This window comes from Mytilus galloprovincialis, chromosome 2, assembly GCF_965363235.1.
Source record: "Mytilus galloprovincialis chromosome 2, xbMytGall1.hap1.1, whole genome shotgun sequence".
Classification (NCBI taxonomy): domain Eukaryota; kingdom Metazoa; phylum Mollusca; class Bivalvia; order Mytilida; family Mytilidae; genus Mytilus; species Mytilus galloprovincialis.
The window spans coordinates 5,167,176-5,455,533 of record NC_134839.1 but is presented as its reverse complement, the minus strand read 5'-3'; the positions used below and the strand labels follow the sequence as shown (position 1 = coordinate 5,455,533).

The window sequence follows — 288,358 nt, the reverse complement described above, 5'->3', positions numbered from 1 at the left end:
TTTAAAATTACAAATAAATAGATGGGAGCTTAATGTACAGCGGCAACTATTACATAGATTTGCAAGCTGAAAAATATTTATGGTATACGTTTATATGATATGAATGTATTGAGCTTTTTTTTGGTCTTTTTAACTTTATTCGTTTCCAGCGTGACTGGTTAGTTTTCTGTAGACGAAACGCGAGGCTGGTGCAAATACAAAATTTCCAACCTGGCGTCTATCGATGATAAGTTTATTTACATATATTATAACAGTTTCCTGGCTCCAAGCTACTAATATTTGATCTTTAAGTTACTCTAAGCGGCTAGCAGTGTAAAACAGATATCAACAACCTCCAACATTCGCGGCTAGCACAACGTTCATAGCGACACCATTTTTAAAAATTTCTTCCGTATCAATACTTTGAACTGAAATCAATGATACAAGGCAATATATTATCAATATGCAATCGATAAAAAATTGAAAACAAAATGTTGAAAATTGCACGAGACCGAAGCGCTTTTTCTTGATCTACCCTTTCATGAACGTCCAAAGCCGAATATTTAAAAGCGAACAGTTTCGTAAGAACCAAAATAGTTGATTAAAGGTAATCGGTCAAAATTATGTACTTGAATTTCGATATATTCATTTGCCGACATGATTTGATATATAGTAAAAAGTCATAAAGCAAAAAAAAATTGAAATCAAGTATAGAGCAATTTTATTGGTTACAGTTCAATTGAAAATTGTATATACATGATCAACCCTACCATACTACTCGGCCTATTGAGAGTTGTCCAGTTTTCACTGTTTTCCCTAAATGATGAGAGAATAGTTCTGAGATATATATCTGAAACCCTAAGCTAATAGAGATTTTTTAAAACGCAAATTCACTTTTTCGATGCAGGTTTAATAAGTTTACAACTGCCTGCCTCTGGTCTCATTCTATACATAAACTTTTAAGTAACAGTAACTGTTCATTTTATTTTGTTTCGTTGTGTTCCGTAGCTAACAGTAGCCCCGCTTTTGCGGCCCCTTTTTAATTTTGATATCTTCATCAATAACTTTTAAAAATATCAAATTTTCAAAAAGGCGAAATAATCAAAACTTCACGTTAAGTTTAGTACTTTAAAAGATTAATCAAAAATCTAAACTATAAAATCTAAAATCGATATTAATAATTTTAAAATTTCAATTATTTGTTGTAAATTTAACTTGAAATATTCAAAACTTTTTAAGTTCCAAAATTCTACAATTGGAAAACTTTTCACTATTTTAAAACGATGTACGGATCGTATTGTAACAGTGTAAATAGAAAGTAGAATACTGTATTTTAAATTCATTCTCTTTTTGTATCATATAAATACTACGCAAATGCGGCACTATTTGCGAAATACCTCAGGTCCTACACCAGTGGTCCTTTTTACCACCTTCGTGTCGTTTCGTGTCAAAATAATGTTTAATAAGCCTATCGTGACATAATAATGATATAACATTGTGCAATCCTAGCTCAACAACACGTACTTTCAACTTTACGTCGTGTAATTTGTAGTGAGCATATTGTATGGTAAGCTTATCATGACACATTAATGATATAACATTGTGCAATCCTAGCTCAACAACACATACTTTCAACTTTACGTCGTGTAATTTCTAGTGAGCATATTGTATGGTAAGCTTATCGTGACATAATAATGATATAACATTGTGCAATCCTAGCTCAACAACACGTACTTTCAACTGTACGTCGTGTAATTTTTAGTGAGCATATTGTATAATAAGCTTATCATGACATAATAATGATATAACATTGTGCAATCCCAGCTCAACAACAAGTTCTTTCAACTGTACGTCGTGTAATTTCTAGTGAGCATATTGTATGGTAAGCTTATCATGACATAATAATGATATAACATTGTGCAATCCTAGCTCAACACCAAGTTCTTTCAACTTTACGTCGTGGGATTTCTAGTGAGCATATTGTATGGTTAGCTTATCATGACATAATAATGATATAATAGTTATCAAAGGTACCAGGATTATAATTTTGTACGCCAGACGCGCGTTTCGTCTACATAAGACTCATCAGTGACGCTCATATCAAAATATTTAGAAAGCCAAACAAGTACAAAGTTGAAGAGGATTGAGGATCCAAAATTCCAAAAAGTTGTGCCAAATACGGCTAAGGTAATCTATGCCTGGAATAAGAAAATCCTTAGTTTTTTTCAAAAATTTAAAGTTTGGGAAACAGGAAATTTATAAAAATGACCACATTATTGATATTCATGTCAACACCGAAGTGTTGACTACTGGGCTGGTGATACCCTCGGGGACGAAACGTCCACCAGCAGTGGCATCGACCCAGTGGTGTAAATAGTTATCAAAGGTACCAGGATTATAATTTTGTACGCCAGACGCGCGTTTCGTCTACATAAGACTCATCAGTGACGCTCATATCAAAATATTTAGAAAGCCAAACAAGTACAAAGTTGAAGAGCATTGAGGATACATTGTGCAATCCTAGCTCAACGACACGTACTTTCAACTTTACGTCGGGGATTTCTAGTGAGCATATTGTATGGTTAGCTTATCATGACATAATAATGATATAACATTGTGCAATCCTAGCTCAACAACACGTACTTTCAATAAATAACTCCGGTAATAAAAGTAATTATAATGATATTTTATGATGACTTGTATTTGTCAATAGTTTCTTATGATATATTTCTCCGAATAGATTTTGTTCTGTTGTCAAATACACAAGCAGTAGTAAAGTCAAAGTGAGAAAGAGAAAGCAGAGTATATGATAGAACAATTCCGAAAATACCAGAATGGAAAAGTAAACAAAATTCCTTTTAGTAAGGCGGTGGGCTTCAAACATTCAACACGTACCGACATGACCAATCGTTGGAGAACAGTGGACTAAGACTAACAAAAGGGATAGTTTTAATTAATTAATTAATTAATTAAACGACTTAAAAGGTAAAACTAACATGCGTTTACCTGCAACCTTAATGAATTTGAACTGCAAAAGACACCAGGACGCGCACAAACGTAATGGAAATGCGTGTATATGTAATGGAAATGAGGTCAACAGTAATGGTATTTATTTGAACCGTAATGGTAATTCAACTGTAATGGTAATGCAACTGTAATGGTAATGCAAGCACATGTAATGGTAATGCAACTGTAGTAGTAATGAGGGTAACTGCAATGGTTATGATACTGTAATGGTAATGCAAGCAAATGCAATGTAGTAATGGGGGTAGCTGTAATGGCAATAAGGGCAACTGTAATTTCAATGACAATGCAAGCAACTGTAATGGTAAGGCATAATGGTTATGCAAGCAAATGAAACGGGGATGAGGGCAACTGTAATGGTAATGCAACTGTAATGGGAAGCAATGCAAGCAAATGTAATGGTAATGAAGGCAACTGTAATGTACATTCATGTATATGTAATGGTTATGAAAGCAAATGCAAAGACAATTCGAGCAACTGCAATGGTAACGCATGATGGTAATGCATGAAATGTGATGGAAAGGCGCGTACATGTAATAGGTAATGATGGCTACTGTTATGGTAATGCAAGCAAATGTAATGGAAATGCAAGCAAATGTAATGGCAATGCAAGCAAATGTAATGGTAACGAGGGCAACTGTAATGGACATGTATGTACATGTAATGGTAACCAGGGCAACTGTTATGATAATGCAAGGGAATTTATTGGTAATGCAACTGTACTGGTAATAAAAGCAAATACAATGACAATGCAAGCAACTGCAATTGTAATGCATAATGTTAATGCAAAAAATGTGATTGAAATGCGCGTACATGTAATGGGTAATGATGGCTACTGTTATGGTAATGCAAGGTAATGGTAATGAGGGCAACTGTAATGAACATGCATGTACATGTAATGGTAACCAGGGCAACTGTTATGGTAATGCAAGGAAATATAATGATAATGCCACTGTACTGGTAATGAAAGCAAATACAATGACAATGCAAGTAACTGTAACTGTAATGCATAATGGCAATGCAAGAAATGTGATTGAAACAATTGTGTCAGTTTATACACTTTTGTTTGTTTTTTTTTTATAGAGAAGAGATCATATCTGTATCACAAATCGTCTTCAACTGCACACTAAGGGAAGTTCGCTACTCAGTTTCAAAATTAATAGCTTTCCATAACTTTAGTATATATTGATATGGGATTAATTAAAGAAACAAAAAAGCAAAAAAAATATAGAGGTCAATGTGCTTGTTTTCGATATATTAAGCCATCGAAATTTTGGCGGGGAAATGTTCTCTCTTGACTTTTCATAGATTTATCATTGACAAGTTAAAGTTCTCAAAAACTTTAAAATATAAATAAGATTTTTATAAGACTTTTACAAATGGCTTATATTTATACATGTAAAAGGTTTATAAAAAGAAAAATTGAGGTCAATGGGAAAGTTTTTGGGAGATTGGGTTTCATATGTCAGACATGTACATATCTAACAATACTCATTTGTATGCTTCGGGGTTTAGCGTGGCGAGAAAAATGGTTGCTAAGGGTCCAGCTGAAGCCTACTTTCGGGTATAGGACTTTCTAGCTGAGTTGAGTACCCATTGGTTGCCTTGGGCTGTTTTCTGCTCTTTGATCGGGTTGTTGTCTACTTAGAACATTCCCCGTTCTAAATTATCTATTCTAAAGCTATATTCTGCTGCTCTTATTCTTAAATCGTTGGTAATGTACAGCGTCAGCACGATGCTTAATGCCTAATCTTTCAAGTGTCAGTTAATCTAATTTGAAACACTCCTTAATACAGTAGTTGATTTCAATATTTCGTTCAAATGTCCTGCACCCCGTACGAATTTTTTTTTTCCACACACACAAATAAAAATAAGGATCAATCATGCCGTGATCCCCACAACAAAACAAAATACATGATATGTGCGGTTGCCGATATTCCCGAGTAAGGTTGCAATTAATTATGCAACAAATGATTTAGATTCAATAACAAAAATGACCGAAAAACTAATGGACGATCTAAAATTAAAACAATATACCCGGCTATTATTATGATTTTGCAAACTGAAAATAGCTATTAAAACAAACGCAAAAAAAATAACTAAGATCAAAATGCACAGGCAAACAAAACATATGTTTGGTGCATTTCAAACGTGTACAGGTACATGAAACTAAGCTTCATTTTTCACTGATCTGATTAAAATGTTATCTATAGGTACATGCAATCCCCATATAGTTGAATAAATAAGTTGTGGTATTTTTACATTTTTTTAAACTTCTGCTTATCTGCACATTTTGTTTACAATTACGACATATTAACGATATAAATAGTTTTTATGTTTGACACTTATTTATGAATAAAGATAATATATATTAAGTTTCAATGACCGCAGTATGAGGGTCTGGATTGGGAGGGGTCTGTAATTCTGTTAACATTTAATTTTCACCCCTTTGTTCTCTAATCTTCAAAAAAATAACCCCTTTTTTCTCTAATCTTCAAAAAATTAACCCTTTTTTTTTCTCTAATCTTCATTTTTTTTGGCCCGTTATTCTCTAATCTTCATTTTAAGGGAATTATTCTTTAATCATTTAACCCCATCCAAACCCTCCAGTAAGCTGAAGTGTCCGAAAGTGTACCAAGGGGTAATCGATAAAGATTTTTCCAATTTTGTTTGATATCTGTCACCTCCCTGTTTATGTATATTGGTATAATGGTCGTTGAGACAGGAAGTCTATATATTCTTTGCAGATATTTTTGAGATTAGAGTTACCAATTAATTCATGAAATTTCTTTATTTATTTAAAATGTTATTAGTCTTAAATACATTTTTTTTTGTATTGGTTGCTATTGGCTATGAACTAATTATCAGTAACTACGAGTACTACTCTCAGATCTTTTCTTGTTTTTATGGATGTATGAATACCCTACAAACTGTGTGTTTATCAGAATAGTAGAGTAGAATGATATACAAATGGATGAAAATTATATATACATGTAACTGTTATTTACAAATATTAATATAATTTATAACAACAAACCACAGTATACTGAAGCGTATCACTAAAATATAATAGTTATAACGGTTAAGTTGAATTCACTGTCGTTTATTCATCATCCACATACGAATTTGTCTAGGAAAAAAATATGTCTCTGTACATTAACATCACTTTCAGGTATAGAAATTTGATTTTTTTCTGAGACAAGTGCATGTGACCAATCAGAAGAACTTGCGGACATCCGATATTCAGTACTTTGATTATTGTTTGTTCTTGTCTTGTACTGTAGCAGCAATGTCCCATGTTAGAGGAGAGTTGGCGTCTATAAACAGATTCAACCCGCCACATTCTCTTTGACTATATGTACCTGTTCCGTCTGGAGCCTGTAGTGTCACATCTTTTAAAAAAATGTTTTGTCATAATTTAGACCGCAAGGTTCTTTAATTTCAATTATTGTGTATTTTTCTTGTTGGTGGGTTTGAAAAGCCGACGTTACGGTATGGATTTTTCTCATTGTTGAAGTCGGTATTGTCAAAATTCCAATCCTAAATTCCAGTGTTGGAGTTCAAACATTCCCAGTTTATAAAAAGTTGTGCACCTATTATATCCAAAACACTGCACAGTTTTATCAACATAGATTCGTAACACTTCATCGAGATGAATATTTTGAAATAATAGTGAACAAAGGAACGAACTTGATACTCGCTCATTTATGCACTTTGAAGTTACATAAAAGATTATTTAACTTAAGATGGAATAATGTATAATTTATGTTTAAGTCTTACTTGTATAATATGTACATTAGAATACAAATGTGTGTAGATTTTTATATTGGAGGGGGGATATCTTGGTAACCTCTCCTGTTGTTGCATAAATTAATAATTAATTAACTCATTTGGATAGAATTTTGAAATCTGTTTACTTTTATCCTGCATTTCCGGTTGTTTTGTCGTTTCACAGAACAGCCGTCTTTGGCCTGTTTTTGTTCGCTAATACTATTTCTAACTTTAAAAAAAATAAGATTTTTACTTCTTGTTTAAAACCGTTTTTTGCTATGTCTATGGAAAAGTTGAATCCATCACTATTAAGTGTTTTGGAACTAACGGGGTGTATTAATTATGCACCTATGGAAAATGTCTTGGTAAGCATAAAATCATGTTTTTTTATTCGCATAAACTTCCATTCATAAACATATAGTACTAAACTAATTATAACGATAACTGCATGTTTAATATTCAAAGCAACAAAATCTTCTAATTTAAACATTTATTGCAGTAAAGGCTGTGGTGATTAATCAATCTTCTCATAAATATTTATCAACGTAATAAAAAACATGTAGTTAATTTTCTCAGAGTATTCTCAGTGAGACAACCATATCAAACAATTTTGTTTTATCAGAAAATAAACAACAGTCCTGGCATGGCTCTCCAATTAAGGTTCATATAAACACAAACTCGGAAAATACAATCCAAGTCGCCATTGAATTTTAAATAACAGTTGAACAATTGAAATCCAAGTATATCAAAAAGGTGTAAGTGAACATACTTTTCTTTTTGATAAAGTTATATAGATTACACTTGGGTTCAAGAAATAGTTGTAAAAACTAATAGTTACTATAGAGTTTCATTATAATGCGTCCTTCCCTCATGCAAGAGACTAAATGACATTGAAATTAATAATCATATTAACAACCATGTGCCACCGTACGGCCTTTAACAGTGAGCAAAGCAAAAACCTCATAGTCAGAAATAAAAGGCCCGAAATGACAGTTCAAAGAAGAAAAATAACGACCTAATGTGTGCTCTGCTTCTAGAGTGTTATCAAATATATCAAAATTGTAGATTACGTGTTTTCTGTTTGAATTCATGCTGGCAAGTTGATTATTTCCATATCTTTCTGATAATACATTTGAACGAAAAAAAGGAAAGATTTCACAAATGTTTGTTGCATCCAATCTTCGCTTTGGGGCCTTCTGTAAACTAAGGAACACCTTATTAAATTAGATATCGGATGAAATTATCTCTGGTTTGTTATGTTTCGAGTATTGAAATATGAATTTCAGGTTTTTACTTGAGAAATGTTTAAATAAAACTAAAATATATCGAAATGTATATCATGAAAGCATATTTGAAAAATGCACATTCGTTATAATTTCAAGTAAAAACTTTTTATCGTTAAAGGTGTCACACCACCAATTAAAAGTCCCTATCTGTTCAACCAAATTTTGCAATTTTCATAGCTTTCTAAATTTTTTATTTTATAATAAGTTTAACCTCTTAAAAACCAGGTATGTCATGAATCGTACAGGTATCACTTTTCTTTATGCCAATTTTCAACCTTTAAAGCCATATAAGAAAGAAGAGACCTTCCGAACTGATGTACCACTAAAAATTAAAAATAACCCCTGGTTTTCTTGAAATCTTTAATTAGTATACTATGGAGCGCATTAACCCTCAATTTTTAATGTCAACTCATTGATAGACAAGTAAATTTGGGCTCAAAATGGTCTTAATATATTTTTCTTTCATCAAAAGTTTCATTTCTGCAAATTTGTTGGGTAGTTTAAGTAAACAATGACATCAAATGCACTATTTTTTGTCCGAGTAGGCCAACTTTCACATACGCTCAAAAGTATGATTATCTGGCTCTTTCCAGATTGTCTTACGCCTCTCCAAATTTTCTTCTTCAACCCTCTGTTTCAGTGTATTTACTCTTTTCGACAGATAGAGCATTTTTGCAGCCAATGCTTCTTCATTGTCACATCCTATTTAAACAAGAAAATTTCAATTATAATACAAATAAATAGTTTCACAATTTTTTAATCAAATATACAAAAAAAGTGTGTTGTGATTTCCAATGAGACAACTATTTACAAGTTTACCAAATGAAACAAAAATTACCAACTCTTAGTCACAGTATGGAGAGTTGTCTCATTAGCACTCATACCACATCTTCCTATATCTATATGCAAAAGAACAATAATAATTAATGTTTTATATTATCATGTGGTATTATTTATCATTTGTCTTATAGATTTTGTTCAGATTGCTTGTTTGGTTAATTTGCTTTCTAGTGAATAGTTAGGGAAAAGTGATTAATACTTTTTAGAGAAAGTTTTTTTTTTCTTTGTACATTTTCCTAAAAATACAAGTGGAAAATGACAGCTCTCAGTGCGAATTTCCTAGTGAAAAAAAATGTGTCTTTAAAATATCGCAAATTCGAATTGATCACTATTTATGATTTCATGATATACATATACTTAATTACCACAGTTATCAATACGAGCTATCTTAGTGAGAATGTTTACCTGGAGACAACGGCGGTAAATATTTATTTGATATTCCACATACAATGCAAACATAATATCCGATATATGGAACTTGTTTATTTGATAAAACATGGCTCAAATACTTCCATCTCTTGATTCTTGCATTAGCAGATTCTACTACCCAACGGACCTAAAATGAGAAAAATAGTAATTTAGGGCTATTTTCCTAAAGCATGTAGTTTAAAGGTTTGGTTGGCTTGCTTGCTGTGTTTAAATAACTGTTTGCTCAAACATTGTAATAAAGTTTTGCAATTGCAAATAATACATAGGTAGGGCTTCAGTTTATATAATGCTATTGGATGCTTGAGTAAAACATTTATACGATAAAAGCAAGAAATCCAACCAAACCTTTGACCAACATGCATTAGAAAAATAGCTCTAAACATAAGGTCTGAAATTTATAATCGGTTGCAATTAAAACTATGTTTGTCAATGTCAATTATGTTATATACATTGTCATTTTTGCGAACAGTAACAACAATACCGTCACGTGTGCAGAATATAAAACGTTTATGGAAGGTGTGCTACCTTTTTATCGATTTGGTTTGTTTAATTGATATTTATGTGTAAAAAACTATTCATAGGGGAAAACAAAAAGATACGCAGTTCTATAAGTTACTTTTCTTTATTTTTATTAGTGGCACAATAGTCATAGTCTTAGCAGTAACAATGGGCATATTTAATGTAGGGTGTGCTTCGTACGAATAAGAGCATTTTCTGTGTAGCGATAAAAATATCTTAACATGATACTATATAAAGTGACGCAGTTTCAAAATTAGTTTTGAGAATTATACTACAGTTTTTGGCTGTAGGGGTACAAACCTTAGTAACTAATCTACTTGCATTGGCTTCATCTGTTGTCATCTGTTTTTGGCCTTTCATTAAAAAGCTTGGCATCTGTGCCTTTATCCCCAAATCATCAAGAAGCTCAAATGAGTCCCTGAATCCTCTGTCAACCACAAATATATCATCGTCTTGTACCCATTCTTTGATATCTTCTACATTTGTATTAAACATATGTTTGAGGATTGCTGCATCATTATTTTTGCAGTCGGCCAAGTATGGTCCCAGAACAGTCACAAAGTACCCTGTAGTAGTAACAACTACCATTGGTTTAACCAGCGGTCGTCCCTTGTGTAAGCTATATGACCGTCTTTGAGAATGAAAATTTCCGCTTTTTTGGATATACATAAAGGTGCAATCAAGCACTAAGATAGCCTGTGTGTTTGCTCCATCCCCAAATAAAGTCTGAGCTAGAGGTCGTGTGTGCATATTAACGACATCATCATGGCTGATGTGTTTAAAACCCAAATTTTCAGGTACGAAATTATTAACTAAAGCTTGTCTGACACATGAAATGGCTCGGCGTAAACTTGATCTTGATATGTTGAAAATGGTAGATAGCACTTTATTTGAAATTCTAGATTTTAATTTAAAAAGGAAAATTCCAAGAGAAGTTCTTGTGCTTCGTGTAGGTGTATTTCTTACTGTATTTTTGATGTAGGGATGAAGATCATTAAAGTTGTCCTTATTTATACCGGTTAAATTAATAAAGTCAGAGTCAGATAAAACTTTATCTGTATCAAAGTCAATTCTTGATTGTTCATTTTGTAATGCTGTGTATCTTAACTTCTTCAAAAGATCCATAATTGAAGATCTGTTAAGGATGACATTATCATTGGTACAGTTTATTTTACTTATTGCATCTTCTGTAAAACTATCTTCCGTCAAATGTCCCGGACAACAGCGACATCCCGCAGGAATTATAACCTCTTTTTTTAGAAATGCAGAAAATCTTGCTTGTGATGGAACAACAATTAGCTTTGGTCCGGGCTTTTTGCATATGAAACAGTATGAATGGCTTTTTGATGTAGAAGGTATTGAAAGAGATACTGATGGTGGACTGGATAAAACAGTAGATCTACGTTTTGCTGGTGGAGCATAATCTTCATCGTCAGATAATATATGCTGTACAACAGAGGATTGTCTGGTTTCCTGAACATAGTATTTGTGCCTACACGTATTGCATATTTTGTCTTCTTGTTTATATGTTATCAAAAAATTCTTCTTCAAATACTTTGCTACAGATTTATTGATTGATCTTCTTTCATGTGGTTTAGTCCTTTTATTGCATAGAACGCACGGGTAATACTTTGGACCGCTTCCAGGCATTCTGAAGTGAAATGAAGAAATGAATCTTAGTACGCGAACCACGATTGCAGTTTAGAACAGGAGATTTGATGCATGTGATAATGAACAGCAACCCAACAATATTTAACAGAGCAACAATTTTATAACACATCTTATTTTCAATTATTGTGTATAAACATATATTTTCAGGAATGAAACTTGAACAGTTAATGTGTAATAAAATAATTTAGTTCCCAGTCCTAACTCACCGACACTAGTAGTCACACTACAAACAGCCGTATTTGTAGATCATATCATATTTGATAATTTATGGGGGACTGAATATGCAGGTATCTTAACTTGTTTAATTTCTATTACACATCAGAAAGGCAAGTTCTATATAAAAATAAATTGTTGGATAACAATTGCTTTTTAAAAAAAAATCAAATGCCGAATAGAAACGTTTCAAAAAATGTTATCAATTAATCAGTAAGACTAGAAAATAAAACAAAATATCAAGGGATCCATTCAAACAATCACAGCTGACACAGGAATGAAAGTAATGCATTAGGTTTAATGATATTATACAAAAAAAAAGAAAAAAAACAAACTTTTTATACCAATGGGCAGCGAACCCATACTAGCTTTGTCATGCCACTCTAAAGAGTAACGCTCTTTTTTTTTATCTTTATTATATTCACAATTTATATATATATATATCACAGTTTGAATTACACATAAATGAAAACAATGTAGATAATTAGGCCTAAAAAAAAAGATATGTGTTTCCGGTAACATCATTTTGAAAAATAGGGTCGGTAGGTCGAAATTCTTTTTTTTTTTTTTTTTTTTTTTTTTTTTTTTTGACATGGATTTTAACCTATTTGGAATACCTTTTGACATTAATAAAATGTTTTACTGGCTTTCTATGCAAGAGGAAGCAAGAGAGAAAAAATATTATGTTATCTATCAGAAGCCTGTGTCAAAAACAGGGTCGGTTGATAAATTTTTGGAAGATCCAATAAAAAAGTTAGGGTCGGGGCTAAAAAACAGGGTCGGTCGGGTTACCGGAAACACGGATCTTTTTTTTTCTCGGCCTTATTGTCCTTTCTCTGAAATGGAAAATATTCTAATATAACATGTACAATCTATATATTTCCTTATTTTATTTCATCCTGAAATGACTCTCTGAAAATGAATTTTTATACTTTAATATTGATTTCCTTTTTTTTTCTTTTTCTTTTTCTAGTCTTAAATAAAATAATAAAAACAACAGTTCAACTATTACAAGGAGAGAAAAAAATGCGAAATGTTTAAATACTCAAATGATCTATTTTAATTAATGTTTGTTGTTTAATAAAAAAAACGGTTGGTTTCCAGACCAGAATTATGATACATCACAAAAATTATTTTAAAATTAATTCAAGTATTCAACATGTATTAATTGTCCGCTCCCTAAAACAGTTTATTCATCAAAACACCACAAACAAAGTTTGTGTATCTCTGTATATCTTTCAATCCTTGGAATACCACGAACATGACACTTTAATTCATCATCGTCCGATTTTCTAATGTCTCTAAATCTGTAGACGTAAGACATTGCGGTTTCATATTCCGTTTTATCAGTCTCTAAATTTACATGACGAACTTCACCTCGTTTTCCTATAGTACATATAACTACCGTGTCTCTCGTTTTTAATTTCCCTATAATACAACTTCCCTCTGATCGTTGGCTGTACACAACTTTCTGAAAATGACTGTCTGTACACGGACTCTTCTCTGTAATTGTAAATTTCGGAGCGATAGTTTTTATTTTATCTATTTGTTTATTTTCTTTATCCTTAACATCCGTGTGTAAATTCCGTTGAGTTCGTGACCCTTCACACACTATACTTTCCGTTAATTCATTGTCCTTTAAATTGATTGTTTTGTCCAGCGATACACAAACCGGCTGAACAACTTTCACTACAGGTGTAATGTTTACCTTTTCTGCTGGGGCTACTGATGGGAGATCTATCGTTTCATCGTGTAGCATATCATCACCCGATTCCATTTCCACTTCTGAATTATCGATATTAATGTTAAGTGTCTTATTAACATCGTCTTCTGTATTGCTTATTCTTTCTTTCAATGTTTTCATTCTTTTATTGTCTCTGTCTCTATTACATCTGGACTTATGCTTGATTCCTCTATTTACATGTATTGCATCGCCCCTTGTCCAAACCAATGAAATTCTCATTCTGTCACCAAGGTAATTGGAATTCCATGTTAATTGTTCATAATCATCTATAACACTGTTAATTAACGCAACTAAGGGCTTTGGTAATTTTTCCATAATGATTTCCCTTTAAAGTACCTCAACGTTTCACAGCAAAAAGTAAAGTTCACAAAATAACAAATACGCACAGTATAATTCTCAAAAATGTCAGTATTTCAACTTACATTACTGTTAGATAGTCACATTTACTTATTCCGGCTTGTTAAATCAAAATCCACTAGAAATAGTAACCCAATAACAGGAGCAGAAAATTACACGTCTATATCCGTTTAAGGTGCGCTCTACTTTTTGAGAGTAACGCTCTAACCATTACACCACGTCGTCGTACATTCCAAAGGAGGAAAACAAGTGGTACATAAATTCTTAAGTCGGTACTGAAGCTAGTCGTCTGCTTTTGTTTGTTTTTGTTTTTTTTTTTTTTTTTGTTTTGAACATACATGAGTAAAGATATATTACTGCTTCAGCATAGTTATTAGGATCTTTTTAAGATGGTTTTCGTAGAATAAATTCGGCCTTAATTTAAAGCTGCCCCATTTTTTTTTATAGCAAAGCCGACCAATCTTAAACATAACATTTCAAAATCCCTTTTAAGTGTTAAAATAACGTTGTTCACAATGAACTCTTAATTAATTTATTATCTACTAGTCATTTTATTTTCCACAAATTTGTCCTGTGTTTCAATAAAAATAAAAAACACGTTGTAACTACAGGAAAAAAATCTCCGTCGGCAGTTGACGAAGCTACGGAACTTGTTATTCCAATTTTGTTAGTTATTTAAATCTGTAAATTAATTTTGACTTACCTCAATATGTAATCTCCAAGAAAAGCATACTTCAGTTGCAAGAAAAGATTCACATAATGGTCTACAGTATATGTCAGAGAAAACAAAAATTACCGAATATGTCACCGTCCGGCAAAACTGCCTTCATCCATATTTCTGTTGGTAAGTGCAACAAACATGCGCAATGTAATTCCAATACACACAACAACAAAAAAACGAAATATGATAGAATGTATTCAAAATATTATAAAAAGAAGATGAACTATAAAAATTGTTTCTATTTTAATATAAGTTCGTGGTAGATTCATTAGACATTTACCACAAAATCTATCGTACATCGGAAATAACAGTGTCGAATCCGGATTTGCTTGTTTGCAAAAGTTTATTTTTCGATGTGGCCACAGGCCTCGACCACGCTCATAAATGTTGCAAACGATTTCAAAGTGTTAAACAATTAAAATGAGATTAGAATTACTTCGGTCGAGTCCTGTGGCCAATGCGAAATTTAACCAAGAAGTGTGAAATTCTTCGAAAATTTTGATGTTTTGAGCGTTCCGGTTCGATTTCGGGGGTTACGTCACATTAGTGATGTCATGAAAATCTGATTTTTTTTTTTAAATAACAAACACCGATATTAGTAGATATGTTTTAACTATAAGGGATCCACCTTGTTTATTTGTATTTTTTTGTCATTTCACAGGGCCAATATAGGCACTTCGTGGCCATACTCCTTTGCTACCATATTTATCAAATAACAAAAAAATCTAAAATGTTTCAAATTTATACTGATGCACTTAATAAATTATTTGTTTAAAGGGAAAGTTTTATTGTAGTCTGGAAATAGGCCAAGGTGGAATAATGATTTGTACAAGTTATTACCTTTTTCTCAATAAAAATTGGACAAGTAATTATATGTACAATTGTATTTGTACAAGTAATAACCTGTATGATGGCGTCATACAAGTAATTAATTGTACAAAATGTTTGTACAAGTAATAACCTGTACAGAATAATAACATGTACACGACATATATGTTGATAAGGACTGGTTTTATATGTATATATATATATATATATATTACATAAGTACGTCTGAGTCAGTGACAACCCTACAACAGATGTATCCATCGGATCGCCATCAATGATGGTGATACATGGCTGTGTACATAATGTATACGTGGAAAGGTAACACAGGGCCAGCGACAGACTTGGGGTCAATTACATTGGAATGTAATTAATTAAATTACACATTACATTGCAAAAATGATCAATTACACTAATTACACATTACACAGTTTTTGAAATGTAATTAATTAAATTACAATTACTTTACTAAAGTAATTAATTAAATTACACATTACATTTCATCATGATATTTTTTAACAATATTATAGATGTATATATATTAAATACATCTGTTAAATATTCATGTAAGCATAGTTTAAGCGTTGCATTTGATTATCATTAGTTATTTTAAAATATTTTTTTGTCATTTAGTCTGAATCTCTCTGGTCTGAACACTTTGACAGCAATTGTAAATGGTCTTTCGACAGGAGCTAATGTGGCAGATATTGTTTGATCAGAACATGGAAGTTCCATGATTAGAAGATCATCAAATTGATAGGAGAGGGAATTTGTTCCTATTAGCTTGCCAATACATCAAGGGGTATTTTGACTTCTCAGAAATTAAATTAAACATAATAAAAATAAAGAAATTATACATGTAAATGAATTAAAAATATTTTTGCTACTTAAAAAATATGAATAAGTGTGCTTGTCACAATATTAAAAATAATTTTTAGTACAAACAATGTATATAAAGTCTAAATATTAGCAATATTTTGCTAATTAGATAAAATACATGTAATAGTTGCATTGCCCCTGGACATTTCAATCTGATTAATTGCTGTTTGTTTTTACAGCTGTTAAATTTTATTTCTATAATCCTTTTGTGTATACTAATTTGACAAAATGATTGTGTGCAGTGATTTTAAATTCTAAATGAACTGTCTGAGAAGATTTTTTCACAGTGACACATTTTTTTGTTTTTGTTTAAGAAGGTGGTTAATTACTTATCAATCTATTAAGTTAAATGATCTTTCTTAAAAACTGAACAACACTAATATATGATTCGCACATTTGTTTTAAATTAAAAGACTATTAAAAAAAAATCTGTAGATCAAATAAATAATATAAAAACTTCAGAATCAATACAGACTTCATATATATTAAAAAAGTATGTGATATCAATATTTGAAAGATAAATATAATGTTACAATTTATATTATTAAACACAAATGCATTACACTTAATTACCATTACATTTTCAATTACCCCATCCCTGGCCAGCGAAAGCTCTTTTTAGAGAGCCCAGGTGGTCGTGTGGTCTAGCGGGACGGCTGCAGTGCAGGCGATTTGGTGTCACGATATCACAGTAGCATGGGTTCGAATCCCGGCGAGGGAAGAACCAAAAATTTCCGAAAGCAAATTTACAGATCTAACATTGTTGGGTATATATATATATATATATATAAAACCAGTCCTTATCAACAGATATTTGAAGTCATATCCTAGTGTAAACATATAACACATTCAGTTTCCTGCAGCTTCAAATCATTCTAAGAGTATACTAAAGTATTTATCACGTATTTATATAAATAAACTCATCATTTATACTAGTATTACTAGCAGTATCTCATATTCGAGGAGTAATTTGTTTGTTTTCAAATATATGGCATGACAATTTGAGAAAACACTGCTTATATTTTTTAAACTTTTAATGCGAAACTTACTCTTCGTTCTTTAGTTGGTTTTTGTAAACCTTTTATTCGAGCGTTAATACCGATGAGTCTTTTGAAAAACGCATGTCTGGTGTACATAATTGTAATCCTGGTATAAATGATGAGTTTATCTATATTAATACGTGATAAATACTTTAGTATACTCTTAGAATGATTTTAAGCTGCAGGAAACTGAATGTGTTATATGTATACACTAGGATATGATTTATCAGTCCTGTCAAATACAAATCAAGAAATTATTTACCAATATTACATTGTACAAATGGCATAGTACAGTAATAATTATCGTCTAGAAGAGATCTAGATACTTTTCACTATTAACTCTACCAGACAAACATAAGTTACAATTTTCTTTTCTGTAGATTTTCAGTAAAACCTTAAATTAACATTGAAGAATTCAGTGCTGTTTTCCACTATCAATAAACTATCATAGCAATTAATGTTTGAAAATAAGTTACAAAACAAATCTATTACAACAGTGCATATCTCATCTTGAGATGACATACAGTATACAAGGGGGGAATCTACGTCATCACGCAGGGTGTCGGCGATTGAAATTAGACCACCATCTTGTCGCTTCAAAGTAAGAAGTTTATTATGCCAGTTATATGAGGGTTATGATTATACAAAATAGTCCGCCAAAGACTATATAAAGTAGGAAAATAAATGAGCCATCGCTCAATATTATTGGTTATCTCAATTTTGCAAACACTTCGATACCAGTTTTAGGAATTAGGTCAAACATGCAGGATATCGGCAAAAAATTTCATAACAACATCTTGATTATCAAGAACCTCCTACTTTATCAACAAATGAACATGTCCAAATTCTTTATTGTACTCGGGAAAATACTTGTTACTCACAAATACCCGTCATTATGGCCGAAAAACGTCTTATTTTTAAAAAATAGAAAAAGGATGTCGGCAACACATCGAATATCGAAGGATGTCGGGGACACATCATATACTATTTTTAACACATATGTTATTAAACATGTGACTAGATCTAAATTCTTATTTTTTCAAATAAAACTAATGGTCATGACAAGACGCAAATCAAACTTAAACTTGTGCAGGCGGAAACGATCGCGAATACAACCTGATGTTGACCAGCCGATCAGATTGCCCACTAAACCGCCATCCTTAAAAAAATCAAAACCATGCAAATCCTCATTTGTCATCAAAATTAAAACGCCTGCCAAAAATATTAAGTTTCAATTAGGGGACGACCATTTGATATTCTGAGGGGGGCAGGAAAATTTGTTTATTTGTTTTTGATCGGTTATGTATTTAGAGGACAGACTATTTATTTTCTGCACTATTGAAGCAAGATTTTTCATTTTCATTAAAGCAAGGGACTGATTATTCATTTTCACAACTATAATTATGATATTCGAAAACAGACAATTTTTAAATGATTTGTTTATTATAAATAATACATGTATAGTCAAGTCATCATGTACCATTTAATCAGAATGAATCCTCCTCCTCTGTAGAAATGAATTTTTTATATTCCCAACTGCATTCATAGTATTAAAGTTTGGTTGTAACTCCTGTTTCAAAGAATCTGATGCCATCTCATACTTTCGATTAGACCTGCTGAGTTATTTCTTTTCGAACCATTGCAAGTCAGGTAATTTATTTTCAAACTACCACAGAACAAACCATTTATTTTTGTGATTATAAAGGTTGAGTTATTACTTTTCAAAATCCTCCTGCCCCCACCCACCCCCCCCCCCCCACCCCCAGAAAATCAAATGGTCGTCCCCTTACTGAAGAAATTTCAACAAAACCGCCAGTAGACTTGAGCAAAGGTCACGATAAAGGACCAACAGGGCCATGCATTCGATTGTTCAATCCACCATTTATTTTCTTAAAATGTCCTGTACCAAGTCAGGAAAAATGCCATTGTTATATAATAGTTCGTTTCTGTGTTTGTTACATTTTAATGTTGTATTTCTGTTGTTTTCCTCTTATTTTTGATGCGTTTCCCTCAGTTTTAGTTTGTAACCCGGATTTGTTTTTATTTCTCGATTTATGAATTTCGAACAGCGGTATACTACTGTTGCCTTTAAAAAACACCCGGTATATGTAGGGCCAGATGAAATGTCATATATATATATATATATCGTATCAAAAAGACTTGGTCCAATAAATGACCCCTGTGGAACCCCTGGCTTAACTGAAACTAAATCAGATTTTCACCTTCTAAAACTATTTTTTTCACGAATATTTACAAAAATTGAATCTTGAAATTGAATGCATGAAATGGAAACAAGCAAGGAACACTAATCCTGCTTTTTTTTTTATCGTATCTTCATAATGGTTGATAAAATCAAAGGACAATAACATTAATAATTTATTAGTGTGTCCCCGACATCCTTCAATATTCGATATGTTGCCGACATCCTTTTTTCTTTTTTTTTTAAAATAAGACGTTTTTCGACCATAATGACGGATATTTGTGAGTAACAAGTATTTTCCCGAGTACAATAAAGAATTCGGACATGTTCATTTGTTGATAAAGTAGGCGGTTCTTGATAATCAAGATATTGTTATGAAAAATGTTGCCGATATCCTGCATGTTTGACCTAATTCCTAAAACTGGTATCGAAGTGTTTGCAAAATTGAGATAACCAATAATATTGAGCGATGGCTCATTTATTTTCCTACTTTATATAGTCTTTGGGGGACTATTTTGTATAATCATAACCCTCATATAACTGGCATTATAAGTAAAATTCTTACCTTGAAGCGACAAGATGGTGGTCCAATTTCAATCGCCGACACCCTGCGTGATGACGTAGATTCCCCCCCCCCTTTTGGTATAGATTTATGTTGTACAGAAAAAAAAAAACACGGATGAATATTTCAAACAAGATATAGAAATATGGTAATACTCAGCAATACACTACTAGAAATACGTATTTATTCAAATTATATATATTCTGAAAATCTTTTTGAATATGATTGAGTTCCTGTTTATGTATATTTGACGTCATTATTTTACTTACCAGAATTGTGACAGAATCCACACGTTTTACGACAAAGGGTAAAAAGATCAAAAGCGTAACGTCTATCAATACACATTCCTCTCCAAAGATCGCACTGTGGAGAAATGTCAAAACAGATGTTTTCGTGACGTGTATACTTTTTTCTACAAACGGAGCGTAGGTATTTCTTGACCTCCAGTGATATAATTGGTTTTTATTTGTTGTTGCTGGAAGAGAATAAATATATATTAAGGCAAACACAATAATATGAATAAAACTAAAAAAATAAATTCAAAAATGCATTAAACAAACAAATTCAAGTACTATTAGTTACATAGTGTGCTAGTGACCTAATACGGTATATATGGGGTCAGTAAATTCCATATGGGGTGAAAGCAAAGCTTGAATCCAAATATGGAATTTACAAACCCCATTAATACCGTATTACGTCACTAGCACACTATGTAACGAATTAATCTTAACGTGTGAAATGTAGACTAATGACCTATCAAAATGAGCATGTCTTCAATACCGTTAAATCTACTTCCATTGATCCTACAACAACAGATGTAAATAATAACAACTTGTTAGGTTTAAATGTGTTTTATGAATTTATTTCAATCATTATCATCATCACGAATTTCTTTGTCTGTTGAAACTTTAAGATTTTTTCTCAGTACCGTTTTATTTTTATAAAGGGACGTTACACCACTACTAACCGTGTATGAAATAAGCCCCCCCCCCTTCCCTACTAACCTAATATGGAATATACACGGTCTCCACGCGGACGCTTTGAAACAATCATATTCCTATAAATGTAAAGGAGGTTTCTTATAACATACATGTCATAATTTTGAATTAATTTATCAACCCCACTTCAAACTCCCTGTATTAACAAAAAAACGCAATGCAAAATTGAAATTTTAATTTTTCATATAAGAACTTTTTTAATATTTGGATTCTATCAACAAGATAGGCCTTGGTATATATATGATTTTCTCAAAAAGATTTATCTCAAATTACCATTTCAGTCTCAGATGTCAACTTTTTCATAAAATTGCAATACCTAGAAATATTTTGGACAGATTGTATGATTATAACCCATTTTATTCTATTGATAACATAGTTTGAATTGCTTCAAAATTTTATTTTGGCAGGTTTAGCATGTTCAGGCGCCAGCTTATATTGAAATATACCATTTTAGCTTATTACTATTCATAACTTTACATATATCAAACATATTATCTTACTTATGAATAATATTCTTTGTCTCTGTAGACTGATGTCCTGTAATAAGATAAGTAAGAGGTTATTCGCAATCAAGCTCAGGACGTATTTTATATGATAAGTTCCTATTATACAATAGATAAAGAAGCTGTCATCTGTCATGTAACATTCAAGAATTTACTACGCCACAATATTAATAACTCATAGATGATGTCAAAGTACATATATGATTCATAAAAATAAATCTTACGGTATAATACCATACACACTATATCAAAGAGATATAATTGAACTCGTTTGAATTTGATTACCAAACATTATTATTCATCTCTTTTCTAAATCTTGAAGAGCTTAATTTTTATGATATAATAATTGCATATAGATACATATATATATATAATAACAATCTACTACATGTACATATAACTGACCTTCATAGAGACCATTATCACAGCGCTGACCTTCTCTACATTTTGTACACGAATTACCAACAATATATGGATCTTTTCCAAACACATTGCCACTGAAAAAAAGTTTTATTTTTTAGACAGGACAATTTCGAGTTTGAAATAATATGGGCACCTGTCTGTAGTTGAAGATTGATGGAGGCCTTTTTTATGTACATTGGCTTTATTTGTATCGTTAGGGCTGCTTTAAGATTGACTTTGACTCTTATTACCCTCTTATTATAAGAAGATCCGATTCATTTTTTCTTAGAATGTCCACTCTACATAAACTTTAGAAACAGCTCTTTAAAAACATTCAACACTTAGCTGATATCTCCATAGAACATATTTTATTTGGAACAGACGAAATTACTGTTGAACAAAACACAATCCTTTTCAGAAATGTACATAGTTATATACGCCATACAAAAAGATTCTTTGATTAATATTGCTGTATCTTAAAATGTACTCGTATCCAACTGTTATACTGTTTAAACATACTATATCAATTGTATATATTTTTCATATTGTACTGAAGTATATAGTTGCTGTCATCTTGAAATTTTGTATATTGTACTAATATGGAGAGGATGATCTTAAGTTGTTATAACTTGTATCCAATCCTATTGTATATTTAGACAATAAAATATGTTTAAACTAACTACTTATGTGTATAGTATCAGTTTAATTGAAGTCTGGAGCTGGCATGTCAGTTAACTGCTAGTAGTCTGTTGTTATTTATTTATTATTGTCATTTTGTTTATTTTCTTTAGTCACATTTTCTGACATCAGACTCGGACGTCTCTTGATCTGAATTTTAATGTGCGTATTTTTATGCGTTTACTTTTCTTCATTGGCTAGAGGTATAGGGGGAGGGTTGAAATTTCACAAACATGTTTAACCCCACTATTTTTGCGCCTGTCCCAAGTCAGTAGCCTCTGGTCTTTGTTAGTCTTGTACTATTTTTAATTTTAGTTTCTTGTGTACTATTTGGAGTTTAGTATGGCGTTCATACTTTGCTCCCTCTGCCTCTACACCAACCCCTACCACAACGCCCACGTGTTCTAGTAGATTTTGGTGGCATGACTGTATTGTTTCCAAAAAATCTCCGTTTTAATCAGAAATAGAAGGAATGGAACTATATTGATATGAAACACGATATTGACGGTATTGCTGAGAACGTAGTAAGATCGCGATATGAACGTAGTATAATCGTGGTAAGAACGTGCTATAATCGCAGTAAGATCATGTTGCAATCGGATAACTCGTGGTATGGTTGTAGTGAGAACGTGAAGAGCGTAGAAAGATCTTTATAAGCGTAGTGAGGTCGCAGAATAAGCGCGGTGAGAACGTGGTTTAATCGTAGCGGGATCGTTGTAAAAGCGTTATTAGGACGTAGTAGCATCGTAAAAGCAACGAAAATTAACATTTTCATGCCGCTCATACCGCGACCTCACCACGATCTAAATTTATTTTAGATCGCGGTGAGCGTGGTGCGATCGTGGTCTAGTGGGACTGGGGCTTAACACACGGATGCATAGCCAAACACTTCCTCAAAGTACTGCGAACTTTTTCATTTATCAAAGGTATTACCATAACGAGCGTTCAAGTAAAATTGTATTAGACTTTGAATTGATTTTCATGATATGAATGCACGAAATATGTTTAATAGTATACAGTTATAGCTACCACATTTATGACGCAAGACATGTTGAATATCTAGATATAAGAGGCCTAGAGCCATACAAATGTCAGGTGATGGATATGTCCATATTACATAATCTTTTCTTGATTTTAGTACTTCAAAATACCTCATTACGATTTTTGACTATGATGACATACACTATATATACTTGTGATTCATTAGAACGTTTATGTGTATAATTCAAATATTTCAACTAAAGTTATCCTCTTCAAAATGAAAGGTAAGAATGAAATTGTTGTATAAAATATTTTGAAAAATTCTAATAGGCAAAAACTAGTTGTTTATTAATTAAGTATAAATAGTAGGATAGTGTGTAAGCTTGTTGACTTACTGCATCTGGTTTCGCTTTTTTTTCAGAGTTCTTGCTTTGTCCGCAATTTCTGTTTGTTGTTTATTAATTAAGTATAAATAGTATGATAGTGTGTAAGCTTGTTGACTTACTGCATCTTGTATCGTTTTTTTTTTAGTTCTTACTTTTTCCGGAATTTCTTGATTTGTCCCTTTCTTGTCGATTCCAGAGATTTGAACGTCTACAAACTATTGACGCCTTAATTTACACACGGAATTCATTGTGTAAATATGAGTTCCAACGATTAAACAAAATCTGAAAACATTAGAAATTAATGTTTCTGATTTTTTGGGGAAAAGACAATTGTCCTAGATAATTCTCAAATTAAAAGTACATTTGGAACTTACGTGCTTGCTAAATTTTAAATATTCTAAACTAGTTGATTCAAAATTAAGAGTAGTCTAGAAAAAAATATGTTAGTTTGATGGATTTACCTACGGAAGAAAATGGTCAAATCCTGCGACCTATTCATGATATTTATAACTGCAGTCATAAAACTTTACATTAGAAGATTCAGCTTTAAGTCGATTTAATACGGAATTTACCTGTCTGATTATTTTATCTATATCATTTATGTTTTATCGGCAGCAGTTCTTTTGCGCCAATTACTGTTTTTCAGGGGTATCAATTGCGCTAAATTCTATTTTCAAAATGTATCATTTGCGCCAATAATCGGAACTCATTTGCGCCAATTTACCTGTACACATATCAATCATAAACATATTAATGATTAATAATTGTTCTTATTTTTGGCTTAAAAATTATCATATGATCGGAGATATTTCACCATGAAGATGAGCATCTGGAGAGAAATGACTTGAAATGCAGTAGACAGTCCATGCACAGAAAGAGAAGAAAACGTATTGCTTTGCTGAATATTTAATATAAGATATGTCAAAAGAGAAGAAAATATAAGCTTTTGCTCATTATGTTTTGCTTTGCTCCCACCATCCATATGGGCGGAAACTCTATCTACCGCAAGACGTACTAGTAATGGAGCAGAAGCATTCCACTGGGAATTATTATGAACTGTTTTATGTATTTCATCCTTCAATGTTTGTCTTTTTGGACAATGAAGTGAAGTTACAAGCTACTACCTACATTAAATTAGGAAGTTCCCATGCAGCAGCAGTAAGAAGAAAGTATGTTTCAGAAAAGGAAACATTTGCCGTGTAAACTGCCGTTTTCAAGTCCGAATAAAGGTGGAGGGAAGTCATTTTTCTTCTAATTGGCGCAATCGTATGATTTATTTTTGGCGCAAATGATACCATGTAATTTTAAAACAGGTGGCGCAAACGTAGCAGTGGAGAAAAAAGTTGTGGCGCAAAAGTACGCATTTTTGGCGCAAACGGATCTCTCCCGTTTTATCAACACCTTCACCTTGTTATTATATCTACTATTGCATTACTAAAGGGTGCCATACTTCTGGAGCAGGATATGATTACGCGTTTCTTTTTTAAGTAAATAAGTTGAATATGAATTATATAAGCATTGAATACCTTAACATACTCAGAAATGTTAGTCGTCTTAATTTTGTATATTACAATCATATAGCATAGTGTAAGACTTGAATGATGTCTTAGAAAATTTATGGAAAACTAGTTCTAACTAGTACTTGTTTGAAGTAAGTTAATTTGTAGTCTTTGATGTTCCCGACAAGCAAATGTATTATAAACTAATGATTATATTTTGTCAATGCAAGCATGTAAACATTTTATTGATCCATCTTCTGATGAAGTTTTTTGGTGATTTACTAACATGTTATTGCCAATAACTGGTAAACTGTCAATCATTAAACAATGAATTCTTTAATCGTGTTTTTTCAAGATCAGACTTGCAAAAATGACAGATATATCGTCTGCCAGCACTCAATATATAAATAGACGTGGATCAAACTGAAAGTTAAACCTAAATGGGATTTCCATTAGCAATTAAAATGGTTTACTGGAAAGCTCATCTTCAAAATAAAATGTACATTTACGCGCTCAGTCGAAATTTCTTATGTTCAAGTTAAAACCCATGTTCCGTATTGTGAGAGGGTTTTTAGTGTCTTCAATAAGCATGAACTATTTGCTTTTTAGCAAACAACAATTGATCCACAGCAGAATCTTACTATGATTTCGAAACGACAGGTTTTAGTAGAATATCAAGTATATTCGCATTATAAAGACGCAGAATTGAGTGTCTAATATATTATGTGTACTGCAATATTTTGTAAACTAGTACTACATTATATACACTAAGAATTAAATGTCGTTCGTATTTTGTATACTACAATATTTTGTATACTACTATACTTTGTATTCTAAAATATTTTGTATACTACAATATTTTGTATACTACATAATATACACTCATAAATGTGTGTCGTCTATATATTGTATACTACACTATAGGATAAACTTGGACTTGATTAATGGATTAGAAAATTTACAGGATACTGATTTTAACTAGCACTAGTTAGAACTTAGACTTATTTTGTCGTTTCAATAACAAATCTTTGTTGTTAGCAACCAGCAGTTGCAACAAAATGAAAACACCACGTTACAAATTTGATGCGTCCAAATTATGTATTCTGCAATGGGGATTTTATTTTGTAAATACAAACATTAAAACATGTCAAGTGTGTTGATCTGCATAAGATTGTAGTTCATTGGTTGTTAATGACATGTTATTGTTGTGAAGACTGTTTATAATCGTGATTTTTTTTTACAAAAAAAAAGGAAAACAGATCATTGACAATTTCGTCCTCATTGTTCATAGTAAGTGATATTTTGTATAATTTTTTTTTTTAGAGAAATTGTCCTTTGAAATATTGATTTAATATTTAATAAGGTGTAGTTCAGAATTATGCTAGGAGTAATGCATTTATAGTGTAGGATATGTATCTGCTATAGTAAAATAATTTCGAATTATGGCTGAATTTATATAAATGACAATCAGTACACAAAAATTCATAATGTTGCTTTGGATACAGCTCTACCTAGCAACAAGGTGTTTTTAACTCTTTTTTCCAGCTTCACTGATGAGTCGTTTGAAGACGAAACGCGCGTAAATACAAAATTCCTATAATGTTATCTTTGACAAATTTATTTAAATGATCTAAAAAAAAAAACAAACTTAAATTATATTGTTTTTCTGATCAAAATTATACAATAATTTTAATCTGTTTAGCAAATTATCCGAGATCTTACAGTTAACAATGTGAAACTTAAATAGAAAACATATAAAAGACAGATGCAAGCAAAGTAACTTGGTTCACATAACAACCAAATAATCAAATATTTTCGAAGTGGAAAAATGTAATAAATTGGGCGTTTCAAACTGTTTATCTCCCTTTACCTGGACGATAAATTCAATTATTTTCATCATACTATTGCAGTTGACAAGATTACAGAAGCCCATTTATGATCTCTCAAAAATATATTATGAATTCGAAATGACGAATTTAAATCGTTATCACAAATTGCATAATTCGTTATAACAGATTGAATTTGTGATAACGAATTGGTGAAAATCGTTATAATTGACTTTGTGGTTCGAAATAACGAATTAAATGATCACCATTTTTTGTTTTTTGTTTCTTTTAACGAAATAAAATCGTAACATGGTTAAAACGGGTTATATTCGTGATGACGAATTTGTAGAATTAGTTATCACAGTTTTTTTATAATTTATGAAAACATTTGAGAAATAAAAATATGTCGCCTATTAAAGATTTTTCCAAAAATGATAATGTTGTTCTGTATGTTGTGATATGTATGCACTCTTTTCTCTATAGTCATGTAAATTGGTTATTTGTACACAACCTTATTCACTTTTTTGTACTTATATAATGTGAATAATGTGTGTACACAATTTCAAAGATAGTTTGTAATAATTAATTTGAAGCAAAGTCATAAATAATTTTTGTAAAAATGGATATTTTAAGTTAAATTTCAACCTTTTTGGGAACAAAAAATGCAAGTTAACAATTCATTTGACTTAAAGGAGCCGAAGGGTTAGATTGTCAATTTCATCATTCATCTCAAACTAAAAGTGTTTTTTTGTTTTTCTTGCGAAATTTCAAATTGCTTTATTTCCTTTTTGTTTTTGTAATTTCTTTACAATGCATCACTTTGATGTTTCTACATGACTTATATGTTTCATCCTTTTGTCGTAAATTCATATGTCTGGTTTTGCTTTAATCATATTATGGCATTTATAGTCTGTGGATGTGATGGGTTTAAAGAAGCTTTGGCAAATAAAAGACTGGTTTGGCTATACCAAATTTACCCAGTCAGGTAACATGCACAACAATGTAGTTAAACATTTGTGTCACATTTTGTTAAATTGTCTTTCTTTGTGTGTGTTTGTATACTCTCACAAGGTTTTAAATAGTATTTGTTTTGACAATATGTAATTTGTTTTACAACTGCAGTGAGCATCAATGGAAAAACATAGTCTTTTGAATTAATCGAATTCATTTTTCCGATGTAAATCTTTCCTTCACAGGAAAAATAATGAATTTACATTAAATCAAACTTAGTTGCAGTACAAGAGGGACGAAAGATACAAGAGGGATAGTCAAACTCATAGATTGAAAATAAACTAACAACGACATGGCTAAAATAAAACTACAAACATACAAATAATAGTACAGAAGACACAACAAAGCAAACTAAAGACTAAGCATCACGAACCCCACCAAAAACTGGGGGTGATCTCAGGTGTTCCGGAAGTGTAAGCAGATCCTACTCCACATGTGGCACTCGTCGTGTTGCTTATGTTATTACAAATCCGATAAATAGTCTTATTCTTGTGTACAATTTGGAAATTAGTATGGCGTTCATTATCACTGAACTAGTATATATTTGTTTAGGAGCCAGCTGAAGGATGCGGGAATTTCTCGCTACATTGAAGACCTGTTGGTGACCTTCTGCTGTTGTTTTTGCTATGGTCGGGCTGTTGTCTCTTTGACACATTCCCCATTTCCATTCTCAATTTTATTATTCGGTAATTCACATTCGTGAAAAGGAAAGGGGATTGAAGTTACGACATAACGAACATATCATCTGTGAAACGGTTATTCCATAACGGTCAACCAACTCGTGATTGCGTGATTGCGTCCGTAAAATTTACAATATAGTACATGTAGTAGGATACAAATGTAATTTATATTTAAAAAAAATAGTATATCTATTTGCGTGTCTATTGCACATATCATGAGGTATGGTAAAAACGTAAAAACATAATTAGTTGTATACACCAGTTTTCGTAAGAACACCTCATGTTGTACATATGTTGGTACTATATCAAATTGATACTAGTTACATGTATATCAACGAAGATGATGTATGTTTCACTCAAAAACCTCGAAGATTCAAAATATAGGTGGAAATTAAATCACTAAACGTGTTGAATAATTTATTATGGTTATTACTAAAAACATTTAGCATGTCTGACTTCCAACATTGGAGAGTTAGAATACTTCTAGCACATACTTGCATCAGCGCGGTCCTAACTTACAGCAGAATGTGCCAATAATATTGTCTAAACTTGTATGTTTTCGCAATTCATAGTATTTGAAAACTGATGTTTTCTTTTGCCAATAAAGGTTTATTATTTGTGCTTTTGGCAATACTTTTTGCCGAAAGTGCAAATGGGACTATACGAGTCCCGAACAGACAAATGTGTCCAGATGGCCTTGTCCCAGATCAAGTTTTCCCAGATAAAGTTCGATTGACATGTAAGCCTGGACCTGGGTCTGGTAAAAATGTCAAGTGCAAAACCTTTGGTAAGTATTTGATTTAGACTAATATCGTCATCATGAATTTATGATTTCAACTTTAAAACTTAAATGTATAGTAAGATGCAGACAGAAAATCCGCAAATGTATTATAATTAAACTTCAATTATTGAAATAAAGATTACATGAAAGAACATGACTTTTTTACCAGTCTGTTAACGATTTGCAAAGTAATGATAGTGATAATTCATATATAAAATATTCTGGTTTCTAAATTTCAAAATTATGTATATTGTGTTTACAATTTGATAAACGTCGATTTTTCCTAAAGCAAACAAGATTTTTAAATGTTACAAACGTTCGAGTATATAATGAATTAAGCGCATCTTGTGTTCCAATGTTAGGTCAATATATAGATTCCTGCTTTTCAAAATGTCTTTTTAACTTTGTGGCCCAAAACGTTATGCATTAATTTGTTACATATGTTTTGGTAGCTTCAACGGTGGGCAGTTTTTTCCAGTGTCCTAAACATGGTTATTATACTGGATGGTTCAAACTAGGTTTGAAACGAATGTTGAGATGTTGTAGAGAACCGGGTAAATATATACAATGTATATTAATGGCATGGGATCACTCCAATAAAACTTGTGGGTCAGGAAGAGCAGATGTTGAAACAATAAGCCAATATTTGAGCAAGACAAATAGATGTCAGTCATATTTTCCTTATATCAGACTGAATAAATCAAACATCATTTTTAGTCAAGTGAAGTATAATTAAAATAGACTGTCATACAAGTAAGAGGTTTAGCTAACTTTAAAATCAGGTTTTATCTACCATACTTAAGAAAATGCCTGTGCCAAGTGAAGGAATACGACAGTCATTATCCATTCGTTAGATGTGTTTGAGCTTTTGATTTTGCCATTTGATTAGGATATTTCCGTTTTTAATTTTCCTCGGAGTTCAGTATTTTTGTGATTTTACTTTGTTAACACTTGCATTAAAAATGCGAACATTTCAAGCCTAAAATCCGTTCATACATAATGTAAAGATACGCAAACCTGTTTCAACCGAACTATCTTAAATTGTGATACAGCTCGTAAAGTTACTAGAGCTATGTATTTATCTAATCTACAAATTCTTGTAAATTAAAGAGACCGGGCGGGTTACTCTCAGGGTAATGCGAAAACAATCTTAAGCTTTATTTGTCTCATCAGATGGATAGTTATAGCTCTCTAGTCTGAATTCTATATCAAGTCCATACCAACTGTGGCCAATCTCATATGCATGGGACACGTGAAGCAGGTGACTTCCCTCCTGCACAAACGAATTATTATCATTATCGTTTTCTTCGTTCTATTGTCCATCTTTGGAACGAGATTCCAACATATATTATACAATCCTTATTATATATCACCAAAACGTTTTTTGAAGAAAACTAAGGTTCTCCTTAATATGCTAGAGTCACAAATTACAGCACTTGTCTGAGTGAACACTTGTACAAATATATTACCTTCTGCTCCATTTTGTAAATGCAGATAGATTGAATCATTTGAACACATTTTATTCCGTTTTCCACATTACCAATGTTTCAGTTAGTTTATGTTGTTCACGCATCCTTATAAATATAAAGGAGTTTGATGCGACTGTCATAGAAGTGAGAAGTTTAGCGCTATAAAACCAGGTTCAATCCACCATTTTCTACATTTGAAAATGCCTGTACCAATTCAGGAATATGACAGTTGTTGTCAATTCGTTTGATGTGGTTTGTCATTTGCTTTTGCCATTTGGTTACCGACTTTACAATTGAATTTTCCTCGGAGTTCAGTATTTTTGTGATTTTACTTTTAGACACATCAGCCAAATATACTAAACTTATTGTAAGGTATTCCTTTGAAACTCGGCATTGAAAATACCACAATCAATTTTTGTTCGATATCGAGGTTACTTTCTACTATCAAGCAAACTGTCCAAACATTTTCGTTTTATTGGACAAATTAACATTAGGAACATATTATATTACTCAGTAGAAAATAAATCAAAATGATAATTTAGAACCTTGTTTGGCTTGAATCACTGTTATGGTTAAACGTGTCCAAGGAATGCTGAGTTCAAAGTGTGTAACCTAATGTGTATAATGATAAAATGAATTAAAAAAGGGATAAAGTTCCAATTTAACCATGTCGAGGGAGTCAAGTACCGCATCGATTGTTGTGTTAGATTATATTGACCGTCCACTTCACTCTCTTTAGGTATACAATACTCCCGCAAAGATTGCAGACTTGTTTATAATGACATGATTGCACGAGGAAAGATTTTTAGAGTTGATAAAGGGAAGTTTATCACCACATCTTGGTCTCCAGATGGCGGGTTTGTATTAACGTTGTCACTAAATATGATATCCATATGTTTCAGTTAGGAAAAGAAAGATAACTCTTGTTTTTCATGACTATATGTACTCAGTTCCTTATGTTCTCTAATATATATTACACCTAAAAAATGTATAATCTAAGCGTAATCAGAGGTTTGAAATATGATCAAATAATGTAACCCTTGTTAAAACTTGGAATAGAAATTGATGATGTTTAAGTTTGTTACCGATGGTTCAAGCTCTGCATATATTTTTTTTTTCGATAACCAAAAAAAAAAAAAAAAAAAAGCAAAAACAGAACCCACTTCTCTTGTAACAAATATAAAAAAAGAAGATGTGGTATGATTGCTAATGAGACAATAATGTCCACAAGAGACCAAAATGACACAGACATTAACAACTATAGGTCACCGTACGGCCTTCAACAATGAACAAAGCCCATACCGCTTGGTCAGCTATAAAAGGCCCCGATAAAACAATGTAAAACAATTCAAACGAGAAAACTAACGGCCTTATTTATATAAAAAAAATGAAAGAAAAACAAATATGTAACACATTAACAAACGACAACCACTGAATTACAGGCTCCTGACTTGGGACAGGCACATACATAAATAATGTGGCGGGGTTAAACATATTAGCGGGATCCCAACCCTCCCCCTAACCTGGGACAGTGGTATAACAGTACAACATAAGAACTAACTATAAAAATCAGTTGAAAAAGGCTTAACTCATCAGATGAACAAAAATACAAGTGGACGTGGCTGGGTACTTATACATCCCGCCACAAAAAGACACAATGAACAGATCTGAGAGTACTCGCAGTTATCTGACAGCTAGTTCAAAGCCACTAACAACTAATAAAAAAATCATGCATCTAAGACTAAACTATCAATCCGTACACATCCAACATCTAATGAATTTAGTGTAAAGACGTCATAAACAGCCAGAGAAAAACATGACCTTCTGAAATGCCAAGTTACAGGTATCGACAGATTGTAGATCCATGAATATGTATATGTATATAACATACTAGTAATATTTAGTTAGCTTTTAATTTACTGATAACAAAATCAAAATCATACCAATAAAAACAATATAAATTTTATTACAGTGTAAACTTCATTTGGTTTCTTTAGAACTTTACTTCTAATTACTAGTAACACGTACCCTATGATGACGTATGCTTTCAAAATACGTATCTTGGAAATAATATATTGCGCAAGTTTGAAGAATACAAAAGTGCAAACCGCTATTTAGTTTATTACATATGGTACACATTAACAATGGACACAAATGTATAATCAACACAACATAAAACCAAAACAGAATCAATCCATAAGTCTTACATGTATTTATATTAGATTATTAATTATGAAAAAAAAACGGTGACTAGTCTAATTTTAGAAACGATCGCTTTGGCGCTGAGATGCTGTATAAAAAGTTTTAAAAAAAGGATTAAGCCAATGAAGTGCGTCATAGAGCTTCCAACAAAAAAAAACACAAGGTTTGAATGGTCTTTTCAAAGCACTGAAAGTAAACTCAGTCTTGGTCAAATTCACTAAATGGTCTCATATTTACGCACAAATGTATTTCTGGGGCAGACAACCGTCGCTTTAGCAGTACTTTTGACATTGTAAAACAATTTTCTCTATAAAATCATGTTTTCTTTTTTCAGGGTAACTTGGATCCAGTATCAGTGTGTATACAATACTAGTCCTGCATTCACATATAATGACTATTTCACACATGGTGGTAACTGGTAAATTGTGTGTCAATCTCAAAACTGATGACTAGTTTATAAAAGTTTCATATACAAATGAATCCTGACTTTGTTATAACTTAAATACAATAGAGCAATGTTGGGGAAAACGCTCTGATTGTTTAGTTTATACGACCTTACCATATTATTCATTGAACGCACTTAATGAAAGTAATGTTGGCATACCTTTTTGAGGTAAAAATAATCCAAATGTTCAATACGCAGTTGAATTTGTAACATTCAATATGTTCAGATGTGTTTAAAAGAAGATTTGTCAAAAATTAGATGTTATATTCATTGATTTTTAACATGATGAATAATGAAAATGTATATTATTTTAATTGTCTGAACTAAAAACAATATTATATATTTTGCGTCTGGGAGCAATATAAACATGATAAAAGCAGAAGCAAGACAATGGTATACCGAAAAAAAAACTTTACATTGCAAAAAGATGCACTAAAAAGTTAAAAAGATCGGTGAACAAACCTTTAAACAGACTTTTCCGGAATGGGTATATATGTCTGGTCTTCAATATTATAATTTCAAAACATGTTCAGGAGAAATGTAATCTATCATTAAAAAAAAAACTTACGCCTCCTCAATTTCATTGACGAAAGCGATGATTCCATGAGGGAAATCTATAGTTCAAACTAGAAAACAACTCGGAAATAGTAAGTATAAATTCAGTTGCTTACATAATTGAGGAGAAATGCTTTATGATGAATATAAGCTATCTTGTTGATTATCATTGTTAAGATGTTGATAGTAATTTTATACCAAATTGTTCAAAATTTGACTGCACTGAGAGAAAAAAAATATTTACTTTCGCAAAGGGTTTTAGACATCTACAGGCATTCCTTATATGAATAATACGAACGTTATGAAATAGAACACATGACCACAATGTATGCTCTTCTAATTGAAAGGTATTGGTTTGTTTACTCCAACTACACATCAAGTGACAATTGTATGAAATTTAAATGTTAATAAAAGACATAGCCAGAAATTAGTAGTGCTTTTGCTAATTAATATTCATAATATGTAAACGAGAATTGCAACAACAGTCATTATATTTCGTTTAAATGATGTATATTGTTGTGTATATTTTTTTCTGCCCCGGCAACCTGTCTATCATTTAAATTAAAATTAAAACAGAAATTTTTCAAAACTCCCTATCATTTTAATATAATTTCCGTGACCCGTATCCGATTTCTTTAGTATAATATTCAAATAAGCAAAGTGGCGTTGATTGCTGGATATGGAAGCACATGGTATGGGCTTCAGAGACGTCGATAGAATGTTATGTTCGCCCATTACGATTTGAAATTCAACTTGATCATTTGCATCGCACATTTTGATATTGAAAAGTTCTTCTGATAGTAAACAATGATTAGATTAAAACATACATTAAAAAATGGTCTTCCTATATATATCACTGGTATTAAACTGATAATCGTAACTGGAATTACGACTATCCCAATATGGCGACGGCAGATATAGGTAAAATCTTTACAGTCATTTTTCTTAAATGTAGCATGTTTTTGTCAATAGTTACTCAGCTGCAAGTTTTTTTTATACCATTACATCATATTTGAATCGTAACGGTGCACTGGGATTGTCTAAGCGCTTTGAAAATTGCCGTTGAAAAATTCGGGATGATAATCGTAACTCTATGGCATTTTTCTTGTTTGATAATCGTGACATGTATTTCGTTATCGGATAATAGTAACTGAAACATAATAAATGTGCATTTCAATGGTATTTTGTGTGTTTAAATGCAAATGTCCAGTTAAAGGATGGCATTAACGAAAATAAAAATAAATGAATAAACTTACAGGTTAATATCTAGACCAAATTTACTTATATACATTTTGTATCTCGATTTATAACTTACAACAAAAGAGGGACGAAAGATACACATGCATAACCTTTGAATATATACATGTACCTGTTAAAGATATGGACAATGATGCAGCTGTCGAATCAGTTATTGTGGAAAGTAGATATTTTAATTTCTTTCAAAGTTTGAATGTTATGTGCGCGTTTAAGGGTTGTTTGGGGGGGGGGGGGAGAAAAGTAGAGATAAACAATATCCCATATCCCAAAAGTGCAATCCTTTCAAATCATTGCTCTAAATGAAAGTCCCGTAAACCATTTTTTAATATCCCATATGTTTTGCCTCCAATCTAAAATTCTGCGCGAAATGAACAAAAGTTTCCATCAATAACTTTATAACAGCATTATCGGATTTACCATTTGATACTTTTATCGGTGGATATGAGTGTTCATATTGCCCTCTTCCTTATATTTCAATAAAAATGCATATAGTTTATTTTTGGAGTGAAATGTATAATTCCGGTCAAAATAGCCGTTCATATTTTTTCCCGTGGATTACCTTTTTTTTCTGTTTTACACTGATATAATATAAAATTTTAAAAATTAAATTCAAATGTTTTGATCAAATTCCCATGTATTTTAGGACGTTTCTTTAAACAGTGTGGATGGTAAAGGATCTAGAATAGTTACCATTTATTGTTACTTATGTTTATTATTACTTTTGTTATTATCTTTATTAGCCTTACCTAAAAGGCGCGTATAGTCTTACACTTATTGCCATATATCATAACTCCCTAAACAATTGCCTTTTCGCTCATTCCCATATATTGTGAAATTCCTATTTCTTGGAGTTTTCTGTATTTTAACATAGTTCGTGTTTTTCCCATTTCCAAATTTCTTGAAGCTTGTTCACTCTTCCAATTTTATGATATCTATTGATCAGCTGAGTTAATTCATTATGATCGATATTGGTTATTTTTGTTCTTATTTTGTACTGCTACCCACTGTTTCAGGGAGGGGGAGAGGTAAGGGTGACATTTTAACATGTTTACCCCGCGACATTGTATATGTGACAGTCCTAAGTAAGTAGTTCAGTAGTTGTCGTTAGTTCATGTCTGTAATAATTTGCCCCACCTAGGTGTTTTATTTTTTCGCGGTGTGTTCCCGCTTCAGTTTAATATTTTGATCAAGGTAGCTTTTGATGAAGTTGAAGTCAAATCAACTTTCAACTTAGTTCAAATTTTCTCTATAATATGATCTTTCTAATTTAATACCAAATTAGAGTTTTGGTCCCGATTGCACAGTCCACTGAACATAGAACGAGTAGGGCATCCGTGTAATATGGACACATTTTTGTTTGTAAATAGTTTTGTTACAAATGTGTCTGTTATATATAAAAAAAATTATCGAAATGTGATATGATTGCCAATGACAACTGTCCACAAAAAACCAAATACCAAAGAAATTAACAAATTAAGTCACTGCACGGCCTGCGACAATGGGTTTCTTCGCCAAAATGTATCATAATTTTCATGTCAGAGCCGATTTCAGCCGACTACATGTATGTGGTATTGGTTGTTTTCATTGTTGAGACCGAACGGTTGCCTATGATTGCTTACATCCACTTCATTCGAACTTTTATGGATAGTTGTCATTGGAAACCATAAATTTTGTACCACTACTTATTTCACTTCGAAGTTCAGAATCCAGAATCCAGAAGTCCTTTCCATATAACAAAATCAAAAGCTCAAACACATCAAACGAATGTAAAAAATGTCCAAATATTAACTTGGAACAGACATTTCCTTATGCTAGCTAGCTACATGTAAGCATTTCACTTGTATGAACACATTAATAAGTCTTTTAGATATTATAGAAATTCAGTGTTTATTCCATAAACGTTCACCCGACTCACGGGTGTCGTCAATAATGGTCGTTTCCATATTTCTGTCGATTAAGAATATTATATTATTAAAGTTAGTTATTTGGTTGTCTGTTTTGAATACTGTAAATTCAGACATTATGGCGTTTTTATTATTACGAAAAATGCGACAATGTTATAGTCGCAATTATTCATACTCACAATTTGATTTTTTTTATATGAATTAAACAGGATTTTTCTCAATATCGCAAAAATTAAAATCGCATTTTAGTTTAAAATGACAAAATCGCAATTATAAATGCACGCAATAATTTCTGAATTGACAGTAAATTCACAACCCACCATTACTCGGAACGATTGAAAAGCTTATTACAATTACCATTTCACTCGACTCTGTACTTATGTATCCCGTCATACTTTGAACGACACAATTAGTTTATATCTTCCTGTGTGACGTCCAACGCGCTATTCTACGCCAGACTGAGTACTTTAAAAAAAACAATTAATCCTTTATGGATGGATTTTACAAACTAAATATAATCGTATAATAAAAAAGCAAAATAAGGATGTTAAATTTGATTTATGCCTTCTTGTGCTTCTCTGTTATATTTGCTTGTTTTATAGTGATTACGATTATACATGTAACACAATGTTGACTGCTGTTGACATATTTAGCTCACCTAGCCCATAGGGCCAAGTGAGCTTTTTTCATCACTTGGCGTCCGTCGTCCGTCGTCGTCGTCCTCGCCCGTTTACTTTTAGAAAAATTTTCTCCTCTGAAACTACTGGGGCAAATGAAAACAAACTTGGCCTAAATCATTCTTATGGTATCCAGTTTAGAAATGAATCCGATGACCACGCCAATCAATCAAGATGGCCGCCATGGCTTAAATAGAACATAGGGGTACAATGCAGTTTTTGGCTTATAGCCACGAAACTAAAGCATTTAGAGCAAATCTGGCATCCCGTAAAAATGTTCATCCGATCAAGATATATCTGCCCTGAAATTTTCAGACGCATCAGACAACCCGTTGTTGGGTTGCTGCCCCTAAATTGCTAATTTTCAGGAAATTTTACAGTTTTTGGTTATTATCTTGATTATTTGAATACATAGAGATAAAAATTAAAATGACAAAATTGTTTAGCAAGGTAATTTCTACAAATAAGTAAATATGACCAAAATGGTCAATTAACCAAGAGTTTTTGTACCTTTTCTTAATTTTTTGTAAGTTTTACGAAAACCTTTTCCTCTAAAACTACTTGGCCAAATTAAACCAAACTTGTCCTAAATCATTCTTAGGTATCTTGTTTAAAAAAATGTATCCGATGATCCCGCCAATCAACCAAGATGACTGTCCTGAATAAACATAAAACATACATGTAAAATGCAGTTTTTGGCTTATGCATGTATCTCCGAAACCAAAGCATGTCAAGCAAATCTGACACGGGATGCATCTGTCCATCAGGTCAAGACCTATCTGCCCTGAAATCTTTAGACGCATCATTCAACCTGTTGATGGTCTCAGAATTAGTAATTATATAATTGTTTTACAGTTCTTGATTATTATATTGAATATCATAATAGATAGAGATAAACTGTAAACAGCCAAATTGTTCAATAAAGTAAGATCTACAAAAAATTCAAATGACCAAAATAATCAATTGACCCCTTTAGGAGTTATTGTCCATCATAGTCACTTTTTTACAATTTTTTGTAGATTTTTGTAATCTTTTACAAAGTTCTTCTCCTGAAACTACTGATACAAATTTAACCAAACTTGGCCAAGTCAGAGAATCTAAACAGACTAAAAGATCAGATATACAAGATCAACAAAATAAAGATTTTTTGTCATGGTCTATTCTCTTCTACATTGTTGGAGAGTGTTCTTTGTTTCATATGCCCATATACCAAGGTGAACGACACAGCCTCTTAAAGGCCTCTAGTTACCTATTGTGTCCTGTTTCTTTTGTCAACCCATCGTTGTCAATATAATGGAATTTGATGCAATTGTCATACAAGTGAGGGGTTTGGCTAGCTATACAACCAGGATTTATCCATGATTGTCTACATAAGAAAGTGCCTTTACCAAGTCGGGAATATGACAGTTGTTATCCATTCGTTTGATTATTTTGTGCTTTTGATTTCGCAATTTGATCAGAAAGTTTTCTTCTTGAATTTCCTTGGAGTTTTTGTGATTTACTTTTTTGGTAGTAAGGTTATCGTAGGGCAATTTTTAATTTGTCTTTTTGTGTTAACCCCATTTTCTCTTGGTATACTATGAGTTCTTAGTAACTTGTAAATTTAGTTAAGTAATTAGTTTAATTGAAGAAAGAAATACAAAGTATATAACTTCAAGTCAAATTCAATCAATTGAATAGTGAGCGCACTCGGTGTCCGAATGGGCACAATCTAAGGTATATTTTATCCGTGATACCCTTGGTGTCTGTTCATGATCCTCATACAGACTCGATCAACTTGACACTGGCAACGTCCTCGGACTTGTCTTTCACAGATTCCTGCACATCCTGCACACGTTGGTCTTAAAACTCTTCTCAGAGCCTTCCACACATTACCTTCAGCTAAGGGCGGGTGAGACGACAAGAGTTGCTGCAACAGAAGAGAATATGATTTAAGGTGTAATACCACCAAATCATGGTACGTTACATCTGCTTGTATACAAAAATAGGTCGAAAAAAAAATAGTCCCTTGAAATGACAGTTGTAGGTAATTTATCCTACATTTTTTTGCAATAAAACATTTCTTAAACATAGGTCTTGGGTATTTTAAAGCACCATTATTTTTTTATTTGGGGTTGCTATAGAATATTTTATAAACCTGAGGTTACATGGTTACTAAAGCTTGAACACAGGTTAAATAAGGGGAGAAATTTGATTAGTTAACTTCAAGTGATGGTTATTTTCTTATATTCAATAAAATGTTATATGTATTGCTATAGTACTGGACAGGATAAAACATTACTTATGGAACGCCACAGCTGCCTTATGGTAAGAATAACCATGTCATTAAGGTTAGAGATATATCATGAAGCAAATGTTCTATACTATAAAGACATTTGACTATAATACTTTGTCAGTTCGCTATATCACAAAGATACATTTATATACTATAAAGACATTTGACTATAATACTCTGTCAATTCGCTATATCACTAAGATACATTTATATACTATAAAGACATTTGACTATAATACTCTGTCAATTCGCTATATCACTAAGATACATTTATATACTATAAAGACACTTTGATTTAACATGGAGCTACTAAGAAACATACCTAGTTTCGAGTGATTTAAACGACCCAGAGAAAATACCTAATTTTACTATCCATACTAAGAAACAAAATTTGTTTCTTAGTATGGATAGTAAAATTAGGTATTTTCTCTGGGTCGTTTAAATCACTCGAAACTAGGTGAGACATGCACAGAAGTGATATATATGTATTATAAATATTGAAAATTGAATATTTTAATCCAAAAAAAAAACAACAAAAAAACAAGATCATTTTATCATACCATAAGACCATTTCATCGTACCATAAGACAAAGCTATAAATAGCGGGGAAAATTCCCCGCGAAATTAATCGCCAACATCGATTGTAATAAAAAAAAAAGGCCGTGAAGGAAATCTTTTTGCGGACCTCAGGGAATCGCTTTCAAGATGAATGAATTTATCAAATCTAATGTTGCATTTGCCCTCAGCAATGCGGAGTTGACAAGACTTAGTTTCGACTAGATAGGCGACACATACAGATTGGTACCCAAAAAAAATAAACAAGCACAAACTAAATAACATTAAAGACGAAAACGAAAAGATAGCATATATTCTTTCGCCAAATTTTGATCATCATTAAAGCAACTTGTTTTTTAGATCGTTTACTTAAACAAAGTGTTTGCAAATCATTTGACAGGTATACCGGTACGATGCAAAATGTGTAACCCGTATCCGTACCAACTTTCCCCGTACCCATTATAATTTGGCCGTATTCTTGAATATTATTATTAACTTAAAGCTGAAAGATAGTGCAGATCGGCAAATGTTTGGACTGACATTAATGTTAAAATCATAATGATCTGTTAAATGAAGTTAACAAATCTATGGTGAAAGTCGATAAATCTTTATTTTTCTATCTACACTTTACGAACTTATCTAGCAGTTTACATATACACATCTTTGGGTCTTGTACGCTAATCTTTTCATATAAGTTAAAATTTAAGTACAACCTGAATTATAAACAAACAATTACATTCATATATACAGTTAATTTGTAGCCAGCCAAATAGGCTTACGATCTAGTCTTAGATGCATGATTTTTTTATTAGTTTTAGTGGCTTTGAACTAGCACTAGCTGTCAGATAACTGCGAGTACTCTCAGATCTGTACCTAGTGTCTTTTTGTTGTTGGGATGTACAAGTACCCGGCCACGTCCACTTGTATGTTTGTGCATCTGATGAGTTAAGCCTTTTTCAACTGATTTGTATAGTTCGTTCTTATGTTGTACTGTTATACCACTGTCCCTTGTTAGTGGGAGGGTTGGGATCCCGCTAACATGTTTAACCCCGCCACATTATGTATGTATGTGCCTGTCCCATGTCAGGAGCCTGTAATTCAGTTTTATATAAATAAGGCCTTAGGTTTTCTCGTTTGAATTGTTTTACATTGTCATTTCGGGGCCTTTTATAGCTGACTATGCGGTATGGGCTTTGCTCATTGTTGAAGGCCGTACGGTGAACTATAGTTGGTAAGTTCTGTGTCATTTTGGTCTTTTTGTAACAGTTGTTTCATTGGCAATCATATCACATCTTCTTTTTTTTTTATCTTATGATGCACTGTACATTAAGTATCATTATTTATTGAAAATGAAATATATAAATAAATAAATATAGTTCGTATTTAAAAAAATTTTTAAAATGTATAACATTTAAAAAATTGCGTATGTGAAAGTGTAACTTATTTCCATTATGCATGGTATGGAGTCATCTGGTGTGTTAAGAAATTGACTACCAAAGTGTTGAAGAGGGCAAATTTGTGGATAGAAACACAGCCATGAACACCCAGACTTTCGGCTGTGAAAAAAATACTGTGCTTTTTATTTAACAAGTAATGGGAATATTGTTGTATCATATTATATATTTCTGACATAATCTGCTACCTATTCACATATTCAGCATGTATTTCTTGTTTGAGATATGCCGATATTCAAACCACCATAACTTTCTCCTGTCCCGATATGAATATAATATTTGTTACTGGACGGTAAATACTTGTTCATCACTATTATCAATTTTTCTCCAATTAATAATCCAGCCTTAGACTTGAAATTCAACGGGATATAGTATATATATGTCGCATCCATGTTATTATAATATATTTAATAGTGTTCATTTCGAATCCTTTATATCGGTTTATTCATTCGTTTCTATTTCGTTTCTCACTTTAGGGACTGTGCAATATTATCTGAGCGTGGGGCCGGTGTACAGCAAATATTAAAAAAAAAATTTACACCTCGCACATATTTATTAAAAAAAAGTTCTTGCTCCGCTTCAATTAATGAAAAAAAGTCCTTGCCCCGCTTGAAAAAATGAAACACATATATGGAAACATGATATTTTTAAACTAAAATGCACAACATTCAATAATACATGTATATCAGAGTTGATATTTCAACTCAAATGCATATAATTCAATATTATAAAGATTTTATTTTTGTGAAGGAAGTCAACTTAGGAGCGATTTGATTGAATGTAATGTACACTATATGTTTGTGTATTTATCTATGAATAACTGCAGTGTGTATATTTACAATATAACTTTTGAAGCCTATTGAAATATTTTCTAGAGAATTATTTGAAAAGACTTAAAAAAATTTATAAATTTGGTGTAAAATGACAGTGGACATCAGACTTCAGTTATGTTATACTATTTTGAAGCTTTTGATTTGTACATTTGATTTTTATCACAAAGAATAAAAAGTATTCACCAAGAACAATACTGTTGAGAAAAATGCTGATTCATCCTTATAAGTCAAATTGATGGATACTGATATAAAACTTTATGCTAGGAGTTCATTATTAACTATATTGTATAAAATACACCCAACTATAGTTCTTTAGTATTTCAATTGGAAACACCAGAATTCAAGTTGCGACAAATGTTTTTAACTGAGATATTTGCCTTCTTTGATGTGTAATTCCCTAAATGTATCACTTGGGTATTTCTCTAGGTATAATCTATAAAAATGGGAAATGTTCTGGTTAGGTTTGTACTGTTTATGGAAAAAGGCAATATTTAGTCACACTAGAAGCCTTTTCAGTGTTAAAATTGTCCATCTAAGAAAAATAGAGGCCCACTTGAGGCCAAATTTAGATAGAATTTCTATTCTCCTGTGTAAAGAATTGTTCACATTCTTGGCAATTCATGCAGAAAGTATTTCAATTTTTGATTTTGTAGTTTCTAACTTTTATTATATCAGGCATATATAATTTTTCATTTTCTACTGTTTGCAAGGACTTTTGTTGGAAATTAATACTCCCAAGGGACATAATTCAGCTTTTTCATAGATTAAGTTGTAATTCTTTTAATGTTTAAGAATTGAATTTTATTATGTTAAAGATTTATCTAAAATACAATTGAACTTGATTTATATTTAAGCATTGTTTTACCATATGTTATGTCATATGTTTAATTTACAAAACATTGTTTATAGTTTTCCAGATATTTTATTTATATAGACAATGCTTAATAATAATGTACTATAGGCAATTTAATATTTTTTTAAAGTGATAAACATTTATTTTTCTTATTTTAGTTTAAATATTCTTTGTACGTACAATGCACATGTACATTTTATACATTCTGTTGATCAGAAATTCATTTGATAATGATTATTAAAAGCATAAACACATATAAATATAATGAAGCACTGTATTAGGTTATTTTGTTGTAGATTCAATTGTGTTTATTTCTATCAAGTTTCTTTTTCCTAAAGAAATCACAAATATATGTTTTGATAAGAATATTTAGACCTTTAAACATTCAGATAGTTTTAATCTGTTATACTCTGATTTAATTTTTTTATGCACACACGAAGGGTTTTTAAAAAAGTGTGCGCCCCGCCAAATGTTGTTACAAAACACTTTGCCCCCCGCTCATAAATTGCATGAAAAAAAGTATTTGCCCCGTCCATGTTTCCACCGGCCCACTTCATATATACTAGGTTAAAGTGCGTGCTGCTTGAATATGTCAATTTTTCTGCTAATATTGTGAATAGGTAGGACAAAATATCAGAAATATATGATAAGAATAAAAAAAAATCACTTTCCTTGTTAAATAAAAAGCCCGGTATTTTTTTCACAGCAAAAATTCGAGGTGTTCATGGCTGTGTTTCTGTCCATAAATTTTCCTTCTACGTCACTTTGGTAGTAAATTTTGCAACACACTTCATGTAACCAAACCAAAATGGAAAAAGGTCACACTTTCACATATGCAAATTTTAAATGTTGTGCATTTGTAGAATCTTAATTATACGGAAAGGGTAGGGTACCGGAAACCCAACGGTACCCTCTATCAGTTGAGTATTGTAATGCATCCCCTCCCGGTCCTCTTTGACCTGAAGATGTCTATGTAAAACGCTAGATAGTTCGTAAAAATTATATAGATAAGTTAAGATTTATCAACTATCAGCATGGATTTGTTATCTTCATTTTACAGATCATTACCTTTTAAATTTGGCGAAAAGAATAAGGCCATCTTTTTGGTTTTATCTTTTATGTTATCATGGTTATTTAGTTTTTGTTTGTTTATTTTTAGAGGTACCAATCTGTATGTGTCGCCTATCTTGTCGACACCAAGTCTTTTCAACTCTGTATCGCTGAGGGCAAATACAACATTAGAGTCGATACATTCATTCATCTTGAAAGCGATTCCCTAAGGTCCGCAAAAAAAGTTTCCTTTACGACCTTTATTTATTATTACAACGGATGTTGCTGATGAATTCGCGGGGAATTTCGCCGCTATTTATAGATTTGTCTTATGGTACAATGTATAATGAAATAGTCTTATGGTATGGTGCAATGGTATTATGGTATGATGAAATGTTCTTGTAGTGTAATCACTTGTAGTCTACTGGTAACCGTATATAGATAACACCTCGTGATATAAGAATTCTTAGCTTGATATTAAAATATGTCTTTATAAGATAGTTATATGACGTTATAGTATGACAAAATTGTTTTATGTTATATCGAGATGATTGTATAGTATAGAAATGTATAATCGTTATAATATACTGAGGTGACAACTTAGTAAAAAATAGTTGCTTAATGTTATATTAAGATGTCTTTGTAGTAGAAAATGTATCTTTATGCCATAGCAATATCACATAATAGTTTAGTAAAATGACAAATCAGTATGAAAACGTAGCTCCATGCTATATCGAGATGTCTTCATAGTATCTAAATAGTGTCTAAATATTATCTTCATAACATAGTGAAATGACAGAATAGTATGAACAGGTAGCTCCATGTTAAATCAAAGTGTCTTTATAGTATATAAATGTATCTTAGTGATATAGCGAATTGACAGAGTATTATTGTCAAATGTCTTTATAGTATATAAATGTGTCTTAGTGATATAGCGAATTGACAGAGTATTATAGTCAAAAGTCTTTATAGTATATAAATGTATCTTAGTGATATAGCGAATTGACAGAGTATTATAGTCAAATGTCTTTATAGTATAAAACATTTGCTTCATGATATATCTTTAACCTTAATGATATGGTTATTCTTGTCATAAGGCAGTTGTGGCGTTCCATAATTACGCATGCCAAGTTGTTATGTTCTCATCTTGAGAGGCCAATTGAATTAATCCATATAATTAATACATATTTATTATAAGACTACATAATATAGAACTGCACGTTATAAAACCTCAGTGTGTTATTTATTACAAAGTCAATGAACTTTAAGCGCGTGTAACTGTTATAATGTCAATCAAGATAAGATAAGCGGATTCTCTATAAACGTAAACATTGACCAGATGATATATCAATATCATTACAACCCCCCTCTTGAGACAAGCAATTAATTTAACACAGTTCATTAAGTCACATTGAAAATCTAGCCAGTTTATGTTGTATGTTGAATCTAATTAACTACGATAAATATTTACAGACAGCATGCAATTTAACGATCATACGAAATTACTTTCAAAAATCACATGGTGATCAATAAAGAAAATAGAGAAAATGTGTTCTCAAATAAGTAGTAAACGTATACTAAACTTAAATAATTTTGATGAACAAATTTAAAGAAATTGTGATTAACTATTTAAATAATTTCATACAAACGTAAGGTCAGGATAGACTCTCCTGCATATCCTACTCGCAAAATCTGAGCAATGGCATTATTCTGTCCCTTACGGCACATCTCAGATTTCCTCATGAATTTAACACTCCTCTATTAGTTGAGTAGGTTTTTTGACAGATCTTTCACTTCTTCTTACATACGATGGTTCTATAGATTGTTCATCAGTTATAAAGTCAACATCGTTGTTATTGTTTTAATTTTCTAGATATTTTTTCTGTACATGTTGCGTTAAAAAATTTGTCTTTCTGGTGTTTCAATCACGTATGAATTCGAAGTGTTATTATTTCTTTCAACAGTTCCTTGGTCCAATTTTCCTTTAGGCTTGTGTTGGAATCGAATAGTGTCATTCGGTTGTAATTCAGGTAATGGTTTTGAACTTTTATCGTAATATTGTTTTTTAATTTTTTGTTGTTTCATTTTGGTTAGCGCGTTCTTTAAAAGAGGGACGAAAGATAGCAAAGGGACAGTCAAACTCATAAATCTAAAATAAACTGACAACGCCATGGCTAAAAATGAAAAAGACAAACAGACAAACAATAGTACACATGACAAAACATAGAAAACTAAAGAATAAACAACACGAACCCCACCAAAATCTAGGGGTGATCTTAGGTGCTCCGGAAGGGTAAGCAGATCCTGCTCCACATGTGGCACCCGTCGTGTTGCTTATGTGATAACAAATCCGGTAAATAGTCCAGTTCGGTAGGTCACATTCATGAAAGGGAAGGGGATTGTAATTACGACGTAAGGAATAAATTCGATTCATTTGTGAAACGGTTATTCCATAACGGTCAACCAACTCGTGATGGCGTCCGTAAAATTTACGAAGGGATGATTTCAACTTCACCACCCTCTATCAAGAAAATCATGATAGGAAATGCAAGCACGGGAATATCGTATCAATTGGGAGATATATATCCCGTATGCAGGTGCTGCTGGAATGTTGCTACTTAGAAATGGAAAGTTCACAATTGGAAAGCTGAAATCATCTCTTTTGTCGTAAAGTTTTGTTTTCAACAGACCCTCATTGTCAATTTCTAGATGTAAGTCAAGATATGAGGAATACTTAACTGTATCTGTAGTATCTTTTATCTCTAGTTCGATGGGATAGATGCGTTCCACATAGTCACCAAATTTTGAATCTATACTATTAAACGAGAAGACCTCATTTTGTGTGTCGCTTCTCTTCCTCCCACAATAAATTAATCATCATGCCTCTGTGTACAATAAATACCGTGAATAGTCGCATTTGTCATCCAGTCTTATGACTATTCCGTTTGGAGTATTTTGGGAAAAAAAAGGCGTCCGGATATTGTTCCGCCATCAAACCAACTCTTAAGTCAAATATGACTTCCGGTTTAAACATTGAGAATCAGTCGCATGATAGATAACGAAAATTAAAAAAAAGATAAGCCAATCAGAGCGTTGTCCATATCGTGGTTTTTAGATCGTAAGAACCACTACTATCATACCTCGGTTTAAACTTGCACATAATTTTCATAAGTACTCGGACGGGGACAAGACAATTATTTTCGCGTTTGTCTGCATGTATGCTAAAACAAAGTATGATTAATATAAGTACTACTATAATTATATATATAAAGAGACTCTTTAATATAGCAGTGATCGCCATGGAGAAGAAACTAAGAATTAATAGTTAATCAGTAGAAAATTTAATAGATCTTCACTTTAATATTTATAATATAAAAACGTATGTTCATAGTAAACAGAAAACAAAATAATAACAAACTTTGAAAAAAAAGGGCTTTCAAATATTGTCCTGTCACCATGTACCTACATGACTTTTGATATAATCTTTTACAAAAATTCAAGCTTGAAATGCCTGCAATTTCGCTTTTAAATCAAACAGGGTTCCGGTTTTAAACTTGCACATAAATTTCATAAGAGTACTCGGGGACACGACAACATATATCGCATTGATAGAGACTCTCTATATAATATAGCAGTGATCGCCTATGAGAAGAAACTTGAAATTGATAGTTAATAGCAAATACACTTTAGTATATGTATGTTCATAGTATATAGAAACGCGAAAATAATGGAATTTAACTGAAAACAAAAATAATACCGGATTTTGGAAGCAAGGGAGAGGGTTTACCAAGTACCTATTAATTTTGATACCTTTTCTGAAATACTCCAGACACAAAATCTTTTACAAAAATTCTGCCTACAACAGTTTACATACTTTCAACCAAGCTCTAAATGCCCGTAATTCGCGGGTGTGTTCTAGTTATTTAAGAACATCATCTATATATCGGAAAGTAGAGTAAAAGGATATTGCTAACTTCTTATCGTTCTTCCTAAGAAGTTCCTGCATGAAGTCAGCCTCATAATAATAAAGAAACAAGTCGGCAAATAGAGGGGCACAGTTTGTTCCCATTGGAATGCCGACTTCTTGTGGAAAAATACGTCCTCCGAACGTAACATATATGTTGTCAATCAAGAAATCAAGCATCAGTTTCAGAGATTTTTTTCTTTGAATCAGAGTGATCCTTTACAAAGTAGGATTTGTCCCTCCCTAAGACAAGATACTTGTATCTACGTTGGCCGTTCTTTTTTATGAAGCAAAGCAATACCAACTCTTTCAATTTGTCTGTTAGTTTGGAATGTGGAATACTTGTGTAAAGAATAGAAAAGTCAAATGTTTTAATACTGTTACAAGATGAAAGAGAGTTAGATTGTATGAACTCTAAAAGATCTTTGTAATTTTTAAGTATCCACATCTGATTCACGCCACCTTTAGAATAGACAGTTTCACAATAACTTTGAAGTCCGTCTTTGATTGCTGATAAAATAGATGTTAATAATTTAGAAAGAGGTTTCGTGGAGCACTTCGAAGACCCAGCAATATACCGTTGTTTGTAAGGAAACTTATGTAGTTTAGGTATCCAATACAGTGATGGAAGATCCAGTTCTTCATCTTTGGCTGAAATTCCAAAGGAACACAGAACAGACCTATGATTATCCAGGATTTCCTCTTTGGCAAGTGTCGTGAGGGTATATGTTGAGTTTCCAAGTGAATTGCCAATACCTAATTCGTTTATCAAGCAGTTAATATATTGAGTTTTACACACAAAAACGATGTTGTTTGGGGTTTTATCTGCGGGGACAACAACATATTTGTCATGGAGGTAGGATAGGTATTTGGGTCTTTAAAGATTGACGTAGCATGGACATTGATAGACCCATTCAGTTTCTTAATTCTGATTTGTATCAACGACCTCACTGCCTTAATCCATTCGGAAAGAGTGTCTACGTCTTCCGTCTCGCGCTTAGCCCATTGCCTGGCATAATCCTCTACTAAATCCATCAAAATTTTAAAGTTGTATTTCCAATTGATGGATTTAGGCTCACGATATTTCGGACCTTTCGATAACACATTTCGTAGAGAAGTGTTATTAACAATGTTGAGGTCACCGGTAATAACATGGCCAGCATGATTATATGTGAATTAGGAATTAGCACAAGTGCAATCAGGAGGTTTAGACTTGAAGTCGTCAATATCGAGATCCTGCAAAACGTGTTTGTAATTGAAAATTTTAGTTGCAATAGGTTTGGTATAGGTAAAAGAAATGATTGGTCTTTGTCGCATTTTGGTTTCAAACGGTTCTTTATTGTCGGAATTGTTATCCTCAGTCTTCTATTCATTAAGAGTTGAGCTGATGAGTCAAGATTTTCCAACGGCGTATTTCTGTATTTTAACATAGTAATATACGGATCTTTTCCGTCCTGTTTCGATTTGCTTAGCATTTTCTTGACGCTTTGAACGAATCTCTCAGCTAATCCATTGGACTGTTGATATTGTGGACTAGACACTGTGTGTGTGAATCCCCATGATTCTGCAAATTGTCGAAATTCAGCTGATACGTATTGCGATCCTGAATCACTTCGGACTTTTGTCGGTATGCCGTTTCTCGCAAAAACGGATTTCATATGTGTTATAACGCATAACGCACTTAATTATGTTCTCTTATTTCAAAATTACAAAATATCTTGAGTAGTAATCGACAATGATTAGGTAATTGTTATTGTTCCAATAAAAAAATATCGGTACCAACTGTCATCCACGGTAGATCCGGACATTCACTTTCGGACATTTGCTCTTTTGTGTTTGATCGTCTGCTTTCTAAGCACACACTGCATTTCGAAATAAATCAGTTATCTGTGCATTAATTCCTGGCCAAAAAATAGAGTCTCTTGCTAATTTTTTTTTTTTTCTATTCCCAAATGTCCTTCATGTAGTTTGTTGAGAATATTCCTTCTCATACTCGCTGGTATAATTATCTTTTCTCCTTTTAAGATAGTTCCATTTACGTTTGAAAATTCATCCCGGAAATTCCAGTATTCAAAAACCTCCTAGGGAACCTAATTTTTCTCATCTGGCCAGCCGTCTATTATTAGCCTGATCAGTGTTTGTAAGGAACCATCCTTTGAAGTTTCTTCCATTATTTGTTCAAGATTTCTATCAGACATTGATGTATTTCTTATGACCATGTTCACGAAACACTCTATATCATTTTCCACTTCATTATTTGTGTTGATCTTTATCGGCGCTCGCGATAACATGTCTGGAACTATGAAATCCTTCCCTGGTATGTATTTCAGTGAGAAGTCATATTTTGAAACCTCAATAACATCCTCTGTAGTCGTGGCGGAGCACGCTCTTGAGATTTTCTCACGATCATCTCTAACGGTTTGTGGTCAGATTCAACATTTATGTGTTTACCATACGTGTAATCGTTAAATCTTTCCAATCCAAATAGCACACCAAGCAATTCTCTTTCTATGTTTGCATATCTGCTTTCGGCATCTGTCAATGATCTTGATGCATATGCAACAGGTTTATTGTTCTGTATCAACATGGCCCCTAGACCGCATTGGGATGCATCACAACTTACAGTAACTGGTTTATCGTCCTGTATCAACATTGCCCATAGGCCGCATTGGGATGCATCAAAACTTACAGTAACTGGTTTATTGTCCTGAATCAACATTGCCCATAGACCGCATTGGGATGCATCACAACTTACAGTAACTGGTTTTGACACATCGTAAAAACTTAATACTGGATTTCTAGTTATAATGTCTTTTAGTTTCCCATATTCTTGTTGCTGTTCATGTGTCCAAATGAATTCATTTTCTTCTTTTAACAGCTTTCTGATAGGCTCTGTAACTGCTGACATATTCGGAACAAATTTTGCTAAATAATTAATTGTCCCTTGAAGTAATCCGAAAGGTCGACGAACCGACAGACTGGGTGAATTCGTTGGTTGTTGTGGAAAAGCCGAAAACAGGAAAGCTGAGGATTTGTTTAGATCCAAGAAATTTGAATAAAGCGATAAAAAGAGAACATTTTGCGCTACCAACAATAGAGGGTCAGATAACCACACGACTGACTGTGCTAAATATCTAAGTAAACTAGACTGTAATAGTGGATATTGGCAGTTAAGCATGGATAAAGAAAGCCAGCTCCTTACTACGTTTAACTCTCCATTCCGGAGGTATTGCTTCTTACGAATGCCTTTTGGAATTAAATCGGCACAAGAAGTATTTCGAAAGCGAGTGTCACAATTGTTTGAAAACTTAAAAGGAGTTGAAACTGATATCGACGATATTCTAGTGTGGGGAACAAAGCAAAAGGAACATGATAATAGACTTCGCTCAGTTCTCAACAGATGTCAAGAGGTTGGACTTACTTTAAATGCCGAAAAATGCAAGTTTCGAGTAAAAGAGGTGACGTACTTAGGACACACTCTAAGCGCAGATGGAGTAAGACCCGATGAGGAAAAAATACGGGCTATCAAAGAAATGCCGGCTCCAACAGACAAAAAAGAAACACAACGACTACTAGGGACATATTCAATACCTTTAAAATCCAGGAAGGAGACAAAGGCAAAACTGCACCACTTTTCACGCATTTTGAAAGATATTGCATTCCGCGTAAAAATGTAACTATGGAACGTTACAAGTTCAACACAAGAGTACAGGGAAATCAGAATCGATAGATCAATTCGTAACGGATTTAAGAAACATGACTCAAAATTGTGCATTCGGAGCAATCACGGAAGAACTCGTACGAGATCGTATTGTGTGTGGAACTAACTCTGAAAGAGTAAAGGAAAGACTACTTAGGGATGACGAGTTGACACTTGCTAAGGCAATACTTGCATGCCGAGCAGATGAAGAATCCAAACGTTAGATAAAAACTTTGAATGAGGAGGAACAAGTACACGTTTTGAGGAGGAAAACTCAACACAAAAGAAATAACCACAATGAAGACTACGCAAAGATAGGTCCGAGCAGACGAGACCACGAGAAGCGAGAGTCGAACTCGTTGTGGAAAGTGCGGAACAACTCACGAGAAAAGAAACTGTCCTGCATACGGTAAAAAGTGCTATAAATGCAAAAAACCGAATCACTATCAGAAGTTCTGTAAATCAAAGTTTTCGAAAAGTGTTCACGGATAAGATGAAAATTATTCATGCGAATCGGACGGAGAAAATTACTTCCTAGGAGCAGTAAACAGAAAAACGGAAATCAAAGAAAATGCTTGCTTTACATCATTCAAATTACAAGGTAAGACAGTACAATTTAAAAGTCAACATCTTACCGCTTTCAATTTACAAGAAATTGTCAAACGTAAAATTAAGCAAAACTTCCACTTCTCTTACTAGAGAAAGCTAAAAGGTACATTAAAAGAAATGGAAGACAAATAATTAATCCATATATTTGATACATGTTTATTATAAGACTACATGATAACTGGGGTAAAGCTGATGACCGTAACTGCATTCACGGTCATCCCAAGATGTCGGATGAAAAAATAGGTCAGTATCTGTATTGTCTGTTACAGTGTTTCTATATATCATTTTCTTTACAAAGGAGACATTGATACGATGTAAATTTATAAAAGATTCACACGGAAATCACAAGTTACTTCCGAGAAATGTGCATGAAACAGGAAATTCGATTTGAAAAAATCGCTAAGATGACCGTAAATCACAATCGAGATGACCGTAACAGAATCAACAATTCATAACAAAGGTGACCGTAATTGGTTAGAAGATGACCGTAATTTGTAAAGGATGACCGTAATTTCTAAAAAATGACCGTAACTTTTAAAGAATGATCGTTAATTCTAAGAAATATCCGTATTTGTATAACTACCTTTTTTTTTTGTATCAAAGGTGTTGATATAAAACATATTTATATGAGAGTACTATCCTATAGGTAGAAGAAAATAAGACGTGCTTTAAATACATAGATTTAGTAAGACACCTTTCAGAACCAAATGTTTTGTATTCGCAACCAATTAGATGACAATACGGATTTTAAAAATGTACAGGTGCGTGTTTGTCATTTGGTTAGTCTAAATATATCAAGTAGTCAAGTTATATGTGTGGTTTAATCGTTTGTTGAATCAAACCAATATTTGTTTTACTGGGATACATTGTGCTATACTTTTTGTTTCTATAGTTTTAAAACGACACAAATCAAGATTAAAAAAAAGTGATAAATTGGCATTAATAATCTTGAGATAATGAAAATGGTTTTAATGAACTAAATGTTATTCCGCATATTTTGTTATTTGCGTGCCACTTTGATTTTAATTATCTCAAAGAAATAGCGGTGTTTATTGGTAAATTTGAAGTATGAAGTTTTGTTCTTTTTATTCGTTTTGGTCCTGTTAATATTATTTGGAAACGCCGTAGTATTTTGTTGACAGCAGCTGTTATGCCTGACTGAATTTCCAAGGTACCTAGATAGGTTTACAAGAATATGTGAATATTTAATCTCGTTCTTATACCTTTTTAAAAAGTATTAACAAAATACGAAACTCCAAAAAGGAGAGCCCATAAAATATGACATAACCAAAAGTTAGGAATTATCAACTAACGGAACGAATGGAAACCAACTGTCATAATCAGGATTTGGTACGGGCATTTCTCACAGTTAAACTCGGTTTTACAGAGAGCTAAATCTGATTGTATAGTTAGTTAAACCAGTACTTATAACAAGCTGAAACTGATTTGAAGATACTTAAATTAACCATTTTTTCTGTAGGAATGGAATGATGGAACAGTTTGAGTTCACTACAGCATTGGAACAGAGGCAAATAACGGACAACGCGACTGTGTTTCATCACTGGTCAATCATGGACGAAGACAAAGATGGAATTATTAGTCTTGAAGAATTTGACAGAGAAAAGTTATAACTAGCATGGAACATATTTCTATATATGTACTTATATGTTTCTCTATAATGTATAAATAGATATGAAAAAAAAAGTATTCACTTTTGAAATAAAATGAAACAAAAAATTGCAATTCTTTGTTTATATTATTAGTAAATCATTAGCTTTAACTCTTATTGAATACTGAAAAAATTGTTGAATATATCCTGATATTTGAGATTAAGTACTACTTGGTGCATGTATTATACATGTTTATCTTTTTTTTAAATTTTTATTAAGATTTAATGTTATATCATTTCGTAACTCAACTTTCATCGTTGGTTAATAACACAATGCTATCCGAAAACGAGGCCAAAACGATAACTACGAAAAAAACATAATTCACAAAAACTACATGGGTATCAGTTCCTGCTCTATTTTGACACACGTCGTGATACTCTCGTTTAACTCGTGTAATTAGTCGTTTCACATGATAAGCCATCATACAATGACAATAGACCACTTTCGAGTTCATCCATCACCGGAAAAAACTCGTCAATTATACGCGCCTTTATGACGTCATTTGCCAGATAGAGGGGGTCGCCAGCTGTATCTTTGCACTATTTACGTTCATCAAGCGTCTTAGTGATCGTCATTGTGCAGGATAAACTAGAAATAATGGTTGTTCTGTAGGTACTTAATGACAATTCCCTAATGACAGCAATGCTAATTGTCAATTTTGAGAATTCAATTTGCCGAATAATTCGTACAATATAGAATTATAGTTTTCCAACCACTCGCTCAACATTGGAACGGAAGTGACGACGCCCCTAAACGCACAAATGACGTTCATTAAAACCAGAGTTTTTGACGGAAATGCATCAAACTCGAAAGTTGTCTATTGCCTTTTGTGATACCAGACGTAATTGCAATATCCATCGTATAAACGAATTCTCTAACCGTAACACTTTGATATAGGTGTTTCACAGGTGATATCGCATATGTTCCTCATGTCGAAACAACAATCTACCCCCCCCCCCCTTCTCTTTTCACAAATGTGACCTACCGAATTGGACTATTTACCGGGTTTGTATTAGAATGAGCAACACCACGGGGGCAACATGTGGATCAAATCTGCTTACCCTTCCGGAGAACACCAGATATCACGTTCTAGTTTTGGTGGGGGTTGTCTTTAGTTTTTTATGTTGTTCATGTCTTGTGTTCTTTTATTTGTCTGTTTGTTTGCGATCTGTGAGTTTGACTGTCCCTCTGGTATTTTCCCCCCTCATCTTTTGAGTTAATCGAATGTGAAACTTTGAAATATAAACAAGGTTTACCCGTCTACGGGACAAATTTGCAATTATGCCAAGTGCAAAAGTTGTCACCTTAATTTTTGAAGTTAAGTTGGTATTGGTTCCCTGATATTTGTCCTACAAATTTTTAGCTCTAGTACTACTGTTGAAAAAGTTATGCACCTTATATAATCATTAGAAGAAAAATTCCAAAGGATAAACAAGACAGTTGAAAATAGCACAGTCATTGAGAAAATGAATGAAAAGCAAGAAATACGGAATAAAATCAAGCGATACCGAATAAATTAAATAGAAACTATTAAATGTTTGCCATGTCAGAACATAAAAAAGGATCGCTTCACAATTATTTAAAAAAAAATGTCTTGCTAATCATTTGAATATGCAAATAAAATGTAAAAAATGTCTGTTATCTTGTAAATATTTTAGTTGTGCAATATTACCGACACGATGAGACTGCAAGGACTAACTATCTTTTACTATCTGGTTTAACTGATGCATAGAATGTATGCATGATGTTAAGTTTTGCAGTACTCCATGGTAATATTATAAATAAATCAAGGAATAGGCTACTTGCCAATTTCCGTAGTTGACCCTAAAAAAGTTGTCTCCCTTATGACTGACATTAATTTATATTTACAATGGAGAGCTAGCAGAAAGAGCAAATCTACCTGTGTGTAATGTGTGTAATTTATGAATTAATAGACCACTTTCGAGTTCATTCGTCACCTGAAAAAAACTCGTCAACTATGCGCGTCTTTATGACGTCATTTACCATATAGAGGGAATCACCTGTATCCCTGCACTATTTACGTTTATCAAGCGTCTTAGTGATCGTCATTGTGCAGGATAAACTAGAAATAATGTTTGTTTTGTAGGTACTTAATCACAATTCCCTAATGACAACAGTGTTGAAAGACAATTATGAAAATTCAATTTGCCGAATTATTCATGCAATAAAGCTTTATATAGTTTTCCAACCACTCACTCACCGTTGGAACTTAAGTGACGATGCCCCTAAACGCACGAATGATGTTCACTAAAACCAAATTTTTCGACGGAAATGCATCTAACTCGAATGTTGTCTATTAAAAAAAATGAGTTCGGCGCGTCAAATCTATGAACATCTTCCATCATATATCGTATTACATGACATTTTGCTTCATTTTAAAATAGTTTCTGCCAAGCAGAACATTGGAGATCATTGGAAAGCAACTTTCAAATATAGAATATATAGTTCTTGAGCAGCAGATGACAGATTCATCAAAATGGCATTTCACCTATAAATAGTTGATGTTTTATGACCATGTTTACATTTATAAAGATTAAGTCATGAAATACTTTTTTATCATCGGAAAAAACAGATTTTTTTACCTCAATTAGGACCCTAATGAAAGAGCCAAAAAATAAAAAAAAAATAGAAGTTTTAAATGGTTAATTACATCGTATTATAGTGTTATCCCGGAAATTCCAATTTTCAAGACAATTAAAACAAAACTATTGAACATTTAAAAAAACATTTATAGCCCTATTTTTAAGATAACCAGTGGGTATACGAGAAGATGAAAAGATACCAGAGGGACCTTCCAACTAATAGATCGAAAACAAATAGACAAAGCCATGGCTAAAAAAAAATACAAAACATACATAAAATAGTACACAAGCCACAACAGAGATAACTAAAGATTCAACAAAACGAACCCCACCGAACTTGAATTTGATTTGGCAAACTATATATACATTTCCCTGCTGTATTGCATAACTTTAAGTTATGCATTCAGATGAGGGGAATGTCGACAAAAAATTAGATTAAGATTTTTAATTTAGTTCAACTGAAACCAACCATTTAAACTGGTAAACCGAATTTGAAATAAAACAGTAATTTTGATCTTAAAAAAAAAATTAAGATTGAAGAATTAAATCAATTTAGTAAATTTAAAGTATATTCCGCTGAATAAGCGTGAACTTTTCTGTATTTTTTATTATACGAGCGCCTTACGTTTAACCTCATATTTTCCTTAATGGTTTTCATGCTTTAATTTAAGAATTGAATGCTTTTTTTTTAGTAAATTTATTGGGGTGTAAAAGTGTTGACCGAAGTACATTTTGTATAAAGCGCGGAAGCGCTTCATTCTAAAACTGTGCGCACGGTCAACGCTTTTACAACCCTATAAAGTTACAAAAAGAAGCTTTCAATACTTATAATTACGTTGTTTAGCTATGACCATGAAAACACATATTGTATATATTTTTTTATTTAATTCACCTGTGCACTTTATTGTTGGACCACGTATTTCATGAATGAAAAGTTGTATTGAGCAATACAACTGCTTACGGAATAACACGTGATGTTTAGTTAGCCAATCAGAATTAAGTATTATAATGAAACATGCATCTAATGTAATTATTTGATATTAACTTGCATGCTTTTCGTGATTTGCTCAATGTGTAATTTAAACGAATGAACAAAAAAAAACATCATATCCAAACCCTGAGAATATTTGTGTCCGCTGTTTATTGTGTATTTTCCTATATTGACAAAAGATTTGACAGAATGTAAACGGAAAATATTGTTTTGGCTGACTTTATCACAATTAGCGTCTGGTAGCCCAGTGACCATTTGTCTTTGATGTTTTCACCTTGGACATTATTGAAACATTATCGATGAATGCAAATTCTATTTCTGGTTGATATATAGTTGAACTATCCTAATGAATCCATGACAAAAAATGACAACATGTAAACCTACTATTTGTTGCTTTTTTTATTATGACAATTTGATAGATTATTTTTTAATTTGTTTATAGCGAACGCAATCTGGAATCATTCATAATATGAGTAATTTCAATTAATTGGGGTTTCTATTATACATGAACATTGGACAAAAGTGACATATCATTTTAACTAAAATCAATATTTTTCAAAATTTATTATGAAAATCACTTATAAAGTCACTTAGTATTATTTTAATTTTTTGTTAAATTTCGATTTTAGTAGAAATAATCAGACATACTGAGTGGGAATTAACTTTCGTCTATTGTACACAAATATCGAATCGCTGAATTCACATCTCCTGGATTTATTTAAATATTTTATAATAAATATTCGGTATTAGCTAATACTAACAATGAACACTTCCCTTTCCTAGATCTTGCTATCTTTATCAATATTTATGATAAAAGAGAAGAGTTGTCAACACCTTTTATAATTTTTTAGATGGTGACATTCCCTCGTCATCAACTTATGGTGTTTATATATCCCACCTTGTTCTATTTTCTATTCGCTTGGGTTGGTTTCGATGTATTTTATTTAAATGAAAGAAATCTGTTTTACTATAAAAAAAAATATTACACCAATGTTTTCGATATCACAAACTAGTTAAACATTAAATAAATTTTATCATCAGTGCAAGGACAACATTTGTAAATATAAACCAACATGCAGACATCTAATAATATGTTCATGTAATTCACATCCAATTTTTAAGGCAATATCCTTTACAAAGCACAAAATTGCGGCATTCATTCAAAACCTAACCCGTTTTTGGCATGATACGGGTTATGTTTCTCATATATTTTATGATGGTAGGATACTTAAGCCACGACTGGAGGGATTATGCTTGATTGTCATATGATGAAGACATAATCTTCAATCAGTTTAATTGAGGCCTGGAGCTTGCATTTCAGAAACTGTTAGTAGTCCTTTGTTTAACTTATTAATCATTGTCATTTTGATCAGTTTCTCCTATCCTGACATCGGACTCTTTTAAACTGAGTGTTACTGTGCGTATTGGTGTTAGTATGATTATACTTCATTGGCTAGACGTATCGGTGGAGGATGGAGATCTAACAAAACAAGTTTAACACCGCCGCATTGTTGCGACTATCCAAAGTCATGAACCTCTCGCCTTTCTGAGTCTTGTAGGTTTTTGTAATAATACTAGTAGTTCATTTATATGGTTTTGGTATGACAACGACGTCCACATTTTTATTTCAGATCCAGCTGAGGCTGCGTTGAAGACCAATTGATGGCTTTCGGCTGTTATCTACTCTTTGATCGGATTGTTGTCTATTTGACATATACCGCATTGCAGTCAATAACGATTTATTCGGTCTCTGTTTTTACTGTCAAGAAATTGTTATTTCTCCATACAAAACAACATGTTGAATTGTCAAGAACAATACATTAAATTGATTTCTTTTCAAATATCAGAAAAGTACTGCATTATCAAGAAATGATACGAAAAAATAACTTTAACTCAGAACAAGACTTAACGTTTATTTTCAGTCTTTTCAGTTGTTGTTAGCTCTATATTGCATTGATTGGTACACATGATGTTGGTAAGATAAAACAAAGAAGACTAATTGACATGAACGCAAACATATGAGAAATAAAATAACTCTTTCGTAAACAAATCCTCAATTAATTTTATTTCATATTGTTGTACCACACAGTACACCCAATTTGACGCACATTTACAGTATCCAATATCACTGATAATGTTCTGAGATCCAAAAGGAATGGCAGCATCGAATGAGCTTTTGCCTTTGGTTAACCTGTAATGAACATATATGTGCCAGTAACTTAAAACGCGAAACCAAGCAACTTGAACATACAAATATGCCCCTCAACAGAAAATTCTATCAATACTAAAGCACGATGATCTATAATGAATAAGCGTATTTGTTATTGTTTAATAGGTAGACATATACATTCATTTGAAAAAAAAAGTATCTCGCGTGTCCGTTCTCTATTAGCTCGAATCCATCTTATAAAAGTACTGATCATTGCCCTACCTTTCGTCCACCAGGGGTTGAAGTCATAAAACTTTGCTCAGTGCTCGGAGCACAAAAATCTTGCTCGAAACATGAAATCCAGCATTTTGATTTGTTGTACGAGTACAAAAAACTGACTCGAAAGTTTTATGACTTCAAGGCCTGGACTTCTACTTTCCGTTCTAAAATTAATATGTTAACCAATGAAAGCTCTGCTCTGAAATACTTCTGACGTTCACAACAACAAACACCGAAGCTACCGAAACGATTTTCAGAACAGAAAGTAAAACTGAGCATTGGCAGATGTCTGTAAGCTAGGCGTGGATATATGATCTGTATTAAGTCAAATTGGTTGTTAAATGCGCGTACACAATGTTTTTGGTTGATTTTTTCTAATTGTATTAATCTGCTGAGGTAAACCTAGTTTTACTGATGTTTATAGTTTGGTCTTATGTTGATATGTTGTTACACTATTCCGGGTAAGGGGAGGGTATGTGCCTTCAAACTATTTTAACCCCGCCACAGTAAGGAACCTGTATTTCAGTGGTTGTCGTTTGTGTATGTGTTACATATTTGTTTTTCATTCACTTTTTTTACATAAATAAGGCCGTTAGTTTTCTCGTTTGAATTGTTTTACATTGTCTTATCGGGGCCTTTTATAGCTGACTATGCGGTATTGGCTTTGCTCATTGTTGAAGGCCGTACGGTGACCTATAGTTGTTAATTTCTGTGTCATTTTTGTCCTTCGTGGATAGTTGTCTCATTGGCAATCATACCACATCTTCTTTTTTTATAATACTCAGTATGTTTATTTAGTGTTTCTGTCAAAATAAAATGTTGAAAAATCTTAATTGATTTTGGCTTCTATAGATCAATTTCAAATTCATTAAATAATTCGCTATATTTTCCGGTTTTTTTTAGGTCTAGTTATTGGTTACTGCTAAATTGGGTACAACTATATTGTTTGCTCTTTCGTCGCTTTTTGTAAGGCTTGTTGGTTCAATTTAATTTTTTGTGTTTTAACGCCATTTTAAGCACCGTTTTGCGGCTATTGCTGCAGCGGTCAATTAAGATTGGAGTCAAGTGCTCCAGCATGATCGGGGCTCCAACTCACAACCTTATTGTTGACTGGCTAGTGATTTCATTATTTTTTTTTATTTTAAATATTTTCAATTTGAAAGCTTTGTGCATTTTAGGTAATTGTAAACTGTAGACATCATATAGTTGAACAAACCACCTACGTCCATGTTTGAATAAACACCGACTCCTTTTGCCCTTTGCTGGAAACATAACCAATACCAGGAATGTCTAACCAAGTTTCAGTCCCACAAATTCCACCAGGAGGATTAAGATCTTTGTTGATTATTGACAAAGTAACATTCATGTCCACATATGATCTGTTGATGTCCACTGTTATATTTGAACCAGTTAAAACTGTTATCTGTTGTTAATTGAAATGCATAAAAAAATCAAAATAAAACATTTTTTTTTTCTTTCATTCAAAGTCATATGATACTTCATATTTCAACATGCATATATCTCATATAAATTAATGGCAAACTTTTATTTTAAAACAAGTGTACATGTTCTTTTGTTTAGAAAAAAAAAACCTTATCATATCGACATCTGTAGAAATGTAATACTATTAAAAAGTTTCGCGTAATGCAATTCTTATGCAATGATCTTAGCTAAGAAACCTCTCATTATAACATTGGCCACTGCACAGGGCAAGTGTGTGGGGGAAAAACTGTCATGTAACTTGTGCAAGATAGTAAACATACGTGAACTGAAAGGTAATTAATAGAATTGGATTCTTAAAAAACAAATTAAAGCACTATATATTTAAACAACCAGTTTGGAAAAGTTCAATTAACAAATGGGAACGCATGGACATATAAACACCAATTGATAAGCATCGTTCTATAAATTAACCTTTTTCTCCTGCCCCATGATTACGATTGATTAATTGATTGTTGGTTGCCTAACTTCCAGTGGAAAATATATTATGCAGGCATGTTCAGTCAGGATGAGAGCATATTAACAATAAATACAATATGGTAGGGCCATCATCAGATCCCGCCCAGCCAAAAAGCTTCCCCTTTTGCAAGGGTTTTACTACTGGTCGGAATAAGACCTGTGATAACTATACAACTATTCCCTAGTCCATGGTTATGTGTTGATTGTCTATCATTTTCACCAGCTAATAAACTTCGGTCACAAACTTAATCATCTTGCGATTAACAAACACTGAATAAATTTAGAATAAACTTTTATTGTCTTGATCGTTTCAACTCTATTTAAAAGTATGTTAGCATTCAATTCATTGTGCATTGATGTCTTAATATTAATAAGTCGAATGGACTTGTCCTGCAGAACACATGGACCAGTGTATGTTTATGTTGTGTAGAGTTGTTAAGTACGAACGTGTCATTTACAGTGGTAATACAAAGTGCATCAATACATTATCATTTAACACATTTTGTTGCAAGATTTAATTTGTCGTGAGCAAATTTGAAGCAACAAGTAGAGCAGAAATTGCCATACCCTTTCAAGTATGTAGCTCAAATTATCGATAGGGTTTCTTCATCTGTATGTGTCTGTTTTTATTCGAAATACTTATGATACTTTTAAGTAGATAAAGGTAGTATAGCATGGAATTGTAGTCATATGGATTTTAAACAGCGAACTATATATGTTCTTTATGAAATTAAAGTTTAACATAAATGACAAATAAAGGTTTGGAAGTGAAAACCAATTGTAGAGTATAAATTTATGACCATACTAAATATTTTTACCTAAAAATTAACTTACTACAAAACGTAACCCGCTGTCTGATTGCTGTACAACAATTGTTCGTTCAGCTGACTTGGATAGATACTTTACTTTCGGAACAAATTGTGACGTCGTTTTCTCACAAACATCTATTTGTACAGCATCATTTCCTTCTTTAACAAATACACCACATGTTATCATTTTCATGCCGTTCATCTGACGTTTAACTTCAACCTATTACATTTAGTTAGATTTATTTATTAGGAAAATAAATAGATTCCCAGAGATAATACAAATACTGCTTCAAACAGAATAGGTTTGCAAAAACAGCATTAGAATAGCCGTTATTGAAGGAATATAAAATAAACTCATCATAGATACCAGGATTACATTTTGTATTTACGCCAGACGTGCCTTTGGTCTACAAAAAACTCATCAGTGACGCCCGAATCAAAAAAAGTTAAAAAAAATAATCCAAATAAAGAACGAAGTTTGAGAGCAACGAGGACCAAAATTCCTAAACGTTTTGCCAAATACAGCTAAGGTAATCTATTCCTGAGGTAGAAAAGCCTGAGTATTTCAAAACTTCAAAGGTTTTGTACACAGTTAATTTATAAATATGACCATATCAATGATAATTCATGTCAGCACAAAGGTGAAAAGAGTAAACGTGATTTCGAGCTGTATTTCACAACGTACCTTTATGAACCAAAAAAAAATCGAATCTACTGGCATAACAAAAAGTCTAATTATAGAGTTGTGTATGATGGGAGGATGGACTTACAGTCATATGTTACATTTTAGCTTTGGCTTATAGTTATCAGGAGTTGTGACGACTAACAGAAAAGAGCGACGATTTACAAAAAAGAACAGAAAAGAACCGAAAAGGATAAAAAAAAAAGGACCGGAAAGGACCGAAAAGAACCGAAAAGGCGATCGACTTTTTTTAGTAATCAAAGGAAATTAGCAAATTGCAAATCATTTAAGTCTATAAATGAAAAGATTTTTTTTTACAAAAGTTTCTACGTGAATTATATTTATAAGTAACATTAGTTAGTTCAAATTAGATCGCTAATTTAGTTGGAACATTATAACAGTTCCTTATAAATTTTTGGGAAACGTGTATATACATTATATATACTGTGGATTCATTATTATTCGTTGGATACCAATTTTCGTGGAATTCGTGGGTATAGGTGAACCACGAAATTAAATGTTCAACGAATAACAAACTTTCTATAGGATTGTATGCAGACTTCAGCAAAACCACGAAATTAAATATCCTCGAACATGTAAGATTTCAATAATCCACGAAAATTGGTACCCACGAAAATAAATGAATCCACAGTATTTTCTTTTGTTACATCTTCTGACATCGGACTCGGACTTCTCTTTAACTGACTTTTAATGTGCGTATTGTTATACGTTTACTTTTCTGCATTGGCTACAGGTATAAGGGAAGGGTTGAGATCTCATAAACATGTTTAACCCCGCCGCATTTTTGCGCCTGTCCCAAATCAGTAGCCTCTGGCCTTTCGTAGTCTTGTATTATTTGTACTATTAGTTTCATGTGTATAATTTGGAGTTTAGTTTGACGTCCATTTTCACTGAACTTGTATATGTATTTGTTTAGGGGCCAGCTGAAGGACGACTCCAGGTCGTTGTGTCTTTGACACATTCCCCATTTCCATTCTCAATTTTATAACACGAAAAAAATACCTTTTATATTACCATGCCCATATACATGTATTATATGTCTCTGTTATAAACAAACGAAACATTTTTTTAAATGGTAGGATTTATAGTACGAGAATATTGCTTTTCCGTTAATTTTACCACAAAATCCGTGAATTATAAATTACTATTAAAAAATGTAAAATGCTTATTGAAACCGGTGTCAACCGACTGCATTTGTTTGCACCTGTTTAAGGTGATTTTTGTTTAGACACTAGTCTAGTCATTTTAAGGCACTTATAGCTTTCTGTTTAACGTGAGCCAAGGCTCTATGTTGAAGACCGTATTTTGACTTAAAATGGTTTACTTTTAAAAATTGTGACTTGGATGCAGAGTTGTCACCGTCTTCTTATATCTATTATAAATATATTTTTAAATATTAAGATTAAAATCCTTGATGAAAAATAAATGAAAATTTAGCATACATATCATACATATACTTAAAAACAATATTACTAAAGAAACAAGTTATATTGTCTCTTTTTTGTAAGTCTACATATTCCTATCAATATACAATCTAAATTTGAATTATGCATTCATTAATTTCGAGGTATTGTTAACAACATAAAAAAATCGTAGTTAAAACTTGTGACACTTGAAGAAGGCCATTTGTTGAGCCGAAATATTTGTCAACACGATTTAATAACAACATTTTCGTATTATAACATCTTAGATCAGTACCGTTGTGCAAATCTTTAGACTGATATATATATATATATATATATATATATATATATATATATATATATATATATATATATATATACGAGTCTAAATTGAAAACTACGTTCAAACCTATGATTGCGTTGGATAAAAACCGCAATTTTTATACGTGTGCATGTCAAACAAATTTCGTTGTAGAAGGGTCTAAAAACAGCACAAACAACATTTTCCAAAAGACAAAAAAGGGAAAAAGTATATTTAAACAGAGCGCATTTGACTAACAGGTCGAACAACTGATGTTCTTAAACCCTGCTGACTGCCATTGGCGATTACCAAATAAAATTAATCACGAGATGTAACACAATGGATCTTAATATAAACTTTATACTAAACAGAAAACGATAAACTTGTGACCAAGATTTCATATCAATACAAGGTGTCAATATTTGTGTTTTACACCAGACCTAGATTTCGACAATACATGTCTCTTCAGTGATGTTAGGGATCGAAACGGTATTTGGAAGGCCATATAATTTACCCTCAACGTCATATAGACTCTTGAATTTTAAGGGCATACGATACAGTTACAGGGAAGGTAATGACGTTGCTAACGTAAAATGTTATTTTCGCGACGTCAAACTATGACATATCGGGAAAAGATGTATTTTGCGACTGATTTTTATCATTCAAACTGTTTTAATTTGAAAACGAGTGCATGGACCCCTATTTTTTAAAACAGCAATTTGTTTCATTTTGCAAGGAGATTATGTGACCCAAATTTTAAAAAACTGTAAATAGCGCATTTTTTTTTAATTTTAATAAACATGCAGCAAAATATGACGTTTTTTCCTTTATTCATGAACATTTGATAAATATAGAGTTATTTCGGAATAAAAATTGCATCATTTTTCATGATACTTATAAAATACAGAAATTACCGATTATTTTACAAAAAAACCATTTGTGTTTATCGTTTAAAACAAAAAAGTTATGTCTTTCTTTCGAAAAAGAAAATACGGACACAAATCTGAATTTTGAGCAAATATACAAAATTTCGACCTCATTTTACTCAAAAAGTAGCACATGAAGGTATATTTTTTATTACATATTTGATTTAATAGATAAAAAAAATAGCCTAAATGCAAATTTTCATCAACTTGTAAATACAGGTTCAAAACTGTATCGTATGCCCTTAAGAGTCAATATAGGATGAACGGATCATATAAACCGGAGGGAAAATATGATACAAGCCCAAACGAAAAAATATAAACGAGTCTAAATTAAAAACTACGTTCAAACCTATGATTACGTTGGATAAAAACCGCAATTTTTATACTTGTGCATGTAAAAAAAAATCGTAGTAGAAGGGTCTAAATACAGCACAAACAACATTTTCCAAAAGACAAAAAAAGTGAAAAAGTATATTTAAACAGAGCGCATTTGACTAACAGGTCGAACAACTGATATTCTTAAACCCTGCTGACTGCCATTGGCGATTGCCAAATAAAATTGATAACGAGATGTAACAAAAATGGATCTTAATATAAATTTAATACTAAACAGAAAACGATAAACTTCTGACCAAGATTTCATGCCACAAACACAATGTGTCAATATTTTTGTTGTACACCAGATCTAGATTTCGACAATACATGTCTCTTCAGTGATGTTAGGGATCGAAACGGTATTGGGAAGGCCATATAATTTACCCTCAATTTCATATAGACTCTTGAATTTTAAGAGTCAATATAGGATATATATATTGTTTTTATATGATTAATATACGTATGTTCTTTTCGATCCTTTTCGGTTCGTTTTGGTCCTTTTCTGTTATTTTCGGTTCTTTTTTTTTTTTGTAAATCGTCGTACTTTTCCGTAAATCGTTGGACCGGTTATCAGGGACTTATAGTAAGATCATGTCCTTTTTCATTTCATTACCAAGAACCAAGAACAATCTCCATTGCACAAGTTTAAGTGACCATAATCGACGTTGTTTACATTTGCACTATTTAAGGTAAAGCCTGCAGTCATAAGATTTTTACAGATTCTTCATCATGTTCATGTAACGATATGAAAGTGATAACAAGGTAGATATATGCATTGGCTATAATGATATAAACCCAATGATATACCCCCCTCCCCACTTTCCGCTACAAAAAAGACTTAAACAGGTCAATATACAGTCTTTCATAAAATAAAGTGTCTATGCAATATAATAACGTTACAGACACTAGAAAAGATCTGCTATCAAAACAATATTCTCCAAATAATGAACAACGCCTTACTCGAAAAGATATCTGTATCCCACTATATCATTCATATTAAACATAATGAAGCATAGTTTCTTTTCGAGTAAGGTAAATATTAATAAGCCTTTTGGTAGTTATTGCAATTTTATATCAAATTTAACTTGTAAGAAACCATTATACAATTTGGGTATTTTCTTAATTTTACCATACCATTTATTACAACGGGAATTATCAAGCTGTTCATCGCACAGAAACGAAAACAGCTGTTGACATACTTAACCGTGTTTTTGATTGATGTGTCATTGGGAATATAATCCTTGTTCTTATGCAACATCGCTTATAAGGTTCATTTTATTTGGATAACGTCGTCAATTTTCATGGCATGATGCTATGAAAATATAAGCGCAAGCGCATACGACGTATGGCAGATTTCGAATGAATGATTTGTAGTTGTTTTCTGTCAGTTTCATTAGAATGAAAATACCAATATTGTATTTTAAGCTTCGACAGCATCACATGGTGAATTGATGGTTGCAAATACCCGTTTACTGTCTCCTCAAATGCATCGCCGGTAAACTTAATTTGCAACAATCAAATCACCGATTGTTGCCGTCGGAGCTAATAAATACAAAACAGTTAAGAACAATAAGTAAATAATGACAACATATGACGGGGTTGTTAGCATCGAAAATCCAATAGTAACTAGAACACACCCGCGGGGAAATAGAGCGTATGTTAACTGTAAAAAAATATAACTGGAGAATTCCAAAAGAGGTATCAAAAGTCAAAGGTACTTGGTGACTGGGCACATTTTTTTTTGCCCTCACCCTTTTTTCCAAATACCGATTTTTATTCTTTCTGTTTTTCTGTATACTATGAACATCCATATATTATTTATATATACTATAATTACTATATAAAATTGTCACTGATATATTAAAAGTCACCCCAGTAAACTATTGGAATTTATAGTTAATTATAGCAAATTTATAGTACATGTATAGATGTATGAAGTATATAGAAATATTTCAGTGACCGCCGTGGATAAAAAAGTATTGGAATTGATAATATATATAAATAGCAAATACACTTTATTTATAGTATATGTATGATCATAGTATACAGAAAAACGCAAAAAAATAATTGTTCTGTCCCAAGTACTTATGCAAATTATGTTTAATTTCAAAACAGGCCAAAAGGGCAGCGGAAGTCTTTTATTTTTCTCAAAAAGTCATTCCCATGACGGAAAAAATATATTGACGCCTTTATTGTCGTTTTCCTCCCAAAATAACCCAAATTGAAACACTTTAAGCAAGGATGATAAATGCTAGAACACACCCGCTAAATCGCGGGCATCCAGAGCGTACGTGATTAAAAGTATGTAAAGTGTTGTAGGATGAATTTTTGTAAAAAAAAATAATGACTGAGTGGAAAATTTCAGGAAATGTAATAAAAGTTATAGGTACTTGGGGATAGGACAATTATTTTTCAACCCCTTCTCCTTTTTCCCAAAATTTCCAATGAACATACGTTTAGTATGTTATGAACATACATTACTATAAATAAAGTGTGTTGGCTTTTTACTATCAGTTCTCAGTTAACTAATCAATCCACGGCGGCCATTGATATATTATATAGACCCTCTCTATTTACGAAATTCAGTGACCGCCGTGGATAGTAAACTTGAAAATGATAACAGATAGCAAATGTACGTTATTCATAGTCTTTTGTATATACAACGTACATAAAAAAAAAAAACGCAAACCGGATGTCTAGTCTGACTTCAAATTTTGTCCAATGACGGAAAAATATCCGGACGGACGCAGTTTTTTTCGTTTTTCTCCCAAAATAAAACAAACTGAATAATCATAAGAAAGGATGACAAATGAGACAATACATGGTACCTATAGGATACAAAAGCGTGATGATTAATTTATTGTGGAAGGAAGAGAAGCGACACACAAAATGAGGTCTTCTTGTTTAATAGTATAGATACATGTTTGAATAAATATTTGAATAAATATTTGAACATGTTGAATAATATTTTTTTTAACAGAGATCACCGACTACATGTATAAGGTTTTAATTATTTTAATTGTTGAATGCCGTATGGTTGTTTATATTTGCTTACATCCACTTCATTTGAACTTTGTTGGATAGTTGATTAATTAGCAATTTTAGATCATCTCTTTCTTTTTATAAAGGTATAAATTTGCCCATCTCTGAAAACTATTTCCGTATATCAATTACTACACACATTACATATACTAACACCAATGTGGACGATCGGTAGACTGTAATCATAAAACATCGGGTAATTCAGATTCTTTAGTCGTTGAAATATTAATGTGTCAGATAACATGTAAAAAGAGTGTGGTGTTATATGGACAGGTATTTTAGTTGTGTACTTTCCTGTTGAGGAATCTAATTCAAAACTGTAAGCGCACTTTGTAACATTACGACCTAGAATGATAATAAACGATAATTTGTTTTTATAGTTCCTGTATTCATTCAATGATCAAATGCGGATCTCTTAATGCCTACATCAAATAAGTCTTACCATATGTGGAGGTCTGTGGGTACACTTTACTAAAGAAACTCATTAAAACATATTAATCATGAAAACAACATGGCAAATTGCAACTAGTGACAACCATTAGATAATAAGCACCTGGATTGATACACGGCACGCATAACTTAATTATAGTAGTGCTAAATGCGTTTGTAAGGGCATGACCCTACTCCTGACCTAAGACAACGCTGTTACAACACCAGAAAAGACAAACTTTAAAATTAGTAGGGTGAGCACTGACTTACCGGATCTGTACAAAAACAAAAAAACAAATAGACATAAACAGACAATCTTAGCGTATTATACTCTTTACACTGAATGCAAATACATAAAGACAACAGTAGTATACCGCTGTGCATATGTTCTTAAAAACGAATGTAACGTTCAATTTCAACTAATAATCACCAACATGTTTGCAGTTGTCCTGACACAGATATAGATTAGAACACTTCTAATGCAATAGTGCAATGAGTTTCCAGACATAACCATTGCTCTTTGCAATGCCAAAATATTAGTAAGTATCAACAACATGTAGAACAATGATGTTTTGTTACCGGGACCATAGAACTTGTTTTATTATGTATAACATACTATTATTTAAAAAAGAAATCTGTACCAGTAAATACAACTTTCAAAAATCGTAGTATGCTGAACGAGCTATTTATAAACACCATTCGGAAATTATTATGGAAGCATTTATATTTTTACCTGTACTTTCTATTTGTATGCCAACAGAGAGTTTATCTAAAGGATCGAGGCTGATCAATGGAAGCGTTGATTCTACGATTACATTCTGTTTTATTGTATGCCTTATTCTCTGGGGTGATACCTGCATGAGAATATGACAAATGTACTACCGTATGTAATACTAATTGAAAATATAATGTTTTGAATAGTTTGAAAAACCAGTAAATAAAATGCAGTCAACCTAGCCTGACAAAACGTTGGAATTTTCCATCGATTAATACTTACATTCACCCTATTGTCATCGACTTGGAAAAATTCAAATAACAACATATACAGTTAAATTTGCCAAATATCTTGACTAACATCTAAAAATTGACAACGATGGTCAGTTGAAAACAAATTTTCGACAAAAGAGATGATTTCAACTTCCCAATTGTGAACTTTTCATTTCTATGTAGCAGAATTTCAGCAGCGCCTGTATACGGATTATATGTATCCCAATTGAAACAATATTCCTATCATGATCTACTTTATATAGGGTTGCTGCTTACAAGGAAGCTATTTAACCAACACTTCCAAATTGTGAAATTGAAATCATTCCTTCGTGAATTTTACGCATGCCGTCACAAGTTGGTTGACCGTTATAGAACATCCGTTTCACAAATGATATCGGATATGTTCCTTATGTCGTAACTACAATCTCTTTCCCTTTTCACGAATGTAACCTATCGAATTATACTACTCACTGGGTATGTTATAACATGAGCAACACGACGGGTGCATCACCCCAGATTTTGGGTGGGGTTCATGTGGATTAGTCTCTAGATTTCTATGTTGTGTCTTGTGTACTAAGATTTGTCAGATTGTCTTTCTCTTTTAAGACATGGCGTTGTCAGTTTATTTTAGATCTATGCATTTGAGTGTCCCTCTGGTATATTGCATCTCTCTTTCATAAATTTAATATTTTAAAACACGATTTTTTTAAATTTGTTTCCGATATATATCCCTTGAAAGGATCTGCCTTTTTAATATCAAGTAAGATGTGTTTTAGCCTTTGTTACATCCAAATTTCGGTAGCTAGTTCCCTTAAAATACATGAACTTATTACTGATAGTTTATATAAACTGTTTACACGTTGAATCTTCTTTTAATTTTCATTCTTGTCACTAAGAAATCTCTATATGTTAATACCGCAGTCCCACTAGGCCACGATCGCACTACGATTTGTACAAAAAATGCAAATTTTGATGAGCGTAGAACGATCATGTAGATCGCAGTAAGGTTGTATCACGGTCGTGGTGAGGTCTTCAAGATCGGGATGAGCATGGCCAACTTTGAACATGTTCAAAACAATCGTAATGCTGTCGTGGCGAAATCATGGCGTAGTAGAAACGTAGTGAGAGCGCACTAAGATTGGAGTAAGATCGCAAAGGTCGCTGTACCATCTTAACGAGAGCGTATCGAAAGCGTGATTCTATTCGGAGAGACTGCGCTGCGATCTCACAGCAACGTCATAACGACCTCACTACGACCATCACGTTCTCACCGCGACCCAACTACGCTTCCACTACGACTATATCACGCTGTTCACGACCATAGTACGAGTATAACACGCCCTTGCCGTCCTCATTACGCTCTTCTTACCACCTGACTACGTTCATACTACAACCATCATTCTCATTGTCATTTTCACATAAAATATATTAGATCTTTCCAGGTTTTGTTTGTCTGTCTGTCATATTCATTTTTTCTTACGGGTAAACCATGCATCTCATTTTATATAGATTAGACCATTGGTTTTCCTATTTGAAAGGTTTTACAATAGTAATTTTTTGTACTCTTTATAGCTTGCTGTTCGGTGTGAGCCAATGCTCCGTGTTGAAGGCCGTACCTTGGCCTATAATGGTTTACGTTTATAAATTGTAACTTGGGTGGAGAGTTATCTTATTGGCACTCATACCACATCTTCCTATATCTATTAACACATCTGTCTCATCTCTACTATCGTTCACTGAAATATCTTCATTTGAGCTTTATGGACCAGCATTGGTTGTAATTTAGGTTGGATTGGTCGGTCCGAAACCTTTGCTTGATCAGGATTCGTTACTATCATAGCTCCCTCTGCCTCTACATCACCCCCTACTATACACCCACGTGTTGTTGAAGATTATGGTGGCATGACTTTATTGTTTCCGAGAAATCGACGAATTAATCAGAAAAAGAAGAAATGTAACTGTATTGATATGGAACACGATGTTGATGTTATTGCTGAGGACGTAGTTAAATCGTGGTAAGAACGTGCTATAATCGAAGTAGAAGCGTTGTAAGATCGTGTTTCAATCGGATAACTCGTGGTATGATCGTAGTGAGAACGTGAAAAGCGTAGCCAGGTTGCAAAATAAGCGCGGTGAGAACGTGGTATAATCGTAGCGGGATCGTTGTAGAAGCGTAATGAGGACGTAGTAGCATCGTGAAAGCAACGAAATTTACATTTTCATGCCGCTCATACCGCGACCTCACCACGATCTGAATTTATTTTAGATCGCGGTGAGCGTGGTGCGATCGTGGTGTAGTGGGACTGGGGCTTAATACCCCAGTCCCACTAGGCCACGATCGCACTACGATCTGTGAAAAAAATGCAAATTTTGATGATCGTAGTACGATCGTGTAGATCGCAGTAAGGTCGTATCACGGTCGTGGTGAGGTCTTCAAGATCGTGATGAGCGTGGCCAACTTTGAACATGTTCAAAACAATCGTGGTGCGGTCGTGGCCAAATCAGATCGTAGTAGAAGCGTAGTGAGACCGCATTAAGATCGTAGTAAGATCGCAAAGGTCGCTGTACCATCGTAGTGAGAGCGTAGCGAAAGCGTGATTCTATTCGGAGAAACTGCGCTACGATCTCATTGCGACGTTATTACGACCTCACTACGATCATCACGTTCTCTCCGCGACCAAACTACGCTTCCACTACGACTATACCACGCTGTTCACGACCATAGAACGATTCTAGCACGCCCTTGCCGTCCTCATCACGCTCTTCTCCCGACCTGACTACGTTCATACTGCGACCATTATTCTCATTGTCATTTTCCCATAAAATATATTAATTCTCTGCAGGTTTTGTTTGTCTGTATGTAATTGGGACTTCTTGTCCATTTTCTCTAACGGCTCAACCATGCTTCTTGTTTTCATATAGATTAGACCGTTGGTTTTCCCGTTTGAATGGTTTTACACTGGTAATTTTTGGGGCCTTTTTTATCTTGCTGTTCGGTGTAAGCCAAGGCTCCGTGTTGAAGGCCGATTATTACTTGGATTGAGAGTTGTCTCATTGGCACCGTCATGCCACATCTTCCTATATATATCTATTGACACATCTGTTTCATATCTGCTATCGTTCACTAAAATATCGTCATTTCAGCTTTATGGACCAGCAATAGGTTGTAATTTAGGTCGGATTGGTCGGTCCGACATCTCTACTTGATCAAGATTCGTTACTATCAGAGCTCCATCTGCCTCTACATCAACCCTAACACCACGCCCACGTGTTCTAGTAGATTTTGGTGGCTTGATTGTTTTTTTTTTTCGAGAAATCTACGTATTAATTAGAAATAGAACTGAAGGAATGATACTGTATTGATATGGAACCCGATTTTGACGTTATTGCTGAGAGCGTAGTAAGATCGTCGTTTGAACGTAGTGTAATCGTGGTAAGAACGTGCTATAATCTTAGCAGAAGCGTGGTAAGGTCGTGTTGCAATCGGATAACTCGTGGTATGGTCGTTGTGAGAACGTGATGAGCGTAGAAAGATCTTGATAAGCGTAGTAAGGTCGCAGAATAAGCGCGGTGAGAACGTGTTATAATCGTAGCGGGATCGTTGTAGAAGCGTAATGAGGACGTAGTAGCATCGTGAAAGCAACGAAAATTTACATTTTCATGCCGCTCAAACCACGACCTCACCACGATCTGAATTTAAGTTAGATCGCGGTGAGCGTGGTGCGATCGTGGTCTAGTAGGACTGGGGCTTAAGGTATACACGCTACATAGTTTGTTCGTGTCAAAAGTATGATATTTCAATTGATTTGGTTTATTGTGTTATCGTTTTGGCGCAAAAATAAATAAGGAAGAAATTATGTTATGTATATACGTACCTTCATTCCTACCCAGTAACCATTGCTGTTGACATGTTCAACTTTTGAATTGTTGCTACAGGTCACTTCAACTTTGCATCGTATCTGAAATATAATTAAAATCACCTGAGCAGGTAATTGTAGTTCTAAACAACGTGTATCGTGCTAAGCATATTCAAATTCGTATTTCAACGTATTGGAAAACAAGAAGTAGATCAGAAAACACCACACACGGTACATCTCAATTATATTGTACTGCTAACCAAATATCATGAATATAGAATCTCTCTGTTTAGTACTTTTTGAGAAATATATGTAGAACTGTTGTTTCCTTAATTCGTTATATATAAATTTCAAAGTATCTCTAATCAGGGAAAAGATATCTGACAACTAACTCGTTACACCTCATCAATGCCAAACTGCTTACAAATTACAAAATCAAAATATGTTCAGTAATGTCTGCGAAAGTGTAATACAAAAATAGGACGAAAGGCAAAATAACATAGAAGGTGGCTGCAATATTTAGATTGAAGTATTATAACAAAAAAAATGTATTATAATTTGTTTTTAAATTAAGAAATCTAAAGATAAAGGGTAAGCAGAAGCTAAAAATCGAAGAACAAACAAAGACTCGGTTAAACAAACAACACTAGAATGGATCAACGTGCCTCTATATTTTGTGTGTAAAACTTCCATTGTATACGTTTTTTTTATTTATTGTCTTTTAACGATTAAATAATCACCCAATCAGCATAAAGATTGTTCAATATTGTTTTAGTGTTGTATAAAATTTAGAAAGGAAATGGGGAATGTGTCAAAGAGACAACAACCCGACCATAGGGCAGACAACAGCCGAAGGCCACCAATGGGTCTTCAATGTAGCGAAAAACTTCCGCACCCGTAGGTGTCCTTCAGCTGACCCCTTAAAAAATATGTATACTAGTACAGTGATAATGGACCTCATATTAAACTCAGAATTATACACAACTGAAATTAAAAATCATACAAGACTAACAAAGGCCAAAGGCTCCTGACTTGGGACAGGCGCAAAACTGCGGCGAGGTTACACATGGTTATGAGATCTCAACCTTCCCCCTATACCTCTAGCCAATGTAGAAAAGTAAACGCATAACAATACGCACATTAAAATTCAGTTCAAGAGAAGTCCGAATCCGATGTCAGAAGATGTAACAAAAGAAAATAAATAAAATGACAATAATACATAAATAACAATAGATTATGGTCATTTTTAACTCTTGTCTTTCATTTGGGCTTATATACTAATAGTATACAGAAGGTTTATATGCCTTTTGAACTCTCTTTTTTTTAAGGTGGTACCCAAAACCTTGACTAATATTAATTTGGTTCGTTTAGTTTTCATAAAATTTTGACATTTTTTTCTTTGACCCTTTGACAAAAATATAAAAAAAAATAAAAAATTTAAACCAACCACTTAATCAGAAAATTTTCGTTGGTTATAATGCATTTTGACAAACTATAATTTTGATCAACGTTTAGCTGATTTTTACAGAGTTATCTCCCTGTAGTGTTAGGTAACACCTTAAATATTTTTTTAAAGTGCTTTAGGTTATAACACAATGTTAACTGCTTTACCGCTGTACCCACATCTTTGACAATTTTGTCTGTTATGGTTGTTTGTTTTGCTTAATTGTTTTAGCATTATATTAAGACTGGCATTAGCTAGCTATAACATGTATAAATATAGGTTTAATCTTCAAATCTTTATTCTTTACATTTTGAATTTTCCTTGGAGTTCGGTACTTCTTACATTTAACTTTTTCTCGTATGTTTGTTTTTTTGCAAGCATCCATATTTAACATTATGGCAATACATATTTTTCGCAATCTGGCAACAGATACGGTTCATGTTAAGACAATCTCTAATGCCTATGATTAGAGCAAAAATCGAACTGAAGAATATTTGGTGAGTATTTTATATAATAAAACAGCAAATAAACCGAATGAACAAGTCAGAGAATAATGAAGGACAAAAACTAAAATAACACCAGGCAAATATGAATTGATATGTCGGGTATTACAATAATCAAAAGAATATTGCGGAAAAACATATTAAGGAAATTGCTCAACGGTTTATTAAAAATGGTCAGAACCATTGCAAATGAATACTGAATTAAAGATATAATATGTACAAACCATTTTGTTGAGATTTCCTTGAAGATTAATTGTATCGAATATTGCAACACGTTCATGTGAACTCAAGGCGCTAACTAATGCAATACCATTCTTGCTCTTCAATGGAAAACCATCAATTGTCCAAGTCACACTGTACTGCTAAAAAGTAAATTGTTTGAGCGCAATTCAAAAACAAATAGTATGCGATACGAAAATGGAGAGGGGGGTTCGTACAAAAATTTAAAGAGTTACACAATTTGTTTTTGTCTGAATTGACGTTAAAAATTAATAAATAAAAGTATTTGGTAAAATAACTTTTTCTGCTGTATCGGAATAATTTTGTTATCGCACTGTTGAACATATTCCTGAATTGGTACAAACATTTTCTGAATGAAATGTTGCTAAACCTGTTTTTAAACTATTTTAACCTTTATCATGTATGACGGTTGTTTAATATGATATCCAGATTTTGACCTAATACATCCGTTGTCTTTTAGTTAAGTGTTGTGTGTACTGTTGTTCGTCTGTTCATCATTTTTTTTAAATATGGCGTTGTCAGATTTTTTAAAGCATATAAGTTTGAATGTTCCTTCGTAATTATTCGCATCTCCTACGCACTCGTCATCACGGTGATAGAGAAAAAACTGATCGAATCGAATTAAAAATAATGTGTCCGGGTCATTCGTCTCAACTCGGCCGATTCCGTAGCGGATTCTACCGAGGATTGCTGAATGGTGTCCGGGTAGGTTTTTATGTCTTCCTGTAGAATGTTACATTGGGAAATAGTACGTGACAAGCCGTCTCATAGCGTCAGTCTTGTACATAGCAGGGAGATAATTTTCATATCACATTTACATAACATGTTCACCCCTTGAATATGCACATTTATAGCTGACTATGCGGTATGGGCTTTGCTCATTGTTGAAGGCCGTACGGTGACCTATAGTTGTTAATGTCTGTTTCATTTTGGTCTTTTGTGGATAGTTGTCTCATTGGCAATCATACCACATCTTCTTTTCTATATACATCAGTTTACGGCTGGACGTATAGCGTCCGTCTACATCATAATCATCATCATCATAATCATCATAGTCTTATATTGACAATATTCGGGTAAGAAACTCTAGCAGACATAATAGGTTCGAAAAACTAAGAATTCTCTTATCCCAGGCATAGATTATTATTGTCATATTTGGCACAACCCTTTAGAATTTTTGATCCTCAATGTTTTTCAACTTTGTACTTGTTTGGCGTTGTAACTATTTTGATATAAGCGTCACTGATGAGTCTTATGTAGACGCAACGCGCGTCTGGCGTACAAAGTTACAATCCTGGTACCTTTGATAACCACTGATGTGGAGAAAAATTGGATCCACAAGCCAAAACTATGTAAACATACATTACTGACAATTACCATAGTTGACTCAAAAATTCAAACAAATAAAAAAATAAATGCAACATAGACCCTTACAAAACATGCAAAAAGTTATTGAAGTTATAGTAAATTTGACAAAACAAGTGTATTAGTAAAATATTGTTAAAGACGCGAATAAAATGTGTGTGGTCGATAACACATACCGTATAGAGAAAACATATCCTTGATAGAATACAAACTATAGTATAAAATAAGATATTGTGAGATGGACGAAATTGACCTTCAGGGTCCGTGTATATCTGCGTCCAATCGTTTTTTGTTTTGAAATATCAAAAACAAAAAACAAAAAACGAAAGTGTTTTCATTTTTCGTTTTTGATTTCTTAAAAACCAAAATGAAAAACAAAAGTGTTTTCGTTTTTCGTTTTTGATTTCACAAAACAAAAAACGAAAAACAAAAGTATTTTCATTTTTCAATTTTGATTTCTCAAAAACTAAAATCGAAAAATGAAAGTGTTTTCATTTTTCATTTTTGATTTCACAAAAACTAAAAACGAAAAACGAAAGTATTCAATTTATTTTTCCCCACACTGTTTAATTGTCATTCAAAAAATGACAATGTTGTCATTTGTCATTCATTTAAAGGTCGTTAAAATATACATGCACAATTGTCATTCAAAAAATGACAATGTTGTCATTTGTCATTCATTTAAAGGTCGTTAAAATATACATGCACAGCGGTTGTCAGATCAATATTATTTTAATCGAAGAAAATGTCGACGGATGCAAAAGTCTTTATCAATCTTTACTTTTAAGTTTGAAGAGGTTAATCTAAGATGATAATACAGAAGCATAACTAGCCTCTTTTACAAATTAAGCAAACTATATATTGTTGGCGAGGGAAGGGCTCAAGGACCCGAGAAGAACTGGAAAAAATGATACAAAATCCTTCAGACACTTTCTCAATCTAAAGCGCAAGTTTTGTTTTATCTATTTTATTATGTTCTGGTCTCGGAACAAAATATGTAGATACAGTGTAAGACTTCTAGTATTTACATGTATGAACAATATCAAAAGACATATGTAGGATGAAGAAAAAAATAATGTAATCCACAAAGTCAAGTGTGTGGCTGTTGTTAGTTTAAACATATTTATTAATAGTGGATTGGAAATTTTCTCCCTGTAACGGGGATCGAACCAGGAACTTATGTTTTTGTAGTACGATGCACTAACCTATGTTACTTTGTATAATGAGGATCAATAGTCTAGTTCCTCGTTCAGCTCCTTTCAAGATGAAGAACAGGAATAAAAGCCCTGTTCATTAATAATTTGTATTTTTTCTATATTGTGTGCGATTTTGTCCCGTGTACATTTACTCCACATATTTTTATTTTCTATTTAGGACCTGGACACGGCTCAATGCTAGTTTAGCCCTCCAATGTTAAAGGTCATATGTTTTTTTTCTTAATTATTTGATGCCGTGGGGTTGGGATTTTTAGCTTTAATGTAAACCATGTCCGGTTTTTAACTTATATTTACAGCAAAGATAGCCAGTTTTGTGTTCTGTAATATACTGTTAAAGTTTGATTTTTCATGTCCGGTAGCATCGTAACTTCTCAAAATATCTTCCGAACAATATCTGGACATCGGTGTCGTGGGCATGTACAATTGCCAAACCACACATGAACGTTCTTTAGTCTTCGTAGATCTATTCCAACTTGAAGTCTTTTTGAGTCTACGACAAGGAGAACATGATATTTTATACCATTGAATATTGAAGCCATAGTCATGAAGATCGATTACTTGATTGGTGTTCCGTTAACGTAGCCGCAGAACAAAAACGCGATCGAGAGCTACTTTTGAATATTTCTACAATTTTAAGTAGTTTTCCACTCACAAACACAATAATATTTTCAACATTTATAAAAATATTTTTTTTTTACACTTTTTTATTTTTATGTTGTTTAAAAATATCAATTTGACTTGAATTTTGGATCCCGCTAACATGTTTAAACCCCCCCCCCCCCCATTCAAAATGTATGTGCCTGTCCCAAGTCAGGAGCCTGTAATTCAGTGGTTGTCGTTTGTTTATGTGTTACATTTTTGTTTTTCGTTCATTTTTTGTGCATAAATTAGGCCGTTAGTTTTCTTGTTTGAAATGCTTTACATTGTCATTTCGTGGCCTTTTGTAACTGACTATGCGGTATGGGCTTTGCTCATTGTTGAAGGCCATACAATGGCTTATAGTTGATAATTTCTGTGTTATTTTGGTCTCATGTGGAGATTTTTATCATTGACAATCATACCACATCTTCTTTTTTATATTTATATGATTATATTAAATAAACATGTATATACCAAGCTAAGTCAATTTATATCTTGTTTTTTGTCTGACTATACAAAAGGCAAGGAGGTTGACTGATAAGCTGTCTATATAAAGTAATGGGACAATGCATGGCATGAAGACATCACCAAATCACCGTATGCAATACTCAAAAAGACATCCAGAGCTTACCATATAGTCATCAACTACCCACCAACAGGCCGTGAGCTTTGGTTGGCTCTTAACTCAAATCCAAGAGCACAGGAAAATGTCAAAATATTCTATTCAAACTGGGTGACCTGGGAGAAAAACATTGAAATTTTCCAAAGAAATACACACACCCCTCAACTTTTAATAAGAAGATTTGGTATTAATGCAAATGAGTAAACTATCCAACAAAGTTCAAATGTAGTGGATGTAAGAAATTATATATAGGCAACCATATAATCTTCAACAATGAGTAAAAACATACGGTATTGTCGGCTACAATAGTCCATGAATTGAAAAATATGAAACAGTTCAATTGAGAAAAATAACGGCCTATTTTAAAACAACATGAATTACGAAAAACACATATAAAAGACATCAACAAACGACAACCACTGAACTACATGCTCCTGAGTTGGAGCAGGCACATGCAATATATTGAGGCGTTTTTAAAAGAAGCTTGTAAACAGCTGGAACAGTTTTGTTACAGCACAGCATAAGAACAAACTATACAAATCAATGGAAAAGGGCTTAACGCATGAGATCGATACAAAACAGAAGAAAAAAAAGGTCTAACAAAAACACATACCGAATGTGGCAGGGTATTTTTACTTCGTTTTCAAACAATCAAAGTACTGAATTACTGAACATCGAATGACTGCAAGTTCTTTTGGATTGTCACAAGCACTTGTCTCAGAAAAAAATCACATCTCTATACCTGAAAGTGAAGTTAATGTACAGATATAATTTTTTTTGAAATTCAGTACACATATTCTATATCATATGATCTTTTTAATTTTAGTGCCAAATATAGAGTTCTGACCCTCAATTCCACGGTCCACTAGACATGGAAAATTATAGTGCGAGTGGGGCATTTATGTACTATGGACACATTCTTATTCAAATCCTTTATTAAAGAAGTTAGTAAATTTACTACAGATAATACTACATTTGTAAATTAGACGAACTAATCTAATTAAAAGGTATATCTCCGATTTCGTTATACTTATGTGTATGATAATTTAATAAGATTGTTTAACGAACGCGTTCAATCTTAGGATTTTATTCTTGTCAATTTTTTCGAGCAGAGCGAGTCGAAAACAATTAAATAGACGTCTTTCAAGCCGAAGTTAATATGTTTGCTATACACACATTATGTTTTAAATTTGTTAAACTTGATAATCAATCATTAATCAAAAGTACAGTCCTAGATAATAAAAAATCATGATATATTTGGTCTAGTAATAAAAAAATCACACAAAAAAAAAACAGTAGTTGTCGTTTGTTGATGTCGTTCTCGCTTCTCGTTTTTTAGCTCACCTGGCCCGAAGGGTCAAGTGAGCTTTCCTCATATCTTGGCGTCCGTCGTCCGTCGTCGTAACTTTTACAAAAATCTTCTTCTCTGAAACTACTGAGCCAAATTCAACCAAACTTGGCCACCATCATCATTGGGGTATCTAGTATAAAAACAATGTGTCCGGTGACCTGGCCAACTAACCAAGATGGTCGCCATGGCTAAAAATATAACATTGGAGTAAAATGTAGATTTTGGCTTATATCTTAGACACCAAAGCATTAAGAGCAAATCTGACATGGGTTAAACTTGTTTATTAGGTCATTATTGACACATTTTTTATTTCCATTCTCAATTTTATTGATTGATCAATTGATTGATTAATTGATCATTTTACTACAAGCAAAGGTCATGATCATTTGAGAATCCCTTTTTTGTATTAAAGTGTTAATTTCACCAATGAAACGCTACATTAATTTTTGTCTTAATACTAAATTTCTTTGTAAACTCTAAAATTGCCGTCTGATTATAATAAGACACGCAAGAATAAAAAAAATTATTTGGCCTTCAATGTCTCAACCAGCTTTTTTAATGTGAGTAACATCATTGTTCAGTTACATTTCGATTTTGATATTGTTTTTGCATGTTTCCATAATAGATTTCCGGTAATTGTTCTGCATAAAACCCTATGGGAAAGCACATTTACTTAATTTTCCAAACGTTTATTGGAACCCAATGATTTGGCAAGGTGTTGCAACCTGTAATGTAAAGAAGTTACAGCCGATTGCATTGAGTGTGAAGGCAAAGGTAGCATATCCTTGGTTAGCTTGCTTGTATTATTAGGTTAGGTAAACTACCCTCCTTTAAGAGTAGACTAGTTCGACAGATAACCAATCTATCTGTCTGTAGGACTAGGCTCCTTCTACAGGAGGGTGGTATACTTTACCTAGTTACTTCATAGTTCAGCTAACAAACAAGCGATCCAAAGATATTACCTTTGTCTACACACTCAATGTAATCGGCTGTAATGAAAATGCGGAGTTTGTGAGACCAGGCTCAAGCAACCAGTCGGTAGCAGCCAGTTTTCAAATATATAAACAGAAATATTGCATAAGTCTCAAACGTACTTCAAATGTTTTTATTAATATATAACCACTATATCATCAGTTTTTAATATATAATTAAGCAGTCAAAGACACTATTCAATGAATTTTAAAATTTCATTTCTGGTTCATTTAAGAATTGAATGCTTTTTTTTGTTACTTCATTGAGGTGTAAAGCGTTGACCTAAATACATTTTGTATGAAACGCGGAAACGCTTCATTCTGAAAATGTGCACAAGGTCAACGCTTTTACAACCCTATGAAGTTACAAAAAGAAGCATTCAATATTTATAATTGCATTTTTAGCTAGGATCATGAAAACACGATTTTTATCAAGTTTTTATTAAATTCACATTTGCCCTTTATTGTGGAACCTCGTGTCATCATGAATGATGAATTTCATTGTGTAATGCAATTGCGTAAGGAATAACATGAGATGTGCAGTTAGCCAATCAGAATAACGAATTATAATGAAACATACATCTTATGTAATTATTAGTTATATAAAGGCAAAATCAATCGCTTTCGATATATTACATAGCGTACTGCCCGCTTTACATTTTAAATAGTCAACACTTTGAGTGTCTATAGAATCGTAAATAATTATGATTTTTAACCTGATTTTAGTGACAAAAATGTCGGTTATTGATTTGGGGATGTACGGCGGGCGGTCGGGCAGTCGGGCGGTCGGGCGGTCGGGCGGGCGGCAAACAAATGTTGTCCGTGCATTTAATCATGAACCAATCATCCAAAGCTTTTAAAATTTTAATATGTTGTTACTGACAACAAAATGAAGGTCAAGTTTAAGAATGACGATTTTGACTTTTACTGTTCAGGAGTTATGGTTCTTGAAAGATTGAAAAATGGCGTTTCCAGTCGTGTCCGTGCATTTACGAATGAACTGTTCAACCAAAGCTTCCCAAATTTTAATATGTTGTTACTGATGAAAAAGTGGAGGTCAAGTTTAAGAATGACGATTTTGACTTATACTGTTCAGGAGTTATGGTTCTTGAAAGATTGAAAAATGGCGTTTCCAGTCGTGTCCGTGCATTTACGAATGAACCGTTCAACCAAAGCTTCCCAAATTTTAATATGTTGTTACTGATGAAAAAATGGAGGTCAAGTTGAAGAATGACGATTTTGACTTTTACTGTTCAGGAGTTATGGTTCTTGAAAGATTGAAAAATGGCGTTTCCAGTCGTGTCCGTGCATTTACGAATGAACCGTTCAACCAAAGCTTCCCAAATTTTAATATGTTGTTACTGATGAAAAAATGGAGGTCAAGTTGAAGAATGACGATTTTGACTTTTACTGTTCAGGAGTTATGGTTCTTGAAATATTGAAAAATGGCATTTCCAGTCGTGTCCGTGCATTCACGCATGAACTGTTCAATCAAACTTTTTAAGCTTCTCAAATTTTAATATGTTGTTACTGATGACAAAATGGAGGTCAAGTTCAAGAATGACGATTTTGACTTTTACCGTTCAGGAGTTGTGGTTCTTGAAAGATTGAAAAATGGCGTTTCCAGTCATGTCCGTGCATTTACTCATGAACTGTTCAACCAAAGCTTTTCAAATTTTAATATGTTGTTACTGATGACAAAATGGAGGTCAAGTTTAATAATGTCGATTTTGACTTTTACCGTTCAGGAGTTATGGTTCTTGAAAGATAAAAAAAAATGGCGTTTCCATTCATGTTGTTGCATTTACTCATGAACGATTCAACCTAAGCTCTTTCAAATTTTAATATGTTGATACTGATGACAAAATGCAGGTCAATTTTGATATTGACGATTTTCACTTTCACCGTTCATCAGTTATGGTTCTTGTGATATTGCCAGGACACAAATAAATGTTAATAAATCCGGTTTACTGTCGTTGTGACAGCCTCTTGTTTTTTAATGATGGCAAAATTGCACTATTGTGTGAAATAGCTTTCCTTATTAACGGCATCCTGTCAACTTTTTTTTGCCACACAAAACTGTTTTTACAAAACATTCTACCTCTGAACTAGTGAATTTCGCTTAAATATGACTGGACAAAAGGTTTATTTTTTGTATTCAAAGTATGGTGAGCAAGTAAATTATGTATTAGCTTTAAAAAGATTGATCCGTGCTATAAATTAACTTGTAATTTTGATCAAGTAGGCCCTAGATCTCTAGCTTACGTTCTCACCTAGTGCAAATAAAAGTATTGCCACAGAATTTTTGTTATTAACTGTCCGGTAAGGGTTGGGTAGGGTATACGACCTCAACTTTAGACCTACTTTAGAAAAAAAACCAAGCAGAACAACACCCCGGATTTTTCTACTGTAGACCCCAGCTACACAGCTTCCCTTTGCACCTAGTGAGGACAATTTTTATTACATTTTCGGTAAGGGTGGGGTTGGGTGTTCGACCCCAACTTTGGATCTATCTTTGAACAAAAATAAGCTAAACAGCAACCTTGATTTTTTTCTCCAGCTGACATTAGCTACCCAGCTCCCCTTTACACATTGTGCGGACAGAAGTATTTCCGTAGACATTTGTTTATTAACTTTTATGTAATGATGGGGTAGAGTGGGTTACTGAGGTCCACTTGAAAACAATTTACAGGGACTCCAATATGGTGTGGTCTATGCAGAACAATTTACCGGAAATCTATGGTAGTTTGCAAAATAATAGTCTTTTTTTATAATGTGATATGTAAAATGTTGGCAAATAATGAAAGCACGCTTCTTAATTAATAGACATAGAAATAAAGAGAAACCGTATGATAACCAATAACTATCTCCCAGAGACAAACTAGCGTGCATTAAGGCAACCGGTATGATTGTCTGAATTTGGGGCTCTTAATTTCTGTATTCTTTGATATCTGAGGCCATTTTTCTCTATTCTTTATACTTTTTGACAATTATTCTCTTCTCATTACATTTTAACACCATTATTCTAGCTATTTTATTTATTTCTTGGTCCATTGTCTCTATTATTTATATTTTTTGTCCACTATTCTCAAATCCCCCATCAACGGCCTCTAGTTAATGTCACCTTATAGTCTTCACAAATAAGCAAAATTTCTACCTTATAGGCTCCTAATGGCAAACCAATTGAAGGCTTTAATATCCCAGTTTGAATTGTGAAATTGCGGAAATTTTGAAAATTTGATCAAGCAAAATACATTATCGTCCTCGTAGTTCGTAAAATACTGGCAGATGGATCTTTGTCATCAATTCTAATAATCTTGGATCGACATTTCTAAACTTAAAAGTAATAAAGATCACGCACCCTTATTGTTAAGATTGATAAAGACTTTTGCATCCGTCGACATTTTCTTCGATTAAAATAATATTGATCTGACAACCGCTGTGCATGTATACTTTAACGACCTTTAAATGAATGACAAATGACAACATGGGAAAGATAAATTGAATACACTTTCGTTTTTCGTTTTTAGTTTTTGAGAATCAAAAATGAAAAAATGAAAATACTTTTGTTTTTCGTTTTTTGTTTTGTGAAATCAAAAATGAAAAATGAAAACACTTTCATTTTTCGATTCAAGTTTTTGAGAATCAAAAATGAAAAAATGAAAATACTTTTGTTTTTCGTTTTTTGTTTTGTGAAATCAAAAATGAAAAACTAAAACACTTTTGTTTTTCATTTTGGTTTTTAAGAAATCAAAAACGAAAAATGAAAACACTTTCGTTTTTTGTTTTTAATTTGTTTATGATATTTCAAAACGAAAAACGAATGGACGCAGATATACACGGACCCTTCAGCGATCGTATTGAATTTTGATGTTCAAAAAATAGGCACATAAAACATATTTATTTACTGGCCACTTTAGTTTGGGATTGATTGTAATTACAAAATTCTAATGCGAATGAAAAATGTTTTTTAGATTAAGATAAACATTACTTTTACCTGACGTAGCCGTGCGTAAAATGTATTTCAACGTTTCTCTTCGAAAAATGATTTCTTTAATGGAATACAACATCTTTGGTGATCATTTAAGTTACTTCACACATTTATACACGTTATGATTTAATCAAACATATCAAAAGCATATTAACCAGTTTGAAATTAAACTAATTATAACTTAATACAATCAGATTGCGTAAGAATTAATAACAAAGAGAGGGCCACATCATGACAAGTAATTGGGGGTAAACTGGGTAGGGTGAACATTGACATATATTTAAAGTTTATTTTAGCAATAACGAAGAAAAATTATTGACTTTATACAGTGAATTCACCCTTTTAAGACGCTTATTGTTTCACAAATAAACATGAATACAAAGTAAAAACATTACTTAAAAGATTACAAAAATATTATTATAATTGGTATAGTGACATAGCCATAAAGTGAGTGGAAATGCAAAGTAGCATAGCAAACATCGAATTCCCTCGAAAAATTGGCAATTGTTATCAATTTGTTCTTTAAAATAAACATGTCTACCCTTTCCAAATTAAAAGTCCCATATTCTATTGGTTGTCTTATAGGTGTAATACCACCAATTCATAGTACGTTACATCCAGTTGCATACAAAAAGGGTAGAAAAATAATACACCCTTGAAATCAACGGTGGTATTACCTTATATCCTCCCTTCAATTATTTCAAACAACGTCACATTTCACTTACATCTCATAAAGTCCCTTGCCCAATCCCCATTTTTGCTTTCTTTAATATCCGTCTTTACATATTCAGGCTTAAATGATGATCCATATTTGAATACCTATGCATTTGTGTTTAAACATCTTCGATGTGTAGTATATGCATGTAGTACTACATATTAATGAGATAAACAGCATATTTTGTTTTATGAACGTTAATTTAAACTATAAATATTAAATAACTGATCTTGTCAATATACGTCAAATACGGTTCTTGAATGTTGTGTAATGTATGAAGGAATATTAGTTACATAGTGTGCTAGTGGCCTAAGACGGTATATATGGGGTCAGTAAATTCCAGAATTTACTGACCCCATATATATCGTATTACGTCACTAACACACTATGTAACGACTATCTTAACGTGTAAAATTTAGACTAGTGACCTATCAAAATGAGCAAGTCTTCAATACTGTTAGCATTAAGAAGCTACTTCCATTGATCCTACAAAAACAGATGCCAACAAAATCAAATTGATAGGTTTAAATGTGTTTTATGAATTCATTTTAATCTTTATAATCATTTTCTTCGTCTGTTGAAACCTTTTTTTTCAGTACCGTTGTGTTCTTATAAAGGGACTGAACACCACTACAAACCGTGTATGAAACAAGCCCCGCATCCTTTCTAACCTAATTTGGAATATAAAGGGACGTAACACCACTACTAACCATGTATGAAATAAGCCCCGCCTCCCTACTAACCTAATATAAAAGATACACGGTCTCCAGGCAGACGCTTTTAACCAATCATATTCTAAGAAATGTATAGTTTAGATAATAGTGTATCTTGCATGTGGGAACAGTGTTACGTTTTTTTTAATAGAAGTTAAAAGTTAGTTTTTTTGTAATATCGTTATTTGTTGGTTTTTATTTGTAATCGCACTCTTTTCAGGTAAATAAGATGTACTATTTGTATTTGTGAATGGTGCAATGTATAGTAATGTGATTTTATTTTTCACAAATCTAACACTTTACGATACATACGAATCATGTTGTTACACAGATCACTTGTACAACATTGGGTTCTGTCGTCTTCTGATAAACATTGGTGAAATATTGAAAATGGCTTCAATTTTATCTAGAATAGCCTGATGTCTAGCGATAAAAACGATGTAATTGTTTAGGTACAAATAAAACACTTGAAACTGTAAAATATTTAAAGGCGATATACTACATACCGATATACTACATACAGCAATAATTAAGTGCGTATTGCTGTATGTGGAAATATTCTATAATTATTGGTAGAGGTATAAGGGGCGGTTGAAAAATCACATGTTTAACCTAACAGTATCAGTCCCTTGACAAGAACCTCTGACATTTGTCTTGTATGTAGTTTTATTTAGTTCAGTACATGTTTCGGAGTTTAGTGTAACGTTCATTTTGTCTTCTTTTAGGGATCAGCTGAAGACCGCTTCTGAGTGTGGATTTTTCCCGCTGTGTTGAAGATCCACTGGTGGCCTGTTGGTGTTTAATGCACTTCGGTTTGAATTTTGTCTCTTTTGCGTATTCACCGTTTCAATTCTCAATTATAGTGTACCACTGCAGTGTCTTATTATGGTTAAAAACTGCTTATTTAGATAGATGTTCGAAAATTTTAAAACATTATTATTCGAATGACATTCGAAGTCTGGTATATGCTCTTTTGACGGATTGTCTCTTTGACATATTCCCCGTTTACATACTAAATTTAATTTCAAGTACGTTTCGAAATGTTTTAAGATATATAGCCCTGTGAATTACAGAAAAACAAGACAAATCAGCTTACATCTCTGCTTCCACAGCCTGTCTGGTATAACGTTCTTCTTGATAACTGGTTTACAATTTCCCGAGTTACACATCCCTGAATGAAATCGAATATACAAACATTAAAGCATCGTCAAATGAATGCAAGAATTGACTACAGTTCTTGTGATATTAAGAACAATTCATCGCCATATATAGACGTTGTTAACATATTGTGTCGGTTATACATGAACAACGAGTAAACAACGTATGGTTTTCTTTTCGTTCAATTGGTTGATAAAGTATAATGTTGGGTTTTGCTAGTTTTATGAATTTCGCCTTTTAGAAAGGGTTGAGTTGAGATCGCTACTTTTGTTAATACTTTTGTATGCTTTACAGTTTTAATTGTTTTGTACTTTTTGGAAAGTTACAGAATTAACTAAAACATACCCCCTTTGTGGAATATATCTCACAATGTAGTTGAATACACAGCATTTATAGAATTTCTGAAGCCTTATCAATTTCTAAAACAAATACAGAGTTAATTTTTATTCTTAATTTAGCCCTACATTAAGAGATGGAAGACCTTTCAGTAGTACTAAACTGCAACAACAAAAGAACACTTGTTGATTTTCAGAGTCAAATTACTTTTTATGTAACCAATAAGGCAAGATGAACATTGTAAATAAATCACACGTTACATTGAATACAAGAACAATTGTTACTATTTTGTGCATAACCTTTAATACGTTTTAAGCAATTACCTGACCGGAAGCACATACTCTTATTTGTCGACAACTGTCTGGTTGCTCTTCCTGACTACAAGCAAAACAAATCGTTCCTCCATATTTATTGAGAGCTACAACATATAGATATTTCATTAATTTGCATTAAAAACTTAAAAAAAAACAAAACATCAATTCAAAACAAATTATGCTATCGACCTTGCATGCTAGAATTTTGTAAAATGCACAAAATTCATAAGATTTGGTTTTAAATAATACATTTGACATACGTTGACAAATATAGAAACATTAAAGATAAATATTGAGACGGCGGAGACTTTGTAGATTAGTCCAACAACCATAGCTTCGACACAATGGAAGTAAGTCAAAAGAATAAAGTACTAGATATTTATGTTAATTCTGTAATTATGAGTCTTTTGTAGACAAAACGCGCGTCTGGTGTCAATTCAAAATTTAGTCCTGGTATCTATGATGAGTTTATTTATCTAATACAGATTCTTATTCTATTTTTTAAAGATATCTTCAGTATTACTCCGGAATAAAAAGAGATATAAATAATCCAGAGGCTAAAGAAGTATGATAATTAATGTGTTATTAAGGTTGAATTGAATCATGCTTCTTGTCTATATACCAGCTTTGATTATTTGGAATATATTCTAAGTTTCACTTCTTCTATCTACATTTGTATAAACTTCAAGATTTACCTGTATTTCTTTAAAGCCGGTTTTTTTTTCTAAAGTGAATATTTTCGAAGGGTTAAATATTACGCAGTGGTGACTTGCCATGGCTTTGTTTGGACTTGTTTGTTTGGTTTTCTTGGCCTTGAATGTTTGTCACTTATATTTTATTAACTGTGCATTTGCATTCAGATATCGCAGATCAAATTTATTCGTTTATAGTGTATTAATGTACGTTTTTTTGATTGAGTTAAGCCTACCAATTGATATTTTATTGTGTGTTTTTCTATGTTGTGATGTTATGCTATTGTTTCAGAAAAAGGGAGAAGGTTTGGATCCATTAAAACGTTTAATCCCGCTGCAAATGTTTGCACCTGTCCTAAGTCAGGAATCTGATGTACAGTAGTTGTCGTTTGTTTATGTAATTTATACGTGTTTCTCGTTTCTCGTTGTTTTTTTTATATATATATATAGATTAGACCGTTGGTTTCCTCGTTTGAATGGTTTTACACTAATATTTTGGGTCCCTGTATAGCTTGTTGTTCAGTGTGAGCCAATGCTCCGTGTTGAAGGCCGTACATTGACCTATAACGGTTAACTTTTTTTATTGTTATTTGGATAGAGAGTTGTCTCATTGGCACTCACACCACATCTTCCTATATCTATTGAAATGTCAGCAATTAAAAATATGGAAGACATCAATACACCTGTCGGAACACCTCTGGAGAGACAAAGTAACAAAAACAATCTTATGGTTTCTTCGACTTGATGTATATGTATTTTTGTTTTCGTCAACATGGTGAATGGGATGGAAATTCTGAACTCTGAAACTCAGCATGAACACAGCATTAGACATATAAATATGCATAATTACAATTGGTAATGTTTTAATAAATTGTTTTGGTCATTTTTCAGAAGGCGTTTAACATGCAAAATGCAAAGTTTTTGGATCTGTAGTCCTTGATGAAAATGACAAGTAGTATTCTGAAAAAAAAACATCTTATTGTCTTTAAACGTTATGTTTTGTCATCGTTCATCAGTCAAATCTAAGAATAAAATAAGAATAATTCGACACAGATAAGAAAAACATATCAAGAAAGGGTAATACCCATGTTTCACCAACAGATGGGTGTCATTGCAGTATGTCAAAATCCTTATTGTCCCGAGTCAAAATCAGTAGGAGCCAGCTGAAGGACGCCTCCGGGTGCGGAATTTCTCGCTGCATTGAAGACCTGCTGGGGACCTTCTGCTGTTGTATGTTCTATGGTCGGGTTGTTGTCTCGTTGACACATTCCCCATTTCCATTCTCAACTTTATGGCTGATTGACAAACTATAATAGTTTATCAATACAAGTTCGCTAAATAACAAAAAAAAAACAGAAAAGACACCAAACACGTTTAATAGAATTTCATCTGTAACAACTTTTTTGTATAATTCTTTTAGTTATGAAATCTGACCAACCACGTTATAACTGATGTCTATGCCATTGAAGACAATCTATGTTTACGAAGATTGTTAATGGAAAGAAACACTTTGAGCTTTAACACACAAAACGGAAACAACAACCAGATACTAAAGGATTATGTCTCGAATTATATCACAAACGTTACTTCAGTGCGATGTTCCTTACTTACAGGCTACATTTTGCAGGTCTTTGATAATAATTAACAATAATTTAATTTCGGATGTAACGCGTCTTCTGATTGATTGACGTTATTTTTGTATCTGCCCATAGACATAATTAAGTCATGTGATCGTGACATCATCAACGTTTTTTCATTGTTTTCTCCGGTTTAAAATAGAATTTAGAATTAAATTATAAGAAATAACTGTAATATTTTTTCTCTCTATTCGAAATATCAAAATAAATGTGGTACACGCGAGTTATTCAGTGTGCACCACATTTTTATGTTATTTCACATATATTACAGTCATTCCTTAATTAAAAAAGTCGATATTTAGATTTGAGTTTTATTAAGCATACAAATGCAAGTGCTGGTCATTAAAAAGTTATTGTTGATTATGGAAGCAGATTGAATCGTCTTTAAGATAATAGCGAAATGTCAATGCAGATTTTGCCATAGGAACCATTTATTATATTCATTATTCACAGGTAAGCAGCACGGTTAAGGAGAAAAATTATGGAAAGCCTCAACTGTCATATATTAGAGATTTACATAACGTTATGCTGAAGATTCCATTGTAAAGTAATTACAGCGTGATGATGAATTAAATCATCAAATTGAAAACTTAAATAAAAAAATGCTTAATTGAATCTTCGTTGTGTTAACTTGCAACTTCAAGTGTTGATGTTGTGAAAGCATCGTGGTAAGCCACGGCATTATGATGATATGCTTATAACACGTAACGGTGAGTTGAAACTACCTATTGTTAAGTTGACGTTGCACGATGTTAACTTGATACTGGATAATGCTTAGACGTACTCTTTGATTGCCAGGATAACAAATAAAATGAAAAGTTGAACTTCATGATGTTGACTTATTATTGATGAATGTAAAGCTTAAATATCACAACGTTATGTCATTATAATGTCACGATAGGTTTAACATATTTGTTATAGACTTTAAAAGAGGGACGAAAGATACCAAAGGGACAGTCAAACTCATAAATCTAAAACAAACTGACAACGCCATGGCTAAAAATAAACTACACGATGTAAAGCTAAACTAGCATAATGTTATAACACTATAATATCACGATAAGCTAACCATACAATATGCTCACTAGAAACAACACGACGTAAAGTTGAAAGTACGTGTTGTTGAGCTAGGATTGCACAATGTATTATCATTATAATGTCACGATAAGCTAACTATACAATATGCTCACTAGAAATTACATGACGTAAAGTTGAAAGAACTTGTTGTGGAGCTAGGATTGCGCAATGTTATATCACTATAATGTCACGATAGGCTTACCATACAAAATGCTCACTAGAAATTACACGACGTACAGTTGAAAGAACTTGTTGTTGAGCTAGGATTGCACAATGTTATATCATTATTATGTCATGATAAGCTTATTATACAATATGCTTACTAGAAATTACACGACGTAAAGTTGAAAGAAATTGGTGTTAAGCTACGATTGCACAATGTTATATCACTATAATGTCACGATAGGCTTACCACACAATATGCTCACTAGAAATTACACGACGTAAGGTTGAAAGTACGTGTTGTTGAGCTAGGATTGCACAATGTTATATCATTATTATGTCATGATAAGCTAACCATATAATATGCTCACTAGAAATTACACGACGTAAAGTTGAAAGTACGTGTTGTTGAGCTAGGATTGCACAATGTTATATCACTATAATGTCAAGATAGGCTTACCACACAATATGCTCACTAGAAATTACACGACGTACAGTTGAAAGTACGTGTTGTTGAGCTAGGAATGCACAATGTTATATCATTATTATGTCACGATATGCTTATCAAACATTATTTTGACATGAAACGACAAGAAGGTGGAAAAAAGGACCACTGATGTAGGACCTGAGGTATCTTGCAAATAGTGCCGCATATGGGTAGTAATTATATGATATAAAAAGAGAATAAATTTATAATACATTATTCTACTTTCTTTTACACTGTAACAGTACGGTCCATGTAATATTATCATTTCAAAAGTTTACAAAATTTTCACCAAATAATTAAAATTCTAAATATCGTTTTTAGATTTGATAGTTTAGATATTTGATCAAACTTTAAAAGTACTCTTAACGTGCAGTTTTGTATTAGTTCGCTTTTTAAAAGTTTGATTTTTGAAAGTTTTGATGAAGATATCAAAATAAGAAAATGGGCGAAAAGAGGGGTACCTGTAAACTGTGAAACGGAATAAAAGCGGAACGAACGAAACAAAATGAAATGCACAGCTACGGTTACTTCAAAGTTAATGTATGAAATAAGTCAAAAGGAAGGCAATCGTAAGCGGTGAAAAAAATGATAACAAAATAGATATTTCTTAAAAGCGGATAATTCGTGTTAAAACAAGAAGCACAGCTTTGATTATGATCATTCTTCATTAGGAATAAAACGCACAAAATATATCAAATAATTTTCAATTGCAAAATAAATGTTTTTTCAAAACAAATTGAACATTAACATGAGATAACAGTATCCTGAAATGTGTTAAGGTTTTGCATCATTGGATTTTTTTTTATTTAAACCGATTCACTTTTTAAAAAAATTCTCTTATATCAGCTGATCGTTTAAAATAATAGTTCAGACCTATTTTGTTTCCCCAGCGCCCAACATTTAGGAGTAACAGTGAAAACTTGCTGTAGGTTAAACAGATATATACAAGGTTGATTATGTTTATATTTTCTTCTGCACTTAAGACATTTAAATACAATTCCCTCAAATTTGTTTTGATGTTTTTTTTTTTTGCTCTACGACTTCTTCAACTGTGGTCGCTTTTCCGGATATCACGAACAGACGCCTAACGGATGGAAAAAGTTTTACGTTGACAAAACTGTTATCCGTTGGGAGTCCGTTCATGTACTGACAAAATAAAACGGACGCGTAACAAAGGCACAACGGACACACACAGAATATGCAACGTACGAGAAACGGAAACATACAGGATAGAACGGAAGTCAAGCATACATCCAACAGACTAGTACCGCATACAACGTACACCAAACGGAAGCATATCGGATAAAACGGAAGAACACGCTATGCGAAAAAAATGAAAGACGGCAATAATAATACTTGTAAATCGCATAAATATTCAAAAAGTTTCCGTTCAGCTGGTCTTGGTTTGTTTTTCAAAATGCCGCCAAAGGGTAGTGTCTTGTCTGAATAAGAGATGCTTGATAGTGAAGACGTGCTCTTACTCTAAGATCATTTATGATTAATAAGCATTCATGACACACGAGAAATCTGACACACCAATAATTGCCATTGCTGACGCGAAATATTCAATGGCATTTATCCGATTCAGATCCGTTCATCATCCGTTTTCTCATGCGTTTAACATAAAAATGGGGAGGGGGCATTTTTTTTCATATTACTTTTTCTTAAAATTTTCTATTTTTCTATTGATTCATATTTCGTAATTGTATATTAGAGCATAACATACTGATATATCAGGAGATACACACCTGATATTGTGTAAATTATTAAATAAAGTATTGTGCAATGGCAGGAAATATTCAATTGAATAGTATTTCGCTATAGTATAGTATTGCACTATAGCATAGTATTGCGCTATATCATAGTATTGCACATTATCAAGAAATCTTCAATTGCACCGAATTGCGCTATAGCATTTACAGGGGCGGATCCAGCCGGTTCATAACCCATGACAAAGGGGTGGGCTAACTATATGTTCCCATTTAAATGCATTGATCGTCCAAAAAAAAAACGATCCGCCACAGCCAAGACATCTTCATTTTCAAACTATTGTGCAACTGCTCAATATTGGACAAGGGAGAAATCTTCGATTGCACATTATTGCGCAATAGCAAAAAAAAATCGATTGGAAAAGAAAACAAATATTTCAACATATTCCAATTTAAAAGATCTTTCACCACATTCATTATGTGTAAGAAACCTATATTTATCAAAAGTTTGATCGCAATCCAATTTCATGTGTCGAAACTTGCACCAACTGTTCAGGGTTCGACCACTGCGGTCTAATCAGGCTGCGCTCAGCGAAGCATTTTATTTAGTTATTGTAACACAATCAACCTTGAGCAAAATACAAGTACTCATCTATGTCCAGTCAGAATGGGGCGTGTACAGAGAGTCAGTGCCACGGTCTCTGCACACTGATGAATGTTGCCATTTTGGCCACACACCAATGCTGCCCTCGAAAAATAAGGACAATGTAAAACGCTGAATTTTAGTTAAAGCATTTACCTACGGAACGCTCAAAATATTCGAATATTTGAAGCCAAGAAAATATAAGAACCATAACAATTAAAGAGGTGTTTGACCAAATGGAAAGTTGAAATATCAAATTCCAACTAAGTAGATATAAGATGATGTGGTATGAGTGTCAATGTAAAAACTCTCCATCACAATCACAATTTGTAAATATAAACCATTATAGGTCAAAGTACGGTCGTCAAAGTGAACGCGAAGCCTTTTTTCAGACAGAATAGGACCATTTTGCCCAAGGGAGTTGAAACCCATTTTTTTTGCAAAACGGCCTATTCTAAATTATTGATTGTTGGTTGCAAGTGGCAAATATTACATGTATGTTCAAGATGATAACAAATTAACATGATATACAACAGGTAGAATAGGTAAGAGTCGTATATGCCACTGGAAAAATGAGGATATATTGAATAGGGACAGACATCTTTCCTTGCAACGAGTCACTGCCGGGGTTCTTAACGTGAGGAGTACTTGGCCTGAAATTTGATTGTTGTGCGATAACTTAAAAGTGCACAAATTACAAACACGGAACTATCACTTAATGCAAAAAACATCTGGATTCCTTTCTTGGCTTATCAGTGACAGTCCGTCGGAAGGGGACCATAAATGGCTGACCCGTGTTAAGAGAGAGCCATATCTCTTGCACGTAAAAGACACCCTTGTAAATCTCGAAAAAGAGCAGGGCAATGCCGCTACAAGGCAGCACTCACATCCGCAAAGTGGAAAGGGATTATAAAACTTTTTAAAATTACAAATAAATAGATGGGAGCTTAATGTACAGCGGCATCTATTACATAGATTTGCAAGCTGAAAAATATTTATGGTATACGTTTATATGATATGAATGTATTGAGCTTTTTTTTGGTCTTTTTAACTTTATTCGTTTCGAGCGTGACTGGTTAGTTTTCTGTAGACGAAACGCGAGGCTGGTGCAAATACAAAATTTCCAACCTGGCGTCTATCGATGATAAGTTTATTTACATATATTATAACAGTTTCCTGGCTCCAAGCTACTAATATTTGATCTTTAAGTTACTCTAAGCGGCTAGCAGTGTAAAACAGATATCAACAACCTCCAACATTCGCGGCTAGCACAACGTTCATAGCGACACCATTTTTAAAAATTTCTTCCGTATCAATACTTTGAACTGAAATCAATGATACAAGGCAATATATTATCAATATGCAATCGATAAAAAATTGAAAACAAAATGTTGAAAATTGCACGAGACCGAAGCGCTTTTTCTTGATCTACCCTTTCATGAACGTCCAAAGCCGAATATTTAAAAGCGAACAGTTTCGTAAGAACCAAAATAGTTGATTAAAGGTAATCGGTCAAAATTATGTACTTGAATTTCGATATATTCATTTGCCGACATGATTTGATATATAGTAAAAAGTCATAAAGCAAAAAAAAATTGAAATCAAGTATAGAGCAATTTTATTGGTTACAGTTCAATTGAAAATTGTATATACATGATCAACCCTACCATACTACTCGGCCTATTGAGAGTTGTCCAGTTTTCACTGTTTTCCCTAAATGATGAGAGAATAGTTCTGAGATATATATCTGAAACCCTAAGCTAATAGAGATTTTTTAAAACGCAAATTCACTTTTTCGATGCAGGTTTAATAAGTTTACAACTGCCTGCCTCTGGTCTCATTCTATACATAAACTTTTAAGTAACAGTAACTGTTCATTTTATTTTGTTTCGTTGTGTTCCGTAGCTAACAGTAGCCCCGCTTTTGCGGCCCCTTTTTAATTTTGATATCTTCATCAATAACTTTTAAAAATATCAAATTTTCAAAAAGGCGAAATAATCAAAACTTCACGTTAAGTTTAGTACTTTAAAAGATTAATCAAAAATCTAAACTATAAAATCTAAAATCGATATTAATAATTTTAAAATTTCAATTATTTGTTGTAAATTTAACTTGAAATATTCAAAACTTTTTAAATTCCAAAATTCTACAATTGGAAAACTTTTCACTATTTTAAAACGATGTACGGATCGAATTGTAACAGTGTAAATAGAAAGTAGAATACTGTATTTTAAATTCATTCTCTTTTTGTATCATATAAATACTACGCAAATGCGGCACTATTTGCGAAATACCTCAGGTCCTACACCAGTGGTCCTTTTTACCACCTTCGTGTCGTTTCGTGTCAAAATAATGTTTAATAAGCCTATCGTGACATAATAATGATATAACATTGTGCAATCCTAGCTCAACAACACGTACTTTCAACTTTACGTCGTGTAATTTCTAGTGAGCATATTGTATGGTAAGCTTATCATGACACATTAATGATATAACATTGTGCAATCCTAGCTCAACAACACATACTTTCAACTTTACGTCGTGTAATTTCTAGTGAGCATATTGTATGGTAAGCTTATCGTGACATAATAATGATATAACATTGTGCAATCCTAGCTCAACAACACGTACTTTCAACTGTACGTCGTGTAATTTTTAGTGAGCATATTGTATAATAAGCTTATCATGACATAATAATGATATAACATTGTGCAATCCTAGCTCAACAACAAGTTCTTTCAACTGTACGTCGTGTAATTTCTAGTGAGCATATTGTATGGTAAGCTTATCATGACATAATAATGATATAACATTGTGCAATCCTAGCTCAACACCAAGTTCTTTCAACTTTACGTCGTGGGATTTCTAGTGAGCATATTGTATGGTTAGCTTATCATGACATAATAATGATATAATAGTTATCAAAGGTACCAGGATTATAATTTTGTACGCCAGACGCGCGTTTCGTCTACATAAGACTCATCAGTGACGCTCATATCAAAATATTTAGAAAGCCAAACAAGTACAAAGTTGAAGAGCATTGAGGATCCAAAATTCCAAAAAGTTGTGCCAAATACGGCTAAGGTAATCTATGCCTGGAATAAGAAAATCTTTAGTTTTTTTCAAAAATTTAAAGTTTGGGAAACAGGAAATTTATAAAAATGACCACATTATTGATATTCATGTCAACACCGAAGTGTTGACTACTGGGCTGGTGATACCCTCGGGGACGAAACGTCCACCAGCAGTGGCATCGACCCAGTGGTGTAAATAGTTATCAAAGGTACCAGGATTATAATTTTGTACGCCAGACGCGCGTTTCGTCTACATAAGACTCATCAGTGACGCTCATATCAAAATATTTAGAAAGCCAAACAAGTACAAAGTTGAAGAGGATTGAGGATCCAAAATTCCAAAAAGTTGTGCCAAATACGGCTAAGGTAATCTATGCCTGGAATAAGAAAATCCTTAGTTTTTTTCAAAAATTTAAAGTTTGGGAAACAGGAAATTTATAAAAATGACCACATTATTGATATTCATGTCAACACCGAAGTGTTGACTACTGGGCTGGTGATACCCTCGGGGACGAAACGTTCACCAGCAGTGGCATCGACCCAGTGGTGTAAATAGTTATCAAAGGTACCAGGATTATAATTTTGTACGCCAGACGCGCGTTTCGTCTACATAAGACTCATCAGTGACGCTCATATCAAAATATTTAGAAAGCCAAACAAGTACAAAGTTGAAGAGCATTGAGGATACATTGTGCAATCCTAGCTCAACGACACGTACTTTCAACTTTACGTCGGGGATTTCTAGTGAGCATATTGTATGGTTAGCTTATCATGACATAATAATGATATAACATTGTGCAATCCTAGCTCAACAACACGTACTTTCAATAAATAACTCCGGTAATAAAAGTAATTATAATGATATTTTATGATGGCTTGTATTTGTCAATAGTTTCTTATGATATATTTCTCCGAATAGATTTTGTTCTGTTGTCAAATACACAAGCAGTAGTAAAGTCAAAGTGAGAAAGAGAAAGCAGAGTATATGATAGAACAATTCCGAAAATACCAGAATGGAAAAGTAAACAAAATTCCTTTTAGTAAGGCGGTGGGCTTCAAACATTCAACACGTACCGACATGACCAATCGTTGGAGAACAGTGGACTAAGACTAACAAAAGGGATAATTAATTAATTAATTAAACGACTTAAAAGGTAAAACTAACATGCGTTTACCTGCAACCTTAATGAATTTGAACTGCAAAAGACACCAGGACGCGCACAAACGTAATGGAAATGCGTGTATATGTAATGGAAATGAGGTCAACAGTAATGGTATTTATTTGAACCGTAATGGTAATTCAACTGTAATGGTAATGCAACTGTAATGGTAATGCAAGCACATGTAATGGTAATGCAACTGTAGTAGTAATGAGGGTAACTGCAATGGTTATGATACTGTAATGGTAATGCAAGCAAATGCAATGTAGTAATGGGGGTAGCTGTAATGGCAATAAGGGCAACTGTAATTTCAATGACAATGCAAGCAACTGTAATGGTAAGGCATAATGGTTATGCAAGCAAATGAAACGGGGATGAGGGCAACTGTAATGGTAATGCAACTGTAATGGGAAGCAATGCAAGCAAATGTAATGGTAATGAAGGCAACTGTAATGTACATTCATGTATATGTAATGGTTATGAAAGCAAATGCAAAGACAATTCGAGCAACTGCAATGGTAACGCATGATGGTAATGCATGAAATGTGATGGAAAGGCGCGTACATGTAATAGGTAATGATGGCTACTGTTATGGTAATGCAAGCAAATGTAATGGCAATGCAAGCAAATGTAATGGTAACGAGGGCAACTGTAATGGACATGTATGTACATGTAATGGTAACCAGGGCAACTGTTATGATAATGCAAGGGAATTTATTGGTAATGCAACTGTACTGGTAATAAAAGCAAATACAATGACAATGCAAGCAACTGCAATTGTAATGCATAATGTTAATGCAAGAAATGTGATTGAAATGCGCGTACATGTAATGGGTAATGATGGCTACTGTTATGGTAATGCAAGGTAATGGTAATGAGGGCAACTGTAATGAACATGCATGTACATGTAATGGTAACCAGGGCAACTGTTATGGTAATGCAAGGAAATATAATGATAATGCCACTGTACTGGTAATGAAAGCAAATACAATGACAATGCAAGCAACTGCAATGGTAATGCATAATGGCAATGCAAGAAATGTGATTGAAACAATTGTGTCAGTTTATACACATTTGTTTGTTTTTTTTTATAGAGAAAAGATCATATCTGTATCACAAATCGTCTTCAACTGCACACTAAGGGAAGTTCGCTACTCAGTTTCAAAATTAATAGCTTTCCATAACTTTAGTATATATTGATATGGGATTATTTAAAGAAACAAAAAAGCAAAAAAAATATAGAGGTCAATGTGCTTGTTTTCGAGATATTAAGCCATCGAAATTTTGGCGGGGAAATGTTCTCTCTTGACTTTTCATAGATTTATCATTGACAAGTTAAAGTTCTCAAAAACTTTTAAAATATAAATAAGATTTTTATAAGACTTTTACAAATGGCTTATATTTATACATGTAAAAGGTTTATAAAAAGAAAAATTGAGGTCAATGGGAAAGTTTTTGGGTGATTGGGTTTCATATGTCAGACATGTACATATCTAACAATACTCATTTGTATGCTTCGGGGTTTAGCGTGGCGAGAAAAATGGTTGCTAAGGGTCCAGCTGAAGCCTACTTTCGGGTATAGGACTTTCTAGCTGAGTTGAGTACCCATTGGTTGCCTTGGGCTGTTTTCTGCTCTTTGATCGGGTTGTTGTCTACTTAGAACATTCCCCGTTCTAAATTATCTATTCTAAAGCTATATTCTGCTGCTCTTATTCTTAAATCGTTGGTAATGTACAGCGTCAGCACGATGCTTAATGCCTAATCTTTCAAGTGTCAGTTAATCTAATTTGAAACACTCCTTAATACAGTAGTTGATTTCAATATTTCGTTCAAATGTCCTGCACCCCGTACGAATTTTTTTTTTCCACACACACAAATAAAAATAAGGATCAATCATGCCGTGATCCCCACAACAAAACAAAATACATGATATGTGCGGTTGCCGATATTCCCGAGTAAGGTTGCAATTAATTATGCAACAAATGATTTAGATTCAATAACAAAAATGACCGAAAAACTAATGGACGATCTAAAATTAAAACAATATACCCGGCTATTATTATGATTTTGCAAACTGAAAATAGCTATTAAAACAAACGCAAAAAAAATAACTAAGATCAAAATGCACAGGCAAACAAAACATATGTTTGGTGCATTTCAAACGTGTACAGGTACATGAAACTAAGCTTCATTTTTCACTGATCTGATTAAAATGTTATCTATAGGTACATGCAATCCCCATATAGTTGAATAAATAAGTTGTGGTATTTTTACATTTTTTTAAACTTCTGCTTATCTGCACATTTTGTTTACAATTACGACATATTAACGATATAAATAGTTTTTATGTTTGACACTTATTTATGAATAAAGATAATATATATTAAGTTTCAATGACCGCAGTATGAGGGTCTGGATTGGGAGGGGTCTGTTATTCTGTTAACATTTAATTTTCACCCCTTTGTTCTCTAATCTTCAAAAAAATAACCCCTTTTTTCTCTAATCTTCAAAAAATTAACCCTTTTTTTTTCTCTAATCTTCATTTTTTTGGCCCGTTATTCTCTAATCTTCATTTTAAGGGAATTATTCTTTAATCATTTAACCCCATCCAAACCCTCCAGTAAGCTGAAGTGTCTGAAAGTGTACCAAGGGGTAATCGATAAAGATTTTTCCAATTTTGTTTGATATCTGTCACCTCCCTGTTTATGTATATTGGTATAATGGTCGTTGAGACAGGAAGTCTATATATTCTTTGCAGATATTTTTGAGATTAGAGTTACCAATTAATTCATGAAATTTCTTTATTTATTTAAAATGTTATTAGTCTTAAATACATTTTTTTTTTGTATTGGTTGCTATTGGCTATGAACTAATTATCAGTAACTACGAGTACTACTCTCAGATCTTTTCTTGTTTTTATGGATGTATGAATACCCTACAAACTGTGTGTTTATCAGAATAGTAGAGTAGAATGATATACAAATGGATGAAAATTATATATACATGTAACTGTTATTTACAAATATTAATATAATTTATAACAACAAACCACAGTATACTGAAGCGTATCACTAAAATATGATAGTTATAACGGTTAAGTTGAATTCACTGTCGTTTATTCATCATCCACATACGAATTTGTCTAGGAAAAAAATATGTCTCTGTACATTAACATCACTTTCAGGTATAGAAATTTGATTTTTTTCTGAGACAAGTGCATGTGACCAATCAGAAGAACTTGCGGACATCCGATATTCAGTTCTTTGATTATTGTTTGTTCTTGTCTTGTACTGTAGCAGCAATGTCCCATGTTAGAGGAGAGTTGGCGTCTATAAACAGATTCAACCCGCCACATTCTCTTTGACTATATGTACCTGTTCCGTCTGGAGCCTGTAGTGTCACATCTTTTAAAAAAATGTTTTGTCATAATTTAGACCGCAAGGTTCTTTAATTTCAATTATTCTGTATTTTTCTTGTTGGTGGGTTTGAAAAGCCGACGTTACGGTATGGATTTTTCTCATTGTTGAAGTCGGTATTGTCAAAATTCCAATCCTAAATTCCAGTGTTGGAGTTCAAACATTCCCAGTTTATAAAAAGTTGTGCACCTATTATATCCAAAACACTGCACAGTTTTATCAACATAGATTCGTAACACTTCATCGAGATGAATATTTTGAAATAATAGTGAACAAAGGAACGAACTTGATACTCGCTCATTTATGCAACTTGAAGTTACATAAAAGATTATTTAACTTAAGATGGAATAATGTATAATTTATGTTTAAGTCTTACTTGTATAATATGTACATTAGAATACAAATGTGTGTAGATTTTTATATTGGAGGGGGGATATCTTGGTAACCTCTCCTGTTGTTGCATAAATTAATAACTAATTAACTCATTTGGATAGAATTTTGAAATCTGTTTACTTTTATCCTGCATTTCCGGTTGTTTTGTCGTTTCACAGAACAGCCGTCTTTGGCCTGTTTTTGTTCGCTAATACTATTTCTAACTTTAAAAAAAATAAGATTTTTACTTCTTGTTTAAAACCGTTTTTTGCTATGTCTATGGAAAAGTTGAATCCATCACTATTAAGTGTTTTGGAACTAACGGGGTGTATTAATTATGCACCTATGGAAAATGTCTTGGTAAGCATAAAATCATGTTTTTTTATTCGCATAAACTTCCATTCATAAACATATAGTACTAAACTAATTATAACGATAACTGCATGTTTAATATTCAAAGCAACAAAATCTTCTAATTTAAACATTTATTGCAGTAAAGGCTGTGGTGATTAATCAATCTTCTCATAAATATTTATCAACGTAATAAAAAACATGTAGTTAATTTTCTCAAAGTATTCTCAGTGAGACAACCATATCAAACATGTTGTTTTATCAGAAAATAAACAACAGTCCTGGCATGGCTCTCCAATTAAGGTTCATATAAACACAAACTCGGAAAATACAATCCAAGTCGCCATTGAATTTTAAATAACAGTTGAACAATTGAAATCCAAGTATATCAAAAAGGTGTAAGTGAACATACTTTTCTTTTTGATAAAGTTATATAGATTACACTTGGGTTCAAGAAATAGTTGTAAAAACTAATAGTTACTATAGAGTTTCATTATAATGCGTCCTTCCCTCATGCAAGAGACTAAATGACATTGAAATTAATCATCATATTAACAACCATGTGTCACCGTACGGCCTTTAACAGTGAGCAAAGCAAAAACCTCATAGTCAGAAATAAAAGGCCCGAAATGACAGTTCAAAGAAGAAAAATAACGACCTAATGTGTGCTCTGCTTCTAGAGTGTTATCAAATATATCAAAATTGTAGATTACGTGTTTTCTGTTTGAATTCATGCTGGCAAGTTGATTATTTCCATATCTTTCTGATTATACATTTGAACGAAAAAAAGGAAAGATTTCACAAATGTTTGTTGCATCCAATCTTCGCTTTGGGGCCTTCTGTAAACTAAGGAACACCTTATTAAATTAGATATCGGATGAAATTATCTCTGGTTTGTTATGTTTCGAGTATTGAAATATGAATTTCAGGTATTTACTTGAGAAATGTTTAAATAAAACTAAAATATATCGAAATGTATATCATGAAAGCATATTTGAAAAATGCACATTCGTTATAATTTCAAGTAAAAACTTTTTATCGTTAAAGGTGTCACACCACCAATTAAAAGTCCCTATCTGTTCAACCAAATTTTGCAATTTTCATAGCTTTCTAAATTTTTTATTTTATAATAAGTTTAACCTCTTAAAAACCAGGTATGTCATGAATCGTACAGGTATCACTTTTCTTTATGCCAATTTTCAACCTTTAAAGCCATATAAGAAAGAAGAGACCTTCCGAACTGATGTACCACTAAAAATTAAAAATAACCCCTGGTTTTCTTGAAATCTTTAATTAGTATACTATGGAGCGCATTAACCCTCAATTTTTAATGTCAACTCATTGATAGACAAGTAAATTTGGGCTCAAAATGGTCTTAATATATTTTTCTTTCATCAAAAGTTTCATTTCTGCAAATTTGTTGGGTAGTTTAAGTAAACAATGACATCAAATGCACTATTTTTTGTCCGAGTAGGCCAACTTTCACATACGCTCAAAAGTATGATTATCTGGCTCTTTCCAGATTGTCTTACGCCTCTCCAAATTTTCTTCTTCAACCCTCTGTTTCAGTGTATTTACTCTTTTCGACAGATAGAGCATTTTTGCAGCCAATGCTTCTTCATTGTCACATCCTATTTAAACAAGAAAATTTCAATTATAATACAAATAAATAGTTTCACAATTTTTTGATCAAATATACAAAAAAAGTGTGTTGTGATTTCCAATGAGACAACTATTTACAAGTTTACCAAATGAAACAAAAATTACCAACTCTTAGTCGCAGTATGGAGAGTTGTCTCATTAGCACTCATACCACATCTTCCTATATCTATATGCAAAAGAACAATAATAATTAATGTTTTATATTATCATGTGGTATTATTTATCATTTGTCTTATAGATTTTGTTCAGATTGCTTGTTTGGTTAATTTGCTTTCTAGTGAATAGTTAGGGAAAAGTGATTAATACTTTTTAGAGAAAGTTTTTTTTTCTTTGTACATTTTCCTAAAAATACAAGTGGAAAATGACAGCTCTCAGTGCGAATTTCCTAGTGAAAAAAATGTGTCTTTAAAATATCGCAAATTCGATTTGATCACTATTTATGATTTCATGATATACATATACTTAATTACCACAGTTATCAATACGAGCTATCTTAGTGAGAATGTTTACCTGGAGACAACGGCGGTAAATATTTATTTGATATTCCACATACAATGCAAACATAATCTCCGATATATGGAACTTGTTTATTTGATAAAACATGGCTCAAATACTTCCATCTCTTGATTCTTGCATTAGCAGATTCTACTACCCAACGGACCTAAAATGAGAAAAATAGTAATTTAGGGCTATTTTCCTAAAGCATGTAGTTTAAAGGTTTGGTTGGCTTGCTTGCTGTGTTTAAATAACTGTTTGCTCAAACATTGTAATAAAGTTTTGCAATTGCAAATAATACATAGGTAGGGCTTCAGTTTATATAATGCTATTGGATGCTTGAGTAAAACATTTATACGATAAAAGCAAGAAATCCAACCAAACCTTTGACCAACATGCATTAGAAAAATAGCTCTAAACATAAGGTCTGAAATTTATAATCGGTTGCAATTAAAACTATGTTTGTCAATGTCAATTATGTTATATACATTGTCATTTTTGCGAACAGTAACAACAATACCGTCACGTGTGCAGAATATAAAACGTTTATGGAAGGTGTGCTACCTTTTTATCGATTTGGTTTGTTTAATTGATATTTATGTGTAAAAAACTATTCATAGGGGAAAACAAAAAACTACGCAGTTCTATAAGTTACTTTTCTTTATTTTTATTAGTGGCACAATAGTCATAGTCTTAGCAGTAACAATGGGCATATTTAATGTAGGGTGTGCTTCGTACGAATAAGAGCATTTTCTGTGTAGCGATAAAAATATCTTAACATGATACTATATAAAGTGACGCAGTTTCAAAATTAGTTTTGAGAATTATACTACAGTTTTTGGTTGTAGGGGTACAAACCTTAGTAACTAATCTACTTGCATTGGCTTCATCTGTTGTCATCTGTTTTTGGCCTTTCATTAAAAAGCTTGGCATCTGTGCCTTTATCCCCAAATCATCAAGAAGCTCAAATGAGTCCCTGAATCCTCTGTCAACGACAAATATATCATCGTCTTGTACCCATTCTTTGATATCTTCTACATTTGTATTAAACATATGTTTGAGGATTGCTGCATCATTATTTTTGCAGTCGGCCAAGTATGGTCCCAGAACAGTCACAAAGTACCCTGTAGTAGTAACAACTACCATTGGTTTAACCAGCGGTCGTCCCTTGTGTAAGCTATATGACCGTCTTTGAGAATGAAAATTTCCGCTTTTTTGGATATACATAAAGGTGCAATCAAGCACTAAGATAGCCTGTGTGTTTGTTCCATCCCCAAATAAAGTCTGAGCTAGAGGTCGTGTGTGCATATTAACGACATCATCATGGCTGATGTGTTTAAAACCCAAATTTTCAGGTACGAAATTATTAACTAAAGCTTGTCTGACACATGAAATGGCTCGGCGTAAACTTGATCTTGATATGTTGAAAATGGTAGATAGCACTTTATTTGAAATTCTAGATTTTAATTTAAAAAGGAAAATTCCAAGAGAAGTTCTTGTGCTTCGTGTAGGTGTATTTCTTACTGTATTTTTGATGTAGGGATGAAGATCATTAAAGTTGTCCTTATTTATACCGGTTAAATTAATAAAGTCAGAGTCAGATAAAACTTTATCTGTATCAAAGTCAATTCTTGATTGTTCATTTTGTAATGCTGTGTATCTTAACTTCTTCAAAAGATCCATAATTGAAGATCTGTTAAGGATGACATTATCATTGGTACAGTTTATTTTACTTATTGCATCTTCTGTAAAACTATCTTCCGTCAAATGTCCCGCACAACAGCGACATCCCGCAGGAATTATAACCTCTTTTTTCAGAAATGCAGAAAATCTTGCTTGTGATGGAACAACAATTAGCTTTGGTCCGGGCTTTTTGCATATGAAACAGTATGAATGGCTTTTTGATGTAGAAGGTATTGAAAGAGATACTGATGGTGGACTGGATAAAACAGTAGATCTACGTTTTGCTGGTGGAGCATAATCTTCATCGTCAGATAATATATGCTGTACAACAGAGGATTGTCTGGTTTCCTGAACATAGTATTTGTGCCTACACGTATTGCATATTTTGTCTTCTTGTTTATATGTTATCAAAAAATTCTTCTTCAAATACTTTGCTACAGATTTATTGATTGATCTTCTTTCATGTGGTTTAGTCCTTTTATTGCATAGAACGCACGGGTAATACTTTGGACCGCTTCCAGGCATTCTGAAGTGAAATGAAGAAATGAATCTTAGTACGCGAACCACGATTGCAGTTTAGAACAGGAGATTTGATGCATGTGATAATGAACAGCAACCCAACAATATTTAACAGAGCAACAATTTTATAACACATCTTATTTTCAATTATTGTGTATAAACATATATTTTCAGGAATGAAACTTGAACAGTTAATGTGTAATAAGATAATTTAGTTCCCAGTCCTAACTCACCGACACTAGTAGTCACACTACAAACAGCCGTATTTATAGATCATATCATATTTGATAATTTATGGGGGACTGAATATGCAGGTATCTTAACTTGTTTAATTTCTATTACACATCAGAAAGGCAAGTTCTATATAAAAATAAATTGTTGGATAACAATTGCTTTTTTAAAAAAAAATCAAATGCCGAATAGAAACGTTTCAAAAAATGTTATCAATTAATCAGTAAGACTAGAAAATAAAACAAAATATCAGTGGATCCATTCAAACAATCACAGCTGACACAGGAATGAAAGTAATGCATTAGGTTTAATGATATTATACAAAAAAAAGAAAAAAAACAAACTTTTTATACCAATGGGCAGCGAACCCTTACTAGCTTTGTCATGCCACTCTAAAGAGTAACGCTCTTTTTTTTTTATCTTTATTATATTCACAATTTATATATATATATATCACAGTTTGAATTACACATAAATGAAAACAATGTAGATAATTAGGCCTAAAAAAAAGATATGTGTTTCCGGTAACATCATTTTGAAAAATAGGGTCGGTAGGTCGGAATTCTTTTTTTTTTTTTTTTTTTTTTTTTTTTTTTGACATGGATTTTAACCTATTTGGAATACCTTTTGACATTAATAAAATGTTTTACTGGCTTTCTATGCAAGAGAAAGCAAGAGAGAAAAAATATTATGTCATCTATCAGAAGCCTGTGTCAAAAACAGGGTCGGTTGATAAATTTTTTATTTTTTTTTTTTTTTTGGAAGATCCAATAAAAAAGTTAGGGTCGGGGCTAAAAAACAGGGTCGGTCGGGTTACCGGAAACACGGATCTTTTTTTTCTCGGCCTTATTGTCCTTTCTCTGAAATGGAAAATATTCTAATATAACATGTACAATCTATATATTTCCTTATTTTATTTCATCCTGAAATGACTCTCTGAAAATGAATTTTTATACTTTAATATTGATTTCCTTTTTTTTTCTTTTTCTTTTTCTAGTCTTAAATAAAATAATAAAAACAACAGTTCAACTATTACAAGGAGAGAAAAAAATGCGAAATGTTTAAATACTCAAATGATCTATTTTAATTAATGTTTGTTGTTTAATAAAAAAAAACGGTTGGTTTCCAGACCAGAATTATGATACATCACAAAAATTATTTTAGAATTATTTCAAGTATTCAACATGTATTAATTGTCCGCTCTCTAAAACAGTTTATTCATCAAAACACCACAAACAAAGTTTGTGTATCTCTGTATATCTTTCAATCCTTGGAATACCACGAACATGACACTTTAATTCATCATCGTCCGATTTTCTAATGTCTCTAAATCTGTAGACGTAAGACATTGCGGTTTCATATTCCGTTTTATCAGTCTCTAAATTTACATGACGAACTTCACCTCGTTTTCCTATAGTACATATAACTACCGTGTCTCTCGTTTTTAATTTCCCTATAATACAACTTCCCTCTGATCGTTGGCTGTACACAACTTTCTGAAAATGACTGTCTGTACACGGACTCTTCTCTGTAATTGTAAATTTTGGAGCGATAGTTTTTATTTTATCTATTTGTTTATTTTCTTTATCCTTAACATCCGTGTGTAAATTCCGTTGAGTTCGTGACCCTTCACACACTATACTTTCCGTTAATTCATTGTCCTTTAAATTGATTGTTTTGTCCAGCGATACACAAACCGGCTGAACAACTTTCACTACAGGTGTAATGTTTACCTTTTCTGCTGGGGCTACTGATGGGAGATCTATCGTTTCATCGTGTAGCATATCATCACCCGATTCCATTTCCACTTCTGAATTATCGATATTAATGTTAAGTGTCTTATTAACATCGTCTTCTGTATTGTTTATTCTTTCTTTCAATGTTTTCATTCTTTTATTGTCTCTGTCTCTATTACATCTGGACTTATGCTTGATTCCTCTATTTACATGTATTGCATCGCCCCTTGTCCAAACCAATGAAATTCTCATTTTGTCACCAAGGTAATTGGAATTCCATGTTAATTGTTCATAATCATCTATAACACTGTTAATTAACGCAACTAAGGGCTTTGGTAATTTTTCCATAATGATTTCCCTTTAAAGTACCTCAACGTTTCACAGCAAAAAGTAAAGTTCACAAAATAACAAATACGCACAGTATAATTCTCAAAAATGTCAGTATTTCAACTTACATTACTGTTAGATAGTCACATTTACTTATTCCGGCTTGTTAAATCAAAATCCACCAGAAATAGTAACCCAATAACAGGAGCAGAAAATTACACGTCTATATCCGTTTAAGGTGCGCTCTACTTTTTGAGAGTAACGCTCTAACCATTACACCACGTCGTCGTACATTCCAAAGGAGGAAAACAAGTGGTACATAAATTCTTAAGTCGGTACTGAAGCTAGTCGTCTGCTTTTGTTTGTTTTTGTTTTTTTTTTTGTTTTGAACATACATGAGTAAAGATATATTACTGCTTCAGCATAGTTATTAGGATCTTTTTAAGATGGTTTTCGTAGAATAAATTCGGCCTTAATTTAAAGCTGCCCCATTTTTTTTTATAGCAAAGCCGACCAATCTTAAACATAACATTTCAAAATCCCTTTTAAGTGTTAAAATAACGTTGTTCACAATGAACTCTTAATTAATTTATTATCTACTAGTCATTTTATTTTCCACAAATTTGTCCTGTGTTTCAATAAAAATAAAAAACACGTTGTAACTACAGGAAAAAAATCTCCGTCGGCAGTTGACGAAGCTACGGAACTTGTTATTCCAATTTTGTTAGTTATTTAAATCTGTAAATTAATTTTGACTTACCTCAATATGTAATCTCCAAGAAAAGCATACTTCAGTTGCAAGAAAAGATTCACATAATGGTCTACAGTATATGTCAGAGAAAACAAAAATTACCGAATATGTCACCGTCCGGCAAAACTGCCTTCATCCATATTTCTGTTGGTAAGTGCAACAAACATGCGCAATGTAATTCCAATACACACAACAACAAAAAAACGAAATATGATAGAATGTATTCAAAATATTATAAAAAGAAGATGAACTATAAAAATTGTTTCTATTTTAATATAAGTTCGTGGTAGATTCATTAGACATTTACCACAAAATCTATCGTACATCGGAAATAACAGTGTCGAATCCGGATTTGCTTGTTTGCAAAAGTTTATTTTTCGATGTGGCCACAGGCCTCGACCACGCTCATAAATGTTGCAAACGATTTCAAAGTGTTAAACAATTAAAATGAGATTAGAATTACTTCGGTCGAGTCCTGTGGCCAATGCGAAATTTAACCAAGAAGTGTGAAATTCTTCGAAAATTTTGATGTTTTGAGCGTTCCGGTTCGATTTCGGGGGTTACGTCACATTAGTGATGTCATGAAAATCTGATTTTTTTTTTAAATAACAAACACCGATATTAGTAGATATGTTTTAACTATAAGGGATCCACCTTGTTTATTTGTATTTTTTTGTCATTTCACAGGGCCAATATAGGCACTTCGTGGCCATACTCCTTTGCTACCATATTTATCAAATAACAAAAAATCTAAAATGTTTCAAATTTATACTGATGCACTTAATAAATTATTTGTTTAAAGGGAAAGTTTTATTGTAGTCAGGAAATAGGCCAAGGTGGAATAATGATTTGTACAAGTTATTACCTTTTTCTCAATAAAAATTGGACAAGTAATTATATGTACAATTGTATTTGTACAAGTAATAACCTGTATGATGGCGTCATACAAGTAATTAATTGTACAAAATGTTTGTACAAGTAATAACCTGTACAAAATAATAACATGTACACGACATATATGTTGGTAAGGACTGGTTTTATATATATATATATATATATATTACATAAGTACGTCTGAGTCAGTGACAACCCTACAACAGATGTATCCATCGGATCGCCATCAATGATGGTGATACATGGCTGTGTACATAATGTATACGTGGAAAGGTAACACATGGCCAGCGACAGACTTGGGGTCAATTACATTGGAATGTAATTATTTAAATTACACATTACATTGCAAAAATGATCAATTACACTAATTACACATTACACAGTTTTTGAAATGTAATTAATTAAATTACAATTACTTTACTAAAGTAATTAATTAAATTACACATTACATTTCATCATGATATTTTTTAACAATATTATAGATGTATATCTATTAAATACATCTGTTAAATATTCATGTAAGCATAGTTTAAGCGTTGCATTTGATTATCATTAGTTATTTTAAAATATTTTTTTGTCATTTAGTCTGAATCTCTCTGGTCTGAACACTTTGACAGCAATTGTAAATGGTCTTTCGACAGGAGCTAATGTGGCAGATATTGTTTGATCAGAACATGGAAGTTCCATGATTAGAAGATCATCAAATTGATAGGAGAGGGAATTTGTTCCTATTAGCTTGCCAATACATCAAGGGGTATTTTGACTTCTCAGAAATTAAATTAAACATAATAAAAATAAAGAAATTATACATGTTAATGAATTAAAAATATTTTTGCTACTTAAAAAATATGAATAAGTGTGCTTGTCACAATATTAAAAATAATTTTTAGTACAAACAATGTATATAAAGCCTAAATATTAGCAATATTTTGCTAATTAGATAAAATACATGTAATATTTGCATTGCCCCTGGACATTTCAATCTGATTAATTGCTGTTTGTTTTTACAGCTGTTAAATTTTATTTCTATTATCCTTTTGTGTATACTAATTTGACAAAATGATTGTGTGCAGTGATTTTAAATTCTAAATGAACTGTCTAAGAAGATTTTTTCACAGTGACACATTTTTTTGTTTTTGTTTAAGAAGGTGATTAATTACTTATCAATCTATTAAGTTAAATGATCTTTCTTAAAAACTGAACAACACTAATATATGATTCTCACATTTGTTTTAAATTAAAAGACTATTAAAAAAAAATCTGTAGATCAAATAAATAATATAAAAACTTCAGAATCAATACAGACTTCATATATATTAAAAAAGTATGTGATATCAATATTTGAAAGATATCATTCTAAGTGTATACTAAAGTATTTATCACGTATTTATATAAATAAACTCATCATTTATACTAGTATTACTAGCAGTATCTCATATTCGAGGAGTAATTTGTTTGTTTTCAAATATATGGCATGACAATTTGAGAAAACACTGCTTATATTTTTTAAACTTTTAATGCGAAACTTACTCTTCGTTCTTTAGTTGGTTTTTGTAAACCTTTTATTCGAGCGTTAATACCGATGAGTCTTTTGAAAAACGCATGTCTGGTGTACATAATTGTAATCCTGGTATAAATGATGAGTTTATCTATATTAATACGTGATAAATACTTTAGTATACTCTTAGAATGATTTTAAGCTGCAGGAAACTGAATGTGTTATATGTATACACTAGGATATGATTTATCAGTCCTGTCAAATACAAATCAAGAAATTATTTTCCAATATTACATTGTACAAATGGCATAGTACAGTAATAATTATCGTCTAGAAGAGATCTAGATACTTTTCACTATTAACTCTACCAGACAAACATAAGTTACAATTTTCTTTTCTGTAGATTTTCAGTAAAACCTTAAATTAACATTGAAGAATTCAGTGCTGTTTTCCACTATCAATAAACTATCATAGCAATTAATGTTTGAAAATAAGTTACAAAAAAATTCTATTACAACAGTGCATATCTCATCTTGAGATGACATACAGTATACAAGGGGGGAATCTACGTCATCACGCAGGGTGTCGGCGATTGAAATTAGACCACCATCTTGTCGCTTCAAAGTAAGAAGTTTACTTATTATGCCAGTTATATGAGGGTTATGATTATACAAAATAGTCCCCCAAAGACTATATAAAGTAGGAAAATAAATGAGCCATCGCTCAATATTATTGGTTATCTCAATTTTGCAAACACTTCGATACCAGTTTCAGGAATTAGGTCAAACATGCAGGATATCGGCAAAAAATTTCATAACAACATCTTGATTATCAAGAACCTCCTACTTTATCAACAAATGAACATGTCCAAATTCTTTATTGTACTCGGGAAAATACTTGTTACTCACAAATACCCGTCATTATGGCCGAAAAACGTCTTATTTTTAAAAAATAGAAAAAGGATGTCGGCAACACATCGAATATCGAAGGATGTCGGGGACACATCATATACTATTTTTAACACATATGTTATGCAACATGTGACTAGATCTAAATTCTTATTTTTTCAAATAAAACTAATGGTCATGACAAGACGCAAATCAAACTTAAACTTGTGCAGGCGGAAACGATCGCGAATACAACCTGATGTTGACCAGCCGATCAGATTGCCCACTAAACCGCTATCCTTAAAAAAATCAAAACCATGCAAATCCTCATTTGTCATCAAAATTAAAACGCCTGCCAAAAATATTAAGTTTCAATTAGGGGACGACCATTTGATATTCTGAGGGGGGCAGGAAAATTTGTTTATTTGTTTTTGATCGATTATGTATTTAGAGGACAGACTATTCATTTTCTGCACTATTGAAGCAAGATTTTTCATTTTCATTAAAGCAAGGGACTGATTATTCATTTTCACAACTATAATTATGATATTCGAAAACAGACAATTTTTAAATGATTTGTTTATTATAAATAATACATGTATAGTCAAGTCATCATGTACCATTTAATCAGAATGAATCCTCCTCCTCTGTAGAAATGAATCTTTTATATTCCCAACTGCATTCATAGTATTAAAGTTTGGTTGTAACTCCTGTTTCAAAGAATCTGATGCCATCTCATACTTTCGATTAGACCTGCTGAGTTATTTATTTTCGAACCATTGCAAGTCAGGTAATTTATTTTCAAACTACCACAGAACAAACCATTTATTTTTGTAATTATAAAGGTTGAGTTATTACTTTTCAAAATCCTCCTGCCCCCACCCACCCCCCCCCCCCCCCCCACCCCCAGAAAATCAAATGGTCGTCCCCTTACTGAAGAAATTTCAACAAAACCGCCAGTAGACTTGAGCAAAGGTCACGATAAAGGACCAACAGGGCCATGCATTCGATTGTTCAATCCACCATTTATTTTCTTAAAATGTCCTGTACCAAGTCAGGAAAAATGCCATTGTTATATAATAGTTCGTTTCTGTGTTTGTTACATTTTAATGTTGTATTTCTGTTGTTTTCCTCTTATTTTTGATGCGTTTCCCTCAGTTTTAGTTTGTAACCCGGATTTGTTTTTATTTCTCGATTTATGAATTTCGAACAGCGGTATACTACTGTTGCCTTTAAAAAACACCAGGTATATGTAGGGCCAGATGAAATGTCATATATATATATATCGTATCAAAAAGACTTGGTCCAATAAATGACCCCTGTGGAACCCCTGGCTTAACTGAAACTAAATCAGATTTTCACCTTCTAAAACTATTTTTTTCACGAATATTTACAAAAATTGAATCTTGAAATTGAATGCATGAAATGGAAACAAGCAAGGAAGACTAATCCTGCTTTTTTTATCGTATCTTCATAATGGTTGATAAAATCAAAGGACAATAACATTAATAATTTATTAGTGTGTCCCCGACATCCTTCAATATTCGATATGTTGCCGACATCCTTTTTTCTTTTTTTTTTTAAAATAAGACGTTTTTCGACCATAATGACGGATATTTGTGAGTAACAAGTATTTTCCCGAGTACAATAAAGAATTCGGACATGTTCATTTGTTGATAAAGTAGGCGGTTCTTGATAATCAAGATATTGTTATGAAAAATGTTGCCGATATCCTGCATGTTTGACCTAATTCCTAAAACTGGTATCGAAGTTTTTGCAAAATTGAGATAACCAATAATATTGAGCGATGGCTCATTTATTTTCCTACTTTATATAGTCTTTGGGGGACTATTTTGTATAATCATAACCCTCATATAACTGGCATTATAAGTAAAATTCTTACCTTGAAGCGACAAGATGGTGGTCCAATTTCAATCGCCGACACCCTGCGTGATGACGTAGATTCCCCCCCCCCCTTGGTATAGATTTATGTTGTACAGAAAAAAAAACACGGATGAATATTTCAAACAAGATATAGAAATATGGTAATACTCAGCAATACACTACCAGAAATACGTATTTATTCAAATTATATATATTCTGAAAATCTTTTTGAATATGATTGAGTTCCTGTTTATGTATATTTGACGTCATTATTTTACTTACCAGAATTGTGACAGAATCCACACGTTTTACGACAAAGGGTAAAAAGATCAAAAGCGTAACGTCTATCAATACACATTCCTCTCCAAAGATCGCACTGTGGAGAAATGTCAAAACAGATGTTTTCGTGACGTGTATACTTTTTTCTACAAACGGAGCGTAGGTATTTCTTGACCTCCAGTGATATAATTGGTTTTTATTTGTTGTTGCTGGAAGAGAATAAATATATATTAAGGCAAACACAATAATATGAATAAAACTAAAAAAATAAATTCGAAAATGCATTTAACAAACAAATTCAAGTACTATTAGTTACATAGTGTGCTAGTGACCTAATACGGTATATATGGGGTCAGTAAATTCTATATGGGGTGAAAGCAAAGCTTGAATCCAAATATGGAATTTACAAACCCCATTAATACCGTATTACGTCACTAGCACACTATGTAACGAATTAATCTTAACGTGTGAAATGTAGACTAATGACCTATCAAAATGAGCATGTCTTCAATACCGTTAAATCTACTTCCATTGATCCTACAACAACAGATGTAAATAATAACAACTTGTTAGGTTTAAATGTGTTTTATGAATTTATTTCAATCATTATCATCATCACGAATTTCTTTGTCTGTTGAAACTTTAAGATTTTTTCTCAGTACCGTTTTATTTTTATAAAGGGACGTTACACCACTACTAACCGTGTATGAAATAAGCCCCGCCTCCCTACTAACCTAATATGGAATATACACGGTCTCCACGCGGACGCTTTGAAACAATCATATTCCTATAAATGTAAAGGAGGTTTCTTATAACATACATGTCATAATTTTGAATTAATTTATCAACCTCACTTCAAACTCCCTGTATTAACAAAAAAACGCAATGCAAAATTGAAATTTTAATTTTTCATATAAGAACTTTTTTAATATTTGGATTCTATCAACAAGATAGGCCTTGGTATATATATGATTTTCTCAAAAAGATTTATCTCAAATTACCATTTCAGTCTCAGATGTCAACTTTTTCATAAAATTGCAATCCCTAGAAATATTTTGGACAGATTGTATGATTATAACCCATTTTACTCTATTGATAACATAGTTTGAATTGCTTCAAAATTTTATTTTGGCAGGTTTAGCATGTTCAGGCGCCAGCTTATATTGCAATATACCATTTTAGCTTATTACTATTCATAACTTTACATATATCAAACATATTATCTTACTTATGAATAATATTCTTTGTCTCTGTAGACTGATGTCCTGTAATAAGATAAGTAAGAGGTTATTCGCAATCAAGCTCAGGACGTATTTTATATGATAAGTTCCTATTATACAATAGATAAAGAAGCTGTCATCTGTCATGTAACATTCAAGAATTTACTACGCCAAAATATTAATAACTCATAGATGATGTCAAAGTACATATATGATTCATAAAAATAAATCTTACGGTATAATACCATACACACTATATCAAAGAGATATAATTGAACTCGTTTGAATTTGATTACCAAACATTATTATTTATCTCTTTTCTAAATCTTGAAGAGCTTAATTTTTATGATATAATAATTGCATATAGATACATATATATATATAATAACAATCTACTACATGTACATATAACTGACCTTCATAGAGACCATTATCACAGCGCTGACCTTCTCTACATTTTGTACACGAATTACCAACAATATATGGATCTTTTCCAAACACATTGCCACTGAAAAAAAGTTTTATTTTTTAGACAGGACAATTTCGAGTTTGAAATAATATGGGCAACTGTCTGTAGTTGAAGATTGATGGAGGCCTTTTTTATGTACATTGGCTTTATTTGTATCGTTAGGGCTGCTTTAAGATTGACTTTGACTCTTATTACCCTCTTATTATAAGAAGATCCGATTCATTTTTTCTTAGAATGTCCACTCTACATAAACTTTAGAAACAGCTCTTTAAAAACATTCAACACTTAGCTGATATCTCCATAGAACATATTTTATTTGGAACAGACGAAATTACTGTTGAACAAAACACAATCCTTTTCAGAAATGTACATAGTTATATACGCCATACAAAAAGATTCTTTGATTAATATTGCTGTATCTTAAAATGTACTCGTATCCAACTGTTATACTGTTTAAACATACTATATCAATTGTATATATTTTTCATATTGTACTGAAGTATATAGTTGCTGTCATCTTGAAATTTTGTATATTGTACTAATATGGAGAGGATTATCTTAAGTTGTTATAACTTGTATCCAATCCTATTGTATATTTAGACAATAAAATATGTTTAAACTAACTACTTATGTGTATAGTATCAGTTTAATTGAAGTCTGGAGCTGGCATGTCAGTTAACTGCTAGTAGTCTGTTGTTATTTATGTATTATTGTCATTTTGTTTATTTTCTTTAGTCACATTTTCTGACATCAGACTCGGACGTCTCTTGATCTGAATTTTAATGTGCGTATTTTTATGCGTTTACTTTTCTTCATTGGCTAGAGGTATAGGGGGAGGGTTGAAATTTCACAAACATGTTTAACCCCACTATTTTTGCGCCTGTCCCAAGTCAGTAGCCTCTGGTCTTTGTTAGTCTTGTACTATTTTTAATTTTAGTTTCTTGTGTACTATTTGGAGTTTAGTATGGCGTTCATACTTTGCTCCCTCTGCCTCTACATCAACCCCTACCACAACGCCCACGTGTTCTAGTAGATTTTGGTGGCATGACTGTATTGTTTCCAAGAAATCTCCGTTTTAATCAGAAATAGAAGGAATGGAACTATATTGATATGAAACACGATATTGACGGTATTGCTGAGAACGTAGTAAGATCGCGATATGAACGTAGTATAATCGTGGTAAGAACGTGCTATAATCGCAGTAAGATCATGTTGCAATCGGATAACTCGTGGTATTGTTGTAGTGAGAACGTGAAGAGCGTAGAAAGATCTTTATAAGCGTAGTGAGGTCGCAGAATAAGCGCGGTGAGAACGTGGTTTAATCGTAGCGGGATCGTTGTAGAAGCGTTATTAGGACGTAGTAGCATCGTAAAAGCAACGAAAATTAACATTTTCATGCCGCTCATACCGCGACCTCACCACGATCTAAATTTATTTTAGATCGCGGTGAGCGTGGTGCGATCGTGGTCTAGTGGGACTGGGGCTTAACACACGGATGCATAGCCAAACACTTCCTCAAAGTACTGCGAACTTTTTTATTTATCAAAGGTATTACCATAACGAGCGTTCAAGTAAAATTGTATTAGACTTTGAATTGATTTTCATGATATGAATGCACGAAATATGTTTAATAGTATACAGTTATAGCTACCACATTTATGACGCAAGACATGTTGAATATCTAGATATAAGAGGCCTAGAGCCATACAAATGTCAGGTGATGGATATGTCCATATTACATAATCTTTTCTTGATTTTAGTACTTCAAAATACCTCATTACGATTTTTTACTATGATGACATACACTATATATACTTGTGATTCATTAGAACGTTTATGTGTATAATTCAAATATTTCAACTAAAGTTATCCTCTTCAAAATGAAAGGTAAGAATGTAATTGTTGTATAAAATATTTTGAAAAATTCTAATAGGCAAAAACTAGTTGTTTATTAATTAAGTATAAATAGTAGGATAGTGTGTAAGCTTGTTGACTTACTGCATCTTGTATCGTTTTTTTTTTAGTTCTTACTTTTTCCGGAATTTCTTGATTTGTCCCTTTCTTGTCGATTCCAGAGATTTGAACGTCTACAAACTATTGACGCCTTAATTTACACACGGAATTCATTGTGTAAATATGAGTTCCAACGATTAAACAAAATCTGAAAACATTAGAAATTAATGTTTCTGATTTTTTGGGGAAAAGACAATTGTCCTAGATAATTCTCAAATTAAAAGTACATTTGGAACTTACGTGCTTGCTAAATTTTAAATATTCTAAACTAGTTGATTCAAAATTAAGAGTAGTCTAGAAAAAAATATGTTAGTTTGATGGATTTACCTACGGAAGAAAATGGTCAAATCCTGCGACCTATTCATGATATTTATAACTGCAGTCATAAAACTTTACATTTGAAGATTCAGCTTTAAGTCGATTTAATACGGAATTTACCTGTCTGATTATTTTATCTATATCATTTATGTTTTATCGGCAGCAGTTCTTTTGCGCCAATTACTGTTTTTCAGGGGTATCAATTGCGCTAAATTCTATTTTCAAAATGTATCATTTGCGCCAATAATCGGAACTCATTTGCGCCAATTTACCTGTACACATATCAATCATAAACATATTAATGATTAATAATTGTTCTTATTTTTGGCTTAAAAATTATCATATGATCGGAGATATTTCACCATGAAGATGAGCATCTGGAGAGAAATGACTTGAAATGCAGTAGACAGTCCATGTACAGAAAGAGAAGAAAACGTATTGCTTTGCTGAATATTTAATATAAGATATGTCAAAAGAGAAGAAAATATAAGCTTTTGCTCATTATGTTTTGCTTTGCTCCCACCATCCATATGGGCGGAAACTCTATCTACCGCAAGACGTACTAGTAATGGAGCAGAAGCATTCCACTGGGAATTATTATGAACTGTTTTATGTATTTCATCCTTCAATGTTTGTCTTTTTGGACAATGAAGTGAAGTTACAAGCTACTACCTACATTAAATTAGGAAGTTCCCATGCAGCAGCAGTAAGAAGAAAGTATGTTTCAGAAAAGGAAACATTTGCCGTGTAAACTGCCGTTTTCAAGTCCGAATAAAGGTGAAGGGAAGTCATTTTTCTTCTAATTGGCGCAATCGTATGATTTATTTTTGGCGCAAATGATACCATGTAATTTTAAAACAGGTGGCGCAAACGTAGCAGTGGAGAAAAAAGTTGTGGCGCAAAAGTACGCATTTTTGGCGCAAACGGATCTCTCCCGTTTTATCAACACCTTCACCTTGTTATTATATCTACTATTGCATTACTAAAGGGTGCCATACTTCTGGAGCAGGATATGATTACGCGTTTCTTTTTTAAGTAAATAAGTTGAATATGAATTATATAAGCATTGAATACCTTAACATACTCAGAAATGTTAGTTGTCTTAATTTTGTATATTACAATCATATAGCATAGTGTAAGACTTGAATGATGTCTTAGAAAATTTATGGAAAACTAGTTCTAACTAGTACTTGTTTGAAGTAAGTTAATTTGTAGTCTTTGATGTTCCCGACAAGCAAATGTATTATAAACTAATGATTATATTTTGTCAATGCAAGCATGTAAACATTTTATTGATCCATCTTCTGATGAAGTTTTTTGGTGATTTACTAACATGTTATTGCCAATAACTGGTAAACTGTCAATCATTAAACAATGAATTCTTTAATCGTGTTTTTTCAAGATCAGACTTGCAAAAATGACAGATATATCGTCTGCCAGCACTCAATATATAAATAGACGTGGATCAAACTGAAAGTTAAACCTAAATGGGATTTCCATTAGCAATTAAAATGGTTTACTGGAAAGCTCATCTTCAAAATAAAATGTACATTTACGCGCTCAGTCGAAATTTCTTATGTTCAAGTTAAAACCCATGTTCCGTATTGTGAGAGGGTTTTTAGTGTCTTCAATAAGCATGAACTATTTGCTTTTTAGCAAACAACAATTGATCAACAGCAGAATCTTACTATGATTTCGAAACGACAGGTTTTAGTAGAATATCAAGTATATTCGCATTATAAAGACGCAGAATTGAGTGTCTAATATATTATGTGTACTGCAATATTTTGTAAACTAGTACTACATTATATACACTAAGAATTAAGTGTCGTTCGTATTTTGTATACTACAATATTTTGTATACTACAACATTTTGTATACTACTATACTTTGTATTCTAAAATATTTTGTATACTACAATATTTTGTATACTACATAATATACACTCATAAATGTGTGTCGTCTATATATTGTATACTACACTATAGGATAAACTTGGACTTGATTAATGGATTAGAAAATTTACAGGATACTGATTTTAACTAGCACTAGTTAGAACTTAGACTTATTTTGTCGTTTCAATAACAAATCTTTGTTGTTAGCAACCAGCAGTTGCAACAAAATGAAAACACCACGTTACAAATTTGATGCGTCCAAATTATGTATTCTGCAATGGGGATTTTATTTTGTAAATACAAACATTAAAACATGTCAAGTGTGTTGATCTGCATAAGATTGTAGTTCATTAGTTGTTAATGACATGTTATTGTTGTGAAGACTGTTTATAATCGTGATTTTTTTTTACAAAAAAAAAAGGAAAACAGATCATTGACAATTTCGTCCTCATTGTTCATAGTAAGTGATATTTTGTATAATTTTTTTTTTTAGAGAAATTGTCCTTTGAAATATTGATTTAATATTTAATAAGGTGTAGTTCAGAATTATGCTAGGAGTAATGCATTTATAGTGTAGGATATGTATCTGCTATAGTAAAATAATTTCGAATTATGGCTGAATTTATATAAATGACAATCAGTACACAAAAATTCATAATGTTGCTTTGGATACAGCTCTACCTAGCAACAAGGTGTTTTTAACTCTTTTTTCCAGCTTCACTGATGAGTCGTTTGAAGACGAAACGCGCGTAAATACAAAATTCCTATAATGTTATCTTTGACAAATTTATTTAAATGATCTAAAAAAAAAACAAACTTAAATTATATTGTTTTTCTGATCAAAATTATACAATAATTTTAATCTGTTTAGCAAATTATCCGAGATCTTACAGTTAACAATGTGAAACTTAAATAGAAAACATATAAAAGACAGATGCAAGCAAAGTAACTTGGTTCACATAACAACCAAATAATCAAATATTTTCGAAGTGGAAAAATGTAATAAATTGGGCGTTTCAAACTGTTTATCTCCCTTTACCTGGACGATAAATTCAATTATTTTCATCATACTATTGCAGTTGACAAGATTACAGAAGCCCATTTATGATCTCTCAAAAATATATTATGAATTCGAAATGACGAATTTAAATCGTTATCACAAATTGCATAATTCGTTATAACAGATTGAATTTGTGATAACGAATTGGTGAAAATCGTTATAATTGACTTTGTGGTTCGAAATAACGAATTAAATGATCACCATTTTTTGTTTTTTGTTTCTTTTAACGAAATAAAATCGTAACATGGTTAAAACGGGTTATATTCGTGATGACGAATTTGTAGAATTAGTTATCACAGTTTTTTTATAATTTATGAAAACATTTGAGAAATAAAAATATGTCGCCTATTAAAGATTTTTCCAAAAATGATAATGTTGTTCTGTATGTTGTGATATGTATGCACTCTTTTCTCTATAGTCATGTAAATTGGTTATTTGTACACAACCTTATTCACTTTTTTGTACTTATATAATGTGAATAATGTGTGTACACAATTTCAAAGATAGTTTGTAATAATTAATTTGAAGCAAAGTCATAAATAATTTTTGTAAAAATGGATATTTTAAGTTAAATTTCAACCTTTTTGGGAACAAAAAATGCAAGTTCACAATTCATTTGACTTAAAGGAGCCGAAGGGTTAGATTGTCAATTTCATCATTCATCTCAAACTAAAAGTGTTTTTTTGTTTTTCTTGCGAAATTTCAAATTGCTTTATTTCCTTTTTGTTTTTGTAATTTCTTTACAATGCATCACTTTGATGTTTCTACATGACTTATATGTTTCATCCTTTTGTCGTAAATTCATATGTCTGGTTTTGCTTTAATCATATTATGGCATTTATAGTCTGTGGATGTGATGGGTTTAAAGAAGCTTTGGCAAATAAAAGACTGGTTTGGCTATACCAAATTTACCCAGTCAGGTAACATGCACAACAATGTAGTTAAACATTTGTGTCACATTTTGTTAAATTGTCTTTCTTTGTGTGTGTTTGTATACTCTCACAAGGTTTTAAATAGTATTTGTTTTGACAATATGTAATTTGTTTTACAACTGCAGTGAGCATCAATGGAAAAACATAGTCTTTTGAATTAATCGAATTCATTTTTCCGATGTAAATCTTTCCTTCACAGGAAAAATAATGAATTTACATTAAATCAAACTTAGTTGCAGTACAAGAGGGACGAAAGATACAAGAGGGATAGTCAAACTCATAGATTGAAAATAAACTAACAACGACATGGCTAAAATAAAACTACAAACATACAAATAATAGTACAGAAGACACAACAAAGCAAACTAAAGACTAAGCATCACGAACCCCACCAAAAACTGGGGGTGATCTCAGGTGTTCCGGAAGTGTAAGCAGATCCTGCTCCACATGTGGCACTCGTCGTGTTGCTTATGTTATTACAAATCCGATAAATAGTCTTATTCTTGTGTACAATTTGGAAATTAGTATGGCGTTCATTATCACTGAACTAGTATATATTTGTTTAGGAGCCAGCTGAAGGATGCGGGAATTTCTCGCTACATTGAAGACCTGTTGGTGACCTTCTGCTGTTGTTTTTGCTATGGTCGGGCTGTTGTCTCTTTGACACATTCCCCATTTCCATTCTCAATTTTATTATTCGGTAATTCACATTCGTGAAAAGGAAAGGGGATTGAAGTTACGACATAACGAACATATCATCTGTGAAACGGTTATTCCATAACGGTCAACCAACTCGTGATTGCGTGATTGCGTCCGTAAAATTTACAATATAGTACATGTAGTAGGATACAAATGTAATTTATATTAAAAAAAAATAGTATATCTATTTGCGTGTCTATTGCACATATCATGAGGTATGGTAAAAACGTAAAAACATAATTAGTTGTATACACCAGTTTTCGTAAGAACACCTCATGTTGTACATATGTTGGTACTATATCAAATTGATACTAGTTACATGTATATCAACGAAGATGATGTATGTTTCACTCAAAAACCTCGAAGATTCAAAATATAGGTGGAAATTAAATCACTAAACGTGTTGAATAATTTATTATGGTTATTACTAAAAACATTTAGCATGTCTGACTTCCAACATTGGAGAGTTAGAATACTTCTAGCACATGCTTGCATCAGCGCGGTCCTAACTTACAGCAGAATGTGCCAATAATATTGTCTAAACTTGTATGTTTTCGCAATTCATAGTATTTGAAAACTGATGTTTTCTTTTGCCAATAAAGGTTTATTATTTGTGCTTTTGGCAATACTTTTTGCCGAAAGTGCAAATGGGACTATACGAGTCCCGAACAGACAAATGTGTCCAGATGGCCTTGTCCCAGATCAAGTTTTCCCAGATAAAGTTCGATTGACATGTAAGCCTGGACCTGGGTCTGGTAAAAATGTCAAGTGCAAAACCTTTGGTAAGTATTTGATTTAGACTAATATCGTCATCATGAATTTATGATTTCAACTTTAAAACTTAAATGTATAGTAAGATGCAGACAGAAAATCCGCAAATGTATTATAATTAAACTTCAATTATTGAAATAAAGATTACATGAAAGAACATGACTTTTTTACCAGTCTGTTAACGATTTGCAAAGTAATGATAGTGATAATTCATATATAAAATATTCTGGTTTCTAAATTTCAAAATTATGTATATTGTGTTTACAATTTGATAAACGTCGATTTTTCCTAAAGCAAACAAGATTTTTAAATGTTACAAACGTTCGAGTATATAATGAATTAAGCGCATCTTGTGTTCCAATGTTAGGTCAATATATAGATTCCTGCTTTTCAAAATGTCTTTTTAACTTTGTGGCCCAAAACGTTATGCATTAATTTGTTACATATGTTTTGGTAGCTTCAACGGTGGGCAGTTTTTTCCAGTGTCCTAAACATGGTTATTATACTGGATGGTTCAAACTAGGTTTGAAACGAATGTTGAGATGTTGTAGAGAACCGGGTAAATATATACAATGTATATTAATGGCATGGGATCACTCCAATAAAACTTGTGGGTCAGGAAGAGCAGATGTTGAAACAATAAGCCAATATTTGAGCAAGACAAATAGATGTCAGTCATATTTTCCTTATATCAGACTGAATAAATCAAACATCATTTTTAGTCAAGTGAAGTATAATTAAAATAGACTGTCATACAAGTAAGAGGTTTAGCTAACTTTAAAATCAGGTTTTATCTACCATACTTAAGAAAATGCCTGTGCCAAGTGAAGGAATACGACAGTCATTATCCATTCGTTAGATGTGTTTGAGCTTTTGATTTTGCCATTTGATTAGGATATTTCCGTTTTTAATTTTCCTCGGAGTTCAGTATTTTTGTGATTTTACTTTGTTAACACTTGCATTAAAAATGCGAACATTTCAAGCCTAAAATCCGTTCATACATAATGTAAAGATACGCAAACCTGTTTCAACCGAACTATCTTAAATTGTGATACAGCTCGTAAAGTTACTAGAGCTTTGTATTTATCTAATCTACAAATTCTTGTAAATTAAAGAGACCGGGCGGGTTACTCTCAGGGTAATGCGAAAACAATCTTAAGCTTTATTTGTCTCATCAGATGGATAGTTATAGCTCTCTAGTCTGAATTCTATATCAAGTCCATACCAACTGTGGCCAATCTCATATGCATGGGACACGTGAAGCAGGTGACTTCCCTCCTGCACAAACGAATTATTATCATTATCGTTTTCTTCGTTCTATTGTCCATCTTTGGAACAAGATTCCAACATATATTATACAATCCTTATTATATATCACTAAAACGTTTTTTGAAGAAAACTAAGGTTCTCCTTAATATGCTAGAGTCACAAATTACAGCACTTGTCTGAGTGAACACTTGTACAAATATATTACCTTCTGCTCCATTTTGTAAATGCAGATAGATTGAATCATTTGAACACATTTTATTCCGTTTTCCACATTACCAATGTTTCAGTTAGTTTATGTTGTTCACGCATCCTTATAAATATAAAGGAGTTTGATGCGACTGTCATAGAAGTGAGAGGTTTAGCGCTATAAAACCAGGTTCAATCCACCATTTTCTACATTTGAAAATGCCTGTACCAATTCAGGAATATGACAGTTGTTGTCAATTCGTTTGATGTGGTTTGTCATTTGCTTTTGCCATTTGGTTACCGACTTTACAATTGAATTTTCCTCGGAGTTCAGTATTTTTGTGATTTTACTTTTAGACACATCAGCCAAATATACTAAACTTATTGTAAGGTATTCCTTTGAAACTCGGCATTGAAAATACCACAATCAATTTTTGTTCGATATCGAGGTTACTTTCTACTATCAAGCAAACTGTCCAAACATTTTCGTTTTATTGGACAAATTAACATTAGGAACATATTATATTACTCAGTAGAAAATAAATCAAAATGATAATTTAGAACCTTGTTTGGCTTGAATCACTGTTATGGTTAAACGTGTCCAAGGAATGCTGAGTTCAAAGTGTGTAACCTAATGTGTATAATGATAAAATGAATTAAAAAAGGGATAAAGTTCCAATTTAACCATGTCGAGGGAGTCAAGTACCGCATCGATTGTTGTGTTAGATTATATTGACCGTCCACTTCACTCTCTTTAGGTATACAATACTCCCGCAAAGATTGCAGACTTGTTTATAATGACATGATTGCACGAGGAAAGATTTTTAGAGTTGATAAAGGGAAGTTTATCACCACATCTTGGTCTCCAGATGGCGGGTTTGTATTAACGTTGTCACTAAATATGATATCCATATGTTTCAGTTAGGAAAAGAAAGATAACTCTTGTTTTTCATGACTATATGTACTCAGTTCCTTATGTTCTCTAATATATATTACACTTAAAAAATGTATAATCTAAGCGTAATCAGAGGTTTGAAATATAATCAAATAATGTAACCCTTGTTAAAACTTGGAATAGAAATTGATGATGTTTAAGTTTGTTACCGATGGTTCAAGCTCTGCATATATTTTTTTTTTCGATAACCAAAAAAAAAAAAAAAAAGAAGCAAAAACAGAACCCACTTCTCTTGTAACAAATATAAAAAAAGAAGATGTGGTATGATTGCTAATGAGACAATAATGTCCACAAGAGACCAAAATGACACAGACATTAACAACTATAGGTCACCGTACGGCCTTCAACAATGAACAAAGCCCATACCGCTTGGTCAGCTATAAAAGGCCCCGATAAAACAATGTAAAACAATTCAAACGAGAAAACTAACGGCCTTATTTATATAAAAAAAATGAAAGAAAAACAAATATGTAACACATTAACAAACGACAACCACTGAATTACAGGCTCCTGACTTGGGACAGGCACATACATAAATAATGTGGCGGGGTTAAACATATTAGCGGGATCCCAACCCTCCCCCTAACCTGGGACAGTGGTATAACAGTACAACATAAGAACTAACTATAAAAATCAGTTGAAAAAGGCTTAACTCATCAGATGAACAAAAATACAAGTGGACGTGGCTGGGTACTTATACATCCCGCCACAAAAAGACACAATGAACAGATCTGAGAGTACTCGCAGTTATCTGACAGCTAGTTCAAAGCCACTAACAACTAATAAAAAAATCATGCATCTAAGACTAAACTATCAATCCGTACACATCCAACATCTAATGAATTTAGTGTAAAGACGTCATAAACAGCCAGAGAAAAACATGACCTTCTGAAATGCCAAGTTACAGGTATCGACAGATTGTAGATCCATGAATATGTATATGTATATAACATACTAGTAATATTTAGTTAGCTTTTAATTTACTGATAACAAAATCAAAATCATACCAATAAAAACAATATAAATTTTATTACAGTGTAAACTTCATTTGGTTTCTTTAGAACTTTACTTCTAATTACTAGTAACACGTACCCTATGATGACGTATGCTTTCAAAATACGTATCTTGGAAATAATATATTGCGCAAGTTTGAAGAATACAAAAGTGCAAACCGCTATTTAGTTTATTACATATGGTACACATTAACAATGGACACAAATGTATAATCAACACAACATAAAACCAAAACAGAATCAATCCATAAGTCTTACATGTATTTATATTAGATTATTAATTATGAAAAAAAAACGGTGACTAGTCTAATTTTAGAAACGATCGCTTTGGCGCTGAGATGCTGTATAAAAAGTTTTAAAAAAAGGATTAAGCCAATGAAGTGCGTCATAGAGCTTCCAACAAAAAAAAACACAAGGTTTGAATGGTCTTTTCAAAGCACTGAAAGTAAACTCAGTCTTGGTCAAATTCACTAAATGGTCTCATATTTACGCACAAATGTATTTCTGGGGCAGACAACCGTCGCTTTAGCAGTACTTTTGACATTGTAAAACAATTTTCTCTATAAAATCATGTTTTCTTTTTTCAGGGTAACTTGGATCCAGTATCAGTGTGTATACAATACTAGTCCTCCATTCACATATAATGACTATTTCACACATGGTGGTAACTGGTAAATTGTGTGTCAATCTCAAAACTGATGACTAGTTTATAAAAGTTTCATATACAAATGAATCCTGACTTTGTTATAACTTAAATACAATAGAGCAATGTTGGGGAAAACGCTCTGATTGTTTAGTTAGGGGTCATCCATAATTGTCAACCATTTTCCAAAGTGTACAAAACGTACACTTGGGGGGAGGGGGTAAAAAAATCAACATTTTTACCGTACGCTTTTTTTTTATTTCCAGAATTTATTTCGTTTCCGTAGGGAAGGTCGATGTATAAAATCGAGAATTGGCTTGGGTGTGTTTCTCTTCTTATTTCTTTTTTATTATTTTCACTTGATGATATTTATTTCGATATCATAATTCCTCAATCCGGATTGAACGATTAAAAGATCAAATCATATGAAAACTAAATCTTTCAAAAATGTAAACTTGTAAAAAAAATTAAATAAAAGTTTGCAAGCATTTCTCAGTACCCCCGATTGTCAATTTCACATGCTTTATTATAGATCCTTATCCTTTCACTCTGTTTAATAAACAAAACTGGTGGAAACACTTAATTCTTTGAATGTTTTGATTTTGACAAGACGGCATTTTGTGAAAAGATTTTAAACTGGTCCTTCGATTAATTTCCTTGTAATGTATTCCAAAACAGTAAACCAGTAAACCGAAAGTAAACTTATTTTTCTTAGTATAAGCCTTCTTTAATTAGGAGCACCTCAGTATGAAGTTTAACCTTAACCTTAAAAATTATCCAATATATGTACACGTTAGTAACTTACAGTATATGTACATAAACTATAATAGTGCCATGAATGGCATATTTACAGGGACCTTTTAAATAGAAATATAGGCGGAAAATTTAAAAACTTAAAATGTTTTAAAACATTACACTTTTATTGATTGCTGTCTTGAGCTCTGATTCCATCAACAACTGTCAGTCCATACTTTACCAATGCAATATAACCATGCATTTCCCTTTCTTTGATTCTTAGCATAATTTATGTGCCCTTTTGTTAATCTTTTGCATGCTCGACTAGGTGCCCTTTTTCATTTGAGTTCCCACTGTGTGATAGGAGAAACACTAATCTTTGAACTCTTTATTCTAACAAAACACAAGCATCACAGATTGATGTCATCGATTCCTCTCTTGAAATCTGAAAATGGTTGATGTACACTTTTTGAGGGGGGTGGGGGTCTGAAAAAGTGTACGTTTTGTACACTTTGGAAAATGGTTGACAATTATGGATGACCCCTTACGACCTTACCATATTATTCATTGAACGCACTTAATGAAAGTAATGTTGGCATACCTTTTTGAGGTAAAAATAATCCAAATGTTCTATACGCAGTTGAATTTGTAACATTCAATATGTTCAGATGTGTTTAAAAGAAGATTTGTCAAAAATTAGATGTTATATTCATTGATTTTTAACATGATGAATAATGAAAATGTATATTATTTTAATTGTCTGAACTAAAAACAATATTATATATTTTGCGTCTGGGAGCAATATAAACATGATAAAAGCAGAAGCAAGACAATGGTATACCGAAAAAAAAACTTTACATTGCAAAAAGATGCACTAAAAAGTTAAAAAGATCGGTGAACAAACCTTTAAACAGACTTTTCCGGAATGGGTATATATGTCTGGTCTTCAATATTATAATTTCAAAACATGTTCAGGAGAAATGTAATCTATCATTAAAAAAAAAACTTACGCCTCCTCAATTTCATTGACGAAAGCGATGATTCCATGAGGGAAATCTATAGTTCAAACTAGAAAACAACTCGGAAATAGTAAGTATAAATTAAGTTGCTTACATAATTGAGGAGAAATGCTTTATGATGAATATAAGCTATCTTGTTGATTATCATTGTTAAGATGTTGATAGTAATTTTATACCAAATTGTTCAAAATTTGACTGCACTGAGAGAAAAAAAATATTTACTTTCGCAAAGGGTTTTAGACATCTACAGGCATTCCTTATATGAATAATACGAACGTTATGAAATAGAACACATGACCACAATGTATGCTCTTCTAATTGAAAGGTATTGGTTTGTTTACTCCAACTACACATCAAGTGACAATTGTATGAAATTTAAATGTTAATAAAAGACATAGCCAGAAATTAGTAGTGCTTTTGCTAATTAATATTCATAATATGTAAACGAGAATTGCAACAACAGTCATTATATTTCGTTTAAATGATGTATATTGTTGTGTATATTTTTTTCTGCCCCGGCAACCTGTTTATCATTTAAATTAAAATTAAAACAGAAATTTTTCAAAACTCCCTATCATTTTAATATAATTTCCGTGACCCGTATCCGATTTCTTTAGTATAATATTCAAATAAGCAAAGTGGCGTTGATTGCTGGATATGGAAGCACATGGTATGGGCTTCAGAGACGTCGATAGAATGTTATGTTCGCCCATTACGATTTGAAATTCAACTTGATCATTTGCATCGCACATTTTGATATTGAAAAGTTCTTCTGATAGTAAACAATGATTAGATTAAAACATACATTAAAAAATGGTCTTCCTATATATATCACTGGTATTAAACTGATAATCGTAACTGGAATTACGACTATCCCAATATGGCGACGGCAGATATAGGTAAAATCTTTACAGTCATTTTTCTTAAATGTAGCATGTTTTTGTCAATAGTTACTCAGCTGCAAGTTTTTTTTATACCATTACATCATATTTGAATCGTAACGGTGCACTGGGATTGTCTAAGCGCTTTGAAAATTGCCGTTGAAAAATTCGGGATGATAATCGTAACTCTATGGCATTTTTCTTGTTTGATAATCGTGACATGTATTTCGTTATCGGATAATAGAAACTGAAACATAATAAATGTGCATTTCAATGGTATTTTGTGTGTTTAAATGCAAATGTCCAGTTAAAGGATGACATTAACGAAAATAAAAATAAATGAATAAACTTACAGGTTAATATCTAGACCAAATTTACTTATATACATTTTGTATCTCGATTTATAACTTACAACAAAAGAGGGACGAAAGATACACATGCATAACCTTTGAATATATACATGTACCTGTTAAAGATATGGAAAATGATGCAGCTGTCGAATCAGTTATTGTGGAAAGTAGATATTTTAATTTCTTTCAAAGTTTGAATGTTATGTGCGCGTTTAAGGGTTGTTTGGGGGGGGGGGGGGGAAAGTGGAGATAAACAATATCCCATATCCCAAAAGTGCAATCCTTTCAAATCATTGCTCTAAATGAAAGTCCCGTAAACCATTTTTTAATATCCCATATGTTTTGCCTCCAATCTAAAATTCTGCGCGAAATGAACAAAAGTTTCCATCAATAACTTTATAACAGCATTATCGGATTTACCATTTGATACTTTTATCGGTGGATATGAGTGTTCATATTGCCCTCTTCCTTATATTTCAATAAAAATGCATATAGTTTATTTTTGGAGTGAAATGTATAATTCCGGTCAAAATAGCCGTTCATATTTTTTCCCGTGGATTACCTTTTTTTTCTGTTTTACACTGATATAATATAAAATTTTAAAAATTAAATTCAAATGTTTTGATCAAATTCCCATGTATTTTAGGACGTTTCTTTAAACAGTGTGGATGGTAAAGGATCTAGAATAGTTACCATTTATTGTTACTTATGTTTATTATTACTTTTGTTATTATCTTTATTAGCCTTACCTAAAAGGCGCGTATAGTCTTACACTTATTGCCATATATCATAACTCCCTAAAAAATTGCCTTTTCGCTCATTCCCATATATTGTGAAATTCCTATTTCTTGGAGTTTTCTGTATTTTAACATAGTTCGTGTTTTTCCCATTTCCAAATTTCTTGAAGCTTGTTCACTCTTCCAATTTTATGATATCTATTGATCAGCTGAGTTAATTCATTATGATCGATATTGGTTATTTTTGTTCTTATTTTGTACTGCTACCCACTGTTTCAGGGAGGGGGAGAGGTAAGGGTGACATTTTAACATGTTTACCCCGCGACATTGTATATGTGACAGTCCTAAGTAAGTAGTTCAGTAGTTGTCGTTAGTTCATGTCTGTAATAATTTGCCCCACCTAGGTGTTTTATTTTTTCGCGGTGTGTTCCCGCTTCAGTTTAATATTTTGATCAAGGTAGCTTTTGATGAAGTTGAAGTCAAATCAACTTTCAACTTAGTTCAAATTTTCTCTATAATATGATCTTTCTAATTTAATACCAAATTAGAGTTTTGGTCCCGATTGCACAGTCCACTGAACATAGAACGAGTAGGGCATCCGTGTAATATGGACACATTTTTGTTTGTAAATAGTTTTGTTACAAATGTGTCTGTTATATATAAAAAAAATTATCGAAATGTGATATGATTGCCAATGACAACTGTCCACAAAAAACCAAATACCAAAGAAATTAACAAATTAAGTCACTGCACGGCCTGCGACAATGGGTTTCTTCGCCAAAATGTATCATAATTTTCATGTCAGAGCCGATTTCAGCCGACTACATGTATGTGGTATTGGTTGTTTTCATTGTTGAGACCGAACGGTTGCCTATGATTGCTTACATCCACTTCATTCGAACTTTTATGGATAGTTGTCATTGGAAACCATATATTTTGTACCACTACTTATTTCACTTCGAAGTTCAGAATCCAGAATCCAGAAGTCCTTTCCATATAACAAAATCAAAAGCTCAAACACATCAAACGAATGTAAAAAATGTCCAAATATTAACTTGGAACAGACATTTCCTTATGCTAGCTAGCTACATGTAAGCATTTCACTTGTATGAACACATTAATAAGTCTTTTAGATATTATAGAAATTCAGTGTTTATTCCATAAACGTTCACCCGACTCACGGGTGTCGTCAATAATGGTCGTTTCCATATTTCTGTCGATTAAGAATATTATATTATTAAAGTTAGTTATTTGGTTGTCTGTTTTGAATACTGTAAATTCAGACATTATGGCGTTTTTATTATTACGAAAAATGCGACAATGTTATAGTCGCAATTATTCATACTCACAATTTGATTTTTTTTATATGAATTAAACAGGATTTTTCTCAATATCGCAAAAATTAAAATCGCATTTTAGTTTAAAATGACAAAATCGCAATTATAAATGCACGCAATAATTTCTGAATTGACAGTAAATTCACAACCCACCATTACTCGGAACGATTGAAAAGCTTATTACAATTACCATTTCACTCGACTCTGTACTTATGTATCCCGTCATACTTTGAACGACACAATTAGTTTATATCTTCCTGTGTGACGTCCAACGCGCTATTCTACGCCAGACTGAGTACTTTAAAAAAAACAATTAATCCTTTATGGATGGATTTTACAAACTAAATATAATCGTATAATAAAAAAGCAAAATAAGGATGTTAAATTTGATTTATGCCTTCTTGTGCTTCTCTGTTATATTTGCTTGTTTTATAGTGATTACGATTATACATGTAACACAATGTTGACTGCTGTACCTCTTTTTTTTTGACATATTTAGCTCACCTAGCCCATAGGGCCAAGTGAGCTTTTTTCATCACTTGGCGTCCGTCGTCCGTCGTCGTCGTCCTCGCCCGTTTACTTTTAGAAAAATTTTCTCTTCTGAAACTACTGGGGCAAATGAAAACAAACTTGGCCTAAATCATTCTTATGGTATCCAGTTTAGAAATGAATCCGATGACCACGCCAATCAATCAAGATGGCCGCCATGGCTTAAATAGAACATAGGGGTACAATGCAGTTTTTGGCTTATAGCCACGAAACTAAAGCATTTAGAGCAAATCTGGCATCCCGTAAAAATGTTCATCCGATCAAGATATATCTGCCCTGAAATTTTCAGACGCATCAGACAACCCGTTGTTGGGTTGCTGCCCCTAAATTGCTAATTTTCAGGAAATTTTACAGTTTTTGGTTATTATCTTGATTATTTGAATACATAGAGATAAAAATTAAAATGACAAAATTGTTTAGCAAGGTAATTTCTACAAATAAGTAAATATGACCAAAATGGTCAATTAACCAAGAGTTTTTGTACCTTTTCTTAATTTTTTGTAAGTTTTACGAAAACCTTTTCCTCTAAAACTACTTGGCCAAATTAAACCAAACTTGTCCTAAATCATTCTTAGGTATCTTGTTTAAAAAAATGTATCCGATGATCCCGCCAATCAACCAAGATGACTGTCCTGAATAAACATAAAACATACATGTAAAATGCAGTTTTTGGCTTATGCATGTATCTCCGAAACCAAAGCATGTCAAGCAAATCTGACACGGGATGCATCTGTCCATCAGGTCAAGACCTATCTGCCCTGAAATCTTTAGACGCATCATTCAACTTGTTGATGGTCTCAGAATTAGTAATTATATAATTGTTTTACAGTTCTTGATTATTATATTGAATATCATAATAGATAGAGATAAACTGTAAACAGGCAAATTGTTCAATAAAGTAAGATCTACAAAAAATTCAAATGACCAAAATAATCAATTGACCCCTTTAGGAGTTATTGTCCATCATAGTCACTTTTTTACAATTTTTTGTAGATTTTTGTAATCTTTTACAAAGTTCTTCTCCTGAAACTACTGATACAAATTTAACCAAACTTGGCCAAGTCAGAGAATCTAAACAGACTAAAAGATCAGATATACAAGATCAACAAAATAAAGATTTTTTGTCATGGTCTATTCTCTTCTACATTGTTGGAGAGTGTTCTTTGTTTCATATGCCCATATACCAAGGTGAACGACACAGCCTCTTAAAGGCCTCTAGTTACCTATTGTGTCCTGTTTCTTTTGTCAACCCATCGTTGTCAATATAATGGAATTTGATGCAATTGTCATACAAGTGAGGGGTTTGGCTAGCTATAAAACCAGGATTTATCCACGATTGTCTACATAAGAAAGTGCCTTTACCAAGTCGGGAATATGACAGTTGTTATCCATTCGTTTGATTATTTTGTGCTTTTGATTTCGCAATTTGATCAGAAAGTTTTCTTCTTGAATTTCCTTGGAGTTTTTGTGATTTACTTTTTTGGTAGTAAGGTTATCGTAGGGCAATTTTTAATTTGTCTTTTTGTGTTAACCCCATTTTCTCTTGGTATACTATGAGTTCTTAGTAACTTGTAAATTTAGTTAAGTAATTAGTTTAATTGAAGAAAAAAATACAAAGTATATAACTTCAAGTCAAATTCAATCAATTGAATAGTGAGCGCACTCGGTGTCCGAATGGGCACAATCTAAGGTATATTTTATCCGTGATACCCTTGGTGTCTGTTCATGATCCTCATACAGACTCGATCAACTTGACACTGGCAACGTCCTCGGACTTGTCTTTCACAGATTCCTGCACATCCTGCACACGTTGGTCTTAAAACTCTTCTCAGAGCCTTCCACACATTACCTTCAGCTAAGGGCGGGTGAGACGACAAGAGTTGCTGCAACAGAAGAGAATATGATTTAAGGTGTAATACCACCAAATCATGGTACGTTACATCTGCTTGTATACAAAAATAGGTCGAAAAAAAATAGTCCCTTGAAATGACAGTTGTAGGTAATTTATCCTACATTTTTTTGCAATAAAACATTTCTTAAACATAGGTCTTGGGTATTTTAAAGCACCATTATTTTTTTATTTGGGGTTGCTATAGAATATTTTATAAACCTGAGGTTACATGGTTACTAAAGCTTGAACACAGGTTAAATAAGGGGAGAAATTTGATTAGTTAACTTCAAGTGATGGTTATTTTCTTATATTCAATAAAATGTTATATGTATTGCTATAGTACTGGACAGGATAAAACATTACTTATGGAACGCCACAGCTGCCTTATGGTAAGAATAACCATGTCATTAAGGTTAGAGATATATCATGAAGCAAATGTTCTATACTATAAAGACATTTGACTATAATACTTTGTCAGTTCGCTATATCACAAAGATACATTTATATACTATAAAGACATTTGACTATAATACTCTGTCAATTCGCTATATCACTAAGATACATTTATATACTATAAAGACATTTGACTATAATACTCTGTCAATTCGCTATATCACTAAGATACATTTATATACTATAAAGACACTTTGATTTAACATGGAGCTACCTGTTCATACTATTCTGTCATTTCACTTTGATGTGAATAATTTTGTCATACTATTATGTCATATAACTATCTTATAAAGACATATTTCAATATCAAGCTAACAATTCTTATATCACGGGGTGTCATCTATACACCAGTAGACCACAGGCGCTTGGGTCTATGATACAGATTTTTTTTTTTTTTTTTTTTTTTTTTTTTATTAAAATATTCAATTTTCTATATTTATAATACATATATCACTTCTGTGCATGTCTCACCTAGTTTCGAGTGATTTAAACGACCCAGAGAAAATACCTAATTTTACTATCCATACTAAGAAACATACCTAGTTTCGAGTGATTTAAACGACCCAGAGAAAATACCTAATTTTACTATCCATACTAAGAAACAAAATTTGTTTCTTAGTATGGATAGTAAAATTAGGTATTTTCTCTGGGTCGTTTAAATCACTCGAATCTAGGTGAGACATGCACAGAAGTGATATATATGTATTATAAATATTGAAAATTGAATATTTTAATCCAAAAAAAAAACAACAAAAAACAAGATCATTTCATCATACCATAAGACCATTTCATCGTACCATAAGACAAAGCTATAAATAGCGGGGAAAATTCCCCGCGAAATTAATCGCCAACATCGATTGTAATAAAAAAAAAGGCCGTGAAGGAAATCTTTTTGCGGACCTCAGGGAATCGCTTTCAAGATGAATGAATTTATCAAATCTAATGTTGCATTTGCCCTCAGCAATGCGGAGTTGACAAGACTTAGTTTCGACTAGATAGGCGACACATACAGATTGGTACCCAAAAAAAATAAACAAGCACAAACTAAATAACATTAAAGACGAAAACAAAAAGATAGCATATATTCTTTCGCCAAATTTTGATCATCATTAAAGCAACTTGTTTTTTAGATCGTTTACTTAAACAAAGTGTTTGCAAATCATTTGACAGGTATACCGGTACGATGCAAAATGTGTAACCCGTATCCGTACCAACTTTCCCCGTACCCATTATAATTTGGCCGTATTCTTGAATATTATTATTAACTTAAAGCTGAAAGATAGTGCAGATCGGCAAATGTTTGGACTGACATTAATGTTAAAATCATAATGATCTGTTAAATGAAGTTAACAAATCTATGGTGAAAGTCGATAAATCTTTATTTTTCTATCTACACTTTACGAACTTATCTAGCAGTTTACATATACACATCTTTGGGTCTTGTACGCTAATCTTTTCATATAAGTTAAAATTTAAGTACAACCTGAATTATAAACAAACAATTACATTCATATATACAGTTAATTTGTAGCCAGCCAAATAGGCTTACGATCTAGTCTTAGATGCATGATTTTTTTATTAGTTGTTAGTGGCTTTGAACTAGCACTAGCTGTCAGATAACTGCGAGTACTCTCAGATCTGTACCTAGTGTCTTTTTGTTGTTGGGATGTACAAGTACTCGGCCACGTCCACTTGTATGTTTGTGCATCTGATGAGTTAAGCCTTTTTCAACTGATTTGTATAGTTCGTTCTTATGTTGTACTGTTATACCACTGTCCCTTGTTAGTGGGAGGGTTGGGATCCCGCTAACATGTTTAACCCCGCCACATTATGTATGTATGTGCCTGTCCCATGTCAGGAGCCTGTAATTCAGTTTTATATAAATAAGGCCTTAGGTTTTCTCGTTTGAATTGTTTTACATTGTCATTTCGGGGCCTTTTATAGCTGACTATGCGGTATGGGCTTTGCTCATTGTTGAAGGCCGTACGGTGAACTATAGTTGGTCTTTCATCTTGTAACAGTATTAAAACATTTGACTTCTCTACTCTTTACACAAGTATTCCACATTCCAAACTTAAAGACAAATTAAAAGAGCTGGTATTACTTTGCTTCATAAAAAAGAATGGCCAACGTAGATACAAGTATCTTGTCTTAGGGAGGGATAAATCCTACTTTGTAAAGAATCACTCTGATTCAAACAAAAAATTCTCTGAAACCGATATTATCAAGATGCTTGATTTCTTGATTGACAACATATTTGTTACGTTCGGAGGACGTGTTTTTCAACAGACTGTCGGCATACCAATGGGAACAAACTGTGCCCCTCTACTTGCAGACTTGTTTCTTTATTATTATGAGGCTGACTTCATGCAGGAACTTCTTAGGAAGAAAGATAAGAAGTTAGCAATATCCTTTAACTCTACTTTCCGCTATATAGATGACGTTCTTTCACTAAACAATTCAAAATTTGGTGACTATGTGGAACGCATCTATCCCATCGAATTGGAGATAAAGGATACTACAGATACAGTTAAGTCAGCTTCATATCTTGACTTACATCTAGAAATTGACAATGAGGGTCGGTTGAAGACAAAACTTTACGACAAAAGAGATGATTTCAGCTTTCCAATTGTGAACTTTCCATTTCTAAGTAGCAACATTCCAGCAGCACCTGCATACGGGGTATATATCTCTCAAATGATACGATATTCCCGTGCTTGCATTTCCTATCATGATTTTCTTGATAGAGGGTTACTGCTCACAAGGAAGCTATTAAATCAAGAGTTCCAAATGGTGAAGTTGAAATCATCCCTTCGTAAATTTTACGGACGCCATCACGAGTTGGTTGACCGTTATGGAATAACCATTTCACAAATGATATCGGATATGTTCCTCACGTCGTAACTACAATCCCCTTCCCTTTCATGAATTTGACCTACCGAATTAGACTATTTACCGGATTTGTAATCACATAAGCAACACGACGGGTGCCGCATGTGGAGCAGGATCTGCTTACCCTTCCGGAGCACCTGAGATCACCCCTAGTTTTTGGTGGGGTTCGTGTTGTTTATTCTTTAGTTTTCTATGTTGTGTCATGTGTACTATTGTTTTTCTGTTTGTCTTTTTCATTTTTAGCCATGGCGTTGTCAGTTTGTTTTAGATTTATGAGTTTGACTGTCCCTTTGGTATCTTTCGTCCCTCTTTTGGTAAGTTCTGTGTCATTTTGGTCTTTTTGTAACAGTTGTTTCATTGGCAATCATATCACATCTTCTTTTTTTTTCTATCTTATGATGCACTGTACATTAAGTATCATTATTTATTGAAAATGAAATATATAAATAAATAAATATAGTTCGTATTTAAAAGAAATTTTTAAAATGTATAACATTTAAAAAATTGCGTATGTGAAAGTGTAACTTATTTCCATTATGCATGGTATGGAGTCATCTGGTGTGTTAAGAAATTGACTACCAAAGTGTTGAAGAGGGCAAATTTGTGGATAGAAACACAGCCATGAACACCCAGACTTTCGGCTGTGAAAAAAATACTGTGCTTTTTATTTAACAAGTAATGGGAATATTGTTGTATCATATTATATATTTCTGACATAATCTGCTACCTATTTACATATTCAGCATGTATTTCTTGTTTGAGATATGCCGATATTCAAACCACCATAACTTTCTCCTGTCCCGATATGAATATAATATTTGTTACTGGACGGTAAATACTTGTTCATCACTATTATCAATTTTTCTCCAATTAATAATCCAGCCTTAGACTTGAAATTCAACGGGATATAGTATATATATGTCGCATCCATGTTATTATAATATATTTAATAGTGTTCATTTCGAATCCTTTATATCGGTTTATTCATTCGTTTCTATTTCGTTTCTCACTTTAGGGACTGTGCAATATTATCTGAGCGTGGGGCCGGTGTACAGCAAATATTAAAAAAAAAAATTACACCCCGCACATATTTATTAAAAAAAAGTTCTTGCTCCGCTTCAATTAATGAAAAAAAGTCCTTGCCCCGCTTGAAAAAATGAAACACATATATGGAAACATGATATTTTTAAACTAAAATGCACAACATTCAATAATACATGTATATCAGAGTTGATATTTCAACTCAAATGCATATAATTCAATATTATAAAGATTTTATTTTTGTGAAGGAAGTCAACTTAGGAGCGATTTGATTGAATGTAATGTACACTATATGTTTGTGTATTTATCTATGAATAACTGCAGTGTGTATATTTACAATATAACTTTTGAAGCCTATTGAAATATTTTCTAGAGAATTATTTGAAAAGACTTTAAAAAATTTATAAATTTGGTGTAAAATGACAGTGGACATCAGACTTCAGTTATGTTATACTATTTTGAAGCTTTTGATTTGTACATTTGATTTTTATCACAAAGAATAAAAAGTATTCACCAAGAACAATACTGTTGAGAAAAATGCTGATTCATCCTTATAAGTCAAATTGATGGATACTGATATAAAACTTTATGCTAGGAGTTCATTATTAACTATATTGTATAAAATACACCCAACTATAGTTCTTTAGTATTTCAATTGGAAACACCAGAATTCAAGTTGCGACAAATGTTTTTAACTGAGATATTTGCCTTCTTTGATGTGTAATTCCCTAAATGTATCACTTGGGTATTTCTCTAGGTATAATCTATAAAAATGGGAAATGTTCTGGTTAGGTTTGTACTGTTTATGGAAAAAGGCAATATTTAGTCACACTAGAAGCCTTTTCAGTGTTAAAATTGTCCATCTAAGAAAAATAGAGGCCCACTTGAGGCCAAATTTAGATAGAATTTATATTCTCCTGTGTAAAGAATTGTTCACATTCTTGGCAATTCATGCAGAAAGTATTTCAATTTTTGATTTTGTAGTTTCTAACTTTTATTATATCAGGCATATATAATTTTTCATTTTCTACTGTTTGCAAGGACTTTGTTGGAAATTAATACTCCCAAGGGACATAATTCAGCTTTTTCATAGATTAAGTTGTAATTCTTTTAATGTTTAAGAATTGAATTTTATTATGTTAAAGATTTATCTAAAATACAATTGAACTTGATTTATATTTAAGCATTGTTTTACCATATGTTATGTCATATGTTTAATTTACAAAACATTGTTTATAGTTTTCCAGATATTTTATTTATATAGACAATGCTTAATAATAATGTACTATAGGCAATTTAATATTTTTTTAAAGTGATAAACATTTATTAGGTCTTTCCACTTTTCTGTGGAAAGACCTATTGTTTTTCTTCTGATTATTTTTTTTTTTTTTTTTTTTTCTTCCGCCTAATTTTGTTCTTGCGATAAACATTTGTTTCGCAATAAGTCGCTTAGATATTTGGTATATGATATCGAACAGTTTATGCGCTTTTGTAATTTACCCTGCGTAAACGAATACTTTTCTTTGTAGGAGTTATCTCCCCAAACACTGTTTTCCTTGTTAGCGCATCTCCTTCGCAACCGTAAAATATTATGACAAATTTATTTTACAAAATTGCTCGTTATATCCTTCGCATGATTTGTCCTATTTTGACCGAAGTGATATGAACGCTCCATATGAGAGTTATTTCCCCTTATGCATTTGATATAAGTGAATTGCATTTCTAACTGGTAAACCATAATTGATAGAGACTTAGGATCTTTTGATTTGAGGTCCTTGGTCCAAAAAAATGAAAATTAGGTCAAGGTCAAAGGTCAAGGTCATATTCTAATTTTTGAATTTGGCTCATTTTCACTCATTTCCAGAAACCGTATGAGATATCGACAAATTATTTTTTCTAAATTGTTTGTTACGACATGTCGTAACACGTAAATTTTGCTTGCAAGGGTACGTTGAATGTAAAAGTGAGTTTTCTCCCCTTTGGTATTTAAAATACGCGTATGGTGATATAACTCATTAACTAAACATAATTAAGACCTATGGTCTTTTGATTTGAGGTTCTTGGTTAATGACCTTGAAATTGATCTCAAGGTCATAGTTTAATTTGACGTCCTAGATTTTGACCTTTGCTTTTACCTTATGTGTATACATGATAAAGCCATGAGACTTTTGGCAAACGGTATCAAACCATTTAAGCTTGAAAAAAAAACCGGAAGTGACCTTGTGTAAACCGGAAGTAGCTATTTATTGTACTTTATTTATATAAAAGTATATAGAACCAGATATTTTTGAAATCAGTGTCAAGTTAATAGTCAAATATTATCGGAAATAGCGTTTTTTTAACCGGAAGTAAGAAATTATCTCCCTTATCTAAAACAATATTGTTTAGAAACCATAGATTTTTGGAATCAGCGTACAATAAGCTATCATTTGACGATTGAAATGACATTTAAAACCTATTTTTACACCTTTCATATCAAAATTCATGTTTTGGTGGAAAGACCTTCAATTGTTCTCTGAACAATTGGTTTTTAATTTTTCTTATTTTAGTTTAAAAATTCTTTGTACGTACAATGCACATGTACATTTTATACATTCTGTTGATCAGAAATTCATTTGATAATGATTATTAAAAGCATAAACACATATAAATATAATGAAGCACTGTATTAGGTTATTTTGTTGTAGATTCAATTGTGTTTATTTCTATCAAGTTTCTTTTTCCTAAAGAAATCACAAATATATGTTTTGATAAGAATATTTAGACCTTTAAACATTCAGATAGTTTTAATCTGTTATACTCTGATTTAATTTTTTTATGCACACACGAAGGGTTTTTAAAAAAGTGTGCGCCCCGCCAAATGTTGTTACAAAACACTTTGCCCCCCGCTCATAAATTGCATGAAAAAAAGTATTTGCCCCGTCCATGTTTCCACAGGCCCACTTCATATATACTAGGTTAAAGTGCGTGCTGCTTGAATATGTCAATTTTTCTGCTAATATTGTGAATAGGTAGGACAAAATATCAGAAATATATGATAAGAATAAAAAAAAATCACCTTCCTTGTTAAATAAAAAGCCCGGTATTTTTTTCACAGCAAAAATTCGAGGTGTTCATGGCTGTGTTTCTGTCCATAAATTTTCCTTCTACGTTACTTTGGTAGTAAATTTTTCAACACACTTCATGTAACCAAACCAAAATGGAAAAAGGTCACACTTTCACATATGCAAATTTTAAATGTTGTGCATTTGTAGAATCTTAATTATACGGAAAGGGTAGGGTACCGGAAACCCAACGGTACCCTCTATCAGTTGAGTATTGTAATGCATCCCCTCCCGGTCCTCTTTGACCTGAAGATGTCTATGTAAAACGCTAGATAGTTCGTAAAAATTATATAGATAAGTTAAGATTTATCAACTATCAGCATGGATTTGTTATCTTCATTTTACAGATCATTACCTTTTAAATTTGGCGAAAAGAATAAGGCCATCTTTTTGGTTTTATCTTTTATGTTATCATGGTTATTTAGTTTTTGTTTGTTTATTTTTAGAGGTACCAATCTGTATGTGTCGCCTATCTTGTCGACACCAAGTCTTTTCAACTCTGTATCGCTGAGGGCAAATACAACATTAGAGTCGATACATTCATTCATCTTGAAAGCGATTCCCTAAGGTCCGCAAAAAAAGTTTCCTTTAAGACCTTTATTTATTATTACAACGGATGTTGCTGATGAATTCGCGGGGAATTTCGCCGCTATTTATAGATTTGTCTTATGGTACAATGTATAATGAAATAGTCTTATGGTATGGTGCAATGGTATTATGGTATGATGAAATGTTCTTGTAGTGTAATCACTTGTAGTCTACTGGTAACCGTATATAGATAACACCTCGTGATATAAGAATTCTTAGCTTGATATTAAAATATGTCTTTATAAGATAGTTATATGACGTTATAGTATGACAAAATTGTTTTATGTTATATCGAGATGATTGTATAGTATAGAAATGTATAATCGTTATAATATACTGAGGTGACAACTTAGTATAAAATAGTTGCTTAATGTTATATTAAGATGTCTTTGTAGTAGAAAATGTATCTTTATGCCATAGCAATATCACATAATAGTTTAGTAAAATGACAAATCAGTATGAAAACGTAGCTCCATGCTATATCGAGATGTCTTCATAGTATCTAAATAGTGTCTAAATATTATCTTCATAACATAGTGAAATGACAGAATAGTATGAACAGGTAGCTCCATGTTAAATCAAAGTGTCTTTATAGTATATAAATGTATCTTAGTGATATAGCGAATTGACAGAGTATTATTGTCAAATGTCTTTATAGTATATAAATGTGTCTTAGTGATATAGCGAATTGACAGAGTATTATAGTCAAATGTCTTTATAGTATATAAATGTATCTTAGTGATATAGCGAATTGACAGAGTATTATAGTCAAATGTCTTTATAGTATAAAACATTTGCTTCATGATATATCTTTAACCTTAATGATATGGTTATTCTTGTCATAAGGCAGTTGTGGCGTTCCATAATTACTCATGCCAAGTTGTTATGTTCTCATCTTGAGAGGCCAATTGAATTAATCCATATAATTAATACATATTTATTATAAGACTACATGATATAGAACTGCACGTTATAAAACCTCAGTGTGTTATTTATTACAAAGTCAATGAACTTTAAGCACGTGTAACTGTTATAATGTCAATCAAGATAAGATAAGCGGATTCTCTATAAACGTAAACATTGACCAGATGATATATCAATATCATTACAACCCCCCTCTTGAGACAAGCAATTAATTTAACACAGTTCATTAAGTCACATTGAAAATCTAGCCAGTTTGTGTTGTATGTTGAATCTAATTAACTACGATAAATATTTACAGACAGCATGCAATTTAACGATCATACGAAATTACTTTAAAAAATCACATGGTGATCAATAAAGAAAATAGAGAAAATGTGTTCTCAAATAAGTAGTAAACGTATACTAAACTTTATTAATTTTGATGAACAAATTTAAAGAAATTGTGATTAACTATTTAAATAATTTCATACAAACGTAAGGTCAGGATAGACTCTCCTGCCTATCCTACTCGCAAAATCTGAGCAATGGCATTATTCTGTCCCTTACGGCACATCTCAGATTTCCTCATGAATTTAACACTCCTCTATTAGTTGAGTAGGTTTTTTGACAGATCTTTCACTTCTTCTTACATACGATGGTTCTATAGATTGTTCATCAGTTATAAAGTCAACATCGTTGTTATTGTTTTAATTTTCTAGATATTTTTTCTGTACATGTTGCGTTAAAAAATTTGTCTTTCTGGTGTTTCAATCACGTATGAATTCGAAGTGTTATTATTTCTTTCAACAGTTCCTTGGTCCAATTTTTCTTTAGGCTTGTGCTGGAATCGAATAGTGTCATTCGGTTGTAATTCAGGTAATGGTTTTGAACTTTTATCGTAATATTGTTTTTTAATTTTTTGTTGTTTCATTTTGGTTAGCGCGTTCTTTAAAAGAGGGACGAAAGATAGCAAAGGGACAGTCAAACTCATAAATCTAAAATAAACTGACAACGCCATGGCTAAAAATGAAAAAGACAAACAGACAAACAATAGTACACATGACAAAACATAGAAAACTAAAGAATAAACAACACGAACCCCACCAAAATCTAGGGGTGATCTTAGGTGCTCCGGAAGGGTAAGCAGATCCTGCTCCACATGTGGCACCCGTCGTGTTGCTTATGTGATAACAAATCCGGTAAATAGTCCAGTTCGGTAGGTCACATTCATGAAAGGGAAGGGGATTGTAATTACGACGTAAGGAATAAATTCGATATCATTTGTGAAACGGTTATTCCATAACGGTCAACCAACTCGTGATGGCGTCCGTAAAATTTACGAAGGGATGATTTCAACTTCACCATTTGGAACTTTTGGTTTAATAGCGTCCTTGTGAGCAGCAACCCTCTATCAAGAAAATCATGATAGGAAATGCAAGCACGGGAATATCGTATCAATTGGGAGATATATATCCCGTATGCAAGTGCTGCTGGAATGTTGCTACTTAGAAATGGAAAGTTCACAATTGGAAAGCTGAAATCATCTCTTTTGTCGTAAAGTTTTGTTTTCAACAGACCATCATTGTCAATTTCTAGATGTAAGTCAAGATATGAGGAATACTTAACTGTATCTGTAGTATCTTTTATCTCTAGTTCGATGGGATAGATGCGTTCCACATAGTCACCAAATTTTGAATCTATACTATTAAACGAGAAGACCTCATTTTGTGTGTCGCTTCTCTTCCTCCCACAATAAATTAATCATCATGCCTCTGTGTACAATAAATACCGTGAATAGTCGCATTTGTCATACAGTCTTATGACTATTCCGTTTGGAGTATTTTGGGAAAAAAAAGGCGTCCGGATATTGTTCCGCCATCAAACCAACTCTTAAGTCAAATATGACTTCCGGTTTAAACATTGAGAATCAGTCGCATGATAGATAACGAAAATTAAAAAAAAGATAAGCCAATCAGAGCGTTGTCAATATTGTGGTTTTTAGATCGTAAGAACCACTACTATCATACCTCGGTTTAAACTTGCACATAATTTTCATAAGTACTCGGACGGGGACAAGACAATTATTTTCGCGTTTGTCTGCATGTATGCTAAAACAAAGTATGATTAATATAAGTACTACTATAATTATATATATAAAGAGACTCTTTAATATAGCAGTGATCGCCATGGAGAAGAAACTAAGAATTAATAGTTAATCAGTAGAAAATTTAATAGATCTTCACTTTAATATTTATAATATAAAAACGTATGTTCATAGTAAACAGAAAACAAAATAATAACAAACTTTGAAAAAAAGGGCTTTCAAATATTGTCCTGTCACCATGTACCTACATGACTTTTGATATAATCTTTTACAAAAATTCAAGCTTGAAATGCCTGCAATTTCGCTTTTAAATCAAACAGGGTTCCGGTTTTAAACTTGCACATAAATTTCATAAGAGTACTCGGGGACACGACAACATATATCGCATTGATAGAGACTCTCTATATAATATAGCAGTGATCGCCTATGAGAAGAAACTTGAAATTGATAGTTAATAGCAAATACACTTTAGTATATGTATGTTCATAGTATATAGAAACGCGAAAATAATGGAATTTAACTGAAAACAAAAATAATACCGGATTTTGGAAGCAAGGGAGAGGGTTTACCAAGTACCTATTAATTTTGATACCTTTTCTGAAATACTCCAGACACAAAATCTTTTACAAAAATTCTGCCTACAACAGTTTACATACTTTCAACCAAGCTCTAAATGCCCGTAATTCGCGGGTGTGTTCTAATTATTTAAGAACATCATCTATATATCGGAAAGTAGAGTAAAAGGATATTGCTAACTTCTTATCGTTCTTCCTAAGAAGTTCCTGCATGAAGTCAGCCTCATAATAATAAAGAAACAAGTCGGCAAATAGAGGGGCACAGTTTGTTCCCATTGGAATGCCGACTTCTTGTGGAAAAATACGTCCTCCGAACGTAACATATATGTTGTCAATCAAGAAATCAAGCATCAGTTTCAGAGATTTTTTTCTTTGAATCAGAGTGATCCTTTACAAAGTAGGATTTGTCCCTCCCTAAGACAAGATACTTGTATCTACGTTGGCCGTTCTTTTTTATGAAGCAAAGCAATACCAACTCTTTCAATTTGACTTTTAGTTTGGAATGTGGAATACTTGTGTAAAGAATAGAAAAGTCAAATGTTTTAATACTGTTACAAGATGAAAGAGAGTTAGATTGTATGAACTCTAAAAGATCTTTGTAATTTTTAAGTATCCACATCTGATTCACGCCACCTTTAGAATAGACAGTTTCACAATAACTTTGAAGTCCGTCTTTGGTTGCTGATAAAATAGATGTTAATAATTTAGAAAGAGGTTTCGTGGAGCACTTCGAAGACCCAGCAATATACCGTTGTTTGTAAGGAAACTTATGTAGTTTAGGTATCCAATACAGTGATGGAAGATCCAGTTCTTCATCTTTGGCTGAAATTCCAAAGGAACACAGAACAGACCTATGATTATCCAGGATTTCCTCTTTGGCAAGTGTCGTGAGGGTATATGTTGAGTTTCCAAGTGAATTGCCAATACCTAATTCGTTTATCAAGCAGTTAATATAATGAGTTTTACACACAAAAACGATGTTGTTTGGGGTTTTATCTGCGGGGACAACAACATATTTGTCATGGAGGTAGGATAGGTATTTGGGTCTTTAAAGATTGACGTAGCATGGACATTGATAGACCCATTCAGTTTCTTAATTCTGATTTGTATCAACGACCTCACTGCCTTAATCCATTCGGAAAGAGTGTCTACGTCTTCCGTCTCGCGCTTAGCCCATTGCCTGGCATAATCCTCTACTAAATCCATCAAAATTTTAAAGTTGTATTTCCAATTGATGGATATGGCTCACGATATTTCGGACCTTTCGATAACACATTTCGTAGAGAAGTGTTATTAACAATGTTGAGGTCACCGGTAATAACATGGCCAGCAGGATTATATGTGAATTAGGAATTAGCACAAGTGCAATCAGGAGGTTTAGACTTGAAGTCGTCAATATCGAGATCCTGCAAAACGTGTTTGTAATTGAAAATTTTAGTTGCAATAGGTTTGGTATAGGTAAAAGAAATGATTGGTCTTTGTCGCATTTTGGTTTCAAACGGTTCTTTATTGTCGGAATTGTTATCCTCAGTCTTCTATTCATTAAGAGTTGAGCTGATGAGTCAAGATTTTCCAACGGCGTATTTCTGTATTTTAACATAGTAATATACGGATCTTTTCCGTCCTGTTTCGATTTGCTTAGCATTTTCTTGACGCTTTGAACGAATCTCTCAGCTAATCCATTGGACTGTTGATATTGTGGACTAGACACTGTGTGTGTGAATCCCCATGATTCTGCAAATTGTCGAAATTCAGCTGATACGTATTGCGATCCTGAATCACTTCGGACTTTTGTCGGTATGCCGTTTCTCGCAAAAACGGATTTCATATGTGTTATAACGCATAACGCACTTAATTATGTTCTCTTATTTCAAAATTACAAAATATCTTGAGTAGTAATCGACAATGATTAGGTAATTGTTATTGTTCCAATAAAAAAATATCGGTACCAACTGTCATCCACGGTAGATCCGGACATTCACTTTCGGACATTTGCTCTTTTGTGTTTGATCGTCTGCTTTCTAAGCACACACTGCATTTCGAAATAAATCAGTTATCTGTGCATTAATTCCTGGCCAAAAAATAGAGTCTCTTGCTAATTTTTTTTTTTTTCTATTCCCAAATGTCCTTCATGTAGTTTGTTGAGAATATTCCTTCTCATACTCGCTGGTATAATTATCTTTTCTCCTTTTAAGATAGTTCCATTTACGTTTGAAAATTCATCCCGGAAATTCCAGTATTCAAAAACCTCCTAGGGAACCTAATTTTTCTCATCTGGCCAGCCGTCTATTATTAGCCTGATCAGTGTTTGTAAGGAACCATCCTTTGAAGTTTCTTCCGTTATTTGTTCAAGATTTCTAGCAGACATTGATGTATTTCTTATGACCATGTTCACGAAACACTCTATGTCATTTTCCACTTCATTATTTGTGTTGATCTTTATCGGCGCTCGCGATAACATGTCTGGAACTATGAAATCCTTCCCTGGTATGTATTTCAGTGAGAAGTCATATTTTGAAACCTCAATAACATCCTCTGTAGTCGTGGCGGAGCACGCTCTTGAGATTTTCTCACGATCATCTCTAACGGTTTGTGGTCAGATTCAACATTTATGTGTTTACCATACGTGTAATCGTTAAATCTTTCCAATCCAAATAGCACACCAAGCAATTCTCTTTCTATGTTTGCATATCTGCTTTCGGCATCTGTCAATGATCTTGATGCATATGCAACAGGTTTATTGTCCTGTATCAACATGGCCCTTAGACCGCATTGGGATGCATCACAACTTACAGTAACTGGATTCGTTGGTTGTTGTGGAAAAGCCGAAAACAGGAAAGCTGAGGATTTGTTTAGATCCAAGAAATTTGAATAAAGCGATAAAAAGAGAACATTTTGCGCTACCAACAATAGAGGGTCAGATAACCACACGACTGACTGTGCTAAATATCTAAGTAAACTAGACTGTAATAGTGGATATTGGCAGTTAAGCATGGATAAAGAAAGCCAGCTCCTTACTACGTTTAACTCTCCATTCCGGAGGTATTGCTTCTTACGAATGCCTTTTGGAATTAAATCGGCACAAGAAGTATTTCGAAAGCGAGTGTCACAATTGTTTGAAAACTTAAAAGGAGTTGAAACTGATATCGACGATATTCTAGTGTGGGGAACAAAGCAAAAGGAACATGATGATAGACTTCGCTCAGTTCTCAACAGATGTCAAGAGGTTGGACTTACTTTAAATGCCGAAAAATGCAAGTTTCGAGTAAAAGAGGTGACGTACTTAGGACACACTCTAAGCGCAGATGGAGTAAGACCCGATGAGGAAAAATACGGGCTATCAAAGAAATGCCGGCTCCAACAGACAAAAAAGAAACACAACGACTACTAGGGACATATTCAATACCTTTAAAATCCAGGAAGGAGACAAAGGCAAAACTGCACCACTTTTCACGCATTTTGAAAGATATTGCATTCCGCGTAAAAATGTAACTATGGAACGTTACAAGTTCAACACAAGAGTACAGGGAAATCAGAATCGATAGATCAATTCGTAACGGATTTAAGAAACATGACTCAAAATTGTGCATTCGGAGCAATCACGGAAGAACTCGTACGAGATCGTGTTGTGTGTGGAACTAACTCTGAAAGAGTAAAGGAAAGACTACTTAGGGATGACGAGTTGACACTTGCTAAGGCAATACTTGCATGCCGAGCAGATGAAGAATCCAAACGTTAGATAAAAACTTTGAATGAGGAGGAACAAGTACACGTTTTGAGGAGGAAAACTCAACACAAAAGAAATAACCACAATGAAGACTACGCAAAGATAGGTCCGAGCAGACGAGATCACGAGAAGCGAGAGTCGAACTCGTTGTGGAAAGTGCGGAACAACTCACGAGAAAAGAAACTGTCCTGCATACGGTAAAAAGTGCTATAAATGCAAAAAACCGAATCACTATCAGAAGTTCTGTAAATCAAAGTTTTCGAAAAGTGTTCACGGATAAGATGAAAATTATTCATGCGAATCGGACGGAGAAAATTACTTCGTAGGAGCAGTAAACAGAAAAACGGAAATCAAAGAAAATGCTTGCTTTACATCATTCAAATTACAAGGTAAGACAGTACAATTTAAAAGTCAACATCTTACCGCTTTCAATTTACAAGAAATTGTCAAACGTAAAATTAAGCAAAACTTCCACTTCTCTTACTAGAGAAAGCTAAAAGGTACATTAAAAGAAATGGAAGACAAATAATTAATCCATATATTTGATACATGTTTATTATAAGACTACATGATAACTGGGGTAAAGCTGATGACCGTAACTGCATTCACGGTCATCCCAAGATGTCGGATGAAAAAATAGGTCAGTATCTGTATTGTCTGTTACAGTGTTTCTATATATCATTTTCTTTACAAAGGAGACATTGATACGATGTAAATTTATAAAAGATTCACACGGAAATCACAAGTTACTTCCGAGAAATGTGCATGAAACAGGAAATTCGATTTGAAAAAATCGCTAAGATGACCGTAAATCACAATCGAGATGACCGTAACAGAATCAACAATTCATAACAAAGGTGACCGTAATTGGTTAGAAGATGACCGTAATTTGTAAAGGATGACCGTAATTTCTAAAAAATGACCGTAACTTTTAAAGAATGATCGTTAATTCTAAGAAATATCCGTATTTGTATAACTACCTTTTTTTGTATCAAAGGTGTTGATATAAAACATATTTATATGAGAGTACTATCCTAGGTAGAAGAAAATAAGACGTGCTTTAAATACATAGATTTAGTAAGACACCTTTCAGAACCAAATGTTTTGTATTCGCAACCAATTAGATGACAATACGGATTTTAAAAATGTACAGGTGCGTGTTTGTCATTTGGTTAGTCTAAATACATCAAGTAGTCAAGTTATATGTGTGGTTTAATCGTTTGTTGAATCAAACCAATATTTGTTTTACTGGGATACATTGTGCTATATTTTTTGTTTCTAAAGTTTTAAAACGACACAAATCAAGATTAAAAAAAGTGATAAATTGGCATTAATAATCTTGAGATAATGAAAATGGTTTTAATGAACTAAATGTTATTCCGCATATTTTGTTATTTGCGTGCCACTTTGATTTTAATTATCTCAAAGAAATAGCGGTGTTTAATGGTAAATTTGAAGTATGAAGTTTTGTTCTTTTTATTCGTTTTGGTCCTGTTAATATTATTTGGAAACGCCGTAGTATTTTGTTGACAGCAGCTGTTATGCCTGACTGAATTTCCAAGGTACCTAGATAGGTTTACAAGAATATGTGAATATTTAATCTCGTTCTTATACCTTTTTAAAAAGTATTAACAAAATACGAGACTCCAAAAAGGAGAGCCCATAAAATATGACATAACCAAAAGTTAGGAATTATCAACTAACGGAACGAATGGAAACCAACTGTCATAATCAGGATTTGGTACGGGCATTTCTCACAGTTAAACTCGGTTTTACAGAGAGCTAAATCTGATTGTATAGTTAGTTAAACCAGTACTTATAACAAGCTGAAACTGATTTGAAGATACTTAAATTAACCATTTTTTCTGTAGGAATGGAATGATGGAACAGTTTGAGTTCACTACAGCATTGGAACAGAGGCAAATAACGGACAACGCGACTGTGTTTCATCACTGGTCAATCATGGACGAAGACAAAGATGGAATTATTAGTCTTGAAGAATTTGACAGAGAAAAGTTATAACTAGCATGGAACATATTTCTATATATGTACTTATATGTTTCTCTATAATGTATAAATAGATATGAAAAAAAAAGTATTCACTTTTGAAATAAAATGAAACAAAAAATTGCAATTCTTTGTTAATATTATTAGTAAATCATTAGCTTTAACTCTTATTGAATACTGAAAAAATTGTTGAATATATCCTGATATTTGAGATTAAGTACTACTTGGTGCATGTATTATACATGTTTATCTTTTTTTTTTAATTTTTATTAAGATTTAATGTTATATCATTTCGTAACTCAACTTTCATCGTTGGTTAATAACACAATGCTATCCGAAAACGAGGCCAAAACGATAACTACGAAAAAAACAAAATTCACAAAAACTACATGGGTATCAGTTCCTGCTCTATTTTGACACACGTCGTGATACTCTCGTTTAACTCGTGTAATTAGTCGTTTCACATGATAAGCCATCATACAATGACAATAGACCACTTTCGAGTTCATCCATCACCGGAAAAAACTCGTCAATTATACGCGCCTTTATGACGTCATTTGCCAGATAGAGGGGGTCGCCAGCTGTATCTTTGCACTATTTACGTTCATCAAGCGTCTTAGTGATCGTCATTGTGCAGGATAAACTAGAAATAATGGTTGTTCTGTAGGTACTTAATGACAATTCCCTAATGACAGCAATGCTAATTGTCAATTTTGAGAATTCAATTTGCCGAATAATTCGTACAATATAGAATTATAGTTTTCCAACCACTCGCTCAACATTGGAACGGAAGTGACGACGCCCCTAAACGCACAAATGACGTTCACTAAAACCAGAGTTTTTGACGGAAATGCATCAAACTCGAAAGTTGTCTATTGCCTTTTGTGATACCAGACGTAATTGCAATATCCATCGTATAAACGAATTCTCTAACCGTAACACTTTGATATAGGTGTTTCACAGGTGATATCGCATATGTTCCTCATGTCGAAACAACAATCTACCCCCCCCCCCCCCTTTCTCTTTTCACAAATGTGACCTACCGAATTGGACTATTTACCGGGTTTGTATTAGAATGAGCAACACCACGGGGGCAACATGTGGATCAAATCTGCTTACCCTTCCGGAGAACACCAGATATCACGTTCTAGTTTTGGTGGGGGTTGTCTTTAGTTTTTTATGTTGTTCATGTCTTGTGTTCTTTTATTTGTCTGTTTGTTTGCGATCTGTGAGTTTGACTGTCCCTCTGGTATTTTCCCCCCTCATCTTTTGAGTTAATCGAATGTGAAACTTTGAAATATAAACAAGGTTTACCCGTCTACGGGACAAATTTGCAATTATGCCAAGTGCAAAAGTTGTCACCTTAATTTTTGAAGTTAAGTTGGTATTGGTTCCCTGATATTTGTCCTACAAATTTTTGGCTCTAGTACTACTGTTGAAAAAGTTATGCACCTTATATAATCATTAGAAGAAAAATTCCAAAGGATAAACAAGACAGTTGAAAATAGCACAGTCATTGAGAAAATGAATGAAAAGCAAGAAATACGGAATAAAATCAAGCGATACCGAATAAATTAAATAGAAACTATTAAATGTTTGCCATGTCAGAACATAAAAAAGGATCGCTTCACAATTATTTAAAAAAAAAATGTCTTGCTAATCATTTGAATATGCAAATAAAATGTAAAAAATGTCTGTTATCTTGTAAATATTTTAGTTGTGCAATATTACCGACACGATGAGACTGCAAGGACTAACTATCTTTTACTATCTGGTTTAACTGATGCATAGAATGTATGCATGATGTTAAGTTTTGCAGTACTCCATGGTAATATTATAAATAAATCAAGGAATAGGCTACTTGCCAATTTCCGTAGTTGACCCTAAAAAAGTTGTCTCCCTTATGACTGACATTAATTTATATTTACAATGGAGAGCTAGCAGAAAGAGCAAATCTACCTGTGTGTAATGTGTGTAATTTATGAATTAATAGACCACTTTCGAGTTCATTCGTCACCTGAAAAAAACTCGTCAACTATGCGCGTCTTTATGACGTCATTTACCATATAGAGGGAATCACCTGTATCCCTGCACTATTTACGTTTATCAAGCGTCTTAGTGATCGTCATTGTGCAGGATAAACTAGAAATAATGTTTGTTTTGTAGGTACTTAATCACAATTCCCTAATGACAACAGTGTTGAAAGACAATTATGAAAATTCAATTTGCCGAATTATTCATGCAATATAGCTTTATATAGTTTTCCAACCACTCACTCACCGTTGGAACTTAAGTGACGATGCCCCTAAACGCACGAATGATGTTCACTAAAACCAAATTTTTCGACGGAAATGCATCTAACTCGAATGTTGTCTATTAAAAAAAATGAGTTCGGCGCGTCAAATCTATGAACATCTTCCATCATATATCGTATTACATGACATTTTGCTTCATTTTAAAATAGTTTCTGCCAAGCAGAACATTGGAGATCATTGGAAAGCAACTTTCAAATATAGAATATATAGTTCTTGAGCAGCAGATGACAGATTCATCAAAATGGCATTTCACCTATAAATAGTTGATGTTTTATGACCATGTTTACATTTACAAAGATTAAGTCATGAAATACTTTTTTATCATCGGAAAAAACAGATTTTTTTACCTCAATTAGGACCCTAATGAAAGAGCCAAAAAATAAAAAAAAAATAGAAGTTTTAAATGGTTAATTACATCGTATTATAGTGCTATCCCGGAAATTCCAATTTTCAAGACAATTAAAACAAAACTATTGAACACTTAAAAAAACATTTATAGCCCTATTTTTAAGATAACCAGTGGGTATACGAGAAGATGAAAAGATACCAGAGGGACCTTCCAACTAATAGATCGAAAACAAATAGACAAAGCCATGGCTAAAAAAAAATACAAAACATACATAAAATAGTACACAAGCCACAACAGAGATAACTAAAGATTCAACAAAACGAACCCCACCGAACTTGAATTTGATTTGGCAAACTATATATACATTTCCCTGCTGTATTGCATAACTTTAAGTTATGCATTCAGATGAGGGGAATGTCGACAAAAAATTAGATTAAGATTTTTAATTTAGTTCAACTGAAACCAACCATTTAAACTGGTAAACCGAATTTGAATTAAAACAGTAATTTTGATCTTAAAAAAAAATTAAGATTGAAGAATTAAATCAATTTAGTAAATTTAAAGTATATTCCGCTGAATAAGCGTGAACTTTTCTGTATTTTTTATTATACGAGCGCCTTACTTTTAACCTCATATTTTCCTTAATGGTTTTCATGCTTTAATTTAAGAATTGAATGCTTTTTTTTAGTAAATTTATTGGGGTGTAAAAGTGTTGACCGAAGTACATTTTGTATGAAGCGCGGAAGCGCTTCATTCTAAAACTGTGCGCACGGTCAACGCTTTTACAACCCTATAAAGTTACAAAAAGAAGCTTTCAATACTTATAATTACGTTGTTTAGCTATGACCATGAAAACACATATTGTATATATTTTTTTATTTAATTCACCTGTGCACTTTATTGTTGGACCACGTGTTTCATGAATGAAAAGTTGTATTGAGCAATACAACTGCTTACGGAATAACACGTGATGTTTAGTTAGCCAATCGGAATTAAGTATTATAATGAAACATGCATCTAATGTAATTATTTGATATTAACTTGCATGCTTTTCGTGATTTGCTCAATGTGTAATTTAAACGAATGAACAAAAAAAAACATCATATCCAAACCCTGAGAATATTTGTGTCCGCTGTTTATTGTGTATTTTCCTATATTGACAAAAGATTTGACAGAATGTAAACGGAAAATATTGTTTTGGCTGACTTTATCACAATTAGCGTCTGGTAGCCCAGTGACCATTTGTCTTTGATGTTTTCACCTTGGACATTATTGAAACATTATCGATGAATGCAAATTCTATTTCTGGTTGATATATAGTTGAACTATCCTAATGAATCCATGACAAAAAATGACAACATGTAAACCTACTATTTGTTGCTTTTTTTATTATGACAATTGGATAGATTATTTTTTAATTTGTTTATAGCGAACGCAATCTGGAATCATTCATAATATGAGTAATTTCAATTAATTGGGGTTTCTATTATACATGAACATTGGACAAAAGTGACATATCATTTTAACTAAAATCAATATTTTTCAAAATGTATTATGAAAATCACTTATAAAGTCACTTAGTATTATTTTAATTTTTTGTTAAATTTCGATTTTAGTAGAAATAATCAGACATACTGAGTGGGAATTAACTTTCGTCTATTGTACACAAATATCGAATCGCTGAATTCACATCTCCTGGATTTATTTAAATATTTTATAATAAATATTCGGTATTAGCTAATACTAACAATGAACACTTCCCTTTCCTAGATCTTGCTATCTTTATCAATATTTATGATAAAAGAGAAGAGTTGTCAACACCTTTTATAATTTTTTAGATGGTGACATTCCCTCGTCATCAACTTATGGTGTTTATATATCCCACCTTGTTCTATTTTCTATTCGCTTGGGTTGGTTTCGATGTATTTTATTTAAATGAAAGAAATCTGTTTTACTATAAAAAAAAATATTACACCAATGTTTTCGATATCACAAACTAGTTAAACATTAAATAAATTTTATCATCAGTGCAAGGACAACATTTGTAAATATAAACCAACATGCAGACATCTAATAATATGTTCATGTAATTCACATCCAATTTTTAAGGCAATATCCTTTACAAAGCACAAAATTGCGGAATTCATTCAAAACCTAACCAAACCTTTAAACAGACTTTTTTAGAAGGGATATAGTAACGATACTGTTGTCATATCATTACGGATTGCAAATTTTGGTATTAATATTGATTCACTCAAGGATATTTGCATCGGAAATACATAACCCGTTTTTGGCATGATACGGGTTATGTTTCTCATATATTTTATGATGGTAGGATACTTAAGCCACGACTGGAGGGATTATGCTTGATTGTCATATGATGAAAACATAATCTTCAATCAGTTTAATTGAGGCCTGGAGCTGGCACTTCAGAAACTGTTAGTAGTCCTTTGTTTAACTTATTAATCATTGTCATTTTGATCAGTTTCTCCTATCCTGACATCGGACTTAGACTCTTTTAAACTGAGTGTTACTGTGCGTATTGGTGTTAGTATGATTATACTTCATTGGCTAGATGTATCGGTGGAGGATGAAGATCTAACACCTCCGCATTGTTGCGACTATCCAAAGTCATGAACCTCTCGCCTTTCTGAGTCTTGTAGGTTTTTGTAATAATACTAGTAGTTCATTTACATGGTTTTGGTATGACAACGACGTCCACATTTTTATTTCAGATCCAGCTGAGGCTGCGTTGAAGACCAATTGATGGCCTTCGGCTGTTATCTACTCTTTGATCGGATTGTTGTCTATTTGACATATTCCGCATTGCAGTCAATAACGATTTATTCGGTCTCTGTTTTTACTGTCAAGAAATTGTCATTTCTCCATACAAAACAACATGTTGAATTGTCAAGAACAATAAATTAAATTGATTTCTTTTCAAATATCAGAAAAGTACTGCATTATCAAGAAATGATAAGAAAAAATAACTTCAACTCAGAACAAGACTTAACCTTTATTTTCAGTCTTTTCAGTTGTTGTTAGCACTATATTGCACTGATTGGTACACATGATGTTGGTAAGATAAAACAAAGAAGACTAATTGACATGTACGCAAACATATGAGAAATGAAATAACTCTTTCGTACACAAATCTTCAATTAATTTTATTTTATATTGTTGTACCACAGGACACCAAATTTGACGCACATTTACAGTATCCAATATCACTGATAATGTTCTGTGATTCAAAAGGAATGGCAGCATCGAATGAGCTGTTGCCTTTGGTTAACCTGTAAAGAACATATATGTGCCAGTAACTTAACATGCGAAACCAAGCAACTTGAACATACAAATATGCCCCTCAACAGAAAATACTATCAATAATAAAGCACGATGATCTATAATGAATAAGCGTATTATTTAGTTTTTAATAAGTAGACATATACATTCATTTTTAAAACAAGTGAAACTGCGAGCTACTGCTCACTGATGATACCCCCGCCGCAAGTGGATAATATTAATAGTGTAAAAATATGCAAGTGTTCGGTAAACAGGAAGTTGTCGAGTGATGAATCTGAAAACGCATCACACGGTATAGCTGACTTATATAAATCCTGAAACCAAATTTCAGAAATCCTTGTATTGTAGTTCCTGAGAAAAATGTGACGAAAATTTTCAACTTGGCTATCATGTGTAAAATCAGACAAGTGTTCGGTAAACAGGAAGTTGTCAAGTGATGAATCTGAAAACGCATCACACGGTATGGCTGACATATATAAATGTTGATACCAAATTACAGAAAGGATGGATGTGTAGTTCCTGAGAAAAATGTGACGAAAGTTTCATGGGACGGACTGACTGACGGACGGACGGACGGACGGACTGATGGACGGACGGACTGACAGACAGAGGTAAAACAGTATACCCCCCTTTTTTAAAGCGGGGGTATAAAAAGTATCTAGCGTGTCTGTTCTCAATTAGCTCGAATCCATCTTATAAAAGTACTGTTCATTGCTCTTCCTTTCGTCTATCAGGGGTTCAAGTCATAAAACTTTGCTCAGTGCTCGGAGCACAAAAATCTTGCACAAAACATGAAATCCAGCATTTTGATTGGTTGATTTTAAAGTACGAGTACAAAAAACTAACTCGAAAGTTTTATGACTTCAAGACCTGGACTTCTACTTTCTGTTCTAAAATTAATATGTTAACCAATAAAAGCTCTGCCCCAAATACTTCTGACGTTCACAACAACAAATACCGAAGCTACCGAAACGATTTTCAGAACAGAAAGTAAAACTGAGCATTGGCAGATGTCTGTTAGCTAGGCGTGTATATATGATCTGTACTAAGTCAAATTGAATGTTAAATGCGCGTACACTATGTTTTTGGTTGATATATTCTATTTGTATTAAACTGCTGAGGTAAACCTAGTTTTACTGATGTTTATAGTTTGGTCTTATGTTGATATGTTGTTACACCGTTCCGGATAAGGGAAGGGTATGTGCCTTCAAACTAGTTTAACCCCGCTACAGTCAGGAGCCTGTAATTCAGTGGTTGTCGTTTATTATTTTGTACATTAATTAAGCAGGTTTTTTATGAATAGATTTACTCAGTATGTTTATTTAGTGTTTATATCAAAATAAAATGTCGAAGAATCTTAATTGATTTTGGCTTCTATAGATCAGTTTCAAATTCATTAAATAATACGCTATATTTTCCCTTTTTTTAAGTAATTATTCATTGTTATTGGTTACTGCTAAATTTGGTACAACTATATTGCTTGCTCTTTCGTCGAATTTTGTTAGGCTTGCTGGTTCAATTTGATTTTTTTGTGTTTTAACGCCATTTTTAAACACCGTTTTGCGGCTATTGCTTAGCGGACAATTTTTATTGGTGAGGGACGCCGGAGTGCCCGGCGAAAACTACAGACCTTCGATAGGAAAACTGACAATCCTAGTCAATTAAGATTGGAGTCAAGTGCACCAGCATGAGCGGGTCTCGAACTCACGACCTTAGTGTTGACTAGCTAGTGATTTCATTATTTTTTTATTTTAAATATTTGAATTTGAAAGTTTGTGCATTTTAGGTAATTCTAAACTGTATTCATAGACATCATATAGTTGAACAAACCACCTACGTCCATGTTTGAAAAAACGCCGACTTTTTTTGTCCTTTGCTGGAAACATAACCAATACCAGGAATGTCTGACCAAGTTTCATTCCCACATATTCCACCAGGAGGATTAAGATCTCTATTGATTATTGACAAAGTTACATTCATGTCCACATATGATCTGTTGATGTCCACTGTTATATTTGAACCAGTTAAAACTGTTATCTGTAGTTAATTGAAATGCAAAGTCATATGATACTTCATAAACATGAATATATCTCATATTAATTAATGGCTAACTTTTATTTTAAAACAAGTGTACATGTTCTTTCGTTTAGAAGAAAATCCCTTATCATATCGACATCTGTAGAAATGTAATACTATTGAAAAGTTTCGCGTAATGCAATTCTTATGCAATGATCTTAGCTACGAAACCTCTCATTAGAACATTGTCCACCGCACAGGGCAAGTGTGAGGGGGAAACTGCCATGTAACATGTGCAAGATAGTAAACATACGTGAACTGAAAGGTAATTAATAGACTTTGATTCTTAAAAAAACAAATTTAAAGCACCAAATATTTAAACAACTAGTTTGGAAAAGTTCAATTAACAAATGGGAACGCATGGTTATATAAACACAAATAGATAAGCATTGTTCTATAAATTAACCTTTTTCTCCTTCCCCATGATTATGATTGATTAATTGATTGTTGGTTGCCTAACTTCCAGTGGCAAATATATTATGCATGTTCAGTCAGGATGAGAGCATATTAACAATACATACAATATGGTAGGGCCATCATCAGATCCCGCCCAGCCAAAAAGCTTACCCTTTTGCAAGGGTTTTACTACTGGTCGGAATAAGACTTGTGATAACTATACAACTATTCCCTAGTCCATGGTTATGTGTTGATTGTCTATCATTTTCACCAGAATAAACTTCAGTCACAAACTTAATTATCTTGCGATTAACAAACACTGAATAAAAAGTAGAATAAACTTGTATTGTCTTGATCGTTTCAACTCTATTTAAAAGTATGTTAGCATTCAATTCATTGTGCATTTATATCTTAATATTAATAAGTCGAATGGACTTGTCCTGCAGAACACATGGACCAGTGTATGTTTATGTTGTGTAGAGTTGTTAAATACTAACGTTTCATTTACAGTGGTAATATAAAGTGCATCAATACATTATCATTTAACACATTTTGTTGGAAGATTTGATTTGTCGTGAGCAAATTTGAAGCAACAAGTATAACAGAAATTACTATACCTTTTCATGTATGTAGCTCAAATTATCGAAAGGGTTTCTTCATCTGTATGTGTCTGTTTTTATTCGAAATATTTATGATACTTTTAAGTAGATGAAGGTAGTATAGCATGAAATTGTGGTCATATGGATTTTAAACAGCGAACTATATATGTTCTTTATGAAATTAAAGTTTAACATACATGACAAATAAAGGTTTGGAAGTGAAAACCAATTGTAGAGTATAAATTTATGACCATGCTAAATATTTTTTACCTAAAAATCAACTTACTACAAAACGTAACCCGTTGTCTGATTGCTGTACAACAATTGTTCGTTCAGCTGACTTGGATAGATACTTTACTTTCGGAACAAATTGTGACGTCGTTTTCTCACAAACATCTATTTGTACAGCATCATTTCCTTCTTTAACAAATACACCACATGTTACCATTTTCATGTCGTTCATCTGACGTTTAACTTCAACCTATTACATTTAGTTAGATTTATTTATTACGAAAATAAATAGATTCGCAGAGATAATACAAATACTGCTTCAAACAGAATAGGTTTCCAAAAACAGCATTAGTATGGCCGTTATTGAAGGAATATAAAATAAACTCATCATAGATACCAGGATTACATTTTGTATTTACACCAGACGTGACTCTGTTCTACAAAAAACTCATCAGTGACGCCCGGATCAAAAAATAAGCCAAATAAAGTAAGAAGTTTGAGAGCAATGAGGACCAAAATTCCTAAACGTTTTGCCAAATACAGCTAAGGTAATCTATTCCTGAGGTAGAAAAGCCTGAGTATTACAAGAATTCAAAGGTTTTGTACACAGTTAATTTATAAATATGCCATATCAATGATAATTCATGTCAGCACAAAGGTGAAAAGAGTAAACGTGATTTCGAGCTGTATTTCACACCGTACCTTTATGAACCAAAAAAAATCGAATCTACTGGCATTACAAAAAGTCTAATTATAGAGTTGTCTATGATGGGAGGATGGACTTACAGTCATATGTTACATTTTAGCTTTGGCTAATAGTTATCAGGAGTTGTGACGACTAACAGAAAAGATCGACGATTTACAAAAAAGAACAGAAAAGAACTGAAAAGGATAAAAAAAGAACCGGAAAGGACCGAAAAGAACCGAAAAGGTTGATTACTTTTTTTAGTAATCAAAGGAAATTAGCAAATTGCAAATCATTTAAGTCTATAAATGAAAAGATATTTTTTTACAAAAGTTTCTACGTGAATTATATTTATAAGTAACATTACTTTGTTCAATCTAGATCGCTAATTTAGCTGGAACATTACAACAGTTCCTTATAATTTTTTGGGAACGTGTATATACATTATATATATTTTGTTTTGTTACATCTTCTAACATCGGACTCGGACTTCTCTTTAACTGACTTTTAATGTGCGTATTTTTATACGTTTACTTTTCTGCATTGGCTACAGGTGTATAAGGGAAGGGTTCAGATCTCATAAACATGTTTAACCCCGCTGCATTTTTGCGCCTGTCCCAAGTCAGGAGCCTCGTAGTCTTGTATCATTTGTACTATTAGTTTCATGTGTATAATTTGGAGTTTAGTTTGACGTCCATTTTCACTGAACTTGTATATATATATTTATTTAGGGGCCAGACGAAGGACGCCTCCAGGTCGTTGTGTCTTTTATTCCCCATTCTCAATTTTATAACACGAAAAAAATACCTTTTATATTACCACGCCCATATACATGTATTATATGTCTCTGTTATAAACAAACGAAACATTTTTTTAAATGGTAGGATTAACATTTATAGTACGATAATATTGCTTTTCCATTAATTTTACCACAAAATCCATGAATTATAAATTACTATTAAAAAGTGTAAAATGCTTATTGAAACCGGTGTCAACCGACTGCATTTGTTTGCACCTGTTTAAGGTGAATTTTTTTTAAACACTAGTCTAGTCATTTTAAGGCACTTATAGCTTTCTGTTTAACGTGAGCCAAGGCTCTATGTTGAAGACCGTATTTTGGCCTAAAATGGTTTACTTTTATAAATTGTGACTTGGATGCAGAGTTGTCACCGTCTTCTTATAAAATTGGGAATGGAAATGGGGAATGTGCCAAAGAGACAACAACCCTACTATTGAAAAAAACAACAGCAGAAGGTCACCAACAGGTCTTCAATGTAGCGAGAAATTCCCACACCCAGAGGCGTCCTTCAGCTGGCCCCTAAACAAATATATACTAGTTCAGTGATAATGAACGCCATACTAATTTCCAAATTGTACACAAGAAACTAAAATTAAAATAATACAAGACTAACAAAGGCCAGAGGCTCCTGACTTGGGACGGACGCAAAAATGCGGCGGGGTTAAACATGTTTGTGAGATCTCAACCCTCCCCTATACCTCTAGCCAATGTAGAAAAGTAAACGCATAACAATACGCACATTAAAATTCAGTCCAAGAGAAGTCCGAATCTGATGTCAGAAGATGTAACCAAAGAAAATAAACAAAGTGACAATAATACATAAATAACAACAGACTACTAGCAGTAAACTGACATGCAAGCTCCAGACTTCAATTAAACTGACTGAAAGATTATGATTTCATCATATGAACATCAGGCACAATCCTTCCCGTTAGGGGTTTAGTATCAAACCATCATAACATATATGAGAAGAACATAACCCGTGTCATGCCAACAACTGGTTTTTGAATAAATGTGTTTAGTTCCGATGCAAAGACCCTATAAGTGAATCAATATTAACGCCAAAATATGCAATCTTTAATGACCTAACAACAGTATCGTAACTATATCCCTTCTTAATAAGTCTATTCAAAGGTTTTGTTAGTTTTTGAGGTGATTACTGACACCTTTGTGCTTTATAAAGAATATTTCCATCAACAATTGGATGTGAAATACCTGAACGTATAAGAAGTCTGCATGTTGAGCTATATTTACGGATGTGTCCTTATACCGATGATAAAATTTAGGAAATGTTTTAACTAGTTTGTGATATCGAAAACCCTGGTGTAATAATTTTTCAGTAATACATAAATTTCTTTCGTTAAAATCTAAATCATTGTTACATACACGAGCGAATCGTACAAGTTGAGATATATAAACACCGTAAGATGGTGACAAGGGAACGTCACCATCTAAAAATGGATAATTAACGATAGGAAATGAAAAATAATCTCTTTTATCATAAATTTTAGTATTCAGCTTTCCGTTAGTTATATAGATATCAAGATCGAGGAAAGGACAGTGGTCATTGTTAGTATTAGCTTGATTTAAAGTAAGTTCAGCAGGATAAATTTCTTTAATATACATACTGAAGTCGTCATTATTGAGAGCTAAAATATCATCCAAATATCTAAAAGTATTATTAAATTTGTTGATCAGATGTTGTTTCGATGGGTCTTTGCTTATTTTTGTCTTAAATTTTATTATCAGAACAATTTATTATCAGATTTTTAATTGTACCAAGTGTGCTGGTAAGAAGAATATATTTATTATAAACATATTTTTAAATAATAAGATTAAAATCCTTGATGAAAAATAAATGAAAATTTAGCATACATATCATACATATACTTAAAAACAATATTACTAAAGAAACAAGTTATATTGTCTCTTTTTTGTAAGTCTACATATTCCTATAAATATACAATCTAAATTTGAATTATGCATTCATTAATTTCGAGGTATTGTTAACAACATAAAAAAATCGTGTATATATATATACAACTCGTTTAAACATCAACCCAACAATGTTAGATCTGTAAATTTGCTTTCGCAAATTTTTGGTTCTTCCCTGGCCGGGATTCGAACCCATGCTGCTGTGATATCGTGACACCAAATCGCCTGCACTGCAGCCGTCCCGCTAGACCACACGACCACCTGGGCTCTCAAAAAAAGAGCTTTCGGTGGGCATGTGTTACCTTTCCACGTCAGTTTTAATCTAGCGGCGTACTACAGTACATGATATATATATATATATATATATATATATATATATATAAGTCTGAAAATTACACCAAACAGTGTTAGAGTTATATTTTATACTGACAAATTTTTGTCCGTCCCTCAGCGGGATTCGAACTCACACCTTCGATACACTACAGCACCAATCGCTTAGCCTCATGTCCAGCGCTCTAGACCACTCGACCACATCCGCTATATTAAAATATAACTTCAATAGTCGTAGTGTTACCTTGTCACGGAAGGTGAATCTAGAGATAGACATGAGACACGTGTTTTTAAGCGTGTGTAGATGTTATATTATTATTTTCATACACAATGTATTTGTTATTTGTCAGCAATCTAACTCAACAATTTTTATATATCATATAGGATCATGATTCATACATAAAATATAACTCTAACACTGTTTGGTGTAATTTTCAGACTTATATAAATATTTGCATTAACTTGTATCTATATCACTCTTAGATCTAGTGGACATGTATATTGTATGGTTTGTCACTTGTTTAGACTTGTTTGTATATATATATATATATATATATATATATATATATATATATATATATATATATATTACGAGTCTAAATTGAAAACTACGTTCAAACCTATGATTGCGTTGGATAAAAACCGCAATTTTTATTCTTGTGCATGTAAAACAAATTTCGTTGTAGAAGGGTCTAAATACAGCACAAACAACATTTTCCAAAAGACAAAAAAAGTGAAAAAGTATATTTAAACAAAGCGCATTAGACTAACAGGTCAAACAAATGATGTTCTTAATAGTCCGGCGGCTACAAGCATATTTCAGACGAATTGTGCACATCCTGCTACAAGCATGAAATTTGGCATAGACCTTCCTCAACTATTACTTTTTGATTTCAGGTAGGGAGGCATTTGAAAAAAATGTCTCACTTCCGGTAAAATTCAAAATGGCGGACATCATACTTAAATCAGCCCAATATCGAAGACTAGTATGTGAATAAGTATAATTATCATGCTACTATCATTATATTTAGTACAAACCTTTGTTTTTTACTACTTTTGGATATATTATATAGATAAGATGTCTTTAACAACCCTACTTCCGATAAAATCCAACATGGCGGACATTGTACTAAAATAAACTTATTTTTTAGGGAGGGTAATTGAAATGTGATTTTACGTATTGCTACTATCATTACATTGTGCAGGATACTTTCTTTATTGCTTCTCATGGATACAATATATAAGACGTACATCTTTAAAATACTTACTTCCGGTAATATCCAAAAATGGCGGACATAGAAATATCAATTTATTATTTAAATATTCAACTTTTTTCAACATGTAAAGAAAATGTTGGTTTTTTTTACTGGTCATTAAACTTTTGGCTTTAAGTTATCCTCAAAACAACTAATTCTATTCTGTTGTAAATGTGTAAATACAGAGTTGACACTTCCGGTAAAAATTATGGCGTAAATTTCAAAGGGAAGTCTTCAATCCATATCTTCGATGTAGAGTTTTTGATAGATTGATTGAAACAAAATAAAATCACAAAATTACTAAAACAATTTTAAACTTACTACTTTTTGGCCAAAAATACATGTTTGTTCACGGTCACCACCACATGCACACAAGGCAGTGTTTTCCCCATAAACAACGACTGCGACATCCTTTCTTACATCTACAATGTACAAACTTCTGACAAAATGATGAGGCCTCAGAAAGAGTTTTTTAAAAGGAATCCTCTTTGTCCCTTCGCCATCCATTAGCGCCTGGACTTGGTAGCATGAGAGCCAATCCCAAGTTCGTCCCCCTTAACATCCACCTGAGTTTTTTGCACATTTTAAATGCTGGAAAAGACTAGACCAAGTTGAGGGAACAGCCTCAATTAGCCTTCCCCTCTGTGCAAATAGTTATTTTCTTGCTCCGTTAACCATGTAAGCCCCATCTCATAAGTTTGTGCGATCTTACAGTAAAACCCCGGTGATTTTGGCTTATCAATCATCATTCTTTATGTTAAAGTCACATCACAAAGGCAATACACGGACGAATCCAGGGTCAAAACAAATTTCTCAAAATTGGCAAAAGTTTTCTGAGAGATGACGACAATAGGAAAGAACTTTTTAATTTTCATTCGCAGCCGCTTGCTCAATAAAATTTTGAGGAAAAGGTAGTTGTAACAACAAATGCTCAGGATGTTCAGTTTTATCCACCACTTGATGATGTTTCAAGTTTAGCACCATGTTTCTGGATGTGTCTGATGCAGTGAATCACAAACTTAACTGAGTCATTACTTGAACAGTCGATGCTGATGTCATTGCTGTTTCGCTATTCCGTGACATAAGGACAGACGAACTTTGGTTTGCATTTGGAAGAGGGGAAAGCTTTAGATATATATGTATCCACGACCTTTCAAATGCACTAGGCATTGAGAGTTTACACATTTGCTGGAAAAGGAACTGCATTGGTGACATGGATGAAGATGTGACTGTAACATTTAGAATGATGATTGACCAGCCAACATCACCAGATATGGATTTGATAATGCCAATGATAAAACAATACTTGGTTTTGTTGTAAGATCGAAAAAATTATTAGATGGGGTTAACAAAGCCAGTAAACATGTGTTTTTGGAAGAGGAAAGACTTATTGAGGCTATTCCCACGACTCGGTTTAGTCTTTTACAGCATGCAAAGCGTGCAATATACCATGGCGGGTGTGAATGAGTAATAATCTTGGAATTGGTTCCTATGCTAACTAGTCCAGACGCTTATGAATGGCGAAGGAACAAATATGATCCATGGGAACCTTTTGAACAACTCTTTGTGAGGCCTCTTCATCTTATCAAGAGGTTGTACACTGGACGTAAGAAACAATACCACAATCTTTGTAAATGTGGAAATCAATTGTGAATTAACATGTTTTTGCGGCCTAACGAGTATGTTGATTGGGTATTATGTCCTTACCTTAATAAAATACCTTGAAACTGTAGGAGTGGATGATGTCTTGGATGCGTATGGCAGTTGTAGCAACGAATGCTCAGGATATTCTATCTTATCCACCACATGATGTTTTTCAAGCTTAGCACTAAGTTCACATTAAGAGGCAGGTCAGACACTAGCATCATTGTGCATGTGTCTTATGCAGTTAAACACGAGTCATGATTCGAACAGTCGTTACTGATGATGCTGTCATTACTGTTTCGCTATTCCGTGACATAGGGGTAGACGAACTATGGATTGTGTTTGGGAATGCAAAAAACTTTAGATTAATATCTATCAATGGCCTTTCAAATGTACTAGGCAATGAGTGATCACACACACTTATTGTGATCCATGCCTTTACCGGATGTGATGCGGTTCTCTGTTTGCTTGAAAGGAAAAAATGACTGTGTGGGAGACATTGATGGCAATTGAAGATGTGACTTTCACATAACAAATGATGATTTGGTCAGCTTAAATCAGCGAGGTTTTACTGTATGATCGCACAAACTTGTCAGATTGGGCTAACATGGTTAACGAAGCGAGAAAATAACTATTTGAACAAAGGGGAAGGCTAATTGAGGCTGTTCTCTCAACTTGGTCTAGTCTTTTCCAGCATGTAAACCTGCAATAAACTCAGGCGGGTGTTTAGGGGGACGAGCTTGGGATTAGCTCTTGTGCTTCCCAGTCAAGGAGCTAATGGATGGCGAAGGGACAAAGAGAATCCCTTTTCAAAAAAACTCTTTCTGAGGCCTCATCATTTTGTTAGAAGTTTGTACATTGTGGATGTAAGAATGAATAATGCGGGCGTTGTTTATGGGGAAAATCGGGTCCCCCGTGCACTGTCTTGTGTGCATGTGATGGTGACCGTGAATAAAAATGTATTTTTGGCCAAATAGTAGTACTTTTAAAAATGTTTAAGTAATTTTAGTGATTTTATTTTGTTTCAATCAATCTATCAAAAACTCTACATCGAAGATATGGATTGAGGACTAAGCTTACTTTTGAAATTTACGCCATAATTTTTACCGGAAGTGTCAATTTTGTATTTAAACATTTACAACAGAATAGAATTAGTGCTTTTGAGGATAATTTAAAGCCAAAAGTTGATTGACCAGCACAAAAAACAACATGTTGAAAAAAGTTGAATATTTAAATAATAATGTCCGCCATTTTTGGATATCACCGGAAATAAGTGTTTTAAAGATATACGTCTTATACATTGTATCCACGAAAGCACTACAGAAAGGTTCCTGCACAATGTACTGATGGTAGTAATACGTTAATATTCACTTCAATTACCCTTCATAAAAAAAAGCTTATTTTAGTACAATATCCGCCATGTTGGATTTTACCGGAAGTAAGGTTGTTAAAGACATTTAATCTATATAATATATCCAAAAGTAGTAAAAAACAAAGGTTTGTACTAAATATAATGATAGTAGCATAATAATAATACCTATTCACATACTAGCCTTCGATATTGGGCAGATTTAAGTATTGTGTCCGCCATTTTGAATTTTACCGGAAGTGAGACATTTTTTTCAAATGCCTCCCTATCTGAAATCAAAAAGTAATAGTTGAGGAAGGTCTATGCCAAATTTCTAGTAGCAGGATGTGCACAATTTTTCACAAAGCCGCCGTACTATAAACCCTGCTGACTGCCATTGGCGATTGCCAAATAAAACTAATCACGAGATGTAACAAAATGGATCTTAATATAAACTTAATACTAAACAGAAAACGATAAACTTGTGACCAAGATTTCATGCCACAAACACAAGGTGTCAATATTTGTTTTATACACCAGACCTAGATTTCGACAATACATGTCTCTTCAGTGATGTTAGGGATCGAAACGGTATTTGGAAGGCCATATAATTTACCCTCAAGTTCATATAGACTCTTGAATTTTAAGAGTCAATATAGGATGAACGGATCATATAAACCGGAGAGGAAATATGATACAAGCCCAAACGAAAAAATATAAACGAGTCTAAATTAAAAACTACGTTCAAACCTATGATTGCATTGGATAAAAACCGCAATTTTTATACTTGTGCATGTAAAAAACATTTCGTTGTAGAAGGGTCTAAATACAGCACAAACAACATTTTCCAAAAGACAAAAAAAGTGAAAAAGTATATTTAAACAAAGCGCATTTGACTAACAGGTCGAACAACTGATATTCTTAAACCCTGCTGACTGCCATTGGCGATTGCCAAATAAAATTGATCACGAGATGTAACAATATGGATCTTAATATAAATTTAATACTAAACAGAAAACGATAAACTTCTGACCAAGATGTCATGCCACAAACACAAGGTGTCAATATTTTTGTTGTACACCAGATCTAGATTTAGACAATACATGTCTCTTCAGTGATGTTAGGGATCGAAACGGTATTTGGAAGGCCATATAATTTACCCTCAATTTCATATAGACTCTTGAATTTTAAGAGTCAATATAGGATATATATATTGTTTTTATATGATAAATATACGTATGTTCTTTTCGATCCTTTTCGGTTCTTTTTTGTCCTTTTCTGTTATTTTCGGTTCTTTTTTTTTTAATCGTCGCTCTTTTCTGTAAATCGTTGGACCGGTTATCTGGGACTTACAGTAAGATTATGTCCTTTTTCATTTCATTATCAAAAACCAAGAACAATCTCCATTGCACAAGTTTAAGTGACCGTAATCGACGTTGTTTACATTTGCACTATTTAAGGTAATGCCTGCAGTCATAAGATTTTTACTGATTCTTTATCATGTTCATGTAACGATATCAAAGTGATAACAAGGTAGATATGAGCATGGCTATAATGATATAAACCCAATGATATACCCCCCTCCCCACTTTCCGCTACAAAAAAACTTAAATAGGTCAATATACAGTCTTTCATAAAATAAAGTGTCTATGCAATATAATAACTTTACAGACAATAGAAAAGATCTGCTATCAAAACAATATTCTCCAAATAATGAACAACGCCTTATTCGAAAAGATATATGTATCCCACTATATCATTCATATTAAACATAATGAAGCATAGTTTCTTTTCGAGTAAGGTAAATATTAATAAGCCTTTTGGTAGTTATTGCAATTTTATATCAAATTTAACTTGTTAGAAACCATTATACAACTTGGGTATTTTCTCAATTTTACCATTACTACCATATTATGATTATATTTGAGAATGAAAATGAGGAATGTGTCAGGGAGACAACAACTCGATCTAAGATCAGACACCAAAAGAAAGCCACCAATGAGTATTAAACGCAGTAAAGACATCCCAAAGCCTGAGACGGACTTCAGGTGGCCCCTAAACAAAAATTTGTACTAATTCTATACATCATGAAAAATGTATGGGTCGACAATGCTCTTCAACTTTGTACTTTATACTGTTTGATCTGACCGTCACTGGTGAGTCTTATGTAGCCGAAACGCGCATGTTGTGTCTTAAATTATAAGCCTGTATATATTTTAAAAAGATGTATGAATGCCAATGAGACAACTGTCCACAACAGACCAAAATGACACAGATATTAACAACTTTAGGTCACCGTACGGCCTGGTACCTTTGACAACTATTTACACCACTGGGTCGATGCCACTTCTTGTGAACCGTTCGTCCCCGATGGTATCTCCAACCCGAAGTCAGCACTTCGGTGTTGACATTAATATCAATTATATGGTATTTTTTATAAATGCATGTTTACAAAAGTATGAAATTTTCTTAATCAATCGTTAGGATTTTCATAACCCAGGTATAGATTACCTTAACCTTATTTGGCACACCTTTTTCGAATTTTGGGTCCTCAATGCTCTTCAACTTTGTACTCGTTTGGCTTTATAACTATTTTAATCTGAGCGTCACTAATAAGTATTAAATAGACGAAACGCGCATCTGGCGTATTAAATTGTAAGCCTGGTACTATGGAACATCACAGCTGTCTTATGTGGAACTCTGATATTACTTTATTTTTTTTTATTATTACTTAATGATATTTTGTCTTTACTTAATATGGTTTTGACATTACGTAATGATGTTTTAATATAACTCAATATGAAATAATCATTACTTAATGATATTTCGATATTACATGATATGGTTTCGTCTTGACTTGATATAGTTATGTCATTACTCAATATGGTTTTGTCATTACTCGATGTGGTTTCACCATTATCAAATATGTAATTAAGTAATAATAAAACAACATAAAGTAATTACAGAGTTCCACATAATACAGCTGTGGCGTTCCATAGTATTAATATACTCAAAACAGTGACTTTTTTAAATACATACATTAAATTTTCATAATCGGTAAATGTGAAATATATCTTATAGTAAGAAAAATTAACCTTATGATCCTTGGATCAAAGGAACCTCATTGTTCGTTTTCCTTTGAGATTGTTTTTTTTTTTTTTTTTTTAGTTATCCTTTCTTGGTTCTTCAATGGAACTTTTATACCTGACATAGAAGCCATTTCGACACATGTATATGTCCAATATGTTGTCAAAGACTGTGTTACACAAATTTAATGGATTAATGAGAAAACTACTACATATAAACGCAATGCAATAATACAATTACATGTCAATTGTCCTACATGAAATCACATCCATTTTAACAATGTTTTAAGTTTAATTTATAAATATTCTAAAAGAACCTGACAATGTGTAAATAAACTATTTTATTTGTAAATTAAGAATATAATCTCAATGACCTTTCCGACAAGATACGTGTTGTTCATCAAAGTAACACTTAACAATGTCAATTAATTATTATAACATATATATAAGTACAATGTCCTGTTGGATAAGACGCAATTATTTTAATTATTAAATTATCCAATATCGAAAAGTGTACATAAATAGTTCTACTTATATCAATTAATAGTCCATGAGAACTGCGTTTTATTTATATGATTTGGTAATAACAGGCAAAAGACTCACACATTTTTAAGAAAGTAAAATGATGTGTATTAATGTAAACAAAAATAAACGTACCTCCATGGTAGGCACGTCATTTGTTCGATAAAGAATCAAATATAAGTACTCTCCCTGTGGGATACCTAAAATCCTGTAATTAAGTAGGTGTTTCAATGACATGCTAATTGTAGCAGTTTTGCATTGTAGAAGGATATATGATATAATTACTTTACAAAAGGCACACAAATAGCTTTTTGTTATCATATAAATGGCGATATTTTCATAAAGTTAAGTACAGTATTTTCCATGAGAAAAAAAAACATGTATGCTGTGGCAAACTTTAATTTGCAATTCACACATTTAATCTTTAAAATAAAAGTCTTGATATTTTGTTGTATTGTCATATAACAACAGTTCAGTTATTCTCAAAGTTTCTATATCTGTATGTTTGGATCCGCATAGGCGTATCATTTCAACAACTGCTAACACCTGCAGTTAACAACGATACCGACAGAAGAGCGTAAATTGTAAGGGTTCGTCTCAAAAAAGTATTTATCGCATATGAATACTGACTTTGTTTCAATAGACAACTTTCGAGTTCGATGCATTTCCGTCAAAAACTTTGGTTTTAGTGAACATCACTCGTGCGTTTAATGTTGAGCGAGTGGTTGAAAAACTATAAAGCTATATTGCACGAATAATTCGGCAAGTTAAGTTCTCATATTTGACAATCTGCACCGCTGTCATTAGGGAATTGTGATTAAGTACCTACTGAACAAACTTTATTTCTAGTCAATCCTGCACAACGACGATCACTAAGACGCTTGATGAACGTGTATAGTGCAGGGATACAGGCGAGCCCCTCTATCTGGTAAATGACGTCACAAAGGCACGTATAATTGACGAGTTTTTCCGATGACGGATGAACTCGAAAGTGGTCTATTGTATGGTATTTTTTTGTTTATCTCAATGCAATTTTTCTTGTATGGGTGAGTATTTTAAATCATTTTTTAAAATTAACTTTGATACATAAATATAGATCAAAAATAATTCTGAAGTTTGTTTTTTAATTTAGAGTATCGTGCTCCAAGAATTTCATATTAAATGTTAATGGTTTAAACATTCCCAAAAAGAATGCGTGAAAAACTCCCTCGTAAATGTGTGTATAATTATTGTTAACATGAACAACTACTATAAAGTAATGATGCATTGTACTATAAACTATTTTTCTTTTCATTAACATTATGTAAGATGCATTTAATTCAGAAAATTTTTAATCGGATTGGAATAAGTCATTCGGTGATATCGTGGGAATGAAATACATGATTCCCTTACGTTCCTTCGTACCTTATGTTAAAATGAAAGGAAGCTCTATAATTAGATAAAAATAATTATTGGAAAGGTCTAATGGAATATCATATTAAAATGCTACTCACGAATTATCAAACACTCGAACACTGTTCCCCTCTAACTTACAGGAACTAAAATCATCGTGTGAAGTGACGTAAGGCTTTAAATAGAATATAAGCTATATTGCATTATTTTAATGAATTAACGTTGATGTATCCATGGGGATGAAGTGTTTCATTTTAGGTAAATGTTTTAAATTCAAGTTAATTTTATATTGAACAGAAATGGTTAGATCCAGAGATGGTGAACGTGTAGCACGTTATTTGACCTCCAAGATACAAAAAAAATTCGATGATACAATGGTTTTGGTGTTGAAAATGTAAAAGGTCTTTTAGAATTATGCACAAGCATATTAGTCCTTCCGAGTTGTTACACTTGAACAGAACAATTATACATAAGCCGTGCAAGTAAACAGTTACACAAAACCACGTTATTATACAGCTTTTATTAAGAGCGCTGCGTGCTGTATTCCCTCATACAAATCATGTTAAATCATATTTGACAATGCGACTCGTCTCAATATACCTTTTTCTTATATCTGCTTACGTTATCTTTGTTATTTAATGTGTGTTATTGTGTACTGGGGAATGTATAGTATCAATATATGTTCTAGATACTTTTGCTGATTTTCGCAAGAGCGTTCCTTGAAACAATACCAGTTCTATATCTGTTTCGTTTCGAATTTATTACAACGGGAACTATCAAGCTGTTCATCGCACAGAAACGAAAACAGCTGTTGGCATACTTAACCGTGTTTTTGATTGATATGTCATTGGGAATATAATCCTTGTTCTTATGCAACATCGCTTATAAGGTTCATTTTATTTGGATAACGTCGCCAATTTTCATGGCATGATGCTATGAAAATGTAAGCGCAAGCGCATACGACGTATGGCAGATTTCGAATGCATGATTTGTAGTTGTTTTCTGTCAGTTTCATTAGAATGAAAATACCAATATTGTATTTTAAGCTTCGACAGCATCAAATGGGGAATTGATGGTTGCAAATACCCGTTTACTGTCTCCTCGGATGCATCGCCGGTAAACTTAATTTGCGACAATCAAATCACCGATTGTTGCTGTCGGAGCTAATAAATACAAAACAGTTAAGAACAATAAGTAAATAATGACAACATATGACGGAGTTGTTAGCATCGAAAATCCAATAGTAACTAGAACACACCCGCGAAATCGCGGGGAAATAGAGCGTATGTTAACTGTAAAAAAATATAACTGGAGAATTCCAAGAGAGGTATCAAAAGTCAAAGGTACTAGGTGACTGGGCACTTTTTTTTTTGCCCTCACCCTTTTTTCCAAATACCGATTTTTATTCTTTCTGTTTTTCTGTATACTATGAACATACATATATTATTTATATATACTATAATTACTATATAAAACTGTCACTGATATATTAGAAGTCACCCCAGTAAACTATTGGAATTTATAGTAAATTATAGAAAAATTAAAGTACATGTATATATGTATGTAGTATACAGAAATATTTCAGTGACCGCCGTGGATAGAAAAGTATTGGAATTGATAATATATATGTAGGGCTCTAAAGTGCGATGGGGATGCTAAAGTACGATGGTCACGCTAAAGTGCGATGGTCTACGCTAAAGTCCGATGCCTCCATACGCTAAAGTGCGATGGTCCGCAAAAGTATAGACGTACAAAACGTAGTTGGATTATGACGTTAACAGTCGTTTATACAAACCAAAAATGAACATACCGGAATATGAAATAAATAATGGATTCGAACAGATGCAAATTTATGTTTACGTTTACATTAAAATATTGATTGTATTGAAGAGTATAAACATCGGTAAAATAAAGGTTCACGTTTTCAAGCGTAAATCAGAAATTGTCCATTAAAACCAAACTCAATACAGCGTTTTCGTTCGGGTCATACTTCCCTTTCTCTACAAAGAAGTAAAGAAGCGTAGCCAGATGTCAACACTATTTTTGAGTTCGCATTAAAACATCAGCGTGTACATTTTGGTTAAATATAACATGTATTAATACTCGCTACGAAAAAGGGGGAAAATAAATTTTATTTATTCCGTCCAGTGGCAAATAGTTCATGCATGTTCAGGACAAGGGGCGTATTGGATGTAGCTTGTCGTTTACACAGCCTATTAATGTAAACACATCCCCTTGTCAGTTGCAAATACAAAATTCGTCTTCTTAATTTAGAAACAGTCACATAAGACTACCAGTAAAGTAAAAGCCTATCACATTATATGTTATATCATAGCAGACTAGATTTTGCAAAAAGACTTGTTTTTAACATTAGTTCCCTTGAACCTTTCTCTTTTGTTCCATCGCACTTTAGCGTGCTATACCGTCGCACTTTAGCAAACAAACAACCATCGTACTTTAGCGTGAGACACCATCGTACTTTAGCGTAGACAATCGCACTTTAGCGTTACCATCGCACTTTAGAGTACCATCGCACTTTAGAGTCCTACATATATAAATAGCAAATACACTTTATTTATAGTATATATATGATCATAGTATACAGAAAAACGCAAAAAAATAATTGTTCTGTCCCAAGTACTTATGCAAATTATGTTTAATTTCAAAACAGGTCAAAAGGGCAGCGAAAGTCTTTAATTGTTCTCAAAAAGTCATTCCGATGACGGAAAAAATATATTGACGCCTTTATTTTCGTTTTCCTCCCAAAATAACCCAAATTGAAATACTTTAAGCAAGTGTGATAAATGCTAGAACACACCCGCTAAATCGCGGGCATCCAGAGCGTACGTGATTGAAAGTATGTAAAGTGTTGTAGGATGAATTTTTGTAAAAAAAATAATGACTGAGTGGAAAATTTCAAGAAATGTAATAAAAGTTATAGGTACTTGGGGATAGGACAATTATTTTTCAACCCCTTCTCCTTTTTCCCAAAATTTCCAATGAACATACGTTTAGTATGTTATGACCATACATTATTATAGATAAAGTGTGTTGGCTTTTTACTATTAGTTCTCAGTTAACTAATCAATCCACGGCGGCCATTGATATATTATATAGACCCTCTCTATTTACGAAATTTAGTGACCGCCGTGGATAGTAAACTTGAAAATGATAGCAGATAGCAAATGCATGTTATTCATAGTCTTTTGTATATACAACGTACATAAAAAAAAAACCAAACCGGATGTCTAGTCTGACTTAAAATTTTGTCCAATGACGGAAAAATATCCGGACGCAGTTTTTTTCGTTTTTCTCCCAAAATAACACAAACTGAATAATCATAAGAAAGGATGACAAATGAGACAATACATGGTACCTATAGGATACAAAAGCGTGATGGTTAATTTATTGTGGAAGGAAGAGAAGCGACACACAAAATGAGGTCTTCTTGTTTAATAGTATAGATACATGTTTGAATAAATATTTGAATAAATATTTGAACATGTTGAATAATATTTTTTTAACAGAGCTCACCGACTACATGTATAACTTAAGATTTAAATTATTTTAATTGTTGAATGCCGTATGGTTGTTTATATTTGCTTACATCCACTTCATTTGAACTTTGTCGGATAGTTGATTATAATTAGCAATTTTAGATCATCTCTTTCTTTTTATAAAGGTATACATTTGCCCATCTCTGAAAACTATTTCCGTATATCAATTACTACACACTTTACATATACTAACACCAATGTGGACGATCGGTAGGCTGTAATCGTAAAACATCGGGTAATTCAGATTCTTTAGTCGTTGAAATATTAATGTGTCAGATAACTTGTAAAAAGAGTGTGGTGTTATATGGACAGGTATTTTAGTTGTATACTTTCCTGTTGAGGAATGTAGTTCAAAACTGTAAGCGCACTTTGTAACATTACGACCTAGAATGATAATAAACGATAATTTGTTTTTATAGTTCCTGTAGTCATTCAATGATCAAATGCGGATCTCTTAATGCCTACATCAAATAAGTCTTACCATATGTGGAGGTCTGTGGGTACACTTTACCAAAGAAACTCATTAAAACATATTAATCGTGAAAACAACATGGCAAATTGCAACTAGTGACAACCATTAGATAATAAGCACCTGGATTGATACACGGCACGCATAACTTAATTAGAGCAGTGCTAAATGCGTTTGTGATTGCACGACCCTACTCCTGACCTAAGACAACGCTGTTACAACACCAGAAAAGACAAACTTTAAAATTAGTAGGGTGAGCACTGACTTACCGGATCTGTACAAAAACAAAAAAACAAATAGACATAAACAGACAATCTTAGCGTATTATACTTTTTACACTGAATGCAAATACATAAAGGCAACAGTAATATACTGCTGTGCATATGTTCTTAAAAACTAATGTAACGTTCAATTTCAACTTATAATCACCAACATGTTTACAGTTGTCCTGACATAGATATAGATTAGAACACTTCTAATTAGGGATGGCAACGAGTACTCGAGTACTCGGGTACTCGATCGGAAGGGCGAGTACTCGAGTACAGTTTTAGTACTCGGACACTCGTTTGCCTGTTATACATCTTGAGATATTTCTCTTCACATTTTCACTCACTTTAGTTCCGTTGAAATATCCCCTTTAAATACTAAATAAAATCAGTTAACAACAAAAGTATGTTTATCCTGATGCTACTAAGTTATAGTAGTACCAGCAACGTCCTTTCGTCCGAGGTAATGTTTTCATTTGCACTACTTGTAACAAAAAATAGAAAGTCAAACAGTCTTTCGTCTGAAATTGTTGACAATCATATTTCTAAACAAGAATAAAATCAAAGTGATCTGCGGTGAACCCCACGCAACTGATTAGAGAAATTTTTAACGGTGTTCGGATACGGATCAACACCTTCATGGATTAATAATTAACTCATCACAAGCCGTAAAAACCTTTGTTTGTTAATCAGACTTCTTGTAAACGTGATTGGTATGATATATGTACATTTGAATTAATTTAATTACTCTGTATTTGAAACTTAACTACTATTGTTTATTTTTTACAATTTAAAGATAGGAAAAGGTACGAGAGCGACATTCAAACCCAAAAGTCGAAAATAAATGGACAACGTCATGGCTAAAAAAAAATATGAAAAATGAGATAGTGCAAAAAAATAAAACACAGAAAAAGATAAGACTGAGCAACACGAAAAAGCACATGTAATTTGGAGTCCAATATTGTTTTTGTCAAATTAATGGACAAGTCGTATTATGAAAAATACCAACTCATCAGGAACAGATGATACATAAATTGTCTACTTTGTCGGACTTTATGTGCAAATATTTTTGAGTTTATTTGAATTAGGTTCAGAAACACATACACAAACAATAATTGCTATTTTGATGGGTTATTTATAGAACAGCGATCGGTAATTCATTGTTAAATTGACACAACAAACAGAGGATAAAGCTGTGTTTTGGTACGTTTGTCTTTCGTTAATATGTTTATGAAAGGTACTGACAAAAACACTGCATCCCGCCTACAATCTAAACTTTTCAATAGACGTAAAAGATTCATCCGAGTACTTGCGAGTACTCGAGTATCATGACCGAGTATCCGAGTATTTAATTTCAGATCTTTTGACATCCCTACTTCTAATAGATTAAGTGCAATATTACAATGAGTTTCCAGACATAACCATTGCTCTTTGCAATGCCAAAATATTATTAAGTATCAACAACATGTAGAACCATGCTGTTTTGTTACCGGGACCATAGAACTTGTTTAATTATGTATAACATACTACTAGTATTATTTAAAAAAAAAAAATCTGTACCAGTAAATACAACTTTCAAAAATCGTAGTATGCTGAACGAGCTATTTATAAACACCATTCGGAAATTATTACGGAAGCATTTATATTTTTACCTGTACTTTCTATTTGTATGCCAACAGAGAGTTTATCTAAAGGATCGAAGCTGATCAATGGAAGCGTTGATTCTACGGTTACATTCTGTTTTATTGTATGTCTTATTCTCTGGGGTGATACCTGCATAAGAATATGACAAATGTACTACCGTATAAATAAAGGCAACAGTAGTATACCGTCAGTGGCGGATCCAGGGGGGGGGGGGGTTCCGGGGATGCGCACCCCCCCTTTATTTTTGCCGATCAATGCATTTGTATCGGGACATATGTTTTGCACCCCTTTGCACCCCCGTTTGCCCTGGGTTAGCACCCCCCCCTTTCGAAAATCCTGCATCAGCCCCTGTACCGTTGTTCAAACTCATAAATCCATGGACAAAAAACAAAATCGGGGAAACAAACTAAAACTGAGGGAAACGCATTAAATGTAAGAGGAGAACAACGACACAACACTACAATGTAACACACACAGAAACGGACCAAGCATCAGACAAAATCCCACGAGAAAAAACAAATATAACATCAAAACCAAATACATGAATGTAATACTAATTGAAAATATAATGTTTTAAATACAATGTAGTTTGAAAAACCAGTAAATAAAAATGCAGTCAACCTAGCCTGACAAAACGTTGGAATTTTCCATCGATTAATACTTACATTCACCCTATTGTCATCGACTTGGAAAAATTCAAATAACAACATGTACAGTTAAATTTGCCAAATATTTTGACTAACATCTAAAAATTGACAATAATGGTCAGTTGAAAACAAATTTTCGACAAAAGAGATGATTTCAACTTCCCAATTGTGAACTTTCCATTTCTATGTAGCAGAATTTCAGCAGCGCCTGTATACGGATTATATGTATCCCCATTGAAACAATATTCCTATCATGATCTACTTTATATAGGGTTGCTGCTTACAAACTATTTAACCAACACTTCCAAATTGTGAAATTGAAATCATTCCTTCCTGAATTTTACGCATGCCGTCACAAGTTGGTTGACTGTTATAGAATATCCGTTTCACAAATGATATCGGATATGTTCCTTATGTCGTAACTACAATCCCTTTCCCTTTTCACGAATGTAACCTATTTAATTATACTACTCACTGGGTATGTTATAACATGAGCAACACGACGGGTGTCACATGTGTAGCAGGATATGCTTACCCTTCCGGAGCACCTTGCATCACTCCAGATTTTGGGTGGGGTTCAAGTGGATTAGTCTCTAGATTTCTATGTTGTGTCTTGTGTACTAAGATTTGTCAGATTGTCTTTCTCTTTTTAGACATGGCGTTGTCAGTTTATTTTCGATCTATGCATTTGAGTGTCCCTCTGGTATATTGCATCTCTTTTTCATAAATTTAATATTTTAAAACACGATTCTTTAAAATTTGTTTCCGATATATATCCCTTGGAAGGATCTGCCTTTTTAATATCAAGTAAGATGCGTTTGAGCCTTTGTTACATCCAAATTTCGGTAGCTAGTTCCCTTGAAAAACATGAACTTATTACTAATAGTTTATATAAACTGTTTACACGTTGAATTTTCTTTTAATTTTAATTCTTGTCACTAAGAAATCTAAATATGTTCAGGTATACACACTACATAGTTTGTTCGTGTCAAAAGTATGATATTGCAATTGATTTGGTTTATTGTGTTATCGTTTTGGCGCAAAAATAAATAAGGAAGAAATTATGTTATGTATATACGTACCTTCATTCCTACCCAGTAACCATTGCTGTTGACATGTTCAACTTTTGAATTGTTGCTACAGGTCACTTCAACTTTACATCGTAGCTAAAATATAATGAATATCACCTGAGCAGGTAATTGTAGTTCTAAACAACGTGTATCGTGCTAAGCATATCAAATTCGTATTTCAACGTATTGGAAAACAAAAAGTAGATCAGAAAACACCACACACGGTACATCTCAATTATATTGTACTGCTAACTAAATATAGAACCTCTCTGTTTAGTAGTTTTTGAGAAATATATGTAGAAAGTAAAAACACAAAAATACTGAACTCCGAGGAAAATTCAAAAAGGAAAATCCAAAATCAAAAGGCAAAATCAAAAGTCCAAACACATCAAACGAATGGATAACAACTGTCATATTCCTGACTTGGTACAGGCATTCTCTAATGTAGAAAATGGTTGTTTCCTTAATTCGTCATATATAAATTTCAAATTATCTCTAATCAGGGAAAAGATATCCGACAACTAACTCGTTACAACTAATCACTGCCAAACTGCTTAAAAATTACAAAGTCAAAATATGTTCAGTAATGTCTGCGAAAGTGTAATGCAAAAATAGGACGAAAGGCAAAATGACATAGAAGGTGCCTGCAATATTTAGATTGAAGTATTATAACGAAAAAAAGGTATAGTTATAATTTGTTTTTTAAATTAAGAAATATAAAGATAAAGGGTAATCAGAAGCTAAAAATCGAAGAACAAACAAAGACTCGGTTAAAAAGACAACACTAGAATAGAACAACGTGCCTCTACATTTTGTGTGTAAAACGTTCATTGTATACGTTTTTTTTATTTGTGGTCTTTCAACGATTAAATAATCACCCAATCAGCATAAAAATTGTTCCATATTGTGTTAGTGTGGTATAAAATTGAGAAAGGAAATGGGGAATGTGTCAAAGAGACAACAACTCGACCATAAGGCAGACAACAGTTGAAGGCCACCAATGGGTCTTCAATGTAGCGAAAAACTTCCGCACTCGTAGGTGTCCTTCAGCTGACCCCTTAAAAAATATGTGTACTAGTACAATGATAATGGACATCATATTAAACTCAGAATTATACACAACTAAATTAAAAATCATACAAGACTAACAAAGGCCAGAGGCTCCTGACTTGGGACAGGCGCAAAACTGCGGCGGGGTTACACATGTTTATGAGATCTCAACCTTCCCCCTATACCTCTAGCCAATGTAGAAAAGTAAACGCATAACAATACGCACGTTAAAATTCAGTTCAAGAGAAGTCCGAATCCGATGTCAGAAGATGTAACGAAAGAAAATAAATAAAATGACAATAATACATAAATAACAATAGATTATGGTCATTTTTTAACTCTTGTCTTTCATTTGGGCTTATATACTAATAGTATACAGAAGGATTATATGCCTTTTGAACTCTCTTTTTTTAAGGTAGTACCCAAAACCTTGACTAATATTAATTTGGTTCGTTTAGTTTTCATAAAATTTTGACATTTTTTTCTTTGACCCTTTGACAAAAATATAAAAAAAAATAAAAAATTTAAACCAACCACTTAATCAGAAAATTTTCGTTGGTTATAATGCATTTTGACAACCTATAATTTTGATCAACGTTTAGCTGATTTTTACAGAGTTATCTCCTTGTAGTGTTAGGTAACACCTTAAATATTTTTTTAAAGTGCTTTAGGTTATAACACAATGTTAATCGCTATACCGCTGTACCCACATCTTTGACAATTTTGTCTGTTATGGTTGTTTGTTTTGCTTAATTTTTTTAGCGATATATTGCGACTGGTATAAGCTAGCTATAACATGTATAAATATAGATTTAATCTTCAAATTTCTATTCTTTACGTTTTGAATTTTCCTTGGAGTTCGGCACTTCTTCTATTTAACTTTTTCTCGTATGTTTTTTTTTTTTGCAAGCATCCATATTTAACATTATGGCAATACATATTTTTAGCTATCTGGCAACAGATACGGTTCATGTAAAGACAATCTCTAATGCCTATGATTAGAGCAAAAATCGAACTGAAGTATATTTGGTGAGTATTTTATATAATAAAACAGCAAATAAACCGAATGAACAAGTCAGAGAATAATGAAGGACAAAAACTAAAATAACACCAGGCAAATATGAATTGATATGTCGGGTATTACAATAATCAAAAGAATATTGCGGGAAAAAAACGAGGGACATTGCTCAACGGTTTATTAAAAATGGTCAGAACCATTGCAAATGAATACTGAATTAAAGATATAATATGTACAAACCATTTTGTTGAGATTTCCTTGAAGATTAATTGTATCGAATATTGCAACACGTTCATGTGAACTCAAGGCGCTAACTAATGCAATACCATTCTTGCTCTTCAATGGAAAACCATCAATTGTCCAAGTCACACTGTACTGAACATCTGTCCTTAATGTGGAAGTAAGGATCGAACAATTAAATTTTACTTTTCCGTCACTGCCAACATATGGTACCCCAAGACGTGCATTCAATTTTACATTACAAGCTGAAAAGTAAATTGTTTGTGCGCAATTCAAAAACAAACAGTATGTGATACGAAAATGGAGAGGGGGGTTCGTACAAAAATTAAAGAGTTACACAATTTGTTTTTGTCTGAATTGACGTTAAAAATTAATAAATAAAAGTATTTGGTAAAATAACTTTTTCTACTGTATCGGAATAAAACCTCGCACAGTTGGAAAAACGATGACAAAAATACAGAAATATAAAATGGAAAAGCCCATGAAAACGGATAAAATCGAACGTTATCAACCAATGGAACGAAAAAAAAACGACTAGCATATTCCGAACTTGGTACAAGAATTTTCTGAAGGAAATGTTCGGTTAAACCTGTTTTAAAGCTATTTTATACTGCAATCAGCTGTTTTACTATACAGATAAAGCTATACGTATAAACGTTAGCTTTATACGTCAATGACCCCAACTAACCTATAAGCCCCGCCTACTTACCGGAACTACTGTATTTCATCAACAACGTCACGTCACAACCATGACAACGCGTAGTAACAAAGGTCAAACTTTAATGAATTTAACTTTTTATGTCTTCAAATTGGTAATTTTTAAACCATGTTTATTAAATGTTATTAATTAAGTTCATTTTCCCTTTCTAATTCCTTAAAATGTCAATGTTTTACCGCCTGGACTACGTTCATAGGGAAATACCCCAAAATGGTACCCCAAGAGGGAAACTCCAAACACATTTTTTTAAAACTGTTTGTTACATTTTTTTTTTATTTTTTTCATTTTTTTATCGATTTCAGTATAAAAACAATATACGTATAGTGTCCAATTAACCTTTATTATGTATGACGGTTGTTTAATATGATATCCCTATTTTGACCTTATACATCCGTTGTCTTTTAGTTATGTGTTTTGTGTACTGTTGTTCGTCTGTTTACCATTTTTTTTAAACATGGCGTTGTCAGATTTTTCAGCATGTGAATTTGAATAATCCTTCGTAATTATTCGCATCTCCTACGCACTCGGCATCACGGAGATAGAGCAAAACTGATCGATTCGAATAAAAATAATGTGTCCGGGTCATTCGTCTCAACTCGGCCGATTCCGTAGCGGATTCTACCGAGGATTGCCGAATGATGTCCGTTTAAGTTTTTATGTCTTCATGTACAATGTTACATTGGGAAATAGTACGTGAAAGGCCGTCTCACAGCGTCAGTCTTGTACATAGCAGGGAGATAATTTTCATATCACTTTTACATATAACACGTTCATCCCTTAAATATGCATATTTATAGCTGACTATACCGGATGGGCTTTGCTCATTGTTGAAGGTCGTACGGTGACCTATAGTTGTTAATGTCTGTTTCATTTTGGTTTTTTGTGGATAGTTGTCTCATTGGCAATCATACCACATCTTCTTTTATATATATATATCAGTTTACGGCTGGACGTATAGCGTCCGCCTACCATAATCATCATCATCATAATCATCATAGTCTTATATTGACAATATTCGGGTTAGAAACTCTACCAGACATAATAGGTTCGAAAAACTAAGAATTGTCTTATCCCAGGCATAGATTATTATTGTCGTATTTAGCACAACCCTTTAGAATTTTGGATCTTCAGTGCTTTTCAACTTTGTACCTGTTTGGCTTTATAACTATTTTGATATCAGCGTCACGGATGAGTCTTATATAGACGCAACACGCGTCTGGCGTACTAAGTTATAATCCTGGTACCTTTGATAACCACTTATGTGGAAAATAATTGGATCTACAAGCCAAAACTATGTAAACATACATTACTGACAATCAACATAGTTGACTCAAAAATTCAAACAAATCAAAAAATAAATGCAATATAGACCCTTACAAAAAAGTTATTGAAGTTATAGTAAATTTGACAAAACAAGTGTATAAAGTTTGTAAAATATTGATAAAGACGCAAATAAAATTATGCGTGGTCGATAACACATACCGTATAGAGAAAACATATCCTTGATAGAATACAATTTATAGTGTAAAATAAGATATTGTGAGATGGACGAAATTGACCTTTAGCGATCGTATTGAATTTTGATGTTCAAAAAATAGGCACATAAAACATATTTATTTACTGGCCACTTTAGTTTGGGATTGATTGTAATTACAAAATTCTAATGCGACTGAAAAATGTTTTTTTTTTTGTTAAGATAAACAATACTGTTACTTGACGTAGCCGTGCGTAAAATGTATTTCAGCGTTTCTCTTCGAAAACCGATTTCCTTAATGGAATACAACGTCATTTGTGATCATTTAAGTTACTTCACATATTCATGCACGTTATGATTTAATCAAAAGCATATTAACCAGTTTGAAAGTAAACTAATTATAACTTAATCCAATCAGATTGCTTAAGAATTAATAACAAAAAGAGGGCCACATCATGACAAGTAATTGAGGGGTAAACTGGGTAGGGTGAACATTGACATATATTTAAAGTTTATTTTAGCTGAGACTACTATAGCTGAGACTACTATGGTGTTATAGTAGTCTCAGATTTTAGCAATAACGAAGAAAAATTATTGACTTTATACAGTGAATTCACCTTTTTAAGACGCTTATTGTTTCACAAATAAAGCATGAATACAAAGTAAAAACATTTCTTAAAAGATTACAAAAATATCATTCTAATTGGTATAGTGGCATTGCCATAAAGTGAGTGGAAATGCATAGAAGCATAGCAAACATCGAATTCCCTCGCAAAATTGACAATTGCTATCAATTTGGTTTTTTTTAAATAAACTTGTCTACCCTTTCCAAAAGTCCCATATTCTATTGGTTGTCTTATAGGTGTAATACCACCAATTCATAGTACCTTACATCCAGTTGCATACAAAAAGGGAAGAAAAATAATACACCCTTGAAATCAATGGTGGTATTACCTTAAATCCTCCTTTCAAATATTTCAAACAACGTCACATTTCACTTACATCTAATAAAGTCCCTTGCCCCATCCCCATTTTTGCTTTCTTTAATATCCGTCTTTACATAATCAAGCTTAAATGATGATCCATATTTGAATACCTATGCATTTGTGTTTAAACATCTTCGATGTGCAGTATATGCATGTAGTACTACATATTAATCAGATAAACAGCATATTTTGTTTTATGAACGTTAATTTCAACTATAAATATTATATAGCTGATCTTGTCAATATACGTCAAATACGGTCCTTGAATGTTGTGTAACGTATGAAGGAATATTAGTTACTTGTGGGAACAGTGCTTTTTTTAATAGAAGTTAAAAGTTAGTTTTTTGTAATATCGCTATTTGTTGGTTTTATTTGTAATCGCACTCTTTTCATGTAAATAAGATGTGCTATTTGTATTTGTGAATGGTGCAATGTATAGTAATGTGATTTTATTTTTCACAAATCTAACACTTTACGATACATACGAATCATGTTGTTACACAGATCACTTGTACAACATTGTGTTCTGTCGTCTTCTGCTAAACATTGCTGAAATATTGAAAATGGCTTTAATTTTATCTGGAATAGCCTGATGTCTAGCGATAAAAGCGATGTAATTGTTTAGGTACAAATAAAACACTTGAAACTGTAAAATATTTAAAGGCGATATACTACATACCGATATACTACATACAGCAATAATTAAGTGCGTATTGCTGTAAATATTCTATAATTGGTAGAGGTATAAGGGGCGGTTGAAAAATCACATGTTTAACCTAACAGTATCAGTCCCTTGACAAGAACCTCTTGCATTTGTCTTGTATGTAGTTTTATTTAGTTCAGTACATGTTTCGGAGTTTAGTGTAACGTCCATTTTGTCTTCTTTTAGGGATCAGCTGAAGACCGCTTCTGAGTGTGGATTTTTCACGCTGTGTTGAAGATCCACTGGTGGCCTGTTGGTGTTTAATGCACTTCGGTCTGAATTTTGTCTCTTTCGCGTATTCACCGTTTCCATTCTCAATTATAGTGTACCACTGCAGTGTCTTATGGTTAAAAACTGCTTATTTAAACAGATGTTCGAAAATTTTAAGACATTATTATTCGAATGACATTCGAAGTCTGGTATATGCTCTTTTGACGGACTGTCTCTTTTGACATATTCCCCGTTTACATACTAAATTTAATTTCAAGTACGTTTCGAAATGTTTTAAGATATATAGCCCTGTGAATTACAGAAAAACAAGACAAATCAACTTACATCTCTGCTTCCACAGCCTGTCTGGTATAACGTTCTTCTTGATAACTGGTTTACAATTTCCCGAGTTACACATCCCTGAATGAAATCGAATATACAAACATTAAAGCATCGTCAAATGAATGCAATAATTGACTACAGTTCTTGTGATATTAAGAACAATTCATCGCCATATATAGACGTTGTAAACATATTGTGTCTGTCATACATGAACAACGTGTAAACAACGTATGCTTTTCTTTTCTTTCAATTGGTTGATAAAGTATAATGTTGGTTTTTGCTAGTTTTATGAATTTCGCCTTTTAGAGAGGTTGTGTTGAGTTCGTTACTTTTGTTAATACTTTTGTATGCTTTAAAGTTTTTTAAATTGTTTGGTACTTTTTGGAAAGTTACAGAACTAACTAAATTATACTCCCTTTGTGGAATATATCTCACAATGTAGTTGAATACACAGCATTTATAGAATTTTTGACGCCATATTTTCAATTTGTAAAACAAATACGGAGTTAATTTTTATTCTTAATTTAGCCCTACATTATTAAGAGATGGAAGACCTTTCAGTAGTACTCAACTGCAACAACAAAAGAACACTTCTTGATTTTCAGTGTCAAATTACTTTTTATGTAACCAATAAGGCAAGATGAACATTGTAAACAAATCACACGTTACATTGAATACAAGAACAATTGTTACAACTATTTTGTGCATAACCTTTAATACTTGTTAAGCACTTACTTGACCGGAAGCACATAATCTTATTTGTCGACAACTGTCTGGTTGTTCTTCCTGACTACAAGCAAAACAAATCGTTCCTCCATATTTATTGAGAGCTACAACATATAAATATTTCATTAATTTGCATTAAAAACTTAAAAAAAAAAAAAAAAACATCAATTCAAAACAAATTATGCTATCGACCTTGCATGCTAGAATTTTGTAAAATGCACAAAATTCATAAGATTTGGTTTTAAATAATACATTTGACATACGTTGACAAATATACAAACATTAAAGATAAGTATTGAGACGGCGGAGACTTTGTTAAATAGTCCAACAACCATAGCTTCGACACAATGGAAGTAAGTCAAAAGAATAAAGTACTAGATATTTATGTTAATAGTGTAATTATGAGTCTTTTGTAGACAAAACGCGCGTCTGGTGTAAATTCAAAATTTAGTCCGGGTATCTATGATGAGTTTATTTATCTAATACAGATTCTTATTCTATTTTTTAAATATATCTTCAGTATTACTCCGGAATGAAAAGAGATATAAATAATCCAGAGGCTAAAGAAGAATGATATGTAATGTGTTATCAAGGTTGAATTGAATCATGCTTCTTGTCTATATACCAGCTTTGATTATTTGGAATATATTCTAAGTTTCACTTCTTCTTACTACATTTGTATAAACTTCAAGATTTACCTGTATTTTTTTAAAGCCGGTTTTATTTTCTAAAGTGAATATTTTCGAAGGGTTAAATATTACGCAGTGGTGACTTGCCATGGCTTTGTTTGGACTTGTTTGTTTTGTTTTGTGGCCTTGAATGTTTGTCACTTATATTTTATTAACTGTGCATTTGCATTCAGATATCGCAGATCAAATTTATTCGTTTATAGTGTATCAACGTACGTTTTTTTGATTGAGTTAAGCCAACCAATTGATATTTTATTGTGTGTTTTTCTATGTTATGATGTTATGCTATTGTTTCAGAAAAAGGGAGAAGGTTTGGATCCATTAAAACGTTTAATCCCGCTGCAAATGTTTGCACCTGTCCTAACTCAGGAATCTGATGTACAGTAGTTGTCGTTTGTTTATGTAATTTATACGTGTTTCTCGTTTCTCGTTGTTTTTTTTTTTTTTGTTTTTGTTTTTTTTTTTTATATATAGATTAGACCGCTGGTTTCCCCGTTTGAATGGTTTTACACTAATATTTTGGGTCCCTTTATAGCTTGTTGTTCAGTGTGAGCCATGGCTCCGTGTTGAAGGCCGTACATTGACCTATAACGGTTAACTTTTTTTAAATTGTTATTTGGATGGAGAGTTGTCTCATTGGCACTCACACCACATCTTCCTATATCTATTGAAATGTCAGCAATTAAAAATACGGAAGACATCAATACACCTGTCGGAACACCTCTGGAGAGACAAAGTAACAAAAACAATCTTATGGTTTCTTCGACTTGATGTATATGTATTTTTGTTTTCGTCAACATGGTGAATGGGATGGAAATTCTGAACTCTGAAACTCAGCATGAACACAGCATTAGACATATAAATATGCATAATTACAATTGGTAATGTTTTAATAAATTTTTTTGGTCATTTTTCAGAAGGCGTTTAATATGCAAAATGCAAAGTTTTTGGATCTGTAGTCCTTGATGAAAATGACAAGTAGTATTCTGAAAACAAGAATGTGTCCATAGTCGCACTATCATTTTCTATGTTCAGTGGACCGTGAAATTGGGGTCAAAACTTTAATTTGGAATTAAAATTAGAAAGATCATATCATAGGGAACATGTGTACTAAGTTTCAAGTTGATGTAACTTTAACTTCATCAAAAACTACCTTGACCAAAAACTTTAACCTGAACTTCGCACTATCATTTTCTATGTTCAGTGGACCGTGAAATTGGGGTCAAAACTTTAATTTGGAATTAAAATTAGAAAGATCATATCATAGGGAACATGTGTACTAAGTTTCAAGTTGATGTAACTTTAACTTCATCAAAAACTACCTTGACCAAAAACTTTAACCTGAACTTCGCACTATCATTTTCTATGTTCAGTGGACCATGAAATTGGGGTCAAAACTACAATTTGGCATTAAAATTAAAAAGATCATATCATGGGGAACAAGTGTACTAAGTTTCAAGTTGATTGGACTTCAACTTCTTCAAAAACTATCTTGACCAAAAACTTTAACCTGAAGCGGACGGACGGACGAACGGAGGCACAGACCAGAAAACATACAAAAACATCTTATTGTCTGTAAACGATATGTTTTGTCATCATTCATCAGTCAAATCTAAGAAGAAAATAAGAATAATTCGACACAAATAAGCAAAACATATCCAGAAAGGGTAATACACATGTTTCACCAACAGATGGGTGTCATTGCAGTATGTCAAAATCCTTATTGTCCAGAGTCAAAATCAGTAGGAGTCAGCTGAAGGACGCCTCCGGGTGCGGGAATTTCTGGCTGCATTGAAGACCTGTTGGGAACCTTCTGCTGTTGTATTGTTCTATGGTCAGGTTGTTGTCTCGTTGACACATTCCCCATTTCCATTCTCAATTTTATGGCTGATTGACAAACTATAATAGTTTATCAACATAAAGTTCGCTAAATAACAAAAAAACAAAACAGAAAAGACACACTTTTAATAGAATTTTATCTCTAACAACTTTTTTGTATAATTCTTTTAGTTATGAAATCTGACCAACCACGTTATAACTGATGTCTATGCCATTGAAGACAATCTATGTTTACGAAGATTGTTAATGGACAGAAACACTTTGAGCTTTAACACACAAAACGGAAACAACAACCAGATACTAACTGATTATGTCTCGAATTATATCACAAACATTACTTCAGTGCGATGTTCCTTACTTACAGGCTACATTTTGCAGGTCTTTGATACTAATTAACAATAATTCAATTTCGGATGTAACGCGTCTTCTGATTAGTTGACGTTATTTTTGTATCTGCCCGTAGACATAATTAAGTCATGTGATCGTGACATCATCAACGTTTTTTCATTGTTTTCTCCGGTTTAAAATAGAATTTAGAATTAAATTATAAGAAATAACTGTAATATTTTTTCTCTCTATTCGAAATATCAAAATAAATGTGGTACACGCGAGTTATTCAGTGTGCACCACATTTTATGTTATTTCACATATATTACAGTCATTCCTTAATTTAAAAAAGTCGATATTTAGATTTGAGTTTTATTAAGCATACATATGCAAGTGCTGGTCATTAAAAAGTTATTGTTGATTATGGAAGCAGATTGAATCGTCTTTACGATAATAGCGAAATGTCAATGCAGATTTTGCCATATAGGAACCATTTATTATATTCATTATTCACAGGTAAGCAGCGGCGTTTAAGGAGAAAAATAATCAGTGGCCTAAAAAAGACATCGAATGCTACAGCATAATCTTACTAAGAAATAATATCCTTAATCGTTGAAATATTTTGTCTTAATCTTTGACCTTTGTGTTATTACATGTGTAGTGATTTCCAATATTTCACTCACTTGGTGCACCACACAGGCCTTCTACGTTGCAGACGTCTTGCCCACTACAACAAGCATGACACAATAATGTATCTCCAAGATCACGTTTATTGTAAAGTGCTAAATTTCCACGTTCCACGTTCGTTCGTTTATTGATTTCCAGTGTTTTTCGTCTACCAATAGCTACATCACTGCATTGCTGCAAGATAACAATTGCATAATAATGATATTTATTCATACTCGATTACTTAGAGTTAATGCATATCTGAATTACAAAAAAAAATGTTTTCATCTGTACGCCTTTTATGGAATGTATTGTTATTAAATGAAGTATATGAAGCGCAATATCTAAAGAGATATAAAGGTCAACGTACACTCAGACACACAACAGTAGATAGAACAAAACAAAAACAAAACTAAAGACTAAAGCAACACGAACATATTCAAGGCATGAGGATGATATCTGTTTTTTTCCAGAAGGATAATCACAACCTGCTCTTTGTGAGGTAAAACATGTTTCCATTATTACCGTTAGTAGCTTGTTTACTCACAGCAACGTCTTTGCATCCTAATTTGTAGTAAATTCGTCCCTCGATCGTCTGGAACTTTTCAAGGTAACAATTCTTTAAATAAAAATAGGGTAGAGTTGGAATTTTTCAGTCGATCTGTATAATATCCTTGCAAGTCTGAATTCAAATACTAGTACCTAAATTTGTTTCGTAAGTTTTTTTTTTAGAAACATATGGCACAATTTGGGGTAATTTGCTAGTCCAAATAATTATGACGTCTTGAAGGGCTATTATAATTTTTTTCTTTGACGCCTTACTTCGACGTAAGGCGTCAAAGAAAAAAATTATAATAGCCTTTCAAGACGTCATAATTATTTGGACTAGGTAATTTGCTAATTTGCATAGCGGCCATTTTGCCTTATCATGATTTTTTTCGCATATAGGGAAACACCTTGTAGAGTGAATTTAATAGTTAAATGACTTTTAACTTACCTGCTTTCTTAAGTTTTCGGCCAAATTCTTTTAAATACATGATGATTTCAACCTTCCCATTTCGTATAAGAGAGCTACCATTTGATTTTTAAGGCGGGGGGGGGGCTAGGATGAAATTTGAAAAAAATAGGCAGGACAGGAGTTTTGAGTAAAAAAAAAAGGCAGGATGAGACACTTTGCAAAAAAAAGGCAGGATGACAATTTAGGTAAAAAAAGTCAGGATAAACTAATAAAAAAAGGCAGGACCGAATAGACTGACAAATAAAAAGGCAGGACAGAGATTTCAACTAAAAAAAAATGCAGGACAAAATTGTTCATCCTAGGCCCCCCCCCCCCCCCCATAAAAATCAAATGGTAGCTCCCTAAAGTCAAATTTTAAGCATTTTCTCTTAGAATTACCACAGGGGCTTGTTACAATTGCCGGGTTTACTTTCCATACGAACCCCTAAAAAAACACAAGGGAGGAAGCTAATTTGCGACAATGCTTCAAATTATTGTTGTAAATTTTTTCTAAGACTTTCACTTACTTTGTGACCTGAATAAATATGTTCCCACTTGAATTATCTCTCCAATGACATATATTTTTCACCTTAAAAAACCTCTATAACTATTGTAATCCATAATACAAACTCGACATTTTTGAAATAGAACGAATCGAGGCCCTACATTTGAAAATGAAAGTACTAAAGCGACACCTATCGGAAAATATATTTTCGGCACTCTCGGGTGTTTACATAAATGTAATGCTTTTCGGAAGTCTACGGTATTTTTTGTTACAATAATGTAAAAATTGGCGGGAATTATTAGGAACATACCGTCTTTTGTCCTCACATTTCGGTAAACTCCCGAGAGAGCCGAAAATATATTTTCCGGTAGGTGTCGCTTTAGTACTTTCATTTTCAAATGTAGGGCCTCGATTCGTTCTATTTCAAAAATGTCGAGTTTGTTTTATGGATTACAATAGTTATAGAGGTTATTTAAGGTGAAAAATATATGTCATTGGAGAGATAATTCAAGTGGGAACATATTTATTCAGGTCACAAAGTAAGTGAAAGTCTTAGAAAAAATTTAAAACAATAATTTGAAGCATTGTCGCAAATTAGCTTCCTCCCTTTTGTTTTTTTAGGGGTTCGTATGGAAAGTAAACCCGGCAATTGTAACAAGCCCCTGTGGAATTACACAGCATTTTTGTACTTATCCGCCAAAGGAAGTTTTTAAAGATACATTAGTTGTAGATACATGACGGAAAAGGACGTGATTATTCGATGATCTAAAATAAATTATATTTTCAATCTTAAGCTAAGGGAGGTAATTTGATTAAAAGGAACAAAGTTACATGGTGCAAATCCTTCGATTTTGCCATATGAATAACAACTTACAATTGTCCTTAAAATAAGAAGTAAAACAGTTTCTGGAAAATGATTGTTTTTGAATCCAAATATATTATATTACCTTTTTTTGTGATGTGCTTTTAGACAGAAAATAAAATCTTTTGTAATATAATTCCAAATTGTTTAGCAATAGAGTAATTTCAATTTCGTACAAACATTATGTCATCTTATTATAATGTCGTCAAAGTTCGTGATATGACCCCTAACACATTTTTTTAACTTACATGTAACTACATTTTAAACTTATTAAAGTTAATTACCTGTTGGTTAGGACATCTGACAACATGAGTACAATCTTGCGGGAGAGCCACGTGGTCACAGTATAGGCACAGGTTATTTACAGCACTAGATTTGTGTACCATAAAGATGGACGCCAAAAGAATAAACCTTTAAAAATAGAAGTCATAATCCATGTAGGCATAAAATTGAGTATGGTGATGGGGAATATTCAAAGAGACAACAACCCGACCAAAGAGCTGAAATACATGCATATCTATTGCTACATACATTAAATATATACATCTTTTAATACACCTTCAAATGGGTGGTATGCTATGTTTTAATTTGTTTTCAGGAAAGACCAAAACGTCAACAATAAGTTGAGTAATAATAAATAGGGGTTATCAAAACCAAAATGCAACATTGCTTAATTATCAAAAAATATGTTTAAATGTTCTTTTTAATTTGATGGTATAATTGGTCCGTCATAATCTTTAATTATATCTCTCGTTAATGACCGAACGTATTATATATTAACTGAACCTGCTAAATCGTCGGTTCTCCTTTGGTAACATCAAATACCACATAAAATAAAAAGCTTTTGGTTGGCAAACTCTTCAGTTTTGTATTTCCGTACATTTTGATTGCATCGCATTTATGATTATTTTATAGACAATACGTGTCTAGCATAAGAACTTATCAGAATAAGTTTCTTATCACCGTTGCTTGTCTGTGTTTGCCTTTTAAATATATATATTAGATTGATTATTAATTAAATGATTAATTAAGTATCAAATAAAATCTGACCTACAAAAAGAAGAGTGAAAAATAAATGATACACAAATTACAAAACAGCTTTTAAGTGACCTTTCTGTATGACAAATATTACAACAATGCAGTGAAAACAAACCGTTAGTTTTTCTCAGCTGAATTGTTTCCCATTTGTCATGTCTGGGTCTTTTATAGCCGTCCATACCGTATGGGTATTCTCATTGTTGAAGGACGTACAGTTGTCGTCAATTGCTCACATTCACTTCATTTTTTCAACTGTGTTGGATAGTTTACTCATTGGCAATCATACCACAATACTAAAATTTGTAACGATCCAACAAAATGACTAAATTTTTCGAATCAAAATGGAGAAGAGCAAAGGACCAATCAAAATCAAATATGATGTAGCGGCCCTGTGATAGTCACATTCTTCCAATGATTAGTATTACAATTTAAATATGCGTAATATCTATAAACATTTACATTTCTTCTTTGTCAGCTAATCCACACATAAAAGTAAACATATGCTACTATGTTGAAAAAGACTACCCCTTCTGTAGCTTTTAGCCAAATGACAAGCAATGTTTATAAGTTGGCATTGAATATGTTGTTTATAGGCCGTATAAATAATAATGTTATGAACGATTAGCTTAGTTTTAAATCATACATACAATGGCATATCACCAGCCTTCATTTTGTTTATAGTTTATCATGAACTATGCACATGTATCTTATCTCATACAAATCTGGTCTGCAAGTAAAACAAGATAAGGAAATTCGTTCTTTTATTCATTCTTTCTCTTCGATATTTTGAGAGTAAAAATGGATGATACAAAAGAAAATTTTATATAGGAATTTTCAGAACGGTAAAAGGGTATAACACATTTTAAAGTGTATACATGACAAAAGAGAACAAATCTGATGACGTCCATACACATCGCACGAACATACTGAGTGGACATAAAATAGCATATAAAATGTTCTGTTTCAAACTCTTTCAATGACAAACAAATATATTATATATTACAAAAGAGTTAAAAGCAATCATTCTAGGGCAGTTACTTTAAAAAAAACACTAGACTGAAATAGTTGTCGATGATTGTCTTACTTTTTGTCTTGTTTTTAGTTTTTACTGTTAGCAGTTTCTCTTTTCAGTCAAGAGAAATATTCTTCATTAAGTGGTCATCAAAAGAAAATAGGGTGCAGTTTTTCAGAAATCATGGTAAAAAAAGTGGAAACCCATCATCAACTGAGATTTCCGAACACACGTTTGCGACTTTACAAAAAAGGGGGGGGGGTAGTTTTCAGTTTTAAATGATGTAGTTTTTTCAAGTAATAAGAATAACGTCCGTCAAAACTTTACAAAATTTATAGAAAATAATGAACAAATATGTATAATATACGCAATGCTCATTACCCCATAACACAGATCTATGAAGTTTGATATTGGGTGGCGTCACTTTTACTGATCATGCGTCATTATATGTAAGAAGATGTGGTACGAGTACCAATGATACAAATGTCAACACGGAGCCTTAAGATAGGAAAATGTAAAATCTGTTGTCACCGTTAATTCTTCAACTTCAGTTTGCCTTAACCAAATATTTTTATACATAATGCTTATGGTCACAAAACGGTAAATAAAAACGTGAATCCTGCATCTATATGTGGAAGTTTACTAAAGTTTTTTCGCAAGCAGGGGCATCTGTGGCCCATTGACATATTTTACATTTATTTAAGTAAACAACTTATTTACTTCCATTGAATTCTGCTTCTAGAATTAACTTGTATATTTTTCAGGATCTCGGTGCAGTTTGGTAACAGACAACGATATTTCAAGTTACATGTGACCAGCATAACAAAGTGTTTCACTAGATTGAGCTCTCTGTCTAAGTGTACTTTAAACGCTCTTTGCATTGAGTTCAGTTTATTGATATGCGTATACCTTCTGTATGAATTTTTAAGATGTAAAAACAGACCGTCCATATCTATACATGTCCATGAAATGAAATCTAAGATAAAATGGTTGAAACATGTTGCATTATATATCACAACTGGAAGCACATGGTGCTACTGAAGTAGTAAATGTTCTCTCTATTTTTTCACGGAAATTAAAGGATTTAGTTTTCATTTGAACCAAACATTCTTAAAAATTGAGAATGGAATTGTGGAATGTGTAAAAGAGACAGTAACATGACAAAGGAGCAAAAAGCAGTCGAAAGCCACCAATGGGTCTTCAACAAAGCGATAAAATCCCTCGCCCGGAGGCGGGTTTCAGATTGTCCCTACACAAAATGTTAACTGGTTCAAACTCCAAAACATAAAACTGAACTTACAATTAAAAACATACAATACTAACAAAAACCAGAGCCTCCTGACTTTACGTCAATGTAATCATACCAAGAGACACACCCAATATGCATAGGTCAAGAGTCAAAAAGTCATAGTCTGGTCAAGAGTTCCTTGTCACATAAAGCAGATTTTGAGGAAAGGGTCATCGTGGTACACAAAACTAACAAATAAATCTTTAAATCTAAAATAGATATATTAAAAATTCAAACAAAATATACAAGTTGTACATTGAGGGCAAAGGTCAAGCTCAAATAAAGTTTATCGTGCCACTAGACTCACCATCTTATGACAATACATCTACATGTCACATATTCAGAACCAAGATCAATTGAAAATTATATTTTGAGATCAAGGTATTATACACACTGTATCCTGATGACAAACCCAACGTGCATAGGTCAAGAGTCAAAAAGTCAAAGTCTGGTCACGAGGTTCATGTCAAAAATGCACACAGCAGTCCTGCACGAAAGTTCATCATGGTACACGTAACAATGTCATGTCATGATGCACTACACATGCAAAATATAGAAAACCTAGGTCAGAGACAAAAACACAAGACATATAACTAAACTCAATGGAGCGATACTTGTATTGCAGGTCACTACAATTGCCTTCAAAATAGAACATAAACTCTCGCAACACTGCAGAGTTAAAACCGTCTTTCACAAAAGTTTGAGAAGGATTCTTTGCAACGATTAATATCTTAACACTGTTAACTAATTGAGAATCGAGTCGTGCAGTTATGTCAATAAATTAAAACTGTAAGATTAGACATTAAAACACTAAAAACTAGGGTTTACCATTTACTTCTAACCTAACCATGTTATAGACCGGTATGTTATAGTACTAGTTAAACTGATGGAAACACATGATACAGTCATGAAATTGCTATTTGCAATAGTACGACCAGAACATTACAAGACAGAGTTGTAAACAAATGAAAGTAATGATACATACGAATTTTTAATCACAATGCACAAGTACACGGCCGACACTCGGCTAACCGAGAGATAGGTCGGTTAATCTATATTGAGTATGCGGCTATATCGGCGGTGGGTCTGTTAATCGGGTTGGCTAAAGTCTGTTAATCAGGTGTTATCGTGAAAATCAGTGCAAGGTCAGCACGTTTCATTGTATTACTTTTTAATTATATTTATATCATAAAAACTGTTCATGTCTGACAAAATGATTTGGAGTACTGAATCCAGTGGTGTAATTATTTTTTTTCTAGCTTCAATAAACGATCTATAAAATGAAAAGGCGAGTTACTCATCAATAAATTTATACACATTTTACACACACAAAATGTACACAAAAATGACAAGTTGGTTGAGTTTACTTGCATGCAATCTTTTGAACATCGAAAAAAGACTGGCATTATGTTTGTTTACCATATTAACATCAATATGTGAAAAATCTACACGAAAAACTGTATTTTGGTGACATAAATCAATTTTTGATAAAAATATGGTCTGTTAATGGGTCGGATGTATAAAACTCGGTCTGTTAATTGGTCTGTTAAGAGTTATGAATGACATTACAAGTACAATTTAATTGCTATATGGGATGTTATCTGAATAAAGAGATAGGCCAAAGATTAGTGGCTAGAATAAATGGAAACAACACATGAACAATGAAACATAAGTTTAGACAATGAAATGATTTTAAAAAGTGTAAAATCAAAGTAATATTAATTTCATCAAAGAATGGTCGCATATATCATGTGGATTCTGTTTCATTGATATAAATGGCACCAATTTATTTACATAGTTAACAAGTACATACATCAGAGATAAACTTCGTAATGTTTTGATTTTTTTTATCAAATGAACTGAAATATGTTTATAATGCAAACAAATATAGACAAACCTTTCAATATCAACCTTTCTCTACACCACCTTGAAGGTCACTCGATAGAAAAACAAGCACGTTTGCGGACTGCGAGTCGGCTAAATGACTTACGATATCATAGGAATACATCATTACTCGAAAAATAAAATTAATATTATGCATTTATTGTGATTTACAGGAATATAAAATTGTCTTGTTGTTACACATTAAATCAGCACCCAACACTAATATAAAAAAAACTTACTAATGTCTATTTCTTGTTTAGAACTTGGTACAGACATTTCCTTAGGCGGCAGAAAATGAGAATGATGACTCGGTACAAAGGAAAATACATACCGGAAATAAACTTCTCATAGATACTAGGATTGAAATTTGATATTCGCGCCTAATATTTACGCCAGACACGCGTTTCGTCTACGAAAAACTCATCAGTGACGCTCGAAAAAGATTTTTAAAAGGCCAAAAACAAAGTTGAAAAGCATTCAGGAAATACAACTAATACCGGCGTCACACATCAGCGTATAGCTCCAGCGTGTTAAAAATCATTTACGCTGCCAATATGCTTTAAGCGTGTATTGGGCGTACTAGAAGCGTACCTAAGGATAAGCGTTTATCCGGCGTTCAAGAAACGTATGTTGGCGTATGTTGTATGTTTTTTATGCTGCATACACATTTCCTCGGGTTGTAGCGTTCATCAAGCGTATTTACTTTCCTTCAGTGGCTAGAGGTATAGGGGGAGGGTTGATATCTCATAAACATGTTTATCCCCTCCGCAATTTTGCGCCTGTCGCAAGTCAGGAGCCTCTGGCCTTTGTTAGTCTTATATGATTTTTAATTTTAGTTTCTTGTGTATAATTCGGAGTTAATTATGACGTCCATTATCACTGTACTACTAGTATGTATATTTTTTAAGGGGCCAGCTGAAGGACGCCTACGGGTGCGGGAGTTTCTCTCAACATTGAAGACCCATTGGTGGCCTTTGTCTGTTGCCTGTTCTATGGTCGGGTTGTTGTCGCTTTGACACGTTCCCCATTTCCTTTCTCAATTTTACCTTTGTTTTTCGACGTACTTCAAACTTATGCAACGCGCTTTGAACGATTGCTAAACGTTCCTATGGCGTGGAACTAACGTATACCGACTATGTCAGTTTTCTCTGTACGTTTGATGCACGCTGGTCTATCCGCCAATGTGTGACGCCGGCATAAGGTAATCTATTCCTAAGGTAGAAAAGCCTTAGTATTCCAAAGAAAACGCATGGAATTTAACCAGCTGAATTGCAACACATGACAGATTCATAGATGTTGCAGACTTTGAAAAGACAAAAAAATAAGGCTGATTGATAACTTGGCGTAAATAATAAATTCATGCGAATTCGAGCGGCCAATCAGTCCATATAATTTGAAATGACACACTCTTTTAATGAAATGCAGAGATTTTTTTTTAAATAAATGTGCTCTTTCTATAAGGATACTGTTGCACCGTATTGTATTTTTTTCGTTATAAGTACATCTCCTTTTTTTCAATGTGAAAATATAAACTCAAGGTAGTAAGACTATTGTCGTGGCTAAATAACTCTTAACTGACACGATTTAAATTGTCCAACCCATTAACAGACTGTATTCCCCTAATATTCATTAAAGTGTGGTATAACTCAACTTATATAACAATTATGAAATATTTATCAATGACAATTGATTTTTTAGAACCAAAGTACTACTTTGTGTCCTTTAAATCATGTCTAGAAATGGTTTTTGGCCTTTTATCTAAAATATTGCTATGCGTAAAAGCATAAAAACCACATACTTGCGCGACGCCTTTTCGTTTTACTTAAAATTGCGCAGACTATGCATTTTTTTTAATGGTGGAAAATGTTCTATAATAGATATCATTTTGTCAGACACTTTTCTTTTTTTGATGTGATTCTCATAATGTGCCGAAAAATCTGTATATTTAACAGAGTTTAACATTAAATTGTGAGTTTTACTCTTAACAGACGTATAACCAACCCGATTAACAGACCCACCGCCGATATAGCTGCATACTCAATATAGATTAACCGACCTATCTCTCGGTTAGCCGAGTGTCGGCCGTGAAGTAAGGAACTGTAGTTTTCATTCAATTTATTTATCTAAAATGTACACTTGCGTTAAACAATGGAAATTAACACTGTATATTTATATAAACGATCAATCTTGTAAAATAATGAAGTAAATCGTAAAAATTAATCTAGTTTACTGATTTAAAGTTACTGTTTAAAAAAACATATATCATACTAATTATATTTACTTAAGATCTTGTCCGAGCTGATAGACATAGTCCATAGTCCATCAGTTGGTAAGGCAAAATTTCAGTTCTGTGTTACCCCCCAGGGTACCGCAATTTTTTGGTATAAGTCTAAAGAGTAATGTCTGAAGAATATTTTAAGAGGTGTTAGACTTTTGAAAAAGTGTCCAAAAGGGGTTAAAAGGGGTCTTATTTAAGAGTATATCAAAAATTGTGTTGCACACATATATACAGAAAAAAGAAAAAATAACCAAGTATTCGGTACAATTACCCTTATTAAGTTGAACAAATCATATCTTATTAATACGGAGGCTAATTTTTATTTAATTTTTAAATCGTATAGGACCAAGAAAAAAAAGGGGAGGATAATATCCAAAATTTATGATGTTGAATGAACCAAATCATACATACTAGTTTTTTTGATAAAAAAGGTATATTTTTTACATTGAAACATAAAGCATCAAGTAACTAAAGGCAGTTGAACAAAATTCAAAGGGAAGAAAGGGAAAAAAACATGGAATCAATGACAAACACAAACATAAGCAATGTACATCACAGTCATTGAAAAACACACATAGTAGTAAAAAAATAAAAGAACTGTCAGGGTTTCAAGATCTATATCAAAGTTATTTTAACAACAGAATCACCACTTTTTAAGGTCATGAAGAAGATTAATCCATAGAATCATCTTCATTTTCGTCAACGCCATCTACCGAATCATCACCACCATCATCTTCATCATCTTCGTCGTCATTGTCAGCCATATCAATGATTTGATTATTCTTGTTGCTACAATCACTTGTATATTTGCAGCCATCTGTACAGGATAAACCTTGTCGAATACATGAACATCTTTTGGTGGCACAACCAGCGCAGCTATGCATGAACAGCTTATCAGTATCAATAAAGCATCTAACGCTGGCGGTTGGTCTTGCCAATTGATGCTGATCAAATCGTTCTTAACAATTCAATCATGGTTGTTTGGCGATGGAACAGTGTTGTGTTATAGAGTAGATTTCCAAATCTTTGCCTGAATGTTGAATCGTTTGATGTGCTTTAACATTGCATCTTTTGTTGGGTCAGTAGATGACAATGAATGTTTTTTGCATTGCAAAAAAAAACTGAAATTCATTGATGTTATTATAATCGTATCCATATATAGCCCACAAAAACCTCTCGAGTGTTTTTGACAGTTCTTCGCCTACCTCTTTAAAATTTTCACCAAGACGGGATAGACCTTCTGAAAACCACAGAACGATTCAAAACGCCAAATGCTTTGCTTTTTCCCTTACCAGACAAAGCACTAACTGAATCACAACCACTAAAGGCGTGAAATCCTGTCAGTGCTCTACAAACATTCTCCCCAAATTTTGCGCACATTGATTGCACATTTAATTATCTGCATTTGGAAGAGGTACCTTCATCAGAAGAATAATATTTGAACGGATGCGATTCTGAAAATAGCAGGCCAATACTTCCACATCAGATAGATTTTATTACAATGGAATCGTAACCTTTGTCATGAAATTCATGAAAAAAACATTTTTGTGTCGGCTTCTTCCTGTTTGCTTAGAAGCTCAGTGCATTTTACACTTGTCACTATTTCATTTTCAACAGTGATACAAATAAATCAATTCCTTCAAGTGTATAAAATCTATAGGATTGTTTACTCCATTCAGACACAAGAATTTAACAAAAGCAACTTTGTTTCTACCAACTGACAACAATTTCTTCCATTGCCGAGGACACGATTGTGATGGTCTCGAAATTATTGTTATGATTTGCCCTCCCAAGGACCTGCGATCCCGTTCTAATTTTTTTTAATAGATATTGTGGGATACTGATCAGTGACAAAATCAATGCGGGGAGCTCTTTCTGAAACTGAAAGGATAGTTTTAAAAACAACATTTGCCAAATCAGAAAAAGTACTTGGTATCCTTGTGATGGATTGAATGACTGCCATGCCATCAAATATCCACATGCTTTCCTCAGGAATAGCTTGCATTTGTTCAACGCCCTTTTCTAAAAGACCAGCAAGGACAGATTTATTTGTCTTTACTAGTGTAACATCAACGTTTGCAAGAGACTATGGAAGAGGACATAATTCAAACTTGAGGACCTCTCGCATATCCAACTGTCTTGTCTGGGCTATTACTCTATATCTACTTTCAATGTGTTGTTGTTCATATACCAGTTATTAACTGCTTACCTTTTATTTCCTTTGTTGAAAATGTAAGCAATGATTGTCTTTTAATTGGTTTGAAAATGCCGATTGACTTTTGAACAAGCCGTTCACTGATGAAATTGTCTGATGCCAACTTTCCTTTTTTATAGGCGTCGCACATTGATTCAGAGGAAGAAACAGTGCCCGAGGACAAGCCTGATATCTGCTCAGATGTCTCAAATGGGTTTGTCCACCTTTGCAGTGTTTGAACCAATTTCAAAACGTCAGTTTCATCTCATTTCATTCGAGTTTTGTCAAGTTCTGTTTGTGTGGATGTTTCAGGATTAACTATTCATGCCAAATCTCGACATTTTGATGATATTGAAGCTCTTTCATGTGCATTTAGCAACCAACGTTTAACAGAACCTTTATTCAAACTGAAACCAACAACGCCATCTCTTGTTTTGGTATCTCTGTTCAACGTTTGCTCGATTGTTTGGTCAACTGGAGATCTAGAAAATCCATGAGAGCTTCTCTGAACACAAAAACCACCAGATGAAAGATATACATGGGCATCAGGATATGTATTTGGCAGATTTTGCATATGAAGCAAATAGACTGACATATATCGGGAATAGTTTTGACGTCATATGCGAAAAACCATGGTAAAATTTTTTCAACACATGCCAAATGAAGTTCCCAATTACCTTCCCATGTTGCTTTTATAAATGCCAATAAAAGTTCGACCATTTCTATGTAAGAATTCTAGAACTTTTTCATTAGTCCCTCACTTAGATTACAATATACACTAAAGGCCTCAAATAGTTTACCAACATAAGGTGAAATTAGCAAGGTTTTTAAGTTGTTTTCTGTTAAATTTTGTCTGATTTGAGCTAAGATTGACAGAACAGATGCTGAAAATTAGGATCGAAAAATTCATTCTCATCATTTGAATTAAGCCAAGAGCCAAATGCTTCCCAACGTAATCGTTTAAAAGCTTCAAAAACAATTTTGAGCAATCGCAGCGCTCGATTATAATGTTTACCTTCAAATACACCAGTCAAAGAACCTGACCCAATAACTCCAGACTCCAACAGGAGATCGCCCAGCCCTGCATCGCCAAACCGTTTCCCAATGACTGCTATAAAAGCACATGTAGTGTGACAATATGTACAAAATTTATAAAACAATAGTGAAGCAATATATCCAATCAAGAAGGAAAGAAAAATGATAAAAAGCACTATTAAATGAGGAACAATGTATATATTACGAAAAGCAAATAAATAATAACCAGATGGTAATATGTCAAATCGACATAATTGTGTGCCAAAGAAAGTAAAAAGTCTTAACAAATTCTCCAACTGACTATTTGACCTACGTTCAAAGCAATGTTTGTCGATTGAATGACTTAACAATCTTAACTCAATCACCACATAGCTAAACCACAAAATGTAAACAAGCACACCTTTATTGAGTTCGATAGAGTGCACCTTTTCAAAACGTAAAAAATTAACTTTAATTTGTAATTTTTTCAAAAATATTTTGTTACACATTTACTTTATAAAATAATTTGTCTCACAAAAACAACATAATCGACAATTAAATGTTTGTTTTCAGTTGCAAATTGATGAGCTTAAAGTGTGTATGTGTGCACTCAGGTATGAATATATTGTCGACTGAATCGAAGACGGTAATTTGATGATTTCCGGTATTTTACGAGTATTTTCACGTACATATGTTTTATGGAATAATTCATATTTTAGACGATATATACATACTGCAAATAGTTTTAACATTGCATGCTGGTCAATTTTAATTCACAAAAACGGACAATTGTATTACAAATTTCTTTATGAAATGAGAAAATATGCCTTAATTTTAACCCCAAAAATTCGGATTGTTTGTAATGTAAATTCACACTTTTTTAAAACAAAAAATCTTTAGTTTTACATTAAATATGATAGTTTTATATCTGTTTTAGTTGTTTTAACCTATACTTTATTTTTTTTCAATCGCTTTATATTAAAAATTTTAAAAATTACTTAGTCGTGATAGCTAAATAAGGGGACCATTGTAAGGGACGTTTTTAAACCTCTTTTGGACACTTTTTTTGGTCTAACACCTTGTATTTTATTAATAAGATACTGAAGTTGAATTCTATCCAAAAAAAAACGCGGTACCCTGGGGTGTAACACAAACTCCTTAACTAGAGCGCCTTTGAAAACTAGCTGATGGACTAACAAGTTGTCTAAGTTCTTATCAATATTATGTTTTTTAGTATTACAATATTCAATACACTGGATAAATGATCTGTCAAATTAAGTACCACGACGAAAATTTAAAATAGAACAAAATTATTTTATGATTGCAATACATATTTATTTCAAATCTATGAAAATTGAAAAAAGTCCGGTTAACCGGATAGCGTTTTTGGTATTCGATATTCGGTCCTTCCAACGGTTAACCGTTGACAACACTAATCTAAACGTATATAAACTAATATATGAACATTTATTTTAGACAAAATGTAAAATTTAGTTGTACACGCTACGAAACAGGAGGAGAGAAGAGTCGGCGAGCTTCTAAATTTCTTAATAATCAATTTAAAATATTTAGAAATTTTTCATAATTTGTCAGACTATAGCATTACATTTTCGCATATTTTGGAGATTAAAAAAATTAAACATTTGCGCACATTTACAGAAAATCATTTTACAGGTACGAAAAGGTAATAAAAGTAATTATAATGATATTTTATGATGTATTTGTCGATAGTTTCTTATGATATATTTCTCCGAATAGATTTTGTTCTGTTGTCAAATACACACAGTCAGGAGTCTACTTCGTCAAAATTATCTCCCCATTACGCCAGTTCATTTTCACAATCGTAGAAATGGAAGCCATTGTAGGGATGACGCGCTACCAATATTGCTCTTGGAAACCGATAAATTTATCCACATTGCACCATTACGATCCTTATATGTCAGTTGTATTTTAAAAGACAAATGTATCAACTAGCTAATGAGCATCAGTTAATAATCTTGTCTGCATTGATTCAACTTAAAACTATTGTCTGATCGGTTGTCGGGTGGAATTTTCGAAAATTCATAAACATTTAAAAAAATTCTAATTAAATATTTTGTGGAAGGGCAGACTAGATTTTTTTTTAGTGTATGAAGACTATAAACCCTAGTAATCACACACAAAAAATTATAATTTTTCGAAGATATGCATTTTCATCATCCAACTTGAAAGACTGTCGTCAAGTACTTTCAGTAAAAAAAATAGCTATTCGAACACACCTTCTCTGTTTTTGTGACTCATTAGATAGGTATTTCACTTGACCCATATATTTCATCTTTTAGTACTGTGATTTTTTTGTGTTATAAAGTCAACCTGTAGCTTTAATATATAAAAATGATAGAATCTGAAGCGAGACGATGTATGAAATATTCTTACTTTGTACGATATCAAGACAAAATACTCAACTCAAACACGCCCTAACATAAAAAGGTGCACTCGATTTTCTCTTTTCGATACAATTGTTACCCATTTTTTGGAATTTTTTCTTCAGTCACATAATGGAAGGGCAGACACGAAAATTACTGAACTAATAGATTGATATGTTTTCAGTCCGTGGTAATTTTTTCATAAAAATCGGAGGTTATGCATTTTCTTCATCCAACTTGAAAGATACCCATGTCGTCGACTTGATATCTAATTGTTCTGCTTAACTATGTACTAGATAAATTGAAAACTTATGCAAATGGTGTTTTTAAAATAAAACACCTCGTAATTGAGAAGAAAATTGCAATTTTGTTTGTTTCTATTAACTTCTAAAATTTTTGTCACTATAGTAAACAATACAGTAAACATTTATCGCCTTCTCTAACAAAGAGCTTCGATTCTTTTGTTCTATTTCAACCTGGTTTCCGACTGCACAAGCAGTATTGAAGTCAAAGTGAGAAAGAGAAAGCAGAGTATATGATAGAACAATTCCGAAAATACCCGGATGGAAAAGTTAACAAAATTCCTTTTAGTAAGGCGGTGGGCTTCAAACATTCAACACGTACCGACATGACCAATCGTTGGAGAACAGTGGACTAAGACTAACAAAAGGGGTAGTTTTAATTAATTAATAAAACGACTTAAAAGGTAAAACTAACATGCATTTATCTGCAAGCTTAATGAACTTGAACTGCAAAAGACACCAGGACGCGCGCAAACGTAATTGGAAATGCGTGTATATGTAATGGAAATGAGGTCAACAGTAACGGTATTTGAACCGTAATGATAATGCAAGCAAATGTAATGGTAATGCAACTGTAATAGTAATGAGGGTAACTGCAATGGTAATGATACTATAATGGTAATGCAAGTAAATGCAATATAGTAATGAGGGTAGTTGTAATGGTAATAAAAGCAACTATAATGGACATGCATGTATATGTAATGGTAATGCAAGCAAATGCAATGACAATGCAAGCAACTGTAATGGTAAGGTATAATGGTTATGCAAGCAAATGCAATGGGGATGAGGGCAACTGTAATGGTAATGCAACTGTAATGGGAAGCAATGCAAGCAAATGTAATGGTAATGAAGGCAACTGTAATGTACATGCATGTATATGTAATGGTAATGAAAGCAAATGCAATAACAATTCAAGCAACTGCAATGGTAACCAGGCCTGGGGTAATGGTAATTTGTAATTGTAATGCACTGTAATATTACATTTTTTGGATGTAATCATAATGCAAAGTAATTTGTAATGCACATTTTCTGCATTACAATTACATGTAATGTAATGATTACTTTAGTTAAAAATTGATGTAATGCCTCCATTACAGTACATTACTTTTCATTACAAATTGGTAAAATACATAAAATTGAAGAATATTGTATAATAAAAATAAAATATTAACAAAAACAAAAGAAAGTAAGGAAAAAAATTTTGTCACAGTTAATTACTGTATTAAATAAATTACATCAATCTTTAAAACACACATTAAGGTAATAAATATAATGTGGTAAAAATTATCAAGTCTTGATTTTGGTTTCTGTTATTTGTTTAAAATGATATAAGAATATTTTGGTGTTTGGTGGTTTGGTGTTCAATGAAAAATCTTATAAAAATTTATCAACCAAACTATTTAGATGAATGGAAACAATATGAAGATGAAATTTTCATAATTCTATACACACCTTACATGTATTTCAGTGAAAGATTGAATGTGTCAAACAACATTTTTAAACCAAACTGTGGTTTGGGTCCTGTCTGTGTTGTTATTTCACCTAATTAATATCAAAATGTTTTTATTGCAATCAAATCTTCTCAACTTATGTTTGTTCTCACAGAGCCCTTAAGCATTTCAAAAGATAATCCTTTAATGACTCATTTATTATATTCCTTTGAAATCCCTTAATGATGTCTTAATGATTAAGTGATCAATGTAAGAAACAAAATTATATGATAATTTATTTATTTTTTACCACCACCTAAGAATCTTAAAAGTGACTTTTCCAGTTTCATGCCTCCTACTACTCCATTAAAGAGTATAGACACAGGTATGGTGCAGTACATGATGTTGACATCTACTTGTCTGAGCCATGCGAAGAAATTTCAATCAATGCACTGGAATGATGGAAGTCAATTCAGTGTGCCTTTCTTCTTTGGCTAATACAGCTATCAAGTATTTAGCCATTTCACACACATCAGCTGCTGTAGAAAGGCTTTTTAGTATTGCCAGAAAGGTGTACAGAACTGATCGCTGTTCTCTTAATGACATCACTTTTGAACCTCTTATGATAATAAAGTTCAATGGACATATTGATTAACCAGTATTTGAAGTCTATGTCACTAACACTGTATATATATCTTCATATACCCCTGTATTATTTATCAATTTCTTATAAAAATCTGTTTTTTGAAATGTTTTTATTTTTTATATTGAAAAAGTAATGTGTAATGTAATGCATTACATAGGCACAGTAATTGTAATGTAATGCATTACATGTGAGAAAAAATGTAATTGTATTTGTAATGGAAAAATCACAAAGTAATTGTAATGTAATGCATTACATTGCAATGTAATGGCCCCAGGCCTGATGGTAACGCATAATGGTAATGCAAGAAATGTGATGGAAATGCGCGTACATGTAATGGGTAATGATGGCTACTGTTATGGTAATGCAAGCAAATGTAATGGTAATGAGGGCAACTATAATGGACATGCATGTATATGTAATGGTAACCAGGGCAACTGTTATGATAATGCAAGGGAATTTATTGGTAATGCAACTGTACTGGTAATAAAAGCAAATACAATGACAATGCAAGCAACTGCAATGGTAATGCATAATGGTAATGCAAGAAATGTGATGGAAATGCGCGTTCATGTAATGGGTAATGATGGTTACTGTTATGGTAATGTAAGCAAATGTAATGGCAATACAATCAAATGTAATGGCAATGCAAGAAAATGTATAATGGCAATGCATGCAAATGTAATGGCAATGCAAGCAAATGTAATGGTAATGAGGGCAACTGTAATTGACATGCATGTACATGTAATGGTAACCAGGGCAACTGTTATGATAATGCAAGGTAATTTATTGGTAATGCAACTGTACTGGTAATAAAAGCAAATACAATGACAATGCAAGCAACTGCAATGGTAATGCAAGAAATGTGATTGAAATGCGCGTACATGTCATGGGTAATGATGGCTACTGTTATGGTAATGCAAGCAAATGTAATGGAAATGCAAGCAAATGTAATGGTAATGAGGGCAACTGTAATGGACATGCATGTATATGTAATGATAACCAGGGCAACTGCTATGATAATGCAAGGGAATTTATTGGTAATGCAACTGTACTGGCAATGAAAGCAAATACAATGACAATGCAAGTAACTGTAATGGTAATGCATAATGGTAATGGAAGAAATTTTATGGGAATGCGCGTACATGTAATGGTAATGATGGCTGCTGTTATTGTAATGCAAGCAAATGTCATGGCAATGCATACTGGTAATGCAAGTAATGTGATGGAAATGCGCGTACTTGTAATGGTAATGATGGCTACTGTTATGGTAATGCAAGAAAATGTAATTGTAATGCAAGCAAATGTAATGGCAATGCAAGCAAATTTAATGGCAATGCAAGCAAATTAATGTAATGGTAATGAGGACAACTGTAATTGACATGCAAGGAAATAAAATGGTAATGCAACTGTAATGGTGATGAAAACAAATGCAATGACAATGCAAGTAACAGTAATGGTAATGCAAGAAATGTAAGGTAATGATGGCTTCTGTTATGGTAATGCAAGCAGCTGTAATGGTAATGAGGGCATATGTAATGGTAATGCAAGCAACTGTAATTGTAATGCAAGCATGTGTAAATTAAATTGTAAAGCATGTATAATGGAAATGCGTATATATATAATGGTAATGAGGGCAAATGTACCGATATATAGATGATATATACAAGGTACTACGCAACCAATATACATTTACGGTCTTCTTGACAGATGGCATATATTAGTGTATACATGCTGTCAGTGTTTGTATGCTTCTCTGATAAACTGTTTAAAATATATCATAACATAAATTATTTCATATTAGAGATCTGTCACTGTTTAATACCATGTTCAAGTTATTTTCGAATGTTTTGAACGAATCTATCATTGCTTAGAGGTCGAACCGTAATATTATTTCAGAGCAGTACCAATAGTGATTAACGCTCGGATATATTATTTCAGAGCGGTAAGATTATGCAATTTTTAGGTTCTACCGAATAGATTTATATAACTAAATAATGTTTATATTGTTCAATAGTAATATTTTTCAAGTTCATTTGAGAAAATTTTATTAACTTATTAAATTTCAAAATTTAAAGGGATAATTATACATGTAAAAGGTTTATAAAAAGAAAAATGGGGGTCAATGGGCAAAAATTTGTAAGGCATTCAAATGGATAAAACCAGAGGATTTCGAAAATCTGACAAAAATTGCAAAACATGACAAGCGAACATGCTTAATTTGTTCTTTGTTTTGTCTCTCGATTCTATCGTCACTGATGAGTCTTTGGTAGATCGAACGCGTTTGAGGTTAGTCAATCACGAAAAGTCTACTTCATGTTGGGTATCATTAATACGATTAATTTTTGGGAGATTGGGTTTCATATGTCAGACACGTACATATCTAACAATACTCATTTGTATGCTTCGGGGTTTAGAGTGGCGACCAATTAACTCTGAGAAAACATGGTTGCTAAGGTTCCAGCTGAAGCCTACCTCCGGGTATAGGACTTTCTTGCTGAGTTGAGTACCCATTGGTTGCCTTAGGCTGTTTTCTGCTCTTTGGTCGGGTTGTTGTCTATTTGGAAGAATATTCCCCGTTCTCAATTATTTATTCTAAAGCTATATTCAAAGAAAGAACTGGCTGCTCTCATTTTTAAATCGTTGCATGTGATGTACAGCGGACGTATAGGTCTAAAATTAAAATAATATACCCGGCTATTATTATGATTTTGCAAACTGAAAATAGCAATTAAAACGAACGCTAAAAAAATAACCAAGATCAAAATGCACAGGCAATCAAAACATATGTTTGGTGCATTTCAAACGTGTACAGGTACATGAAATATAAGCTTCATTTTTCACTGATCTGATTAAAATGTTATATATAGGTACATGCATATAGTTGAATAAATAAGTTGTGGTATTTTTACATTTTTTTAAACTCCTGCTTATCTGCACGTTTTGTTTACAATTACGACATATTAACGATATAAATAGTTTTCATGTTTGAAACTAATTTATGAATTAAGATAATATATAAGTTTCAATGAGCGCATTATGCTGAAGTGTCTGAAAGTGTATCAAGGGGTAATCGATAAGGATTTTTCCAATTTTCTTTGACTCGATATCACCTCGGAGTCCATGTTAATGTATATTGATAAAATGGTCGTTGAGACAGAAAGTCTATATATTCTTTGCATATATTTTTGAGATTAGAGTTTAACAATTAATTCATGAAATTTATGTATTTATTTAAAATGTTATATACATTTTTTTAGTAGCTATGAACTAATCATGCTAATTGTCAGTAACTACAAGTACTACTCTCAGATCTGAACATAGTGTCTTTTTTGTTTTTGTTTTGATGGAGGTATATATACCCTACAAACTGTATGTTTATTAGAATAGTAGAATAGATTGATATACAATTGGATGTCAATTATATATACATGTAACTGTTATGTACTAATATTATTATAATCTATAACAACAAACCACAGTATACTGAAGCGTATCACTAAAATATAATAGTTATTACGGTTAAGTTGAATTCACTGTCGTTTATTCATCATCCACATACGAACTTGTCTCTGAAAAAAATATGTCTCTGTACATTAACATCACTTTCAGGTATAGAGATTTGATTTTTTTCTGAGACAAGTGTATGTAACCAATCACTTGAGAACTTGCGGACATCCGATATTCAGTACTTTGATTATTGTTAGTTCTTGTGTTGTACTGTAGCACCAATGTCCCATGTTATTAGAGGAGAGTTGGCGTCTTCAAACAAATCCAACCCGCCACATTCTATACGTGCCTGTTCCGTCTGGTGCCTGTAGTGTCACATCTTTTAAAAAATGTTTTGTTATAAATTAGACCTCAAGGTTTTTTTATTTTTTAAATTGTTCTGTATTTTTCTTGTTGGTGGGTTTTAAAAGCCGACGTTACGGTATGGATTTTTATCATTGTTGAAGTCGGTATGGTCAAAATTCCAATCCTAAATATCTGTGTTTGAGTTCAAATATTCCCAGTTTATAAACTCTCTAGAGAGCTGTGCACCTATTATATCCAAAACACTGCACAGTTTTATCAACATAGATCCGTAACACCTCATCGAGATGAATATTTTGAAATAATAGTGTACAAAGAAGGAAGGAACTTGATACTCGCTCATATAATATATACAATGTATATTAGAATAAACATATGTGTAGATTTTTATATTGGAAGGGGGGATATCTTGGTAACCACTCCTGTTGTTGCATAAATTAATAATTAATTAACTCATTTGGATAGAATTTTGAAATCTGTTTACTTTTATCCTGCATTTCCGGTTGTTTTGTCGTGTCACAGAACAGCCGTCTTTGGCCTGTTTTTGTTCGCTAATACTATTTCTAACTTTAAAAAAAATAAGATTTTTACTTCTTGTTTAAAACCATTTTTGTTTTGTCTATGGAAAAGTTGAATCCATCACTATTAAGTGTTTTGGAACTAACGGGGTGTATTAATTATGCACCTATGGAAAATGTCTTGGTAAGCATAAAATCATGTTTTTTTATTCGCATAAACTTCCATTCATAAACATATAGTAAACTAATTATAACGATAACTGCATGTTTAATATTCAAAGCAACAAAATCTTCTAATCTAAACATTTATTGCAGTAGAGGCTGTGGTGATTAATCAATCTTCTCATAAATATTTATCAACGTAATAATAAACATGTAGTTAATTTTCTCAGCGTATTCTCAGTGAGACAACCATATCAAACATGTTGTTTTATCAGAAAATAAACAACAGTCCTGGCATGGCTCTCCAATTAAGGTTCATACAAACACAAACTCGGAAAATACAATCCAAGTCGCCATTGAATTTTAAATAACAGTTGAACAGTTGAAATCCAAGTAAATCAAAAAGGTGTAAGTGAACATACTTTTCTTTTTGATTAAGTTAGATAGATTACACTTGGGTTCTAGAAATAGTTGTAAAAACTATAGAGTTTCATTATAATGCGTCCTTCCCTCATGCAAGAGACTAAATGACATTGAAATTAATCATCATATTAACAACCATGTGTCACCGTACGACCTTTAACAGTGAGCAAAAAAAAAAGCAAAAACCTCATAGTCAGCAATAAAAGGCTTCGAAATGACAGTTCAAAGAAGAAAAATAACGACCTAATGTGTGCTCTGCTTCTAGAGTGTTATCAAATATATCAAAATTGTAGATTACGTGTTTTCTGTTTGAATTCATGCTGGCAAGTTGATTATTTCCATATCTTTCTGATAATACATTTGAACGAAAAAAGGAAGGAGTTCACAAATGTTTGTTGCATCCAATCTTCGCTTTGGGGTCTTCTGTAAACTAAGGAATTTACACCTTATTACATTAGATATCGGATAAAATTATCTCTGGTTTGTTATGTTTCGAAAAAGTATTGAAATATGAATTTCAGATTTTTACTTGAGGATTGTCTAAATAAAACTAAAATATTTCGAAATGTAAGTCATGAAAGCATATTTCAAAAATGCACATTCTTTATAATTTCAAGTAAAAAAAAATCGTTATCGTTTAACTTCTAAAAAATCCAAAAGGGTCCGATTTTTGCGTTCGTCAACAAATCTGGCCGTAAGCGCTTAACATAGAACATATATATCATATACATTTGTACCATTAATCATAAAAAGTAAATCTGAACATTACCTACATACAATGTTCTCAATGCAATCGCCTGGCATAACAGCAGAAAATCAGCAAGATAAGATCTACAAGCAGAAATCAACCGTATTGGTAGATAGTGTCGTTCCCTTGTATTGCTTCTTGTGTTTTTCTCAGAAACTATAAAAGATAGCACGAGACTTAAAAATGAAAATAAAAGGTAAAATAATCAGATAAATGTAAATAACTGATAGTCAGAATATTTTTCAATTTTTTTAAAGAATTGATATAAATTTATATTGACATCATTAAATAGATGTGTTTTCTTTACAAATTGTCGTCGTGGTAATTATTTTGACTGATCAATTGTCCAGTATATTGATTGCTATTCATAATCCAAAAATATGAAATTAATTAGAACTTGTCTCTCAGCTCGGGGCAAGATAATAGGGAAACATAATTAGTTACATGTTTTAACAGTAATTTCTAATCAGTAACACGATTAAATTTTACGATTTACTTTATCATTTCATATTTTATCTTATATTGTGTAGACCTACATCTGAATGTGCAATCTCTGTCGTGCAAGTCTTTGTCATATTTTAAACTAAATGCTGACTCAAAAACTGTAAAAAAGCAAACCAAAGTGAATTTAATCAATATATATAATTGATGGTACGATTAATAGGATTAATCAATTTACATTGAAACACCTCACATTATTTTCGGAGACAACAAGACAAAATGGAAGAATCATCGGTTTCAGACATATTCAATTCTACGAGATCAAGACGTTTTTTTTTTAGTTTTTTTTCAATGTGAAGTTAGTACAAACGCCATAGTTGATACCGTGTATTTGGTAATGAAGTTGGACAGGAATCTTCACAGACCAGCCTTATAATACCAAAGGACAAACTTCAATTCATTGTATTATAAAAACATAAATGTATGACTTGGATGGAAGGTAGTCACATTGACACTCATACCTCATCTTCTTATATCTATGTGTAAGGTACTATTGATAAGGCCTTAGAACATCAACTAAAATTACCGGTTAACCGGTTAATCGGTCGAACGATTATACGAGTAACGGTTACCGGTTATGCAAAAGTGTACGAATCGACAACACTATATAATAGATAACCTGAAACTTTGAACGGCAAAAATAAACAACAACAAGAAACGATTTATTCCTATCATTTATCATTCAACTGAAATATTGCATTGTGTCAATTGTGTACACAATGACTCGATAGGTGAACGATATAGAACCCCATGAGCCTCTATTTGAAACTAGTTAGGTTCCTAGCAAGTTCCAAAATGGCTTTCAGTCGTCAGAGTAATCTTTGTTTGCTACAAATGCCACTGCTCTATTTTTTTATAAATAATAATAAAGTTAATTAAATCTTAATATATCTGTATATTTGCAGGAAAATCTTTCAAAATGGCAGATAAAATGCCATCTAAGACAAAAGAGGTGGATGATAAGGGCAAAGTTCAGATTCTCCAGCTGGCGGTGCTTTCAGCCATTGTACTTCTGCTGGCAGTGTGTATCATAATTTTATCAGTGTTTTTGTCACGTGACAAGATGGAAATTTGTGATACTGGATATACCGTACTGCCAAGAGACTACGAACATCCTTCTGTATTCGATGGACTTACACCAGGAGAATACGAAGCAGTGAAGACGTACATGTTCACCAAGACCAATTTAAGTCTTGTTCTCGCAAGTGAAGGAACACCAAAGAACGCTTACATTTTTATGATTGACTTACTCTTACCTCCAAAAGACAAGGTCATTGAGCATCTGGATAATGGCATGAAACAACCTGAGAGAAAAGCGCTTGTAGTTGTGTTTAGAGGAGATTTATCTACCGGGTTAGTAGAGGAATATGAAGTAGGCCCGCTTAGTTATCCTAATTATCACAGGAAAGTTAATCCTCATCCTATCCCTTTCAATTTCAGGCCCATGGACGATCCAGAATACGGGCGTCTCTTTGAAATTATTACAAAAGCCTGCGAAACACTTTATCCCCTTCTAATAGAAAGCTATGGGCTAGCATACCACAACTGCACGTCAAGCGAAAACTGTATGCAGTTTTATGATGTAGCTCCACGCGGCATAAATGATGAAGAAAGAAGGTCATGGTTTTGGGGCTTTAGGGATGTTGAAGGACTATATCTTCATCCACTTGGACTTGAAATCCAAATCGATCATGTGCATCGAACATTTTCAGATTGGAAAATTCTTCAAATAGTTTACAATGGTCAAAAAAGAGCATCTCCTGAACTTTTAATCGAAGATTATAAAAAGGGAAATATAAAGAAATTAAAAATACCCACACCTACACCTGAACAAAATTTATATTCAACGTACAAAAGGAGAGGGGAAAGTGAAATGAAAGAACCATTACAAGGACCAAAGCTAATAGAACCAGATGGTCATAGATACAAAATACATGGATTACATGTTACGTATATGCATTGGGAGTTCAACATCAACACGAAGGCTTCAACCGGTGTACAATTATTTGATATTAAATTCCAGAAAGAGCGTATTGCGTATGAACTATCTTTTCAGGAAGCATGTGTATTCTATTCAGGATATGGACCTGCTCAAGGCATAACGAATTACTATGACGTGTCCTGGTTTATAGGAGCGTACATCAATGAACTGGTTGTCGGAGTAGATTGTCCAGATACTGCAACATTTTTGGATGTTGATTTCTTTTTAAAATCCGAAAACCCTTTCCGAATAAAAAAAGGAATTTGCGTATTTGAGGAACATGCAAGTGTTCCGTTGAGACGACATTATGCTTCCGATTTTCATGGAAGCTATTTTTTTTATGGTGGTTTAGGAGATTATCGTTTGGTTGTCAGATCTATTGCAAACGTCTGGAACTATGACTACATATTTGATTACATATTTCATTTGAATGGGGCCATAGAGGTGCAAGTTTATTCAACAGGATATGTGCAATCAGCTTTCCCGCTAGACGATGAATTACGATATGGAAGTAAAATGGCGTCATTTATGATGGCCAATATTCACCAGCATTTATTTCATTATAAAGTAGATTTAGATATAAATGGTCGTTCAAATATGTATTCTACTCTAGATATATCTACTGAAACTTTTAAATCGCCTTGGTATTCAAATTTTAATAAAACACAATTTAAATTCGAATTGAACAAAAAATCAACTGAAGAAGAAGCAAACTACAAAACCGCAAATGAAGCAAGGTATGACATTTTCTATAACGACCAGGTTGAGAATGAATTCAAAAACAAAAGAGCCTATCGAATACTTAACCACGGGAAAACCCCGTATCTGTTATCGAAATCGTCAGAAACCAATGCCGCACGTTGGGCAAAATTTCCGTTAGCAGTCAGTAAATATAAAGATAACGAGATATCCAGTACTTCTATTTATGCAAATAACGGACCACGAAATCCCGTCGTTGATTTCGAGAAGTTTATTTCAGATAACGAGACTTTAGAAAATGAGGATCTGGTTGCCTGGGTAACTTTAGGCGTTTTACACATTCCTCATACAGAAGATATTCCATCTACAACCACAGCAGGATCCCAGGTGCGATTTTTTATTTTACCGTTCAATTATTTTCCTGAGTGTCCAAGTATGTCGTCTCCAAATGCAGTTCATATCACTCCTAAAGGAGCGAATGGTATAAATCTTAATACATTTGGAACCAGTCATAAGTCTAATTGTGTACAGAAACATAACGGACCAGCTTCATATGATGGCAGAGTTTATGATGCTAACTAAAACAGAGTTAGGTATTGTGCCCAACAGGTTGAGAATTACGGAAGTATATATGAGTTTTTCGTGTTTCTTATTAGTTTAAACATATTTAATTATAGTTGATTGGGAAACAAGTTTTGCAACTTATATTAATCCCTTTCCACTTTGCGGGTACGAGTGCTGTCTTGTAGCGGCATTAGCCTGCTCTTTTTCGAAATCTACAAGGGTGTTTCTTATTTCTTTTCTTCCCCACGTTTGGATATCTAGGACTATACTTTTTGTGATAGTGAACTATAACATGCAAATTAATCATCAATGTCATCATGATATACATTATTAATACAAATACAATGTATAATATTTCCCCGTAATGAACTCTCAATTCAAGTCACAATTTGTAAAAGTAAACTATTATAGGTCAAAGTATGGTCTTCAACACGGAGCCTTCTTGGCTTACACCGAACAGCAAGCTATAAAGGGCACCAATATGACTAGTTTAAAACAAATCAAACAGGAATTCCAAAGTCCAATTAAAAAAGAGTTAGCTAATGCATTACAAGTTTTAATTTCAGGACAAATTTACAAATCGCAACTAAGTAAAAACACAAGCGGCTATAAATTTGAAATTTGGAGTTAATATGAAATAAAACCGTAATTTTCTCAAATATTGTGATAAACATCCACAAGTACATGTATCCACACTATAACCGGTTCTTACAAGGAGTAGATTCAATAACTGCGTTGAGTAGAAGGATTTTACCCCCCCCCCCCCCCAAAAAAAAAATAAATAAATAATAAAATAAAAATAATAACAAAAAACACTAGAAAGTACCTTGGTGTATAGAAAAATTTATTGTAATAATTTTTCGCATTCACAGTCACGTCCTGTCGAAATTGGGACGGTAATTAAATGCCTAGTTTACAGATGGTATTCAGCTCTCTATACTCGTTCGTTAAAATTTTCAAGTGCATTTGTACATGTAACAACTTTGGTCAAAAATGGGAAAATTGAGCCACAATTAAGCAAGTTGACATTTACAAATTACCCACCCTAAGGCCTTTATACTTGTCGAACCATTTACATGCATATCTATTAGGGAACACACATTTACGATGCTGGACCAGAGTAAAACACTCAATAGCAGGCCAAACAGGATGAAGTTTACTGTCTATAAAAAGTTGTGGTATGATTGTCAATGGAATCTATAGAACCAAGAGTTCCAAGAGGTGAAGTTGAAATAATTCCTTCGTTAATTTTAGGGACGCCATCACGTTGGTTGACCGATAGCGGATATGTCGTAACTACAATACTGTCACCCATTTTTTTTTATTGCCGGGTATATATGAACATGGGAAACACGACGGGTGTTTCATGTGGAGCAGGATCTGTCTATCCTTTCGGAGCACCCGAGACCACCCTCAGTTTTTGGGGGGTTCGTGTTGCTCGGTCTTTAGTTTTTTTCTAATGTGTTTTGTGTATTATAGTTTGTCTATTTATCTTTTTCTCTCTTAACCATGGCGTTGTCAGTTTAAATAAGTTAACCCTTTGGTATCTTTCGCATTTTTTTTAAAGGTACCCGTACAGCCTTCAACAATGACGACACATACCGCATAAGAAACTATAAAATATCTCGAAATACTACATGACTGTAAAACAATTAAAAGGAAAAAAATAACGGCATGGTTGTCGTCTGTTTGTGTGGTTCATAAGTGTTTCTCGTTTTTTATATAGATTAGACCGTTGGTTTTCCCGTTTAAATGGTTTTACATTAGACAACAAATGGAAGTTTTTAACGACCTTGTCTGGCTATACAGCCCTTGCACGGTCGGTTTTTACATTAGTAATTTTTGGGGCCCTTTATAGCTTGCTGTTCGGTGTGAGCATAAGCTCCGTGTTGGAGACCGTACCTTGACCTATAAAGGTCTACTTTTATAAATTGTGACTTGGATCGAGAGTTATCTCATTTGCACACATACCACATTTTCCTATATAAATGATATGTACAAAACGATAAATGAAAAACAAATATAATTTGACAACAAATGACAACCACTGAATTACAGGTTCCTGACTTGGGATAGGCACATTCAGAATGTGGCGGGGTTAAAGTAGTTTGCTCGTACCAAATCCTTCCCTAACTTGAGACAATGGTGTAACAGTACAACATAAGCACGAACTATCAGAATCAATTAATGACGGCATAAATCATTAGATCGATTCAAAGCATAAAAAGCACCTAAAAGACACAAAAGACAAAAATACAGATCCGAAAGTACTCGCAATTATTGAAAGCTACATGCATTTCAAAGCCAATAACAATCAATAAGAAAATTGAATACAATATCAATCGAGGCAAAATATTGATGTTTGTTTGCTGAAGTTTTCGACCACACTTTATACATGTAATATTGATAGAGCTGCGACTATAGAAATAAAATGAAAATTCAGTAAGAGATTTTTTTTAATAAAAAATACGAATGCACTGTAAACATGATAAAAATGTATAAATAATTAAATGTCAAGTTTGTGGTAGAGTAACTAACGTCCCCTGAACCGCCTCATACAGATTGGATCGACTCTACACCGACATCGTCCAGGCACTTTTCTTTCACAAATTCCAGCACAACCTGCACACGTGGGTCTCATGACTCTTCTAAATACCTTCCACCATCTAACGGCTTCAGCTAAAGGTGGATTATTTGAACACAGTTGCTACAATAGAAGCATAAATATATATTTAGTAATTTAACTTGAGGGGGGTCTGTTTTTATATAGTTTAAACATTTATTAGGTAGTATATATTCATATTCTAATCGTTGCTCCCGTTGGCATGAAATGTCACTGCAAACTGAATGGGGAGGGATCTTCAATCTTGGGAACAGGTCAGCATACAATAGCTGCAACAACCTCCCCTCTGTCTTACAGTTATGCGCTTGTTAAACAATAAAAGATACAAAACTGAGATCTTAAAATATCTGTTCACATATAAAACGCCTTTTGCTCTACTTTTGTTATTGGGTAGCTGTCTCAATGGCGATACTAAAACATCTCTTTTTATTGAGACACCATATCGAGTTGGTTGGCAAAAATACTGTTTCACAGATAATAACGGATACGTTCCTAATGTCGTTACTACAATCCCGTCCTCTTTCCCGAATGTGACCTACCGAATTACACCTATTACCAGGTTTGTACTTACATGATCTTACATGAGAAACACAACGGGTGTCACATGTGGAGCAGGATCTCAGCGGCTTATTCTTTAGGATCACCTGAGTTCACCCACCTCCCCATTTGTTGGTGGGGATCATGTTTCTATGTTGTGTATTGTACACTATTCTTTGTTGGTATTTTTTTTAACTTTTTTATCCATGGCGTTGTTAGTTTTTTTTTCCACTTACGAATTTGAATGTCCCTCTGGTATCTTGCCTCACTTTTATTCCTTATACTACATTATTTAGGGTATATAAATGGTTTGTATAATTTCGAAATTCGTGTAACTATATATTTCTTTGGAAAAAAAATTAGCGTATATATGAAATTCACACACAAGTAAAATTGTACATCTCCCCCATATTTAATTTCAAGAAGGGTTTCCAGGTAAGAATTTGAAATATAATTCTGTTGACTATCTCAGAAACCAAATATAAATAACTTATATTTTGTGTTTGGAAACGCATGTCAATTCAGTTTACTAAACACCGTAGAAAATGTTTTTTTTATCCGTAACTTATGATTCCAATGAAATACAAAATAAATTGAAAACAAATTACTTACACTTGCAGAAAAAATGTGTATGAAAATCTTTGAAGTGGTAAAGAAATATTGCGATAATTAAGGGAACAAATTCGGATAGAACGAGCGAGTCGATCGATCCAAAAAAACAACAGATGCTGGTGTTGTGTAAATAACGAAGACAGGGGCGGATCCAGCCATTTTTAAAAGGTGGCAGAGGGTCCAAACATATGTCCCGATACAAATGCATGATCGTCCAAAAAAAGGGGGTTCAACCCCCGGAACCCCCCCCCCCCCTTAGAATCCGCCACTGGAGGATGAATAATATCTATACTTACTATCGATACGAAGGTCAATACGAAAAAAGCCAACTTGAGATGTAAAGAATTCATCGTCTATAATTTCTGAAATATAAAGAATATATGGTCTGAACATTCAATTGTTGGGTCAGTACAGTTGATGCTTATGCGGGTTTACATGCGAGTAATGGTATATGAAAAGGTTAAATACTTATTGACAGTTTACTGGGTTGCATTCAATATCGTAGCGGCTACATGTGTAGATTTATGACTATTGAACGTGTAGCTAGCATAGCTGGCCTGCTACATAGATATTGATAACAGCATATGTGGCTATTACATAGATCTATGATAGCGCTACTAGGCTAGCTACACGTTCAATAGTCATAAATCTACGTAGCCCTATACATGTAGCCGCTATGATATAATTAGGCGAAATATACTTTTATAAAACATTAAACATATTTAGAACTCGTTGAAATGCTGAATAGAGAACATGGAGAAGAAAATGAAATGTGTTGCATATTATACTTGTCCATATTGAAATAAAGTTCAATAGTTTTAGAAGTTCTAAATGTGGATATAAAATATCATAAACATAAGTCCTATTTACGTATGCCACGCAGATCGCATAAACTAAACAGTATGTCTTACATTTGATTATAGTTATAAATCTTGTCAGTAACCATGGTAACAATGTTTACTGAATGGTTATCATGGTTACAGCGAAATTCATATTAAGACCCAAATAAATGACTCACTGCTTCACTGTCGTATACTGAACGGTCCCAAAAAGATATCTAAGTCGCTATTTCGAATTCCCAACAAATTAAAACAAATATATTTTTAAAATATCTCTATCCGACCATATATATCTTACCTAGACACTCATCTAAGAAATTATTTTTTACAAGAGGGATGCTGAGAAATTAACAATTATACACGACATCCATTATACTAAGCTGGTATTGAAGAAACCTTAAATTTTCTGATCGAAAATTGTTTTCCCATTAAGACATAATGATTTTAATTATATTCTGCAACGCAAAAACCAATTTGAAGTTAGGTGTAAATTTTATTTCCATTCCGTAAGTAAAAAAACCTAATCCCCCTCAAAATTTAATGTCATTTTGATAATTTATTACTAATTTTATAAACTGCAAAATTGCAATCTAGGTGCCAACATTAATTAATTAAATTTATATTAAGCAATCAGTGGCGGATCCAGAAATTTTCATAAGTGGGGGCCCGCTGACTGACCTAAGAGGGGGCCCGCTCCAGTGATTCCCTATATAAGCAACCACATTTTTTCCCAAAAAGGGGGGGGGGGCCTGGGCCCCCCCCCCCCCCCCTAAATACGCCTCTGGCAATATCTAATATGACGATCAAATAAAATTTATTGATAAAAAAAAGTATCTGACAGTGTATCCACTGACCGCGTGTCCGCGGTGCTTGTGGTTACTGTCCAAAACAAAACATAAATTCAACCAACAACCCCCTTTTCCTTATCATACACTTACCTTAGTAATTGTTTGCCCAGAAATAAACTGCTATTCTACTGAATCCGCTCTTCGACTTCGCTATTTATTCATAAATAACTGGAGTGTACAAACAAAAACAAACTTTCAAATGATACTATTAATAGCGACGATGGCCACTAACTAAAAGCTTTCTAGAAATGTTGTTTACTGTTTATATCGTGTTACTTTTCGATAATTAACCCCTGGAGTTCTACGAAAAGTCACGGAGGTGCTTATATGAAAAACAACAATGGTCAGTTTGATGATTTCCTAAAACATTTGGGTCAAACAACGGTGGCGTCATCCCTGTTCTACGAATTGTTAGCTTTAATGAAATATTATAGTGTTACTGTATGCTGATCAGCCTTTAGTATTTATCAACAAATGTTAATGTAAACAGGTGGAAATGCTATAAATAACCTCGTGACCTTAAACCTCTTGACCACTGAGAAGGTAAATTTTTCTGTCGAATATAATAATGCATTGGTACGTTCATACTTGTACTTAAAATCATCGATTTTAAAGACGTTATTCATAAGGGAGCTACCATTTGATTTTTATGGGGGGGGGGGCTAGGATGAAATTTGAAAAAATAGGCAGGACAGGAGTTTTGAGTAAAAAAAAAGGCAGGATGAGCAACTTGGTAAAAAAAAGGCAGGATGACAATTTGTGTAAAAAAAGTCAGGATAAACTAGTAAAAAAAAGGCAGGACCGAATAGAGTAAAAAATAAAAAGGCAGGACAGGGATTACAACTGAAAAAAAAGCAGGACAACATTTTTAATCCTAGCCCCCCCCCCCCCCCATAAAAATCAAATGGTAGCTCCCTAATGATTGTTTTTTCTCGTTGTAATCAAACAAATAAAACGATCACATTGACCAACTGCGGACTGGACGGTAAAACCAATACCCGAGATGGAACTTAATCATACCTGCCAACTTTTCAAAATGCCCATGGGGGTTTTGCGTGGTAGATGGCTGTCATAGTCCTAAAAAAAACCTTCAAAGGGGCCTTCAAATACATTTTAATGTTGTTTTTGGCTTCTTCATACTTTCTTAAGCTTAAGTCGTTATAAAATTAATTGTTTTGTTTAAATTGTGGACAAAATTGCTCTTTCAAAATTTCAATTTGGGAGCCTCCATGGGGGAAACCCCCCGCAAATAGTGACAGTTGGCAGGTATGCTTAATTGTTTAATTGATCTCAGACATAATGAAAATTGCATGAAATAATCTGTTAATGAACGTTTAATAACCATGACTAATCAGTCAATTATACATTATTGAAATAATGAGATTGAAATACAGCCTGTTTGATAAATTTAGTATTGAACTGCTCTACAGTAGTACTGAAGCGAAGAGGTTTGGCTAGGATGCCAGGCCAGCTTTGAGTTCGAACATCGAGGTTCGGTGGTTTTATCCGTGCCCTCCCGATTCTTCCACTAATAAAATCAATGGCCTCAATGTTCTTTTTCTTTCCGAGTATTATTCCCTATAAATTACTACCCAGAGTACCACTACTGTTGTAATATAGTAAGCAGGATCCTCACTAAGGCGAGTCTACGAGTCCCGAGTTTATTAAAAACAGTTTTGACTCATTTTCAAAACTGGTGAGTTCAAGGTTGTAAAATGGTTCTAAGAACATAATTATATCATCATTTTATAGCAAAACTACTTTGAAATTTTTTATAAATATTTAATTTGATGTCATTTATTCCTCTGTTTTTTTTTCTCATGGAGACTAAAATAATACATCATATAGCAATCAATTTCTTACCACTGTTGACTCGCAAACGCCATGACTAAAATTACGAGTCCGAAGTATCCTAAGAACAATGTAGCATAGAAACTAAGCTCAAAGTCAACTAGAATGAAATTCAAAACAGTGTGTCTGTGGCCATTGATTGACACATTAAATTCATCCATTGACTGGGACAATTTACGCGAACGTTTGTCTGTAACGACCACTGTTCACGACGTACCTACGATAGACATTTAAACTGTGGGGTCACCAAAGGTTTCTTAACGCCTTTAATTATAAAATAATTCGAAAAATTAATCAGGAATAACCGGTTTATGTTTTGATTTATATAATTGGTATAAATCATAACATCGTGTTATTTCTGATTAATTTTTCGAATTACTTTATTAAGGTGTTGAGAACCTTTGGTGACCCAATAGTTTAAGTGTCTTTAAAAAGTACATAGTGAGCAGTGGTCGTTACATACAAACGTTCACCTAAATTGTCCCAGCCAATGGATGAATTTAATGTGTCAATCAATAGCCACAGCCACACTGTTTTGAATTTCATTTCAACTATTTCAGCAACAACTGACTTAATATTAGAGCTTGACTTGCTAATCACTTTTGGTTTTATTGTAAAATTTAAAAAAAAATGGCAAAAAACTCCAGAGTTGATTCTTAACCATGTCAGCGAACACATTTTAAAAACTATATATCCTATGGATGATTGCTGCAACGTTTGATTAAGGTTGGTCCAGAGTTTCAAGGAAGTTATTTGTGCAAGTTAAAGGACGACGACGACGGACCCAAAGTGATATATATGAGAATAGCTCAATTGGCCTTTTGTGCAAGTTGAGCTAAAATTTAAAAAAAAATTAATAAGAAACCATTGTATAGACACAGTTAAGATGAGTACTTATTTTAGCCAACATCAACCACTCAACCGTTAACCATAAGATTCAAACTTATAACCTTTACAGTAAATTATCCAAAATCAAAAGAAAAGAAGCCTATCCTTTTCGGGTTTATCTATTCTGACATCGGACTCGGGCTTCTTATAAACTGAGTTTTACTGTGCGTTTGTTTTTCTATATTGACTAAAGGTACATGTATAGGGGGAAGATTGAGATCTAAAAAAAACATGTTTTTGAGCCTCTGGTCTTTATTAGTCATGTAATGTATGATTTTTTATTTAAGTTTCTTTTATATATTTCTGAGTTGAGTATGACTTCCATTATCAATGAACTAGTACACACTTTTCCTTAGGGGGCCAGCTGTAGCACGCCTCGCGGGATTTTCTTTCTTTATTGAAGACCCATTGGTGGCCTTCTGCTGTTTTCCGCACTTTTGTCGGGTTGTTGTCTCTTTAACACATTCCCCATTTTCATTCTTTGTCTTATCAAACAGTATTACAAGCAGACTTTTATATCAAGTATGACATATCTTCTATGATAAGGAATACTTGTATACCATATTCCTCTTGGGGTAGCCTTCATTTTCTCCATTAGAAATATAATTTAAATTGCTTTTGGAATTTGTGGATTTCTGCAACACAACTCTCCAAGGGAACGGTTAAGCGCTCTCAAACTGCTCTATGGTCGAATTGTTGTCTCTTTTTAAGTTTTATACATTTCCGATTTCCATTCTCAATTTTATTAATACCGGACATATTCTTTTTGTTCCTTTTCTCAAGCCAGGAGCCTGTAGTTATGTGATTTTCGTTAATTACATAAATGTATTTCATATTTGTTTTTTGTAAATTATTTTGATAAAGATTAGGCAGTCATTTTTCTCATTTGAATGATTCCATAATGATGATAGAAGTGTTTAACGATATTGACTGGCTTTACAGCACTCGCAAGATCGGTGAGTATTTCATATTGTTCATGTCGGGGCCTTTTATAGCCGACTATACAATATGTTTCTATTCTCATTGTTGAAGGCTGTATTGTTGCTTATATTTGTTAACATTCACTTCATTTGACCTTTGTTGGATAATTCTCATTGGCAATCATACCACATCTCTTTATTTCTATATTAATAAACTCCTTATAACTTTTACATTGTATTATGTATATGGTATAATTGTCTTATATGGAAAGCCAGACAAGTTTTACAGTTCCACGGTAACTGACGTCTCATAGCAGAGCTCTCAGTTTTGTCATGATAGCTTTTTTTTACGTCTGCAACGTAGCAGGACATGTGACGAATCTTCATACCAACCATAAAACAGGAATACCACACTAAATGAATCAATAACCATAATACACAACGGGAATACCACACTTAATAAATCAACAACCATAATAGACAACGAGAACAACCATAATACACAACGGGAATACCACACTTAATGTATCAACAACCATAATACACAACGGGAATACCACACTTAATGAATCAACAACCATCATACACAACGAGAATACCACACTAAATGAATCAACAACCATCATACACAACGGGAATACCACACTTAATGTATCAACAACCATAATACACAACGGGAATACCACACTTAATGAATCAACAACCATCATACACAACGAGAATACCACACTAAATGAATCAACAACCACAATACACAACGGGAATACCACACTTAATGAATCAACAACCATAATACACAACGAGAATACCACACTTAATGAATCAACAACCATAATAAACAACGGGAATACCACACTTAATGAATCAACAACCATCATACACAACGGGAATACCACACTTAATGTATCAACAACCATCATACACAACGGGAATACCACACTTAATGAATCAACAACCATCATACACAACGGGAATACCACACTTAATGAATCAACAACCATAATACACAACGGGAATACCACACTTAATGAATCAACAACCATCATACACAACGGGAATACCACACTAAATGAATCAACAACCATAATACACAACGGGAATACCACACTAAATGAATCAATAACCATAATACACAACGGGAATACCACACTTAATGAATCAACAACCATAATAGACAACGAGAACAACCATAATACACAACGGGAATACCACACTTAATGTATCAACAACCATCATACACAACGGGAATACCACACTTAATGAATCAACAACCATCATACACAACGGGAATACCACACTAAATGAATCAACAACCATAATACACAACGGGAATACCACACTTAATGAATCAACAACCATAATACACAACGGGAATACCACACTAAATGAATCAACAACCATCATACACAACGAGAATACCACACTTAATAAATCAACAACCATCATACACAACGGGAATACCACACTTAATGAATCAACAACCATAATACACAACGGGAATACCACACTTAATGAATCAACAACCATCATACACAACGGGAATACCACACTAAATGAATCAACAACCATAATACACAACGGGAATACCACACTAAATGAATCAATAACCATAATACACAACGGGAATACCACACTTAATGAATCAACAACCATAATAGACAACGAGAACAACCATAATACACAACGGGAATACCACACTTAATGTATCAACAACCATCATACACAACGGGAATACCACACTTAATGAATCAACAACCATCATACACAACGAGAATACCACACTAAATGAATCAACAACCATAATACACAACGGGAATACCACACTAAATGAATCAACAACCATAATACACAACGGGAATACCACACTAAATGAATCAACAACCATCAAACACAACGAGAATACCACACTAAATGAATCAACAACCATAATACACAACGGGAATACCACACTTAATGAATCAACAACCATAATACACAACGGGAATACCACACTTAATGAATCAACAACCATCATACACAACGAGAATACCACAATAAATGTATCAACAACCATAATACACAACGGGAATACCACACTAAATGAATCAACAACCATAATACACAACGGGAATACCACACTTAATGAATCAACAACCATAATACACAACGGGATTACCACACTAAATGAATCAACAACCATAATACACAACGGGAATATCACACTAAATGAATCAACAACCATAATACACAACGGGAATACCACACTTAATGAATCAACAACCATAATACACAACGGGAATACCACACTAAATGTATCAACAGCAATAATACACAACGGGAATACCACACTAAATGAATCATCAACCATAATACACAACGGGAATACCACACTAAATGAATCATCAACCATAATAGACAACGGGAATATCACACATATTGCAGAGTAAATACTTCTATGTTAATCAGGTTTAACATTAGCTTAAACATTGGAAGGACGGGTGATTGAGACGGCATGCCTATGAATAATAGTATGGCACAGTAAGTCCCTTCAAAATCTTGATGTAAGCTTCTTTAACCAGAAGAGTTCAGCTTATGTAAACATCCACACAGAAAGAAAAAAGACAGGCCCTGAGCATGGATGTTAAATTTGTAAAATAAGTCACTTTACAAAATTTGTAATAGGTTAATTGACCAAAATGTTAAAGGGTATCAATGACAACTGTATGTCAGAAGGTAAAGTTTCAGAAACTATTTAACTGATAACAATGTTTGTTTTGGCTTTCAGATGCTTCAAGAAAAGTCAAAATTTGTCCCAAATTGGAGGTCAAGTGACACTTACTTCAGTGTCAATACATGTTTACTTGAGGTCCTTTTTATGGCAGAATAAATGAAGAGTTCAAATTTCCTCTGCATTGCACAAATTTCAACTATTCAAGGTACAAGGGCAATAACTCAAATAAATGGGGAATATGTCCATAGGGACACAGATGATATTTATGATTAATATTTCCAAGGGGCATAACTCATTCCAAATTATAGATAAGCACTAATTTTGGAACTCATACAAAACATAAAGTTATAAAGGGACATAACTCAAGAACTGTAAAAGTGAAGTTGCCAAAATTTGAACTTAAACCAAGTTTAGTGGTTGTAAAATTGAATATTGCATTTTATTGTATAGCAATATAATATTTCCCACAGAAAGTAACCAAAAGTTAGCGTGCAATAAATTCAAATATTGCACTAGTGCAATAAATCTTCAAAATTCATGACGTCATCAACGATCAAATCTTAGTTTAAACCAGTTTTTACTTTTAAATATTATATTGCTATACAATAAAAGGGTTATTGCATGAATATTGGGGAATATTGTCCCTCGTAGAACATATATTGCACTCGCAAGCTCGTGCAATATAAAATTCTACTCGGGACAATATTCCCCAATATTCATGCAATAACCCTATAGTATAAAGGATTGGCTTTAGGTTGCAGTCTTGTAATTGACTGCTCCATAGGCTTACATGCAATACAGCTGATCTTTGCAAATAAAAAAATAAAAAAAATGCTACATAGAAAAAAAATGTCATGTTCATATCATGTATAAACTAATGTGAAATTGTGATTAAAAAAAAACAAGAGGCTCTCAAGAGCCTGAATCGCTCACCTTAATTCTTTTGGTTAAATCTCTCATCAATGATTATTTTGGCTTTTCAATTTATTTAAATATTTTTTGGATCGTCCTATTTTCTTCAAAAGCCAAAAAAAATAATCATTTTCTCCTATGTTCTATTTTAGCCATAGGAGCTATGTTTCTTGACATACAAGGCAATAAAATATAAAATTTATACTAGATACTCTGAAACTCATTTAGCCTAAGTTTGGCTGAAATTGATACAGCAGTTTCAAAGGAGAAGATTTTTTAAAGTAAGTCAACATGATGAACAAATTGTGAAAAAAGTCTTTAAAGGGCAATAACTCCTTAAGGGGTCAATTGACAATTTTGGTCAAATTGACTTAATTGAAGATCTTACTTTGCTGAACATTATTGCTGTTTACAGTTTATTTCTATCTATAATTATATTCAAGATAATAAACAAAAACAGCAAAATTTCCTTAAAATTATCAATTCAGGGGCAGCAACCCAACAACAGGTTGTCTGATTCATCTGAAAATTTCAGGGCAGATAGATCTTGACCTGATAAACAATATTACCCCCATGTCAGATTTGCTCTAAATGCTTTGGTTTTTGAGTTATAAGCCAAAAACTGCATTTGACCCCTATGTTCTATTTTTAGCAATGGCGACCATGTTTGTTGATAGATCATAACTTCGGATACAATTTACAAACTAGATACCCTAAGGAACATTCAGTTAAAGTTTGGAAGTATTTGGCCCAGTAGTTTCAGAGGAGAAGATTTTTGTAAAAGATTACTAAGATTTACGAAAAATGGTTAAAAATTGACTATAAAGGGCTATAACTCCTAAAGGGGTCAACTGACCATTTCCGTCATGTTGACTTATTTGTAAATCTTACTTTGCTGAACATTATTGCTGTTTACAGTTTATCTCTATCTATAATAATATTCAAGATAATAACCAACCAGATGCTCCGCAGGGCGTAGCTTTATACAACCGCAGAGGTTGAACCCTGAACGGTTGGGGCAAGTATGAACACAACATTCAAGCTGGATTCAGCTCTAAATTTGGATTGTGATTAAATAGTTGACACAGCATAGGTTTCTGACACAGAATGAATGTGTTCTAATGAACTTAAAATTTTTGTTTTCTCTTAGAGCAATTCACTATGCTGTTGAATATTAATCCTCTCAAAAAAATGTTTGAAGAAATTTTCTTTTTTATTTATGAAATTTCAAATGAGAAAAATTGAACCCAATTTTTTTAATCACATCCCCCTTTCCCTTATTCCAAAACTAATCTCAATTAAAATTTCTAATGGAGTTTGCAACAATAACTACTCATTTAAATACACCATAAAATATTAAGATGTAAAAAAACTGCTTGTTATCTATCACTGAATGGTAAAGATTATTTTAATTTATCAGTTGGTAGTAAAAAGTGAATATACATTGTATATTGTATATAACAAAGATTTAAGTTGATTCTGGACAAAGAAAGATAACTCCAATTAAAAAAAAATCTTGCTATTGCACAATATTTTGCAATTAGATATTTCTTGCTTACTATTCTGGACAAAGAAAGATAACTCTAATTAAAAAAAAATTTGCTATTTCACAATATTGTGCAATTAGATATTTCTTGCCATTGCACAATACTGTGCAATTGAAAAGACTTGCTATTGCACAATACTTAATATAATAATTTTAGATCCTGATTTGGACCAACTTGAAAACTGGGCCCATAATAAAAAATCTAAGTACATTTTTGGATTCAGCATATCAAAGAACCCCAAGATTTCAATTTTTGTTAATATCAGACTAAGTTTAATTTTGGACCCTTTGGACTTAAGTGTAGACCAATTTGAAAACAGGACCAAAAATGAAGAATCTACATACACAGTTAGATTTGGTATATCAAAGAACCCCATTTATTCAATTTTTGATGAAATCAAACAAAGTTTAATTTTGGACCCCGATTTGGACCAACTTGAAAACTGGGCCAATAATCAAGAATCTAAGTACATTTTTAGATTCAGCATATCAAAGAACCTAACTGATTCATTTTTTGTCAAAATCAAACTAAGTTTAATTTTGGACCCTTTGGACCTTAATGTAGACCAATTTAAAAACAGGACCAAAAGTTAAGAATCTACATACACAGTCATGACAGTTAGATTCGGCATATCAAAGAACCCCAATTATTCAATTTTGATGAAATCAAACAAAGTTTAATTTTGGACCCTTTGGGCCCCTTATTTTGTTGGGACCAAAACTCCCAAAATCAATACCAACCTTCCTTTTATGGTCATAAACCTTGTGTTTAAATTTCATAGATTTCTATTTACTTATACTAATGTTATGGTCCGAAAACCAAGAAAAATGCTTATTTGGGTCCCTTTTTGGCCCCTAATTCCTAAACTGTTGGGACCTAACTCCCAAAATCAGTACCAACCTTCCTTTTGTAGTCATTAACATTGTGTTTAAATTTCATTGATTTCTATTTACTTAAACTAAAGTTATTGTGCGAAAACCAAGAATAATGCTTATTTGGGTCCTTTTTTGGCCCCCAATTCCTAAACTGTTGAAACCAAAACTCCCAAAATCAATCCCAACCGTTCTTTTGTGGCCATAAACCTTGTGTCAAAATTTCATAGATTTCTATTAACTTAAACTAAAGTTATAGTGCGAAAACCAAGAAAATGCTTATTTGGGCCCTTTTTGGCCCCTAATTCCTAAAATGTTGGGACCAAAACTCCCAAAAGCAATACCAACCTTCCTTTTGTGGTCATAAACCTTGTGTTAAAATTTCATAGATTTCCATTCACTTTTACTAAAGTTAGAGTGCGAAAACTAAAAGTATTCGGACGACGACGACGACGCCAACGTGATAGCAATATACGACGAAAATTTTTTCAAATTTTGCGGTCGTATAAAAACAGCAAAATTTCTTTAAAATTACCAATTCAGGGGCAGTAACCCAACAACAGGTTGTCTGATTCATCTGAAAATTTCAGGGCAGATAGATCTGGACCTGATAAACAATATTACCCCATGTCAGATTTGCTCTAAATGCTTTGGTTTTAGAGTTATAAGCCAAAAACTGCATTTGACCCCTCTGTTCTATTTTTAGCAATGGGACCATGTTTGTTGATAGATCACAACTTCTGATACAATTTACAAACTAGATACCCTAAGGAACATTCAGTTAAAGTTTGGAAGTATTTGGCCCAGTAGTTTCAGAGGAGAAGATTTTTGTAAAAGATTACTAAGATTTACGAAAAATGGTTAAAAATTGACTATAAAGGGCTATAACTCCTAAAGGGGTCAACTGACCATTTCCGTCATGTTGACTTATTAGTAAATCTTACTTTGCTGAACATTATTCCTGTTTACAGTTTATCTCTATCTATAATAATATTCAAGATAATAACCAAAAACAGCAAAATTTCCTTAAAATTACCAATTCAGGGGCAGCAACCCAACAACAAGTTGTCTGATTCATCTGAAAATTTCAGGGCAGATAGATCTTAACCTGATAAACAATATTACCCCCATGTCAGATTTGCTCTAAATGCTTTGGTTTTTGAGTTATAAGCCAAAAACTGCATTTGACCCCTATGTTCTATTTTTAGCAATGGCGACCATGTTTGTTGATAGATCATAACTTCGGATACAATTTACAAACTAGATACCCTAAGGAACATTCAATTAAAGTTTGGAAGTATTTGGCCCAGTAGTTTCAGAGGAGAAGATTTTTGTAAAAGATTACTAAGATTTACGAAAAATGGTTAAAAATTGACTATAAAGGGCAATAACTCCTAAAGGGGTCAACTGACCATTTCCGTCATGTTGACTTATTTGTAAATCTTACTTTGCTGAAAATTATTCCTGTTTACAGTTTATCTCTATCTATAATAATATTCAAGATAATAACCAAAAACAGCAAAATTTCCTTAAAATTACCAATTCAGGGGCAGCAACCCAACAACGGGTTGTCAGATTCATCTTTGTATTTGGCCCAGTAGTTTCAGAGGAGAAGATTCTTGAAATAGTTTACGACGACAGACGACGGACGACGACAGACGCCAAGTGATGGCATAAGCTCACTTGTCCCTTCAGGACAGGTGAGCTAAAAAATGGACTATTTTGTTTCCCTCCATGTTAAGACATGCACCAGAAAGTGGAATTGTAATTCAAGACTGGTACCTTTAGTTGATTTGACTACCATTCTTGACAAAGATAGATAACTCCAATTTTCAAAGATTTTCAAAAGCATTGATGTTGATTCAACTACAATCATGAACAAAGGAAGATAACTCTGTTTAAAAAAATTAATACTTGATTGATATTTTTTATCTTTTTCAGCAATTTCTCCATTTAAAAAGGGCACAGCTTTAGAACAGTAAAAGGGACAGCCCCAAATTTCAAATGTGATCTGTATATTGTAGTAATAAGCATTGTGTATAGTTGAAAATAATCCTTATTTTGACCCCCTAAAATAATCCCCACCTACCTTTTGGTAAAATTTCATAGAGATCCATACGCTTAAACTTAAGTTATATACGTATACTGTTCAGAAACCAAATGTCTGCGGAAGACGATGACACTTATGACATGATAGCAAAATACAACCCCCAAATTTTTTGGCGGTCGAATAAAAATAAGTTTTTATAAAAATTAAATGAGGTAAATGAAGGCTTCAGAGCAAATGCGATGCAATTTCATTATAGAATATAGAAAATATAGTACACATTAGAGTACTTACAATGTAATTTTCCCTACAATTGATATTTCCAAAATGCATAACTTTTTATAAATAATTGATCGGCACCAATTTTAAAATTTGTCAAAGACATTGATAATGTAAAATATACCTGTTTAATATAAATTTCATTAAAATCTGGCCAGAATTGTACACAAGATAGCCCTTACAATGCAAATTTTAATATAATTCATATTTTCAAGGGCATTATTCTGTTAAAAAGTAATTGAATGACATGGTACATGTATTAACCTATAAAATAAATTTAATTAAAATCTGGAAAGAATTTAACCCATTGGAATGCTCAGAAAACAATTTTTCTATGTAATTAATATTTTCAAGGGGCATAAATCTTGAAAAAATAATTGATCGCACTGATTTCTGAACTCATCAGACAATGATGATTTAAACCTATGATATAAGTTTCATAAAATTAGGGACAAAATTGTACACATGAGAGCGCTAACAATACAATTTTCCACATAATAACTGTTTCTTAGGGGCATTATTTTAAAAATAATTAATCTGAAGAAGATTCTGATCTTTTTAACATATCCAAGAACCTGTCGTGCAGAGAAAATAAATTTATGAAAGTCGTGGTGTCTTAAAATTGTCTATAACATGACTTTATGAATGAATTTTGCTTTTAAAAAAATTATCATCACTCTGATCAACATTTTATGCTAATATTGATATATACAAGTTTTCAGATACTTAGTAACCTAAAATAAATATTCTTTAATTATTTTTATACTGATTTTTATTGATATATTAAAATCCAGGCACCATCCGTCCTTTCTTTTTGGAGCGTTTAATCTTTTTGTCTATTTTAGCTTTTTTTCTAGAGTCTATGTTTTTCTGTCTTTTATCTTGCTGAGCTTTCATTCGATGTTCAGTCTGAGATGTTCGTTCATCCCACTGTTTCTTCCTTTTTTCCTTGAATTTCTCTTTCTTTTTCAAACTTTTCTTTAACAAATTTGGATCGTCTTTTATCTTTTCGCCCTCAGCTTTGGCCATAACTTTTTTCCATGACTCTTTACTTGCGACAGCTTTGGCAGCATCTGGATTTGTTTCTTTTAGTTTTTCTATTTTCTGCTTTTTCTTCTCCACTTTTTCTAAGAGTCTCTTAAAATCCTTCCCCTTAAAATTATTCTGGGGGGCCTCTTTATCCCCAGAGTCAACAAAGTCAAATTTACTGAACACCATTTTCCCCGTACTTTTATCCTTCACAGGTGTGACAGCTGGTTTCTTGACAGAAATGTCTCCATTGATTTCTGGTTTCGTCAAATTACCTTTATTTTTATCTTCCTTTTTTGTCATTTTCTTTTTCAACTTGCTTTCTCTTCTTCTTAATCTTTTTTTCTCTAATAATTCATCTGTAGTAAGATTTCTTTTACCTGTTTGAAAATAGATGTTAATTAAGTATGGTTATATAAAAAGATGCTTTTATATTGAGCTATATATAGCTACCAAACATTTCAAAAAAGACTTGTTTCGTCTGTAATTTTAATATTTTAATACAAAAGTTGAAATAAACAAGTTATATAGCAACAGCTTTATATGTAAATGGTACAAAACCTACTGACGGAAACAGCACACTTATAAAGTCTAGACATAAAAATACAGATACACAGGTACAAAATATTAACAAAATTTCCTTCTAGATACTAGCTTTTGATCATAAACAAGCTTCTGTCCAAGTTTGGTACAAATTTAAAATAGTATAAGAAATTAAGTTATTTTTTTTAAATTTAACAACAGAGTGCATGAATGTGTTGTTTCCTGGCAGAAAATCTAAGACTTAGATTTTAAGTCCATTTAAAAGTAAAATACCGAAAAAATGGATTTATTTTTTTACAAAATTTACTTCTGGATACTATCTAATGATCATAAACAAGGTTCTGTCTAAGTTTGGTGCAAACCCAGGATAGTTTGAGAAAGTTATTAAAATTTTAAAAACTTTAACCACAGAGTGAATGTAATGTTTCCCCACAGAAAAACTAAGTCCATTTATAAGTAAAATACAAAAAAAAAGAAATTTTATTTTTGCAAACTTTACTTCTGGATACTATCTTAGGATCATAAACAAGCTTCTGTCCAAGTTTGGTAGAAATCCAGTATAGTTTAAGAAAGTAATTAAAATTTCAAAAACTTAAACCAGAGCGTGAATATATGTGGACGCCGTCATCGCCACCACCACCGCAGACGGAATGTAGGATCGCTTAGTCTCGCTTTTTCGACTAAAGTTGAAGGCTCAACAAAAATGTTCATGAGGGCATCCTTATGTATATACATAATGTCAAATATGACTATTAATAGTAAGTAGTCCAGTAATTCTAGAATGACAAATCAGAAATTTGATAGCACTTGAAATACAATTGTCCCTATCAATTCAATTTTAGAGGGGCAAAACTCAGTTGTTCAATATGGAAATCATAAAAATGATAAAAATAAAGCAAAAAAATGTATGTACATGTATGAAAACGTCTATGTCATTTTGTTTCTGGTGGAGAGTTGTCTCATTGGTGATCATACCACATCTTCTAATTCTTGTATGACTCATCTAATCTGCTAATGATGTAAAGATCCATAAAAGGCCAAAATGAATTTTAGTTCTATGCATCCAGCCATTATAATTAATAGAGGGGATGTCAGTAAGGGTTTTATAATTTACACTGAACACATGAACAAACCTTTGAAAATAGATGGTCAGCAATTATTTTTGAACTAGATTGAAATACGATGTATAGCATTTAAACATAAATATTTGATCAAAAAAGATCATCTAAATCTGACCAGAAATGTAGTTGTGTGTGGGTGCCTACAAGACCAGTGGCACAGACAAATGAACATGCCCACATTGTTAGCAGAGGTCAGGTAGTTATATGTATACCTTAGCATTGCTACAGGGGTCAACATAACATCCTCTATTACCTGTTTCAGAAACAAAATACTTTACCTTTCAACTCTTCAATCCTGGCCACTAACTTTTCTCTAAGCATCTGCGACCTCTCATTTCCAGCTTCTGTATCTGTTGATTCTTTCTTGTTCTTTTTGTGTTTTTTATGCTTCATCTTTTCTTTAATTTTGCTGTCTGAAAATAGATTTTTACTTAACATGTTTATTGGGAAGAAATTTATAACCCTAAACACGCTAAATAGGGTTAACTTAGTTTTTTAGAAATAGAAACTTATTTTTTTGTTTTAAAAATTCCAATAGGGAACATACTTTATATAATTGTATCAATAAACCAATTTTTTGGCCTTCTTCAGTTCTTTATTTTTCCTCACAACTACATGCCTGACATTACATTTGTATTTCCTTTTCAATCATTGAAAAGATCTCAAAAAATTGGTTAATTGATACAATTATATAATAGAAACTTACATATAGAAAATTAGATATTTTTTTTTTATGTCAACCAGTGAAAAAACACTGAAAAACACCAATGTTTAATCATGTTACATTCAGTATGTGTTTGTCATAAGTCAGGAGATTGAAATTGGTATTCAGTGGTTGTTTGTTGCTTTTTTTGTTTTTTTTATGACAAAATTAGGCTGTTATTTTTCTCTTTGAATTGTTTTACATAAGTTCAGGACCTAGCCTTGAATAAGCGGATTGTTGAATGCTGAACATTGAACTATAGTTGCTAAATATAAATGTTCACTATCATTTAGTTTGGGTGAAAATTTGTCTCCTTTGCATTCATACACCTCGTTCTTATTTCCAAATTAAGGTTTGATTATTATTGGCTCCCACAGGTTTTCCCCTGCAGCGTGGTTTACCATGTAAATTAATTCCTAAAAATATTTCATATATCACTTTCAAAAATCACATTTACCTTATAAGTTCAAACCTTAACAACTGTATGAATATGATGAAAATGTATCATGAATAGCAAATGAATGGTACCAAATAAAAATTACTGTAAATACAGAAATTATTGTGAGTTTTTTTCAATTTGTAAATAATGCGGTTTGGTGAAGAAAGCATTCTGATATCTAACACATATATCTTTATGCAGATTTTCCTGGAATGGCATTAATAAATGCACACAATTATTTCTGAATTAACAGTATCTAAATCTATTTGGTTGTTGTAGATTATCTTACATGTCCCTGTAGAGGTGTCATTGTCAGCTTGCATTGCTGGAGCTGTTTTATTTGAAAAACTTCCTTTGTTCCCAGACTTTTTGCTAAGGGGTTTCCCTTTTGATAAGTACATCTCACCTTCTGAAAAATAACCATGTAAATACAAAAATAAAGTTAAATTAACTTCTACATTATAAATGGTTTCATAATCGAGTGTTTTTCTTGAGAAAAAAAACACAAAATATTGCCAAATGTTTATGCTGTGACCTTAATTTTCAAAAATTAGAAGGCAGAAGTACATATGAAGTTTTTAACTATTCTTAATGATATAAATAAACATATGTACATGTATATAAAAATTACAAATTCCTAGACTGATAGACATGATTATGATAGACATTGTTCAATTAAGTTAAAAAGTTTAATATTTTATAATGTCTTTTCTGGACTACAAGTATAATCACTGATAATGAACTTTGTTTATGTAAGTTATATGTGTTTTTCGTTTTTTTATATAGATTAGACTGTTGGTTTTCCTGTTTGAATGGTTTTACACTAGTAATTTTGGGACCCTTTTTGTTCGGTGTGAGCCAAGGCTCCGTGTTGAAGGCCGTACATGGACCTATAATGGTTTATTTTTATAAATTGTTATTTGGATGGAGAGTTGTCTCATTGGCACTCATACCACATCCTCCTATACATCTATCATGTCTATTGTTACAATCATCTCTTAACCGTTTCAGCTCCATGTATAAACAAGACAATAAGAATGTCATATTCAACACTTTTAAGTTTAACAAGATAATCTAACTGCTATATATATACATATACATGTACATTGTATATCTAACTCTTATCTAGACAATTTGAATGTCGTATTCAAATCTGAACTACCAATATATATGTAAGTCGCTAAAATTGTCTGATCAATATATTAATTCTTAAAATATAATTCTTGAGACCACCTCACTGTTATACTAACCATCTGAATCCTCTTCAATCACCTTACTTTTATCCATAAGAATGTGTGGTGGAACCATATCTAAATGGTATCTAATAAAATCGTAATCTTCTTGTGTGGTGAAAACAGCAGTATTCAAGTCTAATCCTTTATTTCCCTTCTTGGCTGACAAATCTTTCTGTTTTAATTTTGTATGGCCTTCATTCTCAGTTACATTTTCTGAATCATCATTGTCAGCCTTATGTTTCAATTTCTTGTGAGAACTGTTTGAACTGCTTGGTGTTGACTCTGTAACCATAGAAACATTGTCTGATAACAATTTTTTTTTAGCAGAAAGTTTGTCTTTATCCTTCTTTAAAATATTGTTCTTTTTACTTGAAGGAGACACAGACCCTAGTTTAATTGCTGACACTGCAATCTTGTCTAGTTTCAATTTTTTTCCTGATTTGGTCATGTTGTCCGGACTTTGAAAACTGTCTGGCTCGTCAATATCTTGGTCATCAAGTGATTCAACTGCCCTTTTCTTGTTTTTCTTTCCCATGCCCATGGATGGAGAAGTCCACGCAGTTTGAAATCTAGAAAATTAAATAAAAGATAATGAACAATATACATGATATATATCAAATGTCAGTCTAACAATGCTAAATGACGCAAACTCTGACAAGGGCTGATAATGGCCCTTAAAGTTTGGTGTGGGCTATTTAAATTTTTGCTTTTCTTGTATAGGACTGTATATGCTGGCTACAAAATGTAATCTGTGGGATACCATGCCAAATTTTTAACTTCAAACCCTGGAGTTGTTTTTCTTTAATTATCACCTATTTAAATAGTACAAATAAAGTGATTTAATTTCATTTTTTGTATGTAGCTTTAAACCTACAATACTAATGATCCAGGGACTTATTATGTTGCTAAAATTATCAGAACCAACATCTGTGTTGATAGGATTACTGGGTAAAACTGTCATGTCAGGTGATGACCTTGTACTAATTTCCCCCCCCCCCAAAAAACGTCAAAAATGTTTGAAAAATTTAATGAGGCTGCACAAATTCCTTACACTGAAAGATGTCCATTCAAAGTGTTTTTGTTCATAAAACTGTTGTTTATGTCAAAAGAGTATACTACTGTAGTCTGGTTTCAATTCTTCCAAAAAAAAATGTTCTCTTACTTCAAATCCTTGTAAATTCCCTAAATTTCATCTGAATTTGACATGGTTTTCAACAAACAGAAGCACCATCATGACCATGTATAAACTTTCAACCTGGTATTCAACAAAGAAAGATAACTCATGTTTGCAATGTTTTGAGCTGGAAATGTAAAAGAGGTAATCTCATCCTAGTAAAATGGGACTCATCGTCAGCAGTCTGAAGTGTGAATCCTGATAAACCAGGACTCATCAGAGAAAGGGTTAATCACTCATTTTATTAAGTTCCCTGCTTGGTAAAAGTGACGCTACTCAAATTTTTTCCCTGTTCACCAAGAAATAATTAAATCTGGTTTATGTATGTGTGACTGACAATGAGACAATTCTCCATCCAAGTCATAATCAGTTTGGGGACAACCAATTTACCAATTTTAAACAAATAAAGTCATCTCGTAGGCCTCCCGATTTTTTTGAAAATTAAGTGTTCACCCCCAAAACCGGTTTGGCCACAACATAACAATTTCAAGTTTATTTACAATTTTTACAGAGTGTATATGTAGAGTATGTTTAAATGAACATATGTTCCCATAGTTTAGGACTTTATTCAATATAGGTTGAAAAATACAGGCAAAGTTTAGATATTTCTGTAGTGTCCTATATTTTGACTTTAGTGGAACCTTAACGGAATATAAATTTATATCGGAGCACTCCTGCTTTGGATAGATAGGTTTCATGCTGAAACAAATATTATCACAGATATTTACAAAGTGTGGTGGGGTGCTTTTATGTTTAAAATCGTTATATACAGGTTCGACTGTGATTTTAAAAACAAATGTTGACATCTTTTTATAATATTTACAAAAAAAACGGTACGGGTAATGGACATGATTACATTTCCGGATGCGGGAAGCAGGAATATAAAAAAAAATAAAAAATTCTGTTTTGAAAAAAATAGGTGCAGGCGGGTCCGTCGAACAAGGAATCAGATTGGTGTGGCCTAAGGGTACAATTTTTTTTAATTTATCTATGAATAACTAGTGTGTATATTTACAATATAAATTTTAAAACCTATTGAAATATTTTCTAGAGAATTATTCGAAAAGGCTTCCAAAATTTCATAAATTTGGTGTAAACTAAATTACAGTAGGCATGGATAACATAAACAAGCTCCGTTGGAAATAGGTCTAGTCCAAATTATAATTATGACGTATTAATAGGCTATAATAAATTTTTTCATAGCCTTTTTTTAAGACGTCATAATGATTTGGACTAGAAATTGGTCAAGATACTATTTGGCTTCAATTTTTAAAATAGAGTAATAAAGCACTGACACCACACATAACTGTTTTATCCAGGTTTTTATTATAAAAAGGGGTAAATTTAGAAAATGTTAGTATTGTCGCCTATGGCAGTTTAAATAGTACCCTACAGAACAGAAGTGTGTTTGAACTGTTCAACAACAGTTCTGCATCAACAAAAATGTGCCCATCTTTATATCAACTTACTCACAACCTATGTGCCACTTCTGAATCGTAACTGTAATAAAAATATCAATTTATAACAAAATTCATTACTATGTTGTCATATCAGTTTAAAATATATGCTGTTACTTGATTTTGAAGATATTTTCCCACGTGTTGAAACTCCGGATATCAACAAACGTCTATAATAGAAAACCAAACCGGTAAGGACAAGAAAAATCCGGATAATCTCTTATAGTTTCTAGCGATTCTTCAAGATCCTTCAACAATTTGAGATTATTCGCCGGGCGTCGACTATACAATTTTATAATTAATTTACATAGTAACAAGTAAAAATAATAGATAGAAAATCAAAAATCAAATGATGTATGTACATTTGTAAAAATACATAAATTTAGAGTTATAAATAACAAAAATAGGGATAGAAAACAGCCTGTGGGCCGGCGTAGCTAGGTCATTTTCAAGTGTACGCCCGAACCTTGGTCAGGGCCTAAAGGCCCTATTGGATCCAGGCCAATGTAGATGAGCGGGTGCTAAGCCTCTGGAAGTTTTAAAGTTATCGAGAATGACATACCATTCCTGGTCATTGAAAACTCATATCAATAACAACATTCTTTAGATTCAAAATGGTTACTTTTTTTATGTTTAATCTATTTATTGTTTATTTAGAATGGTAAATGAACATGAAATGATTAATTTTCTGAGTTGTTTAGGTGCAATTTTATAACGTGTGTAAATAGAACCCTGGTTCTCGCCTGAAATTTCTCCCCGCGAAAAGTTTATTAATTTATCAGTCCATTACAGGATTTAAACAAAAGAAATATTTTCATTTAATTTCTGCACAAGTTTCATGACAAAATATGAGGGTTTATAAATTTATCATGTAAATTATAACTCGACATCATAGATACCAGGATTGAAATTTATTCTTGCGCTATACGCATATACCTGCCAACTGTCACTATTTGCGGGGGATTTCCCCCATGGAGACTCCCAAATTGAAATTTTGAAAGAGCAATTTTATCCACAATTTTAAACAAAACAATTAATTTTACAATGACTTTAGGCTTATAAAAGCATGAAGAAGCCAAAAAACAACATTAAAATGTATTTGAAGGCCCCCTTGATGTTTTTTTTTAGGAGTATGACAGCCATCTTGCACGCAAAACCCCCATGTGCATTTTGAAAAGTTGGCAGGTATGTATACGCGTTTTCCTCCAAGAAAGTTGCAGTAACTTTGACCACCAAATAATTTGTATGTACCAAATTTTAACCTTAGAATGTAAATACTTCAAGAAATTCCTTTTAAAAATCCATGAATTACGGGAAAATTCATCATATATAATTTCGTCATGATGCGCTGGATACTCTTTTGACCGTAAACAGTTTTTGTCCAGCTATCGTAAAATCATACGATGGTTTGACAAAGCCAGTTATTGATATATTAAAACTTCAACCACATACGAACTTACATCTACACAGTTATAATAATTAATTTATTCGAAAAACTTTCACCATTCCATCACAAATGAGTTTCATTTGAATTTTGTTGAGCTTAATAATGTTCAATCTTTTACTTTTGCATATAAACGTTTTTGTGTTTCATTTAGCCATTCAGTTATATTTTTATCATATGTTTGAATATGGCAAGGCCGTAGCTAGGCATCTTATTTTAGTGAGGCAAAATAATTGAGCCGAGCGAAGCGAGGCGGAATTTTTTTTTGGAGGGTATGAAATGAATGGTGCAAAATCCTGCATTCTAGGCATTTTTAGAGAGTTTGATAATGTTTTGAATTTGGACACTTTTCATATTTTAAGACTTTTTCTAAAACCAATTTTTTAAAAACTTTATTTAAATTTATATGTAAGATAATCATCAAAATATCACTGATTTGAGTCTGCTGCTAGAACATAGAACAAACATCGATTCAGTAGCGTTTGCCAAATTTTTCTATGGCCGGTTCAGTCAAATCTTTTCAGAATCATAATTTGGTCTGCTGATATCCTTATCGCGATGAACATGGAGCATGGCAAGACCGCACAATCTTTCGCCACTCATGCATGCTCTTTTCCAAGTTTTCAGTCGTTTCAGGGCAGTCAATGTTTCTAAAGGTAGCATATTATCATCAACACAATGATCAATGTCTTCTTCCAATTCCTTCTCCATCAGCAATTCGGGAGCAGTATCGGTAGTAACAGTTTTGTTTGCAAAAGGGACATAAGCTTTCCTGTAAGCACCACCATACAGTCGCAGTTACAAAATATTAAAGTCGCTGTTACGCTGACAAAGAGTAGACAAACTAGGGATAGAATGAGATAAGATACATGTATATGATTCTATCTATAGAGTAAGTATTATATGATATGGGTACAGGGGAATTGGAATGGAGTTTTTGACGTTTACATGTAGTTTCAAATTATTTCTGGAAATAGTTGGTGGTATTTTAGTTCCAGAATCTATAAATTTAGGGGTTAGGGTGTCCGATTCCGAAACCCCGAATATAAAGAAACGAAATTCCGTAGTCCCGAATAAGTAAAGACAAAATCCTGTGTTAAAGGTAGATACCATTCCTCAATAATATCAAATTGGAATATGGGATATTCTTTCAATTTTTTTAGGTTAAATTAACATGGATAAAAACTAATCCATGCATTAATGTTTCATATTATTTATATTTTATTTATCTGTAAAGAGAAAGATTAAAATTCGTGAAATGAATACACAGACAGGACTCCCCCCTTGCGATACCCAGTACTTGATTTGTCAAAAGTTGGTGAAACGGAGAAATGAATACTCAGACATGACTGTCCCCTTCCGAAGACCAGTACTTGATTTGTCAGCCTACTTATCGTTTTTGGATTGTTCTAATGAAGTTATATGCAATACTCAGACTATGTTCACAAAAAACTAGTTTACTAGAGTTATTCCTTCTTTACCTTCAGTGTCGCTTTTCCTTTTTCTGCAAGAGCCTGTTTTAACTATAAAGATCCATGGTGATTATCGTTACTAGGTTAATGTAATCGAGAAACATCACCCGTTGAGCTGCTGAGTTATATCCAGGAAAAATAGTTTAAAAGGAATGATGACAAGTTATAGAAATTAAGGTTGAGGCAGAACAACAAATGACTATTATATTTATATATATGTATATTATAATTGCCTCACTTGCCTCAAGGGTAGCAGGGGCGGATGCAGGAATTTTCGAAAGGGGGTGCTAACCCAGGGCAAAGAGGGGGTGCAAAACATATGTCCCGATACAAATGCATTGATCGGCAAAAATAAAGGGGGTGCGCACCCCCGGAACCCCCCCCCCCCCCCCCCCCTGGATCCGCCACTGGGTAGCTACGGCCTTGTATACGGTAATATCAATAATAGCTAATATGTGCTAAAGATGTTTACATTTTTAAGAGCACAACTTGGGTATTAGTTTATCTTAGATAAATTGCTTCGCCGAGCGCAGCTGGATACGACTGCAGAGGTCCAATCCCGAACAGTTGGAACAAACGTAATAATCTCAATTCAAATTTCCAATGGAGTTTGCAACCTTAATAACCCATTTAAATCCCATTTAAATACACAATAAAAGTCTTAAAATAGAAAATGATATACATAATCATGGCTAGAATTACATTACCTTCATCAGCATTTTTAAAATAGTAACTTTTAATAATAAATTGACAGCTAATCACCTCAAGAAAATACAACATTTCTTTATAATACATAATTTAAAAGCAGTATAATTGAAAATATTGTGCTCGAGTTATTTCTCTTACACTGCTTTTAAATCATGTTTTGTACTTAAAAGAATAAGTAATTGTCCATCAACCAGGACACCCTTGTTTTTCACCCTTTTTTGCCCCAAATTCCTAAACAGTTTTAGCAATAAAACCCCAAAGCCATTTTTTACCATCCCTTTGTGGTATGGAAACTTGTGGTATAATTTCAGAGAAATCCATACACCATTCCACAAGTTATTTTCTGGAAACTAGAAAAATGCTTATTTGGGCCCCCTTTTGGCCCCCAATTCCTAAACTGTTGGGAACATAACCCCTTAATTCAATCCAACCCTTCCTTTTGTTGTCACAAACCTTGTGTTAAAATAGATTCTATTTAATTATACTAAAGTTATTGTGCGAAAAACAAATGTCTGGACGATGACGACGACGACTTGATACCAATATACAACAGCAATTTTTTTTGTGGTCATATAAAAATGAAAAATCAAATTTGCCCCGATTGTTCAACCATTCAAAGATATTGCTGATGACAAACTTTGACATTAGTTTAATTTTATTAAAATACAATAAGAACTGTACACATCAGAGGCGGTGTACTGGTCCCCCCTTTTGTAGGATTTATTTTTTAAATATAAGGAATCACTGAAGCATGACTGGAGTTGGCCCTCCTCTTAGGCAGCGAGTGGGCCCCCCATGTATGAAAATTCCTGGATCTGTCACTGGGCATGAAATCACAGTCTTACAATGTGAAACAGACATGAAAAAAATCGGTAAAATTCATCATTTAAAGGCAATAATCCATATAAGAAATAGTCTGACAGTTTTGAAATAAATAAACAATATATAAATCTCAGTATTCTTAACATTTCTGTCCCAACAGATTTTCTCCATTCATATCAGTTTTCAAAACAATAGACAAACCTTGCCATGCATTTTACCCTTATGGTCTTTTTTTAGCCATGTAGGCCATGTTGGTTGTCATGCAAGGTCATCGGACATATGTTTTAACTAAATACCCTTATGACGATTGTGGCCAAGTTTGGTTAAATTTGGCCCAGTAGTTTCAGATAAAAAGATTTTTTATAAAAGTTAACAAATGTCAAGTGATTAGAATGCTTATATGGTCTTTTAGAATGGATGGAAAGATGGATCATGGCTGTGTAATCTCCAATGGCAAATTAATTGCATATTCAGGACCAGAAACATGATAATGTGATAATACTATAAACCCATGCTTTGAAATAGACAGACATGCTGAGCCTTGTTTAAACATACTAGTTCACAATATAATAGTCCTCAATAAACATGTCACTCTACCTGGACTAATTGTTCTCGCTCCAAGCAATCCAGGCTTTGATGCAATTCATAAAGGTTGCCTGCTCATAAGAGATGCAGCAAATATCAATGTGAAAGTAATGACATTGACAAGGCCATGGATTGAACCTATGACCTTTAGCACCAAAGCCGAGCAACCAATCACAGATTGATTTGAACAGCTCTATGATGAAATAAATTTCAAAAAGTTTGACATTCAACTTTAGAGTTACCATGCAGGAGTGAAATTGGTTGTAAGAATGATGTGTGTGTGTGCAAGTTGCATTGAGACGAAAACAACGTTATATTTACAATATTGTTACATTCTAAAAGGGAGTCGGACAATTCCCCCTGAAAAAAGTTAAATCAGAAATTATGCACGCATTTACAACTTTGAATTCATTTTTATTCGTTGTATACAATTTTTGTGGGTTTCATACAGAATAACAGTATAATTTAATTTTCTATATTTTGAGTGGTAGGCTGGTATATTTCTGTATTCATCACAGCTATTAGTCTTGCTTACTAGTACAGATAATGACTTTGAAGTGTGTCCCAGAATTTGATAAAAAAAAATCAAAAAAATCAAAACTTTCAATTTAAAAGAAACCTATACATCTGTTTCAGATTATAGAAAATATTTTCCATTGTGATAATTTTTTATTATTTCTTTAAGAAATACATATACACTATCCACTTTCGTCCATATATCACAGTGACAATCCTTGTTCCCATGGTTACTGTCTGTTTGTCTATCAAACATCAAGAATCTGTTTCCATTTTGTTGTTTGACTGGTCCTTTTTTGAAGTTTGCTTCTTTTGAGGGATGTCGGTTTCAACTGTAATAGCAATAAAATCATTCTTTAAATTAAAAGATTCTGAAAATGATTTTTTTCCTTTGCACTTTTTTAACCTAAAGACATACATTATCCTTATATCAGTATATATAGTGTTTTTAGATTCTAGTGAGCAAGTTATATAAAAGATTTATAAACCAAAATGGTTTTGTTGTATTGTTTATCAGTGAATCTATGTAGCTGTTTAAAGCTCGCCTCCAGGTGCCTAATTTTCTTGCTGTATTAAAGCCCCACAGTCATGACAGTGGTCTTCACCTGTTATCTGCTCTTTGGTTTGGTTGTTGTCTCTTTAAACACATTCCCCATTTCAATTTCAATTTGATCTGTCCATTTGTTTTGTTTTTTTGTCTTCCTGTTCATTTCATAAATTAAAACACAACTTTGTCCCTCTTACTTTTGCAGTTATTAAGAATTTTGTATTTTACTTTTAGTCCAATATCAAGAAAATATCAAATGTATAATATGCACCTCCTCACTTGGAGTTCCCTTTCATATCATTCAAGCTTAAGTCATTTATTATCTATGTACTGTATTTATAGATTAGCGTTGATCATCTCAATCGAGTTGAGATGACCAATGATAATCTGTTTAACACTATTTTACCTATGACGACGACCTATTGTCAATTTCATGTCAATTTCATGTCAATTTCGTTAGCAACGCCACGTGCCTGCTTAGTTTCTAGCGATAATTTTCCATCTCAAGTGAGTAGCATGATATGAACAACTATTACAAAACAAGATCAAAGGAAAAATGCACAAAATAGGGATAATATTTCTTAACAATTAGAAGGAGTAAAGTCTTTTGAAATTGATTTTTAATTCTATTTCAGTACTTAAATGACGTTAACTAATTTAATTTAAAGTAGACACTTAAGTGTTAAAAAGTCTCCAAAATCTTTCATCAGATGAACCTGACCTACTCCTTTCTGGAAATGTTCATGGATTGGATGTTTAGAATGTAATTATGATTAATGCCCTTAGGCTATATTCTGTGTATCTCAAAAGTAGCGATAAATCTTGGAAAATTTATATATCAAGTCAGTATTATCATGATTATAGGGTTTTGCTTGCATTTCATGCAATCTTTACCCAAAATCAGGTTGTGTAATTGTTTTTTCCCATAACCGTGATAACAAGCCGCTTCCCTTTCCCAACTTTTAAGTTAAAATTCTTTTCTTACTGTCCATTCTGATCTTTTCTTTCTGTTGGTGTCTGATCCTCTTCAGCAGTTTATGCTTCCTTTTACCTGATACTCTTGTGGCGCATGTTCTGTTTTGCCTGAAATATAAAACAGTCATAAACGTAAATTGTTTTTGTAAAATTAGGTCTTTAGTTTTCTCTCTCATTTGATTCACATTTTTCATGTCCGGCCTTTTCAAGTCGACTACTGTAAATTTAGAAATTATTGTATGCATTTATAATTGCGATTTTGTCATTTAACATGTTTAAGACTAAAATGCGATTTTAAATTTTGCGATATTGAGAAAAATCCTGTTTCATTCATATAAATTTTAAAATGCAAGTTTTAATTATTGTGATTATAACCCTGTTGCATTTTTCGCAATAATAAAAACATTGCAATAATTTCTGAATTAACAGTATATGATATATGTTTTTTTTCATTGTTAAAGGCTGTATGATAGCCTATTATTGATTACATTGACTTAATTTTAACTCTGGTGGAAAGTTGTCTCATTTGCAATCATACCACATGATATCTTCTTATTTCCATTTTGTCTGAGATTTCTAAAACAGGTTTCCTTCCAATTGGAAAAGATGTTATTTTATTTCAATGCAATAAGTACAAAATGTATACAGGAAAGTGGATTTACAATTTTTCATATTTCTGTTTACTTTCTTATCTAGCATACACGTGTCAATGCTTTTCCTACATGCATGCTGAAGACATTTTTCAAAAGGATATTAAAACTATTAAAGGAAATATAACACTACATATTATTGTTATTGTATAAATATAAAGCAATAATTTATGCAGAGCTTTACACAACACAAAAAAAAAAATCAATTTTTGCGGTCGTATAAAAAAGCATTGTTCCACATACACATTGATATGTACATATATGAAACAGTTAACTTTGTAACTATTAATTTAAGTTATATATGAAAAGAGTTCATTGTAAATTATATCAATGCTGAGAAAAAATCGTCCAAGCGCGGCTTGAAGACTACTTGGAATGTTAATGATGATACACAGCTTGCCAGGCTTCATGTTTCTCAAATTGTTTTTAAGTACTGATGCATTATGTTTAAAGTTTTGATTAGTTTGTCAATTGTTCTTCTATAGGAGTTTGAATGTCCAATTAGTAATTTTTTTCAAGTGGTCCCATGGTCGACCAGAAGAAGTCTATCAGCAGTGATAAAACTATGTGGATGAAGTTTTTTGTCAGACTACATTGAACTTTTCATGTCATCCCTTAATAGATCTTTTAAAATGGATGATCCAAAAATCTCTGTATTAAACTTGTTTTAATCCTATCTTTACATTAATAATATTTATTCACTGTTCACTTTCAAGTAGATTGTGACAGAATTTTCCTTTTGAATACATTTGATTACTTACACAAACTAGAGGCTCCAAGGATGCTTACCTGATATTTGTATTTACAATTAATGCATGAAACAATGTAACCATTATACTTTTGCTTTAGTTTCAGAGATATAAGTGAAAAACTGCATTTCTCCCCTATGTTCTATTTTAGCCATGTCTGCAATGTTGGTTGGCAGGCAGGGTCATCAGACACATTTTTTAAACTAGATACCCGTATGCTGACCAAGTTTGCTTAAATTTGTCTCAGTTGTTTCAGGAGAAGATGCTTGTAAAATATAAAAAAAATTGGAAAAATTGTTAATGTTCACTTTAAAGGGCAATAACTCCTTATGGGGTCAATTGACCATTTTGGTCATGCTAAATTATATGTAGATCTTAATTTGCTGAAGATTTTTGGCTTTATAAATATTTTGATATGATCGTCACTGATGAGTCTTATGTAGACGAAACGCACTTCTGGCGTAAGAAATTATAATCCTGGTACCTTTGATAACTATTTACAGTTTATCTTTATCTATAATAATATTCAAGATAATAACTAAAAACTGCAAAATTCCCTTAAAATTAATTATTCAGGGCCAGCAACCCAACAAGGCATGTCAGATTTGTCAGAAAATTTCAGGATCGATTGATTTTTTTCTGATTAACATTTTTAACAGGTGTCAATTTTGCTCTAAATACTTTATTTTTAGAGATATAAGCAAACAACTGCATTTTATCCCTATGTTCTATTTTTAGTAGTGTTGCCAACGGTTAACCGGTTAACCGGTTAATCAGTCGAACGACCGAATACCGAAAACCAAAAACGCTAACCGGTTAACCGGACTATTTTCAATTTCGATAAATTTGATATAAATTTGTGTTGAAAATTAAATCATTAATAAGTTATGTTTATTTAAAAATTGTCGTCGTGGTAATTAGTGTGACAGATCAATAATTGTCCAGTATGTTGATTGCTATTGTTAATACTAAAATCATACATTGGCAATTAATTAGAGTTCGGGGGAGGATGTTTAAGAAACATAATTAGTACACGTGTTTGTTTAACAGTAACTTTAAATCAGTAATGAGATTTAATTTTATCAATTGCTTCATTATTTCGTTTTCGATCTAATATTGTGTAAACCTACATTTAAATGTGCAACCTCTGTAGTGCAAGGGTTAACTTAGTCTTACTTTAAATTCAAAAATTGTGAAATATAAACCAATGTGAATGTACTCAATGTATATGTGAAAGAGAAAAGGAAAGAATAATCGGTTTCAGACATATGACATATTCAATTCTACGAGATTAAGATTTTTTTTTGTATTTTTTAATCTGAAGTTGGTACAAACGCCATAGTTGATACGGTGTATTTGATTATTAAAAGTCAAACTTCGCTAGGAATCCTCACAGACAAGACTTATAATGCTAGAGGAAAAACTTCAATTCTAAAAGCGTATTGATGACTTGGATGAAAGGTTGTCAAATTGACACTCATACCACATCTTATATCTATGTGTAGGGTTCTATTGATAAGGCTTTCGAACACCAACTTAAATTATCGGTTAACTGGTTAATCGGTCGAACGATTATCCGAGTAACCGGTTAGGCAAATGTGTACGATTTGACAACACTAATTTTTAGACATGGCGGCCATGTTGGTTGGCTGGTGGGATCATCAGACACAATTTTAAACTAGATACCCTAATAATGATTGTGATTAAGTTTGGTTAAATATGTTTTGGTAGTTTCAAAGGAGAAGATTTTTGTAAGATTACAAAAATTTACAAAAATTTGTTAAAAACTTACTATAAAGGACAATAACTCCTTATGGGGTCAATTGACCATTTTGGTCACAATGACTTATTTGTAGATCTAACTTTGTTGAATATTATTGCTGTCTAAAGTTTATCTCTATATACATCATGTACATGATATATCTATAATAGTATTCAAGATAATAACCTAAAACTACAAAATCTCCTTAAAATTACAAATTCAGGACATTCAGGTCAGGTAAGCTAAAAATGAAACTTTACTAAGGCTAGTCTCTTGGTTGAGATACAAAATTTTTTATCAATGAAAGTAAATATATTCAACAAAAGGGGAATAACTCAAACTGTTATTATGTTATCAATTTTTTCAGTACAGGGAAAACGGTACTATTTATTCTGCCATAGGCGACAATGTTAACATTTTCTAAATTGACCACTTTTTAAGATAAAAACCTGGATAAAACATTTATATGTTGTGTTAGTACTTTATTACTCTGTTTTAAAAATTAAAGCCAAATAGTATCATGACCAACTTCCAACGGAGCTTGTTTATGTTATCCATGCCCACCGTCATTTTGCACCAAATTTATGAAATTTTGCAAGTCTTTTCGAATAATTCTCTAGAAAATATTTCAATAGGTTTTAAAATTTATATTGTAAATATACACACTGCAGTTATTCATAGATAAATAAAAAATATATTGTACCCTTACATCCAATCACAGCGCTCCTAATTTGACTTCCTTCACCTGCCTTGGGTACACAAAAGGCCAACCTAATGCTGGGAAAATTAAATACTACCGTTTTCCCTACAGGTCTGTAAAAGTATCTTTCCCAATTGACATTCACAATGAGCTGGCTTATATAAATATTACTAATATACCGGTTATCTGAAACATTTCATAAAAACCAAAATGGCCATTCCCTGGCTGCATTTTTTGGGGGGCAAACAAAATTATAAAACTGCAAAATAGAACGAGGCCATTGAAATAGTTACTTACATCATGTACATACTTAATTTGATACAAAAATTTAATAACACTTTTAGATATTTATATGATATATTGACTCTCAATTATTCTGACAACTTCAGTATGTAGTTGAAGACCCATAGGTGGCCTTCGGCTGCTGTCTGCTCTTTGATCAGCCGTTGTTGTCTCTTTGACATATTTACCTAATTTCCATTCTCATTTTTACTGTATACAATGGTATATATGCTCTTATGATTCACATTAAATTGAAAGATACTATTCATCTGCACAATTTACAGTTATTTTTTAAAAGCAAGAATTTTACTAACAGGCTAAAATAAATAAAATAACATAACATATGAATATAACATTGAAAAATCACTTACTTTATTCTTTTAAGTTGGTCTTTAGAGAGTAGTTCAGCATCTTGTACGTCCACAAATCTTGCCTGTTTGTCTTTTGTTTTAGGCTTCTGCTTCTTGTTCTTTATTCTATTTTTCTTATCCTGCCAGACAAACATGACGATGATGATTAAAAAGAGTGAGAATCAGTGAAGTCATGAATCATATAGATAATTCCTACAAGCCTGAAAATTATAGGCCAAACCAAATAAACAATGTTTTTCTTTGAATCCTACATTAATTATGCCATATAAAATATATTGCCCCACTATTTGCATAAACATTACTGGCCAGTGGCGGATCCAGAAATTTTCATAAGTGGGGGCCTACTGACTGCCTATGAGGGAGCCCGCTCCCGTCATGCTTCAGTGATTCCCTATATAATCAACCATATTTTCGCCCAGAAAGGGGGGTCCAGGCCCGCTGACCCCCTCTAAATCTTCCACTGCTGGCATAGGGGCAATTAATTATAGGGGAGGGGCTGTAAAAAAAATAATCTTGTGTGCCATATATGTCAGAGATTAATGCTCCTACTATTGTATATGTGTATTATGTCAGAGGTTTGCTCCCACTAATGTAAATGTGTATTTTGTTTTACTCCTACACCACTAAAACAGTTAATTTAACAATTTGAATGACTTTATCATTTTAATAACAAAAAATCTAAAACACAAGAAATTGAAAAACAATATTAATAAATTTCTGAAAATATAAACCAATTAGTAAATTTTTGGTTGAAGGGATCAAGAGCAGAAGGTGACTTATCATGGTTACAAGATAAACAAAACATATTTTCTGCTTGTACCTTGAACCAATAAGTGAGATTATTGATAAAAAAATTTCAAGAAAGCTTACTGATATTTATCTTAAAATGAGTAAATTTATACAATGATAATAAAAGAATCTTTATATATATATATATAACGTTAGGTTGATTTTCTAGGCACTTTATATATATATATATATATATATATATATATATATATATATATATATATATATATATATATGTTTATGTTTATGTTTTAAGCCTATGCATTGATAACAGAGATTTCCTGGAACAAACTGTTTCAACTGTCTGGCCTAACTGATTATAAAGATGACACACTTATATCACACATGTATCTGATGAAAAGAAATGAAAAATGTGTTATTGTTATTAGTCATGACTGATTCTCTTTAAAGCTATCATAGTGTGGTGCATAGATAGGCTAGACTAATGATAACATTGTGTAACATAGATTATCTCATTTTATCAAATTAACACTTGGCATAAACACATATTCTTATATTTTCAATATTACTTATACTGATGTTAAAAATATAAAAACTACTAAAAGAAAAAATATATACCAGAGACTTATAATATTTTCAATTGTATAATATGCCTCTGTGTGTATATAGTATACAGGCCCGTAGCCAGGAATTTCCTAAGGGGGGTTATTTTGCCACAAAAACTTCGACTTCAACAGTCACAATGTGAACAGAGCATTGACTTTAACAGTCATTATTTGTTTTCAAGGGTGGGGGGGGGGGGGGGGGGTTGTCCCAACCCCTCTGGCTACGGGTATGGTATACTAAGTATACAAGCCATGACTAAAGAAAAATGATAAAATATTATAGATTTAGATATTTTTCAATTGGACAAACAAAATTAAGCCATCAAATTTGTACTTTCCTTTTCGTCTGCTTATAAAGGGAGCTACCATTTGATTTTTAGGGGGGGGGGGGGGGGGGTAGGATGAAAAATTTTGTCCAGCATTTTTTTTAGCTGTAATCTCTGTCCTGCCTTTTTGTTTTTCACTCTGTTTGGTCCTGCTTTTGTTTTTTTTTAGTTTATCCTGACTTTTTTTTACCTAAATTGTCGTCCTGACTTTTTTTTTTGGCAATTGTCTCATCCTGCCTTTTTTTTTTTAACTCAAAACTCCTTTCCTGCCTATTTTTTTCAAATTTCATCCTAGCCCCCCCCATAAAAATCAAATGGTAGCTCCCTAAATGACAATTCTGAAAGAAGTATGTAGCTTCTGATGAAGGTTTTTATTTAACAAGAAAGTCATAAATTTAAAATAATACGGGTAAAAGAGAAAATAATGCATAAATTTCCATTCCTTTTCAAATGAAAACTGACCTTTCAACTCACTGTTTTTGAATATGGAACATGTGGAGTTAACAGGCTATTATTTGAACGTGGAATTATTTTTAATTATGGAATTTGCTTAATTTCATGTTATTGAAATTTTTAATAAATTCAATGTTTATTCTGTACTGTAATGCTCTGTGCTGTGCACAACACTTACTATTTCAAATTTAAGAAAATAGTATATTTTCAATAGAATGTACTGTGCTGTCGCACAACACTATCTAATCAAAACACATTGTATGGTAAGTGTTATGAACTGCTCAAAACATCATAATACCAAATAAACATGGAATTTAATAAAAAATTTAAACACTGTAAGAAATAATGGAAATTCCATAATTAAAAATAATTCCAAGTTCAAATAATAGCCTGTTAGTTATGGATAGGAAAATGACATGAGAATTGATGATAAAATTTAGCTTCAGGAGATATTCATTTTTATTATTCTCTGTTGTTCTTTAAGTTCTTAAATTTATAAGCAAACAATTAGTCATGGATGGGCGTCAAGTTGGTTACCTATTCCCTATTCCCTATTCGTTACCTATTCCCTATTCGTTACCTATTCCCTATTCGTTACCTATTCCCTATTCCCTATTCGTTACCTATTCGTTACCTATTCGTTACCTATTCCCTATTCCCTATTCGTTACCTATTCGTTACCTATTCCCTATTCCCTATTCCCTATTCGTTACCTATTCCCTATTCCCTATTCCCTATTCGTTACCTATTCGTTACTTATTTGATTTTTAATATCCTTCCCCCTTTTTAATTATGGCATGGAATAGTTTAATATGGCTGCCGTTACCATGGAAACGGCACAATTGTGAAAAAAATGAGCTTTTGGTTTTTGGTGAACTGTTTGGATATGCTTCAACTCAGAATCATCATATTTTAAAACAATGTAGGTGCCCACTATATACAGGTGTTGGATGATTTTGGCGATCATTGGAACTACTATGTTGCCATGGAAACTACACCAAAATTTTCAAAATTCTCAAAATGCTCAAAACTTCATGAAACTTCACAGTAATGATGAGCAACATTGGAGTTGGAATTTCCAAAATAGGTCTTGTTACCATGGAAACAATGCAAAAAGGTCAAAAATTTCAAAAATAAGAATTTTCCGCAAATTGGATGAAACTTTACAGGAATGGTAACTGGCATAGGCAGAGTTGGATTTTGAAGTTAGAATTTTCCAAATGGCCGCCGTAACCATGGAAACAGCAAAAATATCAAAAATTCAAAATGTTCAAACTTAATGAAACTTTGCAAAAATGTTACTAGACATCTGTAGATGCTCTCTTTGACTTTGGAATTGTCAAAATGGCTGTCGCTCACCTGGTAATAGGGGGAAGGGGTGCCTTCCGTTATTGCTAGCAATTACAAATCTAGTTGTTAATAGTCTTACATATGGTAATAGTTCTGAATTGGTTGAGGTAAAATGATCTTTTTATGACCTATTTATATGTGTTTGTGCTCAACCGATCCTTTTACTTCATGTTCGATACGCATTTGTTCCTTACTTGTTTTTTATACGTTCTACCTTTTAACTGCTTTATGTCCGTATGTTTGAAGATGGATCTTGGTTCGAAGGGATGAAATCACCGTGTTAGCGCTTGCGTAAAAACGAAGATGTGGTATGATTGACAATGAGACAACACTCCACATTAGACCAAAATGACACAGAAATTATCAACTATAGTTCACTGTACGGCCTTCAACAATGAGCATAGCCCAAACCGTGTAGTCACCTATAAAAGGCCCAGAAATGACAACCTCATACAATTCAAACAACAAAACTGACGGCCGTATTTCATATACAAAAAAATAAACGGAAATATGTTACACAAAAACAAACGATAACTACTTAATTTCAGGCTCTTGTCTAGGGACAGGCACATACTTACATAATGTGGTAGAGTTAAACATGTAAGCAGGGTGTACATCGTTTCGGAGCATGCTATTACCTTGTTTAATTCGTTCCATCACTCGCTTATAATTCGCTTATAATACGTGTATCTTACGTTGCACCTTTTAAAACATGATTTTCAATTGTTTTGTTGTCTCTGGTGGAAGATTTGGGCTCTTAGAGGTGATATAACTCTATAAGTGCATTTGTATCCGTTCCAGCGGTCGGATAATACCCTGTTAAATATTCGTTACTATTTCGCTTTTAAAAAGTTTGTTGTACGTTGCACCTTTTAGAAAAGGATTTCCAATTGTGTTCATATCTCTGGTGGTAATAATGTGTTCTTATAGATGAAATACCCCTATAAGCGCATATGTACTCGTTCCAGCGATCGGTCAATACCCTGTTACCTATTCGTTACCTATTCGTTACCTATTCACTTATAGTACGTTTGTTGTACGTTGCACCTTTTAGAAAAGGATTTTCAATTAAATTCATATCTCTGATGGTAACAATGTGTTCTTAGAGATGAAATGACCCCATTAGAGCGCATGTACCCGTTCCAGCGCTCGGTAAATAACCTGTTACCTATTCGTTACTTATTCGCTTTTAATGCGCGGGGTATACGGTGCACCTTGAAATAAATCGTTTTTTAATTGTGTTCAGGTCTCTGGTGGTAAGAATGTGTTCTTAGAGATGAAATTACCCTATTAGCGCGCATGTACCCGTTCCAGCGCTCGGTTAATACCCTGTTACCTATTCGTTACCTATTCGCTTATAATACATTTTTTTATACGTTGCACCTGTTAGAAAAGGATTTTCAATTATGTCCAGGTCTCAGACGGTAACAATGTGTTCTTAGAGATGAAATGACCCCATTAGAGCGCATGTACCCGTTCCAGCGCTCGGTAAATAACCTGTTACCTATCCATTACCTATTCGCTTTTAATGCGCGGGGTATACAGTGCACCTTGAAATAAATCGTTTTTTAATTGTGTTCAGGTCTCTGGTGGTAAGAATGTGTTCTTAGAGATGAAATGACCCTATTAGCGCGCATGTACCCGTTCCAGCGCTCGGTTAATACCCTGTTATCCATTCGTTACCTATTCGTTACCTATTCGCTTATAATACATTTTTTTATACGTTTCACCTGTTAGAAAAGGATTTTCAATTATGTCCATGTCTCAGGTGGTAACAATGTGTTCTTAGAGATGAAATTAACCTATTAGCGCTCATGTACCCGTTCCAGCGCTCGGTAAATAATCTTGTTACCTATTCGTTACCTATTCGCTTTTAATGCGCGGGGTATACGCTGCAACTTGAAATAAATCGTGTTTTAATTGTGTTCATGTCTCAGGTGGTAACAATGTGTTCTTAGAGATGAAATGACCCCATTAGAGCGCATGTACCCGTTCCAGCGCTCGGTAAATAACCTGTTACCTATTCGTTACCTATTCGCTTTTAATGCGCGGGGTATACGGTGCACCTTGAAATAAATCGTTTTTTAATTGTGTTCAGGTCTCTGGTGGTAAGAATGTGTTCTTAGAGATGAAATGACCCTATTACCGCGCATGTACCCGTTCCAGCACTCGGTTAATACCCTGTTACCTATTCGTTACCTATTCGTTACCTATTCGCTTATAATACATTTTTTTATACGTTTCACCTGTTAGAAAAGGATTTTCAATTATGTCCATGTCTCAGGTGGTAACAATGTGTTCTTAGAGATGAAATGACCCCATTAGAGCGCATGTACCCGTTCCAGCGCTCGGTAAATAACCTGTTACCTATTCGTTACCTATTCGCTTTTAATGCGCGGGGTATACGGTGCACCTTGAAATAAATCGTTTTTTAATTGTGTTCAGGTCTCTGGTGCTAAGAATGTGTTCTTAGAGATGAAATGACCCTATTAGCGCGCATGTACCCGTTCCAGCGCTCGGTTAATACCCTGTTACCTTTTCGTTACCTATTCGTTACCTATTCGCTTATAATACATTTTTTTATACGTTTCACCTGTTAGAAAAGGATTTTCAATTATGTCCACGTCTCAGGTGGTAACAATGTGTTCTTAGAGATGAAATGACCCCATTAGAGCGCATGTACCCGTTCCAGCGCTCGGTAAATAACCTGTTACCTATTCGTTACTTATTCGCTTTTAATGCGCGGGGTATACGGTGCACCTTGAAATAAATCGTTTTTTAATTGTGTTCAGGTCTCTGGTGGTAAGAATGTGTTCTTAGCGATGAAATGACCCTATTAGCGCGCATGTACCCGTTCCAGCGCTCGGTTAATACCCTGTTACCTATTCGTTACCTATTCGTTACCTATTCGCTTATAATACATTTTTTTATACGTTTCACCTGTTAGAAAAGGATTTTCAATTATTTCCATGTCTCAGGTGGTAACAATGTGTTCTTAGAGATGAAATGACCCTATTAGCGCGCATGTACCCATTCCAGCGCTCGGTTAATACCCTGTTATCCATTCGTTACCTATTCGTTACATATTCGCTTATAATACATTTTTTTATACGTTTCACCTGTTAGAAAAGGATTTTCAATTATGTCCATGTCTCAGGTGGTAACAATGTATTCTTAGAGATAAAATTACCCTATTAACGCTCATGTACCCGTTCCAGCGCTCGGTAAATAATCTTGTTACATATTCGTTACCTATTCGCTTTTAATGCGCGGGGTATACGCTGCAACTTGAAATAAATCGTGTTTTAATTGTGTTCATGTCTCAGGTGGTAACAATGTGTTCTTAGAGATGAAATGACCCCATTAGAGCGCATGTACCCGTTCCAGCGCTCGGTAAATAACCTGTTACCTATTCGTTACCTATTCGCTTTTAATGCGCGGGGTATACGGTGCACCTTGAAATAAATCGTTTTTTAATTGTGTTCAGGTCTCTGGTGGTAAGAATGTGTTCTTAGAGATGAAATGACCCTATTAGCGCGCATGTACCCGTTCCAGCGCTCGGTTAATACCCTGTTACCTATTCGTTACCTATTCGTTACCTATTCGCTTATAATACATTTTTTTATACGTTTCACCTGTTAGAAAAGGATTTTCAATTATGTCCATGTCTCAGGTGGTAACAATGTGTTCTTAGAGATGAAATGACCCCATTAGAGCGCATGTACCCGTTCCAGCGCTCGGTAAATAACCTGTTACCTATTCGTTACCTATTCGCTTTTAATGCGCGGGGTATACGGTGCACCTTGAAATAAATCGTTTTTTAATTGTGTTCAGGTCTCTGGTGCTAAGAATGTGTTCTTAGAGATGAAATGACCCTATTAGCGCGCATGTACCTGTTCCAGCGCTCGGTTAATACCCTGTTACCTATTCGTTACCTATTCGCTTATAATACATTTTTTTATACGTTTCACCTGTTAGAAAAGGATTTTCAATTATGTCCATGTCTCAGGTGGTAACAATGTGTTCTTAGAGATGAAATGACCCCATTAGAGCGCATGTACCCGTTCCAGCGCTCGGTAAATAACCTGTTACCTATTCGTTACCTATTCGCTTTTAATGCGCGGGGTATACGGTGCACCTTGAAATAAATCGTTTTTTAATTGTGTTCAGGTCTCTGGTGCTAAGAATGTGTTCTTAGAGATGAAATGACCCTATTAGCGCGCATGTACCCGTTCCAGCGCTCGGTTAATACCCTGTTACCTATTCGTTACCTATTCGCTTATAATACATTTTTTTATACGTTTCACCTGTTAGAAAAGGATTTTCAATTATGTCCATGTCTCAGGTGGTAACAATGTGTTCTTAGAGATGAAAATTTTAATGACCCCATTAGAGCGCATGTACCCGTTCCAGCGCTCGGTAAATAACCTGTTACCTATTCGTTACCTATTCGCTTTTAATGCGCGGGGTATACGCTGCACCTTGAAATAAATCGTGTTTTAATTGTGTTCATGTCTGGTAGTAACAATGTGTTCTTAGAGATGAAATGACCCCATTAGAGCGCATGTACCCGTTCCAGCGCTCGGTAAATAACCTGTTACCTATTCGTTACTTATTCGCTTTTAATGCGCGGGGTATACGGTGCACCTTGAAATAAATCGTTTTTTAATTGTGTTCAGGTCTCTGGTGGTAAGAATGTGTTCTTAGCGATGAAATGACCCTATTAGCGCGCATGTACCCGTTCCAGCGCTCGGTTAATACCCTGTTACCTATTCGTTACCTATTCGTTACCTATTCGCTTATAATACATTTTTTTATACGTTTCACCTGTTAGAAAAGGATTTTCAATTATTTCCATGTCTCAGGTGGTAACAATGTGTTCTTAGAGATGAAATTACCCTATTAGCGCTCATGTACCTGTTCCAGCGCTCGGTTAATACCCTGTTACCTATTCGTTACCTATTCGCTTATAATACATTTTTTTATACGTTGCACCTGTTAGAAAAGGATTTTTAATTCAGTTCATATCTCTGGTGGTAATAATGTGTTCTTTTAGATGAAATACCCCTATTAGCGCGTATGCACTCGTTCCAGCGCTCGGATAATACCCTGTTACTGATTCGTTCCCTATTCGCTTTTAATGCGCGGGTTATACGCTGCACCTTGAAATAAATCGTTTTTCAATTGTGCCCATGTCTCTGGTGGTAACAATGTGTTCTTAGAGATGAAATGACTCTATTAGCACGCATGTACCCGTTCCAGCGCTCGCTTTATACCCTGTTACCTATTCGTTACCTATTCACTTATAATACGTTTGTTGTACGTTGCACCTTTCAGAAAAAGGATTTTCAATGGTGTCCGTGTTTCTGGTGGTAACAATGTGTTCTTAGAGATGAAATTACCCTATTAGCGCGCATGTACCCGTTCCAGCGCTCGGTGAATACCCTGTTACCTATTCGTTACCTATTCACTTATAATACTTTTGTTGTATGTTGCACCTTTTAGAAAAGGATTTTTAATTGTCTCTATGTCTCTGGTGGTAACAATGTGTTCTTAGAGATGAAATGACCCTATTAGCGTGCATGTACCCATTCCAGCGCTCGATAAATACCCTGTTACCTATTCGTTACCTATTCACTTATATTACGTTTGTTGTACGTTGCATCTTTTAGAAAAGGATTTTTAATTCAGTTCATATCTCTAGTGGTAATAATGTGTTCTTTTAGATGAAATACCCCTATTAGCGCATATGTACTCGTTCCAGCGCTCAGTTAATACCCTGCTTCTTATTCGTTCCTTATTTGCTTTGAATGCACGAGGTATACGTTGCACCTTGAAATAAATCGTTTTTTAATTGTGTTCATGTCTCTGGTGGAACGGGAACATGAGCGCTAATAGGGTAATTTCATCTCTAAGAACACATTGTTACCACCTGAGACATGGACATAATTGAAAATCCTTTTCTAACAGTTGAAACGTATAAAAAAATGTATTATATGCGAATAGGTAACGAATAGGTAACAAATAGGTAACAGGGTATTAACCGAGCGCTGGAACGGGTACATGCGCGCTAATAGGGTAATTTCATCTCTAAGAACACATTGTTACCACCAGACATGAACACAATTGAAAAACGATTTATTTCAAGGTGCACCGTATACCCCGCGCATTAAAAGCGAATAGGTAACGAATAGGTAACAGGTTATTTACCGAGCGCTGGAACGGGTACATGCGCTCTAATGGGGTCATTTCATCTCTAAGAACACATTGTTACCGTCTGAGACCTGGACATAATTGAAAATCCTTTTCTAACAGGTGCAACGTATAAAAAAATGTATTATAACCGAATAGGTAACGAATAGGTAACGAATAGGTAACAGGGTATTAACCGAGCGCTGGAACGGGTACATGCGCGCTAATAGGGTCATTTCATCTCTAAGAACACATTCTTACCACCAGAGACCTGAACACAATTAAAAAAGGATTTATTTCAAGGTGCACCGTATACCCCGCGCATTAAAAGCGAATAAGTAACGAATAGGTAACAGGTTATTTACCGAGCGCTGGAACGGGTACATGCGCTCTAATGGGGTCATTTCATCTCTAAGAAGACATTGTTACCACCAGACATGAATACAATTAAAACACGATTTATTTCAAGGTGCAGCGTATACCTCGCGCATTAAAAGCGAATAGGTAACGAATAGGTAACAGGTTATTTACCGAGCGCTGGAACGGGTACATGCGCTCTAATGGGGTCATTTCATCTCTAAGAACACATTGTTACCACCTGAGACATGGACATAATTGAAAATCCTTTTCTAACAGGTGAAACGTATAAAAAAATGTATTATAAGCGAATAGGTAACGAATAGGTAAGGAATAGGTAAAAGGGTATTAACCGAGCGCTGGAACGGGTACATGCGCGCTAATAGGGTCATTTCATCTCTAAGAACACATTGTTACCACCAGAGACCTGAACACAATTAAAAAACGATTTATTTCAAGGTGCACCGTATACCCCGCGCATTAAAAGCGAATAGGTAACAAATAGGTAACAGGTTATTTACCGAGCGCTAGAACGGGTACATGCGCTCTAATGGGGTCATTTCATATCTAAGAACACATTGTTACCACCAGACATGAATACAATTAAAACACGATTTATTTCAAGGTGCTGCGTATCCCCCGCGCATTAAAAGCAAATAGGTAACGAATAGGTAACAGGTTATTTACCGAGCGCTGGAACGGGTACATGCGCTCTAATGGGGTCATTTCATCTCTAAGAACACATTGTTACCACCTGAGACATGGACATAATTGAAAATCCTTTTCTAACAGGTGAAACGTATAAAAAAATGTATTATAAGCGAATAGGTAACGAATAGGTATCGAATAGGTAACAGGGTATTAACCGAGCGCTGGAACGGGTACATGCGCGCTAATAGGGTAATTTCATCTCTAAGAACACATTGTTACCACCAGACCTGAACACAATTAAAAAACGATTTATTTCAAGGTGCACCGTATACCCCGCGCATTAAAAGCGAATAGGTAACGAATAGGTAACAGGTTATTTACCGAGCGCTGGAACGGGTACATGCGCTCTAATGGGGTCATTTCATCTCTAAGAACACATTGTTACCGTCTGAGACCTGGACATAATTGAAAATCCTTTTCTAACAGGTGCAACGTATAAAAAAATGTATTATAACCGAATAGGTAACGAATAGGTAACAGGGTATTAACCGAGCGCTGGAACGGGTACATGCGCGCTAATAGGGTCATTTCATCTCTAAGAACACATTGTTACCACCAGAGACCTGAACACAATTAAAAAACGATTTATTTCAAGGTGCACCGTATACCCCGCGCATTAAAAGCGAATAGGTAACAAATAGGTAACAGGTTATTTACCGAGCGCTGGAACGGGTACATGCGCTCTAATGAGGTCATTTCATATCTAAGAACACATTGTTACCACCAGACATGAATACAATTAAAACACGATTTATTTCAAGGTGCTGCGTATCCCCCGCGCATTAAAAGCAAATAGGTAACGAATAGGTAACAGGTTATTTACCGAGCGCTGGAACGGGTACATGCGCTCTAATGGGGTCATTTCATCTCTAAGAACACATTGTTACCACCTGAGACATGGACATAATTGAAAATCCTTTTCTAACAGGTGAAACGTATAAAAAAATGTATTATAAGCGAATAGGTAACGAATAGGTATCGAATAGGTAACAGGGTATTAACCAAGCGCTGGAACGGGTACATGCGCGCTAATAGGGTAATTTCATCTCTAAGAACACATTGTTACCACCAGACATGAACACAATTAAAAAACGATTTATTTCAAGGTGCACCGTATACCCCGCGCATTAAAAGCGAATAGGTAACGAATAGGTAACAGGTTATTTACCGAGCGCTGGAACGGGTACATGCGCTCTAATGGGGTCATTTCATCTCTAAGAACACATTGTTACCGTCTGAGACCTGGACATAATTGAAAATCCTTTTCTAACAGGTGCAACGTATAAAAAAATGTATTATAACCGAATAGGTAACGAATAGGTAACAGGGTATTAACCGAGCGCTGGAACGGGTACATGCGCGCTAATAGGGTCATTTCATCTCTAAGAACACATTCTTACCACCAGAGACCTGAACACAATTAAAAAAGGATTTATTTCAAGGTGCACCGTATACCCCGCGCATTAAAAGCGAATAAGTAACGAATAGGTAACAGGTTATTTACCGAGCGCTGGAACGGGTACATGCGCTCTAATGGGGTCATTTCATCTCTAAGAACACATTGTTACCACCAGACATGAATACAATTAAAACACGATTTATTTCAAGGTGCAGCGTATACCTCGCGCATTAAAAGCGAATAGGTAACGAATAGGTAACGAATAGGTAACAGGTTATTTACCGAGCGCTGGAACGGGTACATGCGCTCTAATGGGGTCATTTCATCTCTAAGAACACATTGTTACCACCTGAGACATGGACATAATTGAAAATCCTTTTCTTACAGGTGAAACGTATAAAAAAATGTATTATAAGCGAATAGGTAACGAATAAGTATCGAATAGGTAACAGGGTATTAACCGAGCGCTGGAACGGGTACATGCGCGCTAATAGGGTAATTTCATCTCTAAGAACACATTGTTACCACCAGACATGAACACAATTAAAAAACGATTTATTTCAAGGTGCACCGTATACCCCGCGCATTAAAAGCGAATAGGTAACGAATAGGTAACAGGTTATTTACCGAGCGCTGGAACGGGTACATGCGCTCTAATGGGGTCATTTCATCTCTAAGAACACATTGTTACCGTCTGTGACCTGGACATAATTGAAAATCCTTTTCTAACAGGCGCAACGTATAAAAAAATGTATTATAACCGAATAGGTAACGAATAGGTAACAGGGTATTAACCGAGCGCTGGAACGGGTACATGCGCGCTAATAGGGTCATTTCATCTCTAAGAACACATTGTTACCACCAGAGACCTGAACACAATTAAAAAACGATTTATTTCAAGGTGCACCGTATACCCCGCGCATTAAAAGCGAATAGGTAACAAATAGGTAACAGGTTATTTACCGAGGGCTGGAACGGGTACATGCGCTCTAATGGGGTCATTTCATATCTAAGAACACATTGTTACCACCAGACATGAATACAATTAAAACACGATTTATTTCAAGGTGCTGCGTATCCCCCGCGCATTAAAAGCAAATAGGTAACGAATAGGTAACAGGTTATTTACCGAGCGCTGGAACGGGTACATGCGCTCTAATGGGGTCATTTCATCTCTAAGAACACATTGTTACCACCTGAGACATGGACATAATTGAAAATCCTTTTCTAACAGGTGAAACGTATAAAAAAATGTATTATAAGCGAATAGGTAACGAATAGGTATCGAATAGGTAACAGGGTATTAACCGAGCGCTGGAACGGGTACATGCGCGCTAATAGGGTAATTTCATCTCTAAGAACACATTGTTACCACCAGACATGAACACAATTAAAAAACGATTTATTTCAAGGTGCACCGTATACCCCGCGCATTAAAAGCGAATAGGTAACGAATAGGTAACAGGTTATTTACCGAGCGCTGGAACGGGTACATGCGCTCTAATGGGGTCATTTCATCTCTAAGAACACATTGTTACCGTCTGAGACCTGGACATAATTGAAAATCCTTTTCTAACAGGTGCAACGTATAAAAAAATGTATTATAACCGAATAGGTAACGAATAGGTAACAGGGTATTAACCGAGCGCTGGAACGGGTACATGCGCGCTAATAGGGTCATTTCATCTCTAAGAACACATTCTTACCACCAGAGACCTGAACACAATTAAAAAAGGATTTATTTCAAGGTGCACCGTATACCCCGCGCATTAAAAGCGAATAAGTAACGAATAGGTAACAGGTTATTTACCGAGCGCTGGAACGGGTACATGCGCTCTAATGGGGTCATTTCATCTCTAAGAACACATTGTTACCACCAGACATGAATACAATTAAAACACGATTTATTTCAAGGTGCAGCGTATACCTCGCACATTAAAAGCGAATAGGTAACGAATAGGTAACAGGTTATTTACCGAGCGCTGGAACGGGTACATGCGCTCTAATGGGGTCATTTCATCTCTAAGAACACATTGTTACCACCTGAGACATGGACATAATTGAAAATCCTTTTCTTACAGGTGAAACGTATAAAAAAATGTATTATAAGCGAATAGGTAACGAATAGGTAAGGAATAGGTAACAGGGTATTAACCGAGCGCTGGAACGGGTACATGCGCGCTAATAGGGTCATTTCATCTCTAAGAACACATTGTTACCACCAGAGACCTGAACACAATTAAAAAACGATTTATTTCAAGGTGCACCGTATACCCCGCGCATTAAAAGCGAATAGGTAACGAATAGGTAACAGGTTATTTACTGGGCGCTGGAACGGGTACATGCGCTCTAATGGGGTCATTTCATCTCTAAGAACACATTGTTACCACCAGACATGAATACAATTAAAACACGATTTATTTCAAGGTGCTGCGTATCCCCCGCGCATTAAAAGCGAATAGGTAACGAATAGGTAACAGGTTATTTACCGAGCGCTGGAACGGGTACATGCGCTCTAATGGGGTCATTTCATCTCTAAGAACACATTGTTACCACCTGAGACATGGACATAATTGAAAATCCTTTTCTAACAGGTGAAACGTATAAAAAAATGTATTATAAGCGAAAAGGTAACGAATAGGTATCGAATAGGTAACAGGGTATTAACCGAGCGCTGGAACGGGTACATGCGCGCTAATAGGGTCATTTCATCTCTAAGAACACATTCTTACCACCAGAGACCTTAACACAATTAAAAAACGATTTATTTCAAGGTGCACCGTATACCCCGCGCATTAAAAGCGAATAGGTAACGAATAGGTAACAGGTTATTTACCGAGCGCTGGAACGCGTACATGCGCTCTAATGGGGTCATTTCATCTCTAAGAACACATTGTTACCACCTGAGACATGAACACAATTAAAACACGATTTATTTCAAGTTGCAGCGTATACCCCGCGCATTAAAAGCGAATAGGTAACTAATAGGTAACAAGATTATTTACCGAGCACTGGAACGGGTACATGAGCGCTAATAGGGTAATTTCATCTCTAAGAACACATTGTTACCACCTGAGACATGGACATAATTGAAAATCCTTTTCTAACAGGTGAAACGTATAAAAAAATGTATTATAAGCGAATAGGTAACGAATAGGTAACGAATGGATAACAGGGTATTAACCGCGCGCTGGAACGTGTACATGCGCGCTAATAGGGTAATTTCATCTCTAAGAACACATTCTTACCACCAGAGACCTGAACACAATTAAAAAACGATTTATTTCAAGGTGCACCGTATACCCCGCGCATTAAAAGCGAATAAGTAACGAATAGGTAACAGGTTATTTACCGAGCGCTGGAACACGTACATGCGCTCTAATGGGGTCATTTCATCTCTAAGAACACATTGTTACCACCAGACATGAATACAATTCAAACACGATTTATTTCAAGGTGCAGCGTATCCCCCGCGCATTAAAAGCGAATAGGTAACGAATAGGTAACAGGTTATTTACCGAGCGCTGGAACGGGTACATGCGCTCTAATGGGGTCATTTCATCTCTAAGAACACATTGTTACCACCTGAGACATCGACATAATTGAAAATCCTTTTCTAACAGGTGAAACGTATAAAAAAATGTATTATAAGCGAATAGGTAACGAATAGGTAACAGGGTATTAACCGAGCGCTGGAACGGGTACATGCGCGCTTATAGGGTCATTTCATCTCTAAGAACACATTCTTACCACCAGAGACCTGAACACAATTAAAAAACGATTTATTTCAAGGTGCACCGTATACCCCGTGCATTAAAAGCGAATAGGTAACGAATAGGTAACAGGTTATTTACCGAGCGCTGGAACGCGTACATGCGCTCTAATGGGGTCATTTCATCTCTAAGAACACATTGTTACCACCTGAGACATGAACACAATTAAAACACGATTTATTTCAAGTTGTAGCGTATACCCCGCGCATTAAAAGCGAATAGGTAACGAATAGGTAACAAGATTATTTACCGAGCACTGGAACGGGTACATGAGCGCTAATAGGGTAATTTCATCTCTAAGAACACATTGTTACCACCTGAGACATGGACATAATTGAAAATCCTTTTCTAACAGGTGAAACGTATAAAAAAATGTATTATAAGCGAATAGGTAACGAATAGGTAACGAATGGATAACAGGGTATTAACCGAGCGCTTGAACGGGTACATGCGCGCTAATAGGGTCATTTCATCTCTAAGAACACATTCTTACCACCAGAGACCTGAACACAATTAAAAAACGATTTATTTCAAGGTGCACCGTATACCCCGCGCATTAAAAGCGAATAGGTAACGAATAGGTAACAGGTTATTTACCGAGCGCTGGAACGGGTACATGCGCTCTAATGGGGTCATTTCATCTCTAAGAACACATTGTTACCGTCTGAGACATGAATACAATTAAAACACGATTTATTTCAAGGTGCAGCGTATACCCCGCACATTAAAAGCGAATAGGTAACGAATAGGTAACAGGTTATTTACCGAGCGCTAGAACGGGTACATGCGCTCTAATGGGGTCATTTCATCTCTAAGAACACATTGTTACCACCTGAGACATGGACATAATTGAAAATCCTTTTCTAACAGGTGAAACGTATAAAAAAATGTATTATAAGCGAATAGGTAACGAATAGGTAACGAATAGGTAACAGGGTATTAACCGAGCGCTGGAACGGGTACATGCGCGCTAATAGGGTCATTTCATCTCTAAGAACACATTCTTACCACCAGAGACCTGAACACAATTAAAAAACGATTTATTTCAAGGTGCACCGTATACCCCGCGCATTAAAAGCGAATAGGTAACGAATAGGTAACAGGTTATTTACCGAGCGCTGGAACGCGTACATGCGCTCTAATGGGGTCATTTCATCTCTAAGAACACATTGTTACCACCTGAGACATGAACACAATTAAAACACGATTGATTTCAAGTTGCAGCGTATACCCCGCGCATTAAAAGCGAATAGGTAACGAATAGGTAACAAGATTATTTACCGAGCACTGGAACGGGTACATGAGCGCTAATAGGGTAATTTCATCTCTAAAAACACATTGTTACCACCTGAGACATGGACATAATTGAAAATCCTTTTCTAACAGGTGAAACGTATAAAAAAATGTATTATAAGCGAATAGGTAACGAATAGGTAACGAATAGGTAACAGGGTATTAACCGAGCGCTGGAACGGGTACATGCGCGCTAATAGGGTCATTTCATCTCTAAGAACACATTCTTACCACCAGAGACCTGAACACAATTAAAAAACGATTTATTTCAAGGTGCACCGTATACCCCGCGCATTAAAAGCGAATAGGTAACGAATAGGTAACAGGTTATTTACCGAGCGCTGGAACGGGTACATGCGCTCTAATGGGATCATTTCATCTCTAAGAACACATTGTTACCACCTGAGACATGAACACAATTAAAAAACGATTTATTTCAAGGTGCACCGTATACCCCGCGCATTAAAAGCGAATAGGTAACGAATAGGTAACAGGTTATTTACCGAGCGCTGGAACGGGTACATGCGCTCTAATGGGGTCATTTCATCTCTAAGAACACATTGTTACCGTCTGAGACCTGGACATAATTGAAAATCCTTTTCTTACAGGTGAAACGTATAAAAAATGTATTATAAGCGAATAGGTAACGAATAGGTAAGGAATAGGTAACAGGGTATTAACCGAGCGCTGGAACGGGTACATGCGCGCTAATAGGGTCATTTCATCTCTAAGAACACATTCTTACCACCAGAGACCTGAACACAATTAAAAAACGATTTATTTCAAGGTGCACCGTATACCCCGCGCATTAAAAGCGAATAGGTAACGAATAGGTAACAGGTTATTTACCGAGCGCTGGAACGGGTACATGCGCTCTAATGGGGTCATTTCATCTCTAAGAACACATTGTTACCACCTGAGACATGGACATAATTGAAAATCCTTTTCTTACAGGTGAAACGTATAAAAAAATGTATTATAAGCGAATAGGTAACGAATAGGTAAGGAATAGGTAACAGGGTATTAACCGAGCGCTGGAACGGGTACATGCGCGTAAATAGGGTAATTTCATCTCTAAGAACACATTCTTACCACCAGAGACATGAACACAATTAAAAAACGATTTATTTCAAGGTGCACCGTATACCCCGCGCATTAAAAGCGAATAGGTAACGAATAGGTAACAGGTTATTTACCGAGCGCTGGAACGGGTACATGCGCTCTAATGGGGTCATTTCATCTCTAAGAACACATTGTTACCGTCTGAGACCTGGACATAATTGAAAATCCTTTTCTAACAGGTGCAACGTATAAAAAAATGTATTATAAGCGAATAGGTAACGAATAGGTAACAGGGTATTAACCGAGCGCTGGAACGGGTACATGCGCGCTAATAGGGTAATTTCATCTCTAAGAACACATTGTTACCACCAGAGACCTGAACACAATTAAAAAACGATTTATTTCAAGGTGCACCGTATACCCCGCGCATTAAAAGCGAATAAGTAACGAATAGGTAACAGGTTATTTACCGAGCGCTGGAACGCGTACATGCGCTCTAATGGGGTCATTTCATCTCTAAGAACACATTGTTACCACCAGACATTAATACAATTAAAACACGATTTATTTCAAGTTGCAGCGTATACCCCGCGCATTAAAAGCGAATAGGTAACGAATAGGTAACAAGATTATTTACCGAGCACTGGAACGGGTACATGAGCGCTAATAGGGTAATTTCATCTCTAAGAACACATTGTTACCACCTGAGACATGGATATAATTGAAAATCCTTTTCTAACAGGTGAAACGTATAAAAAAATGTATTATAAGCGAATAGGTAACGAATAGGTAACGAATGGATAACAGGGTATTAACCGAGCGCTTGAACGGGTACATGCGCGCTAATAGGGTCATTTCATCTCTAAGAACACATTCTTACCACCAGAGACCTGAACACAATTAAAAAACGATTTATTTCAAGGTGCACCGTATACCCCGCGCATTAAAAGCGAATAGGTAACGAATAGGTAACAGGTTATTTACCGAGCGCTGGAACGGGTACATGCGCTCTAATGGGGTCATTTCATCTCTAAGAACATGAAGAACACATTGTTACCGTCTGAGACCTGGACATAATTGAAAATCCTTTTCTAACAGGTGCAACGTATAAAAAAATGTATTATAAGCGAATAGGTAACGAATAGGTAACGAATAGGTAACAGGGTATTAACCGAGCGCTTAAACGGGTACATGCGCGCTAATAGGGTAATTTCATCTCTAAGAACACATTCTTACCACCAGAGACCTGAACACAATTAAAAAACGATTTATTTCAAGGTGCACCGTATACCCCGCGCATTAAAAGCGAATAAGTAACGAATAGGTAACAGGTTATTTACCGAGCGCTGGAACGGGTACATGCGCTCTAATGGGGTCATTTCATCTCTAAGAACACATTGTTACCATCAGAGATATGAATTTAATTGAAAATCCTTTTCTAAAAGGTGCAACGTACAACAAACGTACTATAAGTGAATAGGTAACGAATAGGTAACGAATAGGTAACGAATAGGTAACAGGGTATTAACCGATCGCTGGAACGAGTACATATGCGCTTATAGGGGTATTTCATCTATAAGAACACATTATTACCACCAGAGAAATAAACACAATTGGAAATCCTTTTCTAAAAGGTGCAACGTACAACAAACTTTTTAAAAGCGAATTAGTAACGAATATTTAACAGGGTATTATCCGACCGCTGGAACGGATACAAATGCACTTATAGAGTTATATCACCTCTAAGAGCCCAAATCTTCCACCAGAGACAACAAAACAATTGAAAATCATGTTTTAAAAGGTGCAACGTAAGATACACGTATTATAAGCGAATTATAAGCGAGTGATGGAACGAATTAAATAAGGTAATAGCATGCTCCGAAACGATGTACACCCTGCTTACATGTTTAACTCTACCACATTATGTAAGTATGTGCCTGTCCCTAGACAAGAGTAGTTATCGTTTGTTTTTGTGTTACATATTTCCGTTTATTTTTTTGTATATGAAATACGGCCGTCAGTTTTGTTGTTTGAATTGTATGAGGTTGTCATTTCTGGGCCTTTTATAGGTGACTACACGGTTTGGGCTATGCTCATTGTTGAAGGCCGTACAGTGAACTATAGTTGATAATTTCTGTGTCATTTTGGTCTAATGTGGAGTGTTGTCTCATTGGCAATCATACCACATCTTCGTTTTTACGCAAGCGCTAACACGGTGATTTCATCCCGTCGAACCAAGATCCATCTTCAAACATACGGACATAAAGCAGTTAAAAGGTAGAACGTATAAAAAACAAGTAAGGAACAAATGCGTATCGAACATGAAGTAAAAGGATCGGTTGAGCACAAACACATATAAATAGGTCATAAAAAGATCATTTTACCTCAACCAATTCAGAACTATTACCATATGTAAGACTATTAACAACTAGATTTGTAATTGCTAGCAATAACGGAAGGCACCCCTTCCCCCTATTACCAGGTGAGCGACAGCCATTTTGACAATTCCAAAGTCAAAGAGAGCATCTACAGATGTCTAGTAACATTTTTGCAAAGTTTCATTAAGTTTGAACATTTTGAATTTTTGATATTTTTGCTGTTTCCATGGTTACGGCGGCCATTTTGAAAATTCTAACTTCAAAATCCAACTCTGCCTATGCCAGTTACCATTCCTGTAAAGTTTCATCCAGTTTGCGGAAAATTCTTATTTTTGAAATTTTTGACCTTTTTGCATTGTTTCCATGGTAACAAGACCTATTTTGGAAATTCCAACTCCAATGTTGCTCATCATTACTGTGAAGTTTCATGAAGTTTTGAGCATTTTGAGAATTTTGAAAATTTTGGTGTAGTTTCCATGGCAACATAGTAGTTCCAATGATCGCCAAAATCATCCAACACCTGTATATAGTGGGCACCTACATTGTTTTAAAATATGATGATTCTGAGTTGAAGCATATCCAAACAGTTCACCAAAAACCAAAAGCTCATTTTTTTCACAATTGTGCCGTTTCCATGGTAACGGCAGCCATATTAAACTATTTCATGCCATAATTAAAAAGGGGGAATGATATTAAAAATAAAATAAGTAACGAATAGGGAATAGGGAATAGGGAATAGGTAAGGCAGCAACCATTTGATTTTCTGGGGGGGGCTATGGTTTTTTTTGGAAAAAAAAGTTTGTTTCCAGTTTTTGGAGAAAAAAATAATTTGTTTTTGATTCTGAGAAAAAAAAATTGTTTGTTTCACCCTCAGCTGCCACTATATGTAATGCTAAAATTGAAAGAAAAAAATTGTTTTCGACTTGTCGCGAAAAAATAGATTGTTTTTCGCCGCAGGCGAAAAAAAAAGTTTGTACAGAAAAAAAAACCATAGCCCCCCCAGAAAATCAAATGGTTGCTGCCTAAGGAATAGGTAACGAATAGGGAATAGGGAATAGGTAACGAATAGGTAACGAATAGGGAATAGGGAATAGGTAACGAATAGGTAACGAATAGGGAATAGGGAATAGGTAACGAATAGGTAACGAATAGGGAATAGGGAATAGGTAACGAATAGGGAATAGGGAATAGGTAACGAATAGGCAACGAATAGGGAATAGGGAATAGGTAACGAATAGGGAATAGGGAATAGGTAACCAACTTCTTGCCCATTAGTCATGGTTGGTTTTAAGCAAATCAAAAGAACTGAAAATTAATCTTATGTGACCTATAAAAAAAAGTATTTGATTGCACAGTTTATTTCTTCAAAAAATATTAGAAACATGGATGTGTTACCTAGCAATGTATTCTTTGTTGTATATGTGTCTTTAATCATTAAATTATATCACTACACATATATACATATTTCTGTTTATACTTAAAATACATGAAATAAAACAAGCTTGAAAGTAAAAATTCTGCACCTGGGGCTCATGATTTACCAGCTAGTATTCATTATGACTGCTTTATTTCATCTATTATCAGGATAATCTGTTTTGTTTGCATGGTTTGTAAAGGTACATTATGTAGTTGAAAATGGCTTGTTGGTATTAAAATGTAAGCCGGAAAACTGAACATGCTGATTGTGTCCCCTTATGACAATTTTGACAATCTTTGGTTTCATATCTATTAATAAAATGCTTCGCTGTGAGCAGCTTCTTACGACCACAAAGGTTGAACCCTGAACAGTTGGGCCAAATTTGGACACAATATATTCAAGCTTGATACTGTATGAATTTGGATTGTTATCAAATTTTCTGACACAAACAAATATCAAGATCTTACAAATCTATTGTGCAATACTGTGCAAAAAAGATTTCTTCTTGAAACTTTTTAAAAATTTTGAAAAAAAAATTAAACCCCTTATAGGGGCACTAGCTGTCAAATTCATGTTCACCAATTTTAATCAAATTCTTATATTTCATTTGTGTATTTTATTTATAACAATGTAAAACATTTATCCAAACTATTAAAAGTCTAAAATAAACAATTAACTGGCATGAGCTGGGCACAGGCATGAAAAGATGTAGCTTCGTTTCGTGTGAATTTAGTCCAGATGCCATCTAATTTTTTATTGAGTACACGTTCAGACCTCTAAAATCATCCGATGACCATATAAGCTATGTAAATAAAGGTATAAATAGATTAAGCAAACTCATGCTGTTGGATTATTCTAGGGTTTGTATGTCATGTATGTCCTATCTGGATTTTGTTTTATATAGGGTTGCTGCTCACAAGGAAGGTATTTAACCAAGAGTTACAACATTTTTGTACAAGATAGGGTGAAGTTGAGATCATCCCTTCATAATTTTTAAGGAAGCCATCAGGAGCTGGTTGAACTTTAATGTGGAATATCCATTTCACAGATGATACAGATTGTGGATATGTTCCTAATGTCGTTACTAAAATCCTGTATCCTTTCCCTAATTTGATGTTTTACATGTACCAGGTTTGTAACACAAACAGGACAGGTGCACATGTGGAGCAGAATATAATATGCTTACCCTTCTGTGGTCACCTTAGATCACACCCAGTTGAAGGTGGGTTTTATGCTGCTCAGTGTTTAGTTTTCAACATACATGTACAGTATGTATGTGTTCACATTGTGTTTTGGGTACTATTGCTAATCTGTTGCCCATTTTCTTTTTTAGTCATGGGCAGGGCCATGCATGATGGCATTGTTATTTATTTTGATCTTAAGAGTTTGAACATTCCTTTGGGGTATTTTGCCTGACTGCTCTTTAATAGAGTATGGATTTTGACGAGTGATGAACAGATGAAGTTGAAGTCCTGGCATAATCCTTGTTGGAATGTTGGATGTGTACAGATTGATAATGTACATGTAGTCTGCAAATGTTTGCACCTGTCCTAAGTCAGGAATCTTATGTACAGTAGTTGTCGTTTGTTTATGTAATTTATACATATTTCTGTTTTTTTGTATTTAAAATAGATTAGACCGTTGGTTTTTCTGTTTGAATGGTTTTAAACTAGTAATTTTGGAGCCCTTTATAGCTTTTTGTTCGGTGTGAGCCAAGGATCCATGTTGAAGGTTGTACATTGACCTATAATGGTTTATTTTTATAAATTGTTATTTGGATAGAGAGTTGTCTCATTGGCACTCACACCACATATTCCTATATCTATTAGATGCATGATTGTTTTGTTAGTTGTTGGTGGCTTTGAACTGGCTGTCAGTTGACTGTGAGTACTATCAGAAATGTTCCTAACTTGTCTTTTTGTTGTTTGGATGTACAAGTACTGCAAGTACCCACCCACATCCACTTGTATTTTTGTCCATCTGATCAGTTAAGCCTTTTTCTATATTTTTATAGTTCGTTCTTAAAAATGTTGTACTGTTATACCACTGTCCAAGGTAAGGGGAGGGTTGGGATCCCGCTAGCATGTTTAACCCTAGTCCAAATAATTATGACGTCTTGAAAGGCTATTATATTTTTTTTCTTTGACATGTTTGACGCCTTATTTCAATGTCGAAGTACATGTAAGGCGTCAAAGAAAAAAAATATAATAGCCTTTCAACATGTTCAAGACGTCATAATTATTTGAACTAGTTTAATCCCACCACATTTTTTATGTATATGACTGTCCAAAGTCAGGAGCCTGTAATTCAGTGGTTGTCGTTTGTTTTATGTGTTACATATTTGTTTTCGTTCAATTTTTAAATAAATAAGGGCGTTAGTTTTCTCTTTTGAATTGTTAAAATTACTCATTACATTATCATTTCAGGGCCTCTTATAGCTGACTATGCGGAATGGGCTATGCTCATTGTTGAAGGCAGTACGGTGACCTATAGTTGTTAACTTCTGTGTCATTTTGGTCTCTTGTGGAGAGTTGTCTCATTGCCATAATAATTTGTCAATCATACCACATCTTATTTTTATAATCCACCATGTGCCATTATGTTATCAGCTGTGCTCATTGACATGTATTAAGGTTTAGAAAATACATCATTATTTTCAGTAAAACATACATAGTTACCTTGTCTGAAATCTTTCCCATCTCAAAAAGAATTCACATTCAAGTTTCAAAACAAATGCACGTGGACAAGACAGGAAGTGTAGAATTTATTGTAAGTATGCCCAATGACGGAAGGGTATGGAAAGAATACGATCTAATGAGTTTTTTTCTTCTTTGATTTTTAGGTCAATTTGTCTATATATAATAGTCCCAGTGTACTAATAATACATAAATAAATAAGCTTTATTTAGAGTAGGCATAGTATACAAACAAGGACATATCATATTATTAAGCAAGGCTTCCCAAACTTGAAAATTAAAAAAAATGTGGTGCACACTGTTAAATAATTTAACCCGCTTCGCGCGTTATTCAGTGTGCACCAAATTGTTTATGCTATTTCTTCATAGACAGAAAAAATATTACAGTCATTCCTTAACTATATAAATAACTATGGGGTCTTAATTGCAAGGCTAGTTTTATTTAATTTCTAATTTTCAAGGCTCGGGCCTATTCGAAGTTTTTGTCACCGGAAGTGCTGTATATTTTGGTTTTTTAATCTTTACAGCTCAGAGTGATCAAATTGGTCGAAAAAATAGGGGTCCCAGACCACTTAGGCTCAAAATATTACTTCTAAACAGGTATGTAAAAGGAACCGGTTTTCAATGGATTGATAGGGAAAATAGGGGGTCGCCCCGATATTCCGACACCCCATTTTTAAATAGTCCGACACCCCAATAGACCGACGAAGGCAAATAACTGCCGTCATATAAAGGTAAGAGAATAATGGCAAACCGTGAGTATGAAGATAATGACCAAAAACGGCAAAATTTCCTTAAAATTACAAATTCAGGGGCAGCAACATAACAACGGTTTTCCGATTCCGTTCCGAATGTGATGAACATTCCCCCCCCCCCCCCCAATGTCAGATTTGTTCTAAATGCTTTGGTTTCAGAGATATAAGCCAAAATCTACATTTTACACGTGGTATATGTTCACTAGATACAACATGCACTACTGTAAAATTGAGAATGGAAATGGGGAATGTGCCAAAGAGACAACAACCCGAC

At 33.2% G+C, this 288,358-nt stretch overlaps 7 protein-coding genes and 2 long non-coding RNA genes across 11 annotated transcripts; 2 read left to right on the top strand and 7 right to left on the bottom strand.

Annotated features, from left to right (window-relative positions):
• Nucleotides 1-8,484: 8,484 nt before the first annotated feature.
• Nucleotides 8,485-11,629, bottom strand: LOC143062086 (uncharacterized). Its single transcript, XM_076233917.1, has 3 exons — nucleotides 10,149-11,629; nucleotides 9,306-9,456; nucleotides 8,485-8,762 (listed from the first exon to the last, which is right to left on the bottom strand). The coding sequence occupies exons 1-3, from the start codon at nucleotides 11,496-11,498 to the stop codon at nucleotides 8,614-8,616; spliced, it is 1,650 nt and encodes a 549-aa protein (XP_076090032.1). The 5' UTR covers nucleotides 11,499-11,629; the 3' UTR covers nucleotides 8,485-8,613.
• A 12,184-nt stretch (nucleotides 11,630-23,813) lies between these two features.
• Nucleotides 23,814-33,956, top strand: LOC143062725 (uncharacterized). Its single transcript, XM_076234496.1, has 5 exons — nucleotides 23,814-23,906; nucleotides 29,632-29,811; nucleotides 30,258-30,359; nucleotides 32,014-32,131; nucleotides 33,811-33,956. The coding sequence occupies exons 1-5, from the start codon at nucleotides 23,900-23,902 to the stop codon at nucleotides 33,896-33,898; spliced, it is 495 nt and encodes a 164-aa protein (XP_076090611.1). The 5' UTR covers nucleotides 23,814-23,899; the 3' UTR covers nucleotides 33,899-33,956.
• Nucleotides 33,957-60,771: 26,815 nt separating this feature from the next.
• Nucleotides 60,772-202,666, bottom strand: LOC143062724 (uncharacterized). Of its 3 annotated transcripts, none has more exons than XM_076234493.1 (16): nucleotides 202,588-202,666; nucleotides 201,187-201,313; nucleotides 199,086-199,157; nucleotides 198,556-198,733; nucleotides 195,027-195,121; nucleotides 194,295-194,369; nucleotides 193,522-193,585; nucleotides 189,859-190,103; nucleotides 187,563-187,646; nucleotides 185,842-185,962; nucleotides 183,648-183,838; nucleotides 179,999-180,072; nucleotides 178,641-178,713; nucleotides 64,093-64,287; nucleotides 62,523-62,722; nucleotides 60,772-61,062 (listed from the first exon to the last, which is right to left on the bottom strand). In XM_076234493.1, exons 1-16 carry the CDS (start codon nucleotides 202,608-202,610, stop codon nucleotides 60,867-60,869), a joined length of 2,013 nt encoding a protein of 670 aa, XP_076090608.1. In that variant the 5' UTR covers nucleotides 202,611-202,666; the 3' UTR covers nucleotides 60,772-60,866. The 3 variants fall into 3 exon arrangements, with proteins under 3 accessions (XP_076090608.1, XP_076090609.1, XP_076090610.1); XM_076234495.1 differs by lacking the exons at nucleotides 60,772-61,062; nucleotides 62,523-62,722; nucleotides 64,093-64,287 and adding exons at nucleotides 163,437-163,588; nucleotides 165,436-165,635; nucleotides 166,956-167,150; XM_076234494.1 differs by lacking the exon at nucleotides 199,086-199,157.
• LOC143062085 (uncharacterized) lies at nucleotides 70,961-78,391 on the bottom strand. The gene is made up of 4 exons (XR_012974535.1): nucleotides 78,262-78,391; nucleotides 76,109-76,192; nucleotides 71,980-72,100; nucleotides 70,961-71,162 (listed from the first exon to the last, which is right to left on the bottom strand). It is a non-coding gene; the product is annotated as an uncharacterized LOC143062085 (long non-coding RNA).
• LOC143061923 (uncharacterized) lies at nucleotides 109,381-114,139 on the bottom strand. Its single transcript, XM_076233787.1, has 2 exons — nucleotides 113,863-114,139; nucleotides 109,381-110,815 (listed from the first exon to the last, which is right to left on the bottom strand). Exon 2 carries the CDS (start codon nucleotides 110,812-110,814, stop codon nucleotides 109,381-109,383), a length of 1,434 nt encoding a protein of 477 aa, XP_076089902.1. The 5' UTR covers nucleotide 110,815; nucleotides 113,863-114,139.
• On the top strand, nucleotides 122,739-132,828 carry LOC143062723 (uncharacterized). Its single transcript, XM_076234491.1, has 5 exons — nucleotides 122,739-122,871; nucleotides 128,504-128,683; nucleotides 129,130-129,231; nucleotides 130,886-131,003; nucleotides 132,683-132,828. The coding sequence occupies exons 1-5, from the start codon at nucleotides 122,865-122,867 to the stop codon at nucleotides 132,768-132,770; spliced, it is 495 nt and encodes a 164-aa protein (XP_076090606.1). The 5' UTR covers nucleotides 122,739-122,864; the 3' UTR covers nucleotides 132,771-132,828.
• Nucleotides 202,667-228,237: 25,571 nt separating the features above from the next.
• Nucleotides 228,238-231,634, bottom strand: LOC143062084 (uncharacterized). Its single transcript, XR_012974534.1, has 3 exons — nucleotides 231,349-231,634; nucleotides 229,868-229,933; nucleotides 228,238-228,506 (listed from the first exon to the last, which is right to left on the bottom strand). It is a non-coding gene; the product is annotated as an uncharacterized LOC143062084 (long non-coding RNA).
• Nucleotides 231,635-243,960: 12,326 nt separating this feature from the next.
• On the bottom strand, nucleotides 243,961-251,020 carry LOC143062722 (uncharacterized). The gene is made up of 5 exons (XM_076234490.1): nucleotides 251,002-251,020; nucleotides 248,370-248,923; nucleotides 247,409-247,528; nucleotides 246,256-246,390; nucleotides 243,961-244,693 (listed from the first exon to the last, which is right to left on the bottom strand). Exons 2-5 carry the CDS (start codon nucleotides 248,893-248,895, stop codon nucleotides 244,068-244,070), a joined length of 1,407 nt encoding a protein of 468 aa, XP_076090605.1. The 5' UTR covers nucleotides 248,896-248,923; nucleotides 251,002-251,020; the 3' UTR covers nucleotides 243,961-244,067.
• A 5,645-nt stretch (nucleotides 251,021-256,665) lies between these two features.
• LOC143062721 (uncharacterized) lies at nucleotides 256,666-287,425 on the bottom strand. The gene is made up of 4 exons (XM_076234489.1): nucleotides 287,313-287,425; nucleotides 262,569-262,687; nucleotides 258,065-258,162; nucleotides 256,666-256,864 (listed from the first exon to the last, which is right to left on the bottom strand). Exons 1-4 carry the CDS (start codon nucleotides 287,331-287,333, stop codon nucleotides 256,788-256,790), a joined length of 315 nt encoding a protein of 104 aa, XP_076090604.1. The 5' UTR covers nucleotides 287,334-287,425; the 3' UTR covers nucleotides 256,666-256,787.
• Nucleotides 287,426-288,358: the final 933 nt, after the last annotated feature.

Bases quoted from the DNA above. Each gene is read 5' to 3' on its own strand.
- LOC143062722 (XM_076234490.1), bottom strand. From the start codon at position 248,895: ATGGGCATGGGAAAGAAAAACAAGAAAAGGGCAGTTGAATCACTTGAT. The intron at 247,529-248,369 runs GTTAGTATAACA...GTTATTTTTCAG, and splicing joins GATTGAAGAGGATTCAGATG to AAGGTGAGATGTACTTATCA. The intron at 246,391-247,408 runs GTAAGATAATCT...ATCTATTTTCAG, and splicing joins TGACACCTCTACAGGGACAT to ACAGCAAAATTAAAGAAAAG.
- LOC143062725 (XM_076234496.1), top strand. The intron at 29,812-30,257 runs GTAAGTATTTGA...ATGTTTTGGTAG, and splicing joins TGTCAAGTGCAAAACCTTTG to CTTCAACGGTGGGCAGTTTT. The intron at 30,360-32,013 runs GTAAATATATAC...CACTCTCTTTAG, and splicing joins GAGATGTTGTAGAGAACCGG to GTATACAATACTCCCGCAAA.
- LOC143062721 (XM_076234489.1), bottom strand. From the start codon at position 287,333: ATGGGAAAGATTTCAGACAAG. The intron at 258,163-262,568 runs GTAAGTGATTTT...TTTATATTTCAG, and splicing joins GACCAACTTAAAAGAATAAA to GCAAAACAGAACATGCGCCA. The intron at 256,865-258,064 runs GTAAGAAAAGAA...TTGCTATTACAG, and splicing joins AGAAAAGATCAGAATGGACA to TTGAAACCGACATCCCTCAA.
- LOC143062723 (XM_076234491.1), top strand. The intron at 128,684-129,129 runs GTAAGTATTTGA...ATGTTTTGGTAG, and splicing joins TGTCAAGTGCAAAACCTTTG to CTTCAACGGTGGGCAGTTTT. The intron at 129,232-130,885 runs GTAAATATATAC...CACTCTCTTTAG, and splicing joins GAGATGTTGTAGAGAACCGG to GTATACAATACTCCCGCAAA.
- LOC143062724 (XM_076234493.1), bottom strand. From the start codon at position 202,610: ATGAAGGCTGGTGATATGCCATT. The intron at 201,314-202,587 runs GTATGTATGATT...CTATTTTTAAAG, and splicing joins AAGGCTGGTGATATGCCATT to GTTTATTCTTTTGGCGTCCA. The intron at 187,647-189,858 runs GTTTGTACATAT...ATTATATTTTAG, and splicing joins AAGGAAATCTCAACAAAATG to CTACGATGTAAAGTTGAAGT.
- LOC143061923 (XM_076233787.1), bottom strand. From the start codon at position 110,814: ATGCCTGGAAGCGGTCCAAAGTATTACCCGTGCGTTCTATGCAATAAA.
- LOC143062086 (XM_076233917.1), bottom strand. From the start codon at position 11,498: ATGCCTGGAAGCGGTCCAAAGTATTACCCGTGCGTTCTATGCAATAAA. The intron at 9,457-10,148 runs GTTTGTACCCCT...TTCTCATTTTAG, and splicing joins CAAGTAGATTAGTTACTAAG to GTCCGTTGGGTAGTAGAATC. The intron at 8,763-9,305 runs GTAAACATTCTC...TTGTTTAAATAG, and splicing joins TTTACCGCCGTTGTCTCCAG to GATGTGACAATGAAGAAGCA.